Source organism: Heteronotia binoei, chromosome 6 (genome assembly GCF_032191835.1).
Source record: "Heteronotia binoei isolate CCM8104 ecotype False Entrance Well chromosome 6, APGP_CSIRO_Hbin_v1, whole genome shotgun sequence".
Lineage (NCBI taxonomy): Eukaryota > Metazoa > Chordata > Lepidosauria > Squamata > Gekkonidae > Heteronotia > Heteronotia binoei.
In genome coordinates, this window is record NC_083228.1 from 135,488,196 (window position 1) to 135,773,231 (window position 285,036).

General features: G+C 50.0%; 4 protein-coding genes across 4 annotated transcripts; 3 read left to right on the plus strand and 1 right to left on the minus strand.

Moving 5' to 3' along the window:
• Positions 1-2,612: 2,612 nt before the first annotated feature.
• Positions 2,613-48,262, minus strand: PSMD2 (proteasome 26S subunit ubiquitin receptor, non-ATPase 2). The gene is made up of 21 exons (XM_060242606.1): positions 48,086-48,262; positions 45,859-45,915; positions 43,504-43,668; positions 42,598-42,719; positions 39,119-39,343; positions 34,983-35,141; positions 31,101-31,245; positions 28,557-28,617; positions 25,749-25,895; positions 21,786-21,892; positions 19,040-19,167; positions 18,229-18,316; positions 16,845-17,007; positions 15,391-15,492; positions 15,127-15,272; positions 11,960-12,043; positions 8,887-9,055; positions 6,552-6,646; positions 3,689-3,815; positions 3,310-3,428; positions 2,613-2,914 (listed from the first exon to the last, which is right to left on the minus strand). The coding sequence occupies exons 1-21, from the start codon at positions 48,224-48,226 to the stop codon at positions 2,732-2,734; spliced, it is 2,733 nt and encodes a 910-aa protein (XP_060098589.1). The 5' UTR covers positions 48,227-48,262; the 3' UTR covers positions 2,613-2,731.
• A 13,435-nt stretch (positions 48,263-61,697) lies between these two features.
• Positions 61,698-144,136, plus strand: ECE2 (endothelin converting enzyme 2). Its single transcript, XM_060242610.1, has 19 exons — positions 61,698-61,792; positions 88,127-88,213; positions 99,356-99,500; positions 102,506-102,721; positions 103,253-103,377; positions 109,326-109,472; positions 110,478-110,543; positions 113,436-113,624; positions 120,363-120,505; positions 122,923-123,037; positions 123,629-123,739; positions 127,649-127,747; positions 129,639-129,716; positions 130,464-130,567; positions 133,845-133,955; positions 136,580-136,647; positions 141,713-141,903; positions 142,066-142,161; positions 143,897-144,136. The coding sequence occupies exons 1-19, from the start codon at positions 61,760-61,762 to the stop codon at positions 144,071-144,073; spliced, it is 2,301 nt and encodes a 766-aa protein (XP_060098593.1). The 5' UTR covers positions 61,698-61,759; the 3' UTR covers positions 144,074-144,136.
• A 9,148-nt stretch (positions 144,137-153,284) lies between these two features.
• Positions 153,285-163,462, plus strand: LOC132574278 (mitochondrial ubiquitin ligase activator of nfkb 1-A-like). The gene is made up of 5 exons (XM_060242640.1): positions 153,285-153,353; positions 155,178-155,313; positions 157,664-157,751; positions 159,416-159,536; positions 162,712-163,462. The coding sequence occupies exons 2-5, from the start codon at positions 155,197-155,199 to the stop codon at positions 163,439-163,441; spliced, it is 1,056 nt and encodes a 351-aa protein (XP_060098623.1). The 5' UTR covers positions 153,285-153,353; positions 155,178-155,196; the 3' UTR covers positions 163,442-163,462.
• A 95,374-nt stretch (positions 163,463-258,836) lies between these two features.
• On the plus strand, positions 258,837-261,895 carry CAMK2N2 (calcium/calmodulin dependent protein kinase II inhibitor 2). The gene is made up of 2 exons (XM_060240920.1): positions 258,837-259,179; positions 260,043-261,895. The coding sequence occupies exons 1-2, from the start codon at positions 259,017-259,019 to the stop codon at positions 260,111-260,113; spliced, it is 234 nt and encodes a 77-aa protein (XP_060096903.1). The 5' UTR covers positions 258,837-259,016; the 3' UTR covers positions 260,114-261,895.
• The last annotated feature ends 23,141 nt before the right edge of the window (positions 261,896-285,036 follow it).

Consider the following 285,036-nt stretch of genomic DNA (forward strand, 5'->3'; position numbering starts at 1 on the left):
AAGGGAATGGTGGGAAGCGTCTGTGCCACCCTTTGCTCTCTTGAGATCCTTTGCATCTTGATCTCCAAACTATCTTCATCACAGCTTTAATCAGGCTTTCCGTGATGTGAGAGGATGACGCCACAGGACACATGAGAAGACAACGATGACGAAGAATTAGACGAAGACAGATATCCCGCCCTCCACTCTGAATCTCAGAGCGGTTCACAATCTCCTTTATCTTCCTCCCCAACAGACACCCTGCGAGGTGAGTGGGGCTGAGAAGACTCTCACAGCACCTGCCCTTTCAAGGACAGCCTCTGCCAGAGCTATGGCTGATCCAAGGCCACTCCAGCATGTGCAAGTGGAAGAGTGGGGAATCAAACCCGATTGTTTAGTATTTCAAAGGCCTTCTGACTTAGTATTTCAGAATGTGTTGCGCTACCGTACAACTGAGCTGTCAAGGAGAAGCCCCTCTTTAGGAGTGATTCACTTATGTCGTAAGACAACACCTGTGGAGAAATGCCATTTTAGGCCTGTATTTAACTGGAGGCAGGCTTTGGGGCCTAGTCTCTTCCTCCCCGCCACCCCTTCTTGTCTGGAAGCAGCAATTCTGAGGCCTTCTAGAGAGACAGGAAGTCTTTCAAGCTGGTCTCCCAGAAGGCTGCAGGAGGGTAAACCAGATTTTGAGCAGGAAACCCTCAGTAGTGGGCAGTTCAGTCTTGGCGTTCAGTCTCAAGAGCTGAAGTTGGCAGTCTGTTGGTATGGAAACAGTCTGAGGAAAGTATGGTCAAGCTTGCAACAAGTCTATGTAACGTGCCTGCCCTGCATGCCATCCAGTTAAGGCAACTATTCTAATAGGGAGAGAAGGAGCATTTTTTCCCTACAATGATTTAGTTCTTCTGTTCGCTTTTTAAAAAATGCCTGTAAATAGTTGTATGCTTTAAATAAATGTTTGTTTAAAGTGGAATTCCTCTGTACCACATAGTTCCCCTAACCGCTTGGGTTGGGGAATCCCGGGGTGTGTGTGTGGTAGTGGCACAGTGGCTGGCTGCCAACTCTCCAGGGGAGCCCCAAAGATCCCCAGGAAGCCCAAGAAGGGTTCTTAGCGAGTCCAGAGGGAGGGTAGGAGGCTGTCCCGCCTAACCAGAGCCCAGAGAGGGACAGTGGTGGCAGCAAATACTCTGAGGCAGCAAAGTGGAACAGCCCTTTCAGATCAGTATACCAGGAAGGACTGGGCAGGGGCAGGGCCAGCTAGCAGACGCAGGGCCGGTCTGCCACAACACCCATTTATGAGAAAGCATGACTTCATCCTGAAGATCAACAAAGCTGTCCCTGAACAACTGGATCTACCACAAATGTAGGGAGCGGGGGTTACAGCTGCTGATTTCAATATGTGCTCCCTAGCCCACATGGAGACTGCCCTCTCTCCTTGCTCTCATTTCTTCTAACCGCTCTGCAGCTGGAAATGAAGTCCAGGTGTTCTATTTACAGTTGTTACTCCCGTGCCGTTCTCCGCAGAAGAAAGCCAACTGGGGGAAATATCCTTACGGCTGCTGCACCCGTCCCCAGATTAGCTGCGGTTCTTTTCTGACCTGGAGGAACCAAACAAGGCTGACTGCAAAGATGAGTATTCTCGGTTTTTCGCATAGGGAGCCACTGCAGATCAAGCTCCCCTGCACATCCATGACTGACACAAGGTGAGAACGGCACAGTGACTGAAGGTAGAGCAAAGGCTGAGCGTTAGGCCACGCCACCCAGTGGTCAGGACTCTTCCAGCTTTACCGTAATCTACAGCCATCTAGTCCAGGGGTGGCCAAACTGTAGCTCAGGAGCCACATGTGGCTCTTTCACACATATTGTGTGGCTCCCAAAGCCCCACTGTCTCTTTCAATCACTTCGCCAAGCCAAGCCAGCAGGTGGCTTGGAGAATGCATTTATAGCTGCTTTCTCTCTACCTCCCCTCCCCCAGCTTTGCTTTCCTTCCTTCCTTCCTTCGAGAGCCAGTTTGGTGTAGTAGTTAAATGTGCGGACTCTCATCTGGGAGAACTCGGTTTGATTTCCCCCCTCCTCCACTTGCAGCTGCTGGAATGGCCTTGGGCTAGGCATAGCTTTCGTAGGAGTTGTGCTTGAAAGGGCAGCTGCTGTGAGAGCCCTCTCAGCCTCACCTATATCACAGGGTGTCTGTTGGGGTGGGAGGGATAAAGGAGATTGTGACCGCTCTGAGATTCAGAGTATAGGGCGGGATATAAATCCAATTTCTTCTTCTCCTTCCTTCCTTCCGGCTCTCAAACATCTGGCATTTATTCTATGTGGCTTGTACAGTATCCCTGTTCTAGTCTGTAACTTGGGAAAAGGCCCTCTCTAACCTTTCGCCCAAATAGTCATGAATTGTAAAGGTACCCGAACCTTGGAATAAAAAAACAGGCCCTGGCGCTCAGTCATCAACGTCAGTTGCACGAGCCTCTTAACCACCTCGTCCAGATTTCGCTTCCATCTGGAGACGACCAACCCTCCCCATCAGGCTCTGACACACAACTAGCTCCCAATCTGCACCCTCCCACATGTCAGCCGAGGCTAAATAAATGTCTAACCTGAGCCCTTTTGACTGCAAGGATAATGAGAAGCCAGGCTTGTTCCGAAGTCAAGTTTAATTTCCTAAGGTGAACGTTTTCTGTAACAAAAACGCGCTGGGCTACCAACCCACTCCATTCCCTCCCTCCGCCCCCCGCCCCAAACGCCACGATTCATTTCAGACGTCATAGTTGGGATTCTTGCGCAGGATAACAAAGCCCTCCAGGATCGGCGTGACGGGCAGGTGCTCCTCCGTGGCCAGCTCTGCCCGCTCGCCGTGGGCCAACAGGACAGGCGTCGTGTGAGTCTGAAAGCCCGTGATGGTCTTGGGCTTTCCAGCCTGGCCCACCACATCGACAGCCTAAAAGGGGAGGCCGTGAATTAGGATCTGAGTGACTCCCAGCCAGTGTTCCCTCTAAACTGAGTGAGTGTGAGCCAGCGCACGGATTTTTAGCCTCCGGCTCGCACGTCTTTGTCTTTGCTCAGGAAGGCTGACCCCAGAGCACACTCATGGATGCAGGAGCTCACCAAGTAAAATTTTTGCTCACGAGACGGCAAGCTCAGAGGGAACGCTGCAGTCCCGACCCGCTCCCCCTCTGAAGCCAGGAAAGCAAAGAAACCCATTCACAAACCTGGGCTGCCCAAAGTAAACAGCAGGCCTCTGAAGGAAAAACAACCCAGCATACAGTGGGACACCCCCCCCCCCAGTAAAACAGGGACTTTCTCCCACTCTGGCTCCTTTTCCAGGCTGCTTACCTGCCCCACTCTCACAGACACCGGCAGGGGGCGCAGCTCCTCGTCAAAGGTCACGAGCATGCGTGGCTGCATGGCGGCGACGAGGCCGTACAGCACATAGTGGGACTTGCCCAGGATTACTAGGAGAGAGCAGAGGGCAAGATTCAGGGAGCAAAGATCGGACCAGGACGAATCAACGCTTCTAAGCCTGATGGACTTGGAGGTCCCTTCCAACTCTATGATTCTATGAACTGATGTTGCCTGCATCGTATGGGCAAATTATGTAGGGTGAGGTGGTTCAGAGGAAGAGGCGTGGCCAAAATCACCAAGAAAGGACTTTTCTCCTCTCAAATGAAGCGGCCCGCTAATGGTCCTCCCCGACTCCAAGGGCAGTACTTACTATTGCGCACATCCAAGAAAGACACCAGGACGGTCAAGAGGCCGGCCACGGCCACCTGGCTCATGAGCTGCCGGTCACTGTGGTAGGGACAGAGGGTGAGTGTCCCTTTGCCAAGGTGTGTCAGGCCCTGCAAAGCAAGAAGCTGGTGAAGTAGAGATTGATGACAGGGAGCAAACAAGAACATAAGAGAAGCCATGTTGGATCAGGCCAATGGCCCAGCACTCTTGTCACACAGTGGCCAAAAAAACAGGTGTCATCAGGAGGTCCACTAGTGGGGCCTGGACACTAGAAGCCCTCCCACTGTTCCCCTCCCCAAACACCAAGAATACAGAGCATCGCTGCCCCAGACAGAGAGGTCCATCTGCTCCATATGTTTATCTAATCCCCTCTTGAAGTTGTCTATGGTTGTAGCTGCCACCACCTCCTGTGACAGTGAAATTCATGTGTTACTCTTTGGGTGAAGAAGGGCTTCCTTTTATCAGTTCTAACCCGACTGCTCAGCAATTTCATTGAGTCCCTCACGAGGTCTTGTATTGTGAGAAAGGGAGAAAGTACTACTTCCTCTACCTTCTCTATCTCATGCATAATCTTGTAAACCTCTATCACGTCACCGCTCAGTCGACGTTTCTCCAAGCTAAAGAGCCCCAAGCGCTTTAACCTTTCTTCAGAGGGAAAGTGTTCCAACCCTTTAATCATTCTAGTTGCCCTTTTCTGGACTTTTCCCAATGCTATAATATTTTTTTTGAAGTGTGGTGACCAGAATTGCCCACAGTACTCCAAATGAGGCCACACCATCAATTTATACAGGGGCATTACGATACTGGCTGATTTGCTTTCAACTCCCTGAAAACCTGTCACTGACTTCATGGCCACTAATCCGACCGAGGTGCGGCCCATGAAGTGAGGTGAACCACACCAGCCACCATGTGCTGGGCCCCCTTGGCAGAAGGAAGCCCTCTTGATTCCTGACTGACCAAAGCAGCTCATCTGGCGGGTACATGAGACAGGGCCTTTTTAGTGGCAGCCCCACAGTTATGCACAATTATGCACAATCCTTCCAGGGAGGTACACCTGAACATATGAGGCTGCCTTATACTGAATCAAGCCCTCAGTCCATCAAAGTCAGTATTGCCTACTCCAGTTCTTCTCAGATGCCTTCAGCATTCAGCCCAGACTCCTTACCCACACTTTTAAGCTCTCTGCAGGCTTCCCCGTTTCGTCGCTCTACCACCGCTTGTCTCCTGATGTATTCCTGCCAGAGACCTTCACCCCTCCAACTCCACCACCCTAGTAGCCCCGAAGCAGTTGGTTTAAAGGGCTGCTAAACCTTTCTCCCCCTCACTGCCTTCTAAGTCTCCCCTGCTAAACCTGACCCCTTCTAATCCCTCCTCAGAAACCTTTCTCCAGTGCCCTTCACAAACAAGGATTAAACCAGAGCATCTTTTAACTTGTATGCTCGTATCTCTCCTGCAGTAATTTGCCTCTCTAGTAATATCAGGCCTAGGCTTGCTCAAAATTCATCAGACTCTGTAAAGCTAAGCGGGGCGAGTGCCCTAGTTAGGGTTTGGATGGGAGACCTCCAAGGAAGTCCAGGGTTGCTACACAGAGGCAGGCAATGGCAACCACCCCCCACCCACCCACCCGTTTGTCTCTTTGCCTGAAAACCCCACCAGCTTGTCCTACGTCAACTGTAACGCTTTCAACCAGCAGCGAGGCCTAGATTGGAATCTCCTTGCATCACAGACATTTGGGATTTGGTTACTTTAACTGGCCTGGCACAGACAGAAACAGCACCAGAGGGGAAAAAAACAGCAATATATAAATCAGGGGTGGCCAAAAACTACAGCTCCGGAGCCACGTGTGTCTCTCTCACACACATTGCGTGGCTCTTGAAGCCCCCACTGCCCTGTCAACCAGCCTGGAGAAGACATTTGTCTCTTTAAATCACTTCTCTAACCCAAGCCAGCCAGCAGCTTGGAGAAATCATTTAAAGTTGCTTTCTTTCCACCTTTCCCTCCCTTCATCTATTTGCCTTCCTTCCTTCCATTCAGTGTAGTAGTTAAGTGCACAGACTCTTGTCTGGGAGAACCGGGTTTGATTCCCCACTCCTCTACTTGCGGCTGCTGATGTGGGCCACAAGCTCTCTCGGAGCTTTAAAGGCTGGGGTATAAATTCAATCTCTTCTTCCTTCCTTGTCTCGTGGCTCTCAAACACCTGACGTTTATCTGTGTGGCTCTTGTATTAAGCAAGTTTGGCCACTCCTGATATAAACCGTGCACGTTTTTCTTTCCCTGCACACCGAATCCCCCTCTCAGCAACTAATAGCTGCGGCCTTTGTGACCCCCTGTATAGTTTTGCTGGTCTGCCATCACAAGTAGAACAACAGAGTCGGAAGGGACCTCCGGTGTCATCTAGTCCAACCCCCAAGTAGTTGGATTGGGATCTGGATTCAAATCCCTGCTATGCCATGGAAGCTCACTGGGTGCCCTTGGGCCAGTCACACACTCCTAGCCTAACCACAGGGGTGTTGTGCGGATTTAAATAAATAAAGTAAATACATTCATTTCCCACTTGAACATATGAAGCTGCCTTATACTGAATCAGACCCTTGGTCCATCAAAGTCAGTATTGTCTTCCCAGACTGGCAGTGGCTCTCCAGGGTCTCAAGATGAGGGTTTTCACACCTATTTGCCTGGACCCTTTTTTGGAGATGCCAGGGATTGAACCTGGGACCTTCTGCTTCCCAAGCAGTTGCTCTACCACTGAGCCACCGTCCCTCCCCTTGGTCTTGCTTCACTTCCAAACAGCAAGGCTGCCCTCGCTCCGCTGCCAGTTCCCTTGAGCCAGGGTTTTAAGCCGTTACCTGAGCCAACCGCACCATGAAGAGGTTGTTGGGATCCTTGGCGTGGTACTGCGCCAGCTGCCTTAGCATCGCGGCCAAGCGGGCGTTGTTGGTCCCTGTGGAGTCAAGGGAGGGGCATCAGTTGGAGCAAGGAGCCCAGACGCTCAGCCTGGCTCCCCCGTCCGTTTCTGGGGAAGCAGCTTCAAGCCCCTGGTGCTCTCCTTCCACCCAACCACCATCCTCTCGGCCAGGACAACTCAGCTCCACGCTGGTAGTCTGAAAATGTCCAAGAATCAATAGAGTTGGAAGGGACCTCCAGGGTCATCTCGTCCAACCCCCTGCACAGTGCAGGGAACTCACAAACGCCTCCCCCTCAATTCACAGGCTCCGCATTGCTATCAGTGGGCCATCTAGCCTCTGTTGAAAAACCTTCAAGGAAGGAGAGCCCACCATCTCCCGGGGAGGAAGCCTGTTCCACTGAGGAACCACTCTAAACTCACAAACCCCTCCCCCTAAATTCACAGGACCTTCATTGCTGTCAGATGGCCCTCTAGCCTCTGTTGATAAACCTCCAAGGTGAGAGAGCCCACCACCTCCCGAGGAAGCCTGTTCCACTGAGGAATTGCTCTAAGGGTCTGGAATCATAGAGTTGGAAGGGACCTCCAGGGTCATCTCGTCCAGCCCCCTGCACAGTGCAGGGAACTCACAAACGCCTCCCCCTCAATTCACAGGCTCCGCATTGCTGTCAGGTGGCCCTCTAGCCTCTGTTGAAAAGCCTCCGGGGAAGGCCCTCCCGAGGAGGATCCAAAGATCAGTGAAGTTTGTTCACCTTCAAAGGACAGGGCCTGTATGGTTAGGAAAAAATTTTTTGCCGTCAAGAGTAGTTCAGAGGTGGAACCAGCTGCCTAGGAAGGTGGTGAGCTCCCCCACATCGGCAGTCTTCAAAATGCGGCTGGATGATCATTGGTCGGAGATGCTTTAGGCTGATCCTGCATGGAGCAGGGGGCTGGACTAGATCAGGGGTGTCAAACTCATGAGGGCTGGATCTGACATAAATGAGACCTTGTTGGGCCAGACTATGTGGGGTTGGGCCGAGCCATGTCGGGCTGGGCCATGTGTGTACCTATTTAAGATTAGGCAGCAGAGATAGAAGCTTTTATAAAGAACACAAACACAAATATATATTTTTTAAAAACTTAAAACATTAGCACTCATTGGTTTTAAAGAGGCTTTCTTTGTATTTCTGCCATGGGATCCAGGGAACTGGGCAAAGGAAGCTCTGGCACTTTCCTTCCTTCCACTGGGGGGAGGGGGAGGAGCCTCAGTCAATAGAAGGAAGAGAGGCTGGGCTCAGTAGCTCTGCTGTGCAACTGAGAGAGCCTGGCAAAGCAAGCTATTCCCTCCCCCCTTCCTGCCAATGGAGAAAACAGAGGTTGTGCTCTGTAGCTCCTGTGCAATCAAGCAAGCTGTGACGCAATGCAGGTTTAATTCTGAGCACAAGCTTTCGTGGATGCACGCTCCTTCAGATACGAAACCTTATATCCCACTTCGTTGGTCTTTACATTCTTATTGTTTGCATTTACAGTTTGTTGTTGTTCAGTCGCATTTACAGTAGGGAGAGACAAAAGAGTCCAGGCGAATATTCTAACTTGATCACTTTCCTGTGCAGAAAAGGCTCTAATTTATAGCAGTCAACACTTGGTGAACAGGAAAAGCCCCCGTTGTTAATGAAACCTCTTAAAAGTTTTTTCAGCTTCTCTTTGTTTGTGCCAGAATACGTAAGCCTCAGTTAATATGTATCTTCCCTCATGGCTGAGTTCTCAGACAGGGATAACATCACATCACAGGCTAGACTTTGCTGGTCTTAAAGGAGTCGGTGGACTCACGCTACAATCTGTTTGCTTCAGCTGAGCATGGCTAGCCATGTGAATCTATTAGTCTAGTTTCTCTAAGGCAGAATGCCGCGCACTTAACCGCTACACCAGACTGGCTCTCGATGAGCTACTGGCATTCAAGTTGTGAGCTACTGAGAAAACCCATTTGCTCCGGGGCCATTTTTTTTTTTTGTTCTGAGCTGAGACAAAACGCGCGAGGCAGAGCCTAAAAAACCGTGAGCTAACTCACACGAACTCAGCTTAGAGGGAACACGGCACATGACACTTGCTTCCTAACATGCCACGCTCAGCTCAGAGCGGCACGTCGTACTACAGACCTGGTGCAGCCCACCGCCGTTCAACAGCACAGTTCAGCACACTGCTGTTCAGCAGTCGGACGTATGCGATGCCATTGGCAGGCCTCCCTTATTCACCTGTGACGCACTGCCTCAGAGCCACCCTCGATTCCGAAAGAGCCTTACCGCTGCCCACCATGCCCATAGCGAAGATAGAGTTGTAGGACACCTCCGGATCGGCGTCGTGGGAGAACTTGCTGAGAGTGTCCAGGATGTTCAAGCGGGGGTTGGAGACAGAGATGAGAGCCAAGGCCAGGGGCACGGCTCGGCGAAGGGTCGGCTCCCCGTACCGCAGCTACAGGAGACAGACGGGAAAAGGTTTCAGCTCCCCGGCAGGCCATCACGACTGCTTTAAAAAGGTCAAGGTAGTCCTCCTGCGCAAGCACCGGTCGTTTCCGACTTGGGGGGGGGGGGTGACGTCACATCGCAACGTTTTCACGGCAGACTTTTTAGGGGGCGGTTTGCCACTGCCTTCCCCGGTCGTCTACGCTTTCCCCCTAGCAAGCTGGGGACTCGTTTGACCGACCTCGGAAGGATGGAAGGCTGAGTCAACCGCGAGCCAGCCACCTGAAAAGCCAGCTATCGCCGGGGATCAAACTCAGGTCGTGAGCAGAGATTAGGACTGCAGTACTGCAGCTTTAACACTCTGCGCCACGGGGCTCTTCAAAAGGTCAAGGTAGTCCCCTGTGCAAGCACCAGTCGTTTCCGACTCTGGGGTGACGTTGCTTTCACAACGTTTTCACGGCAGACTTTTTACAGGGTGCTTTGCCATTGCCTTCCCCAGTCATCTACACTTTCCCCCCAGCAAGCTGGGCACTCATTTGACCCACCTCGGAAGGACGGAAGGCTGAGTCAACCTTCCGCCGGCTACCTGAACCCAACTTCCGCCGGGATCGAACTCAGGTCGTGAGCAGCTTTACCACTCAGGTCGTGAGCAGCTTCACTGCAGCTTTACCACTCTGCTGCTTTAGACTGCGGGTAGGCTGCAGAACGTTGCACGCTCCCAGCTGCTTGACTCGCCTGCCACAATTTCAACCCTGCGGTTCTCCATCTTCTACCAAGAGCTGCTACTGCTAGGGTTCCCAACATGGTGCCCATGGGCACCACAGCCCAACTAGGCTTTTTCAGGCCCTGCCCCTACCTGGTGGAACTCTCTGCTGAATAACATCTGTGGCCACAGGAACTGGTTGTCATTCCTCCGGGCATATAAGATGGAGATGTTCCAACAGGTGTTTGGTTGAAGACAGTATGTGGCAGGCAAAGTGGATACTCAGCACAGATATGGCAAAAGGAAAAGACAATCTGAGGAACACAAATTAATATAATTCCATAGTCTTAAAGAGAGCCAGTTTGCTGTAGTGGTTAAGTGCATGGACTCTTATCTGGGAGAACGGGGTTTGATTCCCCACTCCTCCACTTGCAGCTGCTGGAATGGCCTTGGGTCAGCCATAGCTCTGGCAGAGGTTGTCCTTGAAAGGGCAGCTGCTGTGAGAGCCCTCTCCAGCCCCACCCACCTCACAGGGTGTCTGTTGTGGGGGAGGAAGGGAAAGGAGATTGTGAGCCGCTCTGATATTCAGAGTAGGGCAGGATATAAATCCATCACCATCATCATGATTCTCCACTCCTCCACTTGTAGCTGCTGGAATGGCCTTGGGTCAACCATGGCTCTAGCAGGAGTTGTCCTTGAAAGGGCAGCTGCTGTGAGAGCCCTCTCAGCCCCACCCACCTCACAGGGTGTCTGTTGTGGGGGGAGAAGATATAGGAGATTGTAAGCTGCTCTGAGTCTCTGATTCAAAGAGAAGGGCACGGTATAAATCTGCAGTTGTCTTCTTCTTCTTAAAGATGTCACCAGCGATGTATCGGAAGGTTTATCCTGTTACAGAATGAGACCAGTGTCCCAGTTTATAAGTAATTGTCTGTATTATTGGGGAAGCTGCGTCACACTGAACTGAACATATGAACATATGAAGCTGCCTTATACTGAATCAGACCCTTGGTCCATCAAAGTCAGTATTGTCTTCTCAGACTGGCAGCAGCTCTCCAGGGTCTCAAGCTGAGGTTTTTCACACCTATTTGCTTGGACCCTTTTTTAGTGGAGATGCCAGGGATTGAACCTGGGACCTTCTGCTTCCCAAGCAGATGCTCTACCACTGAGCCACCGTCCCTCCCCAACTGCGTAAAGATCTGTGACTGAGGAAGGCGTTGCCGAAACCGGTCTCCACTTTGCTCTACGACGTTTGTAGAAATTTTCGCCGGACTCACGCCACAAGATGACAAGCATTCAGGACTAGCCGTGAGCTTTATTCTATGGGCTACTATAGAAAGACTTTTCTTCTGGAACTGATCTTTGTCAGCTTTGTATGGTATTGCATCTTTAAGTATTTTGCACGTTTCTGCACCTTTAAGACTATGGAATTACACTGATTATTTGTACCACTCAGCTTGTCTTTGACTTTGCCACGGCTGAGGACAGTGACAGCCTTCCATCTAGCCTGGCACTCCTCTTTCTTTTTCCTTTCCCTGCCTGCCTCCCCAACGAGGCGACGGCATCCCAGGAATTTTGCCATCGGATCAGCTTCGGCTGCTGTAACTTCTGAAATCCTTTTGTACAATTTGTAATTTTATCATCGCTGTAAGCTGCCCTGAGCCGGGTAGCCTAAAAAAAAATCAGTCAATAGTGCCCACCGACACCGTTTTGGGGCGCCCGCCAAATGTTTTTCGAAAGTGGGCGGGGCCAGGTAGGGCTTTTGCCCAACAACACTTCTGATTGGCTGTGCAGATTTTTTTTAAAAAAATGTTGCTTTGGCACAGCAACAAGGATCGACACTGTGTTGCTAAAGTTGAGCTGCAGCGATCATTTTGTGGCTGGCTCCGCCTCCTGCGGCAGCTGTTTTGTTGCTGTGCCCACCATGCTGCGTTGGAATTCCAGATGTGCCCAGCAAGCTCAAAAAGGTTGGGGAACCCCAGGGCTTTTTTTGTAGCAGGAACTCCTTTGCAGATTAGGCCACACAACCCCCCTCCCCCAATGTAGCCACTCCAAGAGCTTACAGGGTTCTTATTACTGGGCCTATTGTAAGCTCTTGGAGGATTGGCTATGTCAGGGGTGTGTGGCCTAATATGTAAAGGAACTCCTGCTACAAAAAAAGCCCTGCTTAATCTCCTTGCTTCCCACCCCCCCTAGACAAAGCGCCAAACTCACCAGGTGACCAAAGGTGCGCAGAGCCATCTCGGCCCCGATCTCTTCCCCCATGGCAATGAGCGCAATCCCCAACACTGCTACGCCCTGCAAGGGGAGAAAAGAGGCATACAAACGGACAGCGGTTCAGAATTTAAGCACTGTTAATGCCCTGTGCTGCAGTTGTAAAAGTTAACGCTTGACAAATCTGGCTACTGGACAATTCCAGATCCGTCAGCGGGTTGCTTCTTCTTGCCCACCCCCAAGCAAATGACCAACCCAACCGTGAAAGCAAGCCCGACATAAAAGCCACAGAATTCAATTTTTGTAATGCAGGTTTAAGCCTTCTGAGCAAAGGACAATCTACTCATCCAAAATTTAAGTCCAGTGGCTCCTTTGAGACCAACAGTTTCATTCTCAGCACAAGATTTCGTGGATGCACGCTCCTTCAGATACGCAACCTTATACCCGGAATTAAACTTCGTCCGTCTTTACATTTTTTTATTGTTTTCATTTACAGTAGGGAGAGACGAAGAATCCAGGCGAATATTCTAACTTGATCACTCTGCTGTGTAGAAAAGCCTCTAATTTATAGCAGTCAGCACTTCGTGAACAGGAAAAGCCCCACTGTTAATGAAACCTCTTAATGTTTCTTTCACCTTCTCTTTGTTTGTGCCAGAATACGTAAGCCTCAGTCAATATGTATCTTCCCTCATGGCTGAGTTCTCAGACAGGGATAACATCACATCACAGGCTAGACTTTGTTGGTCTTAAAGGCGTCGGTGGACTCACACTTTGAAGAAGATATTGGATTTATATCCCACCCTATATTCTGAATCTCAGAGCGGTCATAAGTCTCCTTTACCTCCCCTCCCCTCCCCCACCCCACAACAGACACTATGTGAGGTAGGTGAGGCTGCGAGAGCTCTTTCAGCAGCTGCCCTTTCAAGGACAACTTCCGCAAGAGCTATGGCTGACCCAAGGCCATTCCAGCAGTTGCAAGTGGAGAGGAGGTGGGAATCAAACCCAGTTGTCCCAGATAAGAGTCTACTTACAGTCTCCTTGATCTTCCTCCCCCACAACAGACACCCTGTGAGGTAGGTGAGGCTGAGAGAGCTCTTACAGCAGCTGCCCTTTCAAGGACAACTTCCACAAGAGCTATGGCTGACCCAAGGCCATTCCAGCAGTTGCAAGTGGAGAGGAGGTGGGAATCAAACCCAGTTGTCCCAGATAAGAGTCTACTTACAGTCTCCTTGATCTCCCTCCCCCACAACAGACACCCTGTGAGGTAGGTGAGGCTGAGAGAGCTCTTACAGCAGCTGCCCTTTCAAGGACAACTCCTGCGAGAGCTATGGCTGACCCAAGGCCATTCCAGCAGTTGCAAGTGAAGAGGCGTGGGGAATCAAGCCCAGTTCTCCCAGATAAGAGTCCGCACACTTAACCACCACACCAAACTGGCTCTCTTGAGCGGTTTGCTTCAGATGAACATGGCTACCCATGTGATGCCAAACCTTCCAGCCCCACTTCCATTTTTTCCCCACAACTTCATCGGGAGAAGCTTCTCCGCTCCTCTTGTGTCAGATCAAAAGCCCCCACCCCTTCTACAGATGCATGCAAGCAGCTATGGCTCAGAGGTGCAGCATCTGCTCGGCATGCAGAAGGTCCCAGGTTCAATCCCCAGCATCTCCAGGTAAAAGGATCGGGTGTCAGATCGGGTGAAAGACCTCAGTCTGAGACCCCGAAGAGCCCCTTCCCCAGTCTGAGCAGGAAGCACTGACCTTGACGGACCAAGGGTCTGACTCAGTGTAAGGCAGATTCACGTGTAAATTTTGGGCGAGGGGCTGTGGCCCAGCGGTGGGAACATCTGCTCAGCATACAGAAAGTGCTAGTGTCAATCCCCGGCATCGCCAATAAAAAGGACCAGGCAGTAGGTGATGTAAAAGACCTCAGCCATAGACCTTGGGGAGCCTTCATCAATAGATAATAGTGAACCTGATGGACCCACGGTCAGCATCAAACACTGATATGGTGACTACACTGCTAGTAAACAATAAAGATACTCAGGGCTTTTTTTGTAGCAGAAAGTCCTTTGCATATTAGGCCACACCTCCCTGATGTAGCCAATCCTCCAAGAGCTTACAGGGCTCTTCTTATAGGGCCTACTGTAAGCTCTTGGAGGATTGGATACATCAGGGGGGGTGTAGCCTAATATGCAAAGGAGTTCCTGCTACAAAAGAAGCCCTGGATCAGGTTATGGGAAAGATCAGGTCAGGGAAAAGGTTCAGCCAGTATCAGCCTCTTGGGAGTGTACAGTATCTTTAATTTAATTTTCTATTTATACCTCGCCCTATCCCACAAAAGGGCTCTGGGCAGCTTACAACATTACAAACCTTTCAAAAGCATTAAACAAACCGCATCCAAACGAAATAATATAATTACAGAATTAACAGAAACCACGATCCACACCATTGGCAACAAGTCATAAACCGCATATAGGCTGGTAGCGTTCAGCGTAACATAAGCATCTCGATCAGGGGTATGGAACAGTGGCTCTCCAGATGTTTTTCTCCCTACAACTCCCATCAGCCCCAGCCAGCATGGCCAATGGCTGGAGCTGATGGGAGTTGTAGGCAAAAAACATCTGGAGACCCACTGTTCCATATCCCTGACCTAGATGGTAAGGTGCTGGGCGGGGAGCGATGACTTCAGGAGACAACTGCTGGATCAATTAAAAGCCTGGCGGAAGAGCTCCGTCTTACAGGCCCTGCAAAACTTAGATATCTAAGTCCCGCGGGGCCCAGCTCTCCAGTGGGAGCTCATTCCACCAGGTGGGGGCCAGGACCGAAAAGGCCCTGGCCCTTGTTGAAGCCAGTCGGGCATCCTTAGGACCAGGGATCACAAGAAGATGTTGTGCAACTGACCACGGGGGGGCGGGGCTCATATGGTGAGAGGCGGTCCCGAAGATATGCAGGCCCCAGGCTGTAAAGGGCCTTAAAGGTAAGGAACAAGACCTTTATTGGTTGCTAGCAGTCCTGTCACAATACTAGCGTTTGAAAATATTATAAATACGGTGGTCGTTACTGTTATTGTTAAGGGCGCTGCATGGTTTTCTCTTTATCGCCGACGTTCAAAAACTGCGGTTCTGAATGCTGTCCATCTTATCAGGTTCAGTATCGGGCAGCTTCATATACCTGATGAGCCCCCATGTCAGCAGAGTTCTCCTTCTTCTCCTTATCCTTCTTCTCCTTCTTCTCTTTCTCCTCCTCCTTCTCCTTGGAATCGAAGTGCTCGCTGCAGATATGGAGCAGCTGCTGGACCTTCAACACATTGCCGGAGCCTGGGGGGGGGGGGGGGAAGGGCAGAAGACCCACAGGTAAAAACAGGGTGCGCCTACAACACGCCCTGCTCCCGCCCCGCCTCAAACGCAAAACAAGCCGGGGCGAGCCCAGACCCACCTGCGTAGGCGCAGACGTCCACGAGCGTGTTGGCGAAGCTACGGAAGGGCTCCGATACGACCTGCAGCGCTGCCAGGATCGCCTCGATGGCCTCGCCTTTCCCTGTCAGGAAACGGGGCAGCTGGTCACAAGAGCGGCACAATACGGGATTGTCAGAAGGCCTGCACTGCTCCTGCTCAAGGCATCTCACAGTGCCCCTGTAGAAATCTATGGAGCAGCCTCATTTGGGATTCTGTGTGCAGATCTGGTCACCACACCTCAAAGAAGATATTATAGCACTGGAGAAGGTCCAGACAAGGGCAACTAAAATGATTAAGAGGATGGAACACCTTCCCCATGAAGAAGACGACTGCGGATTTATACCCCGCCCTTCTCTCTGAATCAGAGACTCTGAGCGGCTTACAATCTCCTATATTTTATCCCCCCACAACAGACACCCTGTGAGGTGGGTGGGGCTGAGAGGGCTCTCACAGCAGCTGCCCTTTCAAGGACAACCTCTGCCAGAGCTATGGCTGACCCAAGGCCATTCCAGCAGGTACAAGTGGAGAAGTGGGGGCTCAAACCCGGTTCTCCCAGATAAGAGTTCACTCACTTGACTGCTACATCAAACTGGCTCTTTAAGAAAGGATAAAACCCTTGGGGCTCTTTAGCTTAGAGAAACAATGACTGCAGGGTGACATGATAGAGGCTCACAAGATTATGCATGGAAGAGAAAAGGCAGAGAAAGAAGTCCTTTTCTCCTTTTCTCACACTACAAGAACTTGCAGGCACTCCATGAAATTAGAACAGACAAAAGGAAATTGTAGATCAAAAACTGGCTAAACTCTTGTGGATCAAAGTGATGCTCTGTCTGCTTGGTGCTTGGGGGTGGGGGGCAACAGTGGAAGGGTTTCTGGTGTCCTGGCCCCACTGGTGGACCTCCTGATGGCCCCTGGATTTTGGCTACTGTGTGACAAAAGAGTGTTGGACTGGAGGGGCCATTGGTCTCATCCAACATGGCTTCTCTTATGTTCTTAAGTTCTTCTTCATCCAAAGAGTCATTCACATGTGGAATTCATTGCCACAGGAAGCGGTGGCAGCTACAGGCACAGACAGCTCAAGGAGGGGATAAACATATGCAGCAGAGGTCCATCAGTGGCTATTAGCCGCAAGATACAGAAGGAAAACTGTCTGGGGCAGAGATGCTCTGTATTCTTGGTGCCTGGGGGGGGCAACGGTGGGAGAGCTTCTGGAGTTCTGGCTCTGCTGGTGGACCTCCTGATGGCACCTGTGTTTTGGCCACTGTGTGACAGAGTGTTGGACTGGACGGGCCATTGGGCTGATCCAACATGGCTTCTCTTATGTTCTTAACCTGCAGGTCCCATTCAAACACACGCACCCAGCCAGGAACTGGATCTCACCTCCCCACCATGTGAGTGCCTGGTCTGTAGCTACTGACTGGCCCTGGGGCTTACCTAGATGGTTAAGGCCTAGGCCGAGAGGCAGCCACCTGGCGTACGTGTCCTTCAGCTCCGTCTCTGACTTCTCCATGATGGTTTGGAGGATGGTGGAGGTGACGTCTCCGTTGCACGAGCCCACAGCAATCATTCCGCAGGCCAGGGCCGTCACGCCTGCCACCTGGGGAGGGGAGTTCAGCTGGCATCAATGCTCTTACAAGCCCTCCCCAGAAACACAGCCATACATCAGGGAACAGAGAGATGACACGGAGGGGGCTGTGGCATCTGCTCGGCACACAGAAGGCACAAGCTTCAAGATCCCATCTATCCGCCGCATGGCAGAGCTGCACACAGGAAGTATAGAACAACATAAACCGCGTAACAAGTAGATACGACGGGCATGTAAGCTGACTGGGCAACCCCCTCTAAATATTAACATCTAGATTTTCAAACCACTCAGTCGCCACTGGGGAGAGTTCAAAGAGCTCCACCGCAGCTCCCTAGAAAGCACGTTGCTCATATTCCTGTGACAGATGATGATGATATTGGATTTATATCCCGCCCTCCACTCCGAAGAGTCTCAGAGCGGCTCACAATCTCCTTTACCTTCCTCCCCCACAACAGACACCCTGTGAGGTAGATGAAGATATTGGATTTATATCCCGCCCTCCACTCCGAAGAGTCTCAGAGCGGCTCACAATCTCCTTTCCCTTCCTCCCCACAACAGACACCCTATGAGGTGGGTGGGGCTGAGAGGACTCTCACAGCAGCTGCCCTTTCAAGGACAACCTCTGCCAGAGCTCTGGCTGACCCAAGGCCATTCCAGCAGCTGCAAGTGGAGGAGTGGGGAATCAAACCCGGTTCTCCCAGATAAGAGTCCACACACTTAACCACTACACCAAACTGGCTCTCCGTGGAAAATAGTCTGGCGGGCTGCACCACCATTGCATTCAGGCCCTGGTATTAGGTGATGTGATCTTAGTATCAGGTCCTGGTATTCGGTGATGTGAAAGGCAGGAGGTATTTGTGAGTTTCCTGCTTTGTGCAGGCGGCTGGACTAGATGACCCTGGAGGTCCCTTCCAACTCTGTGATTCTACGTGAAAGGCCTCTGCCTGAGACCCTGAGGAGCCCCTGCCAGTCTAAGTAGGCAATACTGACCTTGATGGATTAAGAGTCTGAGTCAGTACGAGTGACTTCTCGTGCGTAGTTCAAGGTAAATGAAGCCCACAGGCCAGGACTACAGCATCAACCCTTCCCCCAAGCCCCCTGCATTTCCCAGAAGACACAACTCCGAGCCAGAGCACAGAGCTCTGCTTTTGTTTCCCTCCCCCCCCCCTCCCACCAAAAACTACCACTCGCAAAGCAGCCAAGCGCAAGACTGCCGAAGTGTCACTCCCTCACCTCCATGCTGGACTTGGAATCTCCCATTACGGGAAGAAGCAAGGTCAGGACATCCTCTCTGTTGGAGCCGGCGTATGCCAGCCCTAGCCTGCAAGAAAGCACCATGCAGTCTGAGTAGTACTTAAGACAGGGGTCCTAAATGGGGTGACTGTGGGCCCCACAGTGTCCACGGACAGCTCTCCTGGTGCCCAAGTGTGTTAAGAAAGTGGGTGGGGCCAAGTGCGGCTTTCAGTGCAGCTTCTGATTGGACACTGGAGACTTTATGAGTTTTCTAAAAACATTTTGGTAGCAGCTGCCACTACGGCACAGGGATCTTCGCTGCCAGACTGAATATAAGCTCCTGGCACCATTTTTGTGGCTGGCCGCCTCCTGTGGGAGCCTTTTTGCAGGAGGAGGAGGATAAGAAGGAGAGCAGACTTATACCCCAGCCTTCTCTCTGAATCAGAGACTCAGAGCAGCTTACAATTTCCTATATCTTCTCCCCCCCGCCCACAATAGACACCCTATGAGGTGGGTGGGGCTGAGAGAGCTCTCAAAGCAGCTGCCCTTTCAAGGACAACTCTGCGAGAGCTATGCCTGACCCAAGGCCATTCCAGCAGCTGCAAGTGGAGGAGGGGGGAATCAAACCTGGTTCTCCCAGAGAAGAGTCCGCACACTTAACCACTACACCAAACCGGCTCTTACAAACGGAGCCGGTTTGTGGCTACGCCAACTGCTCTGTGTCAAAATTCCAAAGGTGACCATGGCCCCGGAAAGGTTGGGGACTCCAATGGAAGATACTCCGTGGAGAAGGAAAAGGAAGTTCAATTACCCAAAGATGGCCCCGATCCTCATGATGTTGCTGTTGTGAAGGACGTAGTCGGAGAGCAACGCGAGAGCTGGGTCACACTCGTTCCTCACCCCGGAGTTCACGATGCCGCAAGCCAGGAGCGCCCCTGACTGCAGGAACCAAAAAACAAAACAGTGTCGACCTTAAGGCTGGCCACGATCGCAGATGCCCAGAACTGGCAAGAGCCCTAAATTGAAGTATTCTCATAAAATGGAAAACTTACCTACAGCAAAAGCACACCTTTGTATAAAAAGGATAAAGGAGAACCTCACCCACCTGGGACATGAGCTTCAAGCTAAGGAGCTGAATTACAGTTTCTAAAAGCTCATCTGGAGCCACTCTGAAGATACGGTAAAGGGCTGTTCTCAACACGTTGCATCCTACTATAACCTCTTACTGATGTCCTCTTGCTTACTCCGCAGACTGCTACTTCCTTCTCTCCTCCCTTTCCTTCCAGCCTCCCCTTCTATAACTTCCCTTATTAATATGTGGAAAACAATTTCCTCTTCACTGAAGTGAACTCTTGACTCACAAAATGTCATACTGGAATACATGCTGTTACATTTTAAGGAGCCATTCAACTTCTGTTTTATTTAGCTAAAACAGATGTTCAGTTCAGTTTATTATTACAGTCATTGTCCAGAACATTTTAGTCATCTAGAACAACCTTAAAAGTACCTTATAAAAAGTCCCGCAAAGGATCTGCATGTTAAAATTTGATGACTTGAAGGTTACAACAGTGAAAAAAATAATTTAAAAGATTATGATGTAACCCTTCAAACCACTTTAAAAGGTCACTTTAAAACTTGTTAAAAGATTTACAGTTTGGCCTATTTGTCTCGCTTTTTGCTTTCTTTATAAACCCGGGAACAGAACCTAGCCACCTGTCTTGTTGTAACGCGGCTATTCTTCTGGAACTAACTGTATTACGGAAGACACTCAACAGCATTAGATAATTTTCAAAAATCCCTTGGTTTACCAGCAAAAGACACAACTTGTTTCCAAAAATACGTCCTTTGCTTATGCATAAATATTTCCAGCAACCATTAACATGGTGCAATATGCTTTGTGATCATGAATTATCAAAAGAGTTCAGAGTTTTCAATGTTATCAAGCAACCATGCCCCGGGAATCAGAAGATGCCCATTAACTATCCCGGAGAATTCTAGCAAGGATGAGCCATTCACAATTCTCAGCAGGTGCAAAGTGACCCTGGGAATCCTCATGGCAACAGCAAGTGCCCCAGGCGCAGCCAGGAAGCCTGATGCAGCTATAAGTCTTGACTTCATTTTCAATTCCGTCAAGCATCGGTAGATGGAATCGCGGACAAAACGAAAACTAGAGCAAATCGATCAAACAAGTCAATGCTAAGGTCGCTTTAAAATATACCTGAGACATGTAGCAACCGCTTCCATCCATCCCACATCATTGGAAAACAACAACTTTAAAAGCAACGTGTCAGCATTTCTACAAATGGGTTGAAAATAGTCAACCGAAGAGTTACGAGTCTATGAATTGTATACTCGACTCTGTTGTGGAGTCTATACTGTTTACGGTATGATAGAGAGATTGTTCATATGATTAAAGGTTAAGTTATACGTAAAACATATGCAGTCGGAGAAACAAAAAAACCCCCTGAAATGTATTTTAAAATATTTTTCCTCACCCTTTTCCCTTCCCCCCCCCCCATGCCACCCCATCCTTAATTTCCCTCCTGCTTGAAAATTAATAAAAATGTCAGTCAGGAAAACAACAATTTTAGAATAATATAATTACCGCAGCAATGAACATCAGAGGTATCATGCCTAGCTTCAATAAACTAAGGGAGAAGAAGCTGCTGCTGTTCCTGATGATTATGATATTGGATTTATACCCTGCCCTCTGCTCAGAATCTCAAGTTTCAGAGTGGTTTACAATCTCCTTTATCTTCTCCCCCCACAACGGACACCCTGTGAGGTGGGTGGGGCTGAGAGGACTCTCCCAGCAGCTGCCCTTTCAAGGACAACTCCTGTACGGCTAACCCAAGGCCATTCCAGCAGGTGCAAGCGGAGGAGCGGGGAATCAAACCCGGTTCTCCCAGGTAAGAGTCCGTGCACTTAACCATGACATCAAACTGGCTCTCATGTGAGATGATCGCCATTGCTCCAGATGCACAATTTTTTCCCCCAATCCGGGGAATACCTTTAAGCCTTCCTGTGTATTTGGCTGTTGGGAGTGAATTACATCTCACCAAAATAATGTGTCTGCGTTTGGAACTTTTTACAGAAACAAAAAAGTGCGTTTGGAACTTTTTACAGTAACCAAACAGCAACTATAAAGAAAAGTGTAGATGACCAGGGAAGGCAATGGCAAACCACCCCGTGAAAAGTCTGCCGTGAAAACGTCGTGATGCATGTCACCCCAGAGTCGGAAACAACTGGTGCTTCCACAGTGGGACTACCTTGACCTTTTTATAAAGAAAGTTGTAGGAATACGACCATTAATACAAAGGACAGCCGTTCCTGTACAAATCAGCAAGTAACGCAGACCAATCGTGTGACAAAATGGCTTCTGTTGTTGTTTTCCATAGGCAATCGGAATAGTAATTAAATAGGCTGTCCTCTAACGAAATCCCGGCTCACGCAATTTGCCAAAGGCAGCACTGACACTTAATGATAAAAATAAATCATGCCTCATTAGATATATTAGTTGCAGCTATACTGAAGCCTGCAATCAAGGTGCCACTCACCTTGATGTAGTCTTCAGAAGAATACAGGTACTTGTCAATCTGCGTCAGGCCCCCATCAACATCCCATAATAGGATCATACCCAGTGAAGCCGCGGCGCTCAGCATCCCTGAGGTACACAGGAAAAGATGCTCCTTAGATCAGAGCCAGAGTGCAGGTTGAAGCCATGGCCAGCCTTGGACACTGTCCGCACTGACCCAGCCCAGTTCACTCAGAAGATAATAACAGGACTACAGGCCTTTTTCTGTAGCAAAAACTCCTTTGCATATTAGGCCACACACCCCTGATGTAGCCAATCCTCATGGAGCTTACAGCAGGCCCTGTACGAAGAGCTCTGTCAGGAATTCTAGCAGGACCTTCTTTGCATATTAGGCCACACACCCCTGATGTAGCCAATCCTCATGGAGCTTACAGTAGGCCCTGTACGAAGAGCCCTGTCAGGAATTCTAGCAGGACCTCCTTTGCATATTAGGCCACACACCCCAGATGTAGCCAATCCTTCTGGAGCTTACAGCAGGCCCTGTACGAAGAGCCCTGTCAGGAATTCTAGCAGGACCTCCTTTGCATATTAGGCCACACACCCCTGATGTAGCCAATCCTCATGGAGCTTACAGCAGGCCCTGTATGAAAAGCCCTGTCAGGAATTCTAGCAGGACCTCCTTTGCATATTAGGCCGCACCCCCCTGATGTAGCCAATCCTCCTGGAGCTTCCAGCAGGCCCTGTACGAAGAGCCCTGTCAGGAATTCTAGCAGGACCTCCTTTGCATATTAGGCCACACACCCCTGATGTAGCCAATCCTCCTGGAGCTTCCAGCAGGCCCTGTATGAAGAGCCCTGTAAGGAATTCTAGCAGGACCTCCTTTGCATATTAGGCCACGCCCCCCCTGATGTAGCCAATCCTCCTGGAGCTTACAGCAGGCCCTGTACGAAGAGCCCTGTCAGGAATTCTAGCAGGACCTCCTTTGCATATTAGGCCACACACCCCAGATGTAGCCAATCCTTCTGGAGCTTACAGCAGGCCCTGTACGAAGAGCCCTGTCAGGAATTCTAGCAGGACCTCCTTTGCTTATTAGGCCACACACCCCTGATGTAGCCAATCCTTCTGGAGCTTACAGCAGGCCCTGTACGAAGAGCCCTGTCAGGAATTCTAGCAAGACCTCCTTTGCATATTAGGCCACACACCCCTGATGTAGCCAATCCTCATGGAGCTTCCAGCAGGCCCTGTACGAAGAGCCCTGTCAGGAATTCTAGCAGGACCTCCTTTGCATATTAGGCCGCACCCCCCTGATGTAGCCAATCCTCCTGGAGCTTCCAGCAGGCCCTGTATGAAGAGCCCTGTAAGGAATTCTAGCAGGACCTCCTTTGCATATTAGGCCACGCCCCCCCTGATGTAGCCAATCCTCCTGGAGCTTACAGCAGGCCCTGTACGAAGAGCCCTGTCAGGAATTCTAGCAGGACCTCCTTTGCATATTAGGCCACACACCCCAGATGTAGCCAATCCTTCTGGAGCTTACAGCAGGCCCTGTACGAAGAGCCCTGTCAGGAATTCTAGCAGGACCTCCTTTGCATATTAGGCCACACACCCCTGATGTAGCCAATCCTTCTGGAGCTTACAGCAGGCCCTGTACGAAGAGCCCTGTCAGGAATTCTAGCAGGACCTCCTTTGCATATTAGGCCACACACCCCTGATGTAGCCAATCCTCATGGAGCTTACAGCAGGCCCTGTACGAAAAGCCCTGTCAGGAATTCTAGCAGGACCTCCTTTGCATATTAGGCCACACACCCCTGATGTAGCCAATCCTCCTGGAGCTTACAGTAGACCCTGTACGAAGAGCCCTGTAAGCTCCAGGAGGATTGGCTACATCAGGGGGGTGTTACAAAACGAGCCCTGTAGAACCGTGAAAAAAATAACTACAGGAATACCGCTAAGACAATTCTTAAATAAATATTCATAATAAGGTCTTAATCATATCATTCGTGCAAAAATTCATACGTAGTTTACCAAACACCGTTCATAGTTCAGATTGCATCGTACGGTTTTGCAAAACACCAGTCATGCGCCAAATTCCATCCAAAAAGTACTTGTGCGCCACCTCTAGAAGGGGTCCTTTCAACAATCCAAGTTTGGAGATTTCGCGGTTATAGCTCTGGTACTATCGTCTTTTCCATGATTATCCCCTGGAGGCAGTTCACGTTGAAGTCTGCCGTAGAGCCACGAGAGCCCCTAGCAGCCGTTTGTGGCAAACTAAAAACCTTTAAAAGCCTCTCTTTCCCCTTTATTTTTGGCACAGAAGAGAACGAGGAAAAATTAATAAAACCAAAGCAGAAAAACCTCTTCGTACTCTGCGTTTTATTATATATAGACACAATACAGATATTAAATATCTATATGCTCTTAGCCACCGTGGTCACCATCTGCAGGTATCTAAATCTGCGGACTGGGGTTGTGCGGTGACTAAAGAGGTTTTGCTACAGCAGCTGGTTCAAAGCAGCTACTGTGGTGAAGATGACAATATTGGATTTATATCCCACCCTATACTCTGAGTCTCAAGAGCAGTCACAAACTCCTTTATCTTCTCCCCACCACAACAGACACCCTGTGAGGCAGGTGGGGCTGAGAGGGCTCTCCCAGCAGCTGCCCTTTCAAGGACAACTCCTGCGAGAGCTCTGGCTGACCTAAGGCCATTCCATCAGCTGCAAGCGGAGGAGTGGGGGAATCAAACCCAGTTCTCCCAGATAAGAGTCCACACACTTAACCACTACACCAAACTGGCTCTCCTGGATTCTCTCCTGTGGCTCCCACTTTGTGGAATGGCCCACGGAGGTCAGGAAGGCTGCTATTAGGGTTGCCAGGTCTTCCTTGGTCAACAGCAGGGGAAGGGGGGGGGGGCGGGTATATAGAGTTGCCAGATCCAGGTTTATCTCCTTCCCCCACAACAGACAACTCCTGCAAGAGCTATGGCTGACCCAAGGCCATTCCAGCAGCTGCAAGTGGAGGAGTGGGGAATCAAACCCGGTTCTCCCAGATAAGAGTCCGCACACTTCACAACTACACCAAACTGGTGAAGGATGCTGGCTGCTGCTGCTGCAGCCCAGCCATGGTGGATGCTGACGGAGCTTCCTGTCACCATGGCCAGGCCCAGAGCAGCAGCTGGCATCCTCTGGAGGGAATCAGCAAAGGTGCAGGGGCAGGTATAAGCTTTCCAGCGCATGTATCTGAAGAAGCGTGCAAGCACACAAAAGCTTACACTCAGAATTAAACATTGGTCTTAAAGGTGCCGCTGGACTCAAGCTTCCTTTGCTTGCACGCTGCCACTGTCGTAACAATCCTTCAGCTTTTTGTGCGAACGGAGCAGATGCAACGACAGGGTTCCCACCATCCGATCCCATTCCGTTTGGCTCAGAATCCACCAGTTAGCCCGAGAGAATGCTACTGGCCACATGTATGCCCCGGAGCATTCTGGGATACCTGTAACCGGGGCTTTCTTTGAGCAGGAACGCACAGGAATGCAGTTCCCCCTGGTTTTGGCATCGGGGTGTGTGTATGGCCTGATATGCAAATGAGTTCCTGCTGGGCTTTTTCTACCAAAAAAAAGCTCTGTGTGAAACAGAGAAACGGTGATGTCAGGGGGTGTGCCCTAATATGTAGATGGGTTCCTTCTAGGGTTTTTTCTTACAATAAAAGCCCTGCCTGCAACAGCAGCACCTCTGCACTTGTTACCAGGCAGCCAGGACACCGCCGTTGCAGCCCAGGGAAGAAGCCCAGAACTCAGTCGTTACCTCCGTGACTTAACTCAGCCACGAGCATTACAGAACATCAACTTCTTTTGTATTGGTCTTGCCCACCACTAGTTCCTAGCCAGAGCGCCCTTCAGCTAGGCTTCGGCACCAGAAGAATCCCAGCCCTTCTGACCTCCCCTGCCAGAAACCCAGGAGCGGATCAGCTGCCCCCTTTCCCACCTCACCGTGGTCCTTGTTCTTATACAGCCATTTGTTGCCATCGTCCGTCAGCAGCTTGTCCTGCCCGAAAGCGGCGTTCACGAAACCGTTCACGAAAGACGAGGCCAGGTTCATGCGGGCGGAGTCGACCTGAGAACCACTGCCGCCAAACCCTGAGGGGGGGGAGAGAAAGAAAAAGCAACAGGGAACCGGTCACTCCTCCCGGGTGTCCCAGGCTATCCTCTCCCAGCCTCAAGTTAATTGCCATTCCCTGTCCTGCTAATCAGCTATGTAGATTAAAACAATATTGTTCCAGCTGCATCTGCCAAAGAGTGTTGGTTTTATCCTCTCTCACACTCTTCTTGCCTAGTTTATTTTAAAAAAAATTACTCTTATAGTCCCCTGCACTTGGGCTTCCTCTGTGTGTTGTGCCCCAATTTGCAGTTGTGCCCACCACCCTGCGTCACACTTCCAAAGGCGCCCCCAGGCTTGAAAAAGTTGAGGACCCTTGAATTAGAACCTCACCTTTGAATGTTGTGTCCGCTCTCCAAGCTAGTCAATTTCTTAAAACTTATGAATAGATCCCTTACCTTTAGAATTGAATCTCCTTTAATTTGTATGGTCCTGGGGGGACAGATTAAACTAGCCCAAGGTGCTAATTTGGTGTACAGGCAACCAATTGGTCGCAGGTGGTATGCAGCAAGGCCTGTCTGGAAATGAGCTGACCAATGACAGCAAGAAGCATTTAAAGGCACTGCCCTGGATCAAGTTGCTTTGTTGACAGCAGGATAAAAGGAGGTACTTCTTCATCCAAAGGGTGATTAACATGTGGAATTCACTGCCACAGGAGGTGGTGGCGGCTACAAGCATAGCCAGCTTCAAGAGGGGGTTAGATAAAAATATGGAGCAGAGGTCCATCAGTGGCTATTAGCCACAGTGTGTGTGTGTGTGCGTGTGTATAAATAATTTTTTTGGCCACTGTGTGACACAGAGTGTTGGACTGGATGGGCCATTGGCCTGATTCAACAGGGCTTCTCTTATGTTCTTCTGTGACACAGAGTGTTGGACTGAATGGGCCATTGGCCTGATCCAGCATTGTTTCTCTTATGCTTTTATGTGACACAGAGTGTTGGACTGGAGGGGCCACTGGCCTGATCCAACATGGCTTCTCTTATGTTCTTCTGTGACACAGAGTGTTGGACTGGAGGGGCCATTGGCCTGATCCAACATGGCTTCTCTTATGTTCTTATGTGACACAGAGTGTTGGACTGGATGGGCCACTGGCCTGATCCAACATGGCTTCTCTTATGTTCTTCTGTGACACAGAGTGTTGGACTGGATGGGCCACTGGTCTGATCCAACAGGGCTTCTCTTATGTTCTTCTGTGACACAGAGTGTTGGACTGGATGGGCCATTGGCCTGATCCAACATGGCTTCTCTTCTGTTCTTATGTGACACAGAGTGTTGGACTGGATGGGCCATTGGCCTGATCCAACAGGGCTTCTCTTATGCTCTTATGTGACACAGAGTGTTGGACTGGATGGGCCACTGGCCTGATCCAGCAGGGCTTCTCTTACATTCTTCTGTGACACAGAGTGTTGGACTGGAGGGGCCACTGGCCTGATCCAACATGGCTTCTCTTATGTTCTTCTGTGACACAGAGTGTTGGACTGGAGGGGCCATTGGCCTGATCCAACATGGCTTCTCTTATGTTCTTATGTGACACAGAGTGTTGGACTGGATGGGCCACTGGCCTGATCCAACAGGGCTTCTTATATGTTCTTCTGTGACACAGAGTGTTGGACTGGATGGGCCACTGGCCTGATCCAACATGGCTTCTCTTATGTTCTTCTGTGACACAGAGTGTTGGACTGGATGGGCCACTGGTCTGATCCAACAGGGCTTCTCTTATGTTCTTCTGTGACACAGAGTGTTGGACTGGATGGGCCACTGGCCTGATCCAACATGGCTTCTGTTATGTTCTCATGTGACACAGAGTGTTGGACTGGATGGGCCATTGGCCTGATCCAACATGGCTTCTCTTATGTTCTCATGTGACACAGAGTGTTGGACTGGATGGGCCATTGGCCTGATCCAACATGGCTTCTCTTATGTTCTTATGTGACACAGAGTGTTGGACTGGATGGGCCATTGGTCTGATCCAACAGGGCTTCTCTTATGTTCTCATGTGACACAGAGTGTTGGACTGGATGGGCCATTGGTCTGATCCAACAGGGCTTCTCTTATGTTCTCATGTGACACAGAGTGTTGGACTAGATGGGCCATTGGTCTGATCCAACAGGGCTTCTCTTATGTTCTCATGTGACACAGAGTGTTGGACTGGATGGGCCATTGGCCTGATCCAACAGGCCTTCTCTTATGTTCTTCTGTTCAGTCCACCTGCCCATCCAGTCAAGCGGCTGAACGGCACTACAGAGACAGACCCACTAAAGGGGCTGAGCGTTCTAGTCTCGCAGCTCCCATGCAAACTAGTGTTCCCAGATTTCTTCTTTGGATTGTTCTCCCCCACCACGCTTGCAAACCGTTTCAAAACCCTGATGCAGAGACCACCCGCTTGGAAGAAATTTGTAGGAAAGAATGTCTTACTCCCTCTTACCCCAAACAAGAAAAAGCCTGCTGAGTTCATGCATGTGTAAAGAGCGTTTCAAAGGACTGGGGGTCCCTGTACACTAGGAACCCGGATTCAGGGGTGCCTGGAATCAGACACAGCCTCCACCATCAATGCGCTTTGTGAGCCAAACCAGGAGTCATAACAATCCAGGATTGAGCTCCCGATATATCTGAAGCCACCACGCCCCACTGCTTGGACTTACGGTTGTTTTCTAGATGAGTTTTATAAATGTCGTCTGGCACCTTGGGCTCCATGATGTCCAGCTGGAAGGAAAAGAAGGAGTTACACGTTTTCCGCCATGTGCATTGGACAGCCTCGTGCCAACTCTCCGCTCCCAAGATGCGTCTCTAGACACACAGTAGCTGCCGGGTAAGCAAGGCCAACGATTCCTCTGACTCAGCGCTCCCTCCCCGCAGTAACAGAACACCACGATGAAGTTTGCTGCGAGGCTTCTGGGAGCCTCTTTTAAATAACCGCGGTCAAGGTGAGCCCAGCTGCTTCCCAAAGTCTCACAGAATCGTAGAGTTGGCTCAGATTGAATGGGGGCGATTGCATTGGAGATTTTATCCCCCATGGTCTCTTCCAAACGTGTTATAACAGCAGGGAATGTTTGGGAAGTTAGTAGAGAGCTTTCATCTGGGTTGGAGGAGGAGCCGGATGCCATTTTTAAGAGGCTAGAAGGCCCAGGAGAAGGAGCGGGAGCTACAGGGCTCGCTGGAGGGAAGGTCAGTACCTTTTGTGTTGTGGAAGAGGTTTTTTTAGCTGCCGTAGAGTTTCCGACGCTTCGTTTGCCCATACCCAATTGAAATCAGCGCGATGGACAGGAGCGGGGGGAGCGCAAGGGGACAGTTAGCCGGGAGACTCTTCTTCAAGCGTCCGCCATTACCCGTGTCGCCTCGCCCCCCCACCCTCCCCGAATTATAGAGTTGGAAGGGACCTCCAAGGTCACCTAGTCCAACCCCCTGCACAATGCAGGAAACTCACAAATACCTCCCCCTAAATTCACAGGATCTTCATTGCTGTCAGATGGCCATCCAGCCTCTGTTTAAAAACCTCCAAGGAAGGAGAGCCCACCACCTCCCGAGGAGGAAGCCTGTCCCATAAAAGAGCTTCTGCTTGCTCTCCGGAGGCATCATCAGGCATCTTCCAGGTGGACCTCCAGGTCGCAGTCTGCTTTCCTTCCCCTCCCCCTTTTCTGGGCCACGGCTGAGCCGACAAAGTGTCGTCAAAGAAGAAGATGATATTGGATTTATATCCCGCCCTCCACTCCGAAGAGTCTCAGAGCGGCTCACAATCTCCTTTCCCTTCCTCCCCCACAACAGACACCCTATGAGGTGGGTGGGGCTGAGAGGGCTCTCATAGCAGCCGCCCTTTCAAGGACAACCTCTGCCACAGCTACGGCTGACCCAAGGCCATTCTAGCAGGTGCAAGTGGAGGAGTGGGGAATCAAACCCGGTTCTTCTAGATAAGAGTCCGCACACTTAACCACTACACCAAACTGGCTCTGCCAGAACTATGGCTGACCCAAGGCCATTCCAGCAGCTGCAAGTGGAGGAGTGGGGAATCAAACCCGGTTCTCTCAGATAAGAGTCTGCACATTTAACCACTACACCAAACTGGCTCTCAGTGGCAGCCAGAGCCAGGGGAACTGAGCAAGACACAGTGCATGGCAACAGCAGCCTCCTCCACTTGCACCTGCTGGAATAGCCTTGGGTCAGCCATCGCTTTCATAGCAGTTGTCCTTGAAAGGGCAGCTGCTGTAAAAGTTCTCTTACCCCACCTACCTCACAGGGTGTCTGTTGCAGGGAGGGAGGAGATATAGGAGATTGTGACCACTCTGAGACTCTGAGATTCAAAGTACAGGACGGGATATAAATCCAATATCTTCTTCTTCATCGTCATCTTTCCCAGCCCCCTTGAGAAGGCTGGGGATGCCTGCTCTAGATTACCTTGTTGGTTTGCAGGAAGAGCAAAACCTGCCCTTGCCCTTCACGCTAGCAGGCCCTAACGGCAGCAACAGAGATCCAGTATGGGAACGTGACACCCACCTACACACATGTCCCACTTGTCATAAAATGGAAGACATGGCTACTAGGGAAGAACATTTCATTTCAGTTGTTTCCTAGCTCTAGCATGGTAAACATCAAGCAAGAGTTCCACCCTATTGCTCCAAAAAGCATTCTCGGCTCATCTACAACTAACCTGGCTTTCGATCAGCATTCATCCGTGCCGCTATCCTAAATGTGCCATCTAAGAGCTACCCTACCGGGGAGGGACAGTAGCTCTACCACTGGTAGAGCATCTGCTTGGTAAGCAGAAGGTCCCAGGTTCAATCCCCGGCATCTCCAACTCAAAAGGGTCCACGCAGTAGGCATGAAAAACCTCACCTTGAGACTCTGGAGAGCCGCTGCCAGTCTGAGTAGACAATACTGACTTTGATGGACCTTTGAGAGTCTGATTCAGTAGAAGGCAGCTTCATATGTTCTATATAGCCAGGGCTTTTTGTGTAGCAGGAACTCCTTTGCATATTAGGCTACACCTCCCTGATGTAGCCAATCCTCCTGGAGCTTACAGTAGGCCCTGTAGGAAGAGCCCTGTAAGTCCTTAGATGATTGGCTGCATCAGGGGTGTGTGGCCTAATATGCAAAGGAGTTCCTGCTACAAAAAAAAGCCCCGCATATAGCTATACCCCTTCATAATCCAACAGCGGCATTCACCAACAGCAGCGGCCCAGGGGGGAACTTACCTCCCTGGCCAGGGCCAGAAAGTTACTGTTCAGCTGGACGTTGGACATGATTTCAGTGAGATCCTCGTACTCTTCCACATCCTCGCTGAGCTCCAGGAAGACTCCGTGGCGGCCCAGCATGAAGGCCATCTGCTTTTGAACGACGCTGCGAAACAGAGCAGGAAAACGGTTTCAGAGGGGAGCCGTGCTGGTCAGTGGCAGAAGAGGTAGATTCCAGTCCAGCAGCACCATAGAGACCAACCAGATTTGGGGACTGTGTCAATTCGACAAAAGGGGCTTCGACTCTCAAAAGCCCATACCCTGAAAATATTGTTGGTCTACTAAAGCGGTCCCCAACCTCTGAACCGTGGACAAGTACCAGCCCATGGCCTGTTAGAAACCGGACCATGAGTTGTATCATTATTTCATTATACATTACAATGTAGTAATAAGACGACGACACTGGAATTATATCCTGCTCTCCACTCAAGAGTAGAGAAAGAAGTACTTTTCTCCCTTTCTCACAATACAAGAACTCATGGGCATTCGATGAAATTGCTGAGCAGACAGGTTAAAATGGATAAAAGGAAGTACTTCTTCACCCAAAGGGTGATTAACATGTGGAATTCACAGGAGGTGGTGGCGGCCACAAGTATAGCCACCTTCAAGAGGGGTTTAGATAAAAATATGCAGCACAGGTCCATCAGTGGCTATTAGCCACAGTGTGGGTGTATATATAAAATTTTTTGCCACTGTGTGACACAGAGTGTTGGACTGGATGGGCCGTTGGCCTGATCCAACATGGCTTCTCTTATGTTCTTAAGAGTGGCCCCGTGGCACAGAGTGATAAAGCAGCAGTACTGCAGTACTGTGGGTCTGAACTCTCTGCTCACGACCTGAGATCGATTCTGGAGGAAGCTGGATTCAGGTAGCCAGCCAAAGGATGACTCAGCCTTCCACCCTTTCGAGGTCGGTAAAATGAGTACCCAACTTGCAGGGGGGAAAGTGTAAAAGACTGGGGAAGGCAATGGCAAACCACCCCATAAAAAGTCTGCCATGAAAACATGAAAGCAACGTCACCCGAGTCGGAAACGACTGGTGCTTGCACAGGGGAACCTTTCCTTTCCTTCACTCGAAATCTCAGAACGGCTCACAATCTCCTTTCCCTTCCTCCCCCACAACAGACACCCTGTGAGGTAGATGAAGATATTGGATTTATATCCCGCCCTCCACTCCGAAGAGTCTCAGAGCGGCTCACAATCTCCTTTACCTTCCTCCCCCACAACAGACACCCTGTGAGGTAGATGAAGATATAGGATTTATATCCTGCCCTCCACTCCGAAGAGTCTCAGAGCGGCTCACAATCTCCTTTCCCTTCCTCCCCCACAACAGACACCCTGTGAGGTAGATGAAGATATAGGATTTATATCCTGCCCTCCACTCCGAAGAGTCTCAGAGCGGCTCACAATCTCCTTTACCTTCCTCCCCCACAACAGACACCCTGTGAGCTGGATGAAGATATTGGATTTATATCCCGCCCTCCACTCCGAAGAGTCTCAGAGCGGCTCACAATCACCTTTACCTTCCTCCCCCACAACAGACACCCTGTGAGGTAGATGAAGATATTAGATTTATATCCCGCCCTCCACTCCACAGAGTCTCAGAGCGGCTTACAATCTCCTTTCCCTTCCTCCCCCACAACAGACACCCGGTGAGGTGGGTGGGGCTGAGAGGACTCACCCAGCAGCTGCCCTTTCAAGGACAACTCTGCAAGAGCTCTGGCTGACCCAAGGCCACTCCAGCAGCTGCAAGTGGAGGAGTGGGGAGTCAAACCTGGTTCTCCCAGATAAGAGTCCACGCACTTCACCACCACACCAAAATAAAGTGCACAACTGTATCATCCCAAAACCATCGCACCCCACCCTGGTCCATAGAAAAATTGTCTTCCACAAAACCAGTCCCTGGTGCCAAAACGGTGGGGGACCACTGGTCTACTGGACTCCGTGCAGGAAAAGTGTGTTTTAAGTTTGGTTTAACTGTTTTAAATTGTTGTAACCCACCCTGAGCCTTAAGGGGGGGGGGGGTATGAGGACAAGAAGCGGGCTCACTGAAGCTTCCAGGAGCTCTTCCCACCTTTGAGTCATCCGAAAAATCTTAATCAGTAGCAGAATGTCACATTCAGCCACTGACTAAAAGCGCGGCAGGAAGCCCAGACCTTCCTTTGGGTTTACAGAGAAATTACAGCTGTGGTCTTTGTTGAATATACGATGCTGTCTCATACTGAATCAGATATCTGGTCCGTCCAGGTCAGTATTCAGACTAGCAGAGGCCAACCAGTTCCTCTGAAGGGCCAACAGCAGAATACAGAGGCCGAGGCCTTCCCCGGACGTTGTCTCCCGGCTCTAGGATTCAGAGGATTCCAATTTATTACAGTACATCACCACTAAAAATCCAACGTACAAAGCAGTCAAACGTTGAGGCACGGTTGTTACAGTAGCATAAAAATATTCGAAAAAGGGAGCTTTACAAAAAATTTTAAAATATTCAGAAAAGATAAAAATGGTCAACTTCGAGGTCCCTCCTTTCCAAAAATCATCCCAAATTCTCCTGGCTGCCACCAGAAATCTGGCGCAATCATACGTAAATGGGGGATTAGGGTCTGCTAACAATGTATTTCTAGTTTTGGACTCGAAAAAGGCCCTGGCGTCTCTCTAGCAAAGGACGAATACGCTCAGCACGTATGCTTTTATATAGTCCACACTCAGGCAGAACACGGTCAATCGTCTCCACTTTACCTGTTCAACAAGGACAACACTGGCACCTTTCTATAACGGCCTTCTACGACTGCAGATGGGAAAATATTGCATCAGGCCATAGAAAAGGCCCTTTTGTGTGATGGCGTTACTAAACTGGAAAGGTTTCCCTCAGCCACCACGGCTAGTAGCCAATGAGAGACTCATCTTCCGTGAATTTATTCTAATCCCCTTTGAAAACTGTTTATTCCTCTGGCAGCGAATTCCGCATTTTTACCACTCTCCGTGCAAAGTAGCACTTCCTTTTGTCCGTCCTGAACCTACTGCCCATCAGCTTTCTTGAATGCCCTCGAGTTCTGGTACTTGGGGAGAGAGAGAACAAAAGATCTCTTTGTCAACTCTCTCCCCACCAGACCGCTGGTCACGCACTGGCCAGTGGCTCTACAGCAAACCAATATCAGCCTTCTGCCTGACCCGTCGTTCTCTATTAGCCCTCTTTGATTCCTTCTCTGTTCTACCATCATACTGACATGCTAAGACAAGCTGCCAGGTCTCTAGCCCCTCCCCCCCAATCTTTCTTAGGAGGTCAACCAGGAACCAACAGAAGATGATGGAAAGGAAAGGTCAGCTTCCTGAAAGTAAGCCCCAATGAACAGATCCAAGTAGAATTCTGTGTAGACTTCGTAAATATTGATCTCTCATTCTAGAGCAGGGGTGTCAAACATGCAGCACGAGGTCTGGATTAGGCCCCCCGGAGGGCTCCTATCAGGCCCCCGAGCAACTGGCTGTCATCTGCTTCCTTCTCCCTCTCTCTTGCTTCCTTCTGCCTCACAGCTTGCTTTGCCAGGCTTGCTCAATCGCACAGGAGCTACAGAGCAAAGCCTCTATTTTCTCCATTGGCTGAGGCTCCTCCCTTGGGGAGGAAGGGGGGGGAAGGAGAGCTTGCTTTGCCAGGCTCTCTCAATCGCACAGCAGAACTACTGAGTCAAGCCTCTCTTCCTTTTATTGGCTGAGGCTCCTCCCACTCCTGGTCCCCTGGGGAAAGAAGGAAAGAGCCATCATATTTCCTTCTGCTTACTCCCCTTTCTCACAACACTCAATCCCCTGGACCTCAGTGGAAGTACCCGCTCCAAATAAAAGCCCCACGTACACATCTTTGCAGGAGATGAAGATGTTCTCTGCCAGTTCCATGTCATTCAGCATGAGGGCCAGGCGCAGGGCTTCTGGGTAGCGGTTGAACTTGCGAAAGATGCTGAGGGCACAGCGAAGAAGGGCAGAGTTTTCGGGCTCAGGGACGTAGCTAACACAGCTTCAGGAGACATAGAGAAGGGACAAAGTCTGGTTAGTGCTAACACTGCGGTCAAACAAGCCCACGCACTCAGGTAACACTTACCTGCAGCCAAGACCAAGTATTTGCCATCAGTGTTTGACAAAGTCAAAACTCTCCCATTCTGTCTACCTGTTTGCTAACAACGGGATAGATCCACCTCAACACCACAAACAGCTACTTTAGGACAGCAGCAAGAAGGTCTCATATGGTACCTCCTCAGGAGGTGGTGGGCCCTCCTTCCTTGGAGGCTTTTAAGCAGAGGTTTGATGGCCATCTGACAGCAATGCCGATTCTGAGAGGTAGGCGGATCATGAGGGCAGGAAGGGTTGCATCAGTGCTCAGTTCTTGTGGCCCTTTCTTACAAGCCCAGGGAAATGCTGTTTGCTACTTTGGGGTCAGTCAGCAATTTTAATCCGAGCCAGTCTGGCATAAATGGCAAAGGATCCTGGAGATTTTTGCCATCTTCTGGGCATGGAACAGAGGCCATTGGGGGTGTGTGGAAGGAGATATTTGTGAACTTTCTGCATTGTGCAGGGGGTTGGACTAGATGACCCTGGAGATCCCCTTCCAACTCTATAACTCTATGATACCGCAGGAAAAAAATTCAGAGGGATTCAGGTGGCACGGGTCAGCAGTCTGCAGCCCAGACCTTGGTCTACCCTCCAGCACAAGCAATTTGCTACCTTCTATCTGCTTAGATTCGAGTCCAACAGTACCTTAGAGACCAATGAAGTTTCCAGGGCATGAGTTTTCAAGAGTCAAAGATCTGTTCCATCGAGAGCTCATACTCCAGAAATCTTCCTTGTCTCGAAGGTGCTGCTGGGCTCAGAGCTAGCTCTTCTACTGCAGAGCGACACAGCAACTCTCTACACCAGTTTGGTGTAGTGGTGAAGTGTGCGGACTCTTATCTGGGAGAACCGGGTTTGATTCCCCACTCCTCCACTTGCACCTGCTGGAATGGCCTCGGGTCAGCCATTGCTCTCACAGGAGTTGTCCTTGAAAGGGCAGCTGCTGTGAGAGCCCTCTCACCCCACCCACCTCACAGGGTGTCTGTTGTGGGGGGAGAAGATATAGGAGATTGTAAGCCGCTCTGAAGTATAAATCTTTCTTCTTCTTCCTCCTCCTCCTCCCACTAAGACACCTTCGGGCCCCAAATGCTGGCCAACTTTCATTTCTGAATGCCTGTCTGCTGATTCACGGCTGCAAAACGGTGTCCCAGATGGAGAATGATACAGAAGTGAGTTAGAGAGGGAAGAGGGATCCTTGTACCTCCCTGTATCTACCAGTCCCCCTCCCATACACAGACACATTTGTTGCTGCATTGTTAACAAACCAGGAACCTCAACTAAGGAACATAAAGTTGCCAAGCAAAGAAAGAGAAGAGGCTGCGCGTTCCTCTTCCCATATACTACTTTTCCGCTGAAAGTCACCCCCTCCACACTGTCACACTGAACCAGAGAAGCCTCGGCTAAGCCAGGGGTGTCAAACATGAGGCCCAGGGGCCACATCAGGCCCGCAGAGGGCTCCTATCAGGCCCGCGAGCAAGTCTGCTTCCTTCTCTCTTGCTTCTGTGTCACAGCTTCCTTTGCCAGGATTTCCCAACTGCACAGAAGTTATAGAGCAAAGCCTCTATTTCCCCCATTGGCTGAGGTTCCTTTCTTGGGGAGGAAGTAGGGGGGGGGGGGGAGAACTTGCTTTGATACTGACCACAATATTGCAAGAGTGCTAATATTTTAAGCATGTTTTATTTAAAGTTTTTAAAAAAACCACTTTGTTTTTGTCTGCGTCCTTTATAAAAATCATATTTCCACTACATGGCACTACATCTTACGATGCACGTGACAAGGTCTCATTTATGTCAGATCTGGCCCTTATAACAAATGAGTTCGACGCCCCTGAACTAAGCATTTAGCTAACACTCTGCCTGCAGCAACCCGACTGCTGCAGAAAACAGAGCCAGAATCATGAATGCTGGAAAGCGAAGGCCTGTTTCAAAGCCAAGTGCTAAAGCTCTCCATTCCTTCCCTGTGTACGTTTTTGCCCAAAATCTGTCACAAGACTTCTTGAGTAAATGCAAAAGAAGCTTTCAATGAAGAATCATTTAGCAAACGCTTGTAGCATGTGCATGGAAGACTGTCATCCTGGCAGACTAATAATAACTGAGAATCACAGTTCAGATACAGGTTACAGGTTAACGGCTCATCAATTCTCTGGCCTAAAAGTCTCTGAATTAATTCCCAGACCACAGTGTTGCTTTTCCACAAGGTTGCATTCCAGTTCTGCAGACATCTTTCCGTTGGTCCCTACCTCTCATTCCCAGGGAGACAAGATTAGGCCCAGGCTTCCCACAAGAATCTCCCCTCTATTGAGGCCCCATACTATCCTACATTATATTATAGAACAGGGGTGGCCAAACTGTGGCTCTTTCACACATAGTGTGTGGCTCTTGAGGCCCCCACTGCCCACTTGGCATTTGTCTTTTAAATCACTTCTCCAAGCGAAGCTAGCTTGGAGAATGCATTTTAAGTTAAAGTTGCTTTCTTTCTACCTCTCCCTCCCTCTCCCATCTATTTGCTTTTTCCCCCTGTCTTGCATGCACACACTACAACCCTTTCTTACCACCCTTCCTGTCCTGTGGCTCTCAAACATCTGACATTTATTCTGTGTGGCTCTTATGTTAAGCAAGTTTAGCCACCCCCGTTATAAAACCATAATGAATACATACTATATATATATATATATATATATATATATAATCTCAAAAGACAGAGATTAATACACTCATAAACAGATGATAGTTACATACATAACTATATGAAACAATACAGGTGAAAATATATGAATACATGAATAAGTGAATATGTAAATAGATATAAGCAGGGCCTTTTTTGTACAAAAGGTCCAGCAGGAACTCATTTTCATATTAGGCCACACCCCCTAATGCCAAGCCAGCCAGAACTGCGTTCCTGCTCAAAAAAAGCCCTGGACATAAGTAATTATTGGGGAGGGACGGTGGCTGAGTGGTAGAGCATCTGCCTGGGAAGCAGAAGGTCCCAGGTTCAATCCCTGGCATCTCCAATAAAGGGTCCAGCAAATAGGTGTGAAAAACCTCCGCTTGAGACCCTGGAGAGCCGCTGCCAGTCTGAGAAGACAATACTGACTTTGATGGACCAAGGGTCTGATTCAGTATAAGGCAGCTTCATATGTTCATATATGTGGATACTGACCATTCATTAGCAATGACAATACTGACAAGAAAACCCCTTGGCTGTTGCTGAACACACAAATCCAAAGCCTAACCATTGTCAAGGACTTGCACCTGACACTGCCTTTAGCTTGCACACACACCCCCACATCAGCCTTTTACGTTCTGCCACATCACACTTATGCCCAATGTCCCCCTCTCTTCAGGACGCCATATTTCTCTTCCCTAGGCCTTTGCCCTGAGGCAAAACCTTTTGCCCCACCACAAGCATGTTAAACCGGTTCCTCAGCGGAACAGGCTTCCTCGGGAGGTGGCGGGCTCTCCTTCCTTGGATGTTTTTAAACAGAGGCTAGATGGCCCTCTGACAGCAATGAAGACCCTGTGAATTTAGGGGGAGGTATTTGTGAGTTTCCTGCATTGTGAGTTTCCTGCATTGTGCTGAATTAGATGACCCTTCCAAATTCTATGATTCTAACCAGATTGCTGTAAGCAGATGATGCTGTTTAACGCAGCGTAAATTGCGGGCCAGTTTGCCAACCAAACGTAAACTGCGGTCCAGTTTGCCAACCAAAGGAGTTTAAATGTGATTTGCTGTACTATACGCAGGAATCAGCATCTTCGAGTGAAGTACCAGAACAGCAGAGTCCTGAATAGCTCGACTCAATCCGCTCCAGTCTCCATTCACTCATGTAGCAGCAGTTCACATCTCCCACACGTGCGCGCACGCACAACCTCGGCGCGGCTCTCTCACCTGGTCAGATAAAGACAGACTTTGGCATAGGCGTTGTCGTCAATGTACTCCTCCAGCATGTCCATCTGCTCGATCTCCATGAGCAGGTCACAGGCCTCGTGCTCTGCGTTGTGGGCCATGTTGTACGGCACAATCTCCTTCACCAGGGTCAGAAGCGTGTCCCTCTGGGTCTTGTCTGCCTCGTCGATCTCCTGCCACTCCTTGGCCACCTCACCGGCAAGGTGCCTGCGGAGACAGAGGAAGTGCAGGCTATCACGAGAGAACCATGCTAAACCCAGGGCTGCAGGACAAATTTAGCAGGGCGGAAAGCAACAGCCAAGTTGCTGGGTTTTTATCACCACGGACGACGTTCCAAGGGCAACAACGTCAGCGACGCCGCTGCAAAAAAGTGTTTCCAAGAAGGACGAGAACAGGTACTTTGTAAGGCAGCCTTCAAAGAGACTGTATTGTAACCCAGCAGTCATAAAAATTCCCCCATGCTTTCTACACCCAGTCCCCACTCTCCAACAAGAATATAAGGGAACGCACACAACAAAGGTTTTGAGTCCAACCAAGTTTTATTCTGGGTATAAGCTCTCATGTGTGTACAACAAAGTTTAAGAAAAAATGGGATTTATATCCCTCCCTATGTGGCCCCTTTAAGACCAACAAAGTTTGATTCTGGGTGTAAGCTTTCGTGTGTGTGCATGTGAGAGCTTATACCCAACCCAGCATCAAACTTTGTTGGACTTAAACAAAGAGAGCCAGTTTGGTGTAGCGGTTAAGTGAGCAGACTCTTATCTGGGAGAACCGGGTTCGATTCCCCACTCCTCCACTTGCACCTGCTGGAATGGCCTTGGGTCAGCCATAGCTCTGGCAGGAGTTGTCTTTGAAAGGGCAGCTGCTGGGAGAGCCCTCTCCAGCCCCATTCACCTCACAGGGTGTCTGTTGTGGGGGAGGGAGGGAAAGGAGATTGTGAGCTGCTCTGTGACTCTTTGGAGTGGAGGGCAGAATATAAATCCAATGTCTTCATCTACCTCACAGGGTGTCTGTTGTGGGGGAGGAAGGGAAAGGAGATTGTGAGCTGCTCTGTGACTCTTTGGAGTGGAGGGCAGAATATAAATCCAATGTCTTCATCTACCTCACAGGGTGTCTGTTGTGGGGGAGGAAGGGAAAGGAGATTATGAGCCGCTCTGAGACTCTTCGGAGTGGAGGGCGGGATATAAATCCAATATCTTCATCTACCTCACAGGGTGTCTGTTGTGGGGGAGGAAGGTAAAGGCGATTGTGAGCCGCTCTGAGACTCTTCGGAGTGGAGGGCGGGATATAAATCCAATATCTTCATCTACCTCACAGGGTGTCTGTTGGGGGGGGAAGGTAAAGGAGATTGTGAGCCACTCTGAGACTCTTCGGAGTGGAGGGCGGGATATAAATCCAATATCATCTTCTTCTTCTATACTCTGAATCTGAGAGTCTCAGAGCGGTCACAATCTCCTCTACCTTCCCCCCCCACACACACACACACCAGATACCCTGTGAGGTAGGTGGGGCTGAGAGAGCTTTTTACAGCAGCTGCCCTTTCAAGGACATTTCCTGTGAAAGCTGACCCAAGGCCATTTCAGCAGGTGCAAGAGGAGGAGTGGGGAATCAAACCCGGCTCTCTCAGATAAGAGTCCGCACACTTCACCACTACACCAAACCGGCTCTCTTTGTTTAAGTCCAACAAAGTTTGATGCTGGGTATAAGCTCCCACATGCACACACACGAAAGCTTACACCCAGAATCAAACTTTGTTGGCCTTAAAGGGGCCACTGGACTCCAACCCTGTTCTATTGCTTCAGGCCAACGCGGCTACCCACTTGAATCTATTTGCATGAGAGAGTGCGTGTATTCCTTCAATATTCCTCTGCCAATAACCAAGCTTTCAAAGTGTTAATCATGTTGGGGGAGAGAAAAAAAAAACATACAATGGGCATTAGGGGCATATGCTTAGCCAAGGGATGCAAAGGGAAGGAGGATGCTATCCAAGGGACCTAAAGGGCCACGAAGCCATCCGTAGCCGTACAAAATCCTCACGTAACTGCCAGGTTCTGCATTTGCTAGACCCAGACAACGTCTGCGCGCAAGAACCTAGCCCCCCAAGGATTCTGTGTCACTGCTCTCTCAGAACTCCCATGGTCAGACAGAGAACATCCTGCCTTGGACTTCAGCTCTGGCTTCGGGGAACACGGGCTGCACACGTGCTCAGGATGGATAAGTTTGTAAGAGGAAGTTGTTTCACATCAGATGGTCAGCTACAGCTCCAAAAAACACTTTACAACAGCGCCCTGGCCTTCAAAAGCCTGATCCTGGAAGCTAAGGTGGGAAAACTCTAGCAAATACTTGGGGTCGGAGACCTCCTTGGAATACCAGGAGTCAGAGGCAGGCTTCATTCAGCTGCCTCCTTAAATGTCCTCCAGGCCCCCAGTAGGGGTCAGTCACCAGAGGTGGCCATGACTTCCACGTGCGCACGCGCGCGCATGTACATATAAAGCACCCTTTACGGCAGCAACGTTCGGAAGCTATTGCAAATGAAATTAACGTGGAAAGGTTTTGCCAGGCGAGAAAGTGGGGGCTGCGTGGATCAGGTTACAAGGCGGAAGGCAATCAGCTGTGCTCCTCAATCTTTTGAAACACCTCTGTGCTTCAAAATGAAGATCCACACATTTAGCACTAGCGATGGCTTAGAAACTGACTGCAAGAAGGGCTGAAATAGAGACGTTCGAAGGACAAGGAATCGTCTTTTCAGGGAAACAGCTGTCAACCACAATTGTTCTCTGGCTTACGCAAACACATAATGGACAGTTGCACATAATGGACTCCAGCACAGCGTAGCCAGGTTATGATAAAAGTATCTGAAGCAGCACCCTTGCTGCAGGTGCGGAGGCAACGGGCCACTGCACTTGCTAGGATGAGAAGACACTCAGGAAACTTATTTATGCTGCTTTTGGCTTCCTGAAGGTTAGACATAATGTAAATCATAAATGGGGGTGGGGGAGGGAGAAGGTGAAGGAAGAAGAAGAAAACTGCAGATTTATACCCCGCTCTTCTATCTGAATCAGTCTCAGAGCAGCTTACAACCTCCCTTATCTCCTTCCCCCACAACAGACACCCTGTGAGGTGGGTGGGGCTGAGAGGGCTCTCCCAGCAGCTGCCCTTTCAAGGACAACTCCTGCAATAGCTATGGCTAACCCAAGGCCATTCCAGCAGCGGCAAGTGGAGGAGTGGGGGATCAAACCCGGTTCTCCCAGATAAGAGTCTGCATACTTAACCACTACACCAAACTGAAGAAGTAGAAGAAGGAAAAGGAGGAGAAGACTGCAGATTTATACGCTGCCCTTCTCTCTGAAACAGAGACTCAAAGCGGCTTACAGTCTCCTATATCTTCTCCCCACCCCCAACAGCAGCTGCCCTTTCAAGAGATACATTCCAGGATTCCGACTTCATCATTCGCAGCTTACCTGACATATTCATGCCCCCACGAGGCCAAAGGTTCCTGGGACCCCACCAGTCGATACTTCAGACACTCTCGCTCTCCGCTCATAGTCATGGCCAGGACAGAGATTATGTCAGCTGCAAACCGCTACACAGGAAGAAAGAAGTCAGTTTGCTATAGCGGGACATGTTACCCCGCCCGGGTACTCACTGAAGTTGCTTAAGAACTGCATTTCCCTATGCAGTAGCTCCTCTGCAAGCTTAGAAAGGTTGATAGCTTTTTAAAGTAAACAGAATGCAAAAAGATAATATTGCAGGGGTGGCCAACGGTAGCTCTCCAGGTGTTTTTTTTTGCCTACAACTCCCATCAGCCCCAGCCACTGGCCATGCTGGCTGGGGCTGATGGGAGTTGTAGGCAAAAAAAATATCTGGAGAGCTACTGTTGGCCACCCCTGTAATATTGGATTTATATCCTGCCCTCCACTCTGAATCTCAGAGCGGCTCACAATCTCCTTTCCCTTCCTCCTTCACAACAGACACCCTGTGAGGTGGGTGGGGCTGGAGAGGGCTCTCACAGCAGCTGCCCTTTCAAGGACAACCTCTGCCAGAGCTATGGCTGACCCAAGGCCATTCCAGCAGGTGCAAGTGGAGGATTGGGGAATCAAACCCGGTTCTCCCAGATAAGAGTCCGCACACTTAGCCACGACACCAAACTGGCTCTCCTGGTTCGGATTCTTACCCTCTTTCAAGCCACACCACCAAGCCCACTTAAGTTTAAGCTCTCATATTATAAAGATATGTGCCAAGAGGATTCCGCTCCCTCCCCTTCAACCCATCTGGAATCCACGCTAACAAGACAGATGAAGGCAAGACTATGAGAGCAACTGCAGTACACGCAGGCAAAACCCACCCCGAAAGATCTGTTTGCATACCTTGTTCTCCCCTGCAGCCATATTCTCGTAGATCTCCTTCAGCTTGCCGTAATGCGGTCGGAGGAACTTCAAGGGCTTGGGCACGGAAGTCATGGAAGTCGTGGACGAGCGGATTTGCCTCCGCAGCTCCTCGAGAGCGGGTCGGTAGAGGGACGTGTCAGGCTCCTGCACAAGCCAATCAGCGGGTATCAGACACAAAGCTGCCTCCCTCCCACCCCTATTTATACGGTATGATCATTCTCTTCTGTCCTACAATACAGCATCTCCCTCAACTCTCAGGTGGCTTCGGATTTAAAACTCAAACGGCAAAGCTTAAGCGTCAGATCTGTGAGCGCCACTTTTACTGGACACAACTAAATTTTAAAGTAACATTTATTTGGGCGGGGCAAATGCCTAGCTTTGCTGTGCTCTTGCAATTTTTTTTGCTTTGCTTTGCCATCAAGTCACAGTCGACTTACAACAACACTGCAGAGTTTTCAAGGTAAAGAGAGACATTCAGAGGTGGTTTGCCATCGCCTGCCTGTGTCACTATCCTGGTATTCCTTGGTGGTCGCTCATCCAAATACTAGCCAGGGCCGACACTGCTAAGCTTCTGAGGTTTGCCAAGATCAAGCTAGCCGAGGCTACCAGGTCAGGGCGATCTTCCAATAAGAAGAAGAAGACTGCAGATTTATACCCCACCCTTCTCTCTGAATCAGAGACTCAGAGCAGCTTACAATCTCCTGTATCTTCTCCCCCCACAACAGAAGACGACTGCAGATTTATACCCCACCCTTCTCTCTGAATCAGAGCAGCTTACAATTTCCTGTATCTTCTCCCCCCACAACAGAAGACGACTGCAGATTTATACCCCACCCTTCTCTCTGAATCAGAGACTCAGAGAGGCTTACAATCTCCTGTATCTTCTCCCCCCACAACAGAAGAAGACTGCAGATTTATACCCCAACCTTCTCTCTGAATCAGAGACTCAGAGCAGTTTACGATCTCCTGTATCTTCTCCCCCCACAACAGACACTCTGTGAGGTGGGTGGGGCTGAGAGGGCTCTCACAGCAGCTGCCCTCATAATCTCCTTTATCTTCCTCCCCCACAACAGACACCCTGTGAGGTAGATGAAGACATTGGTTTCTATCCCGCCCTCCACTCCGAAGAGTCTCAGAGAGGCTCACAATCTCCTTTACCTTCCCCCCCCCACAACAGACACCCTGTGAGGTGGGTGGGTCTGAGAGAGCTTTCACAGCAGCTGCCCTTTCAAGGACAACTCCTGCCAGAGCTATGGCTGACCCAAGGCCATTCCAGCAGCTGCAAGCGGAGGAGTGGGGAATCAAACCCGGTTCTCCCAGATAAGAGCCTGCACACTTAACCACTACACCAAATAAGAAGCAAAAAAGAAAATATTAACAGCAGCCCCCCGTCAAAACAATGATACTTTGTTAAATTCCAAGCCTTCGTGTTGCCTCCAGCACCACTTAAAGGAGAGCCAGTTTGGTGTAGTGGTTAAGTGTGCGGACTCTTATCTGGGAGAACCGGGTTTGATTCCCCACTCCTCCACTCGCACCTGCTGGAATGGCCTTGGGTCAGCCATAGCTCTGGCAGAGGTTGTCCTTGAAAGGGCAGCTGCTGTGAGAGCCCTCTCCAGCCCCACCCACCTCACAGGGTGTCTGTCGTGTGGGAGGAAGGTAAAGGGGATTGTGCGCCACTCTGAGACTCTTCGGAGTGGAGGGAGGGATATAAATCCAGTATCATCATCTTCTTCACAAAAAGGACATTTCATTGTTGTTCTGACAACACACATTTATTTAATAGCACAAAACTAATTGTCTGCCTATGACTCTATTCATAGACCAATCAACTAAAAATGTGTTCTGCTGTCAGCACTAAAAACTGCAAACTGGGATCCAATCACGCCCGTAAGAACCAAACCAGCCTCCAAAGAAGCAACCGAGTCATCTGTGCACAGCAATTCATTACTCCAGTGCAGGGGTGGCCAAATTGTGGTTCAGGAGCCACATGTGGCTCTTCTGAGCATATTGTGTGGCTCTCAAAGCCCCCACTGCCCAACTTGGAGAAGGCATTTGACTCTTTAAACCACTTCTCCAAGCCAGCCAGCAGCTTTTAAAGTTAAAGCTGCTTTCTTTCCATCTCTCCCTCCCTCTTCCCCCCCTCTATTTACTTTCTTTCCCTCTGGTTCTCAAACATCTGACATTTATTCTATGTGGTTTTTAGATTAAGGAAGCTTGGCCACCCCTGCTCCAGTGTTCTCACTGCTATAGGGATACTCAGCAGTGGATAGTTTGTGAGCACTGTGCTTCAGTATTTGATCACCACAGGCTAATGGCCAAGAGCAGGGAACTCACCCCCAAGCGCTCCACAAGCATCTCCAGCTCATCCTGCAACTGTTTGTCTTCTTCAGACTGTAAAAAGGAAAAGGTGTGAAAAATCATGCCTCCAGGAAAGCTCCAAATCCCAGACAATCTACAGTTCCTCCGTGGAAAAGAGCAAGCCTTGTAAAGACTTGTAGTACCTTCTTTGCCCCAGGGGTGATTAACACGTGGAATTCACTGCCACAGGAGGTGGTGGCGGCTACAAGCATAGACAGCTACAAGAGGGGAAAGGATCAAGATCTGGAGCAGAGGTTCATCTGTGGCTATTAGCCACAGCTTATCGTTGGAGCTCTCTGTCTAGGGCAGTGATGCTCTGTATCCTTGGTGCTTGGGGAGGCACAGTGGGAGGGCTTCTAGTGTCCTGGCCCCACTGATGGACCTCCTGATGGCACCTAGAGTATTTTTGGCCACAGTGTGACACAGAGTGTTGGGCTGGGTGGGCCACTGGCCTGATCCAACGTGACTTCTCTTATGTTCTTTGCCACCCTCTGCACATGCCCAGAGGGACTCGCGTCCCCCAGTGGAGCCGCCTGTCACTCCCCAGAGGCAGAAGGGATAAAGCAGGGGTGTTGAACTCATCTGTTATGAGGGCCAGATCTGACATAAATGAGACCTCGTTGAGCCAGGCCATGCGTGTACCGATTTAAGATTAGGTAGCAAAGGTATAAACTCTATAAAGGATGCAAACACAATTAAATATATTTTTTAAAAACTTAAAATATGTTTAAAATGTTAGCTTAAACTTAAAACGTTGGTCTTAAAGGCGCTTTTTTCGTATTTCTCCCATGGGATCCAGGGAACTAGGCAAAGGAAGCTGTGGCTCTTTCCTTCCTTCCCCAGAGGATGGGGGGGAGCCTTAGCCAATAGAAGAAAGAGAGGCTTGGCTCAGTAGCTCTGCTGTGTGATTGAGAGAGCCCGGTAAACTAGCTCTGCAGCTCCTGTGCGATTGAGCAAGCCTTGCAAAACAACCTGTAATGCGGAAGGAAGCAAAAGAGAGGGAGAAGGAAGCAGATGTCAGCCAGTTGCTTGGGGGGCCTGATAGGATCTGGTCCCGGGGCTGCATGTTTGACACCCCTGGCTTAGAGGGAACATTGGTTCTAACCTGACAGTCCGCAACCATTACACCACGCTGCCCCTCACATACACACATCCAGAATTAAACTTGGTTGGTCTTAAAGGTGCCACTGGACTCAAACTTTGTCCTGCTGCTTCAGACCAACACGGTTGCCCACCTGAATCTAATCTTCATGGAAGGCACCGCATTAAACTGAATGGAAGTCCTAACCTTACAGTCAGCAACCACTACACCACACATACACTGTATGTCAGAGCAGTAGCCTGGCTGGAATTCACATTCTCCAACCCAAACATGACAGTATGAAAATAAATCCTCTCTAGCCATGCACAGCGACCCTCCTCCCTTCGCCACCCTCTGCACATGCCCAGAGGGGAGCTGCCGGTCACTCGAGAGGCAGAAGGAAGAAGCTTTGGATGATCCCTCCTTCCCTCGGACACCCATTCAAGGCCCGTCCCTGAGGGAGGTCCTGGGCAGAGGCGCCCTGATGACAGCCTGCAGTCCTGGCTGTGACTCTCCCTCTATGAAGTCCTTCTTCACCCAAAGGGTGATTCACACGTGGAATTCACTGCCACAGGAGGTGGTGGCAGCCACAAGCACAGAGGGCTTCAAGAGGGGATTGGATCAACACATGGAGCAGAGGTCCATCAGTGGCTATTAGCCACAGCGTATTGTTGGAACTCTCTGTCTGGGGCAGGGATGCTCTGTATCCTTGGTGCTTGGGGGGGGGGCAGAGGGGGAGGGCTTCTAGCCCCACTGATGGCGCCTGGTTTCTTTGGCCACTGCGTGACACAGAGTGCTGGACTGGATGGGCCACTGGCCTGATCCAACATGGCTTCTCTTATGTTCTTCTGTGACACAGAGTGCTGGACTGGATGGGCCACTGGCCTGATCCAACATGGCTTCTCTTATGTTCTTCGACGCCCTCTGCACATGCCCAGAGGCACTCGCGTCCCCCAGCCGCCTGTCACTCCCGAGAGGCAGAGGGGAAGAAGCCTTGAACGGTCCCTCCCTCCCTCCCGCGGACACCCATTCAAGGCCCGTCCCAGAGGGAGGTCCCGGGCAGAGGCGCCCCGATGCCGGCCTGGAGGCCTGGCCGTGACTCAGCGCGGCTCCTCCTCTCACCAGCTCCTGCTCCTTGTCCGCCGTGGAGGCGTTGGGATCCTTCTTGTCCTTGCTCCAAGGCCCCGACCCCTTTTCCTCCCCGGAGCCCGGGCCCGCCGCCGCCGCGGACTGCGACCGCCGTTGACCGCCGCCTTCCTCCATGGCGACCCGCTTCCTCTCAGGCAGAGACTCGCTGACACACCGCGCAGGCGCACTCGCGGCCACGGGGCGGGGCCTCGGCGGACCAATCGGCCCACGGGAAGGAGGCGAGGCCGAACGCGAGCGTCGCGTGACGTAATACGCCGGGAGGGGGCGGTGCCGCTCAAAAGATTAAGGAGGAGCCAAGAGGAGGGGGCGGGGCGATGGAGAGGCTGCGCGTGGGGTGGCGTGCCCAGTTGGTCTGTTGGAGCGCTGCGCTGCTCGCCTCTCCTCTCCGGGGCTGAAGGGGGGCAGTTTGCATTGTTTAAGAAATCCTTTTTTTAAAAAACACGCGATCTGGTTCTTACCAAAGATGATGCGTGGAAGATGGCACGACATTAAAGAAATGAACATTACTGTTTTTGCACACAGCTAACCTTGCAGTCACAATCCTGTTCCCTCCTTAGTGGCGGGTTGGATTTAGCACCATCTGGGCCGGAGTTACAGGAAGTGCCGCGGCTTTTGCATAGCAAACATAAAATGCTAAAATCCAGTTTACAGTTACCCTAAATCAGGGGTGGCCACATTGGGGTTCAGGAGCCACATGTGGCTCTTTCATACATATTGTGTAGCTCTCGAAGGCCCCACTGACCACCGTAGAGAAAGCATATGACTCTTTAAATCACTTCGCCAAGCCTATTGGCGGCTTGGAGAATGTATTTAAAGTTAAAGTTGCTTTCTTTTTACTTCCCCCACATTTATCTTCCTTCCTTCCTTCCTTCCTTCCTTCCTTCCTTCCTTCCTTCCTTCCTTCCTTCCTTCCTTCCTTCCTTCCTTCCTTCCTTCCTTCCTTCCTTCCTTCCTGTGTGGCTTTCAAAGCCCCCATCGGCCACCGTAGAGAAGGCATTTGTCTCTTTAAATCACTTTGCCAAGCCTGCTGGCGGCTTGGAGAACCGGTTAAAGTTAAAATTGCTTTTTTTCTACTTCCCTCACATTTTCCTTCCTTCCTTCTTGTGTGGCTCTCGAAGCCCCCACCACCCCACTGGCCAGCTTAGAGAAGCAATGTGTCTCTTTAAATCACTTTTCCAAGTCTCCTTGTGGCTTGGAGAATGTATATAAAGTTAAAGTTGCTTTCACATGAAGGTTCTTTCTACCTTATGTGGTGGACTTGTGAAAGAGCAAAAAAGTATTGGCAGATGATTCAACAAGAAATTTCTAGGATCTTGGGATATGAATTTAAGAAAGTTGCAGAGACTTTTCTGTTGGGATTACAAATGGAAAAATTTCCAAAAGAAAATAGAACTATAATTTGGTACTTGCTTTCAGCTGCTAGGACATTATATGCGCAGTTGTGGAAGCAAGAAAAAATACCAGAGAAATGGGATTGGATTGTAAAAGTTAAAACATGGAGTGAGATGGACAAATTAACAAGAATTTTAAGAGACTATGATTTAGAAGTTTTTAAGATGGAGTGGGAAAAGTTCAGAAGATATGTAGAAAAAGAGTGGAAAATAAAAGGACATTGGACAATTTTTGATAATGATTAAGTCTTAGAAAAAAAGAAGAATATTAATTTTTGTTTTTATTAGTTAAGGGTACCTTTAAACATTAGTACTTTAAGTAAATAACACCGGTGGGGGTCAAGTAACGGGGGGGGGGGAGGGGGGGTAGAAAGTAATATATGGGATAGATAAAAGAAGTGTGTTACCCATGTGGAAACTGGTGCATTGAATCTAAAAACTAAATTACTTATATTGAATGAAATTCATCCGGTATATTGAGTTACAGCATGGTGCTTCTGTCTACTTTCATGGTTCACTGTGGTCCCTTCGATTTAACTATTTACTTTTCTGAAAATATCCACTAGGGGTCGCCAGAGGTCAACCAAGACCTCCCCACGCAGACACCAAAAAAAAAACAAAAGGAATGGCCAGCGTTTGATTTTATTACCTTATGAATTTTTACATGCAGTTGTTTTATTGGTGTAATCCGCCCTGAGCCTTTGGGAAAGGGTGGAATAGAAATCTGATAATCGATAAAAAACATTGTGAGAACTCTCAAGATCGATCCAATCCGCAGATTTGCAAACGTATTTGACAAGTCAACACGAAATGAGTCCCCGGCGTCTGAGCCCACGCCCGGAGAACCAGAAGTATATTCGTGAACGTGTTTTTAGTTTAAAACATTTCTCTTCTGCCTTTCCACCCAATTCAGAGTTCCCAAGGCAGATTGTATTGCACTTGCGATAGCAGAACTAGGGTTGCCGATCCGCAGTTGGGGACAGGGGACCGCACCCTCCCCCCCCCCCCCCGCCGGTTTGGAGGACCTTCCCCCTCTTCAGGATTATTAGAAAACGGGGGAGGGGAGGGAAATATCTGCTGGGCATTATATCCTATGGAGATCGATTCCCTTAGGGTATAATGGAAAATTTATCTGTGGGTGTCTGGGGCTCCAGAGGGGCTGTTTTTTGTGGTAGGGGTACCAAACTTTCAGCATAGCATGCAGTGCTTCTCCTCAAAACACTCCCCAAGTTTCAAAAAGATTGGACCAGGGGGTCCAATTCTATGAACGCCCAAGGAAGGTGCCCCTATTCTCCATTATTTCCAAATGGAGGGTGTTGGGGACAACTGATAATGCTTTATTTTTCTCCGTATCCAAGCTACTTATAGAAAAGGCAGAACAATTTCCAGTTATAGATAACAAACTTACGCGCTATACTTTTAAAAAAATCAGTTGTTTGTCAGTTGTTTAGGGAACAGCGATGCTGCGTTTCTTGTATTAGATGCTGGGAGAAAGTTTTGTTTTGGGAAACGGGGTAAGAAAAAATTTCTATGAAATAAAAGAAAATACAAAGGGAAATTTCCCAACAGAGGGAAGGCATTTAAAAGGTGTGTGGTCCCTTTAAATGTGATGGTCAGAATTCCTTTTGGAGTTCAATCGGGTTTGTCACAACCTTGCTCCTGGCTCCGCCCCTAATGTCTCCTGGCTCCACCCCCAAAGTCTCCTGGCTCCACCTCCAAAGTCCCCAGATATTTCTTAAGTCAGACTTGGCAACCCTAAGTGGAACATGCAGGGCTTTTTTTTTGAGCAGGAACACACAGGAACGCAGTTCCGGATGGCTTGGTGTCGGGGAGTGTGGCCTATATGCAAATGAGTCCCTGCTGGGCCCTGTGCGAAACAATGCTGATGTCAGGGGGTGTGACCTAATATGTAAATGAGTCCCTGCTGGGCTTTTCCTACAAAAAAAGCCCTGGGAACATGAAATGACCAAGAAAACATACTTGCCAAATAATGGTACATTGATGGGTTTCCTCAACAGGCCAAACAGTGCCACCCGAGATGGTTGTTTCAAGTCAGGAATGGGGGGGAGGCTGAAACCACTCCTCCATGTTTACCACAGTTGCCCCCCACACATGCAGGAACTGAAGAGAAACTGCAACACACATGTAACTTACACGTCAGACACAGAGTTGGAATCCCCAACCCAGTCCGCGTGCTCTGCAATGTACAGAATCATAGAGTTGGAAGTTGACCTCCATGGTCATCTAGTCCAACTCCCTGCCCAATGCTCAAAATTCACAAAAACCTCCCCCTGCATACACACCCAGTGACACTATGCTCTATGCCCAGAAGATGATCAAAAAATAAAGAAAAAAAACCCTCCAGGTTCCCTTGCCAAACTGGCCTGGCCTCAAGGTGGCAATCAGCATTTTCCTGGGCATGTAAAAAAGGACCATGAGAACTAAGCACTGATGCAACCCCTCCTGCCCTCCTTCTCATGATCTGCTTAAGTCCACAGAATTAGCATTGCTGTCAGATGGCCATCTAGCCTCCATCTGAAAACCTCCCGAGAAAACCTGTTCCACTGAGGAACCGCTCTAACTGTCAGGAAGTTCTTCCCAATGTCTAGCTGGAAACTCTTTTGATTTAATTTCAACCCACTGCTTCTGGTCCAACCTTCTGGGGCCACAGAAAATAATTCCACACCTTCCTCTTTATGACAGCCCTTCAAGTACTTGAAGATGGTGAGCATAATCACCTCTCAGTCGTCTGCTCTCCAGACTAAACGTACCCAGCTCCTTAAGCCTTTCTCATAGGACTTGTCAAATATGAAACAGCATCATCAAACATCTGTATCATGGGCAGACAGACACACACACACGGACGGATGATAGATAGATGATAGATAGATAGATAGATAGATAGATAGATAGATAGATAGATAGATAGATAGATAGATAGATAGATAGATAGATGGATGGATGGATGGATGGATGGATGGATGGATGGATGGATGGATGGACGGATGGCTTTTTAGTGGGAAAAAAAGCCCAGCAGGAACTCATTTGCATATTAGGAGACACACTCTGACATCACCATTGTTTCATACAGGGCTTTTGTGAGAAAAGCCCAGCAAGAACTCATTTGCATATTAGGACACACAACCCCTGACACTAAGTCAGAATTGCATTTCTGTGCATTCCTGCTCAAAAAAGCCATAGCAGATTATGATAGGTAGACAGAAAGATAGAAAGATAGCTGATGATGATGGTGATGATGAAGATAGATGATAGATAATGATGATGATGACGATAACGAAGAAGAAGATAGATAGATAGATAGATAGATAGATAGATAGATAGATAGATAGATAGATAGATGATGATGATGATGATGATAGATAGATAGATAGATAGATAGATAGATAGATAGATAGATAGATAGATGATAGATAGATAGATAGATAGATAGATAGATAGATAGATAGATAGATAGATAGATAGATAGATAGATAGACAGACAGACAGACAGACAGACAGACAGACAGACAGACAGATGATAGATAGATAGATATTCCTGGGAATATGGAAAGGCACCATCTCTGGTCGACAGGTCTAGTTCCAAGAATCCAAAGAAGCTCTCAACCACTGCAGAACTCGGATGAACGATGGCCGTGTCACAGTGACTGACAAGAATGGTCTCTCTAGAATCAGGGCCAGGAAAGAAAGTCTTGGCCAGATGATCTAATTCACAAATCAATCGGGTGGTCAGACGGCCAAGGCTGGGGCAGGCCAGCTGGCAGGAGCATCCAAGCCAAAGGGCAGTGGGATGAGAGCCCTGGTGCAGGCCACAAGATGGGCAAAGGGAGGGCAAAAGGGACAGGGAACAGCAAGGAAAGAGCCTGGGGACATCAGCCCCCAAAGGAGGCCTCGGTGGTCTTATACCCTGCTGAAGTCCTTCCCCACTTCAAATTCCACCCTACCCAGGCACCACGCACACATCCCAAAATCTCCAGGACCTTCTTAAACCGAACTGGCAATCTTAAACACAGTTTGGTGTAGTGGCTAAGTGCGCAGACTCTTATCTGGGAGAACTGGATTTGCAGCTGCTGGAATGACCTTGGGCCAGCCATAGTTCTCGTAGGAGTTGTCCTTGAAAGGGCAGCTTCTGTGAGAGCTCTCTCAGCCCCACCCACCTCACAGGGTGTCTGTTGTGGTGGGGGGAGGTAAAGAAGATTGTGACTGCTCTGAGATTCTGATTCAGAGAGAAGGGTGGGGAATAAATCTACGGTCTTCTTCTTTGATAATCTGGAGATCCTGAGGCCTTCAGGACTCCCCCCCCCCCACAAGAGGCTGGCAACCCTACATGAAGCCTAAGGGCATCCAGAGGGCATTATGAGAGGAGGATTTGAACACAGGACTCGCAGAGCCTAGTTCAGTATTCTAATCACTAGCCTGTAGTGCAGGGGTGTCAAACATGCAGTTCGGGGGCCGAATCAGGCCCCCGAGCAACTGGCTATCATCTGCTTCCATCTCCCTCTCTCTTGCTTCCTTCTGCGTAACAGCTTGCTTTTCCAGGCTTGCTCAATCGCACAGGAGCTACATAGCAAAGCCTCTATTTTTTTCCATTGACTGAGGCTCCTCCCTTGGGGAGGAAGGGGGGAGGAATAGCTTGCTTTGCCAGACTCTCTCAGTTGTACAGCAGAGCTACTGAGCCAAGCCTCTCTGCCTTCTATTGGCTGAGGCTCCTTGCCCCCCCCCCATCAGTCCCTGGGGAAGGAAGGAAAGAGTCAGAGCTTCCTTTGCCCAGTTCCCTGAATCCCATGGGAGAAATACAAAGGAAGTATCTTTAAGACCAATGAGTGCTAACGCTTTAAGTTTTTTAAAAATATATATTTGTGTTTGTCTGTGTCCTTTATAAAATTTATATCTCTGCTACCTAATCTTAAATAAGTACACACACGGCCCAGCCCGACATGGCTCAGCCCAACCCAACATGGCCCGGCTCCTCAAGGTCTCATTTACGTCAGATCCGGCCCTCTTAACAAATGAGTTCGACATCCCAAAATCAATCTGGAATCTCTTAAAATAGCAATAACTACAGGTAATACACATGCAAGTGGCCTCAACACAAGAGCTCCATCCATAGCACCCTTGTTTCTATTCCAGAGGCAGGCGCAGAACACATTAGAACAGGGGTGGCCAACAGTAGCTCTCCAGATGTTTTTTGCCTACAACTCCCATCAGCCCCAGCCAGCATGGCCAATGGCTGGGGCTGATGGGAGTTGTAGGCAAAATAACATCTGGAGAGCTACCATTGGCCACCCCTGCATTAGAAGGCTCGATGGGTTCGATTCCGTCCTGGCATTTGCAGTTGTTTATGCGCTTCTCCAAAAGAACATGGCATTTCAAAGAGCACGCGATCTGTTCTAGAGGGACAGCCGCATTTACATGTTGCAGCAAAAAAAAACCAACCAAAAAAACCCCAGCAAATAATCATGCCGAAAGGCTAACTAATCTTTTAGAAGAAGAAGATATTGGATTTATATCCCACCCTCCACTCCGAATTTCAGAGTCTCAGAGAGGCTTACAATCTCCTTTCCCTTCCTCCCCCACAACAGACACCCTGTGAGGTGGGTGGGGCTGAGAGGGCTCTTACAGCAGCTGCCCTTTCAAGGACGACCTCTGCCAGAGCTATGGCTGACCCAAGGCCATTCCAGCAGCTGCAAGTGGAGGAGTGGGGAATCAAACCCTGTTCTCCCAGATAAGAGTCCGCACACTTAACCACTACACCAAACTGGCTCTTTTATAGTCTGCAGAAGATTAACAGACTGCAAACAATCCACCAAGTGTCATCATCGAACGTCCCCAAAGTCACAAGTAAAAAGAAAATTAGGATATACCAGCAGCTTCCCAGGAAAGTAAACTTCAGTTATATTTTTATGATCTTTGCACATGACACACAGATCTCAGGCATACTCCTGTTAAATAAACAGGTGCAGGGCTTTTTTGTTTTTTGTAGCAGGAACTCCTTCACATATTCAGCCACACTCCCCTGATGTAGCCAATCCTCTTGGAGCTTACAGAAGACCTTGTAAGAATAGCCCTGTAAGCTCTTGGAGGATTGGCTACAAGAACTCATTTGCAAAGTAGGCCACACCCCTGACACCAAGTCAGCTAGAACTGTGTTCCTGCTAAAAAAAGGCCCCGAGTGTGGCCTAATATGCAAAGGAGTTCCTGCTACAAAAAAAGAGCCCTGGATAGGTGGGAGTTGTGGCCAGGGGTGCCTTTCACTAGCTTTAGCTAGTCAGCCAGTGCAGCCATTCCTGGGCAGAAAAGAACTTGCCACTGCGGTGCATGCCCTGGTAACATCTAGGTTAGATTACTGCAATGCGTTCCTCATGGGGCTGCTCTTGAAGACTGTCCAGACACTACCGTTGGTCCAGAATGCTCCAGCCAGAAGGTTGACTGGAGTGGGTCATAGTGACCATGTCTCTAGTCTAGGAGAGCTAGTTTGGTGTAGTGGTTAAGTGTGAGGACTCTAATCTGGGAGAACTGGGTTTGATTCCCCCCTTCTCCACATGCACCTGCTGGAGTGACCTGGCTCAGTCACAGTTCTCACAGAGCTCTTCTCCCAAGAGCAGTTCTCTGAGAGCTCTCTCAGCCCCACCTGCCTCACAGGGTGTCTGTTGTGGGGTAGGGTTGCCAGGTCTGGGTTGGAAAATACCTGGAGACTTTGGGGGTGGATCTGGGAGAGGGTGGGGTTTGGAGAGGGGAGGGGCCTCGGCCTGGTCCAAGGCCACAGAGTCCACCCTCCAAAGCAGCCATTTTCTCCAGGGGAGCTGACCTCTTCCAGCTTGAGATCAGTTGTCAAAGCAGGAGATCTCCAGGCCCCACCTGGAGGTTGGCAACCCTAGGAAGAAAGATTAAAAAACTCAACTCTGGCTTTCAGAAGCCATTGGGGAGACGGAGCTTCCTAAAATCCCCAATGCCGCCAGAATGTTCGTGAGATTTGTAGACTTCCTCTAAAATCCCCAGCTAAACTGCGAGCTCTTCAACTTCGTTCTTGGAGCTTGTCCACGCAGCAGAACTTTCCGTGTCCTTGGGTAAGCTGTTCTATGCATTTGTCCAAAAAAAGAGCCTTGGAAGATGCTGCACAAACAATTCTTAATGCCCTTCATCCTTTGGAAAGAGCTTTTTGTTTACCCGCAGCCCCAGTAGATGGCACCCGTCAAGCTTCCGCGCAAGAATTTACAGCAACCAAACAACACACACACACACACACACCTTCTTTGCTTGTTTCACAGAACCAGGGCTTTTTTGGCAGAGAAAGCCCAGCAGGAACTTATTTGCCTATCAGGCCACATCTCTATGATTCTATGATACTGACCTTGATGGACTAAGGAGCCGATTCAGTATAAGGCGGCTACATTTGTAAAAGGGGATTGCTTAATCCGCAGGGCATTTTCCCACTGAAAATCAACCCCCTTTCCCCAATCCCATCCCCTCCTTCGGAGAAGAAAAGCAGAGATCCACAAAGGTCCCCTTGCGGGAGAAAAACTACCGGGGAGGCAATTTCGGGCTGCAAAACAGTCCAAGGGCTAAGCGACACCTGCCAGTCTTCCGTTCAAAAACAGAGCCTCTTGCCACTGCTTATCACTTAAAAACAAAGAGACACCGGGGAACAGTTACATGCAACAATGAATCGCAATTGGTTATTTATTAATTTATAACCCAGGTGACAGCACAGATGACAGGCGGCGCTCGTGAGGCCGCTCCTTGTTTTCTTATTGAGTCAAGTCCAGGTTCACGGAATATTGTACAATTATTAACTTCATTTCTACCCCACCTTTCTTTCTCCCCAGTGGGGACCTCAGGAAGCAGCTGGCTTGGGCAAACAGCATGCTGAGAACATCAGAAGATCCCTGCTGGTATCAGAGCAGTGGTCCATCTACTCTAGCCTCCTGTCTCACACAGTGGCCAACCAGTTCCTCTGGAGGGTCAACAACAGGGCAGAGAGGCTGAGGCCATAAGAACATCAGAAGAGCCCTGCTGGGATCAGAGCAGTCTTCCATCTAGTCCAGCCTCCTGTCTCACACAGTGCCCAACCAGTTTCTCTGGAGGGCCAACAACAGGGCAGAGAGGCCAAGGCCTTTATAAACATCAGAAGAGCCCCGTTGGATCAGAGCAGTGGTCCATCTAGTCCAGCCTCCTCTCTCACACAGTGGCCAACCAGTTCCTCTAGAGGGCCAACAACAGGGCACAGAGGCTGAGGCCTTCATAAGCCCATCAGAAGAGTCCTGCTGGAACAGATCAATGGTCCACCTAGTCCAGCATCCTGTCTCACACAGTGGCCAACCAGTTCATCTGGAGGGCCAACAACAGGGCACAGAGGCTGAGGCCTTCATAAGCCCATCAGAAGAGTCCTGCTGGAACAGATCAATGGTCCACCTAGTCCAGCATCCTGTCTCACACAGTGGCCAACCAGTTCATCTGGAGGGCCAACAACAGAGCATGGAGGCCAAGGCCTTCATAAGAACAGAAGAAGAGCCCTGCTGGATCAGAGCAGTGGTCCATCTAGTCCAGCCTCCTGTCTCACACAGTGGCCAACCAGTTCCTCTGGAGGGCCAACAACAGGGCATGGAGGCCAAGGCCTTCATAAGAACAGAAGAAGAGCCCTGCTGGATCAGAGCAGTGGTCCATCTAGTCTAGCATCCTGTCTCACACAGTGGCCAACCAGTACCTCTGGAGGGCCAACAATGGGGCAGTGAGACTAAGACCTTCATATGAACGTCAGAAGAGCCCTGCTGAATCATACCACTAGTCCATCCAGTCCAGCATCCTGCCTCACACAGTGGCCAACCAGTTCCCCTGGACGGCCAACAACAGGGCATCCAGTCTGAGAGCCCCTGATGTTGCCTCCTGGCTCTGAGATTCAAGGTTTCATGCGTCTGAATGTGGAAGTTCCCCTCAGTCCCCACGGGCAATAGCCAGACAGATTTATCCCCCATGAATATATCTATTCCTTTAAAAAACCTGTGGCCATCACAACATCCTCTGGCAGCGAAACCCACATGTTAATCACTCTCTGTGTACAGTCATATTTCCTTTCGTTGAGTAGTATTTCCTTTTGAACCTACTGTCCATCAGTTTCATGGTATGGGGGGAAGGCAGGAGTTCCTTCTCCCCCAGACCTCGGCCCTGAGCCAAAGCCAGCAAGGGTTGCCAAGTCCAATTCAAGAAATATCTGGGGACTTTGGGGGTGGAGCTAGGGAACTTTGGGGGGATGGAGCCAGGAGCAAGGTTGGGATGAGCATAATTGAACCCGAAAGGGAGTTCTGGCCATCACGTTTAAAGGGACCGCACACCTTTTCAATGTCCCCTCCATTGGAAATAATGGATAGGAGCAGCTTCTTCTGAGGCTCATAGAATTGGCCCCCCCCGGTCCAATCTTTTTGAAACTTGAATGGTGTTTTGAGGAGAGTCATTGGATGCTGTGCTGCAAATTTGGTGCCTCTACCTCAAAAAACAGCCCCCCCCCCATGAGCCTCAGATACCCGCGGATCAATTATCCCATGGGAATTGGTCTCCATAGGGGAAAATGGAGCGCCCAGCAGACATTTCCCTCCCCCACCTGCTTTCTGATGAGCCTGAAGCGGGGGGAGGGCCTCCAAACTGGGGGATCCCCTGCCCCCACCTGGGGATTGGCAACCCTAAAGCCCCTTGGCGATGCCATTCCTCACAGGGAATGTGAGTTGTGTTCAAGAGAACCCAGCCCTGAAAATGTATGCGGTCCAATAAGAACCTGAAGGCTGTTCAATCGTGGCTAGGACGTTCGTGCCTCCGCAGTTGTTTTTTCTCCCGAAGGAGAAAACATGCCAATCTCGACAACCCTTTTTCCAGAGGAAGAAAAACAACCAGGGAAGGGTTCTCAGCTTTGGGTGTTCAAGAACTTCAAGACGCACAAGAACGCCCACAGAAGAGCACTCCACCCCGCCACGGGCTCCACTCGCTCTGGGCTGGAGTGCTGCCCACAGTTCATGAGAGAAAGGTTACGTCTCCTTTTCAAATTGGTCTAGGATGGCTGGGGCTCGCAGACTGCATTCTTCTGGGTAACCTGGAAATCCCTTCAACATTGCAATTTAGCTTCCTCCAACTGAGGAAGAAGAAGAAGAAGATATTGGATTTATATCCCGCCCTCCACTCCAAAGAGTCTCAGAGCAGCTCACAATCTCCTTTCCCTTCCTCCCCCACAACAGACACCCTGTGAGGTAGATGAAGATATTGGATTTATATCCCGCCCTCCACTCCAAAGAGTCTCAGAGCGGCTCACAACCTCCTTTACCTTCCTCCCCCACAACAGACACCCTATGAGGTAGATGAAGATATTGGATTTATATCCCGCCCTCCACTCCAAAGAGTCTCAGAGCGGCTCACAATCTCCTTTCCCTTCCTCCCCCACAACAGACACCCTGTGAGGTAGATGAAGATATTGGATTTATATCCCGCCCTCCACTCCAAAGAGTCTCAGAGCGGCTCACAATCTCCTTTCCCTTCCTCCCCCACAACAGACACCCTGTGAGGTAGATGAAGATATTGGATTTATATCCCGCCCTCCACTCCAAAGAGTCTCAGAGCGGCTCACAATCTCCTTTACCTTCCCCCCCTCAGCAGACACCCTGTGAGGTGGGTGGGGCTGAGAGGACTCTCACAGCAGCTGCCCTTTCAAGGACAACCTCTGCCAGAGCTATGGCTGACCCAAGGCCATGCTAGCAGGTGCAAGTGGAGGAGTGTGGAATCAAACCCGGTTCTCCCAGATAAGAGTCCGCACACTTAACCACTACACCAAACTGGAAGAGGAGTACAAAAGTCATCCCCCCCCCATATATGTTCTTGTAATTGAGATATTAGGGCAGAGGTGGCTAAACTGTGGCTCGGGAGCCAAATGTGGCTCTTTCACACATTGCGCAGCTCTCAAAGTCCCCACCGCCCCATTGGCTGGCTCGGAGAAGGCATTCGTCTCTTTAAATCCAAATACCATAAAGTCCACCCTTCAAAACAGCCATTTTCTCCAGGGCCATTTTCTCCGCCAGCTGGAGATCAGTTGTAAAAGCGGGAGATCTCCAGGCCCCACCTGGAGGCTGGCAACCTTACGGAGGCTCCTCCCCTCCCCAAATCTCACCCTCTCCTGGATCCCCCCAAAGTCTCCAAGTATTTTCCAACCCAGACCTGGCAACCCTAGTCTAGGCTAAGAGTTTGTAAGGGCCCAACCACTTCCCTGGGGCATTGGCCAATTCGAACCTGGGTCCTCCAGATGCTAGCCCGATGACACTCTTAACCACTACACCACAGTAGCTCTCTCTTGAAGCCTAGAAATTTGGGATTTAAAATATATTATATATCGGGGTGGGCAAACTTGCTTAATGCAAGAGCCACATATAGGGCTTTTTTAAAAACAGGAACGCAGTTCCGGCTGGCTTTGTGCCAGGGGGGGTGGCCTAATATGCAAATAAATTCCTGCTGGGCTTTTTCTACACAAAAAGGCTTGTGAAACAACGGTGACATCAGGGAGCGTGGTCTAACATGCAAATGAGTTCCTTCTGGGCTTTTTTGGTAGAAAAAAAAGAATAAACATCAGATGTTTGAGAGCCTCCAGACATGAACATCAGATGAAGGAAGGAAGGCAAATAGATGGGGAAGGGGGTGGAGGTGGAAAGAAAGCAACTTCAACTTTAAATGTGTTCTCCGAGCTGGCCGATGGGGGGGGGGGCTTTAAGAGCCACGCAATGTGTGTGAAAGAGCCAAAATATCATATAGGTATATGTTTTAAACACCTGCAACGATGAAGGTTCCAGACCAAAATCCCGGCGGACTTGCGCAATGGCAGATCTACCGGCTGGCTGCGCCGGCGGGGCCAGAGAGACCGGCTCCGCGGTCGGGAGGCACCGGCGCCACCGCCACCCCCGCCCCGGCTCCCGCTCTATGACCTCGGCGGCCGGCAGCAGCGCAGGCCCCTTGCGCGCCGCGTGGAGCGCAGCAGCGCGCTCCCCGGGCTGCCTCGCGGGAGGCAAGGACCAGCTCGCCCTAGTAACTGGCGGCGCCTCCTCGTGGCGCGCAGGGCAGGGCAGGGAGGCCCTTGGGCTCGCAGGCGGGCGGAGAGAGCCCCCCTGTTGGAGCGGCGCAGCATGGCCCCGGCAGCCGCCTGCCTCGGCCCCGGTTGCCTCCGGCGCTAGGCGGCGGCGGCGCCCATCTCCTCTCCTCGCCTAAGATCGCCAGCATGAACGTGGCGCTCCAGGATCTCGGTAGCAACGTGAGTGGCGGCGGGGGCTGGGACGCCAGGCAGCCGGCTTCTGGGGGCGGCAGCTTTCGGGGAAAGGCGCGGATGGCCCCTCGGGGCTGGGGGGGGGGAGGATTTCTTTTCCAGCCCCGAGCCCCACGCGGGAGGGATGCGGGGGGGGGGGGGGACGCTCCTCCTCTACCTGCGCCCCGATCCGGAGATGCAAGTAAGCGTGGGGGGGGGGGGAGGTATATGGAAGGGAAAGCATCTTCCGCTTCTTGGGGAGGTAGAGTTGCCAATCCCCAGGTGGGGGCAGGGGATCCCCCGGTTTGGAGGCCCTCCCTCCCCTCGCTTCAGGGTCATCAGAAAGCACAGGGAGGGGAGGGAAATGTCTGCTAGGCACTCCTTTATTCCCTATGGAGACCGATTCCCATAGAAAATAATGGAGGATTGTACCGCGGGTATCTGGGGCTCTGAGGGGGCGGGGCTGTTGTTTGAGCTAGACACACCACATTTTCAGTATAGCATCCAGTGCCTCTCCCCAAAATACCCGCCAAGATTCAGAAAGATTGGACCAAGGAGTCTGATTCTGTGAACCCCAAGAGAAGGTGCCCCTGTCCTCCATTATTTCTCAGGGAAGGAAGACATTTAAAAGGTGGTGGTGGGGGGTCCCTTTCAATGGGATAGCCAGAACTCTCTTTGGAGTTCAGTGATGCTTGTCACACCCTTGCTCCTGGATCCACCCCCAGTGTCTCCTGGCTCCACCCCCAAAGTCCCCAGATATTTCTTGAATTGGATTTGGCAACCTTAGGGTGGAGGTGAATGGAGGTAAATCACCTCCCCCTTCTTGGGGAGGGCCCTGTTGACTCTTGCCCCCTCCCCAGAGAGAAAGGAAAAAAGGTTCCCTTTAATATCCAGGCATTCCCACACCCCTTTCCAGGGGCAGGCGAGGGATGCCAACCTCCAGGGGAGGCCCTAGGATCTCCCAGAATTGCACCTGGTCTCTCGGACTACAGAGGTCTGCGTCCCTGGAGAAAATGGAGGCTTTGGAGGGTGGGCTCTACAGGGAGTTGTCCTTAAATCCCTAGGAATTTCTGGAACGGGCAACCATATCCTCCCCCCCCCCCCATTTGCTACTGGTGGTTAGTAGGGATTTGGCAACCCAGTAAGATTACCAGAGCCAGATTAACAGTTAGGCCAAGGAGGCACTGGCCTATGGGCCCACGCACCTTTAGGGCCCCCGAACTGACCCCCCCCCCTAGTTTCCCCCTTGCTTGCAGCCCTCCCAACCTGCACATGCAGCCAGCAACTGAGCCGCTCTTTGCCCAATTTGCCTGGAGAGGCTGCTGCTGGCGTCCTCGCCAAGTTTGCCTCTCTCTGCCTCTCCCCCGCAGCTTTGTCCAAGGGGCTTTTGAGAAGGGGCCTGCAGGCTGCAGCGGGGGCCACAGGCCACGACGGGGCAGGCACTCTGACTCTGAGATAATTTGCAAGGGGGCCCCCTGAGATTTTGACTGCCTAGGGGCCTCCACAGGGTTTAATCGGCCACTGGATCCTAGGATCTCCCGGAATTGCTCCTGGTCTCTGGACTACAGAGATCTGCATCCCTGGAGAAAATGGAGGCTCTATATGGCGTTGTCCCCCACCGAGGTCCCTGTTCTCCCCAGGCTGCATCCCTAAATCCCTAGGAATTTCCCAATCTGGAGCGGGCAACCATATCCCCCCATCCGCTACTGATGGCCAGAAGGGACTTGGCAACCCAGTAAGGTTACTTTTTAAAGCGTCGCTCCCATCTACACGTCTTTATTGGAAAGTGAAGTGGCTCAGTGGTAGAGCATCTGCTCGGTAAGCAGAAGGGCCCAGGTTCAATCCCCGGCATCTCCAACTCAAAAGGGCCCAGGCAAGTAGGCGTGAAAAACCTCAACTGGGGACCCTGGAGAGCCGCTGCCAGCCTGAGCAGACAAGACTGACTTTGATGGACCACCGAGGGTCTGATTCCTTATAAGGCAGCTTCATATGTTCATATGTACCCATGGGGTTTATGCCCAGGTCACTGGAGATGGTGGCTCGAAACCCTAACTTTGGGGGGGCGGAAGTGTATCTGCATGCTGCTATACAGGACCGCTCTCCATTTCTGGAGCAGGCCTCACGTTTCTGCTGGGGTTAAATGGCTTGCAAGGCATATATAATTGCCGCCGTTCCCAAAGCATAACAGTGCACAAATTCCGGATGGCCCAGGCTAAACCAAGCTTGATAGATCCTGGAAGCTTAATAAGGCTGGCCCTGGACCATTTTTGGATGGGAAACAACCAAAAAATAAAAGGATCAGGGTTGCTGTGCAGAGGCAGGCAATGGCAAAACACCATCTCGGGATCTCAGAAGCTAAGCAGAGTTGACTGTAGGTTGGGAGACCATTGAGGAAGTCCAGGGCTGCTTTGCAGAGGCAGGCAGCGGACAGACCACCTCTGAACTCCTCTTGCTTTGAAAACCCCACCAGGGGTCGCCATGAGTGGAGGGACAAAAGAAGACTGCAGATTTACACCCCGCCCTTCTCTCTGAATGAGAGACTCAGAGCGGCTTACGGTCTCATATGAACATATGAAGCTGCCTTATACTGAATCAGACACTTGGTCCATCAAAGTCAGTCTTGTCTTCTCAGACTGGCAGCGGCTCTCCAGGGTCTCAAGCTGAGGTTTTTTCACACCTATTTGCCTGGACCCTTTTTTGGAGATGCCAGGGATTGAACCTGAGACCTTCTGCTTCCCAAGCAGATGCTCTACCACTGAGCCACCGTCCCTCCTCTATCTATCTATCTATCTATCTATCTATCTATCTATCTATCTATCTATCTATCTATCTATCTATCTATCTATCATCTATCAACATATGAACATATGAAGCTGCTTTATACTGAATCAGACCCTTGGTCCATCAAAGTCAGTATTGTCTTCTCAGACTGGCAGCGGCTCTCCAGGGTCTCAAGCTGAGGTTTTTTCACACCTATTTGCCTGGACCCTTTTTTAGTGGAGATGCCAGGGATTGAACCTGGGACCTTCTGCTTCCCAAGCAGATGCTCTACCACTGAGCCACCATCCCTCCCCTAAATCCATATGAACCTATGAAGCTGCCTTCTACTGAATCAGACCCTCTGTCCATCAAAATCAGTCTTGTCCACTCAGACTGGCAGCAGCTCTCCAGGGTCTCAAGCTGAGGTTTTTCACGCCTATTTGCCTGGACCCTTTTTTAGTGGAGATGCCAGGGATTGAACCTGGGACCTTCTGCTTCCCAAGCAGATGCTCTACCACTGAGCCACCGTCCCTCCCCCTATATCTTCTCCCCCCACAACAGACACCCTGTGGTGGGGCTGAGAGGACTCTCACAGCAGCTGCTCTTTCAAGGACAACTAGAATCTATCATTCTCATTTTGCTTGGCAAGACTTTTGGGGGGGGGGTACCAGGGAGGTGAAAAAGGGTTTTGGGGACTGTTATTAAGAACTTTCAATTGCTTGAAGGCAGGTCAAGGTGGCCAGTGCTCCAGGATCATAACAAGGGCGTTCTTTGGTTGAAAAAGCCCAGAAGGAGCTCATTTGCACGTTAGGCCACACCCCCTGACATCATCACTGTTTCACATAGGGCTTTTTTGCAGGGGGGGGAGAAAAGCAGGAACTCATTTGTATATTAGGCCACACACCCCCAACACCATCATTGTTGTGCGTAGGGCTTTTTTGTCAAAACAAAAATAATATAATTTTCCTTTGTGATTTCTTTATTTGTGAGTATACCGTTGTTTTGACTTCCTTCGAGAGAACTCGTGGCTGACCCAGGGTCACATCAGCAGGGGTATGTGGAGGAGCGGGGAATCAAACCCTGTTCGCCCAGAAAAGAGTCCGTGCACTTATCCACTGCACCACACTGCGTCTGTCTGGGGGCTAAGGGCTAGGGGGAGGTTGCTACTGGCCCTCCATGAATCGCCCCAGTGAGATTCATGGCCAGCCTGGTCCACTCTTTGTCACAAACCCCAAGAGCGGGTTTCTTGGTTATGGGTCCAGCGCAGTCTTCCATGGGTGGTGGCAGTGGTGAATACAGAAGTGGGAAGCGGTAGATATTTCAGACTCATTAACCCAGCGGTGGGATCTCCTGCGTCCGGCCCCAGATGGGCCAAGATCCTTAAGAGAAGATTTTGGATTTATATCCCGCCCTCCACTCCGAAGAGTCTCAGAGCGGCTCACAATCTCCTTTCCCTTCCTCCCCCACAACAGACACCCTGTGAAGTAGATGAAGATATTGGATTTATATCCCACCCTCCACTCCGAAGAGTCTCAGAGCGGCTCAAAATCTCCTTTCCCTTCCTCCCCCACAACAGACACCCTGTGAGGTAGATGAAGATATTGGATTTATATCCCACCCTCCACTCCGAAGAGTCTCAGAGCGGCTCAAAATCTCCTTTCCCTTCCTCCCCCACAACAGACACCCTGTGAGGTAGATGAAGATATTGGATTTATATCCCACCCTCCACTCCGAAGAGTCTCAGAGCGGCTCAAAATCTCCTTTCCCTTCCTCCCCCACAACAAACACCCTGTGAGGTGGGTGGGGCTGGAGAGGGCTCTCACAGCTGCTGCCCTTTCAAGGACAACCTCTGCCAGAGCTATGGCTGACCCAAGGCCATGCTAGCAGGTGCAAGTGGAGGAGTGGGGAATCGAACCCGGTTTTCCCAGATAAGAGTCTGGACACTTAACCACTACACCAAACTGGCTCCCCAGTTTGGTGTAGTGGTTAAATGTGCAGACTCTTACCTGGAAGAACCGGGTTTGATTCCGCACTGATTTTTGGAACGCTATCACAGAAGGAACTGGGCTGAAGGGACAAGCCGTCATTGGAGAGAACAGAAAGGAGTTGCTCTTCAGAGGAGTTTCCCAGCTAGTATTCCCTCAGAAAGTCCTACTACTAGCCATGTCATTCTAGCCCAGGGGTGGCCAAACTTGCTTAGCATAAGAGCCGCATAGACTAAACTTCAGATGTCTGAGAGCCACAAGACATGAACATCAGATGTTTGAGAGCTGGAAGAAAGGGAAGGAGGGAGGGAGGGGGGAGGAAAAGAAGAAGATGATGATGATACCGGATTTATATCCCACCCTATACTCTGAATCTCAGAGTCTTGGAGCAATCACAGTCTCCTTTACCTTCCCCCCCTACAACAGACACTCTGTGAAGAGGGTGGGACGAAGAGGGCTCTCCCAGCAGCTGCCTTTTCAAGGACAATTCCTACGAGAACTATGGCTGACCCAAGGCCGTTCCAGCAGCTGCAAGTGGAGGAGTGGGGAATCAAACCCAGTTCTCCCAGATAAGAGTCTGCACACTTAACCACTACAGGGGAAGAAGGTCCATGAGAGCTATGGCTGACCCAAGGCCATTCCAGCAGCTGCAAGTGGAGGAGTGGGGACTCAAACCCGGTTCTCCCAGATAAGAGTCTGCACACTTCACCACTACAGGGGAAGAAGGTCTATGAGAGCTATAGCTGACCCAAGGCCATTCCAGCAGCTGCAAGTGGAGGAGTGGGGAATCAAACCCGGTTCTCCCAGATAAGAGTCTGCACACTTAACCACTACACCAAAATAGGAAGGAGAGAAGGAAAGGGGGGAAGGAGGTGAGAAGTGGGAAGGAGAGGATGCAACTTTAAATATATTCTCCAAGCTGCTGGCTGGCTGGCTTGTCTTCAAGAAGTGATTGAAAGAGAGAAATGCCTTCTCCAAGTTGGCTGATGGGGCAGTGGGAGCTTTGAAAGCCCCACAATATGAGTTAGAGCCAAATGTGGCTCCCGAGCCACAGTTTGGTCATCCCTGTGCCCCTGAGAGAGTCGCAGGTGGGAGGACTACTCTCTAGTGGGGAACTGGGCAAAGGAAATTGCTAGTGGGGAACTCGAAGAGAGACTCTCAATTGTCTTTCCAGCTGCTCTGCAGCTGTTCTCCAATCCATAGCACATCCTGGTCTTTTTCTTTCTGGATCTGAACTCCGGCAGGCCAAGCAGTTCCCCCCCCCCCACCCCGACGTCCACTACTGACATTTATTCTCTGTGGCTGTTAAGTTAAGCAAATTTGACCACCCCTGTTTTAGCGTATTTTGGATCCCGTCCTTCTTTCCTGGAGCTCAGGATCGTAGGCATGGTTGTTCCCCTCCCCACCACCACCATGACAACCCTAGAAGGTAGATTAGGCTGAGAGAGGTTGACTGGCCCGAGGTTGTGGCAGAGGGGAAATTCGAACTCAGGTCTCCCTAGCACAGTGCTCGAACCACTATGATAGTTTCAGTTTTATTGACCCTTTATTGCCTGGGCTGGAAGGAGTCATAAAAGAGAGAGAGAAGAAGGCGTGGGCGGCAAGAGAGAATATGCTATGCGTTCTGGAGCGGGGATTACTGGAAGACTGGCATCCCTCAAGCTGGTTGAGTGGGTTGGTGGGCGGCAGGGGTATCCCCGTCCCCCCCCCCCAAGCAGATTGGCGAGGCACATTCCCAGATGTCGATGTGGGTTCTGTTCCCGGGATCCTTCTTCCGCAACTTGGCTTCCCTTTCCCCCGCCAAGCGTTTGTTCGTCACAAAACCCAGCGTGTCCCCTGATTCAGCAAACACGTTTTGTCGATTTGCAGGGCCAGGTTGGGAAGCTCAGCAAAGCTGTTTTGACTTCCTTCTCGCTGCGGAAGCCAGAGGGAGAAGTTGGATCGCTTGCTCTTTTTTTTAGAAAATCTTGACTTTAAAGAGTCTAGCGCAGGGGTGTCAAACTCATTTGTTACCAGGGCTGGATCTGACATAAATGAGACCTTGTCGGGCCAGGCTGGGCTGTGTTGGGCCAGGCCACGCGTGTTCCTATTTAAGATTAGGTAGCAGAGATATAAACTTTTTAAAGGACACAGACAAACACGACTGAATATTTTTTTTAAACTTAAAATAAAACATGCTTAAAACATTAGCACTTCTTGGTTTGAAAGGTGCTTTCTTTGTATCTTTCCCATGGGATTCAGGGAACTGGGCAAAGGAAGCTCTGGCTCTTTCCCTGCCCCCACCCCAGGGAAACAGGAGAGGGAGGAGCCTCAACCAATAGAGAAAATCGAGGTTTTCCTCTGTAGCTCCTGTGCAATTGAGCAAGCCTTGTAAAGAAGAAGACTGCAGATTTATACCCCACCCTTCTCCCTGAATCAGAGACTCAGAGCGGCTTACAATCTCCTATATGTTCTTCCCCCACAACAGACACCCTGTGAGGTGGGGGCAGATTTATACCCCGCCCTTCTCCCTGAATCAGACTCAGAGCGGCTCACAATCTCCTATGTCTTCTCCCCCCACAACAGACACCCTGTGAGGTGGGGGCAGATTTATACCCCACTCTTCTCTCAGAATCAGAGACTCAGAGCGGCTCACAATCTCCTATGTCTTCTCCCCCCACAACAGACACCCTGTGAGGTGGGGGCAGATTTATACCCCACTCTTCTCTCAGAATCAGAGACTCAGAGCGGCTCACAATCTCCTATGTCTTCTCCCCCCACAACAGACACCCTGTGAGGTGGGGGCAGTTTTATACCCACTCTTCTCTCAGAATCAGAGACTCAGAGCGGCTCACAATCTCCTATGTCTTCTCCCCCCACAACAAACATCCTGTGAGGTGGGGACAGATTTATACCCTGCTCTTCTCTCTGAATCAGAGACTCAAAGTGGCTTACAATCTCCTGTATCTTGTCCCCCCACAACAGACACCCTGTGAGGTGGGGGCAGATTTATACCCCACTCTTCTCTCAGAATCAGAGACTCAGAGCGGCTCACAATCTCCTATGTCTTCTCCCCCCACAACAGACACCCTGTGAGCTGGGGGCAGATTTATACCCCACTCTTCTCTCAGAATCAGAGACTCAGAGCGGCTCACAATCTCCTATGTCTTCTCCCCCCACAACAGACATCCTGTGAGGTGGGGGCAGATTTATACCCCGCCCTTCTCTCTGAATCAGAGACTCAGAGCGGCTTACAATCTCCTATATCTTCTTCCCCCGCAACAGACACCCTGTGAGGTGGGTGGCGCTGAGAGGGCTCTCACAGCAGCTGCCCTTTCAAGGACAACTCCTGAGAGAGCTATGGCTGACCCAAGGCCATTCCAGCAGGTGCAAGTGGAGGAGCGGGGAATCATACCCGGTTCTCCCAGATAAGAGTCCGCACACTTCACCACTACACGAAACTGGCTCTCAAAGCATGTTGAGATGCAGAAGGAAGCAAGAGAGAGGGAGAAGGAAGCAAACAAGAACCAATTGCTTGGGGTCCTGATAGGAGCCCTCAGGGGCCTGATTTGGCCCCGGGCCACATGTTTGACACCTCCGGTCTAGCGTTAGGGGAAGAGAACAGATCTGGTTTCTCTGACTCTGCGGCCAGCTTGAATACCAGCGCCCTGCACAGACTGGACGACTGCATTCGTATCGGTGGGACGTTAACCCGAAAGCTTTCTGGTTTTGTTCACCCTGCTCATTGGCATCGCTTAAACAGCGACCGCCGGGCAGCTCTGCAACGCTGGGAGAGGGCTGCCGTTCACCCCAAGCAGCTCTTTGGAGGCACAGAGTCGTCGTTGGGTCAAGGTGCCAGCGGCACGCCCTAACTAGATGCGGCCAAAGAGGAACAGCGAAACTGCAATATTTAGTAAAACAGCTGAAGGGACTCCTATGCTGCCCAGGTCATTAGCGGCAGAGGGAAGTGCTGTTCAGTCGCAGCCGACTGACGGCCACCCCCGTAGGGTTTTCAAGCCAAGAGACGTTTGGAAGTACATTGCTGCTGCGGAGCAACCCTGCCCTTCCTTGGTGGAGTCCCATCCGAGCACTGTTGAACAACTCTCCCTGTAAAAAAGTTTTCCCTAATGTCCAGCTGGTACCTTCCTGCGTTAATTTAAGCCCATGATTGTGTGTCCTCGCCTCCGCCGCCAACAGGAACAGCTCCCCGCCCTCCTCCAAGTGACAGCCCTTCCAATACTTCAAGAGAGCCATCCTGTCCCCCCTCAACTGCCTCTATGCTTGTAGCTGCCACCACCTCCTGTGGCAGTGAATGCCACATGTTCATCACCCTTTGGGTGAAGAAGGACTTCCTTTTATTAGTCCGACTGCTCAGCAATTTCATTGAACGTCAATGACAGCCAGTTTGGTGAAGCGGTTAAGTGTGCAGACTTATCTGGGAGAACCGGGTTTGATTCCCCACTCCTCCACTTGCACCTGCTGGAATGGCCTTGGGTCAGCCAGAGCTCTGCAGAGGTTGTCCTTGAAAGGGCAGCTTCTGGGAGAGCTCTCTCAGCCCCACCCACCTCACAGGGTGTCTGTTGTGGGGGAGGAAGATATAGGAGATTGTGAGCCACTCTGAGTCTCTGATTCAGGGAGAACGGCGGGGTATAAATCTGCCCCCATCTCACAGGGTGTCTGTTGTGGAGGGAGAAGATAAAGGAGATTGTAAGCCGCTCTGAGTCTCTGATTCAGGGAGAAGGGCGGGGTATAAATCTGCCCCCACCTCACAGGGTGTCTGTGGTGGGGGGAGAAGATAGAGGAAATTATGAGCCGCTCTGAGTCTCTGATTCAGGGAGAAGGGCGGGGTATAAATCTGCCCCCACCTCACAGGGTGTCTGTTGTGCAGGGAGAAGATAAAGGATATTGTAAGCCGTTCTGAGTCTCTGATTCAGGGAGAAGGGCGGGGTATAAATCTGCCCCCATCTCACAGGGTGTCTGTTGTGGGGGGAGAAGATAGATGAGATTGTGAGCCGCTTTGAGTCTCTGATTCAGGGAAAAGGGCGGGGTATAAATCTGCCCCCACCTCACAGGGTGTCTGTTGTGGGGGGAAAAGACAGAGGAGATTGTGAGCCGCTCTGAGTCTCTGATTCAGGGAGAAGGGCGGGGTATAAATCTGCCCCCACCTCACAGGGTGTCTGTTGTGGGGGGAGAAGACAAAGGAGATTGTAAGCCGCTCTGAGTCTCTGATTCAGGGAGAAGGGCGGGGTATAAATCTGCCCCCACCTCACAGGGTGTCTGTGGTGGGGGGAGAAGATAGAGGAGATTGTGAGCCGCTCTGAGTCTCTGATTCAGGGAGAAGGGCGGGGTATAAATCTGCCCCCATCTCACAGGGTGTCTGTTGTGGGGGGAGAAGATAGACGAGATTGTAAGCCGCTCTGAGTCTCTGATTCAGGGAGAAGGGCGGAGTATAAATCTGCCCCCATCTCACAGGGTGTCTGTGGTGGGGGGAGAAGATAGAGGAGATTGTGAGCCGCTCTGAGTCTCTGATTCAGGGAGAAGGGCGGGGTATAAATCTGCCCCCATCTCACAGGGTGTCTGTGGTGGGGAGAGAAGATAGAGGAGATTGTGAGCCACTCTGAGTCTCTGATTCAGGGAGAAGGGCGGGGTATAAATCTTGCCCCACCTCTCAGGGTGTCTGTGGTGGGGGGAGGAAGATATAGGAGATTGTGAGCCGCTCTGAGTCTCTGATTCAGGGAGAAGGGGCGGGTATAAATCTGCAGTCTTCTTCTTCTTCAAGCCAGCCAACGGGGCAGTGGGGACTTCGAGAGCCGCACAGTATGTGTGAAAGAGTCACACGTGGCTCCTGAGCCACAGTTTGGCTACCGCTGCTGTAGGGCTTTCAAGACTCCGGATGTTCCAAGGTGCTTTGCCGTTGCCTGCCTCTGCGTAGCAACCCTGGAATTCCCTGGTGGTCTCTGGTCCCAGCACTAACCGGGACCAACTCTGCTTAATGTCCAAGATCTGATAAGATCAGTCTGGCCTGGGGAATCCAGGGCAGGGCACCTGGACCATCTAGCTGCCACTTTTAAAAGAAAAAAACCCTGTCCTTTCTCCGAGGCGCTGGGGGTGGCATGCGTGACTCTGCCTTCCCCTCATTTTGTATTCACAACGACCCTAACCGGTAGGTTTGGCTGAGACAGTGCAACTGGCCCAAGATCACCCAGAGCAGTGTTGCCTCGAAGCAGAGCGAGTGTGAGCTAGCTCACAGTATTTTAGCCCTCGGCTCTCACGTTTTTGTCTTAGCTTAGGAAGAATGGGCTCAGAGCAAACTTAGGTATGCAGGAGCTCACCGCTTTAATGCCAGCTGCTCACAAAGTAGAATTTTTGCTCACAAGACTCCGCAGCTTAGAGGGGAGTATTGACCCAGAGAGCTACTTAGTTGCGCAAGGATTCAAACCTGGATCTCCCAGACTCTAGTCTGATATTCTGACTACTGCAGATGGCAGCCATTGTGTTGTAGTGGCTTTGGTGGCAGTCTGGGATCTGGGAGAGCCAGATTCAAATCTCCAGTTGCACTCTCAGCCTAACGTACCTTACCAGGTTGTTGCGAGGATAAAATGGGGGCACTTTCTTGTCATTTGTACTGGGATATCCCACCCCTTCAGCCAACTCTCTACAGTGGTTAAGTGAGAGCCTGTTTGGTGTAGTGGTTAAGTGTGCGGACTCTTATCTGGGAGAACTGGGTTTGATTCCCCATTCCTCCACTTGCAGCTGCTGGAATGGCCTTGGGTCAGCCATAGCTCTGGCAGAGGTTGTCCTTGAAAGGGCAGCTGCTGGGAGAGCCCTCTCAGCCCCACCCACCTCACAGGGTGTCTGTTGTGGGGGAGGAAGATAAAGAAGACTGTGAACTGCGCTGAGATTCTGAGTGAAGGGCGGGGTATAAATCCAATATCTCCTTCCTTCCTTCCCTCCCTCCCTCCCTCCATCCATCCATTTGGGAGAACTGGGTTTGATTCCCCACTCCTCCACTTGCACCTGCTGGAATGGCCTTGGGTTAGCCATAGCTCTTGCAGGAGTTGTCCTTGAAAGGGCAGCTGCTGCTGTGAGAACCCTCTCAGCCCCCCCACCTCACAGAGTGTCTGTGGTTGGGGGAGAAGATAGAGAAGATTGTGAGCCGCTCTGAGTCTCTGATTCAGAGAGAAGGGCAGGGTATAAATCTGCAATTCTTCTTCTTCTTCTTAAATTGTCAGGCCAGGAACTGGAAGACCCGGGTTCGAATCCCCACTCTGCCATGGAAGCTTGCTGGAGTGATCTTGGGCCAGTCTTGCCCTCTCAGCCTAACCTACCTCGCAGGGTTGTTATGAGGAGAGAATGGGGGAGCAGAAGAGTACGATGTAAGCCTCTTTGGGTCCCCATTGGGCAGAAAGGCTGGGCGTAAATAAAATAAACAAGATGCTTGCAACAACTGGCTCAGCAGATGCATTTCAGGCAGGCCAGTTCTTTCCTCCGTTTCTCCAGTCAGTTGCCTCCCCCAGGCCAGACTCCCAGTCTGCTTTCTAGCTAGACTCCTTCATGGACTCTTTCAGGTCCTGCCACTGGCCACTGTACCCTTCCTGCAGCTCGACTGCCAGGGCTTGGGAGAAGAAGAAGAGATTGGATTTATATCCCACCCTGTACAAATATCAGAGACTCAGAGTGGCTTGCAATCTCCTATATCTTCTCCCCCCCACAACAGACACCCTGTGAGGGGGGTGGGGCTGAGAGAGCTCTGCCAGAAGCTGCCCTTTCAAGGACAACTCCCGCGAGAGCTATGGCTGACCCAAGGCCATTCCAGCAGCTGCAGGTGGAGGAGTGGGGAATCAAACCCGGTTCTCCCAGATAAGAGTCCGTGCACTGAACCACTACACCAAATGTTGCTTTACTCTTGGCTTGGAATGCTTCCTTGTAGGTTTCTGGGAAAACTCGGTTCTCCCCAGGTTGTAAAAACGCCAAGCCTGGCTGTCTACCCTTCTCTCCTGCTTCTTGCCTGCTCCAATTATCTGCTTCCTCTCCCTGGCCATTCTTGCCTCTCTGTGCTTACTCCAGAGGATTCCCTTTCTCCCACAATGACCTTTACAAAAGAGGACTCCTTTACTCCCTAGGTAGCCAGTACTAATTACTCTTCTTTCTGTCTGCAGTCCCTTGTAGCTCTGCCCCTCTGCTCTGTAACTCTGCTTTTGCCTTCCTTGGGGCTGCAACCCAGCTCCCTCTCTTCTTCCCTGGGTTTTAGGATGCCCAGGAAGGTGCCAGATGTCTTCTACCCCCCGCCCCCCCCCCCGGTGTTAGCATGCTGCACATGAAAAACTTTCATTTGCAGTTCACATGGGACAAGAATACAGTTCACATGGACAAGAATAATCTGCTTTCAGAGGAGCTCCCTTCTTGTTTTTCTGCATGAGTTACTATCTCAGGCATGCTTCCTGAGTGACAGAAGTAGTCTCAGAGCAGGGACTCATGCACAGAAACAACAGGTAGCCTCCTTGGAGGGCGAGTATTTCCACCATCTGCATCAGGCAAAATTGAATCTTCTGGTCACACCCTGCAGTTGTGGGTGTGCTTCCTGAATGGAAGAAGCAGCCTCAAGAGCGGTGGGCTCGTGCAGAGAGACAATGGACGGCCTCCTTGGAGGGCAAATATGTACACTGCGTCTCTGCATCGGGTGAAACGGTATCCTCTGGTTAGCCTTGCTGTTCTCAGCATGTTTCTTAAATGGAAGAAGCCGTCTCAGAGCAGTGGCTCATACAGAGAGACCAAGGGCAGCCTCCTTGGAGGGCAGAGTATTTCCACTGCTTCTCTGTATCATGCACAACTGGCTCTCGCCACCCATGCTGGCCGAGGACCTGCCTGCCTTGGGGACCGCCTCTCTCCATATATTCCCCAGAGAGCACTGAGATCTAGTTCTCAAAATCTCTTAAAAATCCCTGGACCAAGGGAGGCCAAACTGAAAACAACTCAAGAGCAGGCCTTCTCAGTAACGGCCCCCCATTGGTGGAATCAACTACCAGAAGAGGTACGGGCCCTGCGGGACTACAATCAGTTCCGCGGGGCCTGCAAAACTGTCCTTTTTCAAATGGCCTATAAGATGGAATCCTGAAGTAACACCTAGGCATCTGATACATACATATACACTGCGCTGTATCGTAGCACCTTTAACTGTAGTGGTTTTTTAATTAATTTATTAATGTTTTTATTGTATTTTATTATATAATGTATTGTTATAATCATGGTTCATTCCATGTCTTGTAAGCTGCCCTGAGCCTGCCTTGGCGGGGAGGGGTGGGATATAAATAAAAATTATTATTATTATTATGCTGGAGAAATCGGGCAGAATGACCCACTTGCTGTTGCTGAACAACATATGAGAGGGTAACTGAGGGAGTCACAGGGGCCTCACGTTTAGGGCTTACAGTCCCCAGGTGGGGGCAGGGGATCCCCCAGTTTGGAGGCCCTCCCCCTGCTTCAGGGTCATCAGAAAGTGGAGGGGGAGGGAAATGTCTGCTGGGCACTCCATTATTCCCTATGGAGACCAATTCCCATAGGGTATAATGGAAAATTGATCTGTGGGTATCCAGGGCTCCGGAGGGGCTGTTTTCTGAGGTAGAGGCACCAAATGTTTAGCACGGCATTTGGTGCATCTCCTCAAAAAATTCCCCAAGTTTTAAAACGATCGGACCAGGGGGTCCAATTTTATAAGCCCCCCAAGAAGGTGCCCCTATCCTTCGTTATTCCAAATGGAGGGAAGGCATTTCAAAGAAGTGTGGTCCCTTTAAATGTGATGGCCAAAACTCCTTTCAGAGTTCAGTTGCGCTCGTCACACCCTTGCTGCTGGCTCCACCCCCAGATTTCTTGAGTTGGACTTGACAGCCCTAGTAGTTTCCTTGCAGCACACAGTCAGGAATATCCCAGGCCCGTCGGCTTCCAGAATTTTCAGTCTCTGGTATCCACAGAAAGTCTGGAAAGCCATTGCTTTTTTTCATACAGCTTCATCAAACCCCGGATTCTTGTCGCCCCTTGAAAAAGCAGCGGTTCCGCCTGATGCACATTATAATAGCATGTGCATGTTGATTTGATGTGCTCGTTGTGGACTTCTGATGCACATTCAGCCTTTATTTCCTCTCCGCCTGCCTTGTTTGTTTAAGCAAGGGCTTGTGCGTTCACCCACCTTGCCTCCCAAAGTAAATTGGATAGACTTGACCATAAAGAAGGTTTGGGATAATTGCCCGGGCTAATGGAACTACGGTATTTGTGTCGGAAACAGCACTTGGCAGATTATCGCAGCGGTTAAGTCCAAACTCTGCATGCCAGTGCCTTTTCTGAGCCCCAGCAGACACTGTGTCAAGATGCTCGATGCTCTTGGCCACAGCCTTGACGTTTCTGGTACGCAAGGAAGCATACTGCCGTTGCCCCGTATGCCTGACCTTAGGGCAGATCCTGAAAAATGATGGAAATGGAACATGCCTGTCAAGTAGCGATCAATTTACAGCGACCCCATAGGGCAGGGGTGCCAAACATGCAGCTGGGGGGTCGAATCAGGCCCCTGGAAGGCTCCCACCAGCCCCCAAGCAACTGGCTGCCGTCTGCTTCCTTCTCCCTCTCTCTTGCTTCTTTCTGCGTAGCTTGCTTTTCCAGACTTGCTCGATTGCGCAGGAGCTACAGAGCAAAGCCTCTTATTTTCTCCATTGGCTGAGGCTCCTCCCTTGGGGAGGAAGGGTGGGAGAGGGAGAGCTTGCTTTGCCAGGCTCTCTCAATCACGCAGCAGAGCTACTGAGCAATGCCTCTCTTCCTTCTATTGCCTGAGGCTCCTTCCCCTCCTGGTCCTCTAGGGTAGTAAGGAAAGAGCCCGAGCTTCCTTCGCTCAGTTCCCTGGATTGCAGGAGAGATGCAAAGAAAGCACCTTTAAGACCAACGAGTGCTAATGTTTTAAGTTTTTTTAATCTTTAATTGTGTTTGTGTGTTTTATAAAGTTTATATCTCTGCTACCTGGCATTACGTTTTATAACACACATGGCCCGGCTCAACAAAGTCTCATTTGTGTCAGATCCAGCCCTCATAACAAATGAGCTCGATAACCTTGCCATAGGGTTTTCATTGAAACTTTCCAGTGCAAGAGACGAACAGGGTTCTTCACCTGACAGCCCGGGAATTCCATAGTGCTCTCCCATCCAGGTACTAACCAGAACCAACCCAGCTTAGCTTCCAAGTTCTGATGGGCTGTTCAGGAATGGAAGGCGCTATTGAGTCACAGTCGGCTCACAGTAACCCATAGGGCAGGGGTGGGGTGGCCAACGGTAGCTCTCCAGATGTTTCTTGCCTACAACTCCCATCAGCCCCAGCCAGCATGGCTGATGGCTGGGGCTGATGGGAGTTGTAAGAAAAAAAACATCTGGAGAGCTACCGTTGGCCACCCCTGCCATAGGGTTCTTCAGGCACGAGACAGACAGAGCTGGTTTTACATCACCAGGCAACCATGGGATTCCTTGTTGATCTCCCATTCAAGTACTAACCAGGGCCAACATCCTGACAGTTAGAGCAGCTCCTCAGTGGAACAGGCTCCCTCTGGAGGTGGGGGGCTCTCCTTCCTTGGAGGTTTTGAAACAGAGGCTAGATGGCCATCTGACAGCAATGCTGATCCTGTGAACTTAGGCAGATCACGAGAAGGAGGGCAGGAAGGGATGCATCAGTTCTCGCGGCACTTTCTTACATGCCCAGGGAAATGCTGATTGCCACTTTAAGGTCAGGCAGCAATTTTTCTCCAGGCCAGGGATCCTGGAGGGGTTTTGACATTTTCTGGGCATGGAGCAGGGTCACTGGGGGTGTAGGGAGGTTGCTTTCTCTCTACTCCTCCCTCCCTCCCTCCCTCCTTCCTTCCTTCCTTCCTTCCTTCCTTCCTTCCTTCCTTCCTTCCTTCCTTCCTTCCTTCCTTCCTTCCTTCCTTCCTTCCTTCCTTCCTTCCTTCCTTCCTTCCTTCCTTCCTTCCTTCCTTCCTTCCTTCCTTCCTAGAAAGGTTGAAGGAGCTGGGCATGTTTAGCCTGGAGAGGAGGCAGCTGAGAGGTGATATGAGAACCATCTTCAAGTACTTGAAGGGCTGTCATATAGAGGATGGTGTGGAATTGTTTTCTGTGGCCCCGGAAGGCAGGACCAGAACCAGTGGGTTGAAATTGAATCAAAAGAGTTTCCAGCTCAACATTAGGAAGAACTTCCTGACCGTGAGAGCGGTTCCTCAGTGGAACAGGCTTCCTCGGGAGGTGGGGGGCTCTCCTTCCTTGGAAGTTTTTAAAGAGAGGCTGGATGGCCATCTGACAGCAAAGAAGATCCTGTGAATCCAGCTAGTGTGAGCCGCCCAGACTTAGCAAAACCCTAAAAAAAAAAAAGGTTTCCAATCTTTTGTGCTAACCACACCCCCCCCCCCCCAAAAAAAAGGTTTAGTTCCCCTCCTGTAGGTAAGATCATGCTCACTCTTCAGAATGCACCAGTCCTTACAGTGTCTCCTTATTAATCCTCAGGGCCAAATAGCCTGTTAAGCGGTAGATAGGGGACTGAATCTCCTACCGTTTTCTGGCTGGTTGGCATATTTTTGCCCTGTCCGGCTTCCAAAGTCCTCCCTCCCTCTGATGCTTGTAACACCCCTGGACGGTAGCTTACCCTGAGGCAGGGTGGCTGACCTCCAGCTACCCAAGCAAGATTTGCTGCAGGGTGAGGATTGGAATCCTGGTCTCCTGGTTTCTGTCCAGGCAGTCTGGCCCCTAAGCCAGAGCGGTTCTAATTTTTGTGAATCATAAAACGCAGCTGCCAGGGGAGGCATGGATCTTGGTGGAGGTTTAACTCTCTCCCCCACACACTTTGCACCCACTACACCAGGGGTGTCAAACATGTGGCTCAGGGGCCGAATCAGGCCCCTGGAGGGCTCCTATCAGGCTCGGAGCAACTGGCTGTCATCTGCTTTGTTCTCCCTCTCTCTTGCTTCCTTCTGCATCACAGCTTACTTTGTAAGGCTTGCTGAATTGCACAGGAGCTACAGAGCAAAACCTCCATTTTCTCCATTGGCTGAGGCTCTTCCCTTGGAGGGGAAGGTGGGGGGGCAGAGCTTGCTTTGCCAGGCTCTCTCGATCACACAGCAGAGCTACTGAGCCAAGACTCTCTTTCTTCTATTGGCTGAGGCTCCTCCCCCTCCTGGTCCCTGGGGAAGGAAGGAAAGAGCCAGAGCTTCCTTTGCCCAGTTCCCAGGATCCCATGGGAGAAATACAAAGAGCACCTTTAAGACCAACGAGTAATAAGGTTTTAAGCATGTTTTATTTTAAGTTATTAAAATAACTTAAAGCGCACGCCTTTTTGTCTTAGCTCAGGAAGGAGGACCCCAGAGCACACTAATTGATGCAGGAGTTCACAACTTTAATGCCACGAGCTCACAAAGTAGAATCTTTACTCAGAAGACTCTGCAGCTTAGAGGGAACATTGATTACAACTGCTCCCCAGCAGACAAAGAGCGATGCACCTGGAGAAAACGGCCTCTTCATAAACCAACAAACACGGATCCCTATTTGTGATTCTTTTAATATGCTAAAAACATTCCCATGATTCTGTGTACCAACTCACTGCCCATTTATATTAAGAATTCCTGCTTGCCCTTCCCATTTTGTCTGATGAAGTCTGCTTAAGAGCATACGAAAGCTTACATCCTGAATAAAACTTAGTTGGTCTTAAAGGCGCACTTGTCTACTGCTTTGTTCTTCAGAAGGTGGACTCTATGGCATTATACCCCATGGAAGTCCCTCCATTTCCCACCCCCCCTCCTCAGGCTCCACCCCCCAGATCTCCAGGAATTTCCCAGAGTTGGCAACCCTTCTTAAAGCAGCTTGGGCACACTTTTGATTGGGGAAATGGTCGAAGTGCAAAGAATTCAACCCTCCCCCCCTTCAAAGCAGCAACCCCAATTCAATTCTCACCCCCCCCCCCCCCGCCTTCATTTTGATAGCTTCTTCGGCTCAAATGATCAGACCGGGGTCATGGAAGTCTAACGCCATAAGCAGCTGGGCCTTAATCTGATCTACCCCCAGATTTCCCGTCCTTTCTCCATAAACATGCGGGCCGGAGAACTGGAAGCAAAAAACAGCACGCACCAATAGAGTCTCAGGAGATCAAATTACATCCAAACAGCTTCAAAGCGAGGCCTGGACATCACAGCATCCAATCTTCCCACTTACCCTCAGTCTGAACCGCCAGGAAGATAATTGCCTGCCTGGGCAGAGGGGCAAAAGATGATGGGGAGGTGTGGGGAGGGGAGGGGGGGCTGGGGAGGGAAGTGAAATGTCTCCAGCTGCCTCATCAGCGTTGCCAACCTCCAGGTGGTGTGTGGAGTTTGGTGTAGTGGTTAAGTACACGGACTGTTATCTGGAAGGTAAAAGAGATTGTAGTAGGGTTGCCAATCCCCAGGTGGGGGCAGGGGATCCCCCGGTTTGGAGGCCCTCCCCCCACTTCAAGGTCATTAGAAAGCGGGGTGGGGGTGGGGGTGGGAGGGAAATGTCTGCTGGGAACTCTATTATTCCCTATGGAGATTTATTTCCATAGAAAATCATGGAGAATTGATCCGCAGGTATCTGGGGCTCTGGGGGGGGACTGTTTTGGGGGGGTAGAAACACCAAATTTTCAGTATAGCATCTAGTGCCTCTCCCCAAAATACCCCCCAAGTTTCAAAAGGATTGGACCAGGGGGTCCAATTCTATGAGCCCCAAAAGAAGGTGTCCCTATCCTTCATTATTTCCTATGGAAGGAAAGAATTGAAAAGGTGTGCTGTCCCTTTAAATGTGATGGCCAGAATTCCCTTTGGAGTTCAATTATGCTTGTCACAGCCTTGATCTTGGCTCCACCCCCAATGTCTCCTGGCTCCACCCCCAAAGTCTCCTGGCTCCACCCCCAAAGTCCCCAGATATTTCTTGAATTGGACTTGGCAACCCTAGATTGTAGGCTGCTCTGAGATTCGGAGTGGAGGGTGAGATATAAATCCAATATCACCTTCTTCTTAATGCCATGTAGTTTGCCCTCCAAAGTAGCCATTTTCTCCAGAAGAAGTGATCTCTGTAACTTGGAGATCTTTTATAGACAGATATATGCTCTATATTATATATATAACTATAATGTTGCTATAACTTCTTGAGATACTAATGCCCTCCGTTTAAACCCACAACTAAGAAGCCAGAACGACACCCAGATTTATGGCACTTCAGACCTAGGACATGTCTGCTTTTTATCACCCTCCACCGCTGTTACAGCCCAGTTAACTATACTAAACAAACAAACACAGACCTCAATTTGGGATTCCTTTGATCTGCCCAAAAACATTCCCATGACTCTTCATACCAACTCACTGCCCACTTTCTCTATATTTAAAGATAGCTTGCCATTCCCTTTTGTCTGATGAAGTCTGCTTAAGAGCATACGAAAGCTTACATTCTGAATAGAACTTAGTTGGTCTTAAAGGTGCACATGTCTACTGGAGATCTGTTGCAATTCCAGAAGTAACCCTATGTCCCAGGAGGGGCAAAAGGCAGGCACAGTCTATCCTGGACTTAAAAAGTGGCAGGGTTATTTCCAATTGAGGAAACAGCAGGGTGGGAGAGAAAACCCCTCTTCCCCAGTGCCACAGACCTTACCCAGGTTGCCCCCCCCCCCGAGTGTTTTCAGGAAACTAATGGAGGGGATCCATATTTTTCTGCATGCTCGTGCGTTCACCTGGCTTTATAGAAATGTCCCTCTTTTTTTGTGAGGAGGAAGAAGATTTCCACAGATTTCCACAGATTTATACCCCACCCTTCTCTCTGAATCAAAGTCTCAGAGCGGCTTACAATCTCCTATATCTTCTCCCCCCACAACAGACACCGTGTGAGGTGGGTGGGGCTGAGAGAGCTCTCCCAGAAGCTGCCCTTTCAAGGACAACCTCTGCAAGAGCTGTGACTGACGCAAGGCCATTCCAAGCAGCTGCAAGCGGAGGAGTGGGGAATCAAACCCGGTTCTCCCAGATAAGAGTCCGCACACTTCACCACTACACCGAAGGAGCCCCTTTAATACTACAACTCAGGGGCACCCTAATGAAATTGATGGGCACGTAGGTACAGGACAGGCAAAAGGAAATATTTCCTTACTCGAGGCTTAATTAAGTTGTGTGGCTCGCTACCAGTGGACACAGTGATGGCCACATGCGTAGATGACTTTAAAAGGAGGTTGGATAGATTCAAGAAGGGTGGTTCAAGGGCTGCTAGCCATGGGGACTGAAGAGAGCCCATTTGCTAGGACTGCTGACTCCAGACTTGGGAAATCCCAGGAGATTTGGGACTGGAACCAGGACTCGCCCTAGACTGTCTGGCACCCTAGGCGAGTCTAACTTCTGATCCACCTTCCCCACACTGATAACATCACTGAGTCACATGGGGGTGCCCCAGAAGGCCAGCGCCCTAGACAGTCACCTAGCTTGCCTAGTGGCAGGGCTGGCTCCGGGTGGAACCTGGAGAAGGCAGAAGGGGGAGGGAGGGTGGAGACTTCAGCAGAGTATAATAGCTTAGAATCTGCTCTCCAAAGCAGCCAGTTTCTCCAGGGGAACTGATCTGTCATCCGGGGAGAGGACGTGGTTCTCAGCGGTAGAGCATCGGCTTGGCATGCGGAAGGTCCCAGATCCAATCCCCAGTATCTTCTGTAAAAAGGATCAGGTGGCAGATGATGTGAGAGACTTCCCCTTGAGCAGCTGCCAGTCTGAGTGGACAGTACTGACTGTGATGGACCATGAACCTGATTCAGTAGACGGCAGCTTCACATGTCTGCTAGCTCATGGAAGATGATTTCTGATCACGCTGCCAGGACAAAGAGCTCAAATCTGGGGATCAGTTGTAATTCTGGGAGATCTCCAGGACCCGCCTGGAGGCTGGCATTTCTCCAGCATCTTCAGAGGCTGCCAATCTCTGAATCCGAGTGCCTGGAGCAATGTTCCCTCTTAAGTCATGGAGCCTTGTGAGCAAAAAAGAGCCATTTTGATGTAGAACCGGGTTGGATTCCCCGCTCCTCCACTTGCACCTGCTGGAATGGCTTTGGGTTAGCCATCGCTCTTGTAGGAGTTGTCCTTGAAAGGGCAGCTTCTGGGGGAGCTCTCTCAGCCCCACCCACCTCACAGGGTGTCTGTTGTGGGGGAAGGAGATAAGGGCGATTGGAAGCCGCTTGAGGCTCTGATTCGAAGAGAAGGACAGGGTATAAATCTGCCGTCTACTACTACTACTACTTTGTGAGCTGCTGGCATTAAAGTTGTGAGCTACTGCATCAGTTAGTTTGCTCTAGGGCCATTTTTCCTGAGATAAGACAAAAAAATGTGTGAGCCGGAGGCCAAAAATCTGTAAGCTTGCTCACACCAACTCAGCTTTGAGGGAACACTGCTGTGGAGGCAGCATCAGGGGAAGGCCTTGGCCTCTGTGCCCTGGTTATTTATCCCTTCAGGGCAACGGGTTGGCTATTGCTTGAGATAGGATGCTGGACTAGATGGGCCACTGATCTGATCCAGCAAGGCTCTTCTGCTGGGAGAACCAGTTTGGTGTGGAGAGCCAGTTTGGTGTAGTGGTTAAGTGTGCGGACTCTTATCTGGGAGAACCGGGTTTGATTCCCCACTCCTCCGCTTGCACCTGCTAGGATGGCCTTGGGTCAGCCACAGCTCTGGCAGAGGTTGTCCTTGAAAGGTCAGCTGCTGTGAGAGCCCTCTCCAGCCCCACCCACCTCACAGGGTGTCTGTTGTGGGGGAGGAAGGGAAAGGAGATTGTGAGCCGCTCTGAGACTCTTTGGAGTGGAGGGCGGGATATAAATCCAATATCTTCTTCTTGTGTTCATTTTGCCACCGTTCTGATTGGCGTGGAGCCGTTCAGGTTGCTATTTGAGGGCCTAAAAGCCAGGGGCTTGCACGGAATTGCAATAAGGAAGACACGATTCGGAAACTCCCTCCCCCATTAGTGCGAGAGTGCAGCACTGTTGAGTGCTACGGCTAGAATAACAGATTCCTGCCCACCTAGTCCTGAATCACAGCTGCCAAGTGGCACAGCATGATTCCTTTGGCAGGTAAGACTCAGCAGTAGGTGGGTGATCATCTAGCCTGGAGCATGAGTAGTACAGCGCAGAATGTGGGAAGCGTTTTTGCCTCTCCGTCCCTGTGCTGTATAGGAGAGCATGGTGTAGTGGTTAGAGTGAGGGGGGGAGGAAACTGGACTCTGGGAAGACCTACCTCCCAGGGTTTTTGTAGAGCAGGGGTGGCCAACGGTAGCTCTCCAGATTTTTTTTGCCTGCAACTCCCATCAGCCCCAGCCAGCATGGGGATGATGGGAGCTGTAGGCAAAAAATATCCGGAGAGCTACCGTTGGCCACCCCTGTTGTAGAGAATGAAGTGAACCATTTTGGTTCCCTGTTAGGGTTGCCAGGTCCAACTCAATAAACATCTGGGGACTTTGAGGGTGGAGCCAGGAGCAAGGGTGTGATAAGCACCATTGAACTCCAAAGGGAGTTCTGGCCATCACATTTAATGGGCTGTACACAACTGGAGAGCCAGTTTGGTGTAGTGGTTAAGCGTGCGGACTCTTATCTGGAAGAACCGGGTTTGATTCCCCAGGCCTCCACTTACAGCTGCTGGAATGATCTTGGGTCAGCCATAGCTCTCATAGGAGTTTTCCTTGAAAGAGCAGCCGCTGTGAGAGCTCTCTCAGCCCCACCCACCACACGGGGTATCTGTTGTGGGGGGAAGAAGATGTAGGAGATTGTAAGCCGCTCTGAGTCTCTGATTCAGAGAGAAGAGTGGAGTATAAATCTACAGTCTTCTTCTTCTTCTTAAATGCCTTCCTCCATTTGGAAATAATGAAGGATGGGGGCACCTTCTTTTGGAACTCATAGAACTGGATCCCGTGGTCCAATCTTTTTGAAACTTGGTGTGGGAGTGTTTTGAGAAGAGACACCAGATCCAATGCAGAAAATCTGGTGCCCCTAAGAAGAGTCGAGTGACACAAGCCAAAATTCAGAGCTGCGCCAGTTTGGTATTGTGGTTAAGTGCTGCAAACTCTTATCTGGAAGAACTGGGTTTGATTCCCCCCCTCCTCCACTTGCATCCGCTGGAATGGCCTTGGGTCAGCCATGGCCCTGGCAGAGAGGTTGTCCTTGAAAGGCCGGCTGCTGTGAGAGCTCTCTCAGCCCCACCTACCTCACAGGGTGTCTGTTGTGGGGGAGGGGGGGAAGGTAAAGGAGATTGTGACCACTCTGAGATTCAGAGTATAGGGCGGAATATTAATCCAATATCATTTTCTTCTTCCTCCTGTCCCGCCTCTCCATGTTAGGAAAGGCATGACCAGTTGAATTTCTGCCTGCCATGCGGCTGTGGGAAGCACACGGTCCCATAGGAGGGATTGTGGATCAGAATATAACATTAACTGACCGTATCTGTAAGAGGAAAGTTATGGGCGAGTCTTTGCCTTTTCAAGTAAAAACAGTGCGTTCGGAGGACGAATCATAAAAGGCTTCCCCTGCTCAGAAGGGAGCTCCTTATCTTGCGGCTGGCAGCAGCTGTGTTTCAAATAACGTAAAAATTAGGAGGAGGGGGGGGGGAGTTTGCCAATGATCTCAATCTGTTACGGTAAAATACGGGAAGTCATGACAACTAATAAGCTCTCCGCGATTAATAGGAATGCATAATCCTGTATTCACTCAAGACATCTGCTACACAAAAACAGGGGGTCATCTTACATTTCCGCATAAGATATGACCAATGTTCCATCTAAGCTGCAGAGTCTCGTGAGCGAAAATTCCACTTTATGAGCTACTGGCATTAAAGTTGTGAGCTACGGCACAAATTATTGTGCTCTGGGGTCATCCTTCCTGAGCTAAGAAGAAGAAGAAGAAGACTGCAGATGTATACCCTGCCCTTCTCTCTGAATCAGAGACTCAGAGCGGCTTACAATCTCTTATAACTTCCCCCCCCACAACAGACACCCTGTGAGGTGGGTGGGGCTGAGAGGGCTCTCACAGCAGCTGCCCTTTCAAGGACAACTCCTGCAATAGCTATGGCTAACCCAAGGCTATTCCAGCAGGTGCAAGTGGAGGAGTGGGGAATCAAACCGGGTTCTCCCAGATAAGAGTCCATGCGCTTAACCACTGCACCAAACTGGCTCAGACAGAAATCTGGGAGCTGGAGGCTAAAAATCTGTGAGGGAACACAGCTTAGAGGGAACACTGGTTATTACCCATATAATTTGTGTGTGTGTGTGTATAACTTTGTTCTTACATTCTGGGTCATCTCCTATGGAGGTAAATAAAGATTTGTGTTTTTTGTAGAAAAATGGGTGCCATCTTTACTATTTGTAGCTTCAGCCAAAGCTTATGACGAGAGGCCTTCTAGAATTCAAGCCTGTTCTTTAAAAAGGGAACATCTTTATTATAAGAAAGATGATGTTCAATTTTTAAAAAGTTAAGAACAAGGTTAATGTGGTATTGAAATGCTTTGCTGTATCGTCTTTCTGCTTCACCTTTACAGTGGTATAAATGGCACATGCTGCCCACACACTCCCCCCCCCCCCAATGTAACAATTTAGGTATTTTGTTTGTTAAAGCACAAAACCTCTGTCAGGTGAAAACTCAGGTTGCCAGCTCTGGGTTGGGAACTCCCTGGAGATTTTGAGAGTGGAGCCTAGGGAAGGCAGAGTTTGGACAAAGACCTCTGTGAGGTAATAATACTGTATTATACCTCAGAGAGGTCCAGGGCTTTTTTTGTAGCAGGAGCTTCTTTGCATATTAGGCCACGCCCCCTGATGTAGCCAATCCTCCTGGAGCTTACAGTAGGCCTGTACAGAGAGCCCTGTAAGCTCTTGGAGGATTGGCTCCCTCTGTGGTGTGTGTCCTAATATGCAAATGAGTTTCTGCTACATACCATAGACTCCACCTTCCAGAGCAGCCATTTTCTCCAGGGGAACTGATCTCTGCAAGCTGGAGACCGGCTGTAATTCTGGGAGATCTCCAGCTACCACCTGGAGACCGGCAACTCTAAAGCCCACCAACCCTGCGTTTTTTTAGCACAGAGAGCCCTTTCCTTTTGCGATCCTAATTTTTCCCTCCACGTACCCACAGTTTCAGTTGCTGGAGTTATTTCACATCGGAGGAGTTTCTCCATTTCTGCCAACTGGCCAAACCCCTCAAACAGAGAACGACAGAACACAAACCCAGCTGTGTTTTAGCCAATGACACTGTACAGCCTGTGCGCTTTTGGGCAGCGCCCAGCTTTTCATCACGAGTAATTAAGTCGTGGTCTGAAATAGGGCCTGCTCACGTGCCAGGCAGGCAAAAAGAGATGATTTTCAGTGTCCTAAGCACCAGATCATAAAGATAGCAAGACTGAAATCTCTCTGTGACATGCCCCTCAGGGCTCCTTTCCTCGAGAGTCCCTTTACCAAAACTACAATTCCCAGGGTGCCTTTGGAGAAAGACTCTTGGCGATCCCACTGATTTTGGCAGCTGTTTAATAGGGGGACAAAGGAGATGTGACTTAAGACTGAGACCCTTGACCAGTCTTTTCTCTGCCTCTTCCCCCCCCCTCCCCTTTCAGATGGCGGAGTATAAGCGAGCGATGTTTCAGGATGAAGAAGCTCCAGAGGCTGCTGCGGATGGGAGCACCTCTCCGGACGGCGTGGAGGTAGGAAGGATCGGGCCTTCCAGGGCCAGCATGCGGTACTGTGCAAGCGCACTGTGCAGACTGTGCACGGATGCGATTCTCTGAGCATCCCTGTGGCTTCCCAGAGGAGTTGTCCTGGTGGCTGCCAGGCAACCAGATTATGATATTTAATTAATAATAAAGGCGCTGGCTCTGGTGCTTGCATAATTACTTGGCCGATGTTGGTTGCAGAGGCTGAATGGAGAGAGAACGAGAATGAGAGAGAGAGAGATGAACAAACAGGCTGATTCTGGCCAGCTGGAAGTGAGATCTAAAGAGCTGGTATAAAGGAACACAAAAAAATTGCTCTTTCCAGAACCCCTCCCTGACCTCCGAAGGCCCCGCTGGCACCCGCAAATTGATGATTATTAGGACTTTAATCCTCAGGGGAAGCTGGGGAGATTTTGCAGGGACAAATCCCCACTCCTCCACTTGCACCTGCTGGAATGGCCTTGCGTCAGCTATAGCTCTGGCAGAGGTTGTCCTTGAAAGGGCAGCTGCTGTGAGAGCCCTCTCCAGCTCCACCCACCTCACAGGGTGTCTGTTGTGGGGGAGGAAGGTAAAGGAGATTGTGAGCCGCTCTGAGACTCTTCGGAGTGGAGGGCGGGATATAAATCCAATATCATCTTCTTCTTCTTCTGGAGATCTATAGCTCTCTCTCTCTTCGTTCTCCAGCACGGCTGTAGCCTAGCCATCATGTCTAGCTTAAATCAGCTAGTTTGGTGTCGTGGTTAAGCGTGTGGACTCTTACCTGGGAGAACCAGGTTTGGTTCCCCACTTCTCCACTTGCACCTGCTGGCATGGCCTTGGGTCAGCCATAGCTCTGACAGAGGTTGTCCTTGAAAGAGCAGCTGCTGTGAGAGCCCTCTCCAGCCCCACCCACCTCACAGAGTGTCTGTTGTGGGGGAGGAAGGTAAAGGAGATGGTGAGCCTCTCTGAGACTCTTCAGAATGGAAGGCGGGATATAAATCCAGTATCTTCTTCTTCTAAGTCTCAGATACACAAATGTCTTATTGAGGATGGATGCAGCGCTTCTCTGTGAAATTGTTGAAAACAGGAAGCCGTCCTGGTAGACATTTCTTTAGGTGTGTTACAGCCGAACAGGAAACATCCTAAAAAGGTCATTTTTTAAAAAGACACCCAGGGAAGATGACTGGGTGTGGAAGAGAGCAAGGAGGATGATCAGGGCCTGTCTGAAGACCAAGCCCACTGAGGAAAGGCCTGAGGGACTTGGGAAGGTTCAGTCTGGAGAAGAAGAAGAAGACTGCAGATTTATACCCCGCCCTTCTCTCTGAATCAGAGACTCAGAGCGACTTACAATTTCCTATTTCTCCCCTAAGCAGACACTCTGTGAGGTGGGTGGGAATGAGAGGGCTCTCACAGCAGCTGCCCTTTCAAGGACAACTCCTACAAAAGCTCTGGCTGACCCAAGGCCATTCCAGCAGGTGCAAGTGGAGGAGTGGGGAATCAAACCCGGTTCTCCCAGATAAGTCTGCACACTTAACCGCTTCACCAAACTGGCTGTCATTGACGTTCAATGAAATTGCTGAGCAGTCGAACTAATAAAAGGAAGTCCTTCTTCACCCAAAGGGTGATGAACATGTGGAATTCACTGCTACAGGAGGTGGTGGCAGCTACAAGCATAGAGGCGGTTGAGGGGGGACAGGATGGCTCTCTTGAAGTATTGGAAGGGCTGTCACTTGGAGGAGGGCGGGGAGCTGTTCCTGTTGGCAGCAGAGGCGAGGACACACAATCATGGGTTTAAATTAACGTAGGAAGGTACCAGCTGGATATTAGGGAAAAATATTTTACAGGGAGAGTTGTTCAACAGTGGAATCGGTTACTTAGGGAGGTGGTGAGCTCCCCCTCTCTGGTAGTCTTTAAGCAGCAGCTGGACAAACACTTGTCAGGGATGCTATAGGCCGGGGTGGCCAAACTGTGGCTCCTTTACACATATTGTGTGGCTGTCAAAGCCCCCACCGCCCCATTGACTGGCATGGAGGAGACATTTCTCTCTTGAAACCACTTCTCCAAGCCAGCCAGCAACTTGGAGAATGCATTTAAAGTTAAGGTTGCTATCTTTCTACCTCTACCTCTACTTCTCTCCCCCTTCCCCATCTATTTTCCTTCCTTCCTTCCTTCCTTCCTTCCTTCCTTCCTTCCTTCCTTCCTTCCTTCCTTCCTTCCTTCCTTCCTTCCTTCCTTCCTTCCTTCCCTCCTTCCTTCCCTCCTTCCTGCCTTTCCTCCTTTCTTCCTTCCTTCTCTCCTTCCCTCCTTCTCTCCTTCCTTCCTTCCTTCCCTCCCTCCCTTTCTTCCTTCCTTTCCTCCTTTCTTCCCTCCCTCCCTCCTTCCTTCCCTCCTTCCTTCCTTCCCTCCTTTCTTCCTTCCTTTCTTCCTTCCTCCTTCCTCCTTCCTTCCTTCCTTCCTTCCTTCCTTCCTTCCTTCCTTCCTTCCTTCCTTCCTTCCTTCCTTCCTTCCTTCCTTCCTTCCTTCCTTCCTTCCTTCCTTCCTTCCTTCCTTCCTTCCTTCCTTCCCCTTGTGGCTCTCAAACATTTGGTGTTTATTCTGCGTGCCTGTTATGTTAAGCAAGTTTGGCCACTCCACTCTAGCCTGAACAGGGGGTTGAACTAGGTGCCCTGGGTGGCTCCTTCCAACTCTGTGATTCTATTCTGTGATTACAGAAGATCTCTCTAGACAATCTACCAACCCAGCTTAGGTGTTTAAAAGTCATTCATAGAGAAATGATGTGGGCCAAATTACCCCTCTTGAAATGTCAGAGCACTTGGGAACAAGGGCAATTTGTTCCGCAATTGAAAAGTTAAAGATTAGGCAAAGGCACTGAGAATACATCTGCGGGAAAAGCTACCAGCCTGGGTAACTGAGGAGAACCTCTGTATTCTGAATCTTGAGGTAGAATGCCTCTATGATGGAAAAGGCAGAGAAGAGGGCAATTAAAATGATTAAGGGGATAGAACACCTTCCCCGTGAAGAAAGGTTACAGAGGTTAGGAATCTTTAGCTTGGAGAAACGACAGCTGAGGGGTGATATGATAGAGGTTTACAAGATTATGCATGGGATGGAGAAGATAAAGTACTTTTCTCCCTTTCTCACAATACAAGAACTTGTGGACACTCAATGAATTTGCTGAGCAGTTTGGTTAGAACGGATAAAAGGAAGTCCTTCTTCACCCAAAGGGTGATTAACGCATGGAATTCACTGCCACAGGAAGTGGTGGCAGCTACAAGCGTAGACAGCTTCGGGAAGGGATTGGATCAACATATGAAGCAGAGGTCCATCAGTGGCTGTTAACCACAAAGTACAGATGGAGCACTACATTTGGCGCAATGATGCTCTGTGTTCTTGGTGCTTGGGGAGCAAAAGTGGGAGGGCTCTTGGAGTTCTGGCCCCACTGGTGGACTTCCTGATGGCTCCTGGGTTTTTTGGCCACTGTGTGACCCAGAGTGTTGGACTAGAGGGGGCATTGGCCTGATCCAACATGGCTTCTCTTATGTTCTTCTATCAGGCTTCATTTGGGAGCATCTGGATGAGGCAGGTCTTTGGAACAATCCAGCAAGAGAATCAATACCTCTCTGCCTTCCCTTCTTCACGCGTTTTAGATTTAAACCTGGAACGGAGGCATACTCCTGGAATGGAGTTTTTCCTGCAGGCTTTGCGTGCATCCATTTAAACGCGCTGGATTGTCAAAATGGCACATGAGAATATCAGAAAAGCCCTGCTGGATCAGGCCAGTGGTCTATCTAGTCCAGCATCCCTCATTACACTGTGACCAGCCAGTTCCTGTGGAGGTCCAGCAACGGAGCACAGAGGCCTTCCCCCAGATGTTGCCTCCTGGCTCTGGGATTGACTGTCTCTGAACGTGGAGGTCCCCCTTTAGTTACCATGGCTAGTAGCCACAGATAGACCTATCCTTCAACGATCTAATCAGTGGCTATTAGCCACAGTGTATGTGTGTATATAAAATTTTTTGCCACTGTGTGACACAGAGTGTTGGACTTGATGGGCCGTTGGCCTGATCCAACATGGCTTCTCTTATGTTCTTATGATCTGTCTAATCCCCTTTTAATAAGAACCTAAAGTATAAATGGCCCCTGTCTACCTCCTCACCAAGCTCATCGTTTTCTGTATGCCTAGGTCAGAGGTGGCCAAACTGAGGCTCAGGACCGCATTTGGCTCTTTCACACATAGTGTGTGGCTCTCAAAGCCCCCACTGCTCCGTCAGCTGATTTGGAGACGGTATTTGTCTCTTTACATCAATTCTTCAATGCAAACCAGCCAGCAACTTGGAGAATGCATTCAAAATTAAAGTTGCTTTCTTTCCACTTCCATCCCGTCTATTTTCCTCCCTCCCAGCTCTCAAACAGCTGACGATCATGTCTTGCGGCTCTCAAATATCTGATATTTGTTCTGTATGGCTCTTACGTTAAGCAAGTTTGGCCACCCTGGCCTAGGTGACGTGGTCTTCCCAGAAGAAGGTGACCTGACAATGGCCCAATCCTTCAACCATGCTTTGGGGCAGGGCTCCCCAGCCTTTTTGGCTCTGTGGACACCTATAGAATGTTGGGCGCAGCCTCCAAATGAATAGCTGCTGAATAGCTGCTGCAGGAGGCGGAGCCCGTCACAAAATGGTTGCCGCGGCTTCCCTTCAGTCACACAGTGAAGATCCTTTTGCTGTAGTGGCAGCCGCTGCCAAAGCCATCTTTTCAAAAAGCTGCACAGCCAATCAGCTCCCCATGGCCAATGAGAAGCCTTGTTGGCCAATGAGAAGCCTTGCTGGTCGTTCTCAATTGGCTTGCTCCTGGAATGATGTTGGGCCCTATCATGCCCATGGGCACTTTCTTGGTTACCCTTGCTTTGGAATAGGATTACCAAATCTATGTTGGAAAATATCTGGAGACTTTGGGGGTGGGTCCGGGAGATTGCGGGGTTTGGGAAAGGGAGGGGCCTCCGCATGGTACAATGCCTCAGGGGTGTCAAACTCATTTGTTATGAGGGCTGGATCTGACATAAATGAGATCTTGTTGGGCTGGGCCATGTGTGTCAAAAATGAAATGGCAGGTAGCGGAGACATAAACTTTATAAAGGAAACAGACAAACAGATTAAAAGGGGAGGGACAGTGGCTCAGTGGTAGAGCATCTGCTTGGGAAGCAGAAGGTCCCAGGTTCAATCCCTGGCATCTCCAAAAAAGGGTCCAGGCAAATAGGTGTGAAAAACCTCAGCTTGAGACCCTGGAGAGCCTCTGCCAGTCTGAGAAGACAATACTGACTTTGATGGACCAAGGGTCTGATTCAGTATAAGGCAGCTTCATATGTTCATATGAAAGATTTTTTTTAAAAAAAAATCTTTAAATAAAACATGCTGAAAAGATTAGTGCTCTTGTAATATTTTATTTAACAGCCTCTGATAACTGAAGGAAGCAAGAGAGAGGGAAAGGAAGCAGACTTACTCGTGGGCCTGATAGGAGCCCTCCAGGGGCCTGATTAGGCCCCCCGGCCTCCCATTTGACACCCCTGCCATAGAATCCACCCTTCAAAGCAGCCATTTTATCCAGAAGTGCTGATCTCAGTCAGCTGGATATAGGGTTGCCAATCCCCAGTTGGGGGCAGGGGATCCCTCAGTTTGGAGGCCCTCCTCCCACTTCAGGGTTATCAGAAAGCAGGAGGGGGGAGGGAAATGTCTGCTGGGCACTCCATTATGCCCTACGGAGACCGATTTCTATAGGATATAATAGAGAACTGATCTCTGGGTATCTGGCGCTCTGCAGGGGTGTTTTTTGAAATAGGGGCACCGAATTTTCAGTTTAGCATCTGGTGCCTCTCTTCAAAACACCCCCCAAGTTTCAAAAAAAATTGAGCCAGGAGGTCGAATTCTGTGAGCCCCCAAAGAAGGTGCTGCATCCTTCATTATTTCCAAATGGAGGGAAGGCATTTAAAAGAAGCATGGTCCCTTTAAGTGTGATGGCCAGAAATCCCTTTGGGGCTCAATCCTTCTTATTACACCCTGGCTCCACCCCAAAAATCCCCAGATATTTCTTGAGTTGGACCTGGCAACCCTAGCTGGAGATCAGTTGTAAAAGCGGGAGATCTCCAGGCCCCACCTGGAAACTGGCAACCTTTTACGTTTGGAAGCTCTGGAACAAGCAGTGGGTTTGCTTGTTTTGGGATCTGGTTTGGGATCTAGAGAGCCAGTCTGGTGTAGTGGTTAAGTACGAGGACTCTTCTCTGGGAGAACTGGGTTTGATTCCCTGCTCCTCCACTTGCAGCTGCTGGAATGGCCTTGGGTTAGCCATAGCTCTCGCAGGAGTTGTCCTTGAAAAGGCAGCTTCTGAGAGAGCTCTTTCAGCCCCACCTATGTTACAGGGTATCTGTTGTGGGGGGGTGGGGAGATGAAGGAGATTGTGACTGCTCTGAGACTCTGAGATTCAGAGTATAGGGCAGGATATAAATCCAATATATTCTTTTTATGTGCAGGAAGTATGAATGTTATTCTTATCATTTTTTTAAAAAAAACCCACCTATGCATAGAAAACTTGAACTTGAAGGCCAAGGGTGCCTAGCTAAGGATCCCTGACATGCTATTTTTAGGATTGTTGTCTTAAATTTACCAGTGAAGCATGTAGACACACACACACACACCCTGTGCAATACGAAGTGGTACAGTCCAGGAAAAGATTGACCCATTGATCTGTCCTTTATACAAACTGGGCCAGTGCTTTAATGTTTAGCCCTCCTTCCCTCCTTTCTAATTGGGTGCTAAAACTCTGAACTAGGAATGCAGGAAGATGCCTCCGCTCTGTGTATCTCCATCTCCAAGGACTGCAACTGGAGGCTGCCGGGAAGTCACCGTGGCCCAGGGACGGTGCTTTCCCCCTCAAGGGCAAGCAAAGCTGTTCTGAGAGTCTCTCTCCATCCCTCCCTCCCGGCAGATGTTGCCAGCTGATAAATCTGCTGAACAGCATGGGGGAGGGAGCACATTGCCAGGGGAGACAAGATGGATGAGCAAACACTGCCCAGGAGAGGGATTTATAAGAGGGACAACCTGACCCTCTTGATTCAGCATCGTCTGCTCTGGCTGGCAGTGGCCCTCCGGGGCGGGAGGCGAGCTTTGCCTCCCTCCCCACTTTAATTCTGTGCCTGCCCATCATTAATCTCATGTGATTTACTTTAGATTCCTTAAAAATCTTGTTTATCATCCCCCCCTTCCCGGCACTTCCCTTTCTGAGAACTCTCTAAGGAGGCTGATATAGGGTTGCCAGCTCCTGGTTGGGAAATTCCTGGTGATTTCGGGGCCGAGTCAGGGGAGGGTGGGGTCTGGGGAGGGAAGGGACCGCATGATGCCAGATCCCGCCCTCCAAAGTAGCCATTTTCTCCAGGTGAACATAAGAGAAGCCATGTTGGATCAGGCCAATGGCCCCTCTAGTCCAACACTCTGCGCCACATAAGAACAGAAGAGAAGCCACGTTGGATCAGGCCAATGGCCCATCCAGTCCAAAACTCTGTGTCACATAAGAGAAGCCATGTTGGATCAGGCCAATGGCCCCTCCAGTCCAACGCTCTGTGCCACATAAGAACAGAAGAGAAGCCACGTTGGATCAGGCCAATGGCCCCTCCAGTCCAACGCTCTGTGCCACATAAGAACAGAAGAGAAGCCACGTTGGATCAGGCCAATGGCCCATCCAGTCCAACACTCTGTGTCACACAGTGGCCAATTTTTTATATATATATATACACACTGTGGCTAATAGCCACTGATGGACCTCTACTCCATATTTTTATCTAACCCCCTCTTAAAGCTGTCTATGCTTGTAGCCGTCGCCACCTCCTGTGGCAATGAATTCCACATGTTAATCACCCTTTGGGTGAAGAAGTACTTCCTTTTATCTGTTTTAACTTGACTGCTCAGCAATTTCATCAAATGCCCACGAGTTCTTGTATTGTGAGAAAAGGAGAAAAGTACTTCTTTCTCTACTTTCTCCATCCCATGCATTATCTTGTAAACCTCTATCATGTCACCCCGCAGTCAACGTTTCTCCAAGCTAAAGAGCCCCAAGCGTTTTAACCTTTCTTCATAGGGAAAGTGTTCCAACCGTTTAATCATTCTAGTTGCCCTTTTCTGGACTTTCTCCAATGCTATAATATCCTTTTTGAGGTGCGGTGACCAGAACTGCACACAGTATTCCAAATGACACCGCACCATCGATTTATACAGGGGCATTATGATACTGGCTGATTTGTTTTAAGTTCCCTTCCTAATAATTCCCAGCATGGCGTTGGCCTTTTTTATTGCAATCGCACACTGTCTTGACATTTTCAGTGAGTTATCTACCACGACCCCAAGATCTCTCTCTTGGCCAGTCTCTGCTAGTTCACACCCCATCAACTTGTATTTGTAGCTGGGATTCTTGGCCCCAATGTGCATTACAATGGTGGGGACTTCGGGAGCCACACAATATGTGTGAAAGGGCCACGTGTGGTTCCTGAACCACAGTTTGGCCACCCCCGGCCTAGGCCAGCATCCTAAACGACTGACCACCACCGCCTTTCCACCCCCTCTCATTAGTGTTTTTTCTTCACCCGTCTTCTTTTTCTCACCACAAAAGATGATGTCACTGGGGTCCCTCGGAGATCTATCCATGACCCTCCAGCTGAGAGTTAATTCTACAGCTGAAGAAGCCAAGGATGGGACCTGGACCTTCTGCAGGGAAAGCTGGGTTCTCAAGGAAAGAAGAGGGGTCTCTGTGCCCAGCAGAGGTGCTGGGGGTTGAGAAGGAGGCTGGAGAAGTCTGCACGAGAAAGTGGTGATGTCCCATATGTCACTACCTGTTGGTAACCTTGGACACTCCCGGTAGGATCTGGGAAGCACAACAGCCTGGTTTACAGTCGTAGCTTGGGAAGTAGATCTGCCCATCTGTTGACATTTTTAGCAGGTGGCAGAAAATGCCGTGAAGCTGTAGTCAAATTATGGTGACCCCATGGGGTTTTCAAGGCAAACAGAGGTGGTTTGCCATTGCCTGCCTCTGTGTAGCAACTCTGGACTTCCTTGCTGGTCTTCCATCCAGGCACTAACCAGGGCCGACCCTGCTTAGCAACTGGGATCTGAGGCGATCAGGCTGGCCAGGTCAGGTCAGAGCAATAATTAAAGAATTGTGTGCCGTCAAGTGGCAACCAACTCATAGTGCCCCTGCAGGGTTCTCAAAGCAAGAGACAACCCGAGATGGTTTGCCATTGCTCGCCTCTGCATAGCAATCTAGGTCTTCCTTGGCGGTCTCCCATCCAAGTACGTGCCAGGGCCAATCTTGTTTTGTTTCTGAGATCTGATGAGATCGGGCAACTCTAGGGTGGAAAATGCGATGGAGTTGCAGTCAACTTATGGTGACCCTGTAGGGTTTTCATGCAAGAGACTTCCAGAGGTGGTTTGCCATTGCCTTCCTCTGCATAGCAACCTGGGACTTCCTCGGTGATCTTCCATTCAGGCATTAACAAAGCCTGATCCTGTAGGATTTTCAAGGCAAGATATTTCCAGAAGTGGTTAGCCATTGCCTGCTTCTGCATAGCAACCTGGAACTTCCTTGGTGGTCTCCCATCCAAGCACTAACAAAGGTTGACCTATGGCAAGGGTGGCCAACAGTAGCTCTCCAGATGTTTTTGCCTACGACTCCCATCAGCCCCAGCCGTTGGCCATGCTGGCTGGGGCTGATGGGAGTTGTAGGCAAAAAACATCTGGAGAGCTACCTATAGGGTTTTCAAAGCAAGAGAAAACCAGAGGTGGGTTGCTGTTGCCTGCCTCTGCATAGCAACCTGGGACTTCCTTGGTGATCTCCCATTCAGACATTAACAAAGGCTGATCCTGTAGGATTTTCAAGGCAAGAGACTTCCAGAGGTGGTTAGTCATTGCCTGCTTCTGCATAGCAACCTGGAACTTCCTTGGTGGTCTCCCATCCAAGCACTAACAAAGGTTGACCTATAGGGTTTTCAAAGCAAGAGAAAACCAGAGGTGGGTTGCTGTTGCCTGCCTCTGCATAGCAACCTTGGACTTCCTTGGTGGTCTCCCATCCAACCACTAACAAAGGTTGACCCTGTAGGGTTTTCAAAGCAAGAGAAAACCAGAGGTGGTTAGGCATTGCCTGCCTCTGCATAGCAACCTGGGACTTCCTTGGTGATCTCCCATTCAGACATTAACAAAGGCTGATCCTGTAGGATTTTCAAGGCAAGAGATTTCCAGAGGTGGTTAGCCATTGCCTGCTTCTGCATAGCAACCTGGAACTTCCTTGGTGGTCTCCCATCCAAGCACTAACAAAGGTTGACCTATGGCAAGGGTGGCCAACAATAGCTCTCCAGATGTTTTTTTGCCTACGACTCCCATCAGCCCGTCATTGGCCATGCTGGCTGGGGCTGATGGGAGTTGTAGGCAAAAAAACATCTGGAGAGCTACCGTTGGCCACCCCTGACCTATAGGGTTTTCAAAGCAAGAGAAAACCAGTGGTGGGTTGCTGTTGCCTGCCTCTGCATAGCAACCTTGGACTTCCTTGGTGGTCTCCCATCCAACCACTAACAAAGGTTGACTCTGTAGGGTTTTCAAAACAAGAGAAAACCAGAGGTGGTTAGGCATTGCCTGCCTCTGCGTAGCAACCTGGGACTTCCTTGGTGATCTCCCATTCAGACATTAACAAAGGCTGATCCTGTAGGATTTTCAAGGCAAGAGACTTCCAGAGGTGGTTAGTCATTGCCTGCTTCTGCATAGCAACCTGGAACTTCCTTGGTGGTCTCCCATCCAAGCACTAACAAAGGTTGACTTATAGGGTTTTCAAAGCAAGAGAAAACCAGAGGTGGGTTGCCATTGCCTTCCTCTGCATAGCAGCCTTGGACTTCCTTGGTGGTCTCCCATCCAACCACTAACAAAGGTTGACTCTGTAGGGTTTTCAAAGCAAGAGAAAACCTTGGTGGTCCCCTGTCCAGATACTCACCTGGGCTGACCTCGCTTAGCTTCTGTAATCTCATGAGATCTGGCTAGCCCAAGTCACCCATGTCTCAGCAGGCCCAGGTTCAAATCCATCCCTTCACCTCTTCTCTTCTCTTCCTTTTTTTGTCCCCGCTTTTGCTTTCAAGGTGGGCTTCAGGAAGGGCAACGGACCCCTGCTGAGTCGCTTGGGCTCCCGAACCCAGCTCAAGCTGGCACTGTGTGCTGTCTCCCTCTTTGTGCTCCTGATGCTGTTGGGGTTGGTCATTGCCTTGGGCATTCAGTACAGCAGAGGTAAGTAAGTAGGGCGGGGAGAAGAGGATTCCCGCACAGGCCTCCCCCCCAATGTTTTCTCTAATTCCACCCCCCCCCCCCCCCCGAGCGGAAGATAACTGCTGTAATCTTAAAATGCAGTCAGATACAACAACAGGGGAAATGGTGTGTAAGCTGGTAGGATACAAGGAAAAACACCGTGTAACTCCACATTTGGTGTACCTTTATAGAACAGGTTGTATCAATATACCATTCCAAAACTTGGTTACTTTGCAAAGATCCTGTGAATACAACAGTGTCAATAACTCAGTCTCTGAACAAAAGTCCACCTGATGTAGATGCCTCTGAACCAATGGCTGCTTGTTCAGTTCCGGACTGAAGCAGAAAGCGGCGTGATGACACGCATCCCCGGTATCAATGTTGCATGTTTCAATAGCACATCTTCATCCGGTCACCTCTGTCTATTTGGAACCGCTGCTCGAAGGACCGAACGCAACTCAAGGTCGCCCCGGCATTCGTGTCGGCAGGACTGTTCTCTTAAAATGGGCAACGGGCAGGGCAAGACCCTGCCCGGCTGCAGGTTGCTGCCGCGTTAACGTGTGGTCGCTCACCCGCACACCACACCCCATCCTCGTCCCTTCTGCTCCCTAACAGCGAGACCTCCTTGGCTCTGAAACACACGCCAGCCTTGCCTATAAGGAAAAAGGGTAGGGGAATGACTGTAAGACTGCAAGTGAGTTCCTGCTGGGCTTTTTCTACAAAAAAAAAAAAAGCCTGATCAAGAGGACTAGTAAGCATCTGGCTAGGGTTGCCAGCTCTGGTGGGAAATGCCTGGAGATTTTGAGGGCGGGGCCTGAGGAGGGTGGGGTTTGGGGGAGGGGAGGGGCTTTAATGGGGTGCAGTGCCATAAAGTCCACCTTCAGTACAGCCATTTTCCTTATGCAAACGGCTCTCTGTTGCCTGGAGCTCAGCTATAATAGCGGGTGAACTCCAGCCAACTCCTGGAGGTTGAAACCAAACAAAGACTGTGAAAAAGTTAACGAAAAAGACTCACTACAAAACTTTTATTACAAATGTTTAAAGGCAAAAACTTAATAACTAAATTACAAGTGCTTAAAGAAATACAACACGAAAATTCACAATATCAAAAATTCATCCTAATTACATGCACATAACAGTTATCAACCATATACAAATTTCATTATTTCAGGCCTTTTAGTAGCATCGATTTCCGACTTATAAAAACTCATGACGATTCACCTGTTCCAACGGGCTGAATTAAAGTGCTGGCGCTCCGATAATTCAACAGGAAAAGTTTCTATATTTTCAGCATGCCTTTCAGTCGTGCCAAATTACTGGCTTCCAATATTCAAGCAACAACTTTCCAAATGTGAAGTTGAAGTGGGTATGTCACAAGCCTCTAACAGGAACGCGCCTTTACTTTTGTTTCTGGGAAAAACCCTTCCTCAGAGAGGCACATCCCACTGTATAAATCTCTCGATTTTCTCCGTGCTCGAGTGCTGTGCGCAAGTGTTAGATGATTAAACTTATACAGTGGGATATGCTTCTCTGAGGAAGCGTTTTTCCCAGAAACAGAAGTAAATTTGCGTTCCTGTTAGAGGCTTGTGACATACCCACTTCAACTTCACGTTTGGATAGGGTTGCCAAGTCCAATTCTAGAAATATCTGGGGGCTTTGGGGGTGGAGCCAGGAGACTTTGAGGGTGAAGCCAGGAAACATTAGGGGTGGGGCAAAGATCAAGGCTGTGACAAGCATAATTGAACTCCAAAGGGAGTTCTGGCCATCACATTTAAAGGGACGGCACACCTTTTCAATTCTTTCCTTCCATAGGCAATAATGAAGTATAGGGGCACCTTCTTCTGGGGCCCATAGAATTAGACCCCTTGGTCCAATCCTTTTGAAACTTGGGGGGTATTTTGGGAAGAGACGCTAGATGCTATACTGAAAATTTGGTGCCTCTACCCCAGAAAACAGCCCCCCCCCAGAGCCCCAGATACCCGCGGATCAATTCTCCATGATTTTCTATGGGAATAAATCTCCATAGAGAATAACAGAGTTCCCAGCAGACACTTACCTCCCTTCCCCCCGCTTTCTGACGACCCTGAAGCGGGGGGAGGGCCTCCAAACCGGGGGATCCCCTGCCCCCACCTGGGGATTGGCAACCCTACGTTTGGAAAGTTCTTGCATGAATATTGGAAGCCAGTAATTTGGCACGACTGAAAGGCATGCTGAAAATATAAACTTTTCCTGTTGAATTATTGGAGCACCAGCATTTTTTTTCTTTGTTTGGTTTCAGTCTTCTATTGTGATACTCTAGGCGTCCTGAACTCCTGGAGGTTGGCAACCCGCATCTGGGCTTTCCTTCCTCAGCATGCCATCCCATTTCCTCTTCAGACTTTCCTTCTTCTCAGGAGGCGTGAGAAGGGAAATTATCCCATTCAGTTCAGCCTTCGCGGCAGCCGTTTTGGGTTTGGCTCCTCTCCTGTGGCAGCCATTTTGGGGTGGCGCTCACCACCACCCCTCAAAAAGGTTGGGGACTCCTACCATCATATCACGCTGTCTCTCCTGATCATATGCAGGCCTCATTTTGGGCAGAAGCTAACAGGAGCAGAGCTCCAGAACTTCTAAATTTTATTGTGCTCTTTCTTTCTTAACACCTCCCCCCCCTCCAAAAAAAACCCCCTTGATTCTGGGCTCCATTGTTCAAACCTCCTATGAGAATTTTGCTGAACTCTAAGATTTGACAAACTTTCTAATATTTTCCCCCACAAAAAATGGGGAAATAACCAAAACATATAAAGCAGACAGATGGAAATTTAAAAAGCATGAGTAAGGTTTTATTATGACAGTTCCTAAAAATTTAGGAAGCATTTTTAGATAGTTGCTGTGTGAGGTCAGGGGTATTTTGGCATATGCTGATGAGTTATGCTAATGAGCTCCGGCACCTCTTTTCCTACGCAATGGCCCCTGATCGTATGTGTGTGTTCGTGTGCTCTCTCTGTCAGACCCATCCCACACCACTTGCCTGACTGAAGCCTGCATCATCGTCGCCAGCAAAATTCTCGAAGCCCTGGACCGAGAGACCCATCCCTGTGACGATTTTTACCAGTACGCCTGTGGGGGGTGGATCAAACGGAACCCGCTGCCCGACGGGCGCTCCAAATGGAGCACTTTCAACAGCATCTGGGACCAAAACCAGGCCATCATGAAACACCTGCTGGGTAAGGCTCTGCTTCTTTTCCAGGGCAGATTTGGCTTCCACTTCAACTGGAAATAGGAGAGGGGTGCTTAATTGCCTCGGGGAGACAGGCTGTAAAATTGCCAGGCTGGGATCCTCAGGGCTATTCAGCCAGTAGCAGCAAATTAGACCATACGTGGATCCATGTTGTAAAAGAGTAGAGCCGTGGCTCCGTATAACGTCGGGAGAAAGAGGCTGAGGAAGAACTAACTATTGAAACCGTGAGGACTCCTTTTTGAAGCGGTGCCTTATTCTCTCCGCACTAACACGAGTGGAACACTAAGAAATTAAGGACTTCACCCACATCTTCATTAAGTCCTATTTTAAGAGGCTATCGTTCTTTGTGACTGTTGAGAGACTTTGTGGGGGAAAATTTCAAGAATGTTCAGTGTTCCTTAGTTCTGTTTTTGTTTAACTTCACTAAAGACGCATATTTACCCGCTTGGCGTGAAAGTTTTATTGCTTCCGGTGGTTATCTTATATTGGCTCACAGGCTGGCTGTTTCTTTTGCCAGAAAATGGCAGCTTCAACTCCACCAGCGAGGCAGAAAGAAAGACCCAACGTTATTACCTGTCTTGCCTGAAGGAACAGAAGATCGAAGAGCTGGGCTCCCAGCCGCTGATGGATCTCATTGAGAAGGTGGGCTTGGCTGTGGAGAGAAGACCAAGGGGTGGGGTGGGGGTTTCTGTCCAGAGAGTCAGGGCATTTGGACCACCGGGCACCGGGCTTCGGATTGTAGTAGGCCGTCTGCTTCATTCAGATCAGGAGAGACACCATGCTGTTCTTCCTGATGCATACAGGAAAGAAGGGGTGGTGGGGAGAGGAGGAAAACAGGAAGAAGGAAGTTCCCTGAGTTACATTCTGTTGATTAGAGAAGGTGAGTGAAAGCAGAACCAGACAGGAAGGAGACTGATATGAACCTATCTATCTGACCAGCTCTATGGTTTTTGTAGCCTTGAGAGGACTGAGTAAGATTCTATTCTAACAGGAACTATGAATATAATATGCCTGAGAAGTAGGTATCCAATCAGTACTTTAAAATAGAGGTTCCCAACTGGGTGCCTTTGGAAACCATGGTGCTGGCCAATACCTTTCCTGGTGCCTTTCCTGGTGTTTTTAGAAAGTAGGTGGAGCTTCTGATTGGCCATTAGAGATTTGATTTGCAGTGCAGATTTGAAGGGTTTTTTTCTTTTTGTAAATTGCAGAGTAAAGAAACAAGACCCGACACAAGATGTGTTTGCTTAAAAAGTAAAAGTAACTAATCAGGGAGATAAACTTTGGTGGTAAAAACAAATAAATTCCATGCTAGTCTATTCTAGCTTCAAGAGTTACCCCCTAGCAATTACATGGCTAAAACTATGACTTCTTTTTTCTTCCTCTAAAAACCAAGAGTGGAAGAGCTACAATAAAAAGTGCAAGCAGCTACATTTCTTCAACCAGTAGATTGATTATCCAATAAAGAGGTTACAGATCACTTTATTAGACTAAACAACACCCACACTTACCCTTGGGCTAAACTTTCTATGCTTCTAATTGGTTACACCCAAGTTAGGGAACATCCTGGTTACATGCAATATTGGTTAACTCTATAATGACTGAAAGTGTTATCAACTTGGAGGTGATATCCCAAAAAGAGATTTTTAAAAACGTTGTTTTGGCAGCAGCTGCCACTAGTCTTCACTATATAATTGAAGGTGAGCTGCAGCAGCCATTTTGTAACTGGCTCCACCTCCTGCAGCACTCAGTTTGTGGCAGCCATCTTGTGGCCGTGTCCACCACGCTGTGTCAAAATTCCAGAGGTGCCCGTGGGCTCAAAAAGGTGAGGGGCCCTTTGAAACCTTCAGTGAAGAAGAATCCACTACCTCATGGGGAAGGGAGACTGTCTGTTCCAGTGTCAGACACGCCTCAGGGTGTTCTTCCTCAGATTTAGACGAAGCCTCCTTTGCTGTAGGTTATATCCGTTCACCTGAGTCCTGTCACCCAGCACAGTTGAAAACATATCTGCCTCATTGTCCACATTGCATCCCTTTAGGCAGGCCTCATTTTGGGAGCTCTGGAACCTCTTAAATTTTATTGAGCTCTTTCTTTCTTACCCCTCCCCCCCCCAATACTTGCTTCTGGGTTCCATTGTTCAAACCCCCCGTGAGAATTTTGTGGAACTCTTAAGATTTGACAAACTTTCTAATATTTCCCCCCCACTCACAAAAATTAGGAAAATAACCAAAACAATATAAAAGCAGACAGATGGAAATCTTCATCATGCCACTGTGGCCGCATAGGAGAAAGTAATTTAAAAAGTATGATGGAAGTAAGGTGTTATTATGGTGGCGGCTACAGGCATAGCCAGCTTCAAGAGGGGGTTAGATAAAAATATGTATATTTGTGTGTGTGTGTGTGTGTGTGTGTGTGTGTGTGTGTGTGTGTATATAATTTTTTTGGCCACTGTGTGACACAGAGTGTTGGACCGGATGGGCCATTGTCCTGATCCAACATGGCTTCTCTTATGTTCTTATGACCATTATAATTCAAGAAGCATTTTCAGGTAGATTCTGAGCTGATATAATTTAGTCCACCTTCCGGTGATGTCAGGGGTGTGAGGCATATGCCAGTGAGTTATGCAAATGAGTTGTGCTAGTGAGCTCCGGCACCTCTTTTTCTACAAAATGACCCCTGCCTTTAGATATTGGAAGGTGGCGATCCTCTCTCAAGCGTCTCTGCTCCAATATCGACATCCGCAGCACCTTCGACATAGAGACTCCCGGCAGTGTTGTCTGTGAATCCAGTAGGCTTCTTATTCCTCAGTTTCAGGAGAAACACAATTCTCTTTAATGTAGCAATTTGCTTTGCTGGATCAGACCACGATTCAACTGTTCTGTTTCCCTCAGGAGCCAACCAGATTCCTTTGGGAGCTCTCAGGCTCACCGTGATCATCCCATATTGTTTATTGGCATTATAGGGGTATTCTGCCTCTGAACATGGGGTTTTTACTTACCTCTTGGGGCTGTTAGCCAAGCAGAGATGAGTCCTCTGTGAATGTGCGTATTTTTTCCATTAGGAGCACAAAGAAGCGAGTGACTCATAATCAATGTTCCCTCTAAGCTGCAGAGTCTTGTGAGCAAAAATTCTACTTGGTGAGCTACTGGCATTAAAGTGGTGAGCTCCGGCATCAATTAGCATGCTCTGGGGTCCTCCTTCCTGAGCTAAGACAAAAATGTGTGAGCTGGAGGCTAAAAATCTGTGAGCTAGCTCATGCTAACTCAGCTTAGAGGGAGCACTGCTCATAATACATCGTAGCCAAACCATACTGCTGTTACCTTTTCATTGAGCTAACTTTATCTGTGGGACCGTCTCTTCCATTATGTCCCTGGTAGAGCATTGCGCTTCGCTGGCAGTTACCTACTGGTGATCCCCGGCCCTAAAGAGGTCCGGCTGTTCTCAACAAGGGCCGGGGCCTTTTTGGCCCTGGCTCCAACCTGGTGGAACTCTCTGCCAGATGACATCCAGGCCCTGTGGGACCTTATGCAATTCCACAGGGCCTGTAAGGCAGAGATGTTCCGCCAGGCTTTTGGCTGATAGTGACATCTGGCACCATCCTTTCCCCCCATTTCCCTCCTCCCCAAAAAGGTAATACTTTGTTTATATTACCTTGTTTGATGTACATCGCCCAGAGTCTGGCCTTGACTGGGATTGGGTGATTAACAAATCTAAATAATCAAGGCTTTTTTTGTAGAAAAAGCCCAGCAGGAACTCATTTGCGTATTAGGACACACAGACTGATGTCACCTTTGTTTCACACAGGGCTTTTTCTACAAAAAAGCCCAGCAGGAACTCATTTGCATGTTAGGCCACATCCCTGGCACCAAGCCAGCCAAAACTGCGTTCCTCTGCATTTCTGCTAAAAAAACCCAACCCTGTCTATATGTAGTGTAGCATGTACCCTGCCATTACAGAGTTTGATAGTTGCAGAATTCATTGCCATGAGAATCTGTTTCCATTTGAAAAAAATAAGTTTCTAGTCCTTAATCCTCCAAAAAAGAATCCAAAAAAGGCCTAGTGAAATTTGAAAAGCTGACAGGGAGGATGGGCAGGGAGGTCCTAGATATCATGCCTGGTATTTGATGATGATTGGATTTATATCCCGCCCTCCACTCCGAATCTCAGAGTCTCAGAGTGGCTCACAATCTCCTTTACCTTCCTCCCCCACAACAGACACGCTGTGAGGTGGGTGGGGCTGGAGAGGGCTCTCACAGCAGCTGCCCTTTCAAGGACAACCTCTGCCAGAGCTATGGCTGACCCAAGGCCATGCTAGAAGCTGCAAGTGGAGGAGTGGGGAATCAAACCCAGTTCTCCCAGATAAGAGTCCGCACACTTAACCACTACACCAAACTGACTCCTTACTGTAGTGTTTGAGGAAATGTCTCTCCTGTTTGGAGATTTTTTTTCTTCCTCTCCCAAATACTAGAACCTGAGGGCATCCAGTGAAGCTGATGGGCAGTAGATTCAGGACAGACACGAGGGAATGCTTCTTTACAAAGAGAGTGATTAAAATGCAGAATTTGCTGCCTGAGGAAGTAACGATGGCCGCAGACATAGACAGCTTTAAAAAGGGGATTAGATGGATTCATGAAGGACCGATTTATCAGCAGCTACTAGCCATGGTTACTGAAGGAAACCTCCAAGTGCGGAGAGGAGACAGTCAACCTCTGAATCCCAGAGTCAGGAGGCAACATCAGGGGAAGGCCTCGGCCTCTGTGCCCTGTTGTTGGATGTCCAGAGGAACTGGTTGGCCACTGTGTGAGAAAGGATGCTGCACTAGATGGACCACTGGTCTGATCCAGCAGGGCTCTTCTGATGTTCTTCTGAAGGCCTCAGCCTCTGTGCCCTGCTGTTGGCCCTCCAGAGGAACTGGTTGGCCACTGTGTGAGAAAGGATGCTGCACTAGATGGACCACTGGTCTGATCCAGCAGGGCTCTTCTGATGTTCTTCTGAAGGCCTCAGCCTCTCTGCCCTGTTGTTGGCCCTCCAGAGGAACTGGTTGGCCACTGTGTGAGAAAGGATGCTGCACTAGATGGACCACTGGTCTGATCCAGCAGGGCTCTTCTGATGTTCTTCTGAAGGCCTCAGCCTCTGTGCCCTGCTGTTGGCCCTCCAGAGGAACTGGTTGGCCACTGTGTGAGACAGGATGCTGGACTAGAGGGACCACTGGTCTGATCCAGCAGGGCTCTTCTGATGTTCTTCTGAAGGCCTCAGCCTCTGTGCCCTGCTGTTGGCCCTCCAGAGGAACTGGTTGGCCACTGTGTGAGACAGGATGCTGGACTAGAGGGACCACTGGTCTGATCCAGCAGGGCTCTTCTGATGTTCTTCTGAAGGCCTCAGCCTCTCTGCCCTGCTGTTGGCCCTCCAGAGGAACCGGTTGCCCCTGTGTGAGACACAGTGCTGGAATAAAAACTGTGGAGGCCCCTAGGCAGTCGAAATCTTAGGGGGCCCCTCCCAAATTATCTCAGAGTCTGAGCACCCGCCCCACCTCCCACAGCCACCCTGCAGCCACCTTCTTAAAAGCCCCTTTTACTAAGCTGCAGGGGAGCGGCAGAGAGAGGCAAACGTGGGAGCAACCCCAGCAGCAGCTGCACCAAGCAAGTTGGGCAAAGAGTGGCTCAGTTGCTGGCTGTGCATGCAGGCTGGGAGGGCTACAAGCAGGGGGGAAACTAGGGGGTGAAGCCAGCCAGGGGCCCCTACAGGGGTGGGGGCTCATAGGCCAGCGCCTATTTGGCCTAATTGTTAATACGGCTCTGGTGAGACAGGATGCTGGACTGGATGGACTCCTAGTGTGATTCAGCAAGGTTCTTCTGATGTCTTATGAAGACCTCAGCCTGTATGTCATGTTGTTGGCCCACCAGAGGAACTTGGTGGCCAGCGTGTGGGACAGGATGCTGGACTAGATGGACCCCTGGTCTGATCTATCAGAGCCCTTCTGATGTTCTTATGAAGGCCTCAGTCTCTCTGCCCTGTTGTAGGTCCTCCAGAGGAACTGGTTGGCCCCTGTGTGAGACAGGATGCTGAACTGGATGGACCCTCACTGGTCTGATCCAGCAGGGCTCTTCTGATATTCTTATGGCCTTAGTCTCTATGCCCTTATGGCCTTAGTCGCTATGCCCTGTTGTTGGCCCTCCAGAGGACCTGGGTGGCCACTTTGTGAGACAGGATGCTGAACTGGATGGACCCTCACTGGTCTGATCCAGCAGGGCTCTTCTGATATTCTTATGGCCTTAGTCTCTATGCCCTTATGGCCTTAGTCTCTATGCCCTGTTGTTGGCCCTCCAGAGGACCTGGCTGGCCACTTTGTGAGACAGGATGCTGAACTGGGTGGACCCTCACTGGTCTGATCCAGCAGGGCTCTTCTGATATTCTTATGGCCTTAGTCTCTATGCCCTTATGGCCTTAGTCTCTATGCCCTGTTGTTGGCCCTCCAGAGGACCTGGCTGGCCACTTTGTGAGACAGGATGCTGGACTAGATGGACCACCGGTCAGATCCAGCAGAGCTCTTCTTAGGTTCTTATTCCTAATCTTTACTTCCATGCTTCCCCCAGATTGGAGGCTGGAGCATTGCTGGCCCCTGGAATCAGACCAACTTCATGGACGTCCTGAAACTGGTGTCTGGGACCTACCGGGCTTCTCCATTCTTTACTGTATTCGTGGGAGCTGATTCCAAAAGCTCTAACAGCAACGTCATCCAGGTAAATCCCCTCGGCATCATTTCTGTAGGTGGATCTGAAGGAGGGCAGTTCGTGCTCTCAGCACAAATTCCTTCTCCTTGGACAGGCTGTGTCCCATCAGGGGAAGGAAGATAATCTCACTACCTGCTTTGAGGCAGCTCTAACCTGGATGACCCAAGCTAGCCAGCTCTTGAAAGCTAAGCAGGGTCACCCCTGGTCAGTATTTGGAAGGAAGACCACCAAAGACTTGCTGGATCAAAGTGAACTTCACTGCAAGTTCATGAGCAATATTCTTGCACATAGAAATAGCACTTTGGGGAGAAGGCTGAAGTAGAACCCTTGTCCCTGACGTGCTAGCTTTCTATATGCAAGGTGGGTGTGGTTTTTTTTTGTTAGATCCAGCGATGTGAGCTTCTGTTTGCAGTTGGAAGCAATACAGCCCATTCACATGCTCATCGCTTCAGTAAGGACTGAAACAGATGAGATCAGGTGTCTAGTTTGGTCCATAAAATGCACATTTTCAGGCTCATGCAGCCTCAGTTTGCCTTAAAGCCATGCAGGAAGGGGTGGGCGAACAGGGCGGTTTAACCCTTCAGCCTCCACTCCTTTTTGCCATTGGAAACAGAGGTCCCGGCTTCGTTGTTAGTACCTGAAAGAGGGGAAAGCATGTGTTTCAATGGGCTTCTTTAATGGGGAACCTGTTTCAGACAGCAAAATGGAATTGAAAGGCCATGGTATTTCCCTCGTCCTGCAGTGTAGGCTTCTAGAAGGAGCTGTAGGAGAGGATCAGAGCTGGACACTGTGGAAGTCAGGTCCATCCCTGCCACTAGGCAAACTAGATAATTACCCAGGGCGCCGACCTTGTTGGGCATCCTCCCCATGTGACTTGGTGATGTTATCTTTGCGGGGGTGGGGGGGGGACCAGAAGTTAGCCTTGCCTAGGGTGCCAGACAGTCTATGGCCAGCCCTGGTGGCAACTGGATTCACTGGGTTTTATGGTGTGTGTGTGTTTTAATATGCATGCAGGTGGATCAGTCAGGCCTTTTCTTGCCCTCACGTGACTACTACTTGAACAGGACTGCCAATGAGAAGGTAAGGAGGGACAAGAGAAGCAACCAGTGTGAGGTACCACCTCTTCCCCTCCCCGATCTATGTGTCAAACTAGGTGCATTATTTTAAGCTGAACTATAGTCAGGGCGCTCTTTTTTTGTAGAAAAAGCCCAGCAGAAACTCCTTTGCATATTAGGCCACACCCTCTGATATCAGCATTGTCTCACACGATTGTAGGAAAAACAGCCCAGCAAGAACTCATTTGCATATTAGGCCACACCCTCTGATGGCACCATTGTTTCACGTGGGACTTTTTGTGGAGAGAGCCCAGCAGGAACTCATTTGCATATTAGGCCACACCCTCTGATGGCGCCATTGTTTCACGTGGGACTTTTTTGTGGAGAAAGCCCAGCAGGGACTCATTTGCATATTAGGCCACACCCTCCGATGGCACCATTGTCTCACGCGGGACTTTTTTGTGGAGAGATTCCCAGCAGGAACTCATTTGCATATTAGGCCACACCCTCTGATGGAACCATTGTTTCATGTGGGACTTTTTTGTGGAGAAAGCCCAGCAGGAACTCATTTGCATATTAGGCCACACCCTCTGATGGCACTATTGTTTCACACAGGGCTTTTTTGTAGCGAAAGCACAGCAGGGATTCATTTGCATATTAGGCCACACACCCCTGACACCAAGGCAGCTAGAACTGCGTTCCTGTGCATTCCTGCTCAAGCAAAGCCCTGACAATAGCTATCCAGCATCCTGCTTTGGATGTGGGGCTGCTAATTAATCTCCCTCCCCGTGCTATTAGCATCTGCTTGGCATGCAGAAGGTCCCAGGTTCAATCCCCAGCGTCTCCAGCTAAAGGCTCTGGCAGCCAATGATGTGAAAGAGCTCCAGCGGAGACCTGGGAGAGCAGCTGCCAGTCTGAGTGGTCAGTACTGAACATGATAGAGTCTGACTCAGTAGGGCTGTGTGGCAACCTGTTGACTCACCATGCAGGGAGGGAGAGAGTGCTGGCCCTGCCTTACCGCTTCTGCATGATCTCTGAGCTGTGTGCCCAATGTGAGTGGACAGTGGAAGTGCACACATCTGTGCTCCCTGCCTGTAATCAGTGATGCTGCTCTCCAGAAGTTGCTGATCACAGGAAAGGGGTGTATGCATGGGTACTGGGGGATGACCAGTGCATCCATGCCCACTCACCCTTCTTGTATGGTGAGTCAGTGCATAGATGGATTGGCAGCCACGGTGCCTGCCAACACTTGTCCTGGCACTCACCAGATGTTTTTATAAAGTGGGTGGGGCTCTTGCCCAGCAGAGCTTCTGGTTGGCTGTTGGATGTCCAATTGGCTGGGCAGATTAAAACCACAGTGTTGGCTTTAAAGGCGCCAAGGCCTTCATAAGAACATCAGAAGAGCCCTGCTGGATCAGACCGGTGGTCCATCTAGTTCAGCATCCTGTCTCACACAGTGGCCAACCAGTTCCTCTGGAGGGCCAACAACAGGGCATAGAGGCCAAGGCCTTCATAAGAACATCAGAAGAGCCCTGCTGGATCAGACCAGTGGTCCATCCAGTCCAGCACCCTATTTCACACAGTGGCTAACCAGTTCCTCTGGATGACCAACCAGTTCCTCTGGAGGACCAGCAACAGGGCAGAGAGGCCAAGGCCTTCATTAGAACATCAGAAGAGCCCTGCTGGATCAGACCAGTGGTCCATCTGGTCCAGCTTCCTGTCTCACACAGTGGCCAACCAGTTCCTCTGGATGACCAACCAGTTCCTCTGGAGGGCCAGCAACAGGGCAGAGAGGCCAAGGCCTTCATTAGAACATCAGAAGAGCCCTGCTGGATCAGATCAATGGTCCATCTAGTCCATCATCCTGCGTCACACAGTGACCATCCCATTCCTCAGGATGTTGCCTCCTGGCTCTGGAATTCAGAGGCTTCGTGCCTCTGAATGTGGAGGTTCCTCTCAGTCCCCATGGCTAGTAGCCACTACTACACTGATCCCTCATGAATCTCTCTAACCCCCTTTTAAAGGTGTGTATTCCTGTAGCCAGGGGTGGAATTCTAGCATCAGGCCACACACCCTTGATGTAGCCAATACTCCAAGAGCTTACAAAAAAGAGCCTTGTAAACTCTTGGAGTATTGGCTACATCAGGGGGTGCGGCCTGATATGCAAAGGAGCTCCTGCTAGAATTCCACCCCACCTGAGGCCGTCGCTACATCCTTTGGTAGTGAATTCCTCCCGTTATTCACCTTCTGTGTAAAGCAGTCTTTCCTTTTGTCCATCGAGAACCTGCTGCCCATCAACCTCACCAGATGCCTTTGAGTTCTATTATTTGGGGAGAAGGAGAAGTGGGGGAAGCAGAAAAGGGATAGCTGAGAGTCTTGCCCTTTGCAGCACAGCAGAATTGCCAGCGAGGGGCAGGGAAAGGGATGCTATTCTTGGAAAACCCTCTGTGGCGGCTCGAACGCCCCAGAGTTCCCCCTGCCAGTTTGGTGTAGTGCAGGGGTGGCCAACGATAGCTCTCCAGATGTTTTTTGCCTACAACTCCCATCAGCCCCAGCCAGCATGGCCAATGACTGGGGCTGACGGGAGTTGTAGGCAAAAAACATCTGGAGAGCTACCGTCGGCCACCCCTGGTGTAGTGGTTAAGTGTGAGGACTCTTATCTGGGAGAACCGAGTTTGATTCCCCGCTCCTCCACTTGCAGCTGCTGGAATGGCCTTGGGTCAGCCATAGGCAGAGGTTGTCCTTGAAAGGGCAGCTGCTGTGAGAGCCCTGTCAGCCCCACCCGCCTCACAGGGTGTCTGTTGTGGGGGGAGAAGGTATAGGAGATTGTGAGCCGCTCTGAGTCTCTGATTCAGAGAGAAGGGCGGGGTATAAATCTGCAATTCTTCTCCTCTTCTTCTTCGCTTTCCCACGGCAGGTGCTGGCTGCCTACTTGGAGTACATGGTAGAGCTGGGGACCCTGCTGGGCGGGCCCAAAGCCTCGACGGAAGAACAGATGCAGCAGGTGCTGGACCTGGAGATCCAGCTGGCCAACCTCACCGTCCCCCAAGACGAGCGGCGGGATGACGAGAAGATCTACCACAAGCTGACCATCGCGGAGCTGAAGGTGGGTTCTGCCTGGGTCCGGCAGGAGGCCACGGGGCAAAGGACTTGGAGGGGGGGGGGGACATGGAGATGATCTGGAACAGGGGTGTCGAACTCCTTCGTTATGAGGGCTGGATTTGACATAAAGGAGACCTTGTCAGGCCAGACCATGTGTGTACCTATTTAAGATTAGGTAGCAGAGATATAAAGGACGCAAAGAAACGCAGTTTGCCAGTTTGGTGTAGTGGCTGGCCACTGTGTCAGACAGGATGCTGGACTAGGTGGACCACTGGTCTGATCCAGCAGGGCTCTTCTGATGATCTTTTAAAGGCCTTGGCCTCTATGCTCTGTTTTTGGCCCTTCAGAGGAACTGGCTGGCCACTGTGTGAGACAGGAGGCTAGACTGGATGGACCACTGGTCTGACCCAGCAGGGCTCTTATGAAGGCCTCAGCCTCCATGCCCTGTTGTTGGCCCTGCAGAGGAACTGGTTGGCCACAGTGAGAGACAGGGTGCTGCACTAGATGGACCACTGCTCTGATCCAGCAAGGCTGTTCTGATGATCTTTTGAAGGCCTTGGCCTCTATGCTCTGTTTTTGGCCCTTCAGTGGAACTGGCTGGCCACTGTGTGAGACAGGAGGCTGGACTAGATGGACCACTAATCTGATCTAGCAGGGCTCTTCTGATGATCTTTTGAAGGCCTTGGCCTCTATGCTCTGTTTTTGGCCCTTCAGAGGAACTGGCTGGCCACTGTGTGAGGCAGGATGCTGGATTAGATGGGCCGCTGGTCTGACCCACAGGGCTGTTATGAAGGCCTCAGCCACCATGCCCTGTTGTTGGCCCTCCAGAGGAATTTGTTGACTACTGTGTGATAAAGATGCTGGAGTAGATGGACCACTGCTGTGATCCGGCAGGTGTTTTCTTATGTCCTTTAGACAGCATAACAGACAAACAGAGGTGTCCTGGGAGCAGAAGGCTCAGCGCCAGGCAATTTCTTCTCCCACCCCTTTCCAGTTCCCTTTCCTCATTCTGCATTATCCATGATCACTCACCTTGCACTTCTCGGTTTCCCCTCATTCAGTCTCTGGAACTCTTTTTTGCTTTCCTGGCATCCCCTTGAGATGCAGAGCTCGCCCGCCCTTCATTAGGATGCCATCGGCATCGCCTCTCAGCTGTGATGAATGCCAGCGCTGCAGGAGCCTGGCAGACTGGCATCCCAATCAGAGCTAGAGCGGCAGCGGTGATGCCAAGCCCAGCCCTTCAGTCCTCAGACAGAGATCCCTTTACAAAGGCAGAACTGCGACTGTAATCTGCTCCCCTTCACCAGGGCCGGATTAACAATTAGGCCAAGTAGGCCAGCTTCCTCCCCCCCCCCTTCTTGCAGCCCTCCCTTCCTGCACATGCAACCAGCAACTGAGCCGCTCTTTGCCTGACTTGCCTGGTGTGGCTGCTGCTGGCGGCATCGCCCAGTTTGCCTCTCTCTGCCTGCCCCCCGCAGCTTTGTCCAAGGGGCTTTTGAGAAGGGGCCTGCAGGCTGCAGCAGGGGCCACAAGCAGCGGGCCAGGTGCTCTGACTCTGAAATAATTTGCAAGGGTGTCCACAAGATTTTGACTGCCTCGGGGCCTCCGCAGGGTTTAATCCGGCGCTGCCCTTCGTCTTGGGGCTTCTGCCCTTCAAAAAGCCATTGCAGTGACAGCCAGGCATGACTGAGAATGGGAAGGGGATGTTACCCAGCTCAGGGAAACTTCCTTTCCCCAATTGGAGGCATGAACAGGATAAGCCTTGTCAATGGCTTGCAGGTTTCGCCGTGCCATGCACCCCACAGAGGATCTTTTAAGTTGGGGGGGTATAAATGGTAGCTAAGAGGTCAATCTGGCCACCCTCCTTGGCCACAGACTCTGAGCCAGCGTGGTGCAGTGGTTAGAGCAGGGGTGGCCAAACTGCAGCTCGGGAGCCACATGTGGCTCTTTCACACATACTGTGAAATTGCTGAGCAATGAAACTGCTGAGCAGTCGGGTTAAAAGGGATAAAAGGAAGTCCTTCTTCACCCAAAGGGTGATTAACATGTGGAGTTCACTGCCACAGGAGGTGGTGGCAGCTACAGGCATAGCCAACTTCAAGAGGGGATTGGATAAAAAAATGGAGCAGAGGTCCATCAGTGGCTATTAGCCACAGTGTATATATATTGGCCACTGTGTGACACAGAGTGTTGGACTGGATGGGCCACTGGCCTGATCCAACATGGCTACTCTTATGTTCTTATGTGACACAGAGTGTTGGACTGGATGGGCCATTGGCCTGATCCAACATGGCTTCTTTTATGTTCTTATGTTCTTACTGTGTGGCTCTCAAAGCTCCTACCACCCCATTGGTTGGCTTGGAAAAGGCATCTATATGTTGTTTTACGCGCCATCCTTTCTGTGCATGAGAAGTCTCACGAGAACAATCTTTTAAAAAACTTATTATTTATTTTATTTATACCTTGCCTTTCACCCCAGGGGGGACTCAGAGGAGCTTAACGCCTTCTCCTCTCCTCCATTTCATCCTCACAACAACCCTGAGAGGTAAGTGAGGCAGGGAGTGTGTGACTGGCCTCAGATCATCCAGCAAGCTTCCACGGCAGAGGAGGGATTCGAACCTGGGTCTCCCAGATCCTAGTCTGACACTAACCCGGGGGGGGGGGGCCAATCCTGCTTAACGTAAGAGCCATGTAGAAGAAGAAGACTGCAGATTTATACCCTGCCCTTCTCTCTGAATCAGAGTCTCAGAGCCGCTTACAATCTCCTATATCTTCTCTCCCAACAACAGACGCCCTGTGAGGTGGGTGGGGCTGAGAGGGCTCCCACAGCAGCTGCCCTTTCAAGGACAACTCCTGCGATAGCTAGGGCTAACCCAAGGCCAAGTAGAATAAACGTCAGATGTTTGAGAGCCACGAGGGAGGGAAGGAGGGAAGGAAAATAATGGAGAGGGAGAGAGAGGGAGATAGAAAGCAACTTTAACCTTAAATGCACTGTCCAGGCCACCAGCTGGCTTGGCTTGGAGAAGTGATTTAAACAAACAGATGCCTTCTCCAAGCCAGCCAATGGGGTAGTGGGAGCTTCAAGAGCCACACAGTATGTGCGAAAGAGCCACACGTGGGGAGGAAGGAGAGGTAGAAAGAAAGCGACTTTAAATGCATCCTCCAAGTCACCAGCTAGCTTGGCTTGGAGAAATGATTTACAAAAACAGATGCCTTCCCCAAGCTGGCCAATGGGGACTTCAAGAGCTGCAAATATGTGCGAAAGAGCCACGTGTGGCTCCCGAGCGGAGCCACAGTTCAGCCCAGCCTGCTTCACACCAACACGGCTCCCACCTTAATCTACGAAGTGCGCTTGAATGGTTTTTTTGTAATGTATTCCAAATGCATATCGAACTGGCCCGGTTCAGCAGGTCAAAGGAAAGGAAAGGTCCCCTGTGCAAGCACCAGTCATTTCTGACTCTGGGGTAACGTTGCTTTCACAACGTTTTCACAGCAGACTTTTGTCGGGGTGGTTTTGCCATCGCCTTCCCCAGTCCTCTACACTTTCCCCCCAGCAAGCTGGGTACTCCTTTGACCCACCTCGGAAGGACGGAAGGCTGAGTCAACCTCGAACCAGCTACCTGAATCCAACTTCCGCCGGAATCGAACTCAGATCGTGAGCAGAGAGTTCAGATCACAGTACTGCAGTACTTCTGCTTTACCACTCTGCGCCACAGGGCCGCTTCAAGGAAAGGAAAGGTCCCCTAAAACCCACTCCCAGAAGTCAATTCTGTTTGTTGCTTCTGTTGCATGTTCCTCCCCCCCACCAGCGTAGCTGTTCTGCATGCGCCTTTCCCCCACTCCAGGCCTCTTTACCCACCGTCTCCCCCCCCCCCCCCCGTTTTGCTTTCTGCTTCTCTGTGTCTCCCTTGTTCTTCCTCCCTCCCGATGGCTCTCACCCCTGATCTCAGCCTCCCAGCAATATGGCTTCCTTCATCGCTTGGTTGCCAGGTGACTCATCACCACGGCAACAAGGAGGCAAACCCCCCCTCCCACCCCATCCACAGAATGCCTTTTCAGAATGGCGGGTTTCGGCTCTCAGTCCAGGCAGCCGAGCTGGGTTCAGTCTTTGAGGACGCAAAATGAGGTTCCATCGGGTTGCCAACATGTTGGGAAATTCCTGGAGGTTTGGTGGAGAGAGGCTTCCCAGTGTATTTTACAAAAATGCCAAAACAGGGTTGCAAAAATTATGGCGTATTTTAAACGTTTGCCTGAGTTTATTGGCTGTTTTATCTCATTACACATACTAAACCCATCTTCCACTCAATGTTCCCTCTAAGCTGTGGAGTCTTGTGAGCAAAAAATCTACTTTGTGAGCTACCGGCTTTAAAGTTGTGAGCTGCTAGCATTAAAATTGTGAGCTACTGCATAAATTAGTTTCCTCTAGGGCCATTTTTCCTAAGCTGAGACAGAAATGTGTGAGCTGCAGGCTACAAAATTGTGAGCTAGTTCACACTAACTCAGCTTAGAGGAAACACTGCGTCCACTATATTTTAACGTATTTTTTTTTTCCTAATGGCAAACTAGAATGATGTTGATATGTATGTTACACGTTAAAAGGTAAATTAGTTGGATGGGAAAAAACTTCTGAGAAAGAAATGCCCACATTTTGGCCCAGCAAAATTATTCTGTTGCTTACTAGCAACAGAATAATTAAGAGACAGTCTCACATTCTGACATGTTACTGTTTTATTGGTTTCCCACGCTGATGCTACCCAGATCAAAGGTTTTCTCATTGTGTTAATTGTACTCTTTCTCCACTGGATTTTAACTTTGTACCACTTTGCATTCTTAACCACTGCCCACCAGCTACATGTAGCTCTGCTCACTGTACCTCATTCCTCATCTGAAGCGCGTATGCACCCAAAAACTTACATTCCGAATAAAACTTGGTTGGTCTTAAAGGCGCTACCGGACTCCTGCTGAGTTTAAAGCTGTATGACAAACGTATTTTTTTCAACCCCAGCAGTGTATCTCTGTGACTGCATTTATAACCTTATTCGGAGATAATGTCAAAAGTCTCAATTTGAGGTCCTCTATGAATACGAGGACTGGGTTGCCAACTCTGGGTTATGAAATACCTGGAGATTTGAGGGTGGAGCCTGGGAAAGTGGGGGGAGTTGGGGGGAGACTTTGGTAGGAGTCCACCTTCCAAAGCAGCCACTTTCTCCGGGAGAGGCGGAATAAATGTCTTAAACAAATAAAGAAATAATAAATCAGTAATTTACATTCTCTGGATATCAGTGTTAAATTCCAAGAAATCTCCAGCCCTCACCTGAAGGTTGGCAACCCTTGTGGGGGCTGGGCCAAATGGCCCTCCTGGCTAGGGTTGCCAGGTCAGTGTTGGAAAATACCCAGAGACTTTGGGGGGTGGAGCCAGGAGAGGGCGGGGTTTGGGGAGGGGAGGGGCCTCAGCGTGGTCCAATGCCCTAGTCCCCCCTTCCAAACAGCCATTTTCTCCAGGGGAGCTGATCTCCGCCAACTGGAGATCAATTGTAAAAATGGGTGATCTCCAGGCCCCACCTGGAGGCTGGCAACCCTACTGGCCCACCTGTGATAGGCCCTGGGGTCTGAGGCAGGGAAAGAGCTCAGTGAGACCTAATGCCAGAGAGTCCTCCCTCTAAACTTTGCAGGGGTGTTAAACAGGCAGCCCGGGGGCAGAATCAGGCCCCCAGAGGGCTTTTATCAGGCCTGTGAGCAACTGGCTGTCATCTGCTTCCTTCTCCCTCTCTCTTGCTTCCTTCTGCATAACAGCTTGCTTTGCCAGGCTTGCTCAATTGCACAAGAGCTACAGAGCAAAACCTCTATTTTCTTCTTTAGTTGAGGTTCCTCCCTTGGGAAGGAGGGATAGGTTGCTTTGCCAGGCTCTCTCAATCCCACAGCAGAGCTTCTGAGCCAAGCCTCTCTTTCGCCTATCGGCTGAGGCTCCTCTCTCTCCAAATCCCCTGGGGAAGGAAGGAAAGAGCCAGAGCTTCCTTTGCCCAGTTCCCTGGAACCCATGGGAGAAATACAAAGAGAGCACCTTTAAGATCAATGAGTGCTAATGTTTTAAGCATGTTTCATTTTAAGTATTTTTTAAAAAATCTTTGTGTTTGTCTGCGTCCTTTATAAAGTGCCTTTACAAGTACTTGAAGGGCTGTCATCTAGAGAATGATGTGGAATTGTTTTCTGTGGCCCCAGAAGGTAGGACCAGAACCAATGGGTTGAAATTAAATCAAAAGAGTTTCCGGCTCAAGATTAGCTAACCAGGGCTTTTTTTTTGTAGCAGGAACTCCTTTGCATATTAGGCCACACCCCTTTGATGGAGCCAATCCTCCAAGAGCTTACAGAGCTCTTCTTACAGGGCCTACTGTAAGCTCTTGGGGGATTGACTACATCAGGGGGTGTAGCCTAATATGCAAAGGAGTTCCTGCTACAAAAAAAGCCCTGGTGCTCCCTAATCTTAAACAGGTACACACGTAGCCCAGTCCTACATGGCCTGCCCAACGAGGTCTCATTTATGTCAGATTCGGCCCCCATAGCAAACGAGTTCAACGCACCTGCTCTAAAGCAGCCATGTTCTCCGAGGGATCTGGTCTCTGCTAGAGTTGTCCAGCCCCCGATGGGTTTTTTGCAGAGAGCGAGGGAAGGAGCTCGCCTCCTGAGCATCTTGCCTTTCTCCTATGAAGAAATTGAGATCTGAGCCTGCCCTTTTCTCCTGCAGGCCCTGGCTCCTGCCATCGACTGGCTGGACTTCATGTCCTACTTCCTCTCGCCGCTAGAACTGACAGAGGCTGAGCCCGTGGTGGTTTACAGCCCCGAGTACTTGCAGCAAGTCTCTCAGCTCATCAACACCACTGACAAAAGGTATCGGACAAACACCAAGGAGGGCCTTGTTGCTGTGTGTGTGTTTGTGTGTGTGTGTGTTTCTTCGGTTGTTCCATGCAGTGAGTGAATCCTGGAGTCTCTTTGAGCTTCCTGGGATCTGAGGTGATCTTAGATCCTGGTTTCTGTTCCCCGAAGATACCATTGAAATTGGGGAAATGTCTAGTCTTGATGTTTGCATTGCTGGGGGAAGGAGGGAATCCAGTTTGGTGTAGTGGGAGAGCCAGTTTGGTGTAGTGGTTAAGTGTGCGGACTCTTATCTGGGAGAACCGGGTTTGATTTCCCACTCCTCCACTTGCACCTGCTAACATGGCCTTGGGTCAGCCATAGCCCTGGCAGAGGTTGTCCTTGAAAGGGCAGCTGCTGTGAGAGCCCTCTCCAGCCCCACCCACCTCACAGGGTGTCTGTTGTGGGGGAGGAAGGTAAAGGAGATTGTGAGCCGCTCTGAGACTCTTCGGAGTGGAGAGTGGGATATAAATCCAATATCATCATCTTCATCATCTGGAGAAAACTGAGCAATTTCTCCCAAAGGTTCAGAAACCAAAGGTGGTCTGGAGAAGATTTCCAGTGGGTTGCCCTTTGTATAGCTCAAGGGTGGCCAAACTGAGGCTCTTTCACACATATCGTGTGGCTCTCAAAACTCCCCTCCCCACCCCCATCAGCCGGCTTGAAGAAGGTTTTGTCTCTTTAAATCACTTCTCTAAGCCAAACCAGCTGGCAGCTTGGAGAATGGATTTAAAGCTGCTTTTTTCCAACTCTCCCTCTCCCTTCTCATCTATTTGCCTGTCTTCCTTCCTCTCAAACATCTGACGTTTCTTCTGTGTGGCTCTTACATTAAGCAAGTTTGGCATCCCCTGATCTAGCTTAACTGATGACCACATTGCCCACAGGTCAGCTACAACTTGACAGCGTCTTCCACCACCACATACAGATAGATTGTGGACCTTACGCTAATTCATGCCCTGAACCCAAAGTTCCTTTCCAATTATTATTCCAAAGAATAAGAAAGAAAGCACCATTATATTGCCCCACTGATGGACCTCCTGATGGCACCTGTTTTTTTTGGCCACTGTGTGACACAGAGTGTTGGACTGGATGGGCTATTGGCCTGATCCAACATGGCTCCTCTTATGTTCTTCTTACGTTCTTATGCTTTTTCAGTCCTCTGTGTTCCCTCCTGCCCTGTCCATGGCAGTCTGGAACACACTTGTTGCTTTGCGGTGAAGGTTTTAATGCTATAAAGAACTTTCGACAGACAGCAAACTAGATCTTGCAGATCCATTCCACTACTGGAAATGTTTCCCTCTGCTAGCAGGCTCCAACCCTATCACCCTTCAGCATGGGGCAGGCCACATTGGTTTGAGGCACACATGCGATTGGACAAGACAGAACCCAGCCATTTTACACCAACAGGTTGAACCTGTTTCTCCATCCATAGAGCTGGGTCCAACCAGAGCCGGGGAGAGTGGATTTGGGGAGGAGAGAGACCCCAGTGGGGTATAATCAGGGCTTTTTTTGTGGCTGGAACGCCTTTGCATATTAGGCCACACACCCCTGATGTAGCCAATCTTCCTGGAGCTTACAGTAGGCCCTGTACGAAGAGCCCTGTAAGGAATTCTAGCAGGACCTCCTTTGCATATTAGGCCACATACCCCTGATGTAGCCAATCCTCCTGGAGCTTACAGTAGGCCCTGTACGAAGAGCCCTGTAAGGAATTCTAGCAGGACCTCCTTTGCATATTAGGCCACACACCCCTGATGTAGCCAATCCTCCTGGAGCTTACAGTAGGCCCTGTACGAAGAGCCCTGTAAGGAATTCTAGCAGGACCTCCTTTGCATATTAGGCCACACACCCCTGATGTAGCCAATCCTCCTGGAGCTTCCAGTAGGCCCTGTACGAAGAGCCCTGTCAGGAATTCTAGCAGGACCTCCTTTGCATATTAGGCCACACCCTCCTGATGTAGCCAATCCCCCTGGAGCTTACAGTAGGCCCTGTACGAAGAGCCCTGTCAGCTCTTGGAGGATTGACTACATAAGAGGGGTGCAGCCTAATCAATGTTCCCTCTAAGCTGCAGAGTCTTGTGAGCAAAAGTTCTGCTTTGTGAGCGACTGGCTTTACAGTTGTGAGCTCCTGCACAAATTATTGTGCTCTGGGGTCATCGTTCCTGAGCTGCGACAAAAACGTGTGAGCTGGAGGCTAAATATCTGTGAGCTAGCTCACGCGAACTCGGCTTAGATGGAACGCTGGGCCTAATATGCAAAGGAGTTCCTGCTACCAAAAAAAAAAAAGCCAACAACCCTGAACGGCCAGCTAAAGGTAAGTTTGCCCCATGAAAAGCAGGAAACGCCATGTCCTCCAGGATCTCTGCCTTGACGTGGTTCTGTCCTTTTCCCTTGTAGCATCTTAAACAATTATTTAATTTGGAACCTGGTTCAGAAAACAGCCTCCAGTTTGGACCAGCGCTTTGAGACGGCCCAGGAGAAGCTGTTGGAGACTCTGTACGGAACCAAAAAGGTGAGCTTCTGGTTGGGGTGGAGGAGGGGTGGGAGAAGGACATCTGGGGGTGGGAAGATCTTCCTTCAGGGGAGGCACGTTCAGCTAGCTACGTGAGATTGCCACGTCTGATTTGTCCCTTTGTTTGCGGGCTTTTGGTGTCTTCTGCTGTGGGCTTTTGGAGTCTGCCGTTGTGGGCTTTTGGAGTCCGCCGTTGTGGGCTTTTGGAGTCTGGAGTCCTGAAGCCCCTCTGGTCAGGTAGTTTAAGGGCTCGAGTACACAGTGTGATGAGTGTAGACAGGCCTTGAATTCAGCAGGAGCTCACAGGAGCACATCGAAGCTGGGAGTTTCTGCATGCAAAGCAGAGACTCTCTAACTCTCCTGCCCTCTTTCTCCCTTCTCCCCCCTCTCTCTGATAAAGCTCTGAAAACCAGCCATGGTCTCCTCTCCTGGAGTTTTCTGTCCGCTTTGGCTTGTGTTGGTCTGCAGAGAACCCCTGGCTCGAGAGAGGGGATGCCCATCCCTCCCCCCTCCCCAGTTTCAACCTCCAGTTCAGGGCTGTGCCTTTCCCTTAGGTCTTTTCTTTGTCTCCTCTTCCCTCTTTTCCCGGAGTCCTGCACCCCTCGCTGGCAAGCCTGCATCTCCAACACCGACGACACCCTGGGCTTTGCCCTCGGGGCTCTGTTCGTGAAGGCCACCTTCGATCGCCACAGCAAAGAGATAGTGAGTATGCGCCGCGTGCAGGCTCCCCCCTCCATCAGGGTGCCCCTGTGCCCTCCTTTCCACTCCCACCCCTCCATGCCCCCCACCTGCCGGCCCACTCTTCCCATGCTCGCAAGCCCTCCCACCACGGCTTTTTTTGTAGCAGGAGCTCCTTGGCATGTTCAGCCGCACCCCCCTGATGTAGCCAATCCTCCTGGAGCTTACCAAAGGCCCTGTACGAAGAGCCCTGTAAGCCAGTTTGGTGTAGTGGTTAAGTGTGCGGAATCTTATCTGGGAGAACCGGGTTTGATTCCCCACTCCTCCACTTGAAGCTGCTGGAATGGCCTTGGGTCAGCCAGAGCTCTGGCAGAGGTTGTCCTTGAAAGGGCAGCTGCTGTGAGAGCCCTCTCCAGCCCCACCCACCTCACAGGCTGTCTGTTGTGGGGGAGGAAGGTAAAGGAGGTTGTGAGCCGCTCTGAGACTCTTCGGAGTGGAGGGCAGGATATAAATCCAATATCTTCATCTACCTCACAGGGTGTCTGTTGTGGGGGAGGAAGGTAAAGGAGATTGTGAGCCGCTCTGAGACTCTTCGGAGTGGAGGGCGGGATATAAATCCAATATCTTCATCTACCTCACAGGGTGTCTGTTGTGGGGGATGAAGGGAAAGGAGATTGTGAGCCGCTCTGAGACTCTTCGGAGTGGAGGGCGGGATATAAATCCAATATCTTCATCTACCTCACAGGGTGTCTGTTGTGGGGGAGGAAGGGAAAGGAGATTGTGAGCCTCTCTAAGACTCTTCGGAGTGGAGGGCGGGATATAAATCCAATATCTTAAGCTTTTGGAGGATTGGCTACATCAAGGGGGTGTGGCTTAATATGCAAAAGAGTTCCTGTTACAAAAAAAAAAGTCCTGCCTCCACTGTCCATGCTCAGCTGCCTGCACCCCGTGCCTTTGCCACTGCAAGTTCCACCACTGTACACCACCCCACGTGCCCTTCCCGCCGTTCAGCTGATTGTGGGGGGAGAGTGTCTTGTAAGAGTCCCAGGAGCCGGCACTTCACCGGGTGGGTGGGGGAGGTGCCGCAGAGGGGGCCAGGGGCCACCGGAGTGACTGAGAGATCAGGGGCTGCCAGAGCAGAGCCCGCTGAGAGAGCAGGGCCACAAGTGCGGCCTTCCTCCCACACAACAGACACTCTGTGAGGTGGGTGAAGCTGAGAGAGCTCTCCCAGAAGCTGCCCTTTCAAGGACAACTCCTGCGATAGCTATGGCTAACCCAAGGCCATTCAAGCAGGTGCAAATGGAGGGTTGGGGAATCAAACCCAGTTCTCCCATATAAGAGTCTGCATGCTGAACCACTGCACTAAACCCTCCACCTGAAATTTTACAGGGCCCCTCCACCTGAAATTTTATTCCCTGCCCTCTCTCACAGCAGCCTAACCTCCCTCACAGGGTTACTGTCAGGCCTGTAGCCAGAAAAATTTAGGTGGGGGGGCTGGCCCAGAGTGCCCCCCACCAAGCTTCCGTGAGAGTGGAGGGTTTGAACCTGGCTCTGTATCCTACTCTGGCACCCATAGTACACAATACACCACGGATGCTGGAACTAGGGTTGTGCCTTGCACACCAGCTGGGGCGTGGGGGCTTGGAAACTGGAGGGGGGCAATTAATCCTTTCCTTCCCAGCCACCTGTCCAACTGAAGTTCCCCTATGAATAAAAAAGTGGAAAGGGAAGGTTAAAGAGCCCCGACTCACAACTTCCTCCCCATCCTCTACTTATCCTTGAAGCTTTTAGCAGCTACTTTAAAGAAATTCATAACTGAACTAATAGTTATTATAATCTTATGGCATTGTGTGTAGAATAGCTGAGAGAAGAAAACTGCAGATTTATACCACGCCCTTCTCTCTGAATCAGAGACTCAGAGTGACTTACAATCTCTTTTATCTTCCTTCCCCACAACAGACACCCTGTGAGGTGGGTGGGGCTGAGAGGGCTCTCCCAGAAGCTGCCCTTTCAAGGACAACTCCTGAGATAGCTATGGCTAACCCAAGGCCATTCAATCAGGTGCATATGGAGGGTTGGGGAATCAAACCCGGTTCTCCCAGATAAGAGTCCGCACACTTAACCACTACACTAAACTGGCTCTAATCTTAGAGATCTTAAGATTGTCCGGCAGCCAGAAGTTCTACCCCTTCTAGCATTGTGTACCACTAGGTGACTTACAGTGCAATCCTAAAGAGAGTTACTCCATTCTAAGCCCATTGAAATGAATAGGCTTAGACTGAAGTAATTCTCCTTAGGATCGCACTGTTACTAGACTTGTTTTTTAAGGCAAGAAACGATTCAGAGGTGGTTTGCTATTGCTTGCCTCTGTGGACCCCAGTATTCCTTGGAGGTGGTCTTTCCAAATACCAGCCATGGCTGACCCTTCTTAGCTTCTGAGATCTGACAGGATTGGGCTGACCTCATCACCAAACCGCACTTAACCCAGTGTGTTGTGTCCTGAGATGGATGCTGCACAGTGATGGTAGGGATGGAACTCTGGCGCTTGGCACAACGCTTAAGAGAATATAAGAACATCAGAGAAGCCATGTTGGATCAGGCCAATGGCCCATCCAGTTCAACACTCTGTGTCACACAGTGGGCAAAAAACCCAGGCACCATCAGGAGGTCCATCAGTGGGACCCGGATACTAGAAGCCCTCCCACTGCCCTCCCCCCAAAGCACCAAGAATACAGAGCATCACTGCCCCAGACAAAGAGTTCCATAAGAACATAAGAAAAGCCATGTTGGATCAGGCCAATGGCCCATCCAGTCCAATGCTCTGTGTCACACAGTGGCAAAAAAAGCCCAGGTGCCGTCAGGAGGTCCATCAGTGGGGCCAGGACGCTAGAAGCCCTCCCACTGTGCCTTCTCCCAGCACCAAGAATACAGAGCATCATTGCCCCAGACAGGGAGTTCCATCAATACCCTATGGCGAAGAGCCACTGATAGACCTCTGCTCCAGTTGTTGATCCAGTCCCCTCTTGAAGCTGGCTATGCTTGCAGCCACCACCACCTTCAACCTCCAGGGAGAGCAGCATCAGCATAAATAATCCAAAATGAATGAAATGCCTATTTAAGAGTCACATTGATCGAGTTGATTCTCATGCCTCCATGTCATTCCAAGAAATGCCCAGGATGGCAAAATACATATGCATTTTGCACAGTTGAAACGCTGCTGGTACAAAACACTGTAACGACTTTGGGAATGGGGTGGAGAAGCATCTCCCATGTTAGGGCCTAGAGAAATAAGAACATAAGAGAAGCCATGTTGGATCTGGCCAACAGCCCATCCAGTCCAAGCACAGACATCTTCAGGAAGGGATTGGATAAGCATATGGAGCAGAGGTCCATCAGTGGCTATTAGCCACAGCGTATTGTTGGAACTCTCTGTCTGGGGCAGTGATGCTCTGTGTTCTTGGTGCTTGGAGGGGGGCACAGTGGGAGGGCTTCTAGCCCCACTGGTGGACCTCCTGATGGCACTTGGGTTTTTTGGCCACTGTGTGACACAGAGTGTTGGACTGGATGGGCCACTGGCTTGATCCAACATGGCTTCTCTTATGTTCTAACACGCTGTTTCACACACTGGCCAAAGTTCAGGTGCCATCAAGAGGTCCAGCGGTGGGGCCAAAACTCCAGAGAGCCCCCCCACTGCTACCCTTGAAGCACCAAGAATACAGAGCATCATTGCTATTACAATAGATCTCCAGGTAATAGAGATCCATTCTCCTGGAGAAAATGGCTGCTTTAGAGGGCGGACCCCATGACGCTGTATCTTGCTGAGGTCCCTCTGCTCCGCAAACCCTGCTCTCCCCAGGCTCCACCCGCCCCCCAAATCTCTAGGGGTCTCCCAACCCAGAGCTGGCAACCCTACCCTACCTCCCTTGCCCGCAGGCCGAAGATATGATTGGTGAGATACGCACAGCTTTCGAGGAGTCGCTCCACCAGCTCGATTGGATGGATGAGAAGACGAAGCAAGCGGCTAAAGAGAAGGTAGCTTTCCTCCTCCCCCCAGGCGCGGGTCTGCAACTGGATTTTGGAACTTCTAAAATAAGATAATAATGTAATTTATGATAACTATTGCCATGTAAAAATATATTCCTGTCTTAGAGAGCCAGTTTGGTGTAGTGGTTAAGTGCGTGGACTCTTATCTGGGAGAACCGGGTTTGATTCCCCACTCCTCCACTTGCACCTGCTGGAATGGCCTTGGGTCAGCCATTGCTCTGGCAGAGCTTGTCCTTGAAAGGGCAGCTTCTGGGAGAGCTCTCTCAGCCCCGCCCACCTCACAGGGTGTCTGTTGCGGGGGGAGAAGATAAAGGAGATTGTAAGCCGCTCTGCGTCTCTGATTCAGAGAGAAGGGCAGGGTATATAAATCGGCAATTCTTCTTCTTCGTAGGAGCTTTAAGAGATATTAATGATGATTGAATTACTGAATTATAGGATGCACTTGCAGAGAATGTTATAAGATGACCAGCGTCGATGACGATACGAAATGAACGATGTATAAGTAGAAATATTACAAAATTTTAATTCATGTATCCTACCCTTTTTCCCTTTCGTTCTACTTCCCATTCCTTTTTACCTGAAAATCTAATAAATCTATATAAACAGGCTTTGGGCTTCTGAGAATCATGGGCTTCCGTTTTTCAAAAAGTTTTTAGCCACCAATCACCAGCTTAGGGGCGCAGGCCCCATAGGTTCCCCAACGGCTTATATCAGACCCTGAGCGATTCCTCACCAGCGTTTGCTCCACCCCCACTCTTCTCCCTGGGCCGGCTCAAGCGATGGATTCCCCGCTATTAGGGTTTGTAGAATCTTTCGGGCTCAAGTGCCGAGTTCTACTGGAGAAAGTTTTCCTTCCACACGTTTCGTTCTCAGCTGCGGAGAACATCCTCAGTGGCGTTGCAGCCGGAGCAGGCGCTCAGACCTTCTTGGCTGCTGTGCATTGAGTGAGGCCAGGGCTGCTGGAGAGCTGCTATTTCTAGGCTGGAGGGGGTGTGATGAAAGGGCAATTGGTTTGTGGATGTGCCCATTGTTTGGTGGGGCTTCCTGGAAGGGTAGTGATAAGGAAACTGGCTGTTGAATGTGACCATTGTTCTGTGTTAATTGCTGGGAGGGTTGGAATGGGTGTGAAGACAAATGACACAGTAGCCCTGGCCCCACTCAATGCACAGCAGCCAAGAAGGTCAGAGCGCCTGCTCCGGCTGCAACGCCACTGAGGATGTTCTCCGCAGCTGAGAACGAAACGTCTGGAAGGAAAACTTTCTCCAGTAGAACACGGCACTTGAGCCCGAAAGATTCTACAAACCCCAATGATGTTCCCAGCCGTGAAAACCTGAAATCTTTGATTCCCCGCTAGTTGCTCCGCGGGCGTCTCTTCCATCGCAGCTTCTTCCTATTACCATCGCAGCCGCAGGATGCTGGTTTTTCGGACCGATTTGCCACTAGCCTTATCTCGCTCTTCTCTTCTCGGCGGGGCTTCTGTCGGATTTCGCACAAGCTGCCCCGAGGCTGCAGCTCACGTTTGCCTCTTTCGCGCAGCCAACGAGGTCCTCTAAAAACTGGCTCCCGTTTGATCGCGCGAAAAAGGCGACGCGAGTTACAACCCCGGGGCAGAGAGTGTGAAATCCGACGGAAGCCAGGCGGAGAAGGGGAGCGTGAGAGCGGCAGGAGGCTAGTGGGAAATGGGTCTTGGCGTTCCAGTTGCCGTGACGGGAATCGAAAGTAGCCCCGAAGCGAGAGGCGCTGCGGAGTGACCGGCGGGGAATCGGTGCCGACGCAAGGAGAAGCGCAGGAGCGGAGCAGATGCCCCCGAGGAATCGCCCCTTGCTTTATCTTCCTGTCCTCCTCCGCTGTTTTGCGACACTCTCTTCCCTCTCGACAGGCGGACTCGATTTACGACATGATTGGGTTCCCAGAGTTCATCCTGGATGACAAAGAACTAGACGACGTCTATGACGGGGTATGAGGCGGTGGGGGGGGGCGGGCAAAGGGAGGCGGGAAGGGCAGAATATGGCTACCCTGGAGAGAGGCTCTCTTCTGTGCTTACTAAGAACAAATGGGGCTACGGCGGACGGAATACTAAACGGTGGAGCGAAACCGCTGCACCAATGCAGTATTATAATATAGTTCCAAATACAAGGTTGCTCAAAAAGGTATAACCAATAAAGATGGAGACATGGGCTGGGGGCGGGAGGCAGAACCTGGGACTTCCTGTTCTGCCCTCACGTTCCAGATGAGGCTTGACTTCCTCACGCTGAGCGGTTTTCTCAGTTTTCAAAAGTTTTTATTAGTTTCAGAAAAGTTTAGAAAATAGGGAACAGAAAAAAAGGGAGGGGTAAAAGCACAATACATTCTGGTCTTGTTTTTATAGAATACTTTCCATAATCAAAAGGATAGTTCTAGCATATTTTCTTAAGGTATGTTCTCTCTTGTTATTTTAATCGAAACGATATATATCTTCCACTTTAATATATATATATTCCATTTTAAAGTTGTATGACATAGATCTTTAGTTCTTTAGATCTTTATATTCTAGTAATTTGCCAATTTTTTCCCGAAATAAATTTGAAAGTTCGCTTCAAAGTAAATATTATAATACAAACACAGGGAAAAAAGAAAAAGAAATCAAATCACACCAGAGAATCTCAAGAGTCTTGAGTGTCCAACCAAACATACCGAGCGGTTTTCTTCTTGTTCCCCTCTCCAGTACGAGGTCTCGGAGGACTCCTTCTTCCAGAACATGTTGAGCTTCTACAATTTCTCAGGCCGCTTCATGGCCGACCAGCTGCGGAAGCCTCCCAACCGGGACCAGTAAGAGTTTGCCATGAAGTGTCGGAAGGGCTGTCCCTCAGAGGAGAGCAGGGAGCTGCTCCTGTTGGCAGAACAGGAGAGGGATATCAAGAACGGGTCCAAATTTTGGGTGGGTGGGAAGGTGCTGGCTGAATATTAGGAAAACCATTTTTTTCACGGAGTTGTTCAGCTACGGAGGGAGGTGGCGAGCTCCCCCTCCTTGGCAGTCTTTAAGCAGCGGCTGGAGAAGCAATTGTCAGGGATGCTCTAGGCCAGGGGTATCAAACATGTGGCCCGAGGGCCAAGCCAGGCCCCTGGAGGGCTCCTATCAGGCCCATGAGCATCTTGCTGTCATCTGCTTCCTTCTCTCTGTCAAGCATCGATATTTCCCAATAATCAGTCTTTTGTTATTGAATCAAAAGTTGCTTTGTTGTAGAAACTTCATAGCTGTGCCAAGGACAGGATCCTTGGAAGTAATGACGTAGACAGAATTACATAGTTACTTTATAGGATAGCTTCAAAGGATAACATACAGATGCAATTTGAGTCACGGGTTCAAAGGTTACTACAAAGTATTTATTTTATTACTAAGGAATGTAAGTTAGTAAAACCATCTCCCTTTCTCACGCTTTCTCTGCGAGTAGATAAGACCTGTCTGTGTGAATCTAGGGGAGAAGCACATCGCACTGTTACCAGCAAGGCTAACCTAGACATCCTTGGACCAGATGGTTTTATTATTGCCCTTAAGTTGTAAAAGAGGGGGGAGCAGGAGAGCCTGGTATTCTGCTCTTTGCCGGAGGGGCCATAATGGCACTCAGAAATATGCATGCTTGGCACTCTCTTTCTTTTTTCTGCATCACAGCTTGCTTTGCCAGGCTTGCTCAATTACGCAGGAGCTACAGAGCAAAACCTCTGTTTTCTCCATTGGCTGAGGCTCTTCCTTTGGGGAGGAAGGGAGGGGAGGGAGAGCTTGCTTTGCCAGGCTCTCTCAATCGCACAGTAGAGCTACTGTGCCAAGCTTCTCTTCCTTCTATCAGCTGAGGCTCCTCCCCCTCCTGGTCTCCTGGGGAAGGAAGGAAAGAGCTAGAGCTTCCTTTGCCCAGTTCCCTGGATCCCATGGGAGAAATACAAAGGCAGCACCTTTAGGACCAACGAGCGCTAATGTTTTTGAATCATTTTTTGAGTTTTAAAAAAATCTTTAATTGTGTTTGTCTGCATCCTTTATAAAGTTTATATCTCTGCTACCTGGCATTACGTTTTATGACACACATGGCCCAGCCCGACAAGGTCTCATTTATGTCGGATCCGGCCCTCATAATGAAGGAGTTCGACACCTCTGCTCTAGGCTGATGCTGCGTTGAGCAGAGGGTTGGACTAGATGGCTTGTACCACCCCTTCCAACTCTGGGATTCTCTGTTTCTATGCCATCTTCCCCATCACTGGGAATGGAGTCCGTGCATCATGAGTTGAGTGGAGCAGCAGGTGTCTCAGAGGGGAAAGCCCATGCGCTGATAACCTGGGGAGGCATGGCTTTAGGAAATACGTCTTGCCCTAGGGAGGGAACCAGCTTGGCATCTGGGCCTTTATTGGGTTGCAACTGCTTTAAATTACTGGTTTTATTGATTTTATGTGTAGCTTTTGTTGTACATCGCCTAGAGCCTGGCATTGGCCAGGATGAGGCGGAATTAATAATAATAATAATAATAATAATAATAATAATAATAATAATAATAATGCCTTGGATTCAGCAGGAGCTCACAGGAGTGCAGCTCCTGAACCTTTCTTAGGGTTCCCCTCCCCCCTTGTCCATTGAATAGTAGGTGCAGCTGCATAACAATCCCTGGATTAGGAGAGTGGGCAGCCAGCCAGCCGCCAGGGGCTTTGCCACGCCCCCAGCAGCCCTCATTAACCCCTGGAGAAGCCCACACCACCCTTTCTCCACTTCTTATGGGATTTTGGGTGGCGGGTGGCTTGCTGGCCTTTTGACTGCAGGGGAGGTGGCCAAAGAGAGCCCCAGGTGAGCGAGACCTGCTTGGGCTGGCTGGATCTCTAGCCCAAGCAGGCCTCACTCGCCCAGGGCTCTCCTTTCTTGCGTTGGGTTGCTTTTGGCTGGTGTGTGTGTGGGGGTGTGTGGCATATGCTAATGAATTACGCGAATGAGCTCCACCACCTATTCTTCTACAAAATGACCCCTAATAATAACAATAATAATTTAGTGTATTTCTTTCAAGGGGCTCACGTCATTCTCCTCTCCTCCATCTTGATCCTTCCAACAACCCTGCGAGGCAGGTTAGGCGGAGTGTGTGAGACTAGAACTCGAGAGCACCATCCAGTGAAGCTGATGGGCAGTAGGTTCAGGACGGATGAAAGGAGATACAACTTTATTCAGAGAGTAATTGAAAGGTGGGATTTGCTGCCAGACGATGTAGTGACGGCCACAGGAATAAAAGAAGATATTGGATTTATATCCCTCCCTATATTCTGAATCTCAGAGTGGTCAGAATCTCTTTTACCTTCCTGCCCCCACAACAGACACCCTGTGAGGCAGGTGGGGATGAGAGAGCTCTCACAGCAGCTACCCTTTCAAAGACAACTCCTACGAGAGCTGTGGCTGACCCAAGGCCGGCAGCTGCAAGTGGAGGAGTAGTGAATCAAACCCGGTTCTCCCAGATCAGAGTTCGCACACTTAACCACTACACAGCCAGTTTGGTGCAGTGGTTAAGTGTGCGGACTCTTATCTGGGAGAACCAGGTTTATTCCCCACTCCTCCACTTGCAGCTGCTGGAATGGCCTTGGGTTAGCCATAGCTGTGGCAGGAGTTGTCCTTGAAAGGGCAGCTTCTGGAAGAGCTCTCTCAGCCCTACCCACCTCACAGAGTGTTTGTTGTGGGGGAGGAAGATAAAGGAGATTGTGAGCTGCTCTGAGACTCTGAGTGGAGGGCAGGATATAAATCCAATATCTTCTTCTACGCCAAACTGGCTCTCAGCTTGAAAAGCGGATTCAGTAGATTCATGGAGAGTAAGTCCATCAGTGGCTACTATCCATGGTGACTGTGGGGACCTCCACATTCAGAGGCATTAAGCCTCTGAATCCCAGAGCCAGGATGGAGTCAACATCAGGAGAAGGACTCAGCCTCTGTGCCCTGTTGGTTGGCCACTGTACGAGACAGGATCGTAGAATCATAAGAGTTGGAAGGGACCACCAGGGTCATCTAGTCCCACCCCCTGCACGATACAGGAAATTCACAAATACCTTCCCCACCTCGCCCCCTCTCTAATGTTATCCCATCCTTCCCCAGGTGGAGCATGACCCCACAGACAGTCAACGCCTACTACCTGCCTACCAAGAACGGCATCGTCTTCCCCGCGGGAATCCTGCAAGCTCCTTTCTACGCTCGCAACCACCTCAAGTGCGTCAGGGTGCTTTGGCCGTTTGGTAGGAAAGAAGAAGCGTGGAATGGAAGGGTGTACATATGAACATGTGAAGCTGCCTTATACTGAATCGGACCCCCCTCGGTCCATCGAAGTCAGTCTTGTCTACTCAGACTGGCAGCGGCTCTCCGGGGTCTCAAGCTGAGGTTTTTCACGCCTATGTGCCTGGACCCTTTTGAGTTGGAGATGCCAGGGATTGAACCTGGGACCTTCTACTTACCGAGCAGATGCTCTACCACTGAGCCACCGTCCCTCTTGCAGGACCGTGCATGCTCGGATCTGTTCTCAAATGATACAAGTGGCAGGGATGCCCAAGGGACATGAGACGGGTGGAGCGAAGCTGCAGGGACGGATTCGGATGTGTAAATGTGTGCATCCCAGGATCTCAAAAATAAGCATCCCCTTGCAGAAGGCAAACAGTGGGTTAGTGCTAATTCCTGGGCTGTCCTGGATAGCAAAGTGTCCAGCATCATTTGGTTGCCTGCTGCAACTTCTTATAACAGATCAGAGGAAATCCTTTTTCACACAAATAGTAATTAACACATGCACGGCTTTTTTTGTAACAGGAACTCCTTGCCATATTAGGCTACACACCAGGACACTAGAAGCCCTCCCACTGTTGCCCCTCCCCAAAGCACCAAGAATACAGAGCATCCCTGCCCCAAACAGAGGGTTCCAACAATATGCTGTGGCTAAGAGCCACTGATGGACCTCTACTCCATATACTTACCCAATCCCCTCTTGAAGCTGCTTATGCCTGTAGCCGCCACCACCAATCTATCTGCTAACCATTGCAAAATGAGCAAGGCTGTTAATAGCATGACGTTTTGGAGATTGGTAATAGGGTCATGGTGTCAGAAAGAACATAAGAGAAGTCATGTTGGATCAGGCCAATGGCCCATCCAGCTCACTCTGTGTCACACGGTGGCCAAAAAAACCCGAGGTGCCATCAGGAGGTCCATCAGTGGGGCCAGGACACTAGAAGCCCTCCCACTGTGCCCCCCAAGCACCAAGAATACAGAGCATCACTGCCCCAGACAGAGGGTTCCAACAATACGCTGTGGCTAATAGCCACTGATGGACCTCTGCTCCAGGTGCTTCCTCCCCCTCCCTTTTCCCTCTTTGTCCTTTTCTCCTGCCTCTGTTTCAGTTGACATTCTGGGAGATCTTGAAGGTTGACAACCCTCTCCCAAGACCATATTCCATGGCCTGGGCTTAAATATTTAATTTATTTAGTTATTGGCCTGATCCAACATGGCTTCTCTCATGTTCTTATGCAGTTATTTGTTAGATTTATATCCCGCTCTCCCCGCCGAAGCAGGCTCAGGGCGGCTCACAGGCAAAAAACACTACATAGGCCAATTAAAACAGGCATAAACATTAAGAAGAAGATAAAGAGTCTGCACACTTAACCACTACACCAAACATTAAAACATTAAAATATTAAGAACATTAGAAACAATAAAGTTATATCAAGAACAATCTGGATGTATTAAGATAGTTAGCGGTGGCGAAAAACAGCCTATTCCTGTCTTCCTTCCTGTGGAGAGCAAGTTTGGTGTAGTGGTTAAGTGTGCGGACTCTTATCTGGAAGAACCGGGTTTGATTCCCCACTCCTCCACTTCCACCTGCTAGCATGGCCTTGGGTCAGCCATAGCTCTGGCAGAGGTTGTCCTTGAAAGGGCAGCTGCTGTGAGAGCCCTCTCCAGCCCCACCCACCTCACAGGGTGTCTGTTGTGGGGGAGGAAGGTAAAGGAGATTGTGAGCCGCTCTGAGACTCTTCGGAGAGGAGGGCGGGATATCAATCCAATATCTTCATCTACCTCACAGGGTGTCTGTTGTGGGGGAGGAAGGTGAAGGAGATTGTGAGCCGCTCTGAGACTCTTCGGAGTGGAGGGCGGGATATAAATCCAATATCTTCTTCTTCTTCATGACAGATTACATCCAGATATTCCATAAAAGCGTAAGATCCAGGTCCGTGCTTCAAGGTGGTCAGATCGCTTTGTTCAGTGTAGCAGTTTCCGATCGCAACAGTCAAAGGCTTGGCAGAAGAGCACGGTCTTGTAGGCCTGCCGGGCCCGAACATCCTCAAAAAGCTCATCCCACCAACGTGGGGCTGCCACAGAGGAGGCCCTGGCTCTAGTTGTATTTAGCCTGGCCTCCTCAGGGCCAGGAATCGAAAGAAGGTTGTGGCTCCCTGACTGTAGTACTCTCTGGGGGACATGCAGGGAAAACTAGCTGTAGAAACATTTGGAACTTCCTGACCGTTTGAGCAATTCCTCAGTGGAACAGGCTTCCTCGGGAGGTGGTGGGCTCTCCTTCCTTGGAGGTTTTTCAGCAGAGGCTGGATGGCCATCTGACAGCAATGAAGATCCTGTGAATTTAAGGGGAGGGGTTTGTGAGTTCCCTGCATTGTGCAGGGGGTTGGACTAGATGACCCTAGAGGTCCCTTCCAACTCTATGATTCTATGATTAATTATAACACAGGCTATTTGTCTGCGTTCTGGTGCTGGGACCTCCAAATCCCTCCTTTTTGACACTGTACCCGAGGCAACTTAACCTGCATCGTAACCTGTCGTTTTCCCTTTGGCTTCCCTTGGAGGGCCCTCAACTTCGGCGGTATTGGCGTCGTGATGGGGCATGAGCTCACCCATGCTTTCGACGACCAAGGTAGGTGCAGTCCCTTCAACTCCTTTCTGGCTTGTGCTTGTGGCTTCTGCCCATCTCGCTTGCCACTGCATTCTTCTCCGGGATTCTTTACCTCTTTTGTGGGCAGGGGTAGGATTCTAGCAGGCGCTCCTTTGCATATTAGGCCGCACCCCCCTGATGTTGCCAATCCTCCAAGAGCTTACAAAAAAAGAGGAGGACCTAAAGAGCCTCTTGTTGAGGGTGAAAGAGGAGAGCACAAAAGTAGGCTTGAAACTCAACATAAAAAAAACTAAGATCATAGCATCCGGCCCCATCACACCTTGGCAAATAGAAGGGGAAGACATGGAAGCAGTGACAGGCTTCACATTTCTGGGATCCAAGATCACTGCAGATGGTGACTGTAGCCATGAAATTAAAAGACGTTTGCGCCTTGGGAGGACAGCTATGGCGAATCTGGGCAGTATAATACAAAGTAGACATCACCCTGCCAACAAAAGTCAGTATAGTCAAAGCGATGGTATTCCCAGTAGTAATGTATGGCTGTGAGAGCTGGACCATAAGGAAGGCTGAGCACAGAAGAATAGATGCTTTTGAGATATGGTGCTGGAGAAGACTCTTGAGAGTCCCTTGGACTGCAAGAAGATCAAATCAGTCAGTCCTAAGGGAAATCAACCCAGACTGTTCCCTGGAAGGTCAGATGCTGAAGCTGAAGCTCAAATACTTTGGCCATCCAATGAGAAGGGAGCACTCCCTGGAGAAGCCCCTGATGCTGGGAAAGACAGAAGGCAAAAGATGAGATGGCTGAACAGCGTTACTGATGTAACAAACACAAATTTGAGCAGGCTTCGGAAGACGGTAGAAGACAGGAGGGCCTGGCATGACTTTGTCCATGGTGTTGCAAAGAGTCGGACTCGACTGTGCGACTGAACAACAACGACGAAAGCTCTTGGAGGATTGGCTACATCAGGAGTGTGTGGCCTAATATGCAAAGGAGCTCCTGCTAGAATCCCACCCATTTGTGGGACTTTTGTGGGTCTGGAGATCAGAAGTCGTAACCCATGGCCACAAAGCCAGGGGGCCTTCTTGACCCTTCCCTTGCACAACGTCCAGGCTGACCTTTGCATCTGGACTCCATCCCCCAGAGGTCCCATTGCATTGAGGTTCCCGACACCCCCTTTCCTTAACTGTGAGGAACAATTGTGGCAGAGCCTCTGCTTGACATGCAGGTCGCAGATTCAATCCCTGTCGTTTCCAATTCAAGGATCTGGCAGTAGGTGATGGGAGAGACCTCTGCCTGAGATCCTGGAGAGCTGCTGCCAGCCTGAGTAGACAAGACTGACCTTGATGATCCAAGAGTCTGTGTTGGGAGGGGCTATGGCTCAGTGGCAGAGCCTCTGCTTGGCATGCAGAAGATCCCAGGTTCAGTCCCCGGCATCTCCAGGTGAAAGGACCAGGCAGTGGATGAGAAGAAAGACCTCAGCCTGAGACCCTGGAGAGCCACTCCCAGTCTGAGTAGACAAGACTGACCTTGATGGACCAATCAGGATAAAGCAGGGAAGGACCATGGCTCAGTGGAAGAGCATCTGCTTTGCATGCAGAACGTCCCAGGTTCAATCCCCGGCATCTCCAGTCTTCCAGGCAGTAGGTGATGAGAAAGACCTCTGCCTGAGACCCTGGACAGCCAAGTTTAACTCTGGGAGTTTGTTGTCGCTCACCCGATCAAAGGTTAGAAGATGATTTAAAAAGAGCAAAAGAGTTCTAGAAAGCAGCTGTGTCAGAGGTGTTGAACTCCTTCATTATGAGGGCCGGATCTGACCTAAATGAGATCTTGTCAGGCCGGGCCATCTGTGTCATGTAATGCCAGGTAGTGGGGATATAAACTTTATAAAGGACACAAACACAAAGATTTTTTAAAAAACTTAAAAAATGCTTAAAAGATTAGCAGTCTTGCAATATTTTTATTTAACAGTTTCTGATAACCGACACCTCTTGCTCTGAGTTATTGCATCAAAATCGGGAGACAATGTCTGTGCTGTAGCAATCTTGAGCATGCTGTTCAGGTGTGTCTGTAAGTTGCAAACCTACTCTTGATTTATTGACATTTATTACAGAAAAATCTCACGGTCAATACTTTGAGCCTAAGACCCAGAGGAAAACATGAAATGGCTGGGCATTGGAAGCTTTTGTACATAAGTTCCTTCATATGCTGGTCAGCCAATGGAGAAAATAAGAGGCTTTGCTCTGTAGCTCCCATGCAATTGAGCAAGCCTGGCAAAGCAAGCTGAGATGCAGAAGGAAGCAAGAGAGAGAGAAGGAAGCAGATTACAGCAAGTTGCTCGCAGGCCTGATAGTAGCCCTTTAGGGGCCTGATCTGGCCCTTGGGCTGCACGCTTGACACTCGTGGTATAGTGGTTAAGAGCAGCAGACTCTAATCTAGAGAACCAAGTCGGATTCCCAGCTCCTTCACATAAGGCCAGCTGCACAAGGAAGGGAATCTGTGCCCCTGGGCCAGTCACAGTTCACTCCAAACTCTCTCAGCCCCAGCTGCTTCACAAGATTAAATCAAAAGAGTTTCCGGCTCAACATTAGGAAGAACTTCCTGACCATTAGAGTGGTTCCTCAGTGGAACAGACCCTCGGGAGGTGGTGGGCTCTTCTTCCTTGGAGGTTTTTCAACAGAGGCTAGATGGCCATCTGACAGCAATGTGAATTTAGGGAGAGGGGTTTGTGAGTTTCCTGCATTGTGCAGGGGACTGGACTAGATGACCCTGGAGGTCCCTTCCAGCTCGATGATTCTATTATTCTAAGATAGTGAAGTGGGGAGAAGAAGGGAAGGTGGTTGTAAAACTCTACAACCCCAGAGCCAGCATGATGTAGTTGCTCAGAGCAATGGACTCTAATCAGAAGAACCAGGTTGGATTCCCCTGTCCTCCACAAGAAACCTACTGGGTGGCCTCGGGCTGAACTGTCTCAGCCCCACCTGCTTCACAAGGTGCCTGTTGCAGGGAGAGGAAGGGAAGAAGATTGTAAGCTGCTTTGAGGCTCCTTAAGATGGAGAAAAGCGGGGTATAAAAACCACTGTGAAAGAAATGGGGGTGTCTTCAAGACTACAAGGGATGCTTGTCAATTTGTGTGATCGGGGCTTTTTTTTTGTAGCAGGAACTCCTTTGCATATTAGGCCCCACACCCCTTAGAGAGCCAGCTTAGTGTAGTGGTTAAGTGCGCGGACTCTTATCTGTGAGACCCGGGTTTGATTCCCCACTCCTCCACTTACAGCTGCTGGAATGGCCTTCATAGCTATCGCAGGAGTTGTCCTTGAAAGGGTAGCTGCTGTGAGAGCCCTCTCAGCCCCCCCACCTCACAGAGTGTCTGTTATGGGGGGTGAAGATATAGGAGATTGTAAGCTGCTCAGAGTCTCTGATGGGGTCTAAATCTGCAGTCGTCTTCTTCTGATGTAGCCAGTCTTCCAAGAGCATACAGGGCTCTTCCAACAGAGCCTACTGTAAGCTCCAGGGGTGTGCGGCCCAATATGCAAAAAGAGTTCCTGCTGCAAAAAAAGCCCCATGTTTGATTTTCAGCCATAGACCCTTTGTTTGGTATGTTTTGCCTGGAGAAGGTTCCCCACCAGGTTCAATGCTTGGCATCTCCATCTCAGTGGGCGTCAACGTGGCAGATGCGGTTCAATGTGGCCAAGTGCAAAGTAATGCACATTGGGGCCAAGAATCCCAGCTACAAATACAAGTTGATGGGGTGTGAACTGGCAGAGACTGACCAAGAGAGAGATCTTGGGGTCGTGGTAGATAACTCACTGAAAATGTCAAGGCAGTGTGCGATTGCAATAAAGAAGGCCAACGCCATGCTGGGAATTATTAGGAAGGGAATTGAAAACAAATCAGCCAGTATCGTAATGCCCCTGTATAAATCGATGGTGCGGTCTCATTTGGAATACTGTGTGCAATTCTGGTCACTGCACCTCAAAAAGGATATTATAGCATTGGAAAAAGTCCAGAAAAGGGCAACTAGAATGATTAAAGGGTTGGAACACTTTCCCTATGAAGAAAGGTTAAAACGCTTGGGGCTCTTTAGCTTGGAGAAACGTCGACTGCGGGGTGACATGATAGAGGTTTACAAGATAATGCATGGGATGGAGAAAGTAGAGAAAGAAGTACTTTTCTCTCTTTCTCACAATACAAGAACTTGTGGGCATTCGATGAAATTGCTGAGCAGTCAGGTTAAAACGGATAAAAGGAAGTATTTCTTCACCCAAAGGGTGATTAACATGTGGAATTCATTGCCACAGGAGGTGGTGGCGGCTAAAAGCATAGACAGCTTCAAGAGGGGGTTAGATAAAAATATGGAGCAGAGGTCCATCAGTGGCTATTAGCCACAGTGTGTATATATATGAATGTGTGTGTGTATGTATATATATATATATAATTTTTTTGCCCACTGTGTCACACAGAGTGTTGGACTGGAGGGGCCATTGGCCTGATCCAACATGGCTTCTCTTATGTTCTTACCAGGATTCCAAGTATCGAATGGGGAAAGTGTTCTGCCCGCTTGAAGCACCACTGCCAGTCACAGCAGGGAGAACAGTGGTCTCCACACACGCAAGAAAGCCCGCCCCTCCCCACCCCCCACACGTCCACAAACAGGCACAGGTTTGGTTCTCCTGTAGATGTGCCAGACGCAGAAGGTCCCCGGTTTGGTCCCTGGCCTCTCCAGCTACCAGACTGCTAATCTGAGGATCAGAGAAAGACCTCTGCTGGATGCCCGAGTAGCCATATGCACTAACAGAAGCCCTTGCTGTGTAGAACCTCCATGTTTAGAAGCAGCATAACCAATGTTCCCTCTCAGCTGCAGAGTCTTGTGAGCAAAAATTCTACTTTGTGAACTCCAGGCATTAAAGTTGTGAGCTACTGCATATATGATTGTGCTCTGGGGTCATATTTCCTGAGCGAAGACAAAAATGTATAAGCTGGAGTGTAAAAATCTGTGAGCTAGCTCACGCTGGCTCAGCTTTGAGGGAACATTTGAGCGTAACCTGCATGGCAGCCCTAGACAAAACATTTGCCCGTTTGTCCCAGGTCGAGAGTATGACAAGGAAGGGAACCTGCGCCCCTGGTGGCAGAACTCATCGCTGGAGGCCTTCAAGAACCGGACGGAGTGCATGACCGAACAGTACGGCAAGTTCCTCGTCAACGGGGAGCACGTGAACGGCAAGCAGACCTTGGGCGAGAACATTGCCGACAACGGGGGACTGAAGGCAGCCTATAACGTAAGCCAGAAGCCCGGAGACATTGAGTATCCCCAGTGAAAGGCATCCTGGGGAAGGGAGAGGGTGGCCCTTGGGTTACCTCTCTGTCTCAGTTGTCTTGGGGGACAGGGGAGGGCCCCATTGAGCTCAGAAGCAGAGACGCCATTCCCGATCCCTTTTCAGGCATACAAAACATGGCTGAAGAAGAATGGGGAGGAGAAGCGTCTGCCTTCGGTGGACCTCACCAGCCACCAGCTCTTCTTCCTTGGGTTTGCGCAGGTAACCCCCTTTCCATGTCTTTCTCATAAGAACCTAAGAGAAGCCACATTGGGTCAGGCCAGTGGCCCATCCGGTCCAACACTCTGTGTCACACAGTGGCCAAAAAACCCAGGTGGTCCATCAGTGGGGCCAGGACACTAGAAGCCCTCCCATTGTCCTCCCCCCTCCCCCCGCCAAGCACCCACTCTGTGAACATGTGGTCATCAGTACTGTCAGCTAGAGCTGGCAACTCCAGGTTGGGTTTTGGCCCCTTTGTGACACAGACTGTTGGACTGGATGGGCCATTGGCCTGCTCCAACAAGGCTTCTCTTATGTTCTTACCGGATGGGCCATTGACCTGATCCAACATGGCTTCTCTGATGTTCTTACTGGATGGGCCATTGACCTGATCCAATATGGCTGCTCTGATTTTCTTACTGGATGGGCCATTGGCCTGATCCAACATGGCTTCTCTGATGTTCTTACTGGAAGGGCCATTGGGCCTGATCCAGCAAGGCTTCTATTATGTTCTTACGTTCTTACCAGATGGGCCATTGGCCTGATCCAACATGTCTTCTCTTATATTCTTATGTTCTTATTAGATGGGCCATTGGCCTGATCCAACAAGGCTTCTCTTACATTTTTATATCTGGGGCAGTGATGCTCTGTATTCTTGGTGCTGGTGGGGGTGCAACAGTAGGAGGGCTTCTGGAGTTCTGGCCCTGCTGGTGGACCTCTTGATGGCACCTGGGTTTTGGTGACTGTGTGGCACAAAAGTGTTGGACTGGATATTGGCATGATCCAACATGGCTTCTCTTATAGATGGAACACCCTGTCTGGGGCAGTGATGCTCTATATTCTTGGTGCTTGTGGGGGGAGGGCAACAGTAGGAGGGCTTCTGGAGTTCTGACCCTGCTGGTGGACCTCCTGACTGCACCTAGGATTTGGCCACTGTGTGACACAGAGTGTTGGACTGGATGGGCCACTGACCTGATCCAAGATGGCTTCTCTTATGTTCTTAAGACTCTTAACCTGCATCTCCCAGATCCTAGTTTGACACTCTAACCCAGGGGTGTCAAACTGATTTGTTACGAGGGCCGGATGTGACATAAATGAGACATTGTCGGGCTGGGCCATAGGTGTCATAAAATGTAATACCAAGTAGCAGAGATATAAACTTTATAAAGAGCACAGGCCAACACAATTAAAGATTAAATAAAATAAAATAAAATAAAACATGCTTAAAACATTAGCACTTGTTGGCTTTAAAGATGCTTTCTTTGTATCTCTCCCATGGGATCCAAGGAACTGGGCAAAGGAAGCTCTGGCTCTTTCCTTCCTTCCCCAGGGGACCAGGAGGGGGAGGAGCCTCAGCTTATAAAAGGAATAGAGGCTTGGCTCAGCCGCTCTGCTGTGCGATTGAGAGAGCCTGGCAAAGCAAGTTCCGCCTTCCCCCCTTCCTCTCCAAGGGAAGCACCTCAGCCAATGGAGAAAAACAGAAGTTTTGCTCTGTAGCTCCTGTGTGATTGAGGAAGGATGGCAACGCAAACTGTGATGCAGAAGGAAGCAAGAGAGAGGGAGAAGGAATCAGACGACAGCCAGTTGCTTGGGGGCCTGACAGGAGCCGTCTGGGGCCTGATTCAGCCCTTGGTCGCATAAGTCTAACCACTTCCATACACAGGCTCTCAGGCCTTTTTGGAAGGGCCAGCTGCCTCCCTGAGTTCTAATCCTCCTCTTCTTCTTCTTCCCGGCACAGGTGTGGTGCTCTGTCCGTACCCCCGAGAGCTCGCACGAGGGCCTAGTGACCGACCCGCACAGCCCAGACAAGTTCCGGGTCATCGGCACCCTCAGCAACTCCCGGGATTTCGTCGAGCACTTCCGGTGCCCCGTGGGCTCCCTCATGAACCCTGGAAAGCACTGCGAAGTGTGGTAGAGGCGGGAAGAGAGGCCGCCCGCGGCAGGAGTCTGTACATACCTACAGCTGCCCCCCCTGCACAACCCCGGGCACGCAGGAGCTAAGCTGAGTCCTGGTGCCCCCGCACTTCTGGGGAGCAGTTAACAATCTTTGCCCTGGCAGCTTCAGCTGGCACAGCGCAGGCCTCGGGCTCTTCCCCCTTTGGCGCCAGACGGATGGTGGACTTCTTTGGTATTCTCCGCCGAATCCCTTTCCCTCTGGGGAAGCCCTGAAAGCACAGCTACGCGCATCACATGCTCCCTCCGTGGGCCTTGCCGAAAATTCTCACGCCCAGCCGCCTAGACTTTCGTTCCCTGCCTTCCTCTCCTCCAGGACCAACACCCCCACCCCACCGATGCCACTTTGGACTTCTCACTGTGTTCATCCCAGCTCTGTAGGCCAGCCATCAGCTAGAACGCCGTCGCTATCGATTGGCATTTCAGAGACGTGCAGAGCTGAATCACTTGGGGGACTTTCAAGCTATTGGGGGGGGGGGAGGGAAGAAACCAGAGCTTTGGAAGCAGGGATGCCAGCCTCCAGGTAGGACCTGGAGATGCCCCGGAATCACAGCTCATCTCCAGACCATGGAGATCAGTTCTCCTGGAGAAAACGGATGCTTCGGAGGGTGGACTCTGTGGCATTGTAGCCCACGGAGGTCCTTGCCCTCCCCACACTCCACCCCCCCCCCCCAAATCTCCAAGAATCTGGATCTGGCAATCCTTCCTCCCTCATGTCCCCCCCCCCCCCTCCATTGTTGGCTAGGAAGGACCTGGTAGCCCTGAGAGCCAGTTTGGTGTAGTGGTGAAGTGCACGGACTCTTATCTGGGAGAACCGGGTTTGATTCCCCACTCCTCCACTTGCAGCTACTGGATTGGCCTTGGGCCATTCATTAACTCTCACAGAGTTGTCCTTGAAAGGGCAGCTGCTGTAAGAGCTCTCTCAGCCCCACCACCTTATAGGGTGTCTGTTGTGGGGGAGGAAGATAAAGGAGATTGTGAGCCGCTCTGAGATTCGGAGCAGAGGGTGGGATATAAATCCAGTATCTTCTTCTTCTTCATATGGTGTCTGTTGTGGGGGAGGAAGGGAAAGGAGATTGTGAGGCACTCTTGAGGTTCAGAATGAAGGGCGGGCTATAAAGCCAATATTATTATTTGGAAGGCATAGGGGGACCAAAAAAGCTTAGACACTTGGCACCCCCGGGGGAGTAGAAGAATGCAGAAGACCCATGGTAGATCAAAACAAGATCTCTCTCGGCCTGCATCCCGTTCGCATCCGGGGCCAGCCGGATAATTTGAGGGGGCGGGGGGCTTAGCTTGAAGGCAAGCACCCTTGCCTCTCCCCCTCCTCTTCCCCCCCCCTCCCCGCCAGTGTCTGGTTTTCAGGGGTTCCATTTTGCTAATAGGTGTTGACCCATCTTCCATGAATTTGTCCGAACCTTTTTATAAAGCCATCGCAGCCGCCGCCGGCCTTCACGGTTTCCTACTCGGCTGAGTGGATGGAAGGTAGCTGCGATTGGGTTGGCGGCACCAGAGCGTACCCCGGCCAAGGGGGATTTCGGATGCCGTCCCTGGATCCTTCGCTACAAGCATCCAAAGAAGCCACACAGCTCTCTGTCCCGGAGAAGCCGGGACTCTCTGCCTCCAGCTTGCCTGGGACACGGAACCCATCGTTGCCTGTTGCTTTTTCTAGTTTTCGCTATAGCAAAGGGAGACGTGCCGCATAAAACACAATCTCCCGTCCGGTCACTGTGGAGAGAGAGAATCTCCTTCTCGCTAGCATCGCCCCGCCAAGCGTCCCCCTCCATTCCCCAACAAAAATCCCCCCCTTCTATCATCAGACCAAGGGTCTGCAACTTGTGCCCGCCGACATTCTTCCGGCGCCCTTCCAAACGTTTTGAGAAAGCGGGTGGGGCCGAGGGGCAGTTTTTCCCAGCAAGGCTGCCGATTGGACGCTGTAGATTTGATTGGCTTTGCAGGTTTTTCAAAAGCCTTGCTTTGGCGGCCAACTCCCCCCCCCCCCCCCCACAGCACAAGGACCATGGAATGTGAGCCGTGGCAGCCGTTTTGAGGCTGGCTCCACCTCCTGCAGCTGCCATTTTGGAACCGCGCCCACCACGTTCTAATTCTAAGGGCGCCCACAGGCTCAAAAAGATTGGAGACCCCTCTGTGAGATGATCCCGGGGCAGGTGCAGAATGCCCTGTTGAAAGCACACAACCCCCACCGCAGCTGGACATTTGAGGGCCTCTGGCCCAGAGAGCGAGGATCCTGACTTGGCTTTGGAGTATCCAAGGCTTTTTTTGTACCAGGAACGCCTTCGCCTATTAGGCCACACCCCCTGATGCAGCCAATCCTCCAAGAGCTTACAGGGCTCTTTGTACAGGGCCTGCTGTAAGCTCCACGAGGATTGGCTGCATCAGGGGGTGTGGCCTAATAGGCAGAGGAGATCCTGCTTCAAAATAAGCCTTGGAAGTATCTGCCTCGGGCCTTCCTGTCCAGGCTCACGATCGCTTTCAGACTCCGCTTAGCTTAGAAATCCCAAACGTGCCCCCGTCCCCTTCAGCTTGGTGGGGATTAGTGCCTTGGATTAGTATGTGTGCGTGTGCGTGTTTCAGGGAGGGGAGGGGGTGCCGTCGGTGTCTCGGATTATTAAAAAGCAGTTTCCGCTTTATCGTTTCAGAGTGGTCTTCAAACGTGTGTGGTGAAAAAAAAATTTAAATGGGGGGGGTGGGGGGGAGCTGGACAGTGGTGGGGCCGAGATCCTTACTCAAGCGTGGTCATCACAAGAGGTGGTAAACTGAAGGCTACAGGTGGGGCCTGCAGCTCTCCCAAAATTCCAGTTCACAGAATCATAGAATCTTACAGTCGGAAGGGGATCTCATCTAGTCCAACCCCCTGCACAATGCAGGAAATTCACAATTTATTTATTTATTACTTTACATTTATATCCCGCCCTCTCCGCAAGCGGACTCAGGGGGGCTTACAACATCATAAAAACAATCAATTCAATAAAACATATAAAACCATAATTTACTTATCAATTTTAAAACTATTAGCGCTGTCTTAGTCCAATCTAAGCGGTATTGACTTCTGACTATGATCGCCAGCATTCTGTAGGATGTCCGGTGGCAGCCCATTTTCAATCAACCACAAAAGCCTGTTTAAACAGTTCAGTCTTACAGGCCCTGTGGAACGCCGATAAATCCCGCAGGGCCCTTATAGCTTCTGGGAGGGTGTTCCAGAGTTCTGGTGCTGCCACCGAAAAAGCCCTGGATCTCGTTATGCATAACTTGGCTTCTTTTGGGCCAGGGGCAGACAGCAGATTTTTTGTCCCTGATGGCAGTGCTCTCTGGGGGATATACCTCTCCTGCCCACACACATCCACTGACCCCTGCTTCAGGCCCAGGAGATGGCCAGAAAACCCTGGGTGTTGCCATGATAAGCACCGATGCAACCCTTCCTGCCCTCCTTCTCACGATCTGCCTAAGCTCACAGGATCCTCATTGCTGTCAGGTGGCCATCTGGGTTCTGTTTCAAAACCTCCAAGGAAGCAGAGCCCACCACCTCCCAAGGAGGAAGCCTGTTCCATTGAAGAACCGCTCGAACTCTCAAGAAGTTCTTCCTAATGTCGATCTACAGATGATAAAGATGCATGGGAGGGAGAAAGTAGAGAAAGAAATACTTTTCTCCCTTTCTCACCATACAAGAACTCGTGGGCATTCGATGAAATTGCTGAGCCGTCGGGTTAGAACGGATAAAAGGAAGTCCTTCTTCACCCAAAGGGTGATTAACACGTGGAATTCACTGCCACAAGAGGTGGTGGCGACTGCAAGCATAGAAAGCTTCAAGAGGGGATCGGTTAAATATATGGAGCAGAGGTACATCAGTGGCTATTAGCCACAGCATATTGTTGGAACTCTGGGGCAGTGATGCTCTGTATTCCTGGTGCTTGGGGGGGTGCAAAGTGGAAGGGCTTCTAGCCCCACTTGTGAACCTCCTGATGGCACTTGGGTTTTGTTTGTTTTTTGCCCACTATGTGACACAGAGTGTTGGTCTGGATGGGCCATTGGCCTAATCCAACATGGCTTCTCTTATGTTCTTAACCCTGCAGATCTCAGTTCTTCCGTAGGAAATGACAACTTCAGGATGCAGACTCCAGGGCACTGCTTCTTCCTTTTCCAGGGACCAACCCCATTCTCCAGGAGTTTCGCATGGGAAAGTTGGCATATGCCAGGCAGTGCCTGTCGCCCAGCAGGAGAGGGGTCAGCAGCCCAGGAGAAAATTGTAAAAAAAAAGGCTTCATCTACTTACCGGACAAGCTTACCATAGAGTTTCCAGTGATTCCTAGAACTGCTTTTGGAATGGCTAAAAGAAGCACCAGGATAGGAGGAACTCTATGATAAGAGCTTGTAAAGTGGATGAGTCTGCATTTTTCTAATTTTTCTCCCTCCAGCTGGGGCTGGCAACCCTCTTTAGATCTATGCCTTGGGTGCACCACTTCAGATTGCATTGAATCGAATGGTCCTCCATACAAAAACAGCCCCAGCATGTAGAAAGTTAGCTCGTTATGGAGCTAGGGTTGCCAACCTCCCAGGTGGTGGCAGGAGATTTTCCAAGATCAGTTCACGGGGAGAAAATGGCCATTTAGTGGATTTCGGGATATTCTATAGGAATGTCAAACATGCAGCACGGGGGCCGAATCAGGCCCCCGGAGTGCTCCCATCAGGCCCCTGAGCAACTGGATATTGTTTGCTTCCTTCTCCCTCTCTCGCTTCCCTCTGCATAACAGCTTGCTCTGCCAGGTTTGCTCAATGACAAAGGAGCTACACAGCAAAACCTCTATTTTCTTCATTGGCTGAAGCTCCTCCGTTGGGGAGGGAGAGGGGGAGGGAGAGCTTGCTTTGCCAGGCTCTCCCAATCACACAGCAGAACGACTCACCCGAACCTCTCTTCCTTCTGTTGGCTGAGGCTCCTCCCCCTCCAGGTCCCCTGGGGAAGGAAGGAAAGAGACAGAGCTTCCTTTGCCCAGTTCCCTGGACCCCATGGGAGAAATGCAAAGAAAGAACCTTTAAGACCAATTAGTGCTAGTGTTTTGAGCATGTTTTATTTTAAGGGTTTTTTTAAAAAAATCTTTAACTATGTTTATCTGTGTCTTTTATAAAGCTTATCTCTCTGCTACCTGGTATTACATTTTATGACACACATGTGCCAGCCTGACAAGGTCTCCTTTAGGTCAGATCTGGCCCTCAAGCAAATGAGTTTGACACCCCTGCACTAGAGGCTTAACCTGTGACAGCGAGCAGTTGAAGCTTCAGGCATGGAGGTAGATAACATTAACTGGGAAATGGCATCCTATTAAGCTAGAGTTGCCAAGCCCAATTCAAGAAATATCTGGAGGCTTTGGGGGTGGAGCCAGGAGCAAGGTTGTGACAAGCACAATTGAACTCCAAAGGGAGTTCTGGCCACATTTCAAGGGACGACGGCACACCTTTTAAATGCCTCCCCTCCTATTGGAAATCATGAAGGATAGGGGCACCTTCTTTGGGGGCTCATAGAATCGGACCGCCTGGTCCAATCCTTTTGAGACTTGCAAGGTATTTTGGAGAGAGGCTCTAGATGCTATACTGAAAATCTGGTGCCTTTGCCTCAAAAAACAACCCCCCTCCCGGGACCCCAGATACCCACAGATCAATTCTCCATTATACCCTAAGGGAATCAGTCTCCATAGGGAATAATGGAATGCCAAGCAGATATTTCCCTCCCCGCTTACTGACGACTTTGAAGCGGGAGGGAGGGCCTCCAAACTGGGAGATCCCCTGCCCCCACTTGGGAATTGTGAAACCCCAAGAGCTCCCGGTAGGAGTAAGGGCCCTTTCAAAGGAAGCTAAGGACCAAGAGAAGCGTGGAGCTGTGCTTGATCCCTGGAGATAAGCAGAGCAGAGCCAAACTGGAACTGCATCCCCTGGTGAGCTGCCCGAAGAAGGATTCTCTGCAAGAGAACGGAAGCAGCAGCCCAGTTGCGGCCACACCAGTTTGGGAACTGCCATCACACCTGCCTCGGTGAACTGGACTTCAGGGAGTCCTACAAACGAAGGAAAACATGGTAATTAGGGTTTGTAGAATCTTTCAGGATCAAGTGCCGTGTTCTACTGGAGAAAGTTTTTCTTCCAGACGTTTCATTCTCAGCTGCAGAGAACATCCTCAGTGGCGTTGCAGCCGGAGCAGGCGCTCAGACCTTCTTGGCTGCTGTGCATTGAGTGGGGCCAGGGCACAGCAGCCAAGAAGGTCTGAGCGCCTGCTCCGGCTGCAACGCCACTGAGGATGTTCTCCGCAGCTGAGAACGAAACGTCTGGAAGGAAAACTTTCTCCAGCAGAACACGGCACTTGAGCCCGAAAGACTCTACAAACCCTAATGATGTTACCAGCCGTGAAAACCTGAAATCTTTGAGAAAACACGGTAGATTGTGAAATGGACTGTGAAATAATTTCAAATTAATGTGGAAATATTGTGATTTAAAACACTGCTTAAAAGATTGTTTTCGATATATATTCGTCAAAAGCTCTCACGGCGTGTTCTCCTATATACCCACCTGGGAATTAGCAACCCTACATTAAGCTAAGGCTGCCGTGGCAACGGGGTTTTTAAAAGTTCTGTTGCCTTAGCCAAGGCTGGATGGAGCGTTCTTTATCTGCTCGCCAGGAAAATCTGCTGCTCATTTCCAAACGTTTCAATCTCTATTAGAGGAACGGCATTTTTTCCCCGCTCCAGACTGTTGGCAACTCTAGCGCAGTTCGTACTTGAAAGAACACCGGGCACCATATAATAAAATTAAAAGCAAATTATTTAAAGGCCGGTATTTTCCGTATAGCTCCCACTTCTGTCCAGATGGGTTTGCAAAGCTGCTTATAACTAAAGAAGGACATTTGAGTCCAGTGGCACCTTTAAGACCAACGAAGTTGTATGGTAGGTATAAGCTTTGGTTTGCACCATGCAGACTTTTTCACATACATGGAAGCAGAAGTCACCAACCACGACATATAGGTTGAGGATGCCCACCAATGTTCCCGCTAAACTGTGGAGTCTTGCGAGCAAAGATTCTACTTTGTGAGCTACTGCATCAATTAGTTTGCTTTGGGGCCGTCTTTCCTGCACTAAGACAAAACGTGTGAGCCTGAGGCTAAAAAAACCTGTGAGCTAGCTCACACAAACTCAGCTTAGAGGGAACACTGGTGCCCACTTGAAGCTGCTTGTCACTAAAAGCAGGGGTCTACTAGCATCTTTAAGACCAGCAATGTAAGCTTTCATGCGCATGCACACTTCTTCAGACAAGGAACGAGGTACAGTAAGCAGAGCTACATCTAGCTAGTGGGGTTTAGAATGCCAAGTGGTACAAAGTTAAAATCCAATAGCAGAATAGTAAGCAAATTCAGAAAACCTTTGATCTGGGCTGCATTAGTGTGGGAAACCAATAAAACAGTAACATGTGAGAATGTTTTTTAATTATTCCATTGCTAATAAGCCTGGGTCGAAATGAGGGCTTATTAGCAATAGAATAATTAGCAGACATTCTCGCAGGTTACTGTTTTATTGGTTTCCTGCGCTAATGCAACCCAGATCAAAGGTTTTCTGAATGTGTTACTTTTGCTATTCCTCCATTGGATTTTAACTTTGTGCCACTTTGCATTCTAAACCCCACCAGCTATATGTAGCTCTGCTTACTGTACCTCATCCCTCGTCTGAAGAAGTCTGCATGAACGCAAACGCTTACATTCTGCATAAAACTTGGCTGGTCTCAAAGGTGCTACTGGACCACTGCTTTGTTCTACTGCTTCAGACCAACACGGCTGCCCACCTGGAATCTACCTGCTTGGTCACTAAACAGGAGACAGCAGTGGGTTGGAGAGGAGATGGGGGGGATGTTAAGCCACCTAATCAATGTTCAATAAAATCCCCAGCAAAAGCACAATCCAGTCTTCATCCCTCTGTAAAAATAAAAGGTCTGCTTGTCTCCAAATAGCGCCCGGAGCTCTCCAGGAATTACGACTGATCTGCATATGGCAACGATAAGACTGCGGCCCTCCAGACTACACAGGTCACCTGGAGAAAATGTCTGTTTTGAAAGTGGATTCTATGTGGCATTAGATCTTGCTTAGGTTTGCCAATCCCCAAGTGGGGGCAGGGGATCCCGGGGATCCCCCGGTTTGGAGGCCCTCCCCCCGCTTCAGGGTCGTCAGAAAGCGGGGGGAGGGGAGGGAAATGTCTGCTGGGAACTCTATTATTCCCTATGGAGATTTATTCCCATGGAAAATCATGGCGAATTGATCTGCGGTTATCTAGGGCTCTGCGGGGGCTGTTTTTTGGGGTAGAGGCACCAAATTTTCAGTATAGCATCTAGTGCCTCTCCCCAAAATACCCCCCATGTTTCAAAAACATTGGACCAGGGAGTCCAATTCTATGAGCCCCAAAAGAAGGTGCCCCTATCCTTCATTATTTCCTACGGAAGAAAGGAACTGAAAAGGTGTGGCGTCCCTTTAAATGTGATGGCCACATCTCCCTTTGCAGTTCATTTATGCTTGTCACAGCCTTGATCTTGGCGTCACCCCTAATGTCTCCTGGCTCCACCCCCAAAGTCCCCAGATATTTCTTGAATTGGACTTGGCAACCCTAATCTTGCTGAGGCCCATCCCCTCTGCATATCCCATTTTCCTCAAGTTCTACCCCAAATCTCCTGGAATTCTCCAACCTGGAGTTGGCAACCCTCTTCTGAAAAACCCCTGCAGCGCATAAGGCATCCTGCTCTTATTCACGCTTACTCAAAAGTAAGAGTCCTTTGAGTTCAACGGCTCATCCTCCCAGGTAAGTGTTGCACCTCCCCCCTTCCTTATTTGCGTTGAATACTTTTAAAAAGCTCTTATCATCATGGCCGCGTTTGCCTCTAAGGCTCATGGGGCTTGTAGTTTGTATTTCTTTCCGCGGCTGCGCATCACGGGTTTGGGAACAGCTTCGCCAAACGCAACCGGAAATGGATTCCGCGAAAGGGGAATAGGCGAGCAGAGCGTGATGGAAGTCGTAGTCTTAGCGACCACAGCGACCGTTGCGGCCTGCTGTTAGGTGGAAATCCTTCGGACTCCTCTTCCCACAAGCCTTCGCGCCGACTGGGAAAAGCTAATAGCAGCTGCCGGGCTCGGGCAAGGGGCGTGTTCTCTAATGAAGGGTCCGAAGAGCGACTAGGGAGACGATGCTGTAGTTCCTAGCTTGGAGGTGAGTTTCTGTGGGAGGTAACGAAAACCCTGGCATCAGCCCAGCCCTGAACCCTGTAGAGGAATTGAGTGGCAGGGACTCTGGGCATGTGCAGAGTGCTGCTGCTTTATATTGCAACGGGAGGGGGCTGCTTTAAAAGCCAGTGGACGCGGCGCTTCTCTTTCCCCTGCGAGGTTGTTAGAGGTGCCAGCCAAGCAGGCGGAGGGAGGTTTTGTGGTGCGCTGGGAATGGGGCAGAAGCCCAGAGGGAGACAAGGGAAGGTTTCAAAAGGAGGCGGAGGGGGACCAGTTGGTCAGTCAAGCCGCCCAACTGCGGGGTGACGCACCACCTGAGGCTGCTTCCTACTGCACTCGCCCCGTTCTGCTCACAAGTGGGGTTGTCAATCTCCATGTGGCGCCTGGAGTTCTGCTGGGATTACAACTGATCTCCAGGCGAAAGAGATCGGGTCACATGGAGGAAACAGCCCCTTTGGAAGGTGGGCTCTGTGGCATCATACCCTACTGAAGACCCCCCCCCCCCCTCTGCCAAACCTCATCTTCTCCAGCCTCCACGCCCGAAATCTCCAAATATTTCTCTGCCTGCAGCTGGCAACCCCATGAACACGTATGATCATAGAGTTGGAAGGGACCTCCAGGGTCATCTAGTTCAACCCCCTACACAATGCAGGAAACGCACAAATACCTCCCCCTAAATTCACAGGATCCTCATTGCTCTCTGATGGCTATCTAGCCTTTGTTTAAAAACCTCCAAGGATGGAGAGCGCACCACCTCCCAAGGAAGCCTGTTCCACTGAGGAACCGCTATAATGGTCAGGAAGTTCTTCTTAATGTTGAGCCGGAAACTCTTTTGATTTAATTTCAACCCATTGGTTCTGGTCCTACCTTCTGGGGCCACAGAAAACAATTCCACACCATCCTCTAGATGACAGCCCTTCAAGTACTTGAAGATGGTGGTCATATCACCTCATCAGACAAATGGAAACAGCCAGATATTTGAAGGTGGGGTTTGAGGGAGAGGCAGAAATTTGGTAGGGAATAACACCCTTAGTCTACCTTCCAAAGCAGCCATTTTCTCCATAAGAAGTGGTATTAATGTTTTAGGCTGTGATCATGCACACTAAATAATGCACTTTCAATCTGCTTCCAATGTACTTTCCAACCGGATTTTACTGTGGGAACTGGCAAAATCCAGTTGGAAAGTGCAATGAAAATGGATTGTTTAATGTGTATGACTGCAGCCTTAGATCAATAAATATGTCTATGGAGACCAATCACAATTCTAGGAGAACTCCAACCCAACATGGAGGTTGGCCACCCTAGGTACAAATTATGCATTGACCCAGGTATTGATCCTTGGTTTCACATGGAAAGTTAACACATGTTAGCCCACGGGGTGTAGGGATCTTTTCTGGGGGTTGCCTTTGGCACAGAGACTTGTGGTTGGTGATCTATGCCAATTGGCAATTATCTAATCTCTGTGGTATTCTGGTTTGGCTGGAGTTTAAGAGAGCTTGTTGACCTACAAAAACCTAAAAGAAGTCTGGGGTAAAAAGAGTCTGGGGTAAAAAAAAAGACCTTCCTTCTCCTGCACATCAAAAGAGCCCCTGATCTGTATACCTTTGTGATGAATGTCTACATGAGACAGGGCCTTTTCAGTGGTGGCACCCAACAGGGCTCTTCTTCTGTTATATATTCTGCCTGGCCACTGTTTCCTAATGCTATTATATATTGTTTCCTAATGGCCACCTTCAGAGCGGTTGCTACCAGAGCAAGTGCGTCTGGTCATTCTTGCATAGCCCAATGGCTCTTTCTGTTTTTCTTGCAGAGGAAGAGAAAAGGTGCTGATGGATGCTTTGCCCATCACGCCAGGGGAGCTGCTATGCTTGGGCTCTAGTCTGGCTTTCTCCGGCCTGTTCTATTATCTGCACAGGAGGAAAGCCAAGGTGGCCTCCAAGATCCAGGTATACTCTCAGGATGCTTGTGTGTGTCTTTCTCTCTCTGTTGCCCCCTTCTGGAGAATGAAGAATGCCATAGTCCCACTATATACTGCATTGGTCAGGCCACACCTGGAGTGCTGCGTGCGGTTTTGGAGGCGTCACTTCAAGAAGGATGTGGACAGAATGGAGTGGGTTCAGAGGAGAGCAACGAGGATGATCAGGGAGCTGAAGACCACGCCCTATGACAGGGGTGGGGAACCTTTTTTCTGCCAGGGGCCATATGGATATTTATAACATCATTTGCGGGCCATAAAAAATTATCCACTTAAAAAACAGTGGTCCGCCGAAGGAGAATGATTCAGGCCCGCAAAATTAATGCAAATAATTGTTTTTCTATTTGAAGTCATTTGGGGAGAGCCTAATCTGGCGCGCACACACATACACACCTGGCCCACCGCCCTAGGCAAATGCATAGGTCCAGGGCTTTTTTGTAGAAAAAGCCCAGCAGGACTCAGTAGCATATGAGACCACATCCCCTAATATTAGCATATTAGGTCACACCCTCATTAGCCACACCCTCTGGGGTGATTAAGCGCAAACTGAACTGCGACAGTAACTTTTCCAGGCCCTGCAGCAATTCTGGCCGGCCAACCAGGCCCCAGGGAGGCTGCTGCAGAGTACATCTGGGCTCTGTGATCCCTGCCTGCCCCTGGGGAGGCTGCTGCATGGTGCGGCTGGACCCCCACAATCCTCGCTGGCCAGCCAGGCCCCAGGGAGGCTGCCACATGGCAATCTATGTATCTATCCCCTAGGGCCACGCCAAGTGACCTCGAGGGCCGTATATGGCCCTCGGGACAGAGGTTCCCCACCCCCGCTCTAGATGACAGCCCTTCACGTACTTGAAGATGGTGGCCGTGTTAGTCTGTCTGTAGCAATAGAAAAGAGCAAGAGTCTTTATGGCTCTCAAACATCAGACATTCATGTCTTGCGGCTCTCAAACATCAGACGTTTATTCTGTGTGGCTCTTATGTTAAGCAAGTTTGGCCACCCCTGCTCTAGGCTGATCACACATTGTGAGCAAGGGGGGTTGGACTAGATGGCCTCTATGGTCTCTTTCAACTCTGCGATTCTGTGGATCTACGGGTAATTTATATAACTAATTTGAAGTGTTCAAAGTACTAACTCTTTCTAATAATCCTGCAAGGGAGGGCAGCTGCAGTCCCATATTTTAAGGGCAGGTGTCATGATCCTGGGCCCCAGGGAAGCCTACTTGGGAGTACTTGGAAGAGCCTACATTTCCCAGGATCCCCTTTGCCCCTCTGATTGGAGGGCAGGGTTTTGGAGGGAAACTGGCCCAGAGAGGTGTGGCGTCCGGGAGGAGGAGATATAAGGGCCAAGCCCAGGAAGTGGGTGTTCTTTTCCCTGGAAGGCTCAGCTGGAGGCAGGCTGTAGCCTGGAGAGCTGGAAGCAGGGGAAAGACCCTTACCCAAGGGGGTAAGTGCTGGTAAGAGTAGGGACTGTAAGACAGATGAGTTAGGGCAGTTGTTTATTTTCCCTTCACCCTTTTTACTGGTTAGTGCACCTTGTTAATTTATATTGCACTGCAATAAACCTTTTTGTTGTTGTTTACTCTGCCTGGTCCTCACACCCATTATTTGGCCTAAGCTAAGGGAGGCCTGAAGGGCTTGGGAGGGGACTCTGGGCCTTCTCAAGGGAGACCCTTAACCCAGAGTGGTGGCAGCAATTTGGTAACCCTGAGTCGTGACAGCAGGCCTTGAGGCTGAGCAGTATTACAAATGATTATTCGCGAAGTGGGACCCCAGTCTTATTCCATTTTCGGGCAAAGCCTCTCTGTGAATTCCGCAGCTGGTCAGAGGGATGGAATATTGGGAGAAGCTGCCCGCATTGGTTTGCATGAAGATTCACGACTGAGGAAGGCATGGCCAAAACCGGTCTCCTTGTCGAGCCACGGTTTGGCTGAATTCCTTCTCCTTTGATTCAACTTGGCAACACTGAAGACTGCACTCTAAGTCTAAAAGGCTGTATGAGCGAGAATTGTGCATATCGCGACTTTGTATGAATTTCTGACGGACCGCGCTTTTCAAAATCCATGTCTTTATTTTTTGGAGAGAAGAATACTTTGTGTATGAATTAGTGAACAGAAGATTGCGTGTGCTACTCGGAATATCTGCGTGTGCTTTTGCCTTGCTGTAATGATGGCATAGAGTCATTAGCTCATGGCTTTTATGAACGCAAGGCTTCCTTATGGCTGCCCGGGTGAATTTGCAGCTCTGAGCAGGCTTGATCTGGGGCCTTCGCGATTCCCGCCAGCACCCGCTTTAACGCTTCTCTTTGCACTCTTCCTCTCGTGCAGGAGGCTCCAAAACTTCAGGTTGGTGACGATCTCCCTGGCCTCCTCTCGGCCACAGGTACCGGCTGCCTGAGCTATGTTGCCGTTGAAGGTAAAAGGCTCGGAAGCTTCTTTGGAGGGGGAACAGGAAGAAGAAGAATTGCAGATTTATACCCCGCCCTTCTCTCTGAATCAGACTCTTGAGCGCCTTACAATCTCCTATATCTTCTCCCCCCTCAACAGACACCCTGTGAGGTGGGTGGGGCTGGAGACGGCTCTCACAGCAGCTGCCCTTTCAAGGACAACCTCTGCCAGAGCTATGGCTGACCCAAGGCCATTCCAGCAGGTGCAAGTGGAGGAGCGGGGAATCAAACCCGGTTCTCCCAGATAAGAGTCCGCACACTTCACCACTACACCAAACTGGCTCTGATTCCTCACCCTGTCCCACACCCTACTTCTGTGCAAATTTTGCAAGTGGAAATCCGCCAAATCTGGTGTTGGAGTTTATAGCAGGCTTATTTTTTAAAAGCCACTCGTCTGGTCGTCTGTGGCGAACAACCGATCACCTCCAGGCAAGCAAGGGCAGCAGCTTTGGAGAACTGGAGATTTGTGTAGCTTGTGGGGAGACACGAAACCTTGCTCGGGGGGAGGTCACCCACATGCACCCAGTTTGTAATACAAAACTCCCCACCAGTGCAGCTGTTCGATTCCAGCAAGATATAAATCCAATATATTCTTTATTGAAAGTCAGTTTGGTGTAGTGGTGAAGTGTACAGACTCTTATCTGGGAGAACCGGGTTCGATTCCCCACTCCTCCACTTGCACCTGCTGGAATGGCCTTGGGTCAGCCATAGCTCTGGCAGGGGTTGTCCTTGAAAGGGCAGCTGTTGTGAGAGCCCTCTCCAGCCGCACCCACCTCACAGGGTGTCTGTTGTGGGGGAGGAAGGGAAAGGAGATTGTGAGCCGCTCTGAGACTCTTCGGAGTGGAGGGCGGGATAGAAATCCAATATCTTCATCTACCTTACAGGGTGTCTGTTGTGGGGGAGGAAGGGAAAGGAGATTGTGAGCCGCTCTGAGACTCTTTGGAGTGGAGGGCGGGATATAAATCCAATACCTTCATCTACCTCACAGGGTGTCTGTTGTGGGGGAGGGAGGTAAAGGAGATTGTGAGCCGCTCTGAGACTCTTCGGAGTGGAGGGCGGGATATAAATCCAATATCTTCATCTACCTTACAGGGTGTCTGTTGTGGGGGAGGAAGGGAAAAGAGATTGTGAGTCGCTCTGAGACTCTTCGGAGTGGAGGGCGGGATAGAAATCCAATATCTTCATCTACCTTACAGGGTGTCTGTTGTGGGGGAGGAAGGGAAAGGAGATTGTGAGCCGCTCTGAGACTCTTTGGAGTGGAGGGCGGGATATAAATCCAATACCTTCATCTACCTCACAGGATGTCTGTTGTGGGGGAGGGAGGTAAAGGAGATTGTGAGCCGCTCTGAGACTCTTCGGAGTGGAGGGCGGGATATAAATCCAATATCTTCATCTACCTTACAGGGTGTCTGTTGTGGGGGAGGAAGGGAAAAGAGATTGTGAGTCGCTCTGAGACTCTTCGGAGTGGAGGGCGGGATATAAATCCAATATCTTCTTCTTCCTGCACTGTCTTTTTATATGTTTAAAAACCTTTCTAAAGTTTTAAGTTAACTTTGATAATGTCTGGCCTATGGGCTTTTAAACCTAATAAACTGAACTGCACTGCCGGATTCTACTTTCTCTCGCCGTGTAGGTATAGTCCAACCGGCGGAGGCGGCTCTAACCAGCCCCTACCACCAGGAGCTGCGGGGGGTTATCGAGAGGCTGGTGCTGAAGGAACATCGGCTGATCTGGAACAGCTTGGCTCGGAGCTGGTGAGCAGGGCGTGGCTGTCGGGGAGGGGAGCACCGGGATTCTGCAGATGGCGCCCTTTCCTGACGTCATCCATCATGGGCCCTTTGGTGTGGCTGCTTGAGGAAGCCGTTAGGAGCCAACGGATGCAGCTTGTGCTAGGAGCACCTTTCTCTGGCCCTTTCCTTTCTGTATCGTTTCGCTGTAGTGCGCGTGCAGAGTTCTAGGGGTGTAGAGAGGCAGTCTGGTGAAGTGCGCGGACTCTTCTCTGGGAGAACCGGGTGTGATTCCCCGCTCCTCCACTTGCAGCTGCTGGAATGGCCTTGGGTTAGCCATAACCCTCGCAGAGCTGTCCTTGAAAGGGCAGCTTCTGGGAGCACTCTCTCAGCCCCACGCACCTCACGGTGTGTCTGTTGTGGGGGAGGAAGATAAAGGATATTGTAAGCCGCTCTGAGACTCTGATTCAGAGAGAAAGGCGGGGTATAAATCTGCAGTCGTCTTCTTCTGGTGGTTGGCAACCCTGCCCGGGTGGGACTAATGGTCTAACCCACTCCAGCATTCTGTTTCCCGGAATGGCCAATCAGACGCTGCAGGGGGGCCCACAAGTTCTCAGACAGCATCCCTTGCTTAGAATCATAGGATCATAGAGTTGGAAGGGACCTCCGGAGTCATCTGATCCAACCCCCTGCACAATGCAGGAAACTCACAAATACCTCCCCCTAAACTCACAGGATCAGCATTGCTTGTGGATGACTCTCCAGTCCAGCAATCAAAAGCATTCTGCTTGTGTCCTTGGAGATCCCATTCAGCCGGTTTGGTGCAGTGGTGAAGTGTGCGAACTCTTAATCTGGGAGAACCGGGTTGGATTCACCCACTCCTCCACTCGCCGCTGCTGGAATGGCCTTGGGTCAGCCATAGCTCTGGCAGGAGTTCTCCTTGAAAGGGCAGCTGCTATAAGAGCTCTCGCAGCCCCACCCACCTCACGGGGTGTCTGTTGTGGGGGGAAGGGAAGGTAGAGGAGATTGTGACCACTCTGAGATTCAGAGTATAGGGCGGGATATAAATCCAATATCTGCTTCTGCTTCCCTGGAAACCAACCCGCGTGGCATTAATTTGCAGCCAGTTTATGACAACGCTGTAGAGTCTGCAAGGTAAGAGATGCTCAGGGGTGGTTTGCCATTGCCTGCCTCTGCGTAGCAACCTTGGCCTTCGGTGGCCTCCTGTCCAAGCACTAACCAGGGCCAACTTTGCTTAGCTTCTGAGATCTAATTATTTGGTCTGTCCAGGTTGGGACAAGCCAAATATACCAGCACTTACAGACGAAAGCAAAATGAATACTCAAATCCCTCCGGTTGGATTTGTGACTCTTAGGCTGCGATCACACACACTACATAATGCACTTTCAACCCGCTTTGAACGCACTTTCGAAGCAGATCTTCCTGTGCGAACTGGCAAAATCCAGTTGGAAAGCGCGTTGAAAGTGGATTGAAGGTGCAGTATTTAGTGTGTGTGATCGCAGCCTTACATAGCTTCTTGGGCTTATCTGTATTAAGGCTTATACAGAATTGGACCGCTGGTCCATCGAAGTCCATATTGTCTGCTCAGACTGGCAGCGGCTCTCCAGGGTCTCAGGCAGTGGTCTTTCCCATCATCTCCTGCTTGGTCCTTTGAACTGGAGATGCTGGGGGTTGAACCTGGGACCTTCTGTGTGCCAAGCGGATGCTCTACCACTAAGCTACAGCCCCGCTTCATGGCTCTCCAGGGTCTCAGGCTGAGGTCTTTCCCATCACCTCCTGCCTGGTCTTTTTAACTGGAGATGCTGGGGATTGAATCTGGGACCTTCTGCTTTCAAGGCAGATGCTCTACCACTGAGCTACAGCCCCACTTCATGGCTCTCCAGGGTCTCAGGCTGAGGTCTTTCCCATCACCTCCTGCCTGGTCCTGTGAACTAGGGATGCCGGAGATTGAACCTGGGACCTTCTGTGTGCCAAGCAGATGCTCTACCACTGAGCTACAGCCCCGCTTCATGGCTCTCCAGGGTCTCAGGCAGTGGTCTTTCCCATCACCTCCTGCTTGGTCCTTTGAACTGGAGATGCCAGGGGTTGAACCTGGGACCTTTTGCGTGCAACGCAGAGGCTCTACCGCCAAGCCATGGCCCTTCACAAAAAGAAATTGCTTTATTCTGATGGGTTCATCGAGAACAGTCTTGTCTACTCAGACTGGCAGGGGCTCTCTGGAGTCTCAGGCTGAGGTCTTTCCCATCTCCCACTGCCAGATCCTTAAACTGGAGATGCCGGGGACTGAACCTGGGACGTTGAAGATGCTCTGCCACTGAGCCATAGTCTTTCCATAGACAGTTGCCTACTCTGAGCTCTGGGGCAGTAGAAGTGTGGTTTGTAAGTTAAGACTCCGTGAACCATCTGTGGTGTGGAGCGAATCCTGTATCATGATGCCCCTGTATAAATCGATGCTGCGGCCTCTTTTGGAGTACTGTGCGCAATTCTGGTCACCGCACCTCAAAAAAGATATTATAGCATTGGAAAAAGTGCAGAGAAGGGCAACTAGAATGATTCAAGGGTTGGAACACTTTCCCTATGAAGAAAGGTTAAAACGCTTGGGGCTCTTCAGCTTCGAGAAATGTCAACTGAGGGGTGACATGATAGAGGTTTACAAGATTGTGCATGGGACAGGGAAGGTAGAGAAAGAAGTACTTTTCTCCCTTTCTCACAATACAAGAGCTCGTGGGCACTCAATGAAATTGCTGAGCAGTCGGGTTAGAACAGATAAAAGGAAGTACTGCTTCACCCAAAGGGTGATTAACATGTGGAATTCACTGCCACAGGAGGTGGTGGCAGCTACTGGCATAGCCAACTTCAAGAGGGGATTGGATCAACATCTGGAGCAGAGGTCCATCAGTGGCTATTAGCCACAGCGTATTGTTGGAACTCTCTGTCTGGGGCAGTGATGCTCTGTATTCTTGGTGCTGGGCGGGGGGAAACCAGTGATGCTCTGTATTCTTGGTGCTGGAGGGGGGAAACCAGTGAAAGGGCTTCAAGTGTCCTGGCCCCACTGGTGGACCTCCTGATGGCACCTGGGTTTTTCTGGCCACTGTGTGACACAGAGTGTTGGCCTGGATGGGCCATTGGCCTGATCCAACATGGCTTCTCTTATGTTTGCAACTCTTCTTTCTCGTTGCAGGACAGACAGCGAGCGGGTGGTGCTGGAGCAGGTGCACACGGCCCCCTTCGTCTTGGCATCCCCCGGCGGCAAGGTGGCGGGCCAGGTGAGCGTGGAGTCCCCCCTCCGTGCCGTCGCGCTGCCCCTGGAGACGGTCTATGAGCGCTTCCAGCAGACCTCCCACGGCTTCAAGGACCTGCTGGGCCACTACCTGAGCGGAGAGAAGCCCAAGGGCTTCCTGGAGACGGAAGAGATGCTCTTGGTGGGCAGCAGCCTAACTGGCATCGGGGAGCTGGCCCTGCACCCAGACGGCTCCCTCCACCTCCAGCCCCCAGCCGACGGCTCCAGCTACTTCCTGCGCCTGGGCGACTGGCAGACGCTGCTGGCCGAGCTGGAGTCTACCAGCAGCTTCTGGAAGTGGGCCGCCTTGCTGTGCAGCCTGGCGGTGGCTGCCACGCTCCTCCGTGCCCTTTGCCGGGCCTACCAGCGCCACCGGCTCGAGCGGGAGAAGGAGGAAGAGCGGCGAGCCTTCGAAGACCTCCAGCGCCACAAGGACCCGGCCGCGGAGCCTTCGGACGAAGGGTCGCCCGCCGGCACCTGCGTCATCTGCCTCTCCAGCCCCCGGCAGTGCGTCCTGCTCCCCTGCGGCCACGTCTGCTGCTGCTTCCGCTGCTGCCAGGCCCTGCCCCGCCGCACCTGCCCCATCTGCAGGAGCCCCATAGACCGCGTGGTCCCCCTCTACCAGGTCTGACGCAGCGGGGTTCGAATGCCCCCCGTAGGAGGCGCAAGCCACCTTGCCCCTTTCTTGCATTTCTAGAATTGCTGTTGCAGGAAAGCACTCTGCCGTTCCCCAGCGGCCTCAAAGCTGGCCGTGCCGAGGAGCTGCGAGAGAGAGAGAGAGAGAGAGAGAAGGGGGGCTTTGATCTTTGTCGTGTTCATTGCGGGGAGAGAGGCAAGGAGGGCCCAAGAGCCTCTTCACTCAACAGGCAGGCTTGGAAAAAGAAACTCTGCCAGCAGCCAAAGGGGGACCTCGAAGACTGGAAAGGAAGATCTTGACGCCGACGCTCTCGCTTCCTTGTCACCTGACCTCCCGGGTTCCAGACAAAGTTCTGTTCAGAGCCGGGCTAGCGGCTCCTTGCCTCTGAGGAAAGACCACTCCCGCTCCTTGCTTTCCTCCCTGCCGAGGGGGCACCCTGTTCTCCTGTACGCTAAGAGTTTTATTTTTGTAACGCACCCGTTTTGGGTCTGTGACGCGGCAGGTCTGCTAGGGCAACAGGGTAAGAGGCTCTTAGTGCAGCCTTTGCTCCGGATATCTGCCTTTGGGCTCTCGAGTGGAGAGGCCGGGGCTTCAAGACCGCTCAAAGCCAGGGGGCTCTTGCAGGCAGCCCGAGGTGTCGCGTGCCAGTCCCCCCCCGAACTCACCAGCCTGAATCTCTCGCGGGCGCAATATGACCCCCGCAGCTCTCGAAGCGAGCTCAGGGCGAGTCCTGTCTTTCGAGCCAGATGGATGCCGAGCCGTCTGCTCTGCTTTATTAACAGTTTTGCTGGCAGGTACGCTGCCGGTTGCCAGCCCGTCTCAAGACGCTTTCCCCTTCCTTTCGAGACAGGCAATCGATGAAGTCTCGGACGAACGGACTTCTAGGGTTTTTCAGCATGGTCGGCTTCTGGGTCACCACCGAGGAACGGTCTCCTCGCTTCACCCCCCCGCCCCTCCCCGGAGACCACTTGGCATCCTCGAGCTCTGCCTAAGCGGGAGAGGGACCTCCTGCATTTTACTTAGCCTCGCCCACCCGGTGGGTTGGATGGGTGTGTATGCGCGCGTGTCCTTTGGAGCTGAGACGAGCGCACCGTAACACGTAGCTGGGTGCGCCCGGGCGACGTGGCGTCAAGCAGTTATTGATAAACTGATGGACGTGTCAGAGCCCACCTGGCTCCTTAACAGAGGCGCCAACAATGATGGACATTGAAAGGAAGGGGCTGCTTTCCTCTTGGTTACCTGGAGAGGAGTGAGATGTCCGCCACTCCCAGTTTGGCAATTCTTAGTGTCACCAGTGCTTTTTTTTTGTAGCAGGAGCCCCTTTGCCTATTAGGCCACACACCCCCTGATGTAGCCAATCCTTCTAGTAGGCCCTGTAATAACAGCCCTGTAAGCTCCCGGAGGATTGGCTACATCAGGGAGGTGTGGCCTAATATGCAAAGGAGGTCCTGTTACAAAAAGAGCCCCGGAGTGTCACGGAGCAGAGCATTCTCCCTTGCCTCCCTCTGCCCTTCAATAGCCTCTGCGCTGAGGCCTTCCTTTAAAATCTCCCTGGCATGAAGCATCCTTGGGCCTTGCACCCCACCCCTTCCCATGGGCTTGATCCAGGCCCTTGAAGGAAGTGGCATAGAAATCAGCTGGGGAGAGGGTGGTTGAGTAACCATTGGGGAAGGGAATCGCTTCTAGTGAAGCTCATTGGTGGTGGGGGGTGAAGATTGGTTTCGAGCCTCCGGGATCCAGCTGACCAGGAGGCAGGAACTTGCTGCCCCCTTCTGGCATTGGGAGAAAAATCCCCAGCCGATGCAGCGTTGACTTGGCAGTCCTCCTCACCCACTTGGATCAGGGCATGCACAAGGGTAGAATTCTAGCAGGAGCTTGCATATTAGGCCACACACCCCTGATGTAGCCAATCCTCCTGGAGCTTACAAAAAAGAGCCTTGTAAGCTCTTGAAGGATTGGCTACCTCAGGGGGGGGGTGGCCTCAGATGCAAAGGAGCTCCTGCTAGAATTCTCCCCCGGGTGTGCATATAACGTGCGCACCCCCCCCCCCAAGTACAACTGAAATAAATAACACGAGGCAAATTCGCCTAACCGATTCCCTTTTGCAGAAGTTGAGGTTCTCTTTCCGAAGCACCTGCTTTTGAGATGGTCTGGAGAGGAGGAGGTTGTCTTCTGCGAGAGCGAGACTGCAAATAAGGGGGTGAGAAGCACTAGGAAAGGATCAGGGCTTTGTGGGGGGGGGGGGGTGCTACCTTCTTGCAATCAGTGTTGAAGTCAGAGCTGATCGTTAGTTTGGGGGGGGAGAGTAACGTGCCCCCCCTGCCAATCCCCCTGATGTGGTTTTGGAAGAGGAGCTCTGCTTTTCTGTTGTTCTGCCCCTGGCTTTAGAGGAGGGAGCCAGGAAATCCTTTTCTTCTTCACGTCAAGGTGGGATTACGCGGGTCCTCGTGTGTAGCATTGGGTGCACACACGCAACCGTGTCGAAGGATCTCTGTCCGTTTTGCCCTCTAGGGCAGATCCTTTTGGTGCTGGGAGGCGAGGCGCCTCTGTGTTCCGAAAGTCTGAGCAATATACTAAGGGAGGCGCTCGCGGTTCAGCAGACGGTCAAACCGGCGACGACGTCTTGAGCAAATCGGTATCTGGCCACATATCGACATCTCGCGTTGAACAGTTCTCGTGGGATTTTTGTACAAATTTTTAATGTGCCTTCACAAATGTTCCTGCAGAATAATAATAATAATAAAAATGCCACCTTTTATGGTGCTCGTTAAACCCTCGTCAGCCTTGTCTTTGAAATAATAATAGGTGATTCTTACTTCTCCACGGGGTAGCGTCCATGATGGCTTGGGATGTTTTGACGTGGGGACTGATATAATATTTGCACTGGCAGAGAGGTTGACTTCAGAGCCAATCCCGGCTCCCTCCAGCAGGCGGTGCTAGAGGACAGGCTTGGACTGCCCCAGCAAGGCAGAGATGGTTGGATGTCTGTAGATGCTTCCTTGTATCCGTCACTGCAAAACACGAAAAAAAGAGGAAAATCCTTTCATTAGACTAAAAAAGACAGGAAGAGTTGAGACGGCTTGTAGCGATTCTGGCAGGTGGTACAGCCGCGGTGAACCTCTTCTCTCGTTGCTCTGTTAACAAAATAAGTAAATCAAGATGGATAGTTGTGTTAGCAGGGCTTTTTTTGTAGCAGGAACTCCTTTGCATATTAGGAACTCCTTTGCATATTACACAACTCTGATGTAGCCAATCCTCCAAGAGGCTTACTCTGATGTAGCCAATCCTCCTGGAGCTTACAGTAGGCCCTGTAAGCTCCAGGAGGATTGGCTACATCAGGAGTGTGTGGCCCAGGCCTCAGATTCAGCAAGAGCTCACAAGAGCACAGCTCCTGATCCTTTTTTTTTTTTTTTAAATTTTAAAATTTTATTAACATTTTAAATAACATTTCAACAATTACAACACACCCCAACACGGGGTCCAAGACATAACCTTACATGAGCCGTCACGTTCGTTGTTGTTAGACAGCTTTTACAGCAAAGAGAAGTCTCTCGCAGAGTGCAAATATAACAGAAAGTTAGTGATCAATGGGTTGTGTCCAATTCAGTGTTAATAGATCGTGAAGTTCACATATTTTGCCGGCATTTTCCCGAACATAGTGTCAGCGCTATTCACGTGTTCAAGGAAGTCAAGCCATTTTTGTAGAAACCAATCTCCCTCTTTGGTATTGTCTAGCATAGCGATAGCCGTTGTCAGTTTATCCTGTATCAAGATATCCCATACCTTTTTGCACCAGTTCCCCCACCTCTCTACCTACCTTGTCCATTGAATAGTAGGTGCAGTTGTATAACAATCCCTGGATTAGGAGAGCGGGCAGCCAGCCAGCCGCCAGGAGCTTTGCCACGCCCCCAGCAGCCCTCATTCACCCCTGGGGAAGACCATGCCACCCTTTCTCCACTTCTTATGGGATTTGGGGCAGAGGGGAGCTTTCTGACCTTTTGACTGAAGGGAGGGTGGCCAAGGAGAGCCCCAGGGGAGTGAGGCCTGCTTGGGCTGACTGGATCTCTAGCCAGCCCAAGCAGGCCTCGCTCACTCAGGGCACTCCTTTCTTCAGAAGAAGTAGTCAAGTCAAGTTAGCCTTTATTGGCATAAAATATATAGGTGTATATATCAGAGCAAATTGATTTTAAAAAAAAAGATAAAATGGAACGATTGCATACATATACATCAGGAAAAGCATAAACATAAATTATTTCTATGAGATCCTCTGACATGCCTTTAAAACAGAATAAAGAAACTTAGCCACTTTCTCAGTGACACTAGATGAAGTATCGTTCAAAAGGCTATATAGACCTTAAGTGCATTAGAACAATCAACCATGCTAACCAAAAGAGGATGTAAACACTTGTGACGAAGATCTGTATACAAATCACAATAAAGAAGAATATGAGTGACTGACTCCACACATTTTTGCTTACAGAGACAGTATCTGACTGAGTAGGCTGTCCTGTTAAATCTGCCATAAAGAATGGCAGAGGGCATGGCGTTGCATCAGGCAAGGGAAAAAGCTCTACGCTGCTGTGGCACCTGCAAGACAGACAGATATGAGGCCATTTCCCCAGTACTAAGAGAGATCTCAAAACTCAGTGGGGAACAAGTTTTCTTAGCCAGACTGTATAGGTCTTGGCGCTCAATATCTAGCAATCTGTTTTTAATTTGTTGGTCTACAGTGGCGAGGGACAGCATGGACAATAGTTCGAGGGATAAACCCATTGCTTTGATTTTTCTCTCAATTTGTGCTGACCAATTTGACGAATTAAATTCAGAGAGCGTTTGAGAGGGATATCGCTCCACGGCTCAGAGTTGTAGCGCGAGCGTCGCCAGAATTTGAAGGTCACGAGCCATGCACTAGTAACCATTAAAGACATGCCAGTTTCTAAGCAGATAACTGCATACGGGACACATTTTGGCATGCCCAGAATTTTACGCAAGAATTTGGATCGGACACGTTCGATAGCACATTCATAAGATCCAATCCAGATTGGGACGTCATCCAAAAGTTGTGAAATCACTTTGGCTTTGAATATTTGCGAGGAGGGCGGGGTATAAATCAAATAAATAAATATTTTTATGGCAGCTGGCACGAATTGGCTACCTCTGCCATAAAGAAATGCAAGCCATGGCAGACGCACTGATGTTAGCTATCTTCACTGCATACTTGCGATGGGTAGACCAAGTCACACTGTATTGAAAATAAACACCTAAGTATTGAAAATACTTGACTTGCTCTATCTCTTTACCATCAGTAACCCATTTGTAAAGTCTCCACTTTTTTGAGAAAACGAAGATTTTGGACCTCGTAATGGAGCCGGAGCTTATTACTAGTAAAATACCGAACACAATGGGACAACAGACGTCTTAAGCCCACTCTAGAGCAGGACAACAGCACCGTATTGTCAACATAAAGTAACGAGGGTACATGTAATGCACTGAGTTTTGGACTATGGCGGTCAGGACCAGACTGCTGAATAGCCAGGTCATTAAGGAAGAGATTGAATAAAAAGGGAGCCCAAATGCAACCCTGTTTGACACCCTTATTGACAGCAATCTTCGATGTGAGGTTGCCTGCTAATGAGCATTGGATCTGGCAGGTAGTAGAAGTGTGTAATCTCCCAATAAGCATAAGGAGTCTTTTATCCATGTTTAGTTTATCTAACTTAATCCAGAGGAGGTCCCTGTCAACTGAATAAAATGCACCTTTTTAAAGCTAAAAAAGCAACAAATAATTTCTGGTTATTTTGCACAGTGTACTTGTTGACTAGAAGGGATAGGGTGATGTAGTGGTCTAAAGTGGTCTTCCCTTTGCAGAAGCCCAGCTGTTCAGGGCCTAGAATTTTTTCCTGCAACATCCAGAGATTGAGCTTGACTAATAGATGTTTGGAGTAAAGCTTGCCAATGATGGAGAGTAGGCGAATTGGCCTGTAATTTGCAGGGTCAGTGTGATCACCTTTTTTGTACAGCGGGACCACTATTGCATTCAATCATGCCAAGGGAATTATGCCAGTTCGATCTACAATTGTAAACAGAGATGCAAGGAGAGAAGCCCACCAGTCTGGGTCTGATTTTAAGATTTCGGAGGAAATGGCATCCGGGCCGGAAGCCTTTCCGAATTTCAGTTGTGTAATTCTTTTATTTCCTCCGGAGGGACAGGAGGCCAGTCAGGTAAATCGGATAGGGGAAAATCAGATGGTTCAGCACAAGTTAGAACTTGAAGGAACAGAACTGAGAAGTCCTGAAACCAAACATAAGAGGAAATGGCAGACATCGATGGGTTGATGGCCCGGAATGCACCCGAGATTATGGCCCAGAACTTAGAATTTTTTAAGGTAGTAGCATGGTATAGCTCTCCCCATTGAGTTTTAATATAATTGTGCCTCTTTTCTGTGATAAGGTGGTGCAACTGAGTCTTAAGCTCCAAGTATTGTGATGGCAAGGTCAGAGCCTTTTAATTGTGGTATTGGTTGTAAACTTTACGCAGAAGAGTTTTTGTTTCTTTACATTCTCTGTCGAACCATCGGTGTGTAGAGTTTACTAGAATAGTTGCACCTCTGCTTGGGCACCCTGAACTGATGCTTCAGAGATACAAGATGTTAAAGAATTGTAAGTTGATACAGATACATTAGGGTCAGATGCACATATTAAAGAGGATCTGTATTCTATGGCAGGACCAGATCTGAAGAGCTGTTGGGTTTTCCAATCTGTGCGATCGTTCCATGGAATTCTGGGCAATAAGTCAGTCTTGTAAGGTTGCAAGGACAAGTTACAGGAGGGATAAATGTGAGGACCAATTTGAAGAGTCAAAATGAGGGGGAAATGGTCACTAATAATAAAATCCCCCAATGTAAAATCTTTGACATAAGGTATCAGTAAAGGAGAGATTAAAATATAATCAATTACGCTACAGCCCCTCGAGGAGACAGAGGTGAATTTTCCTGAATTTGGGTAGCCAATCAAACCATTTAACCAAATTTTGTTGTATTGCATACAGAATTTGGCAAGACAGATGCCTGCTGAATTTAGAAGGCTATCCTTGGAGTATCTTGGATAGGAGAAAATGGGTGGAAGGGTGTCGTCTTGGTTAAAATCGAGAGCTTTAAAAAAATATGCTGCAGTCCTTCCCTACCCTAGCATTAAAGTCGCCCACTAGAATTATTTCTGTGGTTGGAAATTTCCTCTCTAATTCCTCCATGAGTGTGGCCAAGTGTTCCCAATATTGCAAAAGAGTTAGCTTATCTAAAGAGGGTGGTACATATAAATTCACAATAATTAAGGAGAATTTTTTTGAGAAGAAGCTTGACGACCTGCACCATAGAGATGTTTGCTTGTAGAGTGATGTGTTCCAAGGAAAAATGTGAGGAGACAAGTATAGACAATCCTGCTTGAAAATGACCCCTTGTATTACTGCTGGAGGCTGGGAGGGAATAGGACTTGTACCCTTCTAGTTGGATCTGGTGTGGAGTCCAGGTTTCTTGGAGTAGTATAACATCAAACCCCTTAAGATAGCTTATAAACTCAGCATCCTTGGCCTTATTCTGCCAGCTGGCCACATTCCAGGAGACGATCTTAACATCCAGAACGGTGAAGGGTTTGGATGGCAAGAGTATGAAAGGGGTGGTGAGTCAGTCTTCTCTAGTTAGTTGTTCAAGGGTGCCATTGGTATCATGAAACACAGATCCATTACCTGAGCCGCTTGAGATGTTCTTAATTAGTTGATTTGTATTTGGCCACACGATCTCACTATTGCTGCTCAGAAGGGGGTTCTTAGCCATTACTGGAGACGTATGAACTTCAGCATGTGTTGATGACTCTAGGTTCTCCTTGAGATCCAATTTACCTTCCGTGGTGGAAATTAAATCAGTCTTCTCTTCAGGATTCACTTCTTGGGAGGGTGAGTGGTTTACTCCTGTTTTCCTTTGGTCTACCTCCATAGAAATGAGAGGAGTTAGAGGGGCTGATAAAGCTGAAGCATTCTCAAGAGTGTTGGGCATTATGCGCAGATTAGATACTTGTTGCGTGTGATCACTTTTTGTTTTCAAAAGTTTGCCCCTCGACACTTTGAGTTTAGTTGTGATTGCAAGTTGTTCTGTAGATGGGAGGGCTGTGAAAGAGTTAGATCCTGTTCTATGGAGTTCTCAAGAAGGAGATGCTCTGAAGCTGGGTTCAGGTAGAAAGGTGAATCTGGACCCTGAGCCAAGTCACTCTGGTCTCCAGCTCTCTCATTCCTGCCTTGAAATTGATGTCCCTTAGAAGGGCTTTTAGATGGTAAGTAGCCCACCGAATTGAGTTCCATAAGAACTTCTGTCCTTTGTAAGGGCAGACAGCTAAACACTCTTTAGAAGGTTGCAGCTTTAATTTTAATTGGGCTCCCTCCTCACACTGCTGCTGTACCAAGTTCTTTGGGCTCTTCACCTGCTAATTTACAAGGGTTTGTTTTAACTTTGGTATTTAGCAAGAATTTCTGAGACAAGTGGTCAATTTTATTTTCAATTTGTTCAAGTCTCTCAAAAATAGATTCGACAGTTTTAGCAATTAGCTGTATATGATCACTTGTAGCAAGTTCGAAGTCTTTGTCAACTGTTTGCAGCAGGAGAGATGTATCTTCCCTCCCGTCAGTGGAGCTGGTATCTTCCTCGAGTTTTACGAGGGGTGTGAAGCGGTTGGAAGTTGGAATATCACAGGTTGGTGGGAGCAGACTTGAAGCATAGGAATCATTCGTTTTAGTTTGTTTACGAGCCGGCTGAGAGAAAGAGTCATCTAGGTCACGAGTTCTTTTGCTGACGCCCATAATGAAGAACCAGGATTCAGACCTAGGCTTCGACGGAGCTCAATCAGCAGGCGTCTGCTCCCTCAGAGCCGGAACCGGAAGCTCTACTGAGTTCAGAAGTAGAGATACAATGAGGTGTGACAGGAATCCCCATTATGGTGCCTGTTATGTATGTGGACTCAATGTGGACTCAATAGGAAGTCTTTGGTGTTTCTGCCTGGCTCACTGGAGCCATACGGACCGAGCTCGGGGACTTGGGAACAAAGGGCTGTAGTCAAAGATTTCAGGTTTTCACGGCTGGTAACATCATTAGGGTTTGTAGAATCTTTCGGGCTCAAGTGCCGTGTTCTACTGGAGAAAGTTTTCCTTCCAGACGTTTCGTTCTCTGAGGATGTTCTCCGCAGCTGAGAACGAAACGTCTGGAAGGAAAACTTTCTCCAGGAGAACACGGCACTTGAGCCCGAAAGATTCTACAAACCCTAAAGAGCTGTAGGATTCAAACCCCCGCAGCCCAGGACCAATCACAAGCCCCCGCCGGTTTGAATGATCCAATAACGTGCTTGTGTGGGAAACCAGAGATGTATATAAGTTCGGCCCATGGGCCCCAACACCAGTCTTGTATGGTAAACCTTTACTATGTGATTCCTATTAAAGAGCTTGTTATCACCCACTCCGAGACTCTGCCATGCTTATAGTGCCTGTTGGTACAGTGGTGCTCTCTGACAATTTTCGCTCTCCTTTCTTGTGTCGGGTTGCTTTTGGTTGGCTGGGGGGATATGCTAATGAGTTATGCTAATGACTCCGCCTCCTGTTTTTCTACAAAGGCGTGGCCCAATATGCACAGGAGTTCCTGCTGCAATAAAAGTCCTGCATGTTTGTCTGTAGCAGCAGAAAAGAGCCGGAGTCCAGGAGCACCTTACAGTCTAGCAAAAATTTGTGGCAGGCCAGGAGCTTTCCTGAGTCACACTGCTCGCTTCTTCCGCTCGTTATCCGAAGAAGCGAGCGGTGACTCGCGAAAGCTTCCTACTCTGCCGCGAATTTTCGTTCGTCTTTAAGGTGCTCCTGGACGCTGGTTCTTTTCTGCTGCTGAAAAAAAGAAAATAAGGGGGGGGGGAGATCACAGTGAGCTGGTCTGTGGTTTCTCTGGAGATCGATCCAGACGGGTCGCTGTGCGAGGCTGCCCGTAGCAACAGAAAAGAGCCAGAGCCCAGTAGGGCCTGAAAGAAGGCCAAAACTTGTGGCAGGATAGGAGCTTTTGTGAGCCACTTCCAGATAGCTGTATTGGAAGAAGCGAGCAGCGGTGGCCCACAAAAGCTCCAACCCTGCCGCAAATTTTGTTAGCCTTTCAAGCGCTGTCGGACTCTTGCTCTTTTCTATTGCGGCTTCTCAAATTTGAGATATTTTGCAGGCTCCTAATGAAAAGGTAAAGGTAGTCCCAGTCGTCTCCGACTCTGGGGTGACGTTGCATCCCGACGTTTTCACAGCAGACTTTTTAATGGGGCGGTTTGCCATTGCCTTCCCCAGTCATCTACCCTTTCCCCCCAGCAAGCTGGGTGCCCATTTGACCGACCTCGGAAGGATGGAAGGCTGAGTCAACCACGAGCCAGATACCTGAAAAACCAAGCTTCCGCCAGGGATCGAACTCAGGTCGGGAGCAGAGAGCTTGGACTGCAGTACTGCAGCTTTACCACTCTGCGCCACGGGGCTCTATCCTAATAGAAAAACACCCCATAGAAAGTCTGCCATGAAAACGTCATGATGCAGTGTCACCCCACAGTTGGAAACGACTGGTGCTTGCACAGGGGACTACCTTGATCTTTTCAATTAAAGAGGCTCAAGCATCGTTATTGGGGGGATATCTCTCCCTCCCCACCCATTGCAAGCAGCCATATGGCTACCCTCAGTTTTTGTAGTCATGTTGTAAGTGTGTGTCTGTGTGTGTGAGAACCAGCCTTCAGCTTTGCTGACTCACCCACTGAGTCACACACTCTTGCGGGGTGGGGGGGGGGGGAGAGAAGAGAGTCATAAAGTTGTCGGGGACTTCCTGATGAGGCAGAGTCCCAAAATTTGGTGCAGGGACCTAGTGTAGGGCAGTCCCGATTAGCTGAGAGAGCGGGAAATCGGGGTGCGAATCTCCCTAGCGTTATATATTCAGGTAAGCATAAACTGGGGACGAAGCCTCAGTTGAAATGTGGGGGGGAGACTTTGGGTCAGAAGCCTGGGACCTTAAGGCACAGTTTCAGTGGGGGAGGGGGGCAAAAGTGGAATGTAACACCCAGGGCTTTTTTTGTAGCAGGAACTCCTTTGCCTATTAGACTGCACACCCCTGACGTAGCCATCCTCCTGGAGCTTACAGTAGGCCCAGTACTAAGAGCCCTGTAAGCTCTTGGCAGATTGGATACATCAAAGGGGGGTGGCCTAATATGCAAAGGAGTTCCTGCTACAAAAAAAAGCCCTGGTAACACCCATCTCAAATACTTCAGGCTCAAATATTTTGGCCACCCAACGAGAAGGGAGCACTCAGTGGAGAAGACCCTGATGCTGGGAAAAACAAGGCAAAAGAAGAAGGGGACGGCAAAAGATGAGATGGCTGGACAGCATTACTGATGTAACTAACACAAATCCGAGCAGACTTTGGAGGACGGTGGAAGACAGGAGGGCCTGGCGTGACTTGGTCCATGGGGTCGCAAAGAGTCGGACTCGACTGTGCGACTGAACAACAAAAAAAGCTCATCTAGAGTCTGACGTTATCTGACTGAACCACTGGCATCCAATTTGGGGAGGGGATGGATTTAACCTTTCCCTTCCAGTTTCGCTTTTCTGACCTCAGACAACGCCCGCCTCTCTCCCTGTCTGATCTTTGGCCTGTTAGTTCTGCCAGAAAAGGTGCTGGCAGGTGCCACGGTGGGGACCAATCCTCCCTCTAAGCTGTGGAGACTTGTGAACAAAAATTCTACTTGGTGGGCTCCTGGCATCGAAGTTGTGAGCTGCTGCATGAATTGGTTTTCTCCGGGGCCATTTTTTCCTGAGCTAAGACAACAATAGGAAAGCTGGAGGCTTAAGAACTGTGAGGTGGCTCACACTCAGCTGAGAGGGAACACTGGCCTTCAGCTCACACTTTTTTGTCTTCGCTCAGGAAGGAGGACCCGAGAGCACACGAATTGATGCAGGAGTTCACAAAGCAGAATTTTTGCTCACAAGACTGAAACTTAGAGGGAACATTGGTGGGACCCCGTCTTATCTATTAGATTAAGGGGGGGGGGGGGGGGACGTGACTTTCAGATAAAGCAAGGCCTATCCAGTGCTTGCACAATGGGAGCATTCTTCACCTGCTTGTTCTAAAGACGCGACAGACAAAAACGGCCTCGTCAAGATGCATCTCCATGACCCAGGGACATAAAATTAGTTACAGGCCTCAGATTCAGCAGGAGCTCACAGGAGTTTCTGAACCTTTCTGAGGGTTCCCCCTCCTCCTTCTCCCCACCTACCTACCTTGTCCACTGAATAGTAGGTGCAGCTGCATAACAACCCCTGGATTAGGAGAGCGGGCAGCCAGCCAGCCAGCCACCAGGGGCTTTGCCACGCCCCCAGCAGCCCTCATTAACCCCTGGAGAAGCCTGCAACACCCTTTCGCCACTTCTTATGTGATTTTGGGCAGCGGGAAGCTTTCTGACCTTTTGACTGAAGGGGGAGTGGCCAAGGAGAGCCCCAGGGGAGTGAGGCCTGCTTGGGCTGGCTGGATCTCTAACCAGCCCAAGCAGGCCTCGTTTGACTGGGGCTCTCCTTTCTTGGGTTGGGTTGCTTTTGGCTTGGGGGGGCATATGCTAATGAGTTACGCTAATGAGCTCCACCACCCGTTTTTCCACAAAATGACCCCTGGTTACTCATGCTATCCAAGGCCTGAAGCCGGGAAGAGAATCATTTTTCACGTTCCTTCCTCAAAAAAAGGGGGGTACGTGACCTGTCCCCCCAAGTGGTTAAAGTGATCCCATCTGAGCAAGAAAGATGCCATTTGGTATACATCTAATCCAAGAGACAAGAGCTGTCTCTGGGTATTTTTACATCTGGTGCTGCAAGCTGAGGCACAGAGTTCACGTTCAAGGGAAGGCAGAAGGCTGGCAAAGCAGCAAGAATATTCCGCAGGATGGTCCATGGGAGTTACTCTCCACCCTCCACCCCCTGATGCTTGGGATTTGGGAAAGAGGAGCAAATTCCGGTAGTCTTTATTTTCACCCTGCCTTTCTCCTCAGTGAGGGGCTTACAAAATCGTTCTCCCCTCCCCCTCTGTTTTACCTTCACAACCACCTTGCGAGGTAGGTTAGGCTGAGAGTATAAGAACATAAGAGAAGCCATGTTGGATCAGGTCAATGGCCCATCCAATTTAACACTCTGTGTCCCACAGTGGCAAAAAAAAAAACCCAGGTGCCATCAGGAGGTCCACCAGTGGGGTCAGGACACTAGAAGCCCTTCCACTGTGCCCCCCCTTTCCCAAGCACCAAGAACACAGAGCATCACCGCCCCAGACAGAGAGCTCCAACAATACGCTGTGGCTAATAGCCACTGATGGACCTCTGCTCCAGATGTTGATCAAGTCCCCGCTTGAAACTGGCTATGCTTGTAGCTGCCGCCACTCCCTGTGGGAGTGAATTCCACGTGTTAATCACCCTTTGGGTGAAGAAGTACTTCCGTTTATCCATTCTAACCTGACTGCTCAGCAATTTCATTGAGTGCCCACAAGTTCTTGTATTGTGAGAAAGGGAGAAAAGGACTTCTTTCTCTACTTACTCCGTCCCATGCATAATCTTGTAAACTTCTATCATGTTACCCCACAGTCGACATTTCTCCAAGCTAAAGAGCCCCAAGAGTTTTAACCTTTCTTCATAGAGAAAGTGTTCCAACCCTTTAATCATTCTAGTTGCCCTTTTCTGGACTTTTTCCAGTGCTATAATATCCTTTTTGAGGTGCAGTGACCAGAATTGTACACAGTATTCCAAATGAGACCGCACCATCGATTTATACAGGGGCATTATGATACTGGCTGATTTGTTTTCAATTCCCTTCCTAATAATTCCCAGCATGGCGTTGGCCTTTTTTATTACAATCGCACACTGTCTTGACATTTTCAGTGACTTATCTACCACGACCCCAAGATCTCTCTCTTGGTCAGTCTCTGCCAGTTCACACCTCATCAACTTGTATTTATAGTTAGGATTTTTGGCCCCAATGTGCATTACTTTGCTCTTGGCCACGTCGAACCTCATTTGCCACGTTGACGCCCACTCGCCCAGCCTCACCAGATCCTTTTGGAGTGCCTCACAATCCTCTCTGGTTCTCCCCACCCTGAACAATTTAGTGCCTGATGTTCTTATGAAGGCCTCAGCCTCTCTATGGAGAGCCAGTTTGGTGTAGTGGTTAAGTGTGCGGACTCTTATCTGGGAGAACCGGGTTTGATTCCCCACTCCTCCACTTGCACCTGCTGGAATGGCCTTGGGTCAGCCATAGCTCTGGCAGAGGTTGTCTTTGAAAGGGCAGCTGCTGTGAGAGCCCTCTCCAGCTCCACCCACCTCACAGGGTGTTTGTTGTGGGGGAGGAAGGTAAAGGAGATTGTGAGCCGCTCTGAGACTCTTCGGAGTGGAGGGCGGGATATAAATCCAATATCTTCATCTACTTCATAGGGTGTCTGTGGTGGGGGGAGGGAGGAAGGTAAAGGAGATTGTGAGCCGCTCTGAGACTCTTCGGAGTGGAGGGTGGGATATAAATCCAATATCTTCTTCTTCTTCTATCTTGTTGTTGGCCCTGCAGAGGAATCAGTTGGCCACCGTGTGAGACAGGGTGCTGGACTGGATGGACCACTGGTCTGATCCAGCAGGGCTCTTCTGATGTTCTTATGCACCAGAGCAGTGGTGGCCAAACTTCCTTAATGTAAAAGCCACACAGAATAAACATCAGATGTTTGAGAGCTGCAAGACATGAACAGATGTCTGAGAGAAAGGAGGGAGGGAGGCGGAAAGAAAGCAACTTTAACTTTAAATGCATTCTCCAAGCCGCTGGCTGGCTTGGCTTGGAGAAGTGATTTAAAGAGAGGAACTGTGTTCTTCCTTCTAGCCAATGGGGCAGTGGGGGCTTCAAGAGCCACACGATATCTATGAAAGAGCCACATGTGGCTCCTGAACCACAGTCTGGCCACCCCTGCACCAGGGTGACACCCAGTGGTGGGATTCAGCAGGTTCGCACCAGTTCTATGGAACCGTTACCTAATGTGCCATCAGTTCTATAGAACCGTTTGTTGGTCGGGCGCCTGCTGTTAACCGCCGCCTCCCCCTTCACCACTGAGCAGCAGGAGGAGGAGGAAGGGGTCGCCTTTGCTTTCTGCGCCCCGATGAAGGTGAGGCTGGAGGAAACGGCGGGCTCCATAGGGCAGCGAGACCAGGCTACTCATTCAGTAGTTCATGGAGAGCAACATCTACGATTGCCATCAACCAAAAGAGCCATATTTATTTCCATCCCTGGCAGGAGGACTGCACTTTAAGGAGGATTGCAGCTTACCTGTTCCACTGGTGGCTATTTCAAAGTGAGAACCAGCTATCAGCCACAAGCCCCATTAGGCAAAGTCTTTGGTCTACTTTCCTGAAACATGGGCCAGGTCCTGCACTGGGGAACAGTACTCAGAAAAGCATGCCAAAGAGCCACATGTGGCTTCCAATCCATTGAGTGAAAAACACTGATCCAACTGTAACGATATACAACTGGAATCTTTGTGGCAGGGTGCAGCTTTTAAAGAGCTCTTCTACACAATCCTTCAGAGCGCTCCCTAACCTGCAGTGCTGGTATAGTTTAGTGGCTCAGCCACAAACCACAAAGCTCCAGGTTCATATCTAACCTATAAATGAATTTAGTGGGTGGTCTTATGCAGTGGTGGGATTCAAATAAATTAACAACAGTTTAGTTGTCTTTACCTCTTTTACTGTTCTTATTGCAGTATTTAATGCGTGAATTATTAAACTACCTTTCAGTATATCTTTTGGTATAGTTAAAATGGTCATTAGGACATAGAACCTGTTGTTAATTTATTTGAATCCCACCACTGGTGACACCCCTGGGGACTCTCTTCATTGAAGGCAATGCAGATAGGAGTGGTGTCAGCTGGGCCTTCCATCCAGATGCATCCTGGAATGCCCTTTGCCTAACCAAAAAAAGGCCAGTTTGCATCACCATTAGTATTGCTGTTCTCTGTTTTGGTGCTGTAGCACGCGATGCCCTCCCTCCCCCCTCCCTGCCACCGCTCACTGGTACCAAAGAGTTAAAAAAGCTCTGCCCGGAGCAAGGATGTGCAAACGGCATGCTTGGTCTCTGGGTTGCCATGGCAACCTCACACTCTCCATCCCGGGTGCTGCCGCTTTTATCCTGCCGCTTTAGCACCTCCGTTGCCTAGGCGATAGCATCCCTGGGTGTCGAGCAGCTCCAAAGCTCCAGCCGTTTTGTTTTGGTTTTGTCAGGGGTGGGAAGGGGGGGAGAGATGCTGTTGGGAAGGCATGGAGGGACAGGAGGGGAGGGACGTCGTCAGGGATGGCGGGAGGAAATCGATACCAAAGGCGTCAGGATGAGTCAAGGTGCCTTCCCGAAGACCCGCTCTCACCTCTCGGGAGAGGGCAGCCGGTGCCACTGAGACGGTTGGCCCGGCTGACCCAGAGTGACTTGCTTATCCAGGCAGATCGCTGCCAAGTCGCCGCTGACTTACGGTGCAGAGCTGGCCCTAGACCAGGGGTGTCAAACAGGCAATTTGGGGGCCGAATCAGGCCCCTGGAGGCAACTAGCTGTCATCTGCTTCCTTCTCCATATATCTTGCTTCCTTCTGCATAATACAACAAAAAATACAAGCTAGTGACCAATTTACTAAGACATATATAGAAACCAGTCCAAATGTCCAAAACATGTACATTCAAGTCCCAAAGTAGTGTGGTGACAAGCCAATGGATTAAGTACTTGTTTCTGAATGTCCTTCTGATATTTTTGCATATTTCCTTTTGTTATTGATCCCAGGGCTGATGAAGACTGGAAAGAAACAAGTTCTTAATCGATTGGCTTGTCACCACACTACTTTGGGACTTGAATGTACATGTTTTGGACATTTGGACTGGTTTCTATATATTTCTTAGTAAATTGGTCACTAGCTTGTATGTTTTGTTGTGTTATCCATTATAGTGACCTCTCTCGGATTGTATTACTTCTGCATAATAACTTGCTTGGCCAGGCTTCCTCAATTGCACAGACGCCTACAGAGCAAAACCTCTATTTTCTCCATTGGCTGAGGCTCCTCCCTTGGGGAGGAAGGGGGGGAAGGAATAGCTTACTTTGCCAGGCTCTCTCAATTGCACAGCAGAGCTACTGAGCCAAGCCTCTCTTCCTTCTATTGGCTGAGGCTCCCCTCCCCTCAAGTCCTCGGGGGAAGGAAGGAAAGAGCCAGAGCTTCCTTTGCCCAGTTCCCTGGATCCCATGGGAGAGATACAAAGAGAGCATCTTTAAGACCAATGAACGCTAACGTTTTAAGTTTTTTAAAAAGTATATTTGTGTTTGTCTGTGTTCTTTATAAAATTTATATCTCTGCTACCTAATCTTAAATAGGTAGGTACACATGTGGCTCGGACCGACATGGCCCAGCCCAACTAGGTCTCATTTATGTCAGATCCGGCCCTCATAACAAATGAGTTCGACACCCAATTCGGCGTCCCAGAAGGCTGGCGCCCTAGGCAGTTGCCTAGTATGCCGCGTGGCAGGGCCAGCCCTGCTTTCTCGTCAACAGATCCAAGGCTGGACGTGGTCACCCTCGTGCCACTTGCGACCCTCTAAACCAGGGGTGGCCAAACTTGCTCCAGGTAAGAGCCTCACAGAATAAACGTCAGACGTTTGAGAGCCCCAAGTCGTGAACATCAGATGTTTGAGAGCTGCAGCTCAGGATGGCAGGCAAACAGATGGGGGAGGAGAGGGGGAAAGAAAGCAACTTTAACTTTAAAGGCATTCCCCGAACCGCTGGCTGGCTTCGCTTGGAGGCACGATTTGAAGAGGCAAATGCCTTCTCCAAGCTGGCCGACGGGGCGATGGGGACTGCTTCGAGAGCCACACAATACGTGTGAAAGAGCCACATATGGTTCCCAAATCACAGTTTGGCCAACCTATGGAAATAGGTCTCCATACGGTATAATGGAGTGCCCAGCAGACATTCCCCTCCCCCGCCCTGTCTTTCGGCTAACCCTGAAGTGGGGGAAGGGCCTCCAACCCGGGGGATCCCCTGGCCCCAACTAGGGACTGGCAACCCCCCCACACTTGTGTTTCCCCAGCTGGTAACGCTGAACCTTTCTCTAGCTGTGATAAAAGGAGGCCTGCTTACTTGGGGGGGGGGGGGGAATGCCACTAAACAGAGAAGCTGTACAGGCTGGGTGGCATATGGGCAAGTAGAACACGTGCCCAAAATATCTTTGTTTTCTTTTTTCTTTTTAAGTAGCTACAACCAATGCTCTCTCTCTTTTTAAAAAAAAAAAAAATCCTGCTTTTTGGAGTATTATTTTGAGACGCTTTTTTAACATGCGAAAACCCTCCACATTTTAACGAGAAGCAAAGAAAGCAAGACTCTCGGCCTCTTCCCTCCCCCTCCCCAGTGTTACATTCATGGAGGGATGCTCTAATTTCTCATTCCCAAATTCTTACCTCCCTCTTGCCTCTAAGTGAATCCCCCCCCTCCACAAGCCTGTTCCAAAATCTTTGTCTGACTGATGGAATTAAAATGGTGCCTCTGAAGCCAGCCCAGAGCCAGCATCAGAATTACCGTGGCGTAAGTGGGAGATCTCCAGCCACCACCTGGAGATTGGCAACAATAGGTGGCATGCAGTGGCAGCATTCCAGTGGCAATGCCAGCAGCACTCACAGCCGCATAAACTACTGATCCATTAATTTACTTCATTTATACCCCCCCCTTTCTCCCCAGTGGGGACCCGGAATGACTTCCATCCTTCTCCTCTCCTCCATTTTATCCTCACGACAATCCTGCGAGGTAGGCCAGGCTGAGACTGGGACTGGCTCAAGGTCACCCAGCAAGATCCCATGGCAGAGTAGAAGAAGAAGAAATTGGATTTATATCCCGCCCTCCACTCCGAGTCTCAGAGCGGCTCGCAATCTCCTTTACCTCCCCCTCCCCCACAACAGACACCCTGTGAGGTGGGTGGGACTGGAGAGGGCTCTCACAGCAGCTGCCCTTTCAAGGACAACCTCTGCCAGAGCTATGGCTGACCCGAGGCCATTCCAGCAGCTGCAAGTGGAGGAGTGGGGAATCAAACCTGGTTCTCCCAGATAAGAGTTCGCACACTAAACCACTACACCAAACTGGCAAAGAAGAAGTTGGTGAAGGAGGAGGAGGTGGAGATGATTGGATATATTCCAGGCGTGGCCAAACTGCGATTCGGGAGCCGCACGTGGTTCTTTCACACATATTGTGTGGTTCTCAAAGCCCTCACCACCCCATCAGCCGGCTTGGAGAAGGCATTTCTCTCTTGAAATCACTTCTCCAAGCTAAACCAGCTGGCAGCTTAGAGAATGCATTTAAAGTTGCTTTCTTTTCACATCTCCCTCCATCTATTTCCCTCTCTCATTCCCTCCCGTCTCATGGCTCTCAAACATCTGACATTCCTGTCTTGCAGCTCTCACACATCTGACATTTATTCTACGTGGCTTTTATGTTAAGCAGGCTTGGCCACCCCTGATATATACCCTGCCCTTCACTCAGAATCTCAAAGCAGCTTACAATCTCCTTTCCTTTCCTCTCCCCACAACAGACACCCTGTGAGGCAGGTGGGGCTGAGAGAGCTCTGACTGAGAACTGAGACTGACCCAAGGTCACCCAGCTGGCTGTGTGTGGAGGAGGAGTGGGGAATCAAACCCGGTTCTCCTAGATTAGAGCCTGCCATTCTTAACTACTGCGCCAAACTGGCTCTTGAGGAGCAGGAAGAAACCATCTGATGTGTGAAAGGGTGAGTGGCTCAGGGCGGGAGGTGAAACCAGAGGTCTTTTTGACCTGCCACAGAGATAGCTCAACTTTTTAGACTGGGTGAGCTCTTAGGGCTGCCAGCCTGTGGGGGTGGGGGCTGGAGATCTCCCACAATTACAGCTGATACCCAGACAACGAAGATCAGTTCTCCTGTTTGGTGTAGTGGTTAAGTGTGCGGACTCTTATCTGGGAGAACCGGGTTTGATTCCCCACTCCTCCACTTGCACCTGCTGGAATGGCCTTGGGTCAGCCATAGCTCTGGCAGAGGTTGTCCTTGAAAGTGCAGCTGCTGTGAGAGCCCTCTCAGCCCCACCCACCTCACAGGGTGTCTGTTGTGGGGGAGGAAGGCAAAGGAGATTGTGAGCCGCTCTGAGACTCTTCGGAGTGGAGGGCGGGATATAAATCCAATATCTTCTTCTTCTTCCTCAGCCTCTGGTTGGCCACTGTGTGAAACAGGATCCTGGACTGGATGGACCACGGGACTGATCCAGCAGGGCTCTTCTTTGCTTCTCCTGGAGAAAATGACTGTCTGGGAGGGCTGACTCAAAGGCATTATACCCTGCTGAGGCCCCTCCCAGACAGCTCCTCCCCCAAATCTCTAAGGTAGGGGTGGCCAGATTTGCTTGGCATAAGAGCCACATAGAATAAATGTCAGACGTCAGATGTAGGTAGGTAGGAAGGAAGGAAGGAAGGAAGGAAGGAAGGAAGGAAGGAAGGAAGGAAGGAAGGAAGGAAGGAAGGAAGGGAAAGCTTTATACCCACCCTTCTCTCTGAATCAGAAACTTAGAGTGTCTTACAATCTCCTATATCTTCTCTCCCCACAATAGACAACCTGTGAGGTGGGTGGGGCTGAGAGGGCTCTCACAGCAGCTGCCCTTTCAAGGACAACTCCTGCAAGAGCTATGGCTAGCCCAAGACCATTCCAGCAGCTCTAAGTGGAGGAGTGGGGAATCAAACCCAGTTCTCCCAGATAAGAGTCTGTGCATTTCACAGAGCCTTTCTTAGGGTTCCCTGGCCCCCCCAGGCCATTTATGGGGTAGGGGTATTCAGATCCAGGCTGGGAAACTTCTGGAGATTTGGGGAGGGGGAGTCTGGGGAGGACAGGGACCTCAGTGGGGTACCATAGCAAGTGCACCCTCCAAAGCATCCATTGTTTCCCGGGGAACTGATCTCTGTAGTCTGGAATCATAGAATCATAGAGTTGGAAGGGACCTCCAGGGTCATCTAGTCCAACCCCCTGCACAATATACCCACCCTTCTCTCTGAATCAGAGACTTAGAGTGTCTTACAATCTCCTATATCTTCTCTCCCCACAACAGATACCCTGTGAGGTGGGTGGGGCTGAGAGGGGGACAAATACGTCCCCCTAAATTCACAGGATCCTTATCGCTGTCAGATGGCCATCCGGCCTCTGTTTAAAAACCTTCAAGGAAGGAGAGCCCCCCACCTCCTGAGGAAGCCTCTTCCGCTGAGGAACCGCTCTAACGGTCAGGAAGTTCTTCCTAATGTTGAGCTGGAAACTCTTTTGATTTAATTTCAATCCATTGGTTCTGGTCCTACCTTCCGGGGCCATAGAAAACAATTCCCCAGCATTCTCTAGATGACAGCCCTTCAAGGACTTGAAGATGGTTCTCATATCACCCCTCAGCCACCTCCTCTCCAGGCTAAACTTCCCCAGCTCCTTCAGCCTTTCCTCATAGGACTCGGTCTCCAGACCCCTCACCATCTTCATTGCCCTCCTCTGGACCCGTTCCAGCTTGTCTAGATCCTTCTTAAGATGTGGTGCCCAAATGAACACAATACTCCAGGGGAGGCCCTTACCAGAGCAGAGTAAAGCGATACCATCCCATCACGTGATCTGGACGCTATACTTCTGTCGATACAGCTCAAAATTGCATTTGCCTTTTTAGCCGCCGCATCACGCTGTTGACTCATGTTCAGCGTGTGATCCACTAAGATCCCTAGATGAGATGCGATTTGGGGGGGAGGGAGGGGCAGGTCCCTCCCTGGAGGGTGGCATCCCTATTTCATGCTCACCTCCCAAGCCGGGTTGCCAATCCACCACTCTGTGAGTGTCAAATCATGCTTGTAAACAATGCCCAGGTCATTCAGACTGCGGCCCGCCCGATTAGAGGGATGCCAGCTTTCCAGCCGGCCTCTGTGGTTGTGCCTTTAAGAGAAGCCTGCTATGCAGATGGCAATCAGGCCTGCAAATTTAGTCCCCGTCCCCCCCAACCTCCGTGCAGATTGCCAAGAGGCAGAGGACGGTTACTAAGTGTGGCTCTCCAGGCTCTGGGAAGCGTCACCTGATCCTTTCCCCAGACTTCAAGCTACCCTTCAAAGCAACTCTGATCTCTCTTTTTAAACAACCCTCTTCTTCTCTTAGTTCTATTCTTGGCCTGCCCAGTTCCTCTCGGTCCCAGATCAAGCTAGACTTTCCATCCCTGGGTTTGGAAATTCTTCGAGATTTGGGGGAGGTGAAGCCAGAGAGGGTGGGATTTCGGGAGGGGAGAGACCCCAGTGGGGTATAATCAGAGCTTTTTTTTTGCAGCAGGAAGTCCTTTGCATATTAGGCCACGTCTCCTTGATGTAACCAATCCTCCAAGAGCTTACAGTAGTTCCTCTAAGAAGAGCCCTGTAAGCTCTTGAAGGATTGGCTACATAAGGTTTGGCCTACAATGCAAAGAAGAAGAAGATATTGGATTTATATCCCGCCCTCCGCTCCAAAGAGTCTCAGAGCTGCTCACAATCTCCTTTACCTCCCTCCCCCACAACAGACACCCTGTGAGGTAGATGAAGATATTGGATTTATATCCCGCTCTCCACTCCGAAGAGTCTCAGAGCTGCTCACAATCTCCTTTACCTCCCTCTCCCACAACAGACACCCTGTGAGGTAGATGAAGATATTGGATTTATATCCCGCTCTCCACTCCGAAGAGTCTCAGAGCTGCTCACAATCTCCTTTACCTCCCTCCCCCACAACAGACACCCTGTGAGGTAGATGAAGATATTGGATTTATATCCCGCTCTCCATTCCGAAGAGTCTCAGAGCGGCTCACAATCTCCTTTACCTTCCTCCCCCACAACAGACACCCTGTGAGGTAGATGAAGATATTGGATTTATATCCCGCCCTCCACTCCGAAGAGTCTCAGAGCGGCTCACAATCTCCTTTACCTCCCTCCCCCACAACAGACACCCTGTGAGGTAGATGAAGATATTGGATTTATATCCCGCTCTCCACTCTGAAGAGTCTCAGAGCGGCTCACAATCTCCTTTACCCCCCTCCCCCACAACAGACACCCTGTGAGGTGGGTGGGGCTGGAGAGGGCTCTCCCAGCAGCTGCCCTTTCAAGGACAACCTCTGCCAGAGCTATGGTTGATCCAAGGCCATGCTAGCAGGTGCAAGTGGAAGAGTGGGGAATCAAACCCGGTTCTTCCAGATAAGAGTCCACACACTTAAGCACGTCATCAAAAAAAAAAAAAGCCCTGGGTATAATTTAAAAAGGTAGTCCCCTGTGCAAGCAACAGATCATTACCGACTCATAGGGTGATGTCTCATCATGACGTTTTCACGGCAGACTTTTTACAGGGTGGTTTGCCGTTGCCTTCCCCAGTCATTTACCCCCAGCTGGGTCCTCATTTTACTGACCTCAGAAGGAGGGAAGGCTGAGTCAACCTTGAGCCGGCTACCTGAACCCAGCTTCCGCCAGGATCGAGCGCAGGTCGTGAGCAGAGATTGCACGGCAATACTGCAGCTTTGTGCCACAGGGCTCCTAGCGGATAACTAGGGTTTGTTTTTTAAAAAAAAATAAGGTCAGGGCTGAAAGTGCAAAATCAGGTGAAAATATATTTTATTCCTCAGTTAAAAGTTCGAAAACTTTCCCTACGCATTTCACCAATGGAATCTGTTCATCTCGCAAGAGTTCTGAAGTACAGAGTTCCCCTGACAAAGCCTGTAAAACATATTTTCACCTGATTTTGCACCCTCGGCCTTATTTTTTTAATCTCCTATGACTGCTGTGCTTCTTTTTTTACAGGTATAATTAGAGTTGCCACCTCTTGGTTGGGAAATAACTTGAGATTTTGGGGGGTGGAGTCAGAGTATGGCAGGTTTGGGAAAACGGAGGGAGTTCCATGGAGTATAATACCATAGTAGGACTGTCCAGTGTGCTTGTAAACTTTTTCTTTTTAATAAATATCTTAAACTTTTGATTCTGGAAGTGTTCTCTGTACCATGTGGACCCCCACTGTTTTTAAAAGGCACCCAAGAAGGGGAAAGGCAAGTAGTTGACCACTGACATTCATCTGCCCTAGGGTTGCCAGGTCCAACTCAGGAAATTTCTGGGGACTTTGGGGTGGAACCAGGAGGCTTTGGGGGTGGAGCCAGGAGACTTTGGGGGTGGAGCCAGGGACAAGGGTCATAGGGGAGGACGGTGGCTCAGTGGCGGAGCATCTGCTTGGGAAGCAGAAGGTCCCAGGTTCAATCCCTGGCATCTCCAAAAAAGGGTCCAGGCAAATAGGCGTGAAAAACCTCAGCTTGAGACCCTGGAGAGCTGCTGCCAGTCTGAGAAGACAATACTGACTTTGATGGACCTTTGAGGGTCTGATTCAGTGTAAGGCAGCTTCATATGTCCATAAGGGTGTGACAAGCGCGATTGAACTTCAAAGGGAGCTCTGGCCATTTCATTTAAAGTGACCACACTCCTTTTAAATGCCTTCCCTCCATTGGAAATAATGGAGTATAGGGGTACCTTCTTGGGGCTCACAGAATTGGACCCCTAGTCCAATATTTTTGAAATTTGGAGGGGGGGGGTGAGGAGAGGTACCAGATACTATGCTGAAAATGTGGTGCGCCTCTACCTCAAAAAAAAGGCCTCCCCCCCCTTGAGCCCCAGATACCCATGGATTGATTCTCCATTATACTCTATGGAGTATAATGTGGAGTTTCCCTAGGGTAGAATGGAGTGCCCACTGGACAATCACCTCCCCCTAAACCATTCCGATAACCCTGAAGCAGAGGCAGCCCATCCGCGAGGCAGACCTAGGCAGCTGCCTAGGGCGTGGCCCGGGGGACTCCACATTGAACCCTCCACTCCTCTCCTGCCTCCTGGGTGATTGATATGGCAGAGATGAGGCCCTCTGGGAGTTGAAAGAGGCCACACACCACCCAGCCTTAGGGTTGCCAATCCCCAGGTGGGGGCAGGGGATCCCCCGGTTTGGAGACCCTCCCCCCACTTCAGGGTCATCAGAAAGCGGGGGGAGGGGAGGGAAATGTCTGCTGGGAACTCTATTATTCCCTATGGAGATTTATTCCCATAGAAAATCATGGAGAATTGATCCACGGGTATCTGGGGCTCTGGGGGGCTGTTTTTTGGGGTAGAGGTGCCAAATTTTCAGTATAGCATCTAGTGCCTCTCCCCAAAGTACCCCCCGAAGTTTCAAAAAGATTGGACCAGGGGGTCCAATTCTATGAGTCCCAAAAGAAGGTGCCCCCATCCTTCATTATTTCCTATGGAAGGAAGGAATTGAAAAGATGTGCCGTCCCTTTAAATGTGATGGCCAGAACTCCCTTTGGAGTTTAATTATGCTTGTCACACCCTTGATCTTGGCTCCACTCCAATGTCTCCTGGCTCCACCCCCAAAGTCCCCAGATATTTCTTGAATTGGACTTGGCAACCCTACCCGGCCTCCTCCCTGGCATCTGCCCCATCCTGCCGCCTGCACCCTTCCGCCCCTCCCCCCATGGGCAAAGCTGGAGGGCAGGGAGAGGGTGGAGACACCCTAGGGACACCTCTGCCCTGGAGTGGAGGGGGAGGGACTCCAAATAGGGTTGTCAACTCCAAGTCAAGAAATATCTGGGGACTTTGGGGGTGGAGCCAGGAGCAAGGGTGTGACAAACATAATTGAACTCCAAAGGGAGTTCTGGCCATCCACTTAAAGGGACTGCACACCTTTTAAATGCCTTCCCTCCACTGGAAATCATGAAGGATAGGAGTACCTTCTTTGGGGATTCATAGAATTGGACCCCCTGGTCCAATCCTTTTGAAACTTGAGGAGTGTTTTGAGGAGAGGCACCGGATGCTATGCTGCAAATGTGGTGCCTCTACCTCAAAAAAACAGCCCCCCCCCAGAGTCCCAGATAATCGCAGATCAATTTTCCATTATACCCTATGGGAATTGTTCTCCATAGGGAATAGTGGAGTGCCCAGCAGACATTTCCCTCCCCTCCGCCCTGCTTTCTGATGACCCTGAAGCGGGGGGAGGACCGCCAAGCCGGGGGATCCCCTGCCCTCACCTGGGGATTGGCAACTGTACGCCCTTCCCCAAGCCTCACCCTCCTGAGGTGTCACCCCCAAAGCTCAGGAATTTCCCAAGCGGGGGGGGGGGGCAACCCTATTGCCGAGAGGAAGCCTGAGCGCTCTTAGAAAGATCCCCGTTGGCTTCGTACTCGGATGGGAGATCACCCAGGAAGCCCTACGCTCCAGACACCTGTGGTCACGTCAAGTCTGTCAACAGGCCCTGTTTCTGCACCCCTCTCCTGCTCTCCCCCCCAACCCTGGTTCTGCCCCGGTGTGTGTATTGTGATGGCTCCCATCTGCCTCCCCCCTCCCCGACCTGCGACACCCACCCCTTGTTGGGCCTGCCTGCTCCATCTTTTCACCAGCTCCCATGCAGTCTGTTGCCAGGGCAACGGCCGCGATGGCGACAGACGGCGAGGAGGCAGCTTATGAATATGAAGGAGGCGCGGCAGGTGAAGGATTGCGGCACAGAAACATCCCTGGGCTGCGTAGGGCGGGGGGGGGGGGCGAGAAGAAGCGGGTCACGTGGAAGCCAACCGGCTGGAGAGGCCTTTACAAGCTCTGGCGGCCATCAGGTTAACCAGGGGTCAGCGCAGAACACGGAGGGGGCCTTCATTTCTCGTCCCTGGTGACTCACGGCCAAATGCATGAGGAGACTCGGGTGCGGTGATCGCAGCTCTTTATTTGTGATCGCAGCAAGGCAACAGTTTAAAATAAGACTGAGAGGTGATATGATCATCATCTTCAAGTACTTGAAGGGCTGGAACAAAGCAGGAGACAAGTGCACCTTTAAGACCAACTAAGCTTTATTCAGCATGTAAGCTTCCGTATGGTCCTAAGCAGACTTCATCAGACAAATGGGAACGGAAGCAGCAATTCTTAATAGAAGTGGGCAGTGTGGAATCATGGGAATGTTTTTAGCAGATTAAAAGAATCGCAAATAGGGATTCGTGTTTGTTAGTGTTAGGACAAAACAGGGCTGAAAAAAACACTGGAGGGTGATAAAAAGCAGACTTCTGTTGTAGGTGCGAAGTGCCATAAATCCAGGTAACATTCTGGCGTTGTTAGTTTAAATAGAGGGCATGGTTTCTCAAGAGATTATAAGACAAACAGCCAATATCCCCCATTTGAGTATGTCAATACAAAAAACCCCCAAATATTCTGAGACACTGTTCTAAAAGAGAAATAATATGTTAGCCATTAGAAAAACAGGGTGCATTAAAGTATAGTGGAAGGTGGGTTAGTATATGTAATGAGACAAAGTATATGTTATGAGACAAAGAATGCTTCCATTCCCATGTCTGATGAGGTGATGTGATCACCATCTTCAAGTACTTGAAGGGCTGTCATCTAGAGGATGGTGTGAAATTGTTTTCTGTGGCCCCAGAAGGTCAGACCAGAACCAACGGGTTGAACTTAAATCAAAAGAGTTTCCGGCTCAACATTAGGAAGAACTTCCCTCGAACTGATAAAGTCACCACCCACATGGGGGGCACCCCATCTGGCGCCCCTAGAAGGCCAGCACCCTAGGCGATCACCTAGTTTGCCTAGTGGCAGGGCCGACCCTACTGGCAGAGGCTCTCCGGGGTCTCAGGCAGAGGTCTTCCACATCACCTACTACCTACTTTCTGCTTCCTTTTAGCCCAGAAGGTCGGACCAGAACCAACAGGTTGAAATTAAATCCAAAGAGTTTTTGGCTCAATATTAGGAAGAACTTCCAGACAGAGCAGTTCCTCAGTGGAACAGGCTTCTTCAGGAAGTGGTGGGCTCTCCTTCCTTGGAAGTTTTTCAAGAGGTTAGATGGCCATCTGACAGCATTGAAGATCCTGTGAATTTAGGGTTTCCTGCATTGTGCATAGATGATCCTGGAGGTCTCTTCCAGCTCTATAAATCGAAGAAGAAAATGATGATGATGAAGATGATAATGAAGATGATGATAATATTGGATTTATATCCCGCCCTATACTCACAATCTCCTCTACTTTCACAACAGACACTCTGTGAGGTGGGTGGGGCTGAGAGAGCTCTGACATAACCTGCCCTTTCAAGGACAGCTCTGCGAGAGCAATGGCTAACCCAAGGCCATCCCAGCAGCTGCAAGTGGAGGAGTGGGGAATCAAACCCAGTTCTCCCAGATGCACTTAACCACTACACCAAACTGGCTCTCAAGGGCTGCTCAGTTTGGCTCACTCCAGGGCTGTCTTCTCCCGCAGGCTGAAGCTGTTCTGAAAGCTCTCTGGAGCCCTTCAGAGGCAGAAGCGGTTTTAGCGACTCTGCGGGAGTGTGTCTGTGGGGGCCGAGCTGTGTGGGAGGTGTCGCCGCTGCCGTGTGGAGCACGCAGCCCTACACGATCGCAGCTCCCCACCCATTCCAGCTCAGCCGGCATACCGAGGAGGAGGGCTGCTCCATGAACCCCACCTCAACTGGAATCTGGGTCACAAGGAAAAGGCTCCCTTGGGATAGAAAGGGGTGGCGGAACTGGAAGCCAAGTCATGGCCAGAGCCTGTACGCAGCCATTGTGAAACACAGTTCAGGGGAAAGAATAAGGACTCCCAGAGAAGTGATCGGCATCTTTTACTTAAAGCGGTTTCAGAACTATTTACAGCTTAAAAGCCCCCAGATCAGGGGTGGCCAAACTGAGGCTTGGGAGCCGCATGTGACTCTTACACATATATTGTGTGGCTCTCAAAGCCCCCACTGCCCCATCAGCCAGCTTGGAGAACGTATTTTTCTCTTTAAATCATTTCTCCAAGCCAAGCCAGCCAGAAGCTTGAAGAACGCATTTAAAGTTGCTTTCTTTCCACCTCTCCTTCCCTCCTCTCTCCCTCCATCTATTTGCCTTTCTTCCTTCTTTCCTTCCTTCCTTGCAGCTCTCAAACATCTGACATTTATTCTGTGAGGCTCATACGTTAAGCAAGTTTGGCCACCCCTGCCCCAGACCAGGCCTGGTTATATACAGTGAAACTCCACCCTCCTGCTGACCCATAGGTGCATTCCAACTTCTCAAGCCCCCTATCGGTAGCCCATGGCAGCCCAGCCAACCAGACTGCAGCTGTTACTTTCCTACCTCTCTATTGTCTACAGCAGCAGTCCCCAACCTTTTTGGCACCAGGGACTGGTTTTGTGGAAGAATATTTTTCCACGGACGGGGGAAGGGGGTGTGCGATGGTTTTGGGATGATGCAACTGTGCACTTTATTTCTAAAGTGTTTGGTGTAGTGGTTAACTGTGTGGACTCTTATCTGGGAGAACTGGGTTTGATTCCCCACTCCTCCACTTGCACCTGCTGGCATGGCCTTGGGTCAGCCATAGCTCTAGTAGGAGTTGTCCTTGAAAGGGCAGGTTCTGTCAGAGCTCTCTCAGCCCCACCCACCTCACAGGGTGTCCGTTGTGGGGAAGGAAGGTAAAGGAGATTGTGAGCCGCTCTGAGACTCTGAAATCTGGAGTGGAGGGCAGAATATGTCTTATTATCATGGCCCGGTTGCCAACAGGCCACGGATTGGGACCAGTCCACAGCCTGGGGGTTGGTGACCCCAGGTCTAGAGGATTTAAGCTCACACAGTTCTATGTTAATCAACCCTGATCACACCAGCCATGCTCTAGGGTTGTCAGTCCCCTCTGGCTACTGGCAGAGGGTGGGCAGAGCCAGATGGGGAAGGTTCTGGAGATCTGGGGGTGGAGCTTGAGGCAGACAGGGACCTCAGTGGGACACAGTGCCTTGCCGACCCCCTCCAAAGCATTTGTTTTCTCCAGGGGAACTGATCAAAGTAGTCTGGAGATGAGCTGTAATTCTAGGGGATCTCCAGGTCCCCCCTGGAGGTTGGCATCTCTTCCATGCTTGCTTGAGCCAGTTGGCTTCAAAGCACAGCTCTCCGCAGAACCAGTTGTTAGGGGAAAGGTTTCTGCAAGACCCACTATGCATTTTGGGAATTTCGCTTTTTTAAAAATACAATATCATGCCTTGGCCAGATTTTTGTGAGACAGCTTCCGTATCCAATCAACAGCAATCTATGCTAGTCCCATGAGTAAAACCAGCAAACTGACTGGGAGCAGTCAGTGATTGCGAAGTACACCAAAACACTAATCAATCCAAAACCGGCCTATTTTTACATCCCTGTGCAGGGGAAACAGATTCGAGCAGCCCACATGCTTTTCGTCGGAGAGAAGGCATCCAATAACAAGGCTTCCCTTACAATGGCCCTGCCTACTTTCTGAAAAACTTGGTGGGTGCCAAAGAAAGCACGTGGGCCCTATGTGCCCCAAGTTTGGGAACCCTGCGAGAGATGGTTTTCATGAAACCATCGGTGGTTCAGAGCTGGAGAGGGAAAACGGAACCCAAGCGCAAATTTCTTCCAGGGTTCCTTCCATCGCCCTGAGAACACCCGTTTTGATTTCAGCTAGACAAAACGTGAAGCTCAAAATATGACCAGGGAGTAATTCAGGGCTTTTTTTGTAGCAGGAACTCCTTTGCCTATTAGGCCACACCCCCCTGATGTAGCCAATCCTCCAACAGCTTAAGGTAAAGGTAGTCCCCTGTGCAAGCACCAGTCGTTTCCAACTCTGGGGTGACGTTGCATCACGACATTTTCACGGCAGACTTTTTTACGGGGTGGTTTGCCATTGCTTTCCTTTCCTTGCCATTGCCTCCCCCAGTCATCTACACCAGGGGTGGCCAAAGGTAGCTCTCCAGATGTTTTTTTGCCTACAACTCCCATCAGCCCCAGCAATGGCTAGGGCTGATGGGAGTTGTAGGCAAAAAAACATCTGGAGAGCTACCGTTGGCCCCCCCTGATCTACACTTTCCCCGCAGCAAGCTGGGTACTCATTTTACTAACCTTGGAAGGATGGAAGGCTGAGTCAACCTTGAGCCGGCTCCCTGAACCCAGCTTCCGCCGGGATCAAACTCAGGTCGTGAGCAGAGTTCAGACTGCAGTACTGCAGCTTTACCACTCTGCACCACAGGCTCTCCAAGAGCTTACAGGGCTCTTCGTACAGGGCCTACTACAAGCTCAAGGAGGACTGGCTGCATCAGGGGTGTGTGGCCTAATATGCAAAGGAGGTCCTGCTAGAATTCCTTATAGGGCTCTTCGTACAGGGCCTACTGGAAGCTCCAGGAGGATTGGCTACAGCAGGGGTGTGTGGCCTAATATGCAAAGGAGGTCCTGCTAGAATTCCTTACAGGGCTCTTCGTACAGGGCCTACTGGAAGCTCCAGAAGGATTGGCTACATCAGGGGTGTGTGGCCTAATATGCAAAGGAGGTCCTGCTAGAATTCCTTACAGGGCTCTTTGTACAGGGCCTACTGTAAGCTCCAGGAGGATTGGCTACATCAGGGGTGTGTGGCCTAATATGCAAAGGAGGTCCTGCTAGAATTCCTTACAGGGCTCTTTGTACAGGGCCTACTCTAAGCTCCAGGAGGATTGGCTACATCAGGGGTGTGTGGCCTAATATGCAAAGGAGTTCTCGCTTTAAAAGAAAAAAAGCCCCAGGGTCATTCATTTTAAAAATACACTTTATGTTATTTCAGTCCACCTTTCTCACAGGGGCTTGAGGAGGATTACCCAGAGCGAGCCGATACAATCGACAGAAGGGGGACATTCAAGAAACGAGGCACTAGGATTGTAGAAATGCGGAACAAACCGGCAAGAAGTGAAGCAAAGCTGAAATGTTAACATGACTCATTCAGCCCTGCAAAACTTACATAATAGGATCCCGCTTGCAGTCACCTATAACAGCAGGACAGACCGCAGGCCCTTATCATTTAATCAAGTTAGTTTTCGCTAACGGTTTTGTAAGATGCACCTCTCTGTTACCTGCGACAAAAAGCCCTCTCGAATAATCCGGTTTTGCATATTTATTTCCTTACATTTCTATCCCGCCCTCTCCGCAAGTGGACACAGGGCGGCTAACAGGCATTCATACAAATCAATTTAAAATCAAGAACAGTTACTATTAAAACCGTTCCGTGGTGCTTTGCCATTTCCAATATAGGCGGGTTCTTCTTTCCTGATGGGATCTTATGGCATCGTAGCTCCATAACGTTGTGGGGTGGCAGCCCTCTCCTGGTTAGATATGAAAGGCCTGCTGGGACACTTCAGTGTTAGGCCCGGCTGACATGAGTGAGGCTGTCGCGCTGGAGCACAGGCGGAGAGGCAGTCCAACAGAGGAGGAGCAAGGCCAGGGGTCGTTTTGTAGAAAAAGAGGTGGCGGAGCTCATCCAGGGATTGTTATGCAGCTGCACCTACTATTCAATGGACGAGGTGGGGAGGAGGAGGTGGAACTCTCAGAAAGGTTCAGCTAGAAAGGTTCTCTCCAGCTGCATCTTGAGGCCTGAGCAAGGCCATAAAGCGCTGTGTCGGTAATAAGCCAATACCTTAAATTCATCTCAGCAACAAATGGGCAGTCAATGGAGTATCTGCAGGATGAAGGTGATAGACATGCTCTGTTGAACAGGGGTGTCGAACTCATTTGCTGTGAGATTAGGTAGCAAAGAGATAAACTTTATAACAGACACAGACAAACACAATTAAAGATTTATTGTTTAAAAAAAACAACGTAAAATAAAACATGCCTAAAACATTAGCACTCATTGCTCTTAAAGGTGCTTTCTTTGTATTTCTCCCATGGGATCCAGGGAACTGGGCAAAGGAAGCGTTGGCTTTTCCTTCCTTCTCTAGAGGACCAGGAGAGGGAGGAGCCTCAGCCAATAGAAGGAAGAAAGGCTCGGCTCAGTAGCTCTGCTGTGTGATTGAGAGAGCCTGGCAAAGCAAGCTCTGCCTCCCCGCCTTCTTCCCCAAGGGAGGAGTCTCAGCCAATAGAGAAAATAGAGGTTTTGCTCTGTAGCTCCTGTGTGATCGAGCAAGGCTTATAAAGCAAGTTGTTATGCAGAAGGAAGCAAGAGAAATGGAGAAGGAAGCAGATGACAGCCAGTTGCTCGGGGGCCTGATAGGAGCCCTCTGGGGGCCTGATTTGGCCCCCAGGCCACATGTTTAACACCTCTGATTTAAATAGTTCATATTGGTTTCCTACTGAAAAAGACTGCATCACAAAGGGATGAATACAGTGAAAACGGGGAGGCAAGGAGAGCCCTGGCATAATGAGTCAACAAAAACACACACTCTCTCTTTGCAGCAAGGCAAAAAGCTCATATCTTAAATAAAACTTTGTTGGCCTTAAAGATGCTTTGTAGTTCTCCTGTGTGATTGAGGGAACTGGGCAAAGGAAGCTCTGGTTATTTCCCTCCCACCCCTGGGGACGAGGAGTGGGAGGAGCCTCAGCCAATAGAAGGAAGAAAGGCTTGGCTCAGTAGCTCTGCTGTGCAATGGAGAAAGCCTGGCAAAGCAAGCTCTCCCTCCCTGCTTTCCTCCCCAAGGCCTCAGCCAATGGAGAAGATAGAGGCTTTGTTCTGTAGCTCCTGTGTGATTGAGCAAGCCTGGCAAAACAAGCTGTGATTCAGAAGGAAGCAAGAGAGAGGGAAAAGATGACAGCCAGTTGCTCGGGGGCCTGATAGGAGCTCTCCAGGGGCCTGGTTTGGCCCCTGGCCCACACATTTGACACCCCTGCTGTAGGCGTTTCAAGTCGGGAGACGTTGAAAAGTGTTTTGCCACTGCCTGCCTCATTAGAGCAACCTGACGATTGTGTGATGGTCTCCTATCTAAGTACTAGCAAGGGCTGACCCTGTCAGTGGTTCATGTGCAGAGTGCTAAACAGAGAACTGCCACCAGGTCGACACTAGGAAGTAAACTGAGCCTCACACCAGCACCTAGTATAAAAGTAGTGTATTTACAGATATATACAAAACAACTGGTGCGGTGAATAACATACATTAAACTGAGTGACAAAGTGCTACGCCAGGAACCAACTCTCAACAGAGAGAAATACTGTCTGGCACTGTAGTCCATATATACACAGCACAGCCAATCACGGCAGTCCACACAATTGCTGACTCCAGCAGGTGCTTTCCCCTGGATACAGTCCAGCCTGAACCGGCTCTCCTCCAAGGTTGATCTGACCTGACCTGTCAGATGCTGTCACTGTAGATCCACCTGCTGCTGCATGCTGCATCCATGCTGGTGACGGAGGACTTATACACCAACAGACCCCTGCTTAGCTTCCAAAATCTGATGAGACTGGGCAGTCCTGGATGATCCAGATCAAGTCTCCTTAGGGCTGCATTCATCTAAAGCTGCCTGTGAATTTGGAGTGAGTCCACAAACCACCAGTTCCCAAACACTGTTAAATATAAGGGAACGCCTGTAAATTAAACTTGCTAACGCGACAGCAGTAGAAAACAGCAAGAGTTCGTGAGCTTTTGTGAGTCACTGTTCACGTCTTCAGAGCATGAGCAGTGACTCACGAAAGCTCCTACCCTACCAAAAATTTGGCTAGTCTTGAAGGTGCTCCTGGGCTCTTGCTCTCCTCTGCTGCTACCCATCTTGACCTATCACTGCAACAGGCGAGGATGTTGACCATTCTGCAGAGCTGAGCACACATCCTGCCACCCAAGAAGGTTGCTGTGCCCTTCCAAAGAGTTATTTGGGCTGTGGCTTAGTGGTAGAGCATCTTTTTGGCATGCAGATTAAAAGGATAAAAGGAAGTACCAAAGGGTGATTAACTTGGGGAATTCACAGCCACAGGAGGTGGTGGCGGCCACAAGCACAGCCAGCTTCAAGAGGGGGTTAGATAAAAATATGGAGCAGAGGTCCATCAGTGGCTATTAGCCACAGTGTGGATAAGAATATTTTGGATTTATATCCCGCCCTATACTCTGAATCTCAAAGTCTCAGAGCGGTCACAATCTCCTCTACCTTCCCCCACCCCCCAACAAACACCCTGTGAGGTAGGTGGGGCTGAGAGTGCTTTTATAGCAGCTGCCCTTTCAAGGACAACCTTTGCCAGAACTATGGCTGACCCAAGGCCATCTCAGCAGGTGCAAGTGGAGGAGTGGGGAATCAAACCCGGTTCTCCCAGATAAGAGTCCGTGCACTTATCCACTACACCAAACTGGCTCTGTGAAAGGCATATATATATATAATTTTTTTTTTACCACTGTGTGACACAGAGTGTTGGACTGGATGGGCCATTGGCCTGATCCAACATGGCTTCTCTTATGTTCTTAATTATAGGAACCATCAATTGGTTAAATTAATTAACTGGTTTAATCAGGGCTTTTTTGGAGCAGGAATGCACAGGGATGCAGTTCCGGCTGGCTTGGTGTCAGAGGGTGTGGCCTAATATGCAAATGAGTCCCTGCTGGGCTTTTCCCACCAAAAGCCCTGCGTGAATCAATGGTGGTGCCAGGGGTGTGGCTTAATATGCAAATAGTCCCTGCTGGGCTTTCTCTACCAACAGCCCTGCATGAATCAATGGTGGCGCCAGGGGTGTGTGTGGCCTAATATGCAAATGAGTTCCTGCTGGGCTTCTCCCACCAAAGGCCCCACGTGATTCAATGGTGGTGCCAGGGGATGTGGCCTAATATGGAAATGAGTTCCTGCCGGGCTTTCTCTTAAAAGGGCCTGCGCAAAACAATGGTGATGTCAGGGGGTGTGGCCTAATTTGCAAATGAGTTCCTCCTGAGCTTTTTATACCAAAAAAGCCATGGGTTTAATCAAAAGGACCAGGCAGTAGGTGATACCAAAGGCCTTTACATGAGACCCTGGAGAACAGCTGCCAGTCTGAGAAGACAACACTGACTCTGATGGAGCAGGGGTCTGGTTCAGTCTATGGCAGCTTCATATGTTGCTTGTCCAAGTTGATCTGTCTAACTAGTTAGGAGAGGGCTTTGCATTGATCCTAAGTAAGCACAAAGGCTTCCATTTCTCACAGTCTGGCTCTCTTGGAGAAAAGTGCTGCAGATGGGACAGATAAGGGGCACCTGGAGGGACGAGTTTAAAAGCTGGCAACCCTGCCTTTCACATGAACCCACATGAAGCTGCTTTATACTGAATCAGACCCTTGATCTATCAAGGTCAGTTTTCCCTGTTCATACTGGCAACAGCTCGTCTCAGGCTGAGGTCTTTCACATCACCTACTGCCTGGTCCTTTGAACTGGGGACGCTGTGGATTGAACCTGGAACCTTTTTCATGTCAAGCAGATGCTCTGCCACTGAGCCACAGCCCCTCTCCTGAATATTGTCTGCTCATACCGGCGATAGCTCTTCAGGGTCTCCAAGAGAGGTCTTTCATATCACCTACTGCAAGGTCCTTTGAACTGGAGATGTTGGGGATTGAACCTCAGATCTTCTGCATGCCGGGGAGATGTTCCACCACTGAGCCATGGCCCTCCCCAAAAACATATGCAGGAAGCTGACTCAGACCAGATCAGGTGATTCATCCATCAAGGTCAATATTGTCTGCTCAGACTGGCAGTGGCTTTCTAGGGTCTCCTGCAGAGGTCTTTCTCATCACCTCCTACCTTGTCCTTCTCACAGGAGATGCCAGGGATTGAACCTGGGACCTTCTGCATGCCAAGCAGACACTCTACCACTGAGCCACATTGTCTCTTCCTGGAAAGAAACGGCTTTATTTCAACTTGTATGAAGGCTGAGCTGGCTCAGAGATGTGGAAAAGGACTTTGTGCATGCTCAAGGAGACCTTTTTAAGTAACACCAGGGCTTTTTTTGTAGCAGGGACTCCTTTGCACACCCCTGATGTAGCCAATCCTCCTGGAGCTTACAGTAGGCTCTGAGTAACATGCTGAGAACTGAGCGTGTGGGAAAGAGAGAAGACAAACCCTTGAAACTGTTCCTGAACTTATGAACATTATCGGTGGGTTTTTTTTTTACTACTTTGGTGGTACATGTAAGCATTGCCTTCCAAGGCCATTGGCTTATAACCTTCCTGCTTGGATCTGTGCCTGCCCACCCCCCTCCACCTTGCTCATCCTGGAGTCTTCTCTCTCCTTGTCTCTCCTTGTCGTGGCCTCCTGTTGGTGTGAACAGATGCCTACCTTCGCAACTGGCACCCAGCTGCCAAGGACGGAGCCTCCCTCCATCAGCAAACCATGCCCTGAACACTTGACCCCCGACAGCTCTGACTGGTTCTTTTCAAGATCAAAAAGATGCTGCTGTCGGGGCAGGGAACTGAACTCAGTGGGGAGGGGAGATCACCTTGCACTTCATACTCAAGAGGTCCTGCATGATTCCCAGGTCTGGGGGAGGAGAACCCTATCTATCAGGGCCTGGCGTGACTTGGAGAGCCAGTTTGGTGTGGAGAGCCAGTTTGGTGTAGTGGTTAAGTGTGCAGACTCCTATCTGGGAGAACCGGGTTTGATTCCCCACTCCTCCACTTGCACCTGCTAGCATGGCCTTGGGTCAGCCATAGCTCTGGCAGAGGTTGTCCTTGAAAGGGCAGCTTCTGTGAGAGCTCTCTCAGCCCCACCCACCTCACAGGGTGTCTGTTGTGGGGGAGGGAGGAAAGGAGATTGTGAGCTGGTCTGAGACTCTTCGGAGTGGAGGGCGGGATATAAATCCAATATCTTCTTCTCCTTCCATAAATCATCCATAAAAAGTAGAGGCATCACCCTGCCAACAAAAGTCCACATAATCAAAGCGATGGTATTCCCAGTAGTAACATATGGCCCTGAGAGCTGGACCATAAGGAAGGCTGAGCGCAGAAGAATAGATGCTTTTGAGATGTGGTGCTGGAGAGGACTCTTGAGAGTCTCTTGGACTGCCAGAAGATCAAACCAGTCAGTCCTCAGGGAAATCAACCCAGACTGTTCCCTGGAAGGTCAGATGCTGAAGCTGAAGCTCAAATACTTTGGCCACCAAATGAGAAGGGAGCACTCACTGGAGAAGATCCTGATGCTTGGAAAGACAGAAGGCAAAAGAAGAAGGGGACGGCAAAAGATGAGATGGCTGGACAGCGTTACTGATGTGTAACCAACCTGAATTTGAGCAGACTTCGGAGGATGGTGGAAGGCAGGAGGGCTTGGCGTGACTTGGTCCATGGCTGTCAAGAAGACACGCCATTATTATTTTGAAGTACTTTCACTTTCCAGTGTCTCCGCTTTGCCTTGCTACTACATCTATGTAACAGTTAAAACATCCTTTTCTGCCTGGTCTCAAGAGTTACCAAGGTCACTCTTGCTTGATTCTGTGCACACCTGCGAAGAGGCCTGGGAAAGTCTTGTGGGGAGGGACTGCTGGCTTCCTGCTTTTCTTTGAATGTGTAAGGTTTGGGCCAGGGCTATAAGAGAAGGGCAAAAGCCCGCCAAAGCCAGTTTTTGCTCTGACCTGCCATGTTATCAATAAGCAGCTATTCTTGCAATGGACTGTCTCTGGTCATTGAATGCCGGGGTCTTGGCATACTGCATATTGAGTTGGACTCAACTGTGCGACTGAACAATTACCCCAGATCAGTGATGCACCATACTTAAGAAGATGTTGGTGGAACATCTCCTTGGGCTAGTCAGTTTATGAAGATAAGAAGAGCCCTGCTGGAACAGACCACTGGTCCATGAAGACATATGAAGTTGCCTTATGCTGAATCAGACCCCTGGTCCATCAAAGTCAGTATTGTCTACTCAGACTGACTGCAGCTCTCCGGGGTCTCAGGCGGAGGTCTTTCACATCACCTACTGCCTGGTCCTTTGAACTGGAGATGCCAGGGATTGAACCTGGGACTGTGACCATATGCAAAGCAGACACCACGCCCCTGAGCCATGGCCTCTTCCCCTTCCAGCAACCTGTTTTACAATGGCCAATCAGCTGCCTTAAAGGCAGGGGTGGCCAAACTTGCTTAACGTAAGAGCCACGTAGAATAAACATCAGATGTTTGAGAGCCATAAGACATGAACATCAGATGTTTGAGAGCCATAAGACATGAACATCAGATGTTTGAGAGCAGGCAGGCAGGCAGGCAGGCAGGCAGGAAGGAAGGAAGGAAGGAAGGAAGGAAGGAAGGAAGGAAGGAAAATAGATGGGGAGGTAGGGAGAGGTGGAAAGAAAACAACTTTAAAGGCATTCTCCAAGTTGCTGGCTGGCTTCAAGAGCCGCAGTTTGGCCACCAGTGCCTTGGAGGTCCAATGAACAGGGCACACAGGGAGAGGCCTCTATGAAGTTGGCCCAAGGTCTCCCCAGGGCATGTCATGACCGAGCAGGTCTTGAACCCAGGTCTTCGCGGGCCCAAGCCCAATATCGGCTCTGATCCGGCACAGCCCAACTTGGCTTACTTTATGGAAAAGGAAAGGTCCACTATGTTAAGCACCAATCGTTTCCGACTCTGGGGTGACGTTGCTTTCACAACATTTTCACAGCAGCCTTTTTAGGGGGTGGTTTGCCATTGCCTTCCCCAGTCATCTACACTTTCCCCCCAGCAAGCTGGGAACTCATTTTACCGACCTCGGAAGGATGGAAGGCTGAGTCAACCTCGAGCCGGCTACCTGAAAACCCAGCTTCCACCAGGGATCGAACTCAGGCCATGAGCAGAGCTTAGGACTGCAGTACGGCCGCTTTAACACTCCGCGCCACGGGGCTCTTCTGTCCCAAAGACGCGGCACCGTTCCTGACACTGCGCCGGCTCAAAATGAAGCGCGGCCCTCGAAGTGTACACCCCATCGTTCCACTTGAAGTTTCTCTCCAGGATTGCATCACGTCCGGTTTGGGGAGGGGGGTGGGGAGACCAAAATAAAGCCTTGCCGTTGAGCGGGCCTATTTGCATTTGCAAGCCCTTTCCCGTCCTTCTGTTCCACCAGCAGCTGCAGGGGGTGTGAGCAGCAGATCTCCTTCCAGAATGCCAAATGGAGAGACAGGGGGAGGGGCTCCAAGCTGCAGTCTCATTCAAGAGATTTTATGAATAAAAGCGGCCTAACATGCGTAGGATCGGCGTTGGGTGGGGGTGGGGGGGCCGATCTACGCACGGTTGTCGAGGAAGGGGCTAGCAGGTGCCTGTTGACATAGGGCAGGTGCTACGAAAGACAGCCGTAGAGCGAAACAGGCAATCCGCCGCTTCTGTACACAGTTATGTAACACCCCCCCCCTTTTCTGCACATTCAGGCCAGCTCTCCCCAATGTCCTCAACACCCACACAGTGTCTCTTCCTTCAGCCATTCATCAGCCACGCATCTACAGTCCTTCTTCTCTTCCGGCCGCCTTTGATAGGCTCAAAAGGCCCTCTTCTCTCTGCTCTCAAATAGGCAAGGCCCTCCCGGTGGTCTCTTTGTCTCAGCCGGCTGCGGTTCGCCTTGCCAAGCTTTCTCGCCTGCGCCCATCCCTTCTCCTTGCCTTGCTTTTCCCTTGCTCGCTTCCACGAGCCGCAGGACTCGCACACCCCACAACACCCACGCTGCGACACATCTCGGTTACACAACCACACTGCCGGAGCCGTGCCTTCCTCCTAGCGTGTCTTTCTTTCCCCGGACGGTCCCGGGAATTCGTGAGCACTGCAGTCCTAAGCTCTGCTCACGGCCTGAGTTCGATCCCCGGCGGAAGCTGGGCTTTCAGGTAGCCGGCTCGAGGTTGACTCAGCCTTCCGTCCTTCCGAGGTGGGTCAAATGAGTCCCCAGCTTGCTGGGGGGAAAGTAGATGACTGGGGAAGGCAAGGGCAAACCACCCCGTAAAAAATCTGCCGTGAAAACGTTGTGAAAGCAACGTCACCCCAGAGTCGGAAACCACTGGTGCTTGCACAGGGGACCTTTCCTTTCCTTTCCTCGGCTAGAGTGAGCCAGAGGGACCCCCCCCCCACACCAGGGTTCCTAGGGACCCCGAGGTCTCTGGAGAGGAGCAAAGCGATCGCCTTCGCTTCCCTCGTTGCCTTAGCTTTCGCTCTTGGCAAGCCCCCTAAGGGGCAGAGATCACAAAGGAGGTAACAGGCGGGAAGGAGCCGGGCTGCAGTCCCTGCCAGAGCCTTAGCGGAATTTCTCAATGCAGCCTGGCAGACAGAGCGGCGGTGCGTTGAGGAGCTGGCCGTGGTGCTGAATATTAATACAAGCTCCCTGTTTGCGCCAAAGGTGGCTGGTGTGCAAAGCTCCGGGAGCAGCGGCTTCGTTCTGGCTGGAAGACAGCTTGGAAGAAGTGGGGAGCGGAGGGGGAAGGAGCTGCCTCTCTTCTCCCCCCGCCCCCCCCCACACCGCCTCCCCTCGCTCATTGAGAAAACGCTCTAGTACCGTCCTGGCAGGCTGCGTCTGCGACACCGTCAGCCCATTGCAGAGGAAAAGAATCTCAGACTCTGAAAGAGACCCAAACAGGTTATGTAATACAACCAAACTCCAGCTTAGAGTAGAATCTCCTCTTCATAAAGCCCTCTCTCTCTCAACCCTCTCTTTGAAAGACCTCAGAGGAAGGCATAGGCTCCCCGTCCCAAAAAGGATATTATAGCATTGGGAAAAGGGCAGAAAAGGGCAACTAGAATGATTCAAGGGTTGGAACACTTTCCCTACGAAGAAAGGTTAAAACGCTTGGGGCTCTTCAGCTTGGAGAAACGTCGACTGCAGGGTGACATGAGAGAGGTTTACAAGATTATGCATGGGATGGAGATAGTAGAGAAAGAAGTCCTTTTCTCCCTTTCTCACAATACAAGAACTCGTGGGCATTCAATGACATTGCTGAGCAGTCAGGTTAAAAAACGGATAAAAGGAAGTACTTCTTTACCCAAAGGGTGATTAACATGTGGAATTCACTGCCACAGAGGGTGGTGGTGGCTACAAGCATAGCCAGCTTTAAGAGGGCATTGGATAAAAATATGGAGCAGAGGTCCATCAGTGGCCATTAGCCACAGTATATATATGTGTGAGTGTGTGTATACACACACATATATTGGCCACTGTGTGATGCACAGTGTTGGACTGGATGGGCCATTGGCCTGATCCAACATGGCTCCTCTTCTGTTCTTATGCTCCTAAGTAATTCATAAAGAGGGGCAGAGCAACTTGACAACTGGTTTTGTGGCTTGAGTGTATAAGACAACTGGTTTTGTGGCTTGAGTGTATAAGATTTCCCCATGGGAAGGCCGGTGATGTGGTATAGCCCCATCTTGGAACACTTCCCCTAATGAAGAAAGGTTAAAACTCTTGGGGCTCTTTAGCTGGAGAAACATCGACTCAGGGGTGACATGATCGAGGTTTACAAGGTTGTGCATGGGCTAGAGATGGCAGAGAAAGAAGCCCTTTTCTCCCTTTCTCACAATATGAGAACTCGTGGGCATTCAATGAAATTGCTGAGCAGTCGGGTTAGAATGGATAAAAGTTAAATACTTCTTCATCCAAAGGGTGATTAACACATGGAATTCACTGTCACAGGATGTAGTGATGGCTACAAACATATTCAAGAGGGGATTGGATAAATATATGGACCAGAGGTCCATCAGTGGTTATTAGCCACAGCATATTGTTGGAACTCTCTGCCTGGGGCAAGTGATGCTCTGTATTTTTGGTGCTTGGGAGGGACAACTGTTTGAGGGCTTCTGGTGTCCTGGCCCCACTGATGGACCTCCTGATGGCACCTGGGTTTTGGCCACTGTGTGACACAGAGTGTTGGACTGGATGGGCCATTGGCCTGATCCAACATGGCTTCTCTTATGTTCTTCTGTGACACAGAGTGTTGGACTGGAGGGGCCACTGGCCTGATCCATCAGGGCTTCTCTTATGTGACACAGAGTGTTGGACTGGATGGGCCATTGGCCTGATCCAACATGGCTTGTCTTATGTTCTTGTCAGATCTCAAAAGCTAAGCAAGATTAGTTATTGGATGTGAGCGCAATGAGGAAGATTCTGGAAAAGGTACAAAGGAGGGCGACCCAGATGATGAGGGGGTTGGAGCCAGTGTCCCCTCTAAGCTGAGTTAGCGTGAGCTAGCTCACAGTTTTTCCACCTCCCGTTCAAACATTTTTTTGGTCTTCGCTCAGGAAGGATGCCCCCAGAGCAAACTAATAGATGCAGTAGCCAAATCGCCTGCTCACAACTTTGATGCCTGCAGTTCATGAAGAAGAATTTTTGCTCGCAAGACTTCACAGGTTAGAGGGAGCATCGGTTGGAGAACTCTACCTTTGAGGGAAAACTGGGGCACCTGGGGCTTTTTCAGTTTAGATAAGAGATGGCTATAGAGGGACATAATACTAGAACTCAAGGGCATCTAGTGAAGCCGATGGGCAGTAGGTTCAGGACGGACAAAGGAAATGCTACTTGACACAGAGAGTGATTAAAATGTGGGATTTGCTGCCAGGGGATGGAGTGATGGCTGCAGGAATAAGCAGCTTGAAAAATGGCTACTAGCTATGGTGATTGAGGAGAACCTCCACATTCAGTGGCACGAAACCTCTCAATCTCAGAGACAGGAGGCAACATTAGGGGAAGAAGAAGAAGACTGCAGATGTATACCTCACCCTTCCCTCTGAATCAGACTCAATTGCACAGGAGCTACAGAGCAAAACCTCCTGTATCTTCTCCTCCCACAACAGACACCCTGTGAGGTGAGTGGGGCTGAGAGGGCTCTCACAGCAGCTGCCCTTTCAAGGACAACTCCTGCAAAAGCTATGGCTCACGCAAGGCCATTCCAGCAGGTGTAAGTGGAGGAGTGGGGAATCGAGCCGGGTTCTCCCAGATAAGAGTCCGCACACTTCACCATTACACCAAACTGGCTCGGCTGCTCTGACCTGTTGTTGACCTCCCAGCAGAACTGATTGGCTGTTGTAGCAGGAATTCCTTCGCATATTAGGCCACACCCCTCTTTATGTAGCCAATCCTCCAAGAAGTTTCAGGGTTCTTCTTACAGGGCTTACTGTAAGCTCCAGGAGGATTAGCTACATCAGGGGTGTGTGGCCTGATATGCAAAGGAGTTCCTGCTACATAATAAAGCCCTGGTTGTATGAGACACGATGCTGGACTAGATGGACTACTTGTCTGACCCAGCAGGGTTTTTTCCTTATGTTTTTTATGTACTCTGCAGAAGAAGGCAACCGCCAACCGCTTCTGTTTTTCTCTTGCCAAAAAGTCCCTGGCTTGGGTTGCCATTACTCAGCTGTAACTTGACAACATTTACACATGTACTTTTCATTGTTGCTCAGATTTGGATTCGTTTCCCAGGACGAGGGGCTGGTTTCTCCATCAAATCCAACGAGTTTAAGCATGGGCCTAACTTGGCTTATTTCTAGTATTCGTGTGAAGATCATAAGATCATTAGAAGGGCCCTGACGGATCAGACCAGTGGCCCATCCAGCATTCCTATCTCACACAACGGCTAACCAGTTCCTCTGGAAGGCCAAACAAGCAGGACATAGAAACCAAGGCCTTCTCCTGATATTGCCTCCTGGCATTGAGATGAAAAGGCTGGCTGCCTCTGAACACGCTATTAACCTTTTTTGCCATTTCATTTAATTCGTCTCGATAATAGCCATGCAAATTACTGCTCCTGTTTTATAGCCAGGAAACCTGAGACTTAGGTTGACTCGGCCAATGAACTGGACCTCAAGTCAACCGTCCGCTTCTGTTGCTGAGTAATTCGTTTAGTTCCAGCAGGTTTTGTTCAAGACCTGGAAACGATGGAAGTCCCTCCTTACAGGTTTAACAAACTGAACGCATGAAGTTTCTGTACTGAAACAGACCACTGGCCTATCAAAGTCCATATTGTTCACTCCACAGGGTCTCAGGTCGAGGGATCACCTACAACTTGACATTTTTGAAGCGTTGTTGAAATTAGGCTCTTCTACATGAAGTTCTGCATGGAGCTGCCTTATACTCTAAAATAGGGGGCCCCATCCCCCGGTCCATGGCCTGTTAGCAACCGGGCTGTGAGCTGTATAATTATTTCATTATCTATTACAATGTAGTAGTAGAAATAGTAGTAGTAGTAATAATAATAATACTATGACATTGGATTTATATCCTGCCCTCCACTCCGAATTTCAGAGTGTCTCACAATCTCCTTTACCTTCGTCCCCCACAACAGACACCCTGTGCGGTGAGTGGGGCTGAGAGAGCTCTCCCCAGAAGCTGCCCTTTCAAGGACAACTCTGTGAGAAGCTATGGCTGACCCAAGGCCATTCCAGCAGGTGCAAGTGGAGGAGTGGGGAATCAAACCCAGTTCTCCCAGACAAGAGTGCACACACTTAACCACCACACCAAACCATCACCAGTGGTCTGACCTAGCCTCAGATCGCAAAGCATGGAGGCACACCATCCACCAGGCTGTCTCTTCCTTTGAGAACGCACGCATAGCTGGTCTTGAGGACAAAAGGAGATTGAGGAAGAATCGCACTGCTACAGCACCAACCCCAAATCAGACTTTTCCCTGCAGCCACTGTGGCCGGACCTGCCTGTCCCGCATTGGTCTTGTCAGCCACCAGTGAGCCTGCAGCAGACGTGGACTACTGCACCTTTCTTAAATCTTCGTTCGCGAAGTCAAGCCGAGAGAGAAACTAATAGAAATAAAGTGCACAATTGTATCATCCCGAAACCATTCCCCCTTCCCCAGTCTGTGGAAAAATTGTCTTCCACAAAACCAGTCCCTGCTGCCAAAAAGGTTGGGAACCACTGTTCTATAAGACCATTAGTCCATCAAAGTCAGCATTGTCTACTCAGACTGGCGGTGGCTCTCCAGGATCTTTGGCTGAGGTCTTTGACATCCCCTACCATCTGGTCCTTTTAACCAGACATTGAGTATGAACCTGGGAGCCTTAATATGCTAAGCATATCCTCTACTGCTAAGGCACACATCCCCTGTGCTGTTTAGCCAAGACCCCTCTCCTACTTTGGATGAAAAGCAATCCTCCCTCTAAGCCGTGGGATCTTGTGAGCAAAAATTCTACTTTGTGAGCTATGGGCAGGAGGTTTTTTTTGTAGAAGGAAGTTCTTTGCATATGAGACCCCCCCCCCCCAATGTAGCCAATCCTCCAAGAGTTTATGGGGCTCTTCTTACAGGGCCTAATGTAAGCTCTTGGAGGATTGGCTACATTGGGGGGGGGGGTGTAGCCTAATATGCAAAGGAGTTCCTGCTACAAAAAAGGTCCTTGCTACTGGCATTAAAGTTGTGAAAGAGCAATTTGGCTACCGTATAAATTAGTTTGTTCTGGGGCCATCCTTCCTGAGCTAAGACAAAAATGTGTGAGCCAGAGGCTACAAAACTGAGCTAGCTCACGCTAACTCAGTTTAGAGGGAACACTGAACAAGAGTGATATTTAATGGATGACTAATAGAAAACAGTCAGTAAGGTGACAATATGATCCTATGAGGAAAGGCTGAAAGCCTTGGGAATGTTCAGCCTTCAGAAGGAGGTTGAGGGGAGAGATTGAGGGGGGACATGATGGCTCTCTTTAAATATTTGAAAGGCTGTCATTTAGAGGAGGGCAAGGAGCTGTTCCACTTAGCAGCTGAGGATAGGACCCAAAGCAAAGGGCTCAAATTACAAGCAGAAAAGTACCGGCTGGATATAAGGGGAAATTTTTTTTACAGTCAGAGTAGTTCAGAGGTGGAACCAGCTGCCTAGGAAGGTAGTGAACTCCCCTTCATTGGCAGTCTTCAAAACGCGGCTGGATGATTATTTTTCGGAGATGCTTTAGGCTGATCCTGCATGGAGCAGGGAGTTGGACTAGATCAGGGGTGTCAAATATGCAGTTCGGGGGCTGAATCAGGCCCCCGGAGGGCTCCTATCAGGCCCCCGAGCAACTGTCTGTCATCTGCTTTCATTTCCCTATATCTTGCTTCCTTCTGCATTACAGTTTGCTTTGCAAGGCTTGCTCAATTGAACAGAAGCTACAGAGCAAAAACTCTATTTCCTCCATTGGCTGAGGCTCCTCCCTTGGGGAGGAAGGGGGGAGAAGCAGAGCTTGTTTTTCCAGGCTCTCTCAATCACACAGTAAGAACATAAGAACATAAGAGAAGCCATGTTGGATCAGGCCAACGGCCCATCAAGTCCAACACTCTGTGTCACACAGTGGCAAAAAATGTTATATACACACATACACTGTGGCTAATAGCCACTGATGGACCTGTGCTCCATACACTGTGGCTAATAGCCACTGATGGACCTGTGCTCCATACACTGTGGCTAATAGCCACTGATGGACCTGTGCTCCATATTTTTATCTAAACCCCTCTTGAAGGTGGCTATACTTGTGGCCGCCACCACCTCCTGTGGCAGTGAATTCCACATGTTAATCACCCTTTGGGTGAAGAAGTACTTCCTTTTATCCGTCTTAACCTGTCTGCTCAGCAATTTCATCGAATGCCCACGAGTTCTTGTATTGTGAGAAAGGGAGAAAAGTACTTCTTTCTCTACTTTCTCCATTCCATGCATTATCTTGTAAACCTCTATCATGTCACCCCGCAGTCGACGTTTCTCCAAGCTAAAGAGTCCCAAGCGTTTCAACCTTTCTTCATAGGGAAAGTGCTCCAGCCCTTTAATCATTCTAGTTGCCCTTCTCTGCACCTTCTCTAAAGCTATAATATCCTTTTTGAGGTGCGGCGACCAGAACTGCACACAGTACTCCAAATGAGACCGCACCATCGATTTATACAGGGGCATTATGATACTGGCTGATTTGTTTTCAATTCCCTTCCTAATAATTCCCAGCATGGCATTGGCCTTTTTTATTGCAAACGCACACTGTCTTGACACTTTCAGTGAGTTATCTATCATGACCCCAAGATCTCTCTCTTGATCAGTCTCTGCCAGTTCACACCCCATCAACTTGTATTTGTAGCTGGGATTCTTAGCCCCAATGTGCATTACTTTGCACTTGGCCACATTGAACCGCATCTGCCACGTTGACGCCCACTCACCCAGCCTCAACAGATCCCTTTGGAGTTCCTCACAATCCTCTCTGGTTCTCACCACCCTGAACAATTTAGTGTCATCCGCAAACTTGGCCACTTCACTGCTCACTCCGAACTCTAAATCATTTATGAACAAGTTAAAAAGCATGGGACCCAGTACCGAGCCCTGCGGCACCCCACTGCTTACCGTCCTCCACTGCGAAGACTGCCCATTTATACTCACTCTCTGCTTCCTATTACTCAGCCAGTTTTTGATCCACAAGAGGACCTGTCCTTTTACTCCATGATTCTCAAGCTTTCTAAGGAGCCTTTGATGAGGAACTTTATCAAAAGCTTTATCAAAAAAAAACTTTATCAAAAGTAGAGCTACTGAGCCAAGCCTCTCTTCCTTCTATCGGCTGAGGCTCCTCCCCCCAGTCCCCTGGGGAAGGAAGGAAAGAGCCAGAGCTTTTTTGCCCAGTTCCCTTTAAGATCAACAAGTGCTAATGTTTTAAGCATGTTTTAAGTTTTTAAAAAATATATATTTAATTGTGTTGGTCTGTGTCCTTTATAAAGTTTATATCTTTGCTACCTAATCTTAAATAGGTACATACACGGCCCAACCCAACATAGCCCAGTCCAACCCAACATGGTCTAGCCCAACCCAACATGGCCCCGCCCAACCCTACATGGCCCCACCCAACCCAACATGGCCTAGCCCAACCCAACATGGCCTAGCCCAACCCTACATGACCCACCCAACCCAACATGGCCCCACCCAACCCTACATGGTCCCACCCAACCCAACATGGCCTAGCCCAACCCTACATGGCCCCACCCAATCCAACATGGCCTAGCCCAATCCTACATGGCCCCGCCCAACCCAACATGGCCTCGCCCAACCCTACATGGCCCCACCCAACCCAACATGGTCCAGCCCAACCCAACATGGCCCCACCCAACCCAACATGGCCTAGCCCAACCCTACATGGCCCCACCCAACCCAACATGGCCTAGCCCAACCCTACATGGCCCCGCCTAACCCAACATGGCCTAGCCCAACCCAACATGGACCCACCCAACAAGGTCTCACTTATGTCAGATCTGGCCTTCATACCAAATGAGTTCCACACCCCTGGACTAGATGGTCTGTATGAGCGCTTCCAACTCTAGGATTCTATTATTCTAATAGGATGCTTTGGGAAAGGATGCACATGGATACAGATAAAAGCTGCCTTATACTGAATCGGACCCTTGGTCCATCAAGCTCAGTATGGTCTGCTCAGAACGGCAGAGGCTCTCCAGGGTCTCAGGCAGAAGTCTTTCACATCAGCTACTGCCTGGTCCTTTTCTAACTGAAGATGCCAGGGACTGAACCTGGGACCTTCTGAACGCCAAGCAGGTGTTCAACCACCGAGCCACAGCCCCTCCCAAGGCTTTGACGAAGGTCTTGAGAAGGGACTTAAAAAGAGAGCCGGAAAGTAGCCGTGAGCAGAGAGAAGGTTGCTTTGTTGCGAGAACAGAGACGTTACAGTCAACGGCGGAAGGCGGAAGCTGGAGGGAGAAGAAACAGTTCCAGGAACAAAAAGCAGCGATAAGATGAAGCTGACGCCAAGGAAGGGGGGCAGGGAGGACAGTTCCCAGGTGCATTGTTGTCAACAATTTCTCATAGATCACGCATCATCCCCAACAACGCATTTCACAGGAGTCACTCCATACAGTCAGTCACAGCTCATCAGATGGTGAGTAATCAGGCAACAAGAGAGCGAGGGATGGGCACGCCTGTTTGTGTGTCCCTGCAGAGGACAGAGAGAGGGACTCACCTCTTCGCACCAGCCATTATTAACGCATGGAACTCACCGCCATAGGATTTGGTGATGACTGCCGGATGCGGGGCAGGGCCAAGGCTGTGGTCGAACCTCACTGGTGGCCTTCTTGCACAAAGAGCCAGTTTGGTGTAGTGGTTAAGTGTGCAGACTCTTATCTGGGAGGGAAAGGAAAGGAAAGGTCCCCTGTGCAAGCACCAGTCGTTTCCGACTCTGGGGTGACATTGCTTTCACAACGTTTTCACGGCAGACTTTTTACCGTGTTACCAGAGAGCCAGTTTGGTGTAGTGGTTAAGTGTGCGGACTCTTATCTGGGAGAACCAGGTTTGATTCCCCACTCCTCCACTTGCAGCTATGGTCTTGGGTCAGCCATAGCTCTGGCAGAGGTTGTCCTTGAAAGGGCAGCTGCTGTGAGAGCCCTCTCCAGCCCCACCCACCTCACAGGGTGTTTGTTGTGGGGGAGGAAGGTAGAGGAGATTGTGAGCCGCTCTGAGACTCTTCGGAGTGGAGGGCGGGATATAAATCCAATATCTTTTTCATCTTCTTCTTACGGGGTGGTTTGCCATTGCCTTCCCCAGTCATCTACACTTTCCTCCGAGCAAGCTGGGTACTCATTTTAGCGACCTCTGAAGGATGGAAGGCTGAGTCAACCTTGGGCCGGCTACCTGAATCCAGCTTCCACTGGAATCGAACTCAGGTCATGAGCAGACAGTTCAGATCACAGTACTGCTGCCTTACCACTCTGCGCCACGGGGCCGCTATCTGGGAGAACCAGGCTTAATTCCCCACTCCTCCACTCGCAGCTGCTGGAATGGCCTTGGGTTAGCCACAGCTCTCGCAGAATTGTCCTTGAAAGCGCAGCTGCTGTGAGAACCCTCTCAGCCCCACCCACCTCACAGGGTGACTGTTGTCGGGGAAGAGGGTAAAGGAGATTGTGACTGAGAGTCTGAGATTCGGAGTGGAGGGCGGGATATAATCCAATATCTTCTTCTTTTAGAGACCCAGTTTGGAGTAGTGCTTAAGTGTGCGGACTCTTATCTGGGAGAACCGGGTTTGATTCCCCACTCCTCCACTTGCAACTACTGGAATAGCCTTGGGTCAGTCATAGCTCTGGCAGAGGTTGTCCTTGAAAGGGCAGCTTCTGGGAGAGCCCTCTCAGTCCCACCCACCTCACAGGGTGTCTGTTGTCAGGGAGGAAGGTAAAGGAGATTGTGAGCCGCTCTGAGATTTGGAATGGAGGGCGGGATATAAATCCAGTATCTTCAAAATTCTTCAAAGCTGCCTGACTCTGACCAGATACCTGGTCCATCAAAGCCAGTCTTGTCTACTCAGACTGGCAGTGGCTCTCCAGGATCTCAGGCTGAGGTCTTTCATATCACCCACCACGTGATCCTTTGAGCTGGAGATGCCAAGGATTGAACCTGGGAGCCCTGGGCAGGGCAGGCGGATGCTCTACCACTGAGCCACAGCTCAGTGTGTTTCATGGCTTTAAAAGGAGAGGGTCCTCCTTGTTCAGAGGCAGTATACTGCTGACTGGCCTGATGGGGATAGCTCAGGCTAGCTGGACCTCATCAAATCTTGGAAGCTAAGTAGGGTCAGCCCTGATCAGTGCTCAGATGGGAGAACACCCAGGAAAGCCAGGGTTGCTACACAGAGGCAGGCAAAGGAGAACCACCTCTGGACATCTCTTGCCTTGAAAACCCTACCACAAGGAATGCCAGCTGCTGAAGGGCAACGACAACGAAGGAGGTTTTGGCCTCTGAGAGCCTTCATTTGGGTGGCTGCGGAATGCCTGAGCAGCTGGATCTTTGCTCAGATCCAGCAGGGCTCTTCTTCTGATCACTCCCATCTATCCCTTGTTCCTCCTGCCCTCTCCGATTCTTCTTCTTCCTAGCTTATCAGACTTGCTTCTAAAAACTTAAGAGAAGCCATGTTGGATCAGGCCAGTGGCCCATCCAGTCCAACATTCTGTGTCACACAGTGGCCAAAAAACCCAGGTGCCATCAGGAGGTCCAGCAGTGGGGCCGGAACACCAGAAGCCCCCCCTTTTGCCCCCCCCCCAAGCACCAAGAATACACAACATTACTGCCCCAGATAAAAGAACATAAGAGAAGCCATGTTGGATCAGGCCAATGGCCCATCCAGTCTAACACTCTGTGTCACACAGTGGCCAAAAAAACCAAGTGCCATCAGGAGGTCCATCAGCGGGGCCAGGACACTAGAAGCCCTCCCAATGTGCTCCCCCCTCAGCACCAAGAATACAGAGCATCACTGCCCCAGACAGAGAGTTCCAACAGTACGCTGTAGCTAATAGTCACTGATGTACCTCTGCTCCAGATGCTTATCCAATCCCCTCTTGAAGCTGTCTATGCTGGCAGCCTCCACCACCTCCTGTGGCAGTGAGTTCCACATGTTAATCACCCTTTGGGTGAAGGACTTCCTTTTATCCATTCTAACCCGACTGCTCAGCAATTTCATCGAGTGCCCACGAGTTCTCGTATTGTGAGAAAGGGAGAAAAGGACTTCTTGTCTCTATCTTCTCTATCCCATGCATCATCTTGTAAACCTCTATCACTCTTGTAAACCTCTATCTTGTAAACCTCTATCTTCTGCACTCTCTCTGTTTCTCTCCCATTGCCTTATGTTTCCATGGTAAGGCCTTTGAAGCCAGGCACTGGTTTTCTTCGTGTCTTTTACTGCCGCTCTCCCCACCCCACCCCCCCAGCCCGGTCAAGCAGTGTGTGCTTGCTACTGTATGAATGAATGGCCAAACAAACCACCCGCCACGGTCAAGGGGGACCACCAGAAAGAAGGCCAGAGTGTTGTTTCATGGCTGGATGTGCAATGCGTCATTGTATGTGTCAGGTGGCTTCCACAGCTCCCGAGTGGCGTGTTGAATCCACCGAAGGCGAAGAGAAGCTGGGGCTGCTGCAGATTACAGGTATTGCCAGCCGACACCTTATACCAGGGGTTCCCAACCCCTGGGCCGTGGACTGGTACCAGCCCGTGGCCTGTTAGCAACCGGGCCGTGAGTTATATAATTATTTTATTATATATTACAATGTAGTAATAATAATAACAATAAGACGACGACATTGGATTTATATCTTGCCCTCCACTTCGAATCTTAGAGCAACTCACAATCTCCTTTTATCTTCTTCCCCCACAACAGACGCCCCTGTGAGGTGGATGGGGCTGAGAGGGCTCAGGGACAACTCCTGCAAGAGCTATAGCTGACCCAAGGCCATTCCAGCAACTGCAAGCGGAGGAGTGGGGAATCGAACCCGGTTCTCCCAGGTAAGAGTCCGCGCACTTCACCACCACACCAAAATAAAGTGCACAATGGTATCATCCCAAAACCATCGCGGCCCTCACCACGGTCCGTGGAAAAATTGCCTTCCACAAAACCGGTCCCTTGTGCCAAAAAGGTTGGGGACCACTGCCTTACGTGATCGTGGCGTGGGCAAGAAAGGGCTTCTGGCTTCTTCTGACCACCAGTGGTTCAAGGCAAGGATCTCTCTGTGTCAAGGTGATGCGGATGCTAATTCTTCCCCCCACTGGAAACCCAGCAGAGGCTGAAACAGCAATACAGGACAAGATGAATGGTTTGTTGTTGTTTTTACCCTCCCCCTCCACTTTCTGAATGGGATAAAGGCAGACTGCGTGGGGGGGGGGGGAAATAGGCATATGTGTGTGGCTCTCTCCCCCCACACTCGAATTTTAACCCAAAGTTCTGAGAAAGGCAGCATTTCAATTTTTTTTTTCCCGGAAAGGGAGGATGGAATCGGTGCTCCCTCTGCATGCGCATGAGACGTGAGCGCGCCTTCCCAAAATTTATGATGCGGCATGAATGGGAAGCCTGAACGAGCCCATCACAGAGCCAGCGACGGAACAAAGAGATAATTTGTCGGGGTGGGGTTTGGAATAATCGCCCGATACCTCTTTTCTCCGAACGGTTTTGTCAACGGCTTCCGCAGTGGGGGCTCGCTCTGGAACAGGCGTTCAGGCTGACCTTCACGGAGGGTTCATGAGGATGGAGCTGAAGCCCTCCTTGGAGAGGATTCCATCATCGGAAGTGGGGCTTGGCAGGCAGCCCTTTATGCCCGCGCTGCCAACGTAGTGTTTGGAGTCCTCGAGACATGAATGGGCTGCTCATCTCACAGCCGCAGAGAAGAAGAATCATGTCCTCCCCCCCCCCCCATTTAACACGATGCCAAATTTGCAGTTTGGGGGCCGAATCAGGCTCCCGGAGGGCTCCTATCAGGCCCCCAAGCAACTGGCTGTCATCTGCTTCCTTCTCCATATATCTTGCTTCCTTCTGCGTAACAGCTTGCTTTGCAAGTCTTGCTCAATTGCACAGGAGCTACAGAGCAAAACCTCTATTTTCTCCATTGGCTGAGGCTCCTCCCTTGGGGAGGAAGGGGGGAGGAATCGCTTGCTTTGCCAGGCTCTCTCAATTGCACAGTAGAGCTACTGAGCCAAGCCTCTCTTCCTTCTATTGGCTGAGGCTCCCCACCCCTCAAATCCTCTGGGGAAGGAAGGAAATAGCCAGAGCTTCCTTTGCCCAGTTCCCTGGATCCCATGGGAGAGATACAAAGAAAGCATCTTTAAGACCAACAAGTGCTAACGTTTTAAGCATGTTTTAAGTTTTTTTTAAAAAAATATATTTGTGTTTGTCTGTGTTCTTTATAAAATTTATATCTCTGCTACCTAATCTTAAATAGGTACATGCGTGGCCCGGCCTGATATGGCTTGGCCCAACCCAACATGGCCCAGCCCAACCCGGTCTCATTTATGTCAGATCCGGCCCTCATAACAAATGAGTTCGACACCCCTGGTTTAACAGATAAACAAACAAGACAGCAAAGTTGTCCAGAGAACCTGAGTCAGAGGGCAGCATTCTGGCCATGACTTTTCATCTATAAACCCATTCTAGCTGCACAGGGCTTGTGGCTCGGTGGTAGAACATCTGGTTGGCTTGCAGAAAGTCCCAGGTTGAATCCCCACCATCTCCAGCTGAAAGGACCGCAAAGTCATAAGAGTCGAGAGGAACCTCCAAGGTCATCTAGTCCAACCCCCTGCACAGTGCACAAAATCTCCAAATACTATACACACACACACACAAGCATTCAGCGGTCCCTTCTCCATGCCTAGAAGAAGGCTAAAAACCTCCAGGATCCCTGACCAAACTGGCCTGGAGAAAAATTGCTACCTGAGCCCCCAAAGTAGTGAACAATATTTCCCTGGGCATGTAAGGAAGGGCCACGAGAACTAAGCACTGATGCAAGAAGAAGAAGATGAAGATGATATTGGATCTATATCCCACCCTCCACTCCGAAGAGTCTCAGAGCGGCTCACAATCCCCTTTTACCTTCCTCCCCCACAACAGACACCCTGTTAGGTAGATGAAGATATTGGATTTATATCCCACCCTCCACTCTGAAGAGTCTCAGAGCGGCTCACAATCTCCTTTCCCTTCCTCCCCCACAACAGACACCCTGTGAGGTGGATGAAGATATTGGATTTATATCCCGCCCTCCACTCCGAAGAGTCTCAGAGCAGCTCACAATCTCCTTTCCCTTCGTCCCCCACAACAGACACCCTGTAAGGTGGGTGGGGCTGAGAGGGCTCTCACAGCAGCTGCCCTTTCAAGGACAACCTCTGCCAGAGCTATGGCTGACCCAAAGCCATTCCAGCAGGTGCAAGTGGAGGAGTGGGGAATCAAACCCGGTTCTCCCAGATAAGAGTCCGCACACTTAACCACTACACCAAACTGGCTCTCAACTGCAACCCTTCCTGCCTTCCTTCTCATGATCTGCCTAAGCTCACAGAAGCAGCATTGCTGTCAGATGGCCATCTAGCCTCTCTTTAAAAACCAAGGATGGAGGCATGTTCAGCCTGGAGAGGAGGCGGCTGAGAGATTATATGATCACCATCTTCAAGTACACCATCTGGAGGATGAGGTGGGATTGTTTTCTGTGGCCCCAGAAGGTAGAATCAGAACCAAGGGGTTGAAATTAAATCAAAAGAGTTTCCGGCTCAACATTAGGAAGAACTTCCTGACCGTTAGAGCGGTTCCTCAGTGGAACAGGCTTCCTCAGGAGGTGGGGGGCTCTCCTTCCTTGGAGGTTTTGAAACAGAGGCTAGAAGCCCATCTGACAGCAATGAGGATCCTGTGAATTTAGGGGGAGGTCTTTGTGAGTTTCCTGCATTGTGCAGGGGGTTGGACTAGATGACCCTGGAGGTCCCTACCAATTCTATGATTCATCTATGCAAGGGAGGGGCTGTGGCTCAGTGGCAGAGCACCTGCTTAGCATGCAGAAGGTCCCAGGTTCAATCCCCAGCATCTCCAGTTAAAGGACCAGACAGCAGGGGATGTGAAAGTCCCCCGCCTGAGACCTTGGAGAGCCACTACAAGTCTGAGTAGGCAATACTGGTCTCGATGGACGAGGGTCTGATTCAGTATATGGCAACTTCATGTGCATAAAACAGCCAAGGAGAAAGCCAAACTGTGCCAACAGCACTGGCAACACTGAACGGGTGGCTCAACTCAAGACACATTCTCAGTATGTCTGAGCCGAGCTAAGTATGCGGAGCTCATACTGACCTTGATGGACCAGTCGCCTGATCCAGTATAAGGCAGCTCCATGTGTATGAAGCAGCCCGAGAGCAAGCTGCGCCATGTGACAGCACTGGCAGCACCACTCAGACAGACCCACCCTTGCTATAGACCAGGGGTGTCCAAATTGCGGCTTGGAAGCCACATGTGGCTCTTCCACACATAATGCGTGTGGCTTTCAAAAGTCCTACCACCCCATCAGGTGACTTGGAGAAGGCATTTCTCTCTTGAAATCTCTCCTCCAAGCAAAGCCAGCCAGTGGCGTGGAGAATGCATTGAAAGTTAAAGTTGCTTTCTTTCCACCTCTCCCTCCCAATCGATTTGTTTTCCTTCCTTCCTCCCTCATCTTGCCACTCTCAAGCACCTTACATGCCTGTTTTGAGCTGATCCTGACAGCCTGCTCTGGACAGTCAGTAACTCTCTAAGGCAGTGGTCATAAGAACATAAGAGAAGCCCTGTTGGATCAGGCCAATGGCCCATCCAGTCCAACACTCTGTGTCACATAAGAACATAAGAGAAGCCATGTTGGATCAGGCCAGTGGCCCATCCAGTCCAACACTCTGTGTCACATAAGAACAGAAGAGAAGCCATGATGGATCAGGCCAATGGCCCATCCAGTCCAACACTCTGTGTCACATAAGAACATAAGAGAAGCCCTGTTGGATCAGGCCAATGGCCCATCCAGTCCAACACTCTGTGTCACATAAGAACATAAGAGAAGCCATGTTGGATCAGGCCAATGGCCCATCCAGTCCAACACTCTGTGTCACATAAGAACATAAGAGAAGCCCTGTTGGATCAGGCCAATAGCCCCTCCAGTCCAACACTCTGTGTCACATAAGAACATAAGAGAAGCCCTGTTGGATCAGGCCAGTGGCTCATCCAGTCCAACACTCTGCGTCACAAAGTGGCCAAAAAACCCAAGCGCCATCAGGAGGTCCATCAGTGGGGCCAGGACACTAGAAGCTCTCCCACTCTGCCCGCCCCCCCCCCAGCACCAAGAATACAGAGCATCATTGCCCCAGACAGAGAGTTCCAACAATATGCTGTGGCTAATAACCACTGATGGACCTCTGTTCCAGATATTTATCCAGTCCCCTCTTGAAGCTGGCTATGCTTGCAGCCGCCACCTATTGTGGTAGCGAATTCCATGTATTAAACACCCTTTGGATGAAGAAGTACTTCCTTTTGTCCATTCTAACCCGACTGCTCAACAATTTCATTGAGTGCCCACAAATTCTTGTATTGTGTTAAACAAAGTACTTCTTTCTCTACCTTCTACATCCCGTACATAATCTTGTAAACCTCAATCATGACACCCCTCGGTCAACGTTTCTCCAAGCTAAAGAGCCCCAAGTGTTTTAACCTTTCCTCATAGGGGAAGTGTTCCAACCCTTTAATCACTCTAGTTGCCCTTTTCTGCACTTTTTCTAATGCGATATCCTTTTTGAGGTGCGGTGACCAGAATTGTACACAGTACTCCAAATGAGGCTGCACCATTGATTAAACAAGGGCATTATGGTCTACTACAAACTTTCCCACGAAGTCATCGCACTATGAATCGAGCTTCCAGCACAGGTTTCTATAGCATCCTGACAACCTCTACTGGAGCATTTGCATTCATCGGCTTCCTTGCATTTTGCAAGAAGGGATATGCATCCATAGGGAAGGGGCTTTGCCTTGGTGGTAGAGTCTCTGCTTGGCAAAGGTTGCAAGTTCAATCCCTGGGATATATCGACCTAAAAGGACTAGGGAGTAGTGGAAGTGAAAGACCTCTGCCTGGAGAGCTGCCATATAGTCAATACTGAGCTTGATAGACAGATGGTCTGATTTAGGATAAGGCAGTGTCACACAGCAGGGGACCAAGAAAGGCCTTCTACTGGCTGCCACCACTCTGGGAAGGGTATGTCTGGAAGGGCCCAGAGCACCCAACCACCCATGTCTTCTCTATTAGCAAGTACCTTTTAACCGTGACCGAAGAGACGTGAGGACCCAGGCGGTTAACAACAAGATATTTAGCATAAGTGCTCTAGAACAACAAGTGGGTAGTAAACATTAGTGCAACAGTAAAATGAGGAACAGTAAAAGTTGGTGTGAAGAAATAAAAGGCCCTGATGCATCTGACTAAACGTCCCCTGCCTCTATTGCCAAAAACTCACCACCTCCTTAGGGTGAGGGATCCCTCTCTCCAACTGCCTTCTCTCCTGCAGTCTTTTCCAGACAGAACACCCTTCCTTTCCAGCCAGGCCTTTTATGCTTTCTCTCCCAGGTCCCACCCACCTCTAGGCTAGTTTTCCCTCCAAAACTCTGCCACCCAATCAGAAGGACAGAAAGGATCCTGGGAGATGTCGGCCCCTGTATCTATTCCTAAGCAGGCTTCTCCCTGCCCTCTAGGCCACACTAGGCCTCAGATCACGGCAGGCAGGTTCATGAGCCCAACATGAGAGATAGGGTAGCTAGCTTTTAAACTCATTCCTCCAGGTATCCCTTGAGTATATGGCAACTTCATGATTTAGTGAGAGGCTGTGGCTCAGTGGTAGACATAAGAGAAGCCATGTTGGATCAGGACAATGACCCATTCTCCCCAGCACTCTCAATGTAGTGCCCATGGCGCCCACTGAAACCTCCCCTAGTGCCCACCAATTGTTTTTAGAAAGTGGGTGGAGCTAGGTGGGGCTTTTTGCCCTCAAGACTTCTGATTGGGCATTGGGGATTTGATTGGCTGCCACCTCAGCACAAGGATCTTCACTGTGTCACTGGAAGTAAACCATGGCAGCCATTTTGTGGCTGGCTCCACCTCCTGAGGTGGTCATTTTGTAGCAGTCATTTTGGGGCTGTGTCAGGGTTCCACACGTTCCCGCAGGCGCAAAAAGTTTGGGAACCCCTGCCAAAAGAGGTCAGCAAGATCCAGCGTCTGTGTAACCCCGATAGCGTGCCAATACAGCCAGTCTGACAATGAGTAAGACCTGCATTTTGCTTTCTGACTCTTAAGCAGGTAATTACATCTGGAAATTGATTTTGGAAGGTACGATTCTTGAGCCCAGCTAGATGAATGAAGCTGGCAAACAGAACTAGCTGTAAATTAGGGCTAACAGGCTAAACGCCAGCTAACTGGTTCTATTGTCATTGGACTGCTTGTGATTTAACTGCAGAGTCCCAGATAATTGTAGATCAATTTTCCATTATACCCTATGGGAACTGTTCTCCATAGGGAATAATGGAGTGCCCAGCAGACATTTCCCTCCCTCTCCCCCGCTTTCTGATGACCCTGAAGCAAGGGGAGGGCCTCCAAACCGGGGGATCTCTTGCCCCCACCTGGGGGATTGTACAACCCAAACAGAGAATCACAGCTGAGAGTAGAACATAGCCCAGCAGGGTTCTGTGACAACCAGCCTCACAGAAAAAGAAAACTGATACAAATATCCAGTTTGATACAAAGAGCCAGTTTGGTGTAGTGGTTCAGTGTGCGGACTCTTATGTGGGAGCACCTGGTTTGATTTCCCCGCTCCTCCACTTGCAGCTGCTGGAATGGTCTTGGGTCAGCCATAGCTCTGGCAGAGGTTGTCCTTGAAAGGGCAGCTGCTGTGAAAACTCTCTCAGCCCCACCCACCCCACGGGGTGTCTGTTGTGGGGGAGGAAGATCAAGGAGATTGTGAGCGGCTCTGAGACTCAGGGTGGAGGGTGGAATATAAATCCAATGTCATCATCATAATATAAACTGTCACTATATTCTTATAACTCTCATACAAAATATTTATCACGTCATACCTTGGCAACAACACGGTTATATGTGCAACAGAAGGACATGAATAATCATATATAAAGTCCAATCCTGGAATACACAAGAAAAGTACTTCAACTTGAACAGGAGTCCCCGGTCCAGTTCCTGAGGAGACCATGTGGTGGTAAAATTCCACAACATTCAGAAGTCTTAGGAACACAGCAAACACAGCAACGAGGTAGTACTTTTATCTTCCCCCATTTCGATAGAAGCTTTAACCGGTGTTTCCAACAATATTAGAGCACGGCAAGATTCCACAATTTTGGTACACAATTAAGTTTCAATTCACAGGTCTTGCCCCCCCTGAAGCGGGGGGGAGGGCCTCCAAACTGGGGGATCCCCTGCCCCCACCTGGGGATTGGCAACCCTACTTCTGCTGGCCACTTGCTACCATTGCGGGGGTTTCAGACTAATATGGCTGCACTTCTGGAATGAAAAGCTATAATAATTCCTTACAAATTTTTAAAAGTTACGTTGATTGCTTCAGACTACCTCATTTTTTATTTTTTAGCAACTTGCACAAGTGTTAGACCCACTAACGATAAAGTTAATGCTTTATAAATACTTGACTGCTATATGCAGGGCTTTTTTTGCAGTAAAATACTGGCAGGAACTCATTTGCATATTAGGCCACACCCCCTGAGGTCACCATTGTTTTGCGCAGGGCTTTTTTGTAGGGAAAAGAAGCCCAGCAGGAACTTATTTGCCTATTGTCACACCTCCCAACACCAAGCCAGCCAGAACTGCATTCCTGCTCAAAAAAAGATTCCGTTTGAGATATGAGCTGTGCCTAAAGTGTGTGGAAATCGGGTTCCATTTTTCAGCCTGTGACGGAACCGGCCCGATTCTGCCTTCAGACCCGGTCCCGTCAGCTCCCTATTGAGTCGCCAACTCCTGGAGGGAGCTATTTCTCCTCCTGCCCCTTGGGCTCGCTGCCACCACCTGCTCAGTCTAGGGGGTCAGATTGAGAGGAACAGGACTCCCAATCCCCCTCTCCAGCTGTGAGGCCAGGCCTCAAGGTCCTCTGCCACCCTGTACTTGGGTTTCACAGAGACCTCAGCACTTCTTTGGGGCACCCCTGGAGGACTGGCACCTTATCCAACTGCATGCCTTCCTCCTTCCCCGGGGCCCCCTTCTTAACACAGCGTGGTCTAAAGCGGTCTGGGGATCTATGTGGTACAGAGATTGACTGCCAGCATTTAAAACAGAAAAAAAACATTTATTTAAAAGAGAAAAAGATAGGGAAAGAAAAACAAAACAAAACCAGTTGCCTTTAAAAAGTTAGCACAGCCCAGCACACGCACAGCAAACAGCATGACAAAATAAAGGTGGTTTTTAAACGCATCGTATTGTCCCTGGTCTACACTTGCCCTGCCTATGAGAAGGACTTACTTGGTCTGACTGCCTGGGGCCTCCCAGGCAGGAGCCTCCATTGCTCACCACATGCTCGCTCGAGCGCTGGCTTCCAACTGCCCTTCTCTTCCTGCTAACACACATGCCAAGAACAAAAGCACTTCCTGCCTCTCTAGGAGATTTTCCCCCTAGCGTTGTTGGTTTGGCTCTGGAAGGGAGGGGGGGAGTGAGGGGAAGGCTACAAAGCCTGCTGAGGGATTTACTGACCCCTGCCAAATGAAGCACCACCACTAACTAAAATGGCGTTTCTCCACACAGCCATATAACTGACTGTCACACAGCAGGGTCCTAGGAGGGCCTTTTACTGGCTGCCACCACTCTGGTAAGGCCTGGAGCACCCAACCATCCCTGTATCTTCCTTATTGCTAAATACCTCTTAACTGTGATCAAGAAGTCGTGAGGACCCAGGCAGTTAAACAACAGCAACTGTTTGTTTACAGTGCTCAAACAAGAATAAGTGGGTGATAGACATTCAGTCCATTAATTAAATCTATATACAGTAAAGGTGGTGCAAAACAAAAAGAAAAGCTCTAACGTGACTTTCTAAACATTCCCTGCTCTAATACCAAACTCACCCCTTGGGAAAGAGATCTCTCCCGCAGCCTTTCCCACACCCTGTCTGTGCTTGGCCCTTTTATGCTCTCCTCCCAGGTCCCACCTCTCTCTGGGCTAGTCTCCCTCCAAAACCTGGCCACCCAATCAGAGGGACGGAAGGGATCCTGGGAAATGTAGGCTTCCTGTCATAACTCCTAGGCAGGCTTCTCTGGAGCCTATAGGCCTCACTAAGCTCAAGAGTGACCATGAGGCTGATGAAGAATTGTTTTAAGAACATAAGAACATAAGAGAAGCCATGTTGGATCAGGCCAACGGCCCATCAAGTCCAACACTCTGTGTCACACAGTGGCAAAAAAATTTATATACACACATACACTGTGGCTAATAGCCACCGATGGACCTGTGCTCCATATTTCTATCTAAACCCCTCTTGAAGGTGGCCATACTTGTGGCCGCCACCACCTCCTGTGGCAGTGAATTCCACATGTTAATCACCCTTTGGGTGAAGAAGTACTTCCTTTTATCCGTTTTAACCTGTCTGCTCAGCAATTTCATCGAATGCCCACGAGTTCTTGTATTGTGAGAAAGGGAGAAAAGTACTTCTTTCTCTACTTTCTCCATCCCATGCATTATCTTGTAAACCTCTATCATGTCACCCCGCAGTCGACGTTTCTCCAAGCTAAAGAGTCCCAAGCGTTTCAACCTTTCTTCATAGGGAAAGTGCTCCAGCCCTTTAATCAAACGTTTTGAAACATAGCGGTTGTAGAAATTTCTCTGGGACATCCTCCTCTTCTCTTTGGACTCTTGGAGGTCTTTTGGACACTGCTATATAAAAGAGCACAGAGGAGTCTCTTGTCGGATTCATGTTTACTATTGAAGAACATTGTTTGAATTGTGATATTCATTTCTTACTACTTGCGTACCTGAATTGTGGCCACCAATTCTATTTCATTCTCTGTATTTACTATGATTATATTTCAATAGACTGATGTTTACTGGCACTTGTGAATTCCTGATAATTTTTTGACGGTCTACCCTTGTGTTTTCCTTTGCATATTTCGTACGCTTGGGGTCCCTATTGTTTGGCTTATCCTCCAGGTAGTGGCTGGAAATCTCGTAGGATTACAACTGATCTCCAGGTGACAAAGATCAGGTCACCTGAACATAAGAGAACATAAGAGAAGCCATGTTGGATCAGGCCAACGGCCCATCAAGTCCAACACTCTGTGTCACACAGTGGCAAAAAATGTTATATACACACATACACTGTGGCTAATAGCCACTGATGGACCTGTGCTCCATACACTGTGGCTAATAGCCACTGATGGACCTGTGCTCCATATTTTTATCTAAACCCCTCTTGAAGGTGGCTATACTTGTGGCCGCCACCACCTCCTGTGGCAGTGAATTCCACATGTTAATCACCCTTTGGGTGAAGAAGTACTTCCTTTTATCCGTCTTAACCTGTCTGCTCAGCAATTTCATCGAATGCCCACGAGTTCTTGTATTGTGAGAAAGGGAGAAAAGTACTTCTGAAGAAAGAAGAAGAAGAAGATGGATTTGTATCCCACCGTTCACTCTGAATCTCAGAGTCTCAGAGCAGCTCACAATCTCCTTTAGCCTCCTCCCCCACGACAGACACCTTGTGAGGTGGGTGAGGGTGAGAGAGCTCTGACAGAAGCTACCCTTTCAAGGACAACCTCCATGAGAGCTATGGCTTATCCAGCAGCTGCAAGTGGAGGAGTGGGGAATCGAACCCTGGTTCTCCCAGATAAGAGTCCACGCACTTAACCACTACACCAAACTGGCTTTCTAGTCTAGAAGGTGGACTCCGTGGCATTATACCCCACTGAAGTCTCTCCCTTCCCCAAACCCTACCTTCCACAGGCCTCACCTGCAAAATTCTCCAGCTATGTCCTTACTCAAAGCTATTCATTGGGGGCCTCTCCTGTGCTTCAGGCCATGACTGTAGTTGTCCGTATTGCTTGATTACTGTTCCTCCCCCCCCCCCGGCCTTTTGATAGAGTGCTGCTATCACAAGTCTTTCTAAGGATTGCCCTTTTCCCAACAGCCCGGCCTGACAACTGCGATGCCTCTCCCTGAGCCAGCCTGACATTTCCCGCCCCAAAGACACAGCCTGTGCAAGTTCTCTCCCGCTGCTGGAGCTCTACAGACAGTCTGTGCCGTTTCCGGAGCTGTGGGCTGTGCCTTCTGTACCTCTCTCTCTTCCTGGACTCGGCCTTCAGAACCAACGCAGCAAGGCCGGCTGGCGGCTTTTTTGCAGCCTTTGACAAACTGCTGACAAATTGGAAAGCCTCCCTGCTCCGAGGATGGAGTCATTGAGAAAAAGAAGCAAAGGCGAGCGGAGGGGGGGGGGGGGACGGCTGCCAAGGTTGTGACGATAACCTTGCAGGCCCAGGGCTTTTTTTGGAGCAGGAACTCCTTTGCATATTAGGCCACACCCCTCTTATGCAGCCAATCCTCCAAGAGCTTAGAACAGGGCCTACTGTAAGCTCTTGGAGGATTGGCTAGCTACATCAGGGTGTATGGTCTAATACGCAAAGGAGTTCCTGCTACCAGGGCTTTTTTTATTTTAGGAGAAACGCATAGGAACGCTGTTCTGGCTGGCTTTGTGTCAGGGGGTGCGGCCTAATATACAAATGAGTTCTGTCGGGCTTTTTCTATCAAAAAAGCCTGTGTGGAACCATGGCGATGTCAGGAAGTATGGCCTAATATGCAAATGAGTTCCTGCTGGGCTTTTTTCTACAAAAAAACCCCCCTGCCTGCTAACAAAAAAGCCCTGCTTGTAGCTGATCATGCAAGCCAGCTCGGGGGCTTGGTACTGAGGGGGACAAGTCTGGGTTGCCAGATCCCCCTGGTGGGGGATGGGGGGGGAGGGTTGTGGTTGCCAGAGCCAGGTTGGGAAACTCATCGAAATTTGGAAATGGAGCCCAGAGAAGACAGGGACCTCAGAAGACCGTACAGTCGACCTTTGGAAGCATCCATGTTCTCCAGGACAACTGATCTCTATAGTCTGGAGACAGGCTTTCCAATCGCCAGGTACCAGCGGGGTTCTCCCGCTTTCCCAGGCTCCTTCCCGCCCTAGGGTTGTCAATCCCCAGGTGGGGGGCAGGGGATCCCCCGATTTGGAGGCCCTCCCCCCCCGCTTCAGGGTCGTCAGAAAGCAGGGGGAGGGGAGGGAAATGTCTGCTGGGAACTCTATTATTCTCTATGGAGGTTTATTCCCATAGAAAATCATGGAGAATTGATCCACGGATATCTGGGGCTCTGGGGGGGTTGTTTTTTGGGGTAGAGGCACCATATTTTCAGTATAGCATCTAGTGCCTCTCCCCAAAATACCCTCCAAGTTTCAAAAAGATTGGACCAGGGGGTCCAATTCTATGAGCCCCAAAAGAAGGTGCTCCTATCATTCATTATTTCCTATGGGAGGAAGGAATTGAAAAGGTGTGCCGTCCCTTTAAATGTGAGGGCCAGAACTCCCTTTGGAGTTCAATTATGCTTGTCACAGCCTTGATCTTGGCTCCACCCCTAATGTCTCCTGGCTCCACCCCCAAAGTCTCCTGGCTCCACCCCCGAAGTCCCCAGATATTTCCTGAATTGGACTTGGCAACCCTATCCCGCCCCAAGTCAGCTAGCCGGCGGGGGAAGCCCCGCCACCACAGCCCCCATGTGCCTTTCCCCCTCTGGAGACTTCCTCTTGGGATGGGGTGTGTCTGTGCTACATGGAAGAAGTTGGCAGCAACTCATGACTAGAGATGCTTCGGAGTCGCCAGAAACAGGGGAAGTGAAATGTCTGCTGGGCACTTCCTTATTCCCTATGTGCAGATCGATTCTCATAGGGTATAATGGGGAATTGATCTGGAGGTATCGGGGGGCTCTGGGGGGGCTGTTTTTTGAGGTGGAGGCAACAAATTTTCAGCATAGCATCCAGTGCCTCTCCCCCAAATAACCACCAAGTTTCAAAGCGATTGGACCAGGGGATCCAATTCTACGAACCCCCAAAGAAAGTGCCCCTCTCCTTCATTATTTCCTATGGGAGGAAGGCATTGAAAAAGGCGTGCGGTCCCTTTCAGTGGGATGGCCAGCACTCCCTTCAGCGATGCTTGTCACACCCCTGCTCCTGGCTTCACCCCCAATGCCTCCTGGCTCCGCCTCCAAAGTCTCCTGGCTCCGCCCCCAAAGTCCCCAGAGATTTCTTGAATTGGACTTGGCAACCCTATCTGGAGATGAGCTGTAATTCCAGGAGTTCCCCAGGCAGGGTTGCCAATCCCCAGGTGGGAGCAGGGGATCACCCAGTTTGGAGGCCATCCCCCCCGTTTCAGGGTCATTAGAAAGCGGGAGGGGGGGAATGTCTGCTGGGCATTATTCCCTATGGAGACTGATTCTCATAGGGTATAATGAAGAATCGATCCGTGGGTATCTGGGGCTCTGGGAGGCCTTTTTTTTTTTAGGTAGAGGCACCACATTTGCAGCATAGCATCCAGTGTCTCTCCCCAAAGCACCCTCCAAGTTTCAAAAGGATTGGACCAGGGGCTCCAATTCTATGAGCCCCCAAAGAAGGTGCCCCTATCCTTCATGATTTCCAATAGAGGGAAGGCATTTAAAACATGTGTGGTCCCTTGAAATGTGATGGCCAGAATTCCCTTTGGAATTCAATTATGCATGTCACAGCCTTACTTCTGGCTCCACTCCCAATGTTTCCTGGCTCGACCCCCCAAAGCCCCAGATATTGCTTGAATTGGACTTGGGAACCCTATCCCCAGGTCCTACCTGGAGGCTGGCATCCCTAGCTCTGGAGTAGGAAATATCTGGAGATTTTGGGGATAGAGCTCCGGAAGGGCAAGGTTTGGAGATGGGAGAGACCTCAGCAGAGTAGAATGCCTTGGGTTCCAAAGTAGCCATTTTTCTCTAGGAGGACTGACATACGTCGTCTGGAACTCAGTTGTAATATCAGGAGATCTCCAAAGCCCACCTAGGCTAGGAGATGCTTTCCTAGAAACTCTTGAGAGAGCCAGTTTGGTGTAGTGGTTAAGTGAGCGGACTCTTATCTGAGAGAACCGGGTTTGATTCCCTGCTCCTCCACTTGCACCTGCTGGAATGGCCTTGGGTCAGCCATAGCTCTCACAGAAGTTGTCCTTGAAAGGGCAGTTTCTGTCAGAGCTCTCTCAGTCCCACCTGCCTCACAGGGTGTCTGTTGTGGGGGAGGGAGATAAAGGAGATTGTGAGCTGCTCTGAGACTCTCGAGTGGAGGGCGGAATATAAATCCAATGTTGTCGTCGCCTTCTTCAATTCCTGGACCCACCAACTCTGCTGACAGTATGCGAGATCATAGGCAATAGCATAAATTTATTTGTTTGTTTGTTTGTTTTGATTTTTAGCCTGCCGTTCCTGTCGGACAGGCTCAGGGCGGGTTACATCATAAAAACAAACAACAGTAAAAACCAATAGAAGATCAATTTATAATATATAAAATCTAAATCTTCAGAGTGACAATAGAGATTAAAATGGCAGGTTCTGCCTCACAGACATCGCCTATTGTCCAGGTCCAGCAGATCTTATAGCACTGGGATGGAATTAAGTGGGGAGGCCAGTAACAAGTGACGTCCACTGCCTCAACTAAAAGCCTGGCGAAAGAGCTCTGTTTTACAGGCCCTGCGGAATTGGAGCAGATCCCGCAGGGCCCCGATTTCCAGCGGGAGCTCATTCCACCAGGCAGGGGCCAGGGCTGAAAAGGACCTGGCCCTCATCAAGGCCAGATGGACGTCTCTTGGGCCGGGTATTACAACAAGTTGTTGGGTCGCTGATCGTAAAGACCTACCGGGCTCATACAGGGAGAGGCGGTCCCAAAGATATGTTTGCCCCTGGTCGTATAGGGCTTTAAAGATAAGTACCAACACCTTGAACTGAATCCAACACTCAATAGGCACCCCTTAAATTCACAAAGGTGGAAAGAGGACCACTACATATCTCTCCTGGCTACTATACCTAATATCAGGCAGGGCTTTCTTCATAGCAGGAACTCCTTTGCCTATTAGGCCACACACAGGTCCTCTTGTGGATCAAAAACTGGCTAATTAATAGGGATCAGAGAGTGAGTATAAATGGGCAGTCTTCGCAGTGGAGGACGGTAAGCAGTGGGGTGCCGCAGGGCTCAGTATTGGGTCCCATGCTTTTTAACTTGTTCATAAATGTTTTGGAGTTGAAAGTGAGCAGTGAAGTGGCCAAGTTTGCAGATGACACTAAATTGTTCAGGGTGGTGAGAACCAGAGAGGATTGTGAGGCACTCCAGAGGGATCTGTTGAGGCTGGGTGAGTGGGCGTCAACATGACAGATGAGGTTCAATGTGGCCAAGTGCAAAGTAATGCACATTGGGGCCAAGAATCCCAGCTACAAATACAAGTTGATGGGGTGTGAACTGGCAGAGACTGACCAAGAGAGAGATCTTGGGGTCGTGGTAGATAACTCACTGAAAATGTCAAGACAGTATGCGATTGCAATAAAAAAGGCCAACGCCACGCTGGGAATTATTAGAAAGGGAATTGAAAACAAATCAGCCAGTATCATAATGCCTCTGTAGAAATCGATGGTGCGGTCTCATTTGGAATACTGTGTGCAATTCTGGTCACCGCGCCTCAAAAAAGATATTATAGCATTGGAAAAAGTCCAGAAAAGGGCAACTAGAATGATTAAAGGGTTGGAACACTTTCCCTATGAAGAAAGGTTAAAATGCTTGGGGCTCTTTAGCTTGGAGAAACGTCGACTGCGGGATGACATGATAGAGGTTTACAAGATAATGCATGGGATGGAGAAAGTAGAGAAAGAAGTACGTTTCTCCCTTTCTCATAATACAAGAACTCTTTGGCATTCAATGAAATTGCTGAGCAGGCAGGTTAAAATGGATAAAAGGAAGTACTTCTTCACCCAAAGGGTGATTAACATGTGGAATTCACTGCCACAGGAGGTGGTGACGGTTACAAGCATAGCCAGCTTCAATAGGGGGTTAGATAAAAATATGGAGCAGAGGTCCATCAGTGGCTATTAGCCACAGTGTGTATATATATATATGTGTGTGTGTGTGTATATGTGTGTGTGTGTATATGTGTGTGTGTGTGTGTGTGTGTGTATATATATATATATACACACACACACACACACACACACACTATATATATATATTTTTATATATATATAAAAAATTATATTTATAAATTTTTATATATATATATATATAAAAATTTTGGCCACTGTGTGACACAGAGTGTTGAACTGCATGGGCCATTGACCTGATCCAACATGGCTTCTCTTATGTTCACACACCCCTGATGTAGCCAATCCTCCAAGAGCTTACAGGGCTCTTCGTCCAGGGCCTATTGTAAGCTCCAGGATTGGCTACATCAGGGGTTTCTTGCCTAATAGGCAAAGGAGTTCCTGTTAGAAAAAAAACCCTTGATCAGGATATCCCCAAATGAAATCCTATCAGCTTGATATCTGTCACAACTTGTCTGGAACATTTCCAAGGAAAAGTCTGACGAAGGGAGCTTTCACTCTCAAAAGTCTGGGCCCTGGAAATCTTGCTCATCTCTAAGGGGCTACTGGATTTGAATCCAACTAGTCACCTTGTTGATTTCTTTTTATCTCTATGGACAGAGATCATATTGTCCATATCTTTATTCAGGGGTGGGATTCTAGCAGGAGCTCCTTTGCATATTAGGCCACCCCCCCCAATGTAGCCAATCCTCCAAGAGCTTACAAAAAAAGAGCCTTGTAAGCTCTTGGAGGATTGGCTACAACAGGGGGTGTGGCCTAATATGCAAAGGAGCTCCTGCTAGAATCCCACCCCTGTCTTTATTCACCCAGCACCATCTGTGCATCCACTATTATTTTACACGTTAATGCTAGCAACTTTGTGGAATCGTGTCGTATAGCTCAATCTTGTCAGCTCTCAGATGCTAAGCAGGATCGGCGCTCGGATGGGAGACCTCCGAGGAAGGCTTCTCAGAGTGAGGCGATGGCAAACCACCTCTGCTTAATCACCGATTTTGAAAACCATAAGCAGGCTGTGACTCAGTGGCATTTTCTGTGCACACACAGTGTTCGCCAGCCTCTCGTCTCCCTGGCTGCTGCCCCAAGGTGTTTGCAATCTTATATCTCGGGGGCAGCCAAACTGTGGCTCGAGAGCCACACATGGCTCTTTTGCACACATTGTGTGGCTCTCCAAGCCCCCACTGCCCCATCAGCCAGCTTTGAGAAGGCAGACCGGATCAACATGTGTTTTGAGTGGGGGGGGGCAAAATTAAAAAATGACGGCCCCTTATGGGCCCATTGAATAGAATGGACTCCATCCCCTCTGTTCCCCCCTAGATCCAGCCCTGTTTGTCTCTTTAAAACACTTCTCCAAGCCAAGTGAGACAGCGGCTTGGAGAATGCATTTAAAGTTAACGTTGCTTTCTTCCCATCTCTCCCTCCCCATCTATTTTCCTTCCTTCCTTCCTGCCTGCCTGCCTCCCAGCTCTCAAACATCTGACTTTTTTCTATGTGGTTCTTACGTTAAACAAGTTTGGCCACCCCCTGTTATAGATCAACAGTTGTGGAGATGAAGGGAAGCGGGAAAGCTAAGTGAGAGGAGGAAAATGGGAAGAAAAGAACAGGGCAATGAAAGTAGAATGAGTTCTAAGGTGAAAATGATTTGCAGGTGCACGATGTCAGAACCATGCTGAAGCTAAGGTAGTGTAAATGTAGTCAGTGGCTTGACTGAAAAGACCTGTAGTCAGTGGCTAGACTTAAAATACAAGAATATGGAGAACTGGCAGGACTTTATATTAATAAAGAAAAATCAAAACTTCTATGTAAAAATATGCAAGTAAATAAACAAAAGGAACTGCAGAAGCTAACGGGTTGTGAAGTTACTTCTAAGGTAAAATATTTGGGTGTGGAGATAACAATGAAGAATATTGATTTGTTTAAAAACAATTATGAGAAGCTACGGCGTAAAATGGATGAAGATATGATAAAATGGAATAAACTTAATGTGTCATTGTTGGGCAGAATAGCTGCAATTAAAATGAATATTCTGCCAAGAATAATGTATTTGTTTCAAACTATTCCGATTGTAAAAGACAGTAAACAATTTAATAGATGGCAAAGGAAAATCTCAGAGTTTGTGTGGGCTGGGGAGAAACCAAGGATCAAAATGAAAATTTTAACAGACGCAAAAGAGAGAGGAGGATTCCAACTACTAGATTTAAAATTATATCAAGAAGCAGTTTGTTTAGTGTGGATAAAAGAATGGGTGACGCTGTTAAACAAAAAACTCTTAGCGTTGGAAGGTCATGGAAATAAATTTGGCTGGCATGCTTATATGTATTATGGGGGAAAAAGATGGATGTTTTTTTTTCTCACCATTATATAAGAAACAATTTGTTAAACATGTGGATGAAATATAAGAAATATGGTGATGAGAGAAAATAATAAAAATAACAGCTGAGATGGGTGAAGAAAAGTGGTTGTCATATAATCAAAGTGGCAAAATAGAATTGAAAACTGCTGAAGAGCTGAATAATAAATATGATTGGTTCCAAATGCAACAAATAAAGAGCTTGGTGGAAAAGGATATTAAAACTGAAGGAATAAGAAAAGAGCAAACAGAAATGGAAAAAGTTCTGCTTGGAGATAATGAAAAATTAATTTCAAAACTATATAAATTACTTTTAAAATGGTCTACAGAAGATGAAGTAGTGAAATCTCAAATGATTAAGTGGGCAATTAATGTAAATAAAAAAATAGAAACTTGGGAATATTTGTGGAAGAATTCTATTAAGCTTTTGACATGTCATAGTATTAAAGAGAACTGTTTTAAAATGATGTATAGATGGTATATGACTCCTAAAAAGTTGGCAAAGATGAACAATAAGATGCCAGATAAATGTTGGAAATGTAAAAAACATGAAGGTTCTTTCTACCATATGTGGTGGACTTGTGAAAGAGCAAAAAAGTATTGGCAGATGATTCAACAAGAAATTTCTAGGATCTTGGAATATGAATTTAAGGAAGTGGCAGAGCCTTTTCTGTTGGGATTACAAATGGAAATTTCCAAAAGAAGATAGAAGTATACTTGCTTTCAGCTGCTAGGACATTGTATGCGCAGTTGTGGAAGCAAGAAAAAATATCAGATAAATGAGATGAGGTTGTAAAAGTTATGACATGCAGTGAAATGGACAAATTAACAAGAATTTTAAGAGACTATGATTTAGAAGTTTTTAAGACGGAGTAGAAAAAGTTCAGAAGATACGTAGAAAAAGAGTGGAAAATAAAAGGGCATTGGACAATTTTTGATAATGATTAAGTATTAGAAGGAAGAAGGATATTAATTTTTGTTTTTATTAGTTAAGGGTACCTTTAAATATTAGTATTTTAAGTAAATAACACCGGTGGGGGTCAAGTAACGGGGGGGAGGGGTGGCTAGAACGTAATATATGTGATTGATAAAAAGGAATAATTAATGATTCAAGAAATAGATATTGTTACCATATGTTGCTAAATAAAATTGTTTCAAACAGTTCTTCAAGATGGTCAACAGATCTCCACCGTAGCCTTTTTAAAAAAGGTGTGACTCAGGGCCCTTTTTCTTTTTAGCAGAAACGCGCAGGAACACAGTTCTGGCTGGCTTGGCATCAGGGGGTGTGGCCTAATATGCAAAAGAGTTCCTGCTAGGCTTTTTCTACCCAAAAAGCCCCGGTGTGACCCACTTTTAACCCTTTCCCCATCTAAGCTACGATCCTCCTTGCGACTTCCTTGTGCAGGCCTAGTTGTCAGCAACCTTTTTGAAATGCCACGTTCCAAGCCAAACACTGTATACCGGTGCTGAGTAAGGTGGTGTTGCGTCTTCTGGGGTCCTCAATACAATTCTTGTGTTAACACACATCAAAATGACACTGACCTTTCGGGCCAAGCCAACACATTTCCAAGCTGCGTTCGTAACGCAGCGGAAGCAGCCGTGCCGGAATTCTCCCATCCCAATTAACAGCTCCAAATGCCACTCGTTCCATTTGCCTGCACCACAAAAGGGAAAGAGAGTTCACACCTACGTCTGTTTGCTTACCTGAAGACATAAAGTGAATCCATGCTCTCCTGCACATTAAGAAAAAAAACCTGTCCTCCTTCAAAGCAGTGAGCCGTCACAGAGCAAAAATAAACAGGCAGTGGGAAATGATGCTGCTTGGGAGAAAACAGTGGCAGATTATGGAACACAAGGAGTCAAAGGAACAAAATGGCAGGAGTCAAGGGAACAAATGGACATTTGTCCAGCTTCCCTGGCACGAATGTGAAGAAAAGCAAGTTTCCTCCCATGCATTTGATTTTTCCTACCGAAAAGCAGAACTTTACATTTATCCCAGTTAAAATTCATTTTATTTGTTTTAGCCTAGTGTTCCAGCCTGTCAAGATCATCCTGTATCCTGACTCTGTCTTCTACTGTATTTGCTACCCCTTCCAATTTCGTGTCATTTGAAAATTTAATTAGCATTAAATAACCATAGGTCTTGGGCTATAGCCTGGAAAAGAGCAGCAGATCAGACTCTTAAGAGCCAGTTTGGTGTAGTGGTTAAGTGTGCGGACACTTATCTAGGAGAACCGGGTTTGATTCCCCACTCCTTCACTTGCACCTGCTGGAATGGCCTTGGGTAAGCCAGAGCTCTTGTAGGAGTTGTCCTTGAAAGGGCAGCTGCTATGAGAGCCCTTTTAGCCCCACCCACTTCACAGGGTGTCTGTTGTGGGGGGAGAAGATATAGGAGATTGTAAACCGCTCTGAGTCTCTGATTTAGAGAGAAGGGCAGGGTATAAATCTGCAGTCTTCTTCTTAATATTGACAGCAGGCCTGGCCATTATAATAACATAAGTGAAGCCTACGGCCCATCATGTCCAACAGTCTGTGTCACACAGTGACCAAAACCCAGGTGCCCTCAAGAGGTCCACCAGTGGGGACAGAACGTCAGAAGCCCTCCCACTGTTGCCCCCCCAAGTATCAAGAATACAGAGCATTACTGCCCCAGACAGAGAGTTCTGTCTATAAGAGCATAAGAGAAGCCATGTTGGATCAGGCCAGTGGCCCATCCTGTTCAACACTCCGTGTCACACAGTGGCCAAAACCCAGGTGCCCTCAGGAGGCCCACCAGCAGGGCCAGAACTCCAGAAGCCCTCTCATTGTAGCCTCCCAAGCACCAAGAATGCAGAGCATTACTGCCCCGGTGGTAGTGATTTTCCTCCAGACCAGATTATTCCAGGAATCCTGAAGGTTTTTTGCCTTCCCCATAGAGCAGTGGTCACTGGGGGAGTGGGGAGTTAGGTGTGAATTTCCTGCATTGCACCAGGGGTTGGACTAGATGACCTTTAAGGTGCCTTTCAGCCCTATTTTCCTACCACACTGGTTCTTCTAGAGCAGGGGTGTCAAACATGCAGCCCAGGGGCCGAATCAGGTCTCCTATCAGGCTCCTGAGCAACTGTCTGCTTCCTTCTTCCTCTCTTGCTTCCTTCCGCATCCCAGCTTGTTTTGCCAGGCATGCTCAGCTACACTGGAGCTACAGAGCAAAACCTCTATTTTCTCCATTGGCTGAGGCTCCTCCCTTGGCAAGGAAGGGGGTGAAGGAGAGCTTGCTTTGCTAGGCTCTCTCAATCGCACAGCAGAGCTACTGAGCCAAGCGTCTCTTCCTTAAATTAGCTGAGGCCCCTCCCCCTCCTGGTCCCCTGAAAGGAAAGAGCCAGAGCTTCCTTTACCTAGTTCCCTGGATCCCATGGGAGAGATACAAAGAAAGCACCTTTAAGACCAATGAGTGCTAAAGTTTTAAGCATGTTTTAAATCTTTAATTGCATTTGTCTGTGTCCTTTATAAAGTTTAAATCTCCAGTACCTGATCATAAATAGATACACACATGGCCCAGCCTGCAATGGTCATACCCAACAAGGTCTCATTTATGTCAGATGAAGAAGATGAAGATATTGGATTTATATCCTGCCCTCCACACCGAATCTCAGAGTGGCTCGCAATCTCCTTTATCTTCTCCCCCGACAACAGACACCCTGTGACGTGGGTGGGGCTGGAGAGGGCTCTCCCAGCAGCTGCCCTTTCAAGGACAACCTTTGCCAGAGCTATGGCTGACCCAAAGCCATTCCAGCAGGTGCAAGTGGAGGAGTGGGGAATCAAACCCGGTTCTCCCAGATAAGAGTCCGCATACTTACCCACTATACCAAGATTCGGCTGTCATTACAAATGAGTTTGACACCCTGGGCTAGAGCAACTCAGCGCTTCTGGAAGGTTACATTAAAGCAGATTGGTCTTTTGCTCTTCTTCTTCCTGTCGGGCCCAAAGCCAAGAGAAGCACAGCTATACAACGATGCTTTATAGTAGGTGCCCTTCAGCTCAGAACAGATGTTTATCTCTCCAGTGCTCGCCTTTCTCTTTCCAACCCTCCATGACATACGACATCTGGGCCATGTCCACCTTCCACCCCTCTCTCCAGCTTCTGAAGAACTTTCTTTGAGATATATTCAGATTTTTGAACAAAGGAGGGGTGGGGGGGGGGAAAGAAAACCACATTTCATTCTCAGAGCATCATCCAGCCCTTTGTTTATTCACCGTGCGCATCTCCTAGCCCGGCCCGCAAGGGGGGAAAATAATAATAAAAGAACTGGGATCAAAGGCATCCTCAATTCCCCGGAGGTTTTCCGTGGGCTCGCCGTTCTTTCTGTAGCTTTCATTTGCTGGGTTGGATCAGAAAGAAAAGGAAATAAAATAAAAACCCTTCTCAAGCACTGTTTTTCGGGAAACGCTACAACAGGAAAAGGGGGTTGGATTTGATGTGGGGGGGGATTGTTGGACTAGATGACTTCTAAGGTACCATCCAGCCCAATGTTTCTGTACAGTACGGCTTGAAGGGGCATTAAAAAAATATCTCAGGATGTTATCATTAAAAAAAACCAACTTAACATCAGGATGAAAACTAGTCATGGTAGGAGATCGATCTAGTATGGTGTAGCTAGGGCTGGCTCTAGACTGGCTGGCACCCTCGGCAAGCTTAATTTCTGTCACCCCGCCCCCCCCCCTCCGATAATGTCACCAAGACACATGGGGGGGGGACCCAATTTGTTACCCCCAGAAGGCTGGCGCCCTAGGTGATCACCTAGTTTGTCTAGTGGCAGAGCTGGGTGTAGCGGTTAAGAGTGTTGGACTAATGTCTGGGAGACCCGGGTTCGAATCCCCGCTTTGCCATGGCAGCTCAGTGGGTGACCTTGGCTTCTCAGTTTAATCTACCTCACAGGGTTGTCATGAGGATAAAATGGAGAAGGATGTAAGCAGAGGAACTTCGGGCACCTTTGGAGAGCCAGTTTGGTGTAGCGGTTTTGTGCATGGAGTCTAATCTGGGAGAGCTGGGTTTGATTCCCCGCTCCTCCACTTGCACCTGCTGATGTGACCTTGAGACAGTCATGAGTTCTCGCAGAGCTGTTCTGCTCAAGAGCAGTTTCTGTCAGAGCTCTCTCAGCCCCATCTACCTCACAGGCAGTGTTCCCTCTAAGCTGAGTTAGTGTGAGCTAGCTCACAGATCTTTAGCCTCTAGCTCACACATTTTTGTCTTAGCTCAGGAAGGAGGACCCCAGAACAATATAATTTATGCAGGAGCTCACAACTTTGATACCAGTAGCTCACAAAGTAGAATTTTTGCTCACAAGACTCTGCAGCTTAGAGGGAACGTTGCTCACAGGGTGTCTGTTGTTAGGGGGAAGGTAGAGGAGATTGTGACCACTCTGAGACTCTGTGATACAGAGTATAGGGCAGGATATAAATCCAATTTTTTCTTCTTCTTCTGCCATAGTCGAGATTGAGTTATTTAACTGATCTGTACAACAGCGTTGCAAGCTGCATATATTGGGCACAAGTCTGTATGAAGACTGCAATTGGATTGGCCTTAAATTGACTCTGCTATAATTGAATGTTATGGAATAATAAGATCTTGAAACCTTGACTTGTAGATATAATATTTATGTTTACCCTGACCTGGAAAGCCCAGGCGAGCCCAATCTTATCAGATCTCAGAAGCTAAGCAGGGTTGACTCTGGCAAGTACTTGGATAGGAGACTCCCTTGGAATACCCGAGCTGGGAGGCAGGGGCAGGCTTTATTCAGCCACCTCTCTGAATATCCTCCAGATCCCCAGTAGGGATCAGTCATCAGAGGTGGCCATGATTTTGTGCGCATGCACACAAAACATACAAAAAAAAAAAGAGAGAGTAATATTTATGTTCATGAGATATAGTTGGTTGGGTTATTTATATCATTTGATAATGCTTGCCAGAGCAGATGGACTGGAACCGATGTCAAATTGTAATAAATCGTTAGGTATTTTATTATATTTCATTGTCGTTAGTAGCATAATCAGTTAGTGCTGGAAGCCTTTCTACCTAGCGGTTTTCTTTTGTATACATCTTTCACCACCCTGAAGAGCCCCGCGGCGCAGAGTGTTGAAGCTGCAGTACTGCAGTCCTAAGCTCTGCTCACAACCTGAATTCGATCCCCGGCAGAAGCTGGGTTTTCAGGTAGCTGGCTCTAGGTTGACTCAGCCTTCCATCCTTCCGAGGTCGGTAAAATGAGTCCCCAGCTTGCTGGAGGGGAAGCGTAGATGACTGGGGAAGGCAATGGCAAACCACCCCATCAAAAGTCTGCCGTGAAAGCGTTGCGAAAGCAATGTCACCCCAGAGTCGGAAACGACTGGTGCTTGCACAGGGGACCTTTCCTTTCCTTCACACCCTACTTCCCACATTTGTTGTTTCATAGCCCACCTGGAGGTTGGCAACCCGAACAGGGCTCAGGTGTGCCTCAGGAACCACTGGCTTAGGGGGAGGGGACGCCCGCTGTCTTGCCTTTGAGCAGCAAACCATGCCCAAATTAAGGGCCCGTCGGTCTCCACTGAGCCACTGAAAGCACGAAAAGTACATTATAAGTACATAATGATTGTTTTGGCTCTCGCTCAACGTGAATTCCTCCAGAGCCCCCACATTTGCCTGCCTTTCCCTGTTTCTAAGCTCACTAACACAGGCAGAGAAGGAATCTGTTTTCGGCTGCGACCAGCAACAAAGGCAGCCCACCTGAGAGTGGCTCGGGATATTATGGTAACAGCCAGAGACCGAGTTCAAGAATTTCCCTGACATCATCAAGTCTTTGACCCCCCTCATCGTACAGGGCCTGATTCATCGCTCTGCTGTGCTGCTTTTGTGTTCCAGGCGTTTGATGCTTCTCAAAAAAGGAACTGCACAAAGCAGAGCCAGCCGATCCATCTCTGACATGAAAACGGTTCTGGGTTCCGAAAAGTCCGGGCTATTCATTTAATTCTAGGACATGTGCCTCTATCCACAGGAACGGCTGCCGGAAGGCATTCGGGTGACAGGAAAAGGCAAAACTTTTTAAAAAGCAAAACTTTTGTCTCTGTTCCTCCACTTTGGATTTATTTTTGAAATGCAACATTATTTTAAAGATGTCTCTTTTTGGGTGTCTCTTGAGCGGTGAGGGAAATGGGGGGGGGGACCCAGAAAAAAATGCTGATGCTTTAATGGCAAAGGGAGAGGTGAATCTATCAGAAACGAAATTAACCAAAGAGAAGGAACAAGAAAAGAAATACGATATATAAATAGCGCTGTCCCTCTGGCACTAACATGGGTTATCCAGATCGCCTTCTTGTTCGCTGTATAGAGGTTTACAAGATTATGTGTGGGATGGAGAAGGTAGAGAAAGAAGTACTTTTCTCCCTTTCTCACAATACAAGAACTCGTGGACACTCAATGGAATTGCTGAGCAGTTGGGTTATAATGGAGAAAAGGAAGTCCTTCTTCACCCAAAGGGAGATTATCACATGGAATTCATGGCCACAGGAGGTGGTGGCAGCTACAAGCACAGGCAGCTTCAAGAGGGGATCGGATCAACATCTGGAGCAGAGGTCCATCAGTGGCTATTAGCCACAAGGTATAGATGGAACTCTCTGCCTGGGGCAAGTGATGCTCTGTATTCTTGATGCTTGCGGGGAGGCAACAGTGGGAGGGCTTCTAGTCTCCTGGCCCCACTGATGGACCTCCTGATGGCACCTGGGTTTTTTTGGCCACTGTGTGACACAGAGTATTGGACTGGATGGGCCACTGGCCTGATCTGACATGGCTTCTCTTATGTTCTTCTTTCCCCTGCTTTTTTCTTTATTAGGACCCTGACCCATCTTTGTATGAGTAAATGGGCTTGGAGGTGTTTCTCATGAGTGGCTGGATTGGAAACAATAGCATATACTGGCTGCACATTCCAATGACCATTAGAGGACAGATGCAGTCTATCTGCACTGGAATGTTTTGGGTGTGATAACATGGAATGCATTTGGATTTGAATGGATTCAAAATAGGTTCTAGAGGTAATCATAGAATCATGGAGTTGGAAGGGACCTCCTGGGTCATCTAGTCCAACCCCCTGCAACAATGCTGGAAATATTCCCCCCACGCACCCAGTGACACCTGCTGCATACCCAGAAGATAGCAAAAAACCCAAAAAATACTTCAGGATCCCTGGCCAAACTGGCCTGAAGAAAAATCACTGCCTAACCCAGGGGTCCTCAAACTTTTTAAATAGGGGGCCAGTTCAGTGTCCCTCAGACTGTTGGAGGGCCAGACTGCCGTTACTGTACAAGGCCGCGGGCCGTCAGTTCTCCGTCTTCTGCATCTCTCTCCCTTCCCCACACCACACACCCCAGCCTGGGAACTCACCTCACCTCGGTATCACCTCACACTCTGTCTCCGCCGCCTCAGCCCAGTGCCGGAAGTGTGCGTTGCTAACGCGAGTTTAGGTCGAACGTCACTTCCGGTCTGATTTTGCCATAACCCGGCGGGCCGCATAAACGTCCTCAGCGGGCCGCATCTGGCCCGCGGGCCGTAGTTTGAGGACCCCTGGCCTAATCCCAAAGTGGCAATCAGCATAAAAGGAAGGGGCACAAGAACTAAGCGCTGATGCAACCCTTTCTGCCAGTTTGGTGTAGTGGTTAAGTCCGCGACTCTTATCTGGGAGAACTGGGTTTGATTCTCCGCTCCTCCACTTGCAGCTGCTGGAATGGTCTTGGGTTGTCCTTGAAAGGGCAGAGTTGTCCTTGAAAGGGCAGCTTCTGGCAGAGCTCTCTCAGCCCCACCAACATCACAGGGTGTCTGTTGTGGGGGAGGAAGGTAAAGGAGATTGTGAGCCGCTCTGAGTCTCTGCTTCAGAGAGAAGGGCGGGATATAAATCTACAGTCTTCTTCTTCTCAGGATTTGCCTAAATTCACAGAGTCAGCATTGCTGTCAGATGGTCATCTAGCCTCTGTTTAGAAACCTCCAAGGAAGGAGAGCCCACCACCTCCTGAGGAAGCCTGTTCCACAGAGGAACTGCTCTGTCAGGAAGTTCTTCCTAACGTTTAGTTAAAAACTCTTTTGATTTAATCTCAATCTGCTGGGATTCTCTTCCTAGAAGCTCAAACGACTAAACTGAGGCGACCATGCTTTTCCTCCTCATGCTTTTGCACGCACTCAACAACGCTCTTTCGATCCACGTTCTATTCACTTTGCGACTGCATTTCACTGTGCGGAATGGCAAAATCCACTTTGCAAACGGCCACCGAAACGGATTGAAACTGCGTTATTCCGTGTGCGCGAGCGCACGAAAAGGCAAGAGTCCCTGGGAAAGGCAGCCATGCTGTGAAAAGCTGGCGGCAGCAGGAAAAGAGGAAAACCCAACGGGAGAGGAAATGACTCCATCAGGAAAGCCACGACCCTCCATTGGCCAGACTTCAGCGAGCCTGTTAATGTTGGGATGTTTGGGAGGCTATTAATTCGTACGTTTGTCACAAGTCAGAAACAACTTGGTGGCACTTCACAAACACACACACGTTCAGGTGCATAGCCTGTTCTCATGCATTTAATCGTAACAGCATGTCTCTACCCCTGTAGCTAGTGCGATGCCAAACAATATGAAGTTCCATCCCAAAAGATTAGGATGAATAACATTAGCATCTCTAAGAAACATGTGTGAAGCGCTGTCAAGTTGCAGCTGACTTACGTCGACCCTATAGGGCAGCAGATTTACAGAGAGGTGGTCTGCCATGGCTTGCCTCTGCAGAGCAACCTTGGACTTCCTTGGTGATCTCCCCTCCAAGTATGAACCAGAACCGATCCTGCTCAGATTCTTAGGGCGACCCTGGAGAGTTTTCAAGAGATGCTCAGAGGTAGTTTGCCATTGCCTGCCTCTGCAGGGCAATCCTTGGTGGTCTCCCATCCAAATATGAACTAGAACTGATCCTGCTTATGGTTTTCAAGGCAAAAGATGCTCGGAGGCAGTTTGCCATTGCCTGCCTCTGCACAACAACCCTGGACTTCCTTGCTGGTCTCCCCTCCAAGTATGAACCAGAACTGATCCTATTTAGCTTCTTAGGATGACCCTGTAAGGTTTTCAAGGGAAGAGATGCTCAGAGGTGGTTTGCCATTGCCTGCCTCTGCACAACAACCCTGGACTTCCTTGCTGGTCTCCCCTCCAAGTATGAACCAGAACTGATCCTATTTAGCTTCTTAGGATGACCCTGTAGGGTTTTCAAGGGAAGAGATGCTCAGAGGTGGTTTGCCATTGCCTGCCTCTGCACAACAACCTTGGACTTCCTTGCTGGTCTCCCCTCCAAGTATGAACCAGAACTGATCCTATTTAGCTTCTTAGGATGACCCTGTAGGGTTTTCAAGGGAAGAGATGCTCAGAGGCAGTTTGCCATTGCCTGCCTCTGCACAACAACCCTGGACTTCCTTGCTGGTCTCCCCTCCAAGTATGAACCAGAACTGATCCTATTTAGCTTCTTAGGATGACCCTGTAAGGTTTTCAAGGGAAGAGATGCTCAGAGGTGGTTTGCCATTGCCTGCCTCTGCACAACAACCCTGGACTTCCTTGCTGGTCTCCCCTCCAAGTATGAACCAGAACTGATCCTATTTAGCTTCTTAGGATGACCCTGTAAGGTTTTCAAGGGAAGAGATGCTCAGAGGCAGTTTGCCATTGCCTGCCTCTGCACAACAACCCTGGACTTCCTTGCTGGTCTCCCCTCCAAGTATGAACCAGAACTGATCCTGCTTAGCTTAGGAGCATGCTGGCCTGGCATAGCTATTTGGGGAGGGGGTGATATTACTCCACCAACTCTGTGTGTGTGTGTGTGTGTGTTAGGTGCCAATAAGTTGCCTAGGATTTAAGGTGACCCTACAAATGAAAGCCCTCCCGTCTACCCTTATCATTAACAGCCTTGCTCAGGTCTTACACACCTAGGGCCGTGGCTTCCTTAGCTGAGTCAATCCATCTGACGTGGGGTCTTCATCTTTTCTTGCTGCCTTCAATTCTGCTGGCATGGTTGTCTTTTCTAGGGACTCTTGACTCCCCATGATGTTCCACCAGTTTGGTGTAGTGGTGAAGTGCGCGGACTCTTATCTGGGAGAACCAGGTTTGATTCCCCCCTCCTCCACTCGCAGCTGCTGGAATGACCTTGGGTCAGCCATAGCGCTGGCAGGGGTTGTCCTTGAAAGGGCAGCTGCTGGGAGAGCCCTCTCCAGCCCCACCCACCTCACAGGGTGTTTGTTCTGGGGGGAGAAGATATAGGAGATTGCAGGGCTTTTTTTTGTAGCAGGAACTCCTTTGCATTTTAGGCCACACAACCTTGATGTAGCCAATCCTCCAAGAGCTTACAAGTCTCTTCTTACAAGGCCTACTGTAACCCCTTGGAGGATTGGCTACATCAGGGTTGTGTGGCCTCATATGCAAAGGAGTTCCTGCTACAAAAAAGCCCTGGGAGATTGTAAGCCACTCTGAGTCTCTGATTCAGAGAGAAGGGCGGGGTATAAATCTACAATTCTTCTTCTTCTCCTCCTTCTTCTCCTCCTCCTCCCCCTCCTCCTCCTCCTTCTCCTTCTCCTCCTTCTCCAAGCAAGAAAGTAGAGAAAGAGGTACTTTTCTCCCTTTCTCACAATACAAGAACTCGTGGGCATTCGATGAAATTGCTGAGCAGACAGGTTAAAACGGATAAAAGGAAGTACTTCTTCACCCAAAGGGTGATTAACATGTGGAATTCACTGCCACAGGAGGTGGTGGCGGCCACAAGTATGGCCACCTTCAAGAGGGATTTGGATAAAAATATGGAGCAGAGGTCCATCAGTGGCTATTAGCCACAGTGTATGTGTGTATATAACATTTTTTGCCACTGTGTGACACAGAGTGTTGGACTTGATGGGCCGTTGGCCTGATCCAACATGGCTTCTCTTATGTTCTTATGTTCTTAAGCAGAATGTCTATAAAACTGTGCAGTTCTGGAGGCCTCACTTCAAGAAAGAGGCGGACAGAATGGAGCGGGTGTAGAGGAGAGTGACAAGGACGATTGGGGCCTGGAGACCAAACCCTATCAGGAAAGGCTGAGGGACTTTGGAACGTTCAGTCTGGAAAAGAGGAGGCTGAGGGGGGACACGACTGCTCGGAGTCCCTGAAGGGCTATCACTTCGAGGAGGACAGGGAGCTGTTCCTGTCGGCAACTGTGGATAGGACTCGCAATAATGGCTTAAATTAAGGGTGGGAACAGACTCAGATTAACAATTAGGCCAAGTAGGCACTGGCCTATGGGTCCCCACACCTTTAGGGGCTCTGGGCTGGCTGCAGTGGGGACCATAGGTGGCGGGGCGCGTGCTCCGACTCTGAGATAATTTGCAAGGCCCCCCACCCCCGGATTTTGACTGCCTAGGGGATGCCTGGTAATTAAAAAGCGCAGATCGTACTGTAAATTGAGCCACTAGTGAAGGATTATCAAAGATTTCAGGTTTTCACGGCTGGCATCATCATTAGGGTTTGTAGAATCTTTCGGGCTCAAGTGCCGTGTTCTACTGGAGAAAGTTTTCCTTCCAGACGTTTCGTTCTCAGCTGCGGAGAATATCCTCAGTGGCGTTGCAGCCGGAGCAGGCGCTCTGGCCTTCTTGGCTGCTGTGCATTGAGTGCACAGCAGCCACGAAGCCAAGAAGGTCAGAGCACCTGCTCCGGTTGAGGATGTTCTCCGCAGCTGAGAACGAAATGTCTGGAAGGAAAACTTTCTCCAGTAGAACACGGCACTTGAGCCCGAAAGATTCTACAAACCCTAATAGTGAAGGATTAGTTCGGTCCGGAATTTTAGGATTTATAGCTGTAATTCTCTATTGCCATGTTCTTATATTGTATTATCTTATATTATGTTGTATGCTGGTCTTATGACTGTTTTTAATAAACTTTGACTTTGACTGCCTAGGGGCATCCACAGGGCTTGATCCGGCACTGGATGGGAAGGTACCAGCTGGATATTAGGAAAAGCTTCTTTACAGGGAGAGTTGTTCCAGAGTGAAATCAGCTACCTAGGGAGGTGGTGAGCTCCCCCTCACTGGCGGTCTTTAAGCAGCGGCCGGACAAACGCTGCTCAGGGATGCTGTAGGCTGATCCTGCCTTGAGCAGGGGGTTGGACTAGATGGCCTTGATGGCCCCTTCCCACTCTGTGGTTCTGTGATTCTATCAAAACCCACAGATAACCAGAGCCGGCTAGATCCCCAGATCCTCCGACTCTCAGGCACCACCGACGTTTATCGGAAGCAGCCAGAAGGAGCAAGCCAAGCCACGGATGGAACTGAAGCGGAGCCAGACTAGCCCCCTCTGCCCGGACAGGGATCTCTTCTCTGCCCCCCTAAACGTGGCAGTTGGCAGTTTGTCTGCAAGATCGCAGGCCGCTTTTGCAGAAGGCCAGGAGGGTTACGTTTGTTGTGTTTGTTCCATTTATATCTTGTCTTTTATGGGCTCGAGGCTGCTGATAAATCCAAGGTAATTGAGCAAGCCCGAGATTTCTCTTCTGGGAAATGAGGCCTCTGGATGGGAAACGGGAGAGAGGACCCATCTCCTCCTCCTGGAACTGCTCTACTGCAGCAGAAGGGACAGTGCCGGATTAAACCCTGTGGAGGCCCCTAGGCAGTCAAAATCTCAGGGGGGCGGGGAGGGGGCCTTGCCAATCACCTCAGAGTCAGAGTGCCCACTTTGCCACCCCCACTGCAGCCTGGAAACCCCTTCTCAAAAGCCCCTTTGACAAAACCGCAGGGGAGGCAACGTGAGGCAAAGCGGGCGATGCTGCCAGCAGCAGCCACACCAGCCAAGTTGGGCAAAGAGCAGGCTCAGTTGCTGGCTGCGTGTGCAGGCTGGGAGGGCCGCAAGCAGGCCTGTAGCCAGGGAGGAGGGCAAGGGGCCCGGCCTCCCCAACAACCCCCCCCCCTTTGACCTGTATGGCCCCTCTTGGCAGCGCCGATCTCTCCACCACTCTCGCGGTCCCCGCTTTCTCCACTGCTGCTCTTGCAGCCCCAACCTCCCGGCCCCCTCTGCGACACCTCCCCCCTCCCCCCACCTGGTAAAGTGCTCTTTCCAGTCCCCCCTCCCGGGGAGGGAAGTGGGGAGAAAGCAGCGGAGGCGGAAAGTGCTTTTGCAGCTGCTTGCTGCTCCAGAGAGCGCCTGGAGAAGGCCAGCACAGGGGCGCCGGCCTCAGCACGGCTTTTCCCGACGATCAGCTGATCAGCCGGGGGGGGGGCCTTGAAAGAGCCCCAGGAGCCAGTGCTTCACCGGGTGGGAGGGAGGGGGCTGCCAGAGCGGTGAGGAGATCGGGGCACCAAAGCAGTGGCGGTGGGGAGATCGGGGGCCGCCAGAGCGAGGGGCCCCTTCATTGGAAATTTTATTCCCTCCCCCCCCACCTAAAATTTCCTGGCTACGGACCTGGCTGCAAGCAGGGGGGAAACTAGGGGTGGGGAAGCCAGCCCGGGGCCCCTAAAGGCATGGGGGCCCATAGACCAGCGCCTACTTGGCCTAATTTGGTGTAAGGAGAGCCAGTTTGGTGTAAGGAGAGCCAGTATGGTGTAGTGGTGGAGTGTGCGGACTCTTATCTGGGAGAACCGGTTTGATTCCCCACTCCTCCACTTGCACCTGCTAGCATGGCCTTGGGTCAGCCATAGCTCCGGCAGAGGTTGTCCTTGAAGGGGCAGCTGCTGTGAGAGTCCTCTCAGCCCCACCCACCTCACAGGGTGTCTGTTGTGGGGGAGGAAGGTAAAGGATATTGTGAGCCGCTCTGAGACTCTTCGGAGTGGAGGGCGGGATATAAATCCAATATCTTCATCTACCTCACAGGGTGTCTGTTGTGGGGGAGGAAGATAAAGGAGATTGTGAGCCGCTCTGAGACTCTTCGGAGTGGAGGGCAGGATATAAATCCAATATCTTCATCTACCTCACAGGGTGTCTGTTGTGGGGGAGGAAGGTAAAGGAGATTGTGAGCTGCTCTGAGACTCTTCGGAGTGGAGTGCAGGATATAAATCCAATATCTTCATCTACCTCACAGGGTGTCTGTTGTGGGGGAGAAAGATAAAGGAGATTGTGAGCCGCTCTGAGACTCTTCAGAGTGGAGGGCAGGATATAAATCCAATATCTTCATCTACCTCACAGGGTGTCTGTTGTGGGGGAGAAAGATAAAGGAGATTGTGAGCTGCTCTGAGACTCTTCAGAGTGGAGGGCAGGATATAAATCCAATATCTTCATCTACCTCACAGGGTGTCTGTTGTGGGGGAGAAAGATAAAGGAGATTGTGAGCTGCTCTGAGACTCTTCGGAGTGGAGGGCGGGATATAAATCCAATATCTTCTAATTGTTAATCCGGCCCTGATTAACAATTAATCTCAGCCTTCCGCATTTTCATCTTGTCGTTTTCATCCCCTCTGCTCTCAACATCTCCATGAGTTAGACCCGAAACAGGGGCGTAGCCAGGATTTTAAAAGTCAGGAGGCTTTTTAAAAAGGTCAGGGGGCACCCTTTCCCACCCACTGCAGGGCTTGCTGCTTCTCAGAAGCTTTCTGGCGTAGGGCCGTGTCATGTATGTGGCATGTTGCTGAGACCTCGGGTCCTTCGTTCCTGGCTGGCTCATTGGAGCCTGAAGGACTGAGCTTGGGGGACACTGAAACAACAGGATCCAAATCTCCGCTTTCCCGGACCAATAGCAAGCCCCGCCCCCCCGGGTTCAAATGATCCAATGACATTCAAGCGTGAGAGCCAGTACTGTATATAGTTGGCCCAGTTCTCCAGTAACATGCTGCATCGCTAATAAAGAGCTTTGATCGCTTGCAATGAGCCTCTTCATGCATCGAGCCCAAGATTTAACAGGGCAAAAGCTGGAGGCTCTGAAAGTGACCCAGTCACAGAATCCTAGAGTTGCAAGAGACCTCCAGGGTCACAAATAACTCCCCCTAAGTTCACAGGATCTTCATTGCTGTCAGATGGCCCTCTAGCCTTTGTTGAAAAAACCTCCAAGGAAGGAGAGCCCACCACCTCCCGAGGAAGCCTGTTCCACTGAGGAATCGCTCTAAACTCACAAATACCTCCCCCTAAACTCACAGGGTCTTCATTGCTGTCAGGTGGCCCTCTAGCCTCTGTTGAAAAACCTCCAAGGGAGGAGAGCCCCCCACCTCCCGAGGAAGCCTGTTCCACTGAGGAACCATTCTAAACTCACAACCACCTCCCCCTAAATTCACAGGATCTTCATTGCTGTCAGATGGCCATCTAGCCTGTTGAAAAACCTCCAAGGAAGGAGAGCCCACCACCTCCCGAGGAAGCCTGTTCCACTGAGGAATCGCTCTAACGGTCAGAACATTGGCCCTCGTTAGTACTTGAATGGGAGACCAACAAGGAATCCCAGAATTGCTCACCAACGTGAGTGGTGACTTTAGCAGTTCGAAGGAAGTTCCTCCGGATGTTGATCCGGAAACTCTTGATTTCATTTCAACCCATTAGTTCTGGTCCTACCTCCTGGGGCCACAGAAAACAATTCATAGAATCATAGAGTTGGAAGGAACATCCAGGGTCATCTAGTCCAACCCCCTGCACAATGCAGGACACTCACAAAGACCTCCCCCTAAACTCACAGGGTCTTTATTGCTGTCAGATGGCCATCATCAAGGCAGCCAACCCTAAAACTTTAGAGTCGAGAGGGGGCTGCACCTTGCATGCAAGCGGGGGGTTTTCCTTCCACCTCCCTCTCCCCCACCCTGGCACTTCGCGGCCAGCAGCTCCATCTGTTCCCCCACTCCAGCTCAGCCATGGCAAAAAAAAGGGGGGTTAAGCAGGCTGCACTCCAGAGGGCCCCCTGAAAGCTGGGGGGGGGGCATTTCTAGAAGTCAGGGGGCAGATTGTAAGCTGCTCTGAGACTCCTTCGGCTAGCAAAGAGCGGGTATAAATCCAATCTCTTCTCTTTTCGTATCTTTTACCGAGCTGGAACTGATAGGTTGTACCAGGGCTTTTTGTTGTAGCAGGAACTCCTTTGCATATTAGGCCAAACACACCCTGATGTAACCAATCCTCCGAGAGCTTACAGTAGGCCCTGTACAGAGAGTCCTGTAAGCTCTTGGAGGATTGGCTACATCGGGGTGTGTGTGTGTGTGTGTGTGTGGCCGAATAGGCAAAGGGGCTCCTGCTACAACAAAAGGCCCTGCTGGCCGCATACTTTGATACTCAGCACAGACACTGCGACTGATATGCTTATCAACCCAGTGGGCACCTGAAAGTGAATCCGGGAAGGGGTTCCATTGTTCCGAAATATTATGCTTATTATAAGCAAAGGTGAGAAATGAGTGATTTGTATTAGCTATTGACATTGGTTTTTTTTTAAAAAAAATTGTTTATCAGTATAAAGATAGCTTAGGCATCAATACGACTGCCCTAATATAATTAAAGGTGTTATAGATATTATAATGGTACAAATATAAGAATTTTCTGAAATAGAGGAACTGGTTGGCCACTATGTGAGACAGGATGCTGGACTGGATAGACCACTGGTCTGATCCAGCAGGGCTCTTCTGATGTTCTTATGAAGGCCTCAGCCTCTTTGCCCTGTTGTTGGCCCTCCAGAGGAACTGATTGGCCACTGTGTGAGACAGGAGGCTAGACTAGAGGGACCACTGGTCTGATCAACAGGACTCTTCCGATGTTCTTATGAAGGCCTCAGTCTCTCTGCTCTGTTGTTGGCCCTCCAGAGGAACTGGTTGGCCACTGTGTGAGACAGGAGGCTAGACTAGAGGGACCACTGGTCTGATCCAGCAGGGCTCTTGTGATGTTCTTATATAAGTTTTAAATAACTGGAATCCTACATGGACACACATGGACACCATTAAACCACTGGCTGCCATCTCTACCTTTTATGAAGGTCTCTCCCTCCATTATCACCCAGAGCTAACTGATGCTAATTGACCCTGGACCTCTTTGCCTCAAGTCCATGTGTGAACTATCCCTTAAGAACTGGATCTCAGTAAATTACAAAGAAGCGTAGATAGCTGCAGATTCAGCAGGGAAGATTCCTATAATCAGGGCTTTTTTTGTAGCAGGGACTCCTTTGCGCATTAGGTCACACCCCCCTGATGTAGCCTATCCTCCAAGAGCTTACAGGAGGCCCTGTACTGACAGCCCTGTAAGCTCTTGGAGGATTGGCTACTTCCGGGGTGTGTGGCCTAATATACAAAGGAGTGCCTGCTACAAAAAAAAGCCCTGGTTCCCCCTAAGCTGAGTTAGCGTGAGCTACCTCACAGTTTTTTAGCTTCTGGCTCACACGTTTTTGTCTTAGCTCGGAAAGGGTGGCCCCAGAGCACACTAATTCACATGGTAGCCAGATTGCTTGGTCACAACTTTTAACGCCAGTAGCTCACCAAGCAGAATTTTTGCTCACAAGACTCCACAGCTTAGAGGGAACATTGGGCGTGAAAGTTGAACAATGAAGGAAGTTGACAGGAAGAAAGCGGATTCCTTTGAAATGTGGAGAGTTTTGGACTGCCCCCGAGGACAAATCAGTGGCTTCTAGATCCAATCAAGCCCGGACTCTCCCTAGAAGCAAAAATGACCCCAATTGAGGCTATGGTACTTTGGTCACATCACGAGAAGCCGAGAGACACTGGAAAAGACAACAGTGCAAGGCAAAAGCAGAAGGCAACAGGAAAAGAGAACGATCCAACCTGAGATGGATTGACTCAGTCAAAGAAGCCTTTGCAAGACCTGGGCAAGGCTGTTAACAATTGGATTAAAGCAGATACCTCAAATTAACTTTTGTTGGCCTTAAAGGTGCCGCCTGGACTCCCAACTTTGTTCTTACTGCTTCAGATCAACACAGCTGCCCACCTGGAACAATCGGACTGGGTTTTTTTGGAGGGTGGTAGTCAATCATTCACAGGGTCACCTTGAGTCGGAAGTGAACCGAGAGCGTTTAAGGAACACAAAAGGGGAAAACACAGTGACCACTGGAGAAGGCGGTGTGGGTGTGTGCAGGGCAGGCCCATAGCTAACCAGGCATCCATGGGGCCTGGTCCCCTGACAGTTTGGGAGGGCCCTCACCCCCACCCCCAGGGCTGCCCCTCTCCCTCTCTCTCCTGCATGATTTAAATCAGGGGTTGCCAAATTTGCTTAACGTAAGAGTCACATAGAATAAATGTCAGACGTTTGAGAGCTGCAAGCCAAGGGAGGGAAGAAGGAAAATAGATGGGTGGAGGGAGGAAGAGATGGAAGGAAAACAAGTTTCACTTCAAATGCATTCTCTAAGCCAGGGGTGGCCAACGGTAGCTCTCCAGATGTTTTTTGGCCTACCACTCTCATCACCCCCAGCCATTGGCCATGCTGGCTGGGGCTGATGGGAGTTGTAGGCAAAAAAAAATCTGGAGAGCTACCGTTGGCCACCCCTGCTCTAAGCCACCAGCTGGTTTTGCTTGGAGAAGTGATTTAAAGAGAGAAATGCCTTCTCCAAGCCAGCTGACGGGGCAAGTGGGGGCTTAGGGAGCCACACAATATGTGTGAAAGAGCCATCTGTGGCTCCCGAGTTGCAGTTTGGCCACCCATGCCATTTCAAGGGCCCGCAAATCAGCTGACCGGTGGGCTCTAAATCACAGCAGGGGGGGCGGCAGGAGCAGTCACCAGCCTCCTGCACAATATAAAGGGCCCCCTCCCCTGCAGCCTGACCATGGCCCCCTCCCCCTGCAGACCCTAGCTACAGGGCTGGTGCAGGGGCTCAGAGACTCCCAGAAGCCCCCCCAGGGGGGTGTTTCCCAAGGGGAAATCCACATCCAGCATGGTGCTTAGCCAGGGTAGGCCCTAGACTGTCTGGCACCCCAGGCACTGATAATGTCAATGAGTCACACAGGGGCACCCCATTTGGTGCCCCAGAAGGCTGGCGCCCTAGGCGATCGCCTAGTTCGCCTCCTGGCAGGGCCAGCCCTGTGCTTGGGGATGGGATGGTGCCCCAGAAGCCCGGCTGTGGCCTCCCCCTCCGCCCCTTCCCCAAATGGGTCAAAGGTTAAAGTATTTTATTGTTGTAGCCGTAGGCCATAACAACCCAGCAACCCCCCCCCAAAGTATACAATTTACTTCCAGCCATCAAAATTAAAACCTTAAAAATACATAGCCAAATACAGTACTATGAACAAGATTTAAAACAGGGGTGTCAAACATGCAGTTCGGGGGCCAAATCAGGCTCCCGGAGGGCTCCTATCAGGCCCCTGAGCAACTGGCTGTCATCTGCTTCCTTCCGTATAACAGCTTCCTTTGCAAGGCTTGCTCAATTGCACAGGAGCTCCAGAGCAAAACCTCTATTTTCTCCATTGGCTGAGGGAGGAAGGGGGGAAGTCAGAGCTTGTTTTTCCAGGCTCTCTCAATCGCACAGCAGAGCTACTGAGCCAAGCCTCTCTTCCTTCTATTGGCTGAGGCTCCTCTCCTCCACCTCCAGTCCCCTAGGGGAGGAAGGAAAGAGCCAGAGCTTCCTTTGCCCAATTCCCTGGATCCCATGGGAGAAATGCAAAGAAAGCACCTTTAAGACCAACGAGTGCTAATGTTTTAATCATGTTTTAAGTTTTATTTTAAAAATATATCTAATTGTGTTTCTCTGTGTCCTTTATCAAGTTTATATCTCTGCTGCCTAATCTTAAATACCTACGCACACGGCCCAGCCCGACCTGGCCCGGCCCAACAAGGTCTCATTTATGTCCGATCTGGCCCTCATAACAAATGAGTTCAACACCCCTTATTTAAAACATATATCATAAAACTTCCTGACTGTTAGAGTGATTCCTCAGTGGAACAGGCTTCCTCGGGAGGTGGTGGGTTCTCCTTCCTTGGAGGTTTTTAAACAGAAGCTGGGTGGCCATCTGACAGTTTCCTGCATTGTGCAGGGGGTTGGACTAGATGACCCTGGAGGTCCCTTCCAACTCTATAATTCTATGAAAACAATGTGACAGCATGAGGCTATAACTTGGCCAAATTTTTTGTACGGGTGGCTGTAGTTATTGCCTTCCTTATCTTTAGTGCTAAAAAGATGAAAGCAGCCGCCTTAAGGGCAGTGTTCCCTCTAAGCTGAGTAAGCGTGAGCTAGCTCACAGATTTTTAGCCTCCAGCTCACACATGTTTTGCCTTAGCTCAGGAAGGAGGACCCCAGAGCACACTCATTGATGCAGTAGCCAACGTTCCCTCTAAGCTGTGGAGTCTTGTGAGCAAAAATTCTACTTTGTGAGCTGCTGGCATTCAAGTTGTGAGCTACTGGCATTAAAGGGGAGGGACGGTGGCTCAGTGGTAGAGCATCTGCTTGGGAAGCGGAAGGTCCCAGGTTCAATCCCTGGCATCTCCAAAAAAGGGTCCAGGCAAATAGGTGTGGAAAACCTCCGCTTGAGACCCTGGAGAGCCGCTGCCAGTCTGAGAAGACAATACTGACTTTGATGGACCAAGGGTCTGATTCAGTATAAGGCAGCTTCATATGTTCATATATGTTCATATAAAGTGGTGAGCAACTGCATACATGAGGTTGTTCTAGGGCCATTTCTCCTGAGCTGAGACAAACATGTGTGAGCTGGAGGCTAAAAAATTGTGAGCTAGCTCACACTAACTCAGCTTAGAGGGAACACTGGCAGTAGCTCACAACTTTAATGCCAGGAACCAGGCCTCGGATTCAGCGGGAGCTCACCGGAGCACAGCTCCTGAACCTTTCTGAGAGTTCCCCCTCCTCCTTCCCGCCTTGTCCATTGAATAGTATGCTGCACAACAATCCCTGGATGAGCTCCACCACTTATTTTTCTACAAAACAGCCCTGGCCAGTAACTCACAAAGTAGAATTTGTGCTCACAGGGCTCTGCAGCTTAGAGGGAACCTTGCTTAAAGGTAACATCTGGAAGGGCATCGGCCGATAAAGATTCAACGCGTCCCTCTACGCTGAACATGAGTCAGCAGTGTGATGCAGTGGCTAAAAAGGCAAATGCAATTTTGGGCTGTATCAACAGAAGTATAGTGTTCAGATCACGTGATGTGATGGTATCGCTTTACTCTACTCTGGTAAGACCTCACCTGGAGTATTGTGTTCAGTTATGGGCACCACATTTTAAGAAGGATATAGACAAGCTGGAACAGGTCCAGAGGAGAGCGACGAAGATGGTGAGGGTTCTGGAGACTGAGCCCTATGAGGAAAGGTTGAAGGAGCTGGGGATGTTTAGCCTAGAGAGGAGGCGGCTGAGAGGTGATACAATCACCATCTTCAAGTCCTTGAAGGGCTGTCATCTAGAGGATGGTGTGGAATTGTTTTCTGTGGCCCCGGAAGGTCGGACCAGAACCAACGGGTTGAAATGAAATCCAAAGACTTTCCGGCTCAACATTAGGAAGAACTTCCTGACGGTTAGAGCGATTCCTCAGTGGAACGGGCTTCCTCGGGAGGTGGTGGGCTCTCCTTCCTTGGAGGTTTTTAAACAGAGGCTAGATGGCCATCTAACAGCAATGAAGATCCTGTGAATTTAGGGGAGGTGTTTGTGAGTTTAGAGTGGTTCCTCAGCGGAACAGGCTTCCTCCTCGGAAGGTGGGGGGCTCTCCTTCCTTGGAGGTTTTTAAACAGAGGCTAGATGGCCATCTAACAGCAATGAAGATCCTGTGAATTTAGGGGAGGTGTTGGTGAGTTTAGAGTGGTTCCTCAGCGGAACAGGCTTCCTCCTCGGGAGGTGGTGGGCTCTCCTTCCTTGGAGGTTTTTAAACAGAGGCTAGATGGCCATCTAACAGCAATGAAGATCCTGTGAATTTAGGGGAGGTGTTTGTGAGTTTAGAGTGGTTCCTCAGCGGAACAGGCTTCCTCCTCGGGAGGTGGTGGGCTCTCCTTCCTTGGAGGTTTTTAAACAGAGGCTAGATGGCCATTTAACAGCAATGAAGATCCTGTGAATTTAGGGGAGGTGTTGGTGAGTTTAGAGTGGTTCCTCAGCGGAACAGGCTTCCTCCTCGGGAGGTGGGGGGCTCTCCTTCCTTGGAGGTTTTTAAACAGAGGCTAGATGGCCATCTAACAGCAATGAAGATCCTGTGAATTTAGGGGAGGTGTTGGTGAGTTTAGAGTGGTTCCTCAGCGGAACAGGCTTCCTCCTCGGGAGGTGGTGGGCTCTCCTTCCTTGGAGGTTTTTAAACAGAGGCTAGATGGCCATCTAACAGCAATGAAGATCCTGTGAATTTAGGGGAGGTGTTGGTGAGTTTAGAGTGGTTCCTCAGCGGAACAGGCTTCCTCCTCGGGAGGTGGGGGGCTCTCCTTCCTTGGAGGTTTTTAAACAGAGGCTAGATGGCCATCTAACAGCAATGAAGATCCTGTGAATTTGGGGGAGGTGTTTGTGAGTTTAGAGTGGTTCCTCAGTGGAACAGGCTCTCAGGGAGGTGGTGGGCTCTCCTTCCTTGGAGGTTTTTAAACAGAGGCTAGACGGCCATCTAACAGCAATGAAGATCCTGTGAATTTAGGGGAGGTGTTGGTGAGTTTAGAGTGGTTCCTCAGCGGAACAGGCTTCCTCCTCGGGAGGTGGGGGGCTCTCCTTCCTTGGAGGTTTTTTCAACAGAGGCTGGACGGCCCTCTGACAGCAACGGCGATCCTGTGAATGTAGGGGGAGGCGTTTGTGAGTTTCCTGCACTGTGCAGGGGGTTGGACTAGATGACCCTGGGGGGGTCCCTTCCAACTCCAGGATTCTGTGATTGAAAACTCGGCGAGAGACCGAGCTTCCCCCGAAACGGGTTCCCGCCGCAAGCCACGGGGGCCTCTGGAGGTCAGCGCCTCCCTTCCCCGCCGCTGCCACGCGGGAGGCCGAGAGAGGCGGGAGCCGGCGAGAGAGAGAGCGCGCTGGGGGGAGGACCTTCCCCGCCCAGCCCCGGATGCATGACTTCATCCTTCCGCCTGGTTTCCTTTATGATGTAGGGTTGTCCCAAGCGCTCGGCTCAGACGCCGCTCCAGGTCCGCCAGGCGCCGCATTCGTCTCCTCGCTCCCGCGGCGCGCAGACCCCACCGAGCCGCCTCTCCTTCGCCCGCGCCCTGGCCCGGCCTCCCTGGGGCGCCCTCGCTCGCTCCCTCGCTCCCGCCTCGCTTCGCCTCGCCCCCCCCCCCGCGCCACGCCAGCCGCCGGCATGTCGGAGATCCTGCCCTACGGCGACGAGAAAGTGGCCCGCTATGGGGCCGACTCGGAAGTCAGCGAGCTCTCCTTCAGCTGCCGCCTCCAGGACACCAACTCCTGGGGCAACCAGGCCAAGAGGCCCCCCAAGCTGGGGCAGATCGGCCGAGCCAAGAGAGGTGAGCCTCGCGCCCTCGGGTCCCCCTGCCTTGGCCAATCCCCCCCCCCCAAAAAAAACCCCGGGCTTCTCGGCTCCCTTCCTCTCCCTTCCCCCCCCCCCCCACTTTTCGCTCCCGGGTGGGTCTGGCTTCCACGGCGCCCCTGGATAGCGACCCACCGCCTCCGTCCCTTGCGCCAGCGCCCGTGCGCCTTGGCGCAGCGAGGAACGGCTCGCCCTAGCCGGGTTGTTGCAGGCGGGTCCCTGCCGCAGGGGTGGGGGAGAGGGGAGGAAAGGAGAAGGGCTGTTTTGCTCTCTGGTTCCCGAAGGCCTCCCCTCCCCCCCCCCAAATTCTCCAGTCGACCCAAATCCCCCGGGCTCCGAGCGGGCGACCCCCCCTGGCCGCCCAGTTGCGCCTCTCCCCTGCACCAGAAGCAGAACCAGCGCCGGCCAAGTCCAGGCGCTTCCCCGGCGTCCTCGCTTTCCCGACCCCGATCTCGCTTCCCGACCCCCGATCCCGCTTCTCGCTTCCCAGTCGCGCCTTCCGCTGGCCGCTCTCTCGCTTTACGGCGCGATCCCAAGGACGCTTTCTCGCGAGTAAGCCCCCATCGGCTCACCAGCAGTAGGATTCCGAGTCGACCTGCTTGGGATTGCTGTTTAATCACCTTTAGCGCTCCCTGGCCAACATCTGGATGCGGGAGCCATTTCTTTCTCCCCAGCTGATTTGCACCGCCAGATGTTCCGAGGGAGGGAGGGGGATCGAGCCCAGGAAGCCCCCAAGGGAAGGGACAGATCTGCCAGGCTGTGCCCGCTTGCCCTCCTGACGGCGTGGTGTTTTGTTGTTCTCTTGTTCTCCCCCCCCCTTCCCCTCCCCCCCCCCAACAGTGGTGATCGAAGACGATAGAATAGACGAGGTGTTGAAGGGCATGACAGACAAGTCGCCTTCCGGGGTATAAATCGGCCACCCAGGCGCCCTGCGGCACCGCGAGCTGCAGCCTTGAAACCACTGAGAAAATTTTTTAAAAAAGCACTTTCGGCTGTGCATGTTTTGTTGGGATTGTGAACAACAAAAAAAAAAAAAAGGAGAAAAGGAAACCGAGGGGAAAAGCGAAAGGAAGGAGATGAGGCTGCTGGCAACACCCTCCACCCCCCCGCCCAGACCCTCCCCCAACCGAAGAGGTCACCGATGGGGGGGGGGAAACCACCTCGCCCTCCTCTGCACCCCACCGTGCGTTTTAACGCAAAAGGGACGCCACAGAGATCTTGTCACCCGTCTCTCGTCCTGCTTTCCTTGACCGCGCACGACGCCCAACCGACCTAAACGGAGTCCGCGCATCTCGAATCCAGAACCGGATTCATTTTTTTTTTTTTTTTTTGCGGCGCCGAAGAGCTCTTCTTTGCGCCTTGGGAAGGGAGCTGTCCGTTTCAGCACCACCCCGCCTGGCGCGCCCTTCCTGCCTGCATCGCCGAGGACCTGACCACTGCGGCATCTTCCGCCTCTACGCTGGGGGGGAGGGCTTGTTTATTCCTCTCTCCTGCCCGCCCCCTACTTCTCCCCACCTCCTGTCCTTTCCGCAGCGGCGGAGTTTAGAGTCCCCCCCCCTTTGTCTTGGGTGACCCCATGCCATGACACGAAGGTGCTGTTTCTCCGAGCCACGGGATCGCCTGGAGCTCTCCCGTTTTTAGATGTGTGTGTGGGGGGGTCTCCCTTTGAGCAATGCACTTTACACCCTTCACTTTTTCCCCCCCTTTCCCCAGGGCAGGGGGGGGGGTGGCTGTGTAGCTGACACCTGCAGAGTCACAGACGACACACACACACACACACTTTTCTCCAGAGGCAACCAGTTCATAGTGTTTGCTGTTAAGATCCACCTGTCTTTCCAAACGGACAGCCATTCTGTAATATACAGTATCTCTCTCCCCCCCTCCCTCCACAACCCCCTCCAACCTCCCCTGAAACCTCAAGCCCTTTGCAAAATACCAGCAGTTTGAAAGCGACCCCCCAAAGCCAGCAACGCTGTGAGTGGAAGACAGAGAGGTTCTGGCAAGGACGGACTCTATAATCTACAAAGACAGTGATTGTTTTCTTGCTGTCCAGAGAGACATTTTTACTCCATCTTTTTTGCATGAGCTTCCTGGTCTCGGTGCCACGTCTCGGTGCCACTAGTCATCCCCCCACTATGGCACGCTTCTTTTTTAAACAGAAACTCCTCATATTTGTATTTTTATATCTCGAATCTTTGTTAACAGCAATCTGCTAATGTCTAATGTCGAAAGAGGAAAAAAACAGCAACGTTGCATCAAAAGATTGTTTGTATTTTTTTCCTCCCCCCTTTTTTTTTTCTCTCTCTCCATAAGGCAGATAGGATGAGGTCTTTTTGAAAGATGGATTTCCCAAAGGGAAGGCAGGTATATTTTAAAAAATATATATATAAATAAAGATGGTTCCCTCTTGATTCTATATCAGTATTGGACAGGACTTCTTGAATGTGTTCCAGGTTTTGCACACATCATCGTTAACGAGAAATGTATTTCAGAGTCTTCTACTGTGATCAATGGCTTTGTCGATGGACTTTGTAGGAATATGACGAATTTAGAAACAAAAAAAATAATAATAATATTGCACTGTTTATGAATGTGTTCAGATAACTCGCTGGTTATTTGATGCCTCTTTCTTAGGAGGGGATGTTTAAGAGTTGTTTTTAATTTTGTACTTTAATTTCATTTATTTTATTATTTTTTAAAAAGAAGCTTATTCTTGTCTGTTGTGCATGAGAAACCATCCTCTTTTCAATAATATACGACAATATTTTATGAAGACAACGAAGCAAAAAAACAAACACAACAACTTATTGTCATGACATTCTAAGAATGACCCATTGTAAATTTTAATGCCATTTTTCACTGTACTGGTGAACAAAACCCGATGAATAAATACATACATGTACTGAAATGGAAGCCGCCGCGGCTGAGTGTTTTTCCTTGGCAAAGACGAGACGCGATCCGGAAACAATTTTGACTTCGGCGCAAAAGCCCGCCACTGCGACGTCTCTGTTAGCCAAATCATCAGGCTCGCTGATGGACGTGTCTGAGAAAGGCTGCTTTGAAAGACATCTTTGAAAGACATAGGAACTTCTCCAGGAACTGTACTGAGCTGCGTTCCCCAAGACAGGTAATACCATTCTTTTTCTCTTGGGCCAGATGTGTAGCAGGTATTGCACAGGTCAACCCCCGTTTTCAGGTGCAGCATCTCAATTCGACAAATTCGCAGCTTAAACCTCTGCAGTTGACTGATTTGGGTGGCGAGGATTAAATGACCTAGTTTGTTCTGGGGTTTTTTTTTTGGCTTGATAGACAGAAATAGAAATCCAGGCGGCAGCTGAACGCAGCCTGTGGATCTTAAATATTTTACCACATTCTCCCGGAGGAGCCGATCCTTTTCCTTTGGGAGAAGGAAGGACTCTGGAGGATGGCGGCCGTGTGAAAGACTGCTGAGAGGCTGGCAGTTGTATGAAGCGGTTGGCACGAGGTGGGGGCAGCGTTCCCTCTAAGCTGAGTGAGCGTGAGCTAGCTCACAGGGGTTTTTTTTTCGCCTCCGGCTCACTAATTTTTGTCCTAGCTCAGGGAAAATGGCCCCAGGGCAAACAAATTCATGCAGCAGATCACAATTTTAATGCCAGTTAAGTCGAATGTTTTGCTTACAGGACTCCACAGCTTCGAGGGAGTCCAGATTACCGCGCCCCCCCCCCACAAGGCATTGCTCGCAGCTGCATTTTGTCCATGGTCTTTCTCTCGAGGAGGTGGCTAGCCGGCAGCAGAGGTGGAGGGATGGCCTCGGCCCCCTCCTGAAATGGTCATTATAACGAGCGAGACTTTAAATACCTCTGCAGGTCGTTCCCCCCCCGCCCTCGTGGAGAAAAAACACTCCAAGCTGGGGCCCATGCATGAGCTTCGTGGAACTGCTCCAAACCAGGAGGCCTTGGGAATGCCCTTCACAGCCTGTGGGGAGAACTTGCTGCGAGCAGAGGCTCGAAAGGAGACGGGCCTGTTTATTTCTCCTTGTGTTCACCCTCCAAACCGGTCAGGTTTCCTCCGCCCGGCGGTCATTGCATTGCTGCGTCGCTTTTTTGCTCCAACTCCAAAGAGGGTCTGGTTGCACATCTGCAGACAGTCGGTCCCTGCCAGCATCGCTGCTGATGCAACGCAGCCAGCAGCCAGCCCACGTAGGTGCACCACCGTAGGCCAGTGTTTGCAAAGGAGGGGGGGAGAGAAGCCCTCCAGAGGATGATTGGCATGGGTACCGATTCAGACCCAGACAAATGCAAAAAAAAAAAAAAAAGACCGCACAGAGCCATCAGCCAAATGCCCCCGTTCTATGAAGAGCTGTGCTTTCTCAGCAGTGCCGGATTAAACCCTGTGGAGGCCCCTAGGCAGTCAAAATCTTGACGGCCCCCTCGCAAATGATATCAGAGTCTGAGCGCCTGTCCCACGGCCCCCGCTGCAGCCTGCAGGCAGCTTTTCAAAAGCCCCTTTTACTAAGCTGAAGAGAGAGGCAAACTTGGTGACAACACCAGCAGCAGCTGCACCGGGCAAGTGAGGCAAAAAGCAGCTCAGTTGCTGGCTGCGCGTGCAGGCTGAGAGGGCTGCAAGCAGGGGGGGAAACGGGGGGGGGGAAGCCGGCCTGGGCCCCCTAAATGCATGGGGCCTCATAGGCCAGTGCCTACTTGGCCTAATTGTTAATCCGGCTCTGCTTCTCAGCAGTGGATGCGTTTGAGGGCCGTTGAGGCATACGCACGGACGTGCAAAGGTAAGCGCTCAAGAACAACCATGCAGCATTGCACACCCCCAGATGGCACCCGACAAAAGTACACAAGCATCTTCCTTCAGATAACGAAACAGGCGTGCACACGCTGCAGCTGCATTTTCAGTCCTCTGTGGCTTTGAAGTCCTCACATTCTCCGCAGTTTGGAACAGGTAGCAGGGAGGAGACAAAGAGAATTCCTGATCCTATGAAAAATACAGCTCTCCTGGGGGTCAATGGCCTCAGGGTCTTCTGGACATTGGCTTGCTCCTTGCCTGCTGGGCGAGGGATGCATACCTGCGTCCTCAGCCTTCCCGTGCGTCTTTCCTTGCCATGCTGCAGTCTCCGATGACACAGCTGCTAATGCCTTGGGCTCCTCTCGGCCCCAGCTGGCTTTTTGCAGGGACCTGCGTTGCAAGCAAATGTGTTTATTCACAGGCCAATCCTCCCCCCACACACACACCTTTCCTGAATTGCCAGGTTGAATTAATCATCTCCCCTTTGACACCCGAGAGCCCCAGGTAGCCGCTGCGGAATGCCTGTTTGAGTCTCTTCCGGCCTAATGGCTCAATCAAGCGCCAAGGGAAGTGCAGACGGGGGGGGGGGGGGCAGAGGAGATCCCTCGCCCCAGATCCCAGGTAATCCACTTATCTTCCTTTGCAGTTTACGGATGGCACTTGCTCTCATCGCATTCTGTGCCACGATACGGTGGTGGCAGTTAAAATTATTTTTCTCCCTCGTCTGTGAAGAAATCCTAACCATAACGGTAGAGATTAAGGTGGGCCGTGTTTTCATGGAGCCAAACAGCAGCCATGTTTTTAAAAAAGCCTTGCTCCATTCAGAAGACAAAATTGGATTTATATCCTGTCCTATACTCTGAATCTCAGAGCGGTCACAATCTCCTTTACCTTCCTGCCCGCCCCCCCCAACAGACACCCCATGGCGTGGGTGGGGCTGAGAGCTTTTTACGGCAAGGACAACTCCTGCAATAGCTGTGGCTAATAATAATAATAATAATTGCGCATGTATACCCCACCCTTCTCTCTGAATCAGCGACTCAGAGCGGCTTACAATCTCCTATATCTTCTCCCTCCACAACAGACACCCTGTAAGGTGGGTGGGGCTGCGAGGGCTCTCACAGCAGCTGCCCTTTCAAGGACAACCTTTGCCAGAGCTATGGCTGACCCAAGGCCATTTCAGCAGCTGCAAGTGGAGGAGGGGAATCAAACCCGGTTCTTCCAGATAAGAGTCCGTGCACTTAACCACAACACCAAACTGGCAAACCCTGAGAGAGAAATGTGAATTCAGATGAATGACCAGCCTTCCTTATCTGACTGATATGCAGAATTCGATTTGTCAAATGCAGATTCTTACAATGGACAAACTTCCTCCACTTGTTTTTGAAGGTGTGCTTGTTTCTCTGAGAGGCCAGCTGGAGGGATCCTGAAAGAATGCCGGCTGGATTCAAGTCCAGTAGACCTTAGGGACCAACAAGGTTTCGGAGGGGATGAATTATCCAGAGACAGAGCTTTTCCTTCTGAAAATCTGTTGATCTCTAAGGTGTCAGTGGACTCTAATCTGGCTGTTTTACTACAGACCAATTCATTTACCTTCTGAAACAGACAGAACCCCACTTTGTGCATAAGAGTTTGAGATCTTTGTAGTGGCCAGAGTTTTAGCTTCTGATTGCCCACCCGCCTTTAGGAATCTGGATGCTGCATGGTCTTTGGAACTGAGAGGAGAGGAGAGAGGAGCTGGATTTATACCCCACCCTTCATACAGAGAGCAGCATACAATCGCCTTTCCTTTCTCTCCCAACAACATACACCCAGTAAGGCAGGTGAGGCTGAGAGAGCTCTGCGAGAACTGCTCTTGAGCAGAACAACTCTGAGAGAACAGTGACTGACCCAAGGTCACCCAGCTGGCTGCATGGGGGGAGGAGTGGGGAATCAAACCTGGCTCTGCAGATTAGAGTCTATCACTCTTACGAACCTAAGAACATAAGAGAAGCCATTTTGGATCAGGCCGATGGCCCATCCAGTCCAACACTCTGTGTCACATAAGAACATAAGAGAAGCCCTGTTGGATCAGGCCAATGGCCCATCCAGTCCGTGTCACATAAGAACCTAAGAGAAGCCCTGTTGGATCAGGCCAATGGCCCCTCCAGTCCAGCACTCTGTGTCACATAAGAACATAAGAGAAGCCCTGTTGGATCAGTCCAATGGCCCATCCAGTCCAACACTCTGTGTCACACAGTGGCCAAAAAACCCCTAGGTGCCATCAGGAGGTCCATCAGAGGGGCCAGGACACTAGAAGCCCTCCCACTGTTGCCCCTCCCAAGCACCAAGAATACAGAGCATCCGTTGCCCCGGACAGAGAGTTCCAACAATATGCTGTGGCTAATAGCCACTGATGGACCTCTTAACCGCTACACCATACCGGGTCTCATTCCTAAGTATCCCTACTTTGTAATTGCGGGCCTTATTGAAGGGCTTTGGATGGAATTCACAAACACCCTGTAAACATGTTACAGTAAACGTGCATACAATCTATGTAGAGCATATGCAAGACTTTTTCTTTGTAGGTGTGTCGAGTCATTCTTACATTACAATCAACACACGAGTTGCCAAATGTGTAATTTAAACCACACACTACCTAAGGATTTGTCCCTGGGCTCTATTTTTAAAGAGAATGCATGTTGGCTCTGAACACAGAAGAGCCCTGCTGAATCAGACCAGTGGTCCCTCTAGTCCAGCATCCTGTCTCACACAGTGGCCAACCAGTTCCTCTGGAGGGCCAACAACAGGGCAGAAAGGCCGAGGCCTTCATAAAAACATCAGAAGAGCCCTGCTGGATCAGATCAGTGGTCCAGCGACTCCAGCCTCCTGTCTCACATGGTAGCCAAGCAGTTCCTCTGGCCAACTAACAACATGGCATAGAGGTTGAGGCCTTCATAAGAACATCAGAAGAGCCCTGCTGGGTCAGACCAGTGAGGGTCCACCTAGTCCAGCCTCCTGTCTCACACAGTGGCCAACCAATTCCTCTGAAGGGCCAACAACAAGGCAGAGAGGCCGAGGCCTTCATTAGATCATCAGAAGAGCCCTGCTGGATCAGACCAGCGGTCCATGTAGTCCAGCATCCTGTCTCACACAGTAGCCAACCAGTTCCTCTAGAGGGCCAACAACAGTACAGAGAGGCCGAGGCCTTCATTAGATCATCAGAAGAGCCCTGCTGGATCAGACCAGCGGTCCATGTAGTCCAGCATCCTGTCTCACACAGTAGCCAACCAGTTCCTCTAGAGGGCCAACAACAGGACAGAGAGGCTGAGGCCTTCATTGGAACATAAGAACAGCCCTGCTGGATCAGACCAGTGGTCCATCTACTCCAGCCTCCTGTCTCACACAGTGGCCAAGCAGTTCCTCTGGACAACTAACATCATGGCATAGAGGTCAAGGCCTTCATAAGAACATCAAAAGAGCCCTGTTGGATCAGAGTGGTAGTCCATCTAGTCCAGCACCCTGTCTCACACAGTGGCTCGCCAGTTCCTCTGGAGGGCCAACAACAGGGCAAAGAGGCTGAAGCCTTCCCCTGATGTTGCCTCCTGACGAGGGCTTTTTTTGTAGCAGGAACTCCTTTGCATATTAGGCCACACATCCCTGATGTAGTCAATCCTTCAAGAGCTTACAGGGCTGTTTAGTACAGGGCCTACTGTAAGCTCCAGGCATATTGGCTACATCAGGGGTGTGTGTGGCCTAACAGTTCCTGCTAGAAAAAAGCCCTGCTCCTGACACTGGGATTCAGGTTTCTTGGGGCCACATTGGATGTTATGATTTCTCACAAGGTTGCTCTGGGTTTCCCCAATCGGACTTTTAGACCATGTGTTGCACATCATGTTGCTGGAATTTCACTTCCAAATAGGGTTCCCAGTCCCCAGGTGGGGGCAGGGGATACCCCGGTTCGGAGGCCCTCCTCCTGCTTCAGGGTCATCAGAAGGCGGGAGGGGGGAGAGAGAGAAATGTCTGCTGGGCACTCCATTATTCCCTATGGAGACTGAACATTACATATGAACATATGAAGCTGCCTTATACTGAATCAGACCTTTGGTCCATCAAAGTCAGTATTGTCTTCTCAGACTGGCAGCGGCTCTCCAGGGTCTCAAGCTGAGGTTTTTCACACCTATTTACCGGGACCCTTTTTTGGAGATGCCAGGGATTGAACCTGGGACCTTCTGCTTCCCAAGCAGATGCTCTACCACTGAGCCACCGTATAATGGAGAATTGATCTGGGGCTCGGGGGAGCGACTGTTTTTTGAGATCGAGGCACCTAATTTGCAGCGTGGCATCCGTTGCCTCTCTTCAAAGACCCTTCAAGTTTTAAAAAAGACTGGACCAGGGGTCCATTGCTATGAGCCCCAAAAGAAGGTGCCCCTATTCATTATTTCCAATGGAGGGAAAGTGTGCGGTCCCTTTAAATGTAATGGCCAGAATTCCCTTTGGAGTTCAATTATGCCTGTCACACCTTTGCTCCTGGCTCCACCCCCAAAGTCTCCTGGCTCCACCCCCCCAAATCCCTAGCTATTTCTTGAATTGGACTTGGCAACCCTACTTCCAAAGCTCACAGGGGCCTGATTTGGATTGCACTAAAGGGACTTCAGCCTCTCCCCACCGCACAATTTTCCTGACCCAGAATGGCTCCCAAGGGCTCTTTTTGCCCTGCCGGCTGGCTACCTGTGCAAGTTCTGCTCTTACAAACAGTCGTAGGCACATACATGCAGGCCTGGCATCTGGGCACTGTAACATCTGTAAAGGGCTAAGGAGGCGGTAAGCTCTAGTGGTGGTAGAATTTGAGAGACACTGCAGACCACCAGAAAAGATCAAATAAGTGAGTTCTATATCAAATCAAGCCTGAGCCTGGAGGTGAAAAGGACTACACTGAGGCTAGCGAACTTTGTCGACATGGTGAGAAGACAAGAGCTTTCATTGGCAAAGACAATAACGCTAGGAAAAGTTGAAGGCGGTAGGAAGAAAGGAAGACCCAACATGAGATGGATTGTCTCGAAAAAGAACTCTCCGTTTGTAAGACTTGAACGAGGCTAATGACGATAGCCTATTTTGTTGGTCATTAATTCATAGTGCCACCATGCTTTGGAAATGAGTTGACGGCACTTCACACACAACACCAAGGCTTTTTTGCAGCAGCAGCAGGAACTACTTTGCATATTAAACCACCTACCCCTGATGCAGCCAATCCTCCCAGAGCTTACAGTCAGCCCTGTAAACTCTTGGAGGATTGGCTACATCAGGGGGTGGGGCCTAATATGCAAAGGAGTTCCTGCTACAAAAAAAAGCCCTGCGCAACCCACACACTTGAATCTGACTTTCTGGGTCTGGCACTGCAAAGCAAGAGACCCTCTTTTGGTTTTAAAATGTAGAACTTGGGCTGCTAGGGCACAAAAATGCCACCCTATGACTTTGAAACCCTGAACCGGAGAACAGGCAGCGTCTGATAATGGAGACCTTCGATGAAAGCCAAAGAAACAATGGGGTAATGTTTTAATGTCTTTCTTTTTATAGCTAAAGCCCTGTAAAAAAATTAAATTTTCCTCACCATTTATTCTCTCTAAAAAAATGCCTGTTTTATTTTATTTCCTCTTTTCAATGACTGTTGGCTCGCTCTCGGTTCTAATACCGTCGCGCACAAGACCAAGATGCGCTAGATTTCCAGTTCAGCCGCCCCGTTCCAGTTTTAATAAGAAGCCCATGGTAGCTCTGCTGAAGGGTATAAGCTGCTAGATAATCCTAATTCTTTCCCCCCCCTCCTTCCTAATTTTGAAGTTTTTTTAGTCACATAGCCAGCACCCTCCTGAAAGGAGAAATACGATAGGACCGTCCAAGTTCAGTCCCCTTCTCTTGAACAAACGACCACTGGTTTTTAGATAGATTTTTAGAAAGGAGGAGAAAAATTGTGGACCATGGATGGGGAAGGGTTGTGGCTCAACAGAAAAACGTTTATTATTTTATTTTATTTATTAGATTTATATCCCACCCTCCCTGCCAGAGCAAGCTCAGGGCAGTTTACAAGCCAAAAGGCAACAATTACATAAAACTGTTAAAACAAGTATAAAAGGGCTTTTTTTGGTAGCAGGAACTCCTTCGCACACTAGGCCACACACCCCTGATGTAGCCAAACCTCCAAGAGCTTACAGGGCTCTTAGTACAGGGCGTACGTACTATAAGCTCTTGGAGGATTGGCTACATCAGGGGCGTGTGGCCTAGTGTGCGAAGGAGTTCCTGCTACAAAAAAAGCCCTGGGTATAAACATTAAAACAGTACAGGTGCTTTAGTGCTACAATATTAATATATATTTTTAAAGCAAGAGGCATTGAGAGGTGATTTGCCATTGCTGCGTCACAACCAGTGTTCTCTCTAAGCTGAGTTAGCGTGAGTTAGCTCACAGATTTTTAGCCCTCAGCTCACACCTTTTTGTCTTCGCTCAGGAAGGATGACCCCAGAGCACACTAATTGATGCAGTGGCTCGCAACTTGAATGCCACAAAGTAGAATTTTTGCTCACAGGACTCTGCAGCTTAGAGGAAATATTGGTCGCAACCCTGGTATTCCCAGCTTTGCTTCCGAGATCTGAGGAGACCAGTGTTCCCCCGAAGCTGCAGAGTCTTGCGAGCAAAAATTCTGTTTTCTGAGTTACTGGCATTAAAGTCGCGAGCTACTGGCATTAAAAGTTGTGATCTACTGCATAAATTACTGGGCTCTGTGGTCATCCTTCCTGAGCTAAGACAAAAATGTGTGAGCTGGAGGCTAACAATCTGTGAGCTAGCTCACGCTAACTCAGCTTAGCGGGAACGTTGGACGAGACTGAGCTAGCCTAGACCATCACCCCCATAAAAACACACAGGGCTCTGTTTGTAGCAGGAATCCTTTGCATATTAGGCCACACCCCTCTTATGTAGCCAATCCTCCAAAAGCTTACAGAGCACAGGACCTACTGCAAGCTCTTTGAGGATTGGCTACATCAGGGGGTGTGGCCTAATATGCAAAGGATTTCCTGCTACAAAAAAAAAAAGGCCCTGCAGACACAAAAAGCTGCCTGCTATAGAATGCGCGAAGGCCAAATCACCCCAGCTACTGTCAGTTTCTTAGGTTTGGGGCAGTTGCCTTTCCAACACGCTGCCATGAGACCATGTTTGGCACGGGGGTGACACTGATGGAATCTGAGACTTTGGAGGCAAAGCGGCCGTTCTGTCATCACTGTGTGCTGAGTCCTATAGACAAGCATAGTAAGTGCTGTCATCCCACAGCTGGCTTATTTTGACCCGGTCAAGGGATGGGCAGGAGTGGGTTTGCCATTGCCGGCCTCTGTGTCTCAACCCTGAGCTTCCTCTTTGGCTTAAGAGCCACATGGGGCTCTTTCACACATATATTGTAAAGCTCCCACCACCCTGTCGGCTGGCTTGGAGAAGGCATTTGGCTCTTTAAATCACTTCTCCAAGCCAAGCCAGCTGATGGCTTGGAAAATGCATTTAAAGTTGCTTTCTGTCCACCCCTCCTCCCCCACCTATTTTCCTTCCTTCCTGAACCAGTTTGGTGTAGTGATTAAGTGTGCGGACTCTTATCTGGGAGAACCGGGTTTGATTCCCCACTCCTCCGCTTGCACCTGCCGCAATGGCCTTGGGTCAGCCATAGCTCTGGCAGAGGTTGTCCTTGAAAGGGCAGCTGCTGTGAGCGCCCTCTCCAGCCCCACCCACCTCACAGGGTGTCTGTTGTGGGGGAGAAAGATAAAGGAGATTGTGAGCCGCTCTGAGACTCTTCGGAGTGGAGGGCGGGATATAAATCCACTATCATCTTCCTTCCTTCCTTCCTTCCTTCCTTCCTTCCTTCCTTCCTTCCTTCCTTCCTTCCTTCCTTCCTTCCTTCCTTCCTTCCTTCCTTCCTTCCTTCCTTCCTTCCTTCCTTCCTTCCTTCCTTCCTTCCTTCCTTCCTTCCTTCTCAGGCATCAGACGTTCATGTCTTGTGGCCCTCAAACATCTGACCTTTATTCTATGTGGCTCTTACATTAAGCCAGTTTGCCCATTCCTGCTCTGTGGTCTCCCATCTACGTACTAACCGTGTACTAACTGCTTAGCTTCCAAGATCTGGCAAGACTGAAGGACCCTGGGCCATCTAGGTCAGGGCACCTCCAAGGTCGGCATCGCCACATAATGAGGGGTGCAGCTCAGAGCACAAGTTTCCTATTGCCCTGCAAGTTCAGGGAATGATTGCCATGGGATCTCCTAACTCAGACCGTTGGAGGTAGGGGACATCTTGAAGCGTTAAGGTTACCAGGTCCCTTTGGGCAGCTGGTAGTGGGTGGGGGTGGGCTACCAGGAGTTTATCCAGGGCTTTGCATTCTGGCTGGCTTGGTGTCAGAGGGTGTGGCCTAATATACAAATGTCCTGCTGGGCTTTCTCTACAAAAAAGCCCTGTGCGAAACAATGGTGATGTCAGGGGGTGTGGCCTAATATGCAAATGAGCTGCTGGGCTTTTTTTTTTTTTTTTGTACAGGAAAAGCCCAAGTTTACCCCACGTTTCAGGAACATGCACATGTGACTTCAGTGTGACCTGGAAGTGATGTCAGGGGGCGTCAGGGCAATGCTCTGGTTTGGTGGCAAAAACTCTATGGTAGAATTAGCGTCTACCATAGAGTTTTTGCCCCAAAGCAGAGTATTACCTTGATGTCCCTGGTATGCCGACATAACTTCCTGGACATGTTGAAGTCACAAAGGCATATTGTGGAAATGTCTGGTGTTCCTCTCTTTTTTGGGGGGGGGGGGTAATTCCCCCTTACTGGCCAGCTGACTGGCAACGGAGAGGTGGGGTCTAGCAGCAGGGAATCCTTGCCCCCACTCCGGGGCAGGTCTGGCATCCCTATGAAGCATGGACTTCATGAAGCTTCATGAAGCATGAAGCTTCAAAGTCAACAGCACCCTCCCCGCCCATCGCCCCCAGGGCAGCGGATCAAGTTAGCTGAAAGCAAACTGAGGAGGGGGGGGGGAGCAAGAATGGCCAGGGGCAGGAGCTCCTTGGCATCGATCCAGTCAGAGCCTCACCTGAAGCACGTGACATAGCTGCTCCCCATAACACGACAGTCAGAACCATGGAAAGAGAGAGGAGTCCGCATTGAATATGCCACTTATGGAGGAGGGTAGAGAAGCAAAATCCAAATTGGACAAAATGGCTAGTCCACATGTCAGGGTTCTTTCTTTCTCCCTCTCTCTCTCTCTCTCCCCCCTCCCTCCCTCCCTCCCTCCCTCCCTCCCTCCCTCCCTTCCTTCCTTCCTTCCTTCCTTCCTTCCTTCCTTCCTTCCTTCCTTCCTTCCTTCCTTCCTTCCTTCCTTCCTTCCTTCCTTCCTTCCTTCCTTCCTTCCTTCCTTCCTTCCTTCTCTAATTTCTGTTCTGCCCTTTCTCGAAGATTCCGAGTGGATTGCAGCAATAAAACAATTGGATATAAAAATACATAAGATACAAAACAATAAAATCAGACACTGGTCATTCATTAAACAATCAATCAACTATAAAGAAGTGGGTCAGTTCCAGGAGGGCCTACAGAACGCAATCAGGCCTTCCTGAACAGGACTGACTTGCAAGGCCTGTGAAAGTTCAGAAAGTCCCACAGGTCTTGAACTGTGTCCCACAAAGCATTCCACCAGGATGGGGCCAAGGTGGAAAAGGCCCTTGTCCTGGTAGAAGCCAAGCGGATCTGAGACTGAGAGTGAAGGGCAGGGTATAAATCCAATATCATCATCATCTTCTTCTTCTTAAAAGGAGCACAGTCCCTTTAAATGTGATGGCCAGCAGAACTCCCTTTGGAGTTCAATCCTGCTTGTCCCAGCCTTGCTCCTGGCTCCACCCCCAAAGTCCCCAGACCTTTGTTGAGTCCAACCTGGCGACCCTACCACCCTCCCCAAGAGATGCCAGGGCAAGTTGTGAGAGAACATCAAGTGCGCTCTGCCCTTCCCTCCTGCATCTCCCCCCACTCCAGGACCACAGAGGCTCTTTCTTCACGACTCAGTGCCCTTCTAGAACAGCTTCTCTCGACCAGGGCTGGGGGAGGGAAGGGAAAGAGCGAGTCAAAGCAGGACAGCAGGAGAGGGAAGCTGGGGAGGAGAGGGAGGGAGGCGACAGAGCCCAGAACTGAAGGCCATGCCCAGCCAGCGACGAGCATTAACAGGCAACATCATCTCCAGGCAACCCAGCCTCGCCTGGTTAATAGAGCACCCATCAGGGCCACTGCTGCGCAGCAGAGCACAAATTGATGCCATCGCATCGGCCGTGGCTTCCGGCAGTTTCCACGGAAAGCCCGGCTTGCTCGGGTTCCCCGCCGCATTCCCGAGGGACGACAGGAAGCCCACGTCCCCGCCAGCCACACAGCCACGTGTCCAGAAAGCCACCCTCCCTGGAAGGGTGCAAAGCCAACACAGAACAAAATGCTTTTGCTAACAAAGTGGTTTCACAGCAGGCAGGGGGAGGTTTCCCAGCCAGGGGGCCAGAGGCCTTCCCAAGCAGCAACGAGACTCTCTGCCCTTCATGGGTTTCTGGCTCACCAGACCAGCTGCTCCGTTCCGCCTCGGCTGCGAAAGAGCCAGCAACTGGGCAGGCCCAGGGCGCAAAGTCCAGCTCCGCATTGAGTGGCAGTGACGTGGAGTCAGGCCTGGGAGACAGGCGGCTACCACGCCTGGGAAGGCAGGCCGAGCGCAATTTCTCTCACCGTAAGTCTCACCCCCGTCAGCCAGGATTAATTAATAAGGATTGCAGGCAGAACTGAGTCCCCATTTTTAGAAATTAAACCATCGGGCGCCTTCCCACATGCTAAATAATGCAGTTTTCCATCTGCTTCAGCAAGCGGGTCTTGCCATTCCACGCAGTAAAATCCAGTGCATTGAAAGTGCATTCTTCAAAGCAGGGGTGTCAAACATGCGGCCTGGAGGATGGATCAGACCCCCCCCCAGAAGGGTCCTATCAGGCCCGCAAGCAAATCAAAAGTAGGTTTGCAACTTACAGATACGCACTTGGACAACCCCTGAACAGCATACTCAAGATTGCTACAGCGCAGACATTGTCTCCAGTTTTTGATGCAGTACATATGAACTTTTGAAGCTGCCTTATACTGAATAAGACCCTCGGTCCATCAAAGTCAGTATTGTCTTCTCAGACTGGCAGCGGCTCTCCAGGGGCTCAAGCTGAGGTTTTTCACACCATTTTGCCTGGACCCTTTTTTGGAGATGCAAGAGTTGTCAGTTCTCAGAGACAGTTAAATAAACAAGACATTGCAAGAATGCTAATGTTTTAAGCATGTTTTAAGGTTTTAAAAAATCTTTAATTGTGTGTGTCTGCTACCTGGTATTACATTTTATGACACACGTGGTCTAACCCGACAAGGCCTCATTTATGTCAGATCTAGCCCTCATAAAAAATGAGCTTGACACCCCTGCTTTAGAATGTGCGAAAGCACCCATCAGCTGGGACCATGACCTTGCACATGGAAACCTAGCATGTCAAGGAAGTTAGAATACTCCCTGACATGTTGGTTTTCCATATGCGGCGAGTTTTATTTCAGAGGCATTCCACCTGTGTATGTCCCTCCTTGCCTTTGCCATCTGAAGTTTCCCAGGGCAGAAAAACTGCATAATGCAACCCTGTGACACTTGGAGATTTATTATTTACTTCATTCTTCCCAACAGCAACTAGGAGCAGCTGATGCGCGCCCTACAACTTGCGATCTGGACCCATGCCCCTCCTGGCTAATTAAATCTTGCCTGAGGGAGCTTGAATGTCCTTTACGGGACATCATAAATAGATCCCTCTCAGAGGGGCGTTTTCCATCATCCCTGAAAGAGGCTTTGGTCCGACCCCTCCTGAAAAAAACTACAGCAGATCCGGCCGAATTGGCAAACTACCGACCGGTCTCTAATTTACCGTTTTTAGGTAAAATAATTGAGAGGGCAGTGGCGTCGCAGTTGCAGAGCTTTCTGGATGACGCTTCCATCCTAGACCCTTGCCAGTCCGGCTTTCGCCCGGGCTATGGGACGGAGACAGTACTGGTCGCCCTGGTAGACGATCTCCAACGGCATCTGGATCGGGGCGGTGTGGCGGTGCTGATGTTGTTAGACCTGTCGGCCGCGTTCGACACGGTCGACCATCGGCTACTGACCCGCCGCCTCGCCGATATAGGGGTGAGGGGGTCTGCCTTACAATGGCTCTCCTCCTTCCTCGAGGATCGGGGACAAAGGGTGGCAATTGGTGGCGAGCGGTCCCGGAGGCGCACATTGGACTGTGGAGTGCCTCAGGGGGCAGTTCTCTCACCAATATTATTCAATATCTACATGCGCCCTCTTGCCCAGATTGCCAGGAGATACGGACTTGGGTGCCATCAATATGCAGATGACACCCAACTCTATCTGCTAATGGACGGCCGGCCTGACTGCGTCCCTGAGAATCTAGACCGGGCCCTGCAGGATATGGCAATGTGGTTGAGGAGGAGCGGGCTGAAATTGAACCCAGCGAAGACAGAAGTCCTTTGTCTGGGTCGGGGCGCCCGGGAAGGGGAAACACCTCTTCCGGTCTTCGACGGGGCGCCGCTGAAAGCGGCGCACCGGGTTAGGAGTCTGGGAGTTTTACTGGAGCCTTCATTATCAATGGAGGCCCAGATTGCAGCCACTGCCAAGTCAGCCTTCTTCCACCTGAGGCGGGCAAGGCAGTTGGCTCCCTTCCTAGAGCGCCAAGATCTGGCAACGGTACTTCACGCAACGGTCACCTCGAGACTGGATTACTGTAATGCCCTCTACATGGGGCTGCCTCTGTACCGAACCCGGAAGCTGCAGCTGGTGCAGAACGCAGCGGCCAGGCTACTGTTGGGGCTCCCTAAATGGGAGCACATACAGCCTGGGCTGCGCGAGCTGCACTGGCTGCCAGTTATATACCGGGTTCGTTACAAAGTGCTGGTCATTACCTTTAAAGCCCTATATGGTCGAGGACCTGTCTACCTCAGGGACCGTCTCTCCCTATATGAACCCCAGAGAGCACTGAGGTCAGCTGGAAAAAACTTGCTGACTATCCCCGGACCAAGAGAGGTGAAGTTGCAATGCACCCGCAATCGGGCCTTCTCCTCTGTGGCCCCGAGCTTATGGAACCAACTTCCAGAGGAAATGCGGGCCCTGCGGGATCTTGAACAATTCCGCAGGGCCTGCAAGACTTTCCTCTTCCGACTGGCTTTCGATGATGTAGAAAATTAAGTACTAATGATACCGCCATCATAATAAAGAACAAATAGCAATAGCATTAGCACTTTTATAACTGTAATTAATTTTAAATCTATTAGAATTTTAATGTTGAATGTAACCTTGTTTTTATACAATGGAATGTTACTGTTACTGTTAGCCGCCCTGAGCCTGCCCCGGCGGGGAGGGCGGGATATAAATAAAATTATCTAATCTAATCTAATCTGATGATGTACTCCTCTCTTCTATTTTATCTTCACAACAACCCTGTGAGGTAGATTGAGCCAAGAGTAAGGGGCTGGGCAAAGGTTCCCACAGCAAGAGTTCATCACAGGAACAGATTTCACCTTCACAAGCCACATGGAAGAGACAGTTTGGTGTAGTGGTTAAGTGTGTGGACTCGTATCTGGGAGAACTGGGTTTGATTCCCCACTCCTCCACTTGCAGCTGCTGGAATGGCCTTGGGTCAGCCATAGTTCTTGCAGAGCTGCCCTTGAAAGGGCAGCTGCTGTAAGAGCTCTCTAAGCCCCACCTACCTCACAGGGTGTCTGTTGTGGGGGAGGAAGATAAAGGTGAATGTGAGACGATCTGAGACTCTGAGATTCGGAGTGGAGGGTGGAGTATAAATCCAATATCATCATCATCTTCTTCTTCCATGAGACTCAGATGAACTCATGGAGGTTGGGCGCCTGTCAATCATGATAGCTGGACGGAGCTTCCAGATACTGGGAATATCAAGGGATAGTTGTTGCCTTCATCCATTGACAATATGTGTATGCGGCAGAGGCTTCCTGGGTAACTGTAAATCAAGGGTGGCCAAACTGCGGCTTGGGAGCCACACATGGCTCTTTCACACATATTGTGTGGCTCTTGAAGGCCCCACCGCCCCATCAGCCAGCTCGAAGAAGGCATTTCTCTCTGAAAATCATTTCTCCAAGTCAAGCCAGCCAGCAGCTTGGAGAATGCATTTGAAGTTAAAAGTTGCTTTCTTTCCCCCTCTCCCTCCCTCCTCTCTCCCCATCTTCCTTCCTTCCTTCAGAACATGAGAAGCCATGTTGGATCAGACCAATGGTCCATCCAGTCCAACACTCTGTGTCACTTAAGAACATAAGAGAAGTCATGTTGGATCAGGCCAGTGTCCCCTCCAGTCCAACACTCTGTGTCACATAAGAACATAAAAGAAGCCATGTTGGATCAGGCCAGTGTCCCCTCCAGTCCAACACTCTGTGTCACATAAGAACATAAAAGAAGCCATGTTGGATCAGGCCAATGGCCCCTCCAGTCCAACACTCTGTGTCACATAAGAACATAAAAGAAGCCATGTTGGATCAGGCCAATGGCCCATCCAGTCCAACACTCTGTGTCACATAAGAACATATAAGAGGCCCTGTTGGATCAGGACAATGGCCCATCAAGTCCAACACTCTGTGTCACATAAGAACATAAGAGAAGCCATGTTGGATCAGGCCAATGGCCCATCCAGTCCAACACTCTGTGTCATATAAGAACATAAGAGAAGCCCTGTCGGATCAGGCCAATGGCCCCTCCAATCCAACACTTTGTGTCACTTAAGAACATAAGAGAAGCCCTGTTGGATCAGGCCAATGGCCCATCCAGTCCAACACTACGTGTCACATAAGAACATATAAGAAGCCCTGTTGGATCAGGCCAATGGCCCATCCAGTCCAACACTCTGTGTCACATAAGAACATAAGAGAAGCCCTGTTGGATCAGGCCAATGGCCCACCCAGTCCAACACTCCGTGTCACATAAGAACATAAGAGAAGCCCTGTTGGATCAGGCCAATGGCCCATCCAGTCCAACACTCCGTGTCACATAAGAACATAAGAGAAGCCATGTTGGATCAGGCCAATGGCCCATCCAGTCCAACACTCTGTGTCACACAGTGGTCAAAGAAAGCATGCGCCATCAGGAGGTCCATCAGTGGAACCAGGACTCTAAAAGCCCTCCCACTGTGGCTCTTCCAAGCTCCTTCCTTCCACTCTCAAACATCTGACGTTCAAGTCTTGCGGCTCTCAAACATCTGATGTTTATTCTGTGTGGTTCTTACGTCAAGGAAGCTTGGCCATCCCTGCTTTATATGGAAAGTGAGCAAAAAGGACCTTGGGATTGATTCAGTAAGGTATAAGATTCAGGAGTGTGGAACTCATTTGTTATGAGGGCAAGATCTTACATAAATAAGAGCCAGTTTGGTGTAGTGGTTAGGTGTGTGGACTCTTTATCTGGGAGAACCAGGTTTGATTCCCCACTCCTCCACTTGCACCTACTGAAATGGCCTTGGGTCAGCTGTAGCTCTCGCAGGAGTTGTCCTTGAAAGGGCAGCTGCTGTGAGCGCCCTCTCAGCCCCACCCACCTCACAGGGTGTCTGTTGTGGGAGAAGGAGATAAAGGAGATTGTAAGCCACTCTGAGACTCTGATTCAGAGAGAAGAGCGGGGTATAAATCTGCAGCCTTCTTCTTCAGAGTCTCAGGGTGGCTCACAATCTCCTTCTCCTCAGTTTGGTGTTGTGGTTAAGTGTGTGTACTCTTATCTGGGAGAACTGGGTTTGATTCCCCACTCCTCCACTTGCACCTGTTGGAATGGCCTTGGGTGAGGCATAGCTCTGGCAGAGGTTGTCCTTGAAAGGGCAGCTGCTGTGAGAGCCCTCTCCAGCCCCACCCACCTCACAGGGTGTCTGTTGTGGGGGAGGAAGATAAAGGAGATTGTGAGCTGCTCTGAGACTCTGAAATTCAGAGTGGAGGGCGGGATATAAACCCAATATCATCATCATCACCTTGTCTGGCTGGGCCATTTGTTTTCTGTTTAAGATTAGATAGCAGAGATATAAACTTTTTAAAGAACAAAAACATGACTAAAGATTTTTTTTTTAAACCAACCTTAAAATAAAACATGCTTAAAACATTAGCACTTGTTGGTCTTAAAGGTGCTTTCTTTGTATCTCTCCCATGGCATCCAGGGAACTGGGCAAAGGAAGCTCTGGCTCTTTTCCTCCCTCCCTCCCTCCCTCCCCAGGAGACCAGAGAGGGAGGAGCCTCAGCCAATGGAGAAAATTGAGGTTTCGCTCTGTAGCTCCTGTGCAATTGAGCAAGACTTGCAAAGCAAGCTAAGATGTGGGAGGAAGCAACAGAAAGGGAGACGGAAGCAGACAAGAGCCAGTTGCTCAGGGGCCTGATTCGGTCTTCAAGTTGCATGTTTTGACACCCCTGCATAAGAACATATGAAGCTCTCTGCTGCATCAGACCAAATAGTCCATCTAGTCCGCCATCTTCTCTCACGCAGTGACCCAGGAAAGATTTCTCCCCTTGCTTCAAACAACCTTTCTCTGAGCTTCTATGGCCAGCCTTCAGTATGGCCTTGCTCCCCTACCCAAGAGCACATGGTGGGGGGGGGGGGAGAACCAACCTAATTAACTTCCACCACTCCCCAAGAGGCGGCTGAAAAGAACGGCCTATGGTTTCCTTCCTCTGAAGGAAAGAAGAGAAAGCTTGGTCCGAAGGAAAGAAGAGAAATCTGGGTCATGAGCGACACTAATGGAGCCGTGCAAAGGAGGATAGTTGTGCACCCCCCCCCCCTCCCAGCAACACAGAGCGAGTAGAAAAACTGGGGAGCATCACCACGCTGATCAAAGCTGTGTGGGCGGCCAGCGCTCGAGCCCAATTGTGGCGGTGTAGCATCAGCTTGGCAGCTGCAGCAGCGGCTGGGAAAAAGCTTAAGGCAGAGAGAGAGAGAGAAAAGGCTGGATGACTAACCAGAGGACTGCAGAAATTTCCAAGCTTCGCTCAAGTAAAGAGAGAAAGTACTTTGCAGGCAATCTCTGAAAAGTGCCACTCTTGCAGGGCCCATGAAACTGGTTTTGTCCCCCTTCTTCTCTCTCACTGAAAACTAGAACTCAGGGTTGGCCAGGGAAGTTAAACGGCATTAGGTTCAGGCAGGGGTGGAATTCTAGCAGGAGCTCCTTTGCATATTAGGCCACACGCCCATGATGTAGCCAATCCTCCAAGAGCTTACATGGCTCTTTTTGGTAAGAAGAAGACGACAACAACATTGGGTTTATATCCCACCCTCCATTCCAGATCTCAGAGTGGCTCACAGTATCCTTTATCTACCTCCCCCACAACAGACACCCTGTGAAGTGGGTGGGGCTGAGAGGGCTCTCACAGCAGCTGCCCTTTCAAGGACAACTTCTGCCAGAGCTACGGCTGACCCAAGGCCATTCCAACAGGTGCAAGTGGAGAAGTGGGGAATCAAACCCAGTTCTCCCAGATAAGAGTCCACACACTTAACCACTACACCAAACCAGCTCTAATTGGAGGATTGGCTACATCAGGGGTGTGTGGCCTACTATGCAAAGGAGCTCCTGGGCTCAGGAGAGATGAAGGGGAATCCTTTTATAATTTGGAAGGAGGCTGTGGTTCAGTGGGGCAGCACCTGCTCGGCATGAAGAAGGCCCCAGGTTCAATCCCCGCCATCTTCAGTGAATGGATCGGGCCATAGGAGACGGGAAAGACCTCTCCCAGAGACCCTGGAGAACTGCTGCCAGTCTGAGTAGACAGGGCTGACCGTGACGAGGTTAACATTTGCTCCAAACGGGAAGAATTCCCAAGAAGGAAGATTGGTTGAGGAAAGTAGAGGAGTATATGTAAACTGTCCTGTTTATTACATGGCCAGGTGTCTGATAAATTTGGAAAATGGAATGTTCCTTTATCTAGGACAGGGGTGGCTTGGGGGCCACATATTGTGTGGTTCTCAAAGCCCCCACCACCCCACTGGCCAGCTTGGAGAAAGCATTTGTCTCTTTAAATCCAAGCCAAGCCAGCTGATGTGGGGGGGCTTGGAGAACACATATAAAGTTAAAATTGCTTTCTTTCCACCTCTCCCTCCCCATCTATTTCCCTTCCTTTCCACCTCTCCCTCCCAATCTATCTCCCTCCCTCCCTCCCTCCCTCCCTCCCTCCCTTCCTTCCTTCCTTCCTTCCTTCCTTCCTTCCTTCCTTCCTTCCTTCCTTCCTTCCTTGTCTTGTGCCTCTCAAACATCTCACATTTATTTTGTGTGGCTCTTATGTTAAGCAAGGTTGGCCACCCCTGGCAGAGGCTGAGGCCTTCCTCTGATGTTGTCTCCTGGCTCTGGGATTCAGAGGCTTGGTGCCTCTGAATGTGGAGCTTCCCCTCGGTCCCCATGGCTAGCGGCCACTGATAGACTTATCCTCCACGAATCTATCTCATCCTCTTTGAAAGCTGCTTATTCCTGTGCCCATCATTACATTCTCCGGCAGCAAATTCCACATTTTAACTATTCTCTGTGTAAAGTAGTAGAAGAAGAAGAGATTGGATTTATACCCCACCCTTCACTGCTCAAAGGAGTCTCAGAGTGGCTTACAATCTCCTTTCCCTTCGCACAACGGACACCCGGTGAGGTGGGTGGGGCAGAGGGAGCTCTGACAGAAACGGCTCTTGAGAGGTACAGCTCTGTGAGAACTTGTGACTGACTCAAGGTCACACCAGCAAGTGCATATGGAGGAGTGGGGAATCAAAGCCACTACACCAAACTGGCTCTCAAGTATTTCCTTTTGCCCGTCTAGAGTCTACTGCCCCTTCAGCTTCATTGGCTGCCCTCAAGTTCTAGCATTTGGGGGAGAGGGAGAAACGATTCTGTCAACTTTCTCCACCTCATGCACAATTTTATAAACCTCTATCAGGTCCCCCCCAGTTGTTTCTTCCCTAAACTGAAAAGTCCCAGAATCCTCAGCCTTTCCTCATAGACAAGCTGCTCTAATCATATAGGTTGCCCTCTTCTACACTTTTCCCAGCTCTGCGATGTCCTTTTGGAGATACGGTGACCAGAACTGTACACAGTTGTGAGGCAACTGGTCTCCTCTCAAGGGCTAATGTGGATGGCAAGGGGCCATCCTGCAGGTGTTACTAATTGATTTCTCGGCCTGTGCAGTTTTTATCATCTTCAAGGCCAGATATGAGGTGGCGTGATTAGCTTCTCATGAGAACGTGATGCTCATAGGATGGGGGGGGGTGGCGGTGGAGGGCTAGGGGTTGATGAGGTAATTTTCTAGAGGCTTCCTCAGAGAGCTAATTCTGACTGGATGTCATCCTCACCTGATGTTGCTGGGCCAAACACTGTAACGCAGCTAACTCCAGAGTGGAAGAGACTGGTTAAGATCCTGCTGGACTGCAGTCCCTGGCAACGTAGAGAACTCCCAAGCTCTTGCCTCTGATTTTAGAACTTAAAGGTTCGTGCCGTCTAATGCCAACTCTAAAAGGCATCTGGCAGGTGGCCTAACTGTGGCTCTTTCAGCCTGAGGGCACCTTTAGAGTTCTGACATGGTGTGGTGGACACAGCCACAACATGGCTGCCTCAGCATGACCGTAAAAGGAGGCAGAGTCAGACAATCAATACACAATCAAATCGCTGTACAGGGCCAGTCAGAAGTTGTGAAGGGGCAAAAACCTCACTTGCCCCAAAGAAGAAGAAAGAGGAGGAAGGAAAGGAGATTTGATTTATACCCTGCCCTTCAATACCCAAAGGAGTCTCAGAGCATTTTACAATCTCATTTACCTTCCTCCCCCACAATAGACACCCTATGAGGTAGGTGGGACTGAGAGAGCTCTGACAGAAGCTGCCCTTTCAAGCACAGCTCTGTAAGAGCTATAACTGACCCAATTCCATTCCAGCAGCTGCACGTGGAGACTACTTTCTAAAAACTTGGTGGGTGCCAAGAAAGGCATCTGTGGGTACCATGTTGGGGTCCCTCGATCACATGGTGAAAACACTCTGGAATTTCCCCCTTCATCTGGCATATGAATGCACACTAATACAGATGCAGCCTTGCGCCGTTCTCTTTTGTAAACCACTGGCCCTTAATTTGCAAGCTGCTGTACCGGTTTTTAGAGCCAGCCTAAGAAATGGAAAAGCACTGCTCCCTTTTTGCAGACTGGAAACTAACTGGGGTGGGGGGTTTGAACCAAGGACCCCAATCAACCAGGGCAGAGGTCACACTTGGACCCAGACCTCTTAAGGTGGAATCACCTGAGAATAACTGCTTATGAACCTGAGGGTGAAGAAATCCTTTTTCTCCCTTTTTCACAATACAAGAACTCACGGGCGTTCGATGAAATTCCTGAGCAGTCGGGTTAGAAAGGATAAAAGGAAGTCCTTCCTCACCCAAAGGGTGATTAACACATGGAATTCACTGCCACAGGAGGTGGTGGCAGCTACAAGCACAGACACCTTCAAGAGGGGATCAGATCAACATATGGAGCAGAGGTCCATCAGTGGCTATTAGCCACAAGGTATAGATGGAACTCTCTGTCTGGGGCAGTGATGCTCTGTATCCTTGGTGCTTGGCGGGAGGGCAACAGTGGGAGGACTTCTAGTGTCCTGGCCCCACTGGTGGAACTCCTGATGGCACCTGGGTTTTTTGGCCACTGTGTAACAGTATTGGACTGGATGGGACATTGCCTTGACTCAACATGGCTTCTCTTATGTTCTTATTCTGGAAAGAGGTTTTTGAAATAAAAAAACCCCCTCCAAATAACCGTCCCAGCATCAAAACGCAAGCCTTGATCCGAGGATTTCCAAGGAGGATTATGGCCCTCTTCTACTTAACCGACACGTTAAAAATGGTGGAAACGGAGAGCCACACAGGTCACGAGTCACCGGCATTACTTGCAGAGAGCCGAGGCTTCAATTGGAAGTGCGGAAAATCAGGATCCCTGCGCCGCACATCAAAGTGCATCTATAATTGTAACAGTACTATAAACGAGAGAGCAGGCATA

What these genes read in the sequence shown, in the direction of transcription:
- PSMD2 (XM_060242606.1), bottom strand. Translation starts at nt 48,226, where the DNA reads ATGGAGGAAGGCGGCGGTCAACGGCGGTCGCAGTCCGCGGCGGCGGCG. An exon ending in TTCTGGCCCTGGCCAGGGAG is followed by an intron (nt 28,618 to 31,100) that starts GTAAGTTCCCCC and finishes TTTTCCTTCCAG; the next exon opens with CTGGACATCATGGAGCCCAA. An exon ending in TATGGGCATGGTGGGCAGCG is followed by an intron (nt 6,647 to 8,886) that starts GTAAGGCTCTTT and finishes TTGACTCCACAG; the next exon opens with GGACCAACAACGCCCGCTTG.
- ECE2 (XM_060242610.1), top strand. Translation starts at nt 61,760, where the DNA reads ATGAACGTGGCGCTCCAGGATCTCGGTAGCAAC. An exon ending in CTCTGTACGGAACCAAAAAG is followed by an intron (nt 123,038 to 123,628) that starts GTGAGCTTCTGG and finishes CTTTTCCCGGAG; the next exon opens with TCCTGCACCCCTCGCTGGCA. An exon ending in TAGACGACGTCTATGACGGG is followed by an intron (nt 129,717 to 130,463) that starts GTATGAGGCGGT and finishes TCCCCTCTCCAG; the next exon opens with TACGAGGTCTCGGAGGACTC.
- LOC132574278 (XM_060242640.1), top strand. Translation starts at nt 155,197, where the DNA reads ATGGATGCTTTGCCCATCACGCCAGGGGAGCTGCTATGCTTGGGCTCT. An exon ending in AGGTGGCCTCCAAGATCCAG is followed by an intron (nt 155,314 to 157,663) that starts GTATACTCTCAG and finishes CCTCTCGTGCAG; the next exon opens with GAGGCTCCAAAACTTCAGGT. An exon ending in GAGCTATGTTGCCGTTGAAG is followed by an intron (nt 157,752 to 159,415) that starts GTAAAAGGCTCG and finishes CTCGCCGTGTAG; the next exon opens with GTATAGTCCAACCGGCGGAG.
- CAMK2N2 (XM_060240920.1), top strand. Translation starts at nt 259,017, where the DNA reads ATGTCGGAGATCCTGCCCTACGGCGACGAGAAAGTGGCCCGCTATGGG. An exon ending in GATCGGCCGAGCCAAGAGAG is followed by an intron (nt 259,180 to 260,042) that starts GTGAGCCTCGCG and finishes CCCCCCCAACAG; the next exon opens with TGGTGATCGAAGACGATAGA.